The sequence below is a fragment of the Synchiropus splendidus genome, chromosome 5 (assembly GCF_027744825.2).
Source record: "Synchiropus splendidus isolate RoL2022-P1 chromosome 5, RoL_Sspl_1.0, whole genome shotgun sequence".
Taxonomy (NCBI): domain Eukaryota; kingdom Metazoa; phylum Chordata; class Actinopteri; order Syngnathiformes; family Callionymidae; genus Synchiropus; species Synchiropus splendidus.
This window is the reverse complement of record NC_071338.1, coordinates 7,307,740-7,596,097: the sequence shown is the minus strand read 5'-3', so window position 1 is coordinate 7,596,097 and position 288,358 is coordinate 7,307,740. Positions and strand designations below refer to the sequence as shown.

At 41.8% G+C, this 288,358-nt stretch overlaps 9 protein-coding genes and 1 long non-coding RNA gene across 15 annotated transcripts in view; 8 read left to right on the top strand and 2 right to left on the bottom strand.

The window, feature by feature from the left end:
• Nucleotides 1-38,912: 38,912 nt before the first annotated feature.
• irx6a (iroquois homeobox 6a) lies at nucleotides 38,913-46,170 on the top strand. Of its 2 annotated transcripts, none has more exons than XM_053865798.1 (7): nucleotides 38,913-39,241; nucleotides 40,214-40,433; nucleotides 41,737-41,846; nucleotides 42,050-42,345; nucleotides 43,323-43,961; nucleotides 44,046-44,157; nucleotides 45,774-46,170. In XM_053865798.1, exons 1-6 carry the CDS (start codon nucleotides 39,228-39,230, stop codon nucleotides 44,150-44,152), a joined length of 1,386 nt encoding a protein of 461 aa, XP_053721773.1. In that variant the 5' UTR covers nucleotides 38,913-39,227; the 3' UTR covers nucleotides 44,153-44,157; nucleotides 45,774-46,170. The 2 variants fall into 2 exon arrangements, with proteins under 2 accessions (XP_053721773.1, XP_053721772.1); XM_053865797.1 differs by having other exon boundaries at nucleotides 40,164-40,433.
• A 61,255-nt stretch (nucleotides 46,171-107,425) lies between these two features.
• mmp2 (matrix metallopeptidase 2) lies at nucleotides 107,426-120,095 on the top strand. Its single transcript, XM_053866293.1, has 13 exons — nucleotides 107,426-107,677; nucleotides 107,761-107,987; nucleotides 108,685-108,833; nucleotides 109,486-109,614; nucleotides 110,654-110,827; nucleotides 112,067-112,240; nucleotides 114,300-114,473; nucleotides 114,539-114,694; nucleotides 114,764-114,890; nucleotides 116,165-116,301; nucleotides 116,799-116,958; nucleotides 118,259-118,368; nucleotides 119,130-120,095. The coding sequence occupies exons 1-13, from the start codon at nucleotides 107,522-107,524 to the stop codon at nucleotides 119,231-119,233; spliced, it is 1,977 nt and encodes a 658-aa protein (XP_053722268.1). The 5' UTR covers nucleotides 107,426-107,521; the 3' UTR covers nucleotides 119,234-120,095.
• Nucleotides 120,096-121,502: 1,407 nt separating this feature from the next.
• On the top strand, nucleotides 121,503-133,048 carry lpcat2 (lysophosphatidylcholine acyltransferase 2). Its single transcript, XM_053866647.1, has 14 exons — nucleotides 121,503-121,787; nucleotides 122,039-122,178; nucleotides 127,113-127,330; nucleotides 127,619-127,731; nucleotides 127,875-127,935; nucleotides 128,855-128,913; nucleotides 129,062-129,096; nucleotides 129,206-129,260; nucleotides 129,447-129,529; nucleotides 129,611-129,736; nucleotides 129,850-130,003; nucleotides 130,380-130,478; nucleotides 130,591-130,732; nucleotides 132,026-133,048. The coding sequence occupies exons 1-14, from the start codon at nucleotides 121,677-121,679 to the stop codon at nucleotides 132,202-132,204; spliced, it is 1,575 nt and encodes a 524-aa protein (XP_053722622.1). The 5' UTR covers nucleotides 121,503-121,676; the 3' UTR covers nucleotides 132,205-133,048.
• A 16,328-nt stretch (nucleotides 133,049-149,376) lies between these two features.
• On the top strand, nucleotides 149,377-176,600 carry slc6a2 (solute carrier family 6 member 2). Its single transcript, XM_053865074.1, has 15 exons — nucleotides 149,377-149,484; nucleotides 149,800-150,213; nucleotides 153,501-153,632; nucleotides 157,416-157,653; nucleotides 163,598-163,736; nucleotides 163,807-163,941; nucleotides 166,178-166,281; nucleotides 167,361-167,485; nucleotides 167,550-167,662; nucleotides 168,908-169,036; nucleotides 170,083-170,182; nucleotides 170,686-170,786; nucleotides 171,749-171,916; nucleotides 174,116-174,187; nucleotides 174,378-176,600. The coding sequence occupies exons 2-15, from the start codon at nucleotides 149,922-149,924 to the stop codon at nucleotides 174,399-174,401; spliced, it is 1,872 nt and encodes a 623-aa protein (XP_053721049.1). The 5' UTR covers nucleotides 149,377-149,484; nucleotides 149,800-149,921; the 3' UTR covers nucleotides 174,402-176,600.
• A 19,296-nt stretch (nucleotides 176,601-195,896) lies between these two features.
• On the top strand, nucleotides 195,897-225,681 carry myo15b (myosin XVB). The gene is made up of 66 exons (XM_053865043.1): nucleotides 195,897-197,893; nucleotides 198,013-198,189; nucleotides 199,136-199,200; nucleotides 200,919-200,982; nucleotides 201,240-201,349; nucleotides 201,429-201,512; nucleotides 201,715-201,808; nucleotides 201,876-201,979; nucleotides 202,066-202,129; nucleotides 203,206-203,319; nucleotides 203,385-203,546; nucleotides 203,611-203,724; nucleotides 203,797-203,855; nucleotides 203,949-204,072; nucleotides 204,138-204,233; nucleotides 204,303-204,434; nucleotides 204,508-204,633; nucleotides 204,689-204,766; nucleotides 205,511-205,659; nucleotides 206,271-206,316; nucleotides 206,375-206,499; nucleotides 206,848-206,962; nucleotides 207,051-207,226; nucleotides 207,567-207,660; nucleotides 210,181-210,246; nucleotides 210,315-210,372; nucleotides 210,446-210,573; nucleotides 211,597-211,692; nucleotides 211,771-212,006; nucleotides 212,878-213,047; nucleotides 213,123-213,195; nucleotides 213,269-213,445; nucleotides 213,517-213,617; nucleotides 213,926-213,993; nucleotides 214,192-214,273; nucleotides 214,759-214,791; nucleotides 214,864-214,929; nucleotides 215,013-215,086; nucleotides 215,156-215,386; nucleotides 215,489-215,564; nucleotides 216,034-216,135; nucleotides 216,215-216,374; nucleotides 216,439-216,526; nucleotides 217,571-217,874; nucleotides 217,933-218,039; nucleotides 218,175-218,234; nucleotides 218,903-218,978; nucleotides 219,057-219,175; nucleotides 219,247-219,362; nucleotides 219,441-219,582; nucleotides 219,669-219,780; nucleotides 219,864-220,131; nucleotides 220,207-220,270; nucleotides 220,401-220,473; nucleotides 220,545-220,621; nucleotides 220,697-220,773; nucleotides 221,699-221,829; nucleotides 221,911-222,005; nucleotides 222,083-222,160; nucleotides 222,226-222,322; nucleotides 222,817-222,965; nucleotides 223,366-223,481; nucleotides 223,821-223,948; nucleotides 224,023-224,156; nucleotides 224,978-225,118; nucleotides 225,466-225,681. The coding sequence occupies exons 1-66, from the start codon at nucleotides 195,956-195,958 to the stop codon at nucleotides 225,505-225,507; spliced, it is 9,201 nt and encodes a 3,066-aa protein (XP_053721018.1). The 5' UTR covers nucleotides 195,897-195,955; the 3' UTR covers nucleotides 225,508-225,681.
• A 1,854-nt stretch (nucleotides 225,682-227,535) lies between these two features.
• tmem94 (transmembrane protein 94) lies at nucleotides 227,536-248,002 on the top strand. 2 transcript variants are annotated; one of them, XM_053865044.1, is made up of 32 exons: nucleotides 227,536-227,681; nucleotides 229,874-230,258; nucleotides 232,026-232,145; nucleotides 232,230-232,357; nucleotides 232,979-233,115; nucleotides 233,227-233,432; nucleotides 234,012-234,163; nucleotides 235,264-235,366; nucleotides 235,480-235,566; nucleotides 237,022-237,138; nucleotides 237,527-237,583; nucleotides 238,746-238,850; nucleotides 239,481-239,654; nucleotides 240,508-240,729; nucleotides 240,804-241,116; nucleotides 241,214-241,387; nucleotides 241,467-241,569; nucleotides 241,643-241,851; nucleotides 241,919-242,100; nucleotides 242,181-242,313; nucleotides 242,390-242,505; nucleotides 243,633-243,732; nucleotides 243,973-244,081; nucleotides 244,160-244,352; nucleotides 244,605-244,682; nucleotides 244,758-244,843; nucleotides 244,917-244,998; nucleotides 245,119-245,282; nucleotides 245,342-245,436; nucleotides 245,506-245,599; nucleotides 245,689-245,859; nucleotides 245,933-248,002. In XM_053865044.1, exons 2-32 carry the CDS (start codon nucleotides 230,235-230,237, stop codon nucleotides 246,003-246,005), a joined length of 4,107 nt encoding a protein of 1,368 aa, XP_053721019.1. In that variant the 5' UTR covers nucleotides 227,536-227,681; nucleotides 229,874-230,234; the 3' UTR covers nucleotides 246,006-248,002. The 2 variants fall into 2 exon arrangements, with proteins under 2 accessions (XP_053721019.1, XP_053721020.1); XM_053865045.1 differs by lacking the exon at nucleotides 237,527-237,583.
• Nucleotides 248,003-248,430: 428 nt separating this feature from the next.
• Nucleotides 248,431-256,305, top strand: tdrkh (tudor and KH domain containing). Of its 3 annotated transcripts, none has more exons than XR_008414556.1 (14): nucleotides 248,431-248,575; nucleotides 250,926-251,086; nucleotides 251,165-251,256; nucleotides 251,698-251,887; nucleotides 252,442-252,578; nucleotides 252,952-253,306; nucleotides 253,383-253,546; nucleotides 253,629-253,804; nucleotides 254,343-254,407; nucleotides 254,490-254,641; nucleotides 254,719-254,825; nucleotides 254,901-254,955; nucleotides 255,645-255,718; nucleotides 255,804-256,305. XR_008414556.1 is itself a non-coding variant. In XM_053865477.1 (14 exons), the coding sequence occupies exons 2-13, from the start codon at nucleotides 250,957-250,959 to the stop codon at nucleotides 255,698-255,700; spliced, it is 1,683 nt and encodes a 560-aa protein (XP_053721452.1). In that variant the 5' UTR covers nucleotides 248,432-248,575; nucleotides 250,926-250,956; the 3' UTR covers nucleotides 255,701-255,718; nucleotides 255,804-256,305. The 3 variants fall into 3 exon arrangements, 2 of the variants coding, with proteins under 2 accessions (XP_053721452.1, XP_053721453.1); XM_053865477.1 differs by having other exon boundaries at nucleotides 248,432-248,575; nucleotides 254,715-254,825; XM_053865478.1 differs by lacking the exon at nucleotides 248,431-248,575 and adding an exon at nucleotides 248,598-248,868 and having other exon boundaries at nucleotides 254,715-254,825.
• A 565-nt stretch (nucleotides 256,306-256,870) lies between these two features.
• On the top strand, nucleotides 256,871-271,611 carry mbtd1 (mbt domain containing 1). 2 transcript variants are annotated; one of them, XM_053864958.1, is made up of 16 exons: nucleotides 256,871-257,042; nucleotides 257,933-258,137; nucleotides 258,562-258,695; nucleotides 258,766-258,880; nucleotides 259,056-259,138; nucleotides 259,205-259,322; nucleotides 260,183-260,317; nucleotides 260,404-260,492; nucleotides 260,582-260,816; nucleotides 261,347-261,402; nucleotides 261,834-261,938; nucleotides 263,389-263,536; nucleotides 263,629-263,711; nucleotides 264,095-264,329; nucleotides 265,345-265,416; nucleotides 266,622-267,125. In XM_053864958.1, exons 1-16 carry the CDS (start codon nucleotides 257,022-257,024, stop codon nucleotides 266,795-266,797), a joined length of 2,010 nt encoding a protein of 669 aa, XP_053720933.1. In that variant the 5' UTR covers nucleotides 256,871-257,021; the 3' UTR covers nucleotides 266,798-267,125. The 2 variants fall into 2 exon arrangements, with proteins under 2 accessions (XP_053720933.1, XP_053720934.1); XM_053864959.1 differs by lacking the exon at nucleotides 266,622-267,125 and adding an exon at nucleotides 267,147-271,611 and having other exon boundaries at nucleotides 256,874-257,042.
• A 599-nt stretch (nucleotides 271,612-272,210) lies between these two features.
• Nucleotides 272,211-276,995, bottom strand: LOC128758715 (nucleoside diphosphate kinase A-like). The gene is made up of 5 exons (XM_053864960.1): nucleotides 276,878-276,995; nucleotides 275,400-275,532; nucleotides 272,779-272,880; nucleotides 272,588-272,700; nucleotides 272,211-272,512 (listed from the first exon to the last, which is right to left on the bottom strand). The coding sequence occupies exons 2-5, from the start codon at nucleotides 275,526-275,528 to the stop codon at nucleotides 272,398-272,400; spliced, it is 459 nt and encodes a 152-aa protein (XP_053720935.1). The 5' UTR covers nucleotides 275,529-275,532; nucleotides 276,878-276,995; the 3' UTR covers nucleotides 272,211-272,397.
• Nucleotides 276,996-287,752: 10,757 nt separating this feature from the next.
• Nucleotides 287,753-288,358, bottom strand: part of LOC128759390 (uncharacterized) — a 2,247-nt gene continuing 1,641 nt past the window's right edge. Inside the window, exon 4 of the long non-coding RNA XR_008414575.1 lies at nucleotides 287,753-288,306. This is a non-coding gene — a long non-coding RNA (uncharacterized LOC128759390). The remainder of the gene's footprint in view (nucleotides 288,307-288,358) is intronic.

Genomic DNA, 288,358 nt, shown 5'->3' with positions numbered 1-288,358 from the left:
CAATGTGTCTTCAATTTATATCCATCAACTGTCAGAGTGGCCTGCTGCTGCAACAACAAAGATCTGCAGTTTTTTTCTTTTTCCTTGCAAGCTGTCACTCTACGATGCTTTCAATTCTGACCTGCCTCAAATAATCTCAAGGAAAACAAAAACACTCTGTTGCTCATTCACGACCACAACAGTTCCAGAACAGGTGGAAATGATGGCAGTTTTCCCTTGTTAGTGCTTGAAAGGTAGTTAAGTGCCAGAAACTGTTACTCTCCTGATCACCTTTTACTCACGCCTTCGCACATCAATCGTGTGATGCAAGCACCAAGCAAACCATTAAAACTGCTGCATGACATAGAACTGATGACTACTATTCCCACCCCAGAAACAAACAAATATCAAATACATAATCCTCCAGTAAGCACTCATTACAATCGGTTTAATACGTACTGTTTATTGACAGTGGAAGGTTGACTTGTCTCCAGATATTAAACAGGTTATGCGGATGTGACTTGAAAAGTAAGACCAGCCTTCAATAACTTACTGACACTCAGCTCTGAAGGACCTCCATCAAAAAAAAAAAAAAAAAAATGACTCAATGAGCAACACGTCCCCACTGCCTTGGCGTCATACATCGGCGCTGGGAGAATGGACTTTTGGGTCCGATGCTGACGCTGAAGGCAGCCATCAGTGTTGTTGTGTGTCATGTTGACACATTAGGTTTTCAATTGAAACACATGTTCTGGCTTCCTGACACTATGGGCAACGCACCACCTAAAAGAAAGGTGGCTGTTGGGCTTAGGTTCGCCATGTGATGGCACTCTTGTCTTTCTTCTTGTCAATTGGTATTTAAAGCCCCTCAAATGGCCGTCAGTTTCACCACTGGAAAAGGAGGAGACATCCAATGCAAGTCAGTGAAGAGAGCTTCTGGGCGTCTCCTATGGGCGCCCTCTACACGGTCTCCTGCATGGGTAGCAAAACGTTATGTATGCTATTGAAATGCCTATGCGTCAACATGCAACGCAGGAGGTGGCCTTTGGTATCAGTATAGGATACAAAAGTCCACTTTCTTGACAACAATATATGACGGCATGGGAGTGAGGATGGGCTGTTGAGTCATTTTGATTGGTTCTACAGCTGTACAGACTAAAGAAGCAACAAAAAGCTTGAATCAGATCCTTTTATGTTCAGTTTAAGAATACCATTTTTCCACAAACTCAGCTACCATTCACTGAGCATGCTGCTATGCTAGTGATCATACAGAAGGAAAAAAGGTAGTTGAGGGAAAGCATTGCTGGCTCCTTGTGTTAGATATGTCAGATATGTTAGATATGTCATATTGAATATTGTCAAATTTGTGGTTCAAAGTAACTGAAAGTTGCTGTTGGGAAGCATCAATGGATTACTGCCCATGAGCTGCTCTTCCATCATCGTCTTTCCTGCTTCTGTTGTACTAGTCATGTACCTGTATTAGTCATAGAGTGGCAGAGGGAATGACTCAGGGCTCTTATCTCAAAGGATGATGGTGATGGAAAGTTCATGACCGTTCTAACACTTTGTATCAAATTGTACAGTGCACTGTTAGGCTTTCATGTCACCAAGTCTGGTTAAAAAAACAAAAAGAAAGAAAGAAAGAAAGAAAGAAACCACCAACGCCAATGTCACTGTGTTCCCTCATGATTAAAGTTTTGTTTCCAGATAGTTTTCAACTAGCTTCAACTAGCAACTTAACCATCACCATGATAGCATCAGGTCAGAACAGTTGTCCCAAGTTGAGACGGGCAAGCAAGAAAAATTGAGCCAGGTTCATGAACGCTAACAGAACTACTGATAACCCCAAGCGCTCTCTGTGACGCTACTGCCTACTGCTGGCTGAACAAAGCGCATTGTGAAATATATTGATATGAATCAATAAAGATAACAATTTTTTATGTAGGAGCCCCGACCATGTTCAATCTGGTCCCCATCTAACACTTAAAGAGGTCATTCTAGAAAGTCTTACTCTCAGTTGCCATTAGAAACAAAGCATACTGCAGTCAAAACATTCACGCTTAATGTGTTAACCAACACTTCCGAAAACTTTCAGCTGTCTGGCGCAGACTGTTGTCTGTTGGAGAGCGGCTCTCGTTTGGACTCTGTCTGGATTTGCTTGGACTCTAGCTGCTCTTTAAAGAGGCAGGCTGGCTAAAAGCAAACAGACACTCCTGTCCGCCAACACAAACTTCCCTCTTAAGCTGAAAATTTGACAGCTCCACTCCAAAGAGAGCTGCACCGACCGAGAGAATAAGCACCAACTCCAAGTTCGAGGCTTAAATGATGCAAGAGGGTGGGCAGCTACTCAGGAGGATGAATCAGAATTTCTCAGTGCATGGGTATACACTCTAAATATGAATTATTAAGGGGCTATCATACCCCCATAGTATGAAAATAAATCCAGGGGAGGATGGAATGAGAAGGGTCTAAAGTTGTGGACCTGAATACTGATGCGGAAAGAAATCCCAGAGGAGATAAAAGGCCACAGGTACTAAAAGGCCACCAAGAAGCCTTCTACAAGCGTCCATGTGCTGCGTTTAACAGTGTCTTCAGACATTAAAGATGGAGACAACTTTGGGAAATGCATTCAGCCACTTGGTCAGTTTTAAATATTCATAAAAGGGAAAGTTATTGTAGCGTATGAATAATCCTTATTGGAAGAGAAATGTATGACGACTGAATCTTTTTTTTATTTATTTATTGGCATGTTTCCACTGATCTGCTGTGTTCCAACTTACTTCTCTGTGTGCACCATACTGTTACAAGTTTTTATATACATGGTTATAACATATCGTCTTTTAGCAACTTTGACTCATATGTAGCAGTGATTTAGGCAACTGCGATTTAGGAACCACCTCCAACTGCATATAGACAGAATTGGGTTACTTTTCTAGTTGGTATTTGTAACTTTTCTAAAAAATGTGAGTGAGTTAGTGAATGAGTAATCCGAGAATAAACTAACTATTTACCAGGGAAAGTAACTAAGTTTAAGTTTTGTAATTATTATATTATATTATATTATTATAATTATTATTTTTCCTATTTTAATTTCGATTAATTTTCAATGAAATACCTGCCATTAGATTAGATTAGATTAGATTCTCTCTATTGCTCCAACAATTGAGAAATTTAGTTTGCTACAGTGCCATACAGATATTAAAGACACACATTAAAAAATAAAGACACCACAATCAACACCAGAATATTAACATCAGAACAAGTCTGCCTCCGGAGATGATGTCAAGCACCACCAGAACAAGACTGAACACTCTCGAGCCGATGCCGGACCAGCGCCACTATTTTGTCAGGCACCCTGTTGTCGTCGTCTGTTGTTTTTGTAAAGAAGGAAAAGATACATTCACCTGCCTCTGTGTCATTCTCACTTAGCAAAGGCCAGTGTTAGTCATAACTCACCCGCCATCATCATTAACAGCATCAACTGTGTTTTAGGCCACCCGCCTAAGGGTATAGCTGTAGGACACAATAGCGAACAAGAACAGCCTGAAGAGGTGCCTCACTGTATTCATACATGATTTCCTCGTGCAGTTCCACACCTCTTCTCAAGGAACTCTCTCATAAACTATCTCTAGATCCACAAAGATACTCAAATGACCTGCAAATGACCTTCTCTAACAACATCCTTCGTGAACACGATGGCTCAGTGGTTCTCTTCTCCGCATGAAACCATATGCTCTAAGCTAACTCATGAATACTGCACAGTTATTGGAATCCCCTATCTACTTAAGAATCCTCCACTTTCAGGCTGCATTGAATAGAAAGTTCTCTGCGCACTCTCCGAACACGTATCCACCTCAACTGGTGTGTTGTCTGGGCCTACTTCCTGTCCATCAAAACTCCATTCTCAGGCTTGTGGGTTAATATATTAATCCTGAGAAGTGGACTTTTGCATCGTATGGTGACGCGGAGTCAGCCTTCCACTTTGCATATTGACGCATAGGTGTTTCAAAGGAGTTACAACATTTCTCATTCTCCAGTGTTCCTTTCACAGAGGTGGTGAACGCTCATCTGGTTTCTTGTACCTGGAGCACCACTGAATATGTTCATCACTTCTCCTCCGACTTGTCTCCTTTATTTGGTTCAGTTGTCTTCAACCATCAGTAGCCCAATTTCCTTTTTGGCTGAAAACACCAAACTCACTCATTCGCCCACCTGACCTCTCACACCTATTTTGTGTTCAGTAAAAGAGCTGAAATGCTTGAGGAACGCTTGAAGATAAAGCCTTCAGTGCCGGAATATTAAAAAACACAGAAGACGGGTCATTGCATTAGTTTGGAGACATGATTCATTTTCCTTTATCAGTCATCTTAACTGTTTGGTGCACATTATTTGTTGTTGTGACAAATAAAAATGTATGGAAAATCCCGTCCTTTGACTAAGTGCGTTTGTTCAGTGCTTTGTGAAAGTACAACTTTAGCAGGCACTATGACACCTGCCCTTTGTGTCTTTTGTATGGTATTGATGTTTTGATACCATTGTGATACAATCCATGTAAACTGGAATGAAGTAGATACTTTGGCACGAAGGCAGACATGGCCGTTTTCTTTGTTACTCTTACAACAATTACTACTGGTCATAGTACTTTCTCTTATTATTTAAAACCCCGTTGGAGGTATACAAAACGTAACCAGAGCCAAAGGATCATCGCCGATACTGACCCACAAAAACAACCTGCAAGAATCCTTCCTCCATTAGCAGAGACTCTGTTTATCATCACTTCTTTGGGGATTTGGTGGCATATGCTGAAGCCCCTCGCAGCTTGGGGACTGGGCACTTATCGTGCAGACAGAAGCTAAGCCCTGGTTTGGGGGCCACCCAGAGGCTTTATCCTGAGGCAATGTTACCAGGTCCTATGGGCATCCCAAATGACTGGGTCAGGCCTTTTTCATCCAGTGTCCCAAAATCCACCTAAAAGCATTCCTGCGTTTCTGTGTGCAGTACTGTAGAAAGTGACACACACTTTATTTTAATTATTTATTTTTTTATCCAAACACGTTTTTCTTTTCAAGAATCGAACATTTCTATTGAAGATACTAGGAGAAGATTCCAAAAACACATTTTAAATGACATCTTAAAGTAAAAATGTCTTCATGTGTTATGAAAGTTGTGGGGAAATGAGAGATGAACAGAATACTGTTTAATAGGATGTGAGCACTTATTGAATTATTAAAGCAGTAAATAATTCCCTGTTGTTGACTTAGTCCTTCTTCTTTTGCTCTAACAAAGTTGAAACAGCCAAGAGAAGCACCTTAATAAGTGTGTTTGTGTTGTTGCTTTGACAGGTTTGGGCGAAGCCGTCTTCATTAGAACCCAGTTAGAGACTCATTTCAGCCCAGCGACTGACAGAGGAGCTGTGATGAGGCTCCATTAAACTCCTGCAGCCATCTCCCAGGACCATCTATAACCTGAAGGATCCTCATTTCTCTGTTTCCCCTTCTGTCTCCAGCTCTCACTTGTACTGTCTGACCCAGCTAACCCCAAGAGTCCCCTTAACACAAAGTGGTCCAGAGGCCAGTCAATCACAGGCAATGATGTTAAACTCCTCTCCAATGAAAAGCCTTCAGCAGTCAGACAAGAATAGTTCTGGATTAGGATGTGGTCTGGATGTAGCTGATCTCAATTCAGATGCTCAACATACATCTTAAAACCAGTCAGTGCTTGAATAATACACATTACTGCTGACTAATTTGTACAACTGAAATTAAGTCTGTTTTTCATCCAAAAATGTTCCCAATTTGAAAGGAAATCGGTGAAAAAATAATGTTAAATGACAGTGGTGTTGTTCCGTGGTAAGTCATAAATAAGTGTGTAAATACAGATTTTCCTTTACTGCGACCATTGCTCCAGTTTATGTCCGCTCTTCTCAGTGCATTCAACAGTTCATATGTTTTCTAAACAAGTATTTGGGTTAGCTGTCAAGACTGTACCAGCACTTTTGACACACAAGCCCGGACAGTAGCTACAACAGAACCACAACAATTGTATTATCTTTCCACTACTAGCGTATAATTAGTTTCCCATGTTTCGGCGAAGAATAAAAAGAAGCACATGACTTCAAACCTTAACCCTGTCCTAGTTTTGTGAGATAAATTCATTTCAGGCCGAGATAAGAGGAGAGCTACAGGGACTTTCTAATGTGTCTCAATATCAGCGAGTATGTGGGGAGTTCAGAGAAGCCTGGGGCTTATGTGTTCAAATCACAGCTTTCCCAAGCTCTGTGTGCTTTGTAACAGTGAAGATGTTAGAGGAATGGCAATTAGGTTTGACAGTGCATGTCTGTAGATCCCCCACTATTAAGGTGGTTTCACAGACATACAATCTGAAGACCAATCACTTATATAGTAATCTCCACTTGCAAGGTTTTAATAATTGTGTATCATAACGGCGAAAGTACTTTCAACCTCGGAAGGATGAGGATAAACTAATGTGTCTGCCAAAATGAACTATCGAAAAAGTTGACTCCTAAATCTCATGTTGTTCCTTCAGTTTCAAAATGTGAAGAAAAAAATAATAACCAAAAGAATGGCATGGTTGGTGACAAAAACAACAGGACCCATTACCCAGTACATAAAGCTAAAATAGAAGAAGAAGCAAACCTCAGTGGAGACAGAAGAGAGACTAGCAAGTCTGGAAGAGATGGCAAAAGCACAGAACACAACTTGGAACATGATGATTTCTTTATCAAAAACCTGAAAGATGAAGTGAGACACAATGAGGAGACTGTTATGCACTCATAATAAAAATGTAACCTGAGGATATTCCATATGCTGAGAAAGATAAAACCCAGATCATATTTGGCCATGAAAACACACAAAGATTATGTCAAGACAGATAAGATGATGCACATATCTCCTCACCACCAGGCCTCGGAGTATCAGCAATATGGTGACTTACAAAGAATGAGCACTAAAGAGCAGCCTAGACAACCACGAACGAACATCGTCTCCATCCTGCTGCAGTTATCAAATTGAGGACGTAATGTTGCGGGTCAAGACGTGGAGTGGGACCCAAGTGCAGTGGTGAAAGTCACAGGAGGCAGGAGCGAGTCCAAAATAATATTTTAATCATTAAACAACAAGAAAACCACAACAGACAGTGTCACCGAACCGGGAGAAACAAAGCAAAGTCTGAATGTCCGAATAGAGTCACCAAACTGGCAGAAGTCCATAAACATGAATAAGAGTCCAACGGAAAGCGACACAGAACTGGGACAATCAAACAAACTTAAATCTGTAAACAGAGAGACAAAAGCACAATGAACAGAGATAATCAATCACAAAAGAAACCAGGAAACACGCGGAAACAGGAGGAAACAAAACACTAACTCAGGCACCAGGGTTTCAGAGAATGTAGTCAAAAATGAACAAACTAGAGCACAGAGAGAGAACTAACAAAGAGAACTAATTTACCACAGGGAACTTTAAGAGTTGACAAGCAAGCCATGTTGCGAATATGAAACCTGATCTAGTTATTTCTTTTCACAAGGAGATGGCACACTCCTGTAAATTCAATATGAGCCACATTTAGTACATGGGCAGGTTGATATCAATAAAACTGACACCGGTAGCAAAGACAAAGGCAGTTGTGGTGCGGCCAACTGAGCGACATTTGGAAGCCTCTGGCGAGTTGCACTTTGAAATGTGTCTTGCAACAAATTTTGTGACTTTTTCTTGGTTCAAGTTTCCATTAAATCAAATATTATTTAATATTATTATTAAATATCTACAGTCACAAAGGCCTCATCGGCATCAGTCACATTCACTCAGATGTAACACTTCTTCTGCAGTCAGAGGCCTGTAAATACACCACAGGGTGGTGAATGTGTTGCACATACGCAGTCATTATGAAAAGACTTAGAGACTTAGACTTATCTCACAATATCTAGGGCCACTAATCGTGCCTTTCTTCACTGAGGAGTTGGCAACACTGGGCGGTTGAAGTCACGCAGTAGGGGAGGAACAGAGAGCAAGAGAGCAAATATGACTGACTCAGAGGAGTAATATTCACACTCTGATGTAGACGGTGCAGTGAGACAGAAAGTGACAGCAGCGGTTGGCTGGACTGCTTCTGTACATAGTGATTGAAGTAGATTCAGACTTAAAACATTAAATTCCATCTTCAGAACTGTGTTGATCATTGGAGATTGATTAGTCTACAAATGGTTGAAGTTTATGACGAGAAAATGGAGGACAATAATCAGATATAGACTTATAACAAGTAGAAAGTCCGACGACACACTGAAGCATGGCATCATACAGGAAACGTTCTTTTGACTTTGGATACTGTGTCACTGTATTTGCAGTGTGAATAAAAGTACAGAGCACACCATCTACACTTTTAGATGACAAGTAAATAATGAACACGCGAGAGTAATATTTATCATCACAGGCTCTCGGGCGTCTGCTGTCGATTGTGAATAGCTAAAAATCTGAGCCAACACCGAGAGGTCACGAGGGAAGAACAGCCAGCGCAAGACTGAGCTTGTTGGATGGAGAGAAAAAAAAGACCTGAAAAATAAATTGAGTAAAAACCAAAGAGCCGAGAAGAGAGAGGTAGAGTGGTATCGTGGGAACACAGAAAAGCTAGTGCCATGCTATTGAGTGCCTGCAAGAGCACAGTCTCTGATTCCTTCCATTTCTTCCTCTTCCCATTCAAACAGCACTTGAAAGCCCTTCTGAGGTAGCAAGCAGGTGGGGAGTGTACGCCGAGGTGGGTTGGGGCCTGCAGTGGGCAGGACTGGGTAAAGTAGCTCCCTCTTCATCTATCCAAAGCACAGAAGTGTTGGACTCTGAGGTCCAGAGGCCCAGCGGCTCAGAGCTCCAGCCAAGCGTCTCAAAGGAACCGTCAGTTGAGCAGAGGTGGAAATCGGAGGCTACTGCGGAAAGCTGCCAAAATATGTCTATTGATGCTTCAAAAGATTTTTTCATGAAGATATTTAGGACTTCTCCCACAAAGGCACTCCAAAACACATTGGTCTCTCCAGCAATTGTTGGGAAAGTCAGTGCCAAATTGATCAACACTGTTAATTAATGCTAAATGCCGCTCAGTGTTGTTAGAATGTGGCATTGACACAATCCAGATTTTTTTTCTTTTTCTTTACCTCACACTTTAATATAATTGATCAAAACAGCCGCCAGTCTTTGAAAGCTGGGTCGCAAGGGAGTTACTTCAAACAGTATCAGTTATAGAAATAGAGCCAATTCCTCTAACAGGGAGTGGAGTCTATTTCACATCAATACACTTCGGTGCAACTCAAGATTAAAGAAGAGAGGAGCCAAGCACAAACACAGGACTCCCCGAATTTATTGCTGATAATCCAGGAATACAACAAGTGAAGGAGCAACAGCCGACGCATCCACGGCAGGGCCAAAATTTACATTTTTATCTCTCACAAGTGGTAGACTACATTTACATTTTTTACTGGTGTGACACATTCAGTTTCTATACCATGGGTCAGTTAAGTGTGATATGGTCTGCATATATTTGTGTTGCCAATATCTAATTGTCGAACCAAGCAGTGGATAACAGCAAAGTTTTCCCTTAGAGTATTGGTTCCACTCTACATCTCAACTAGTTTGCATGGATGTGGCTACAAATTAATATTGATCGAAAATTGGCAAACTTGCCTTCAGGTGCAATTCAGGTTTTCGTCACAAAGGCGCAGTAACACATAAATCATACCTAGAGGAGCCGCACCGAGGCTTCACACTCCTATGTAAAGAAATCAGACTTCAACAATGTTGGCCCACTAGCATGGACAACTAAGTTAAATGACTGCATGTTTTATCTGTGATGGCAACCCTGCAAACATACAATGACACCAAAGATCTCCAACAGTCCAATCTGAAGTACAAGTTGCACAGTAAGTAATTCAAGAAAATTCAAGTCACTCATATATTAATCAGCCATTTTGGAGTGAAAATACAGTTATGGTTGCAACATATCCTCACTACGTAATATATATATACGTTGGGAACGTGTAATGAGTCCTACCCTAGCTGTTACCTAGGGAGAACATCCGCCCAAATAGTACAAAAAAAAGCAACATTCAGAGGTACAGTGGCACGTGATGCAATTGAAAACATGCATAAGCATTTCAACATGATGAAATAGAACGTGCCTTTCAAATACAAAAATGCACTGAGGAGGTGAAGTGAGATGACTGACAAAATGCTGACAACCCACTCCACCATTCCTGGAACCGCCATTGGAGGCAACACAATCCTTCACTTCAGAAGTGACAGCACTGACTCCTTGGCTCACTGCCTGGTCGGCTGTTGACCCAACAGAAGCAGTTCAATTGTCCCACCAATGTATCACATTCTCTTTATTTGATAGTTTCTTTGTTGTCCACGGTTTCAGGTATCAAACGGTATCGGTTCCGACCGTCGTCATGGTGACGCTTCCCTGCAAAGTTTGAGTTTAAGTCTGCATAAAGTGCTGAAATTTCTGCTATTTTAAAGCATTGGAAAGCGACAATAGAATCGCAGTTTGCAATGAATGTTCAACCAGACTATCTAGAGCCTTCTGTTTACATTACTAGACTAGTCATTGTGGCATAGCAGACTTCTAACTTTTATTTCATGATTTAATTTATTTATTTATCAATTCAGCAGAGACTGACTTTTTTATGTAAAAAAAATAAAATAAATAAATAAATATCTAATAATTGACTTTCATTGAAAAACATGCATTAAAATGTATTCTCGACTATTTATGTAACATTTAAAGAAAATGTTATTCTGTATTTGGCCAAGCATGTTAAATTGTATGCAGCTATGGCAACAATTTTTCTATTCCAGTGAAACGCCTTTACATCAACACACAGCAATGAAGGCTGCCTTTGGCGTCGGTACAGGACATAAAAGTCCACTTCTCTATCATCAATATATTACGCCACAGAGGTGAGGATGGATGATCGTCGGCTTCATCCAGTAGATACAGTACATCAGACTGGGCATCCATTGCACTGAAGTGAGCAAGGGTAAGTGCCTTTCCAAAGTCTCAGTTCCAGGCCCCACTTAAAATTGGGCAAATGCAGCGAAAAGAAAGACACAACAGCAACATTTGAGTCTCCAGTTCTTTTATACTTTTCTTGGCAAAGTCCAAAATATTACAGCCACCTGCCTTTTATGCCGGCACTCATGGCTGTTTCTCCTCACCCATTACAGCACATTGGAAACATGCGAAAAGGGGATGAAAGGAAGACACACTGTATGCAGTGGGTGCTTGCCCTCTGCCTTTTCAATGTTATATTCCATCGATAAAAACAGGTCAGCATGTGGCGCTAACAGGCTCAGCGCAGTTCATGCACAACTGAGACACACACAGGGAAACGTCACGTGCACTTAACTGAGCAGACACTCCGCTTGCCCAGCAGCGGTGTTACACAAATCTATTGACGGAGCCACGGCATGTCAGTGACACCCTCCGTCATTATGGACCCTTCTCCCTCAAAAGCTGCTGTAACAGCACAATCATTACAAATTGATTGCAAAATAGCTAACAATCATGATTAAATCATTAAATTCGTGTCTCCGCTTCGGAGAGTCGGGAGAAAATTAACTTCCCACCAACCTCATTTTTTTCGAAACAGGAAATAATGATTTTCTGCCAGTCTAATTACAAAGCCAACATCTGATCAAGCCACATCCAGAGGGGATTATCACATGCGCCAGTATTAGACCTCATTACCAGCCTGAGTGCAGAATTATTACATCTTGTAATTGGATGGCGAGATTTATATACAGATCGGGCCGGTTTCTGTAAGATTGTAATTACAGGCTTGGTTGGTTAGCTACTTATCACTCAGCGGTGGAGAGCGGGAAACAGCGGCGCGGAGGAGCATTTCATTAACCCCACAGCCCCAACAGTGGGGGAATCCCTCTACCTTCCCTTGTCTGCTTTTAAGGACAACAGAATGTTTCACACATCAAATCATTTATCACCACCTCTTTTGTCTCATCCCTGGATAGAGTCGTCTCCACATCCCTGCGCTCTCCAGCGATCAGAGGAAATCTGCCGGAACAAATCGCTCCTTTTACACTGATGACTGGGTCCACTTTTCTCATTAGATAAGTACACTGGAAAGGCCCCAAACCTTTCAGATCTGCTCTCTCAAAGCATAAGACGCCAAGGAGGGGTTTCCGTGTGATCATTGGAGGCATCCTTTATTTTTGGCAGGAAGTTGAGCGACTATAATCGAAGCTGCCAATAATAGCGCATCAACACCTATTGATTGTATGATCAAGTTTGGCCCCTGTTTCCTCAGCACTCAAAGATTTCCTTTTAGCTAGCGGCAAACTATTTGATGATTGATGAGGCTTGAGCTCTGGGCATGACGGTCGCACAGCAAGTAAGCCTCCTCCACCTGAACCGATCTTGAATCATTCTGCTCCATCACCCTCAGCATCATCAAGAAACTAGGTGGTTGGTCTCACTTTTATGTGTCCAAACCACTGCCTCCAAAGCTTTGTCTCCAGACTTTGCAACATGCACTTTGCCTCTGTATACTTGTGTACAGCTTGTACTTAAAGAGTCACCGACGCCGACAGAAACCAATGCATAATTAGAAAGAAGTACTGGGTTTTTCATTCCATGTATATGAAACAATTGCATTACAATTCCATTTGCATATGCTACCACAAAATACATTGTGATTCTGATGAGGTTCTTATAAAACGGCAAACACCGTTACCATCTTGTGATGTCACTGGAGGTACCAAACATTGGTGTGCTGTGCACTGAAGCGGTGGAAGTAGCTACAATATCAGCAAGTAGCGAGAGATTTGTCCGCAGGACTTTATTATGATTCGAACCATGTCGTTATGGAAGTGACAACTCGGACCTTTGTGAGAGACTGAAGTGTCTGAACAGATCAGACATGTACGGCCGCCATTGTCAACACAGAATGGCAATGTAAATGGGATGCATAACTCTCTTAAGAAGGGTCAGCAGTAGAAAACATACTGTACGTAATATGTTTTGGTAAACTGTGGGAGTTAGGGCGCATTTATGCTCAACGTTATAAACAGATCTGTCTGTGCTCCGCATTAATTTCATCCATATTCCTGTTCATTTCCACAAAGTTTACGGATACAGAAAACATGGAGCGGTACTTGCAGAAACCATGGGTGAAGTGTTGCTGTTACTCCTCATAAAGTGGCTCTAATGAGACACGAAGAACTGAGCCATTACACTGTTTTTTTTTCACCTTTACCTTTTTACTATCCATTTGTTTCTGCTTAAAAACCGTTGGCGCATGTAGTCGTCTTAAAACTTTCTGGGCAAATGTTTGCTCATCCCTCATTCTTTACACTCGCTTAACCAATTTCTTCTCAATTCAACTTTTTGGTTAAAATCTCCGGCTAGCATGCTTTATGGCACTGTCAGAACATCCAGCTGCCATGCAACGCTTCGGCATTTCTCCTCTGATACTGAGGTTGAAGAGCCTTTTTACCTGGTGCGCCATTAGAATCTACCTCCAGCGACATCAGTCTCTTTTCCAGTCCCTGCTCTGTAATTAAGTAATAAAAGTTATCATCAAAATGTTGTTTTTTTTCCTCCCGGAATGTGAAGTTCCCTACATTTATTTAATCTACTAAATTAAATACCAATTCCAACGTTTGAAATTTCATTGATTTCATGATTTTAATTCAAATAAGTTACAGGGACAGGAGAGTAGTGCCTTCAGTTTGTGCTAAATGTAATCATTAATTCAACTCCACTCTTCCAGTTTTTTGTTTTTTTTGTGAATTCCATGGTGGACGTACAGTGTTAATATGTCAAGTACATTCGTATCACTATCAAATTCCCTCAGTGGGGGTTACTTTGTATGTATCAAATACCGATCATTGGAAAGTGATTTGTTCTTCAGGAGCCTGAAACCAACAAATGTGTGGTGCTGCGTCTAGTGATTCAGCAAAAGCACCTAATCCACAACCTCCCAGGGTGAAACAAGATGGGTAAAAGGAACATCAGCACAACTTCACAGTTAACAGCCATGTAACTGACTCGGCTCCCTGCATATCACCAAAACCCCCATCCTCTGTTACAATCAATACAGGACTCCATTTTATGAGACAAGGAGTTAACTTGTTCAATTACGACGCAGACAGCTCTATTCTTTTGTAACAAGTAATCTGGGAAGTGAGATCAATACTGACAGGCTCATGGCATGCTAGCTAATTTCAAATTACCTCCAGCCAATAGCAGCTCTGCCCGTAATGGAGCTGTAGTTCCACTTCATTATGAGGAGGGAGGGTGGGATCAATGCAAGGCTCACACATTCAACCACACACACACACACACACACTGCTCCCGTACATACTGGCTTCTACAAACAGTCAGAGAGGGCAAAACCGCAACTTCAGAGGACCCCGGGGACTACACAACGGCGTGTGATGTGGGGCAGATGGGCCGGGGGCGACCGTGGGGTCCCGGGTCACAACCCTCGCACCATCCATGAAATAAATTACACTTCCAATCGTCAGCAAACAGACGTGCTCACACACAACCAACCGCACAATCATTTGCCTTTTTCAGGCTGTCATCGGGCTGCGGGAAAATATCCCATTTTAAATTCACTGTTCGCGCACAAACAAACACAATTAACACTTCACAACAAGGTCATAATCTAAACCAGAGGGGGGAGAAGAGGAGGATAACCTTCAGATTGCAGATGGAGTCTTTGACCTCTGCAGCTAATTACAAATTAAACTCCATATCTTCCTCCGTCGAAAAAAGGAGAATCTCAATTCTTTTTTTTTTTTCCCATTATTGTTATCACTTTGTAGGATTAACTGGGGACTAAGGGGATGATGCTGTCTAAGCCGATGTCAACTGTACAATTACTCCACTTATCCATCCTTCTCCAAGAAAAAGGACAGTGTAGATTAAGATCAGCGAGCAGGAGGAAAAAAAATGGCGGTGGAAATTGTCAAAGGTTTAACAAGAACTCACAAAGCGAGGCGATGCGAAATACGCCACCAGAGCTTTTCATGACATTGCATTGTGGATGCACGTACTGTATATTGTGCTCATCAATAACCTTTACTAGGTTAGACATTGAGCACAGCAACAGCGGTGTCTTCAGCTTCAGCGAGGGGCATACCCTGGACAGCAAGCTGAAGTTTTCACTCCATTAGTCGTGAGCCAGATTAAGAGAGTTTTAATCTAAATATTGCTCAGTATGCTTTCTCAAGCTGCCTTAATTCAGTTGCCTCTATTCCATCGGGAGCAGCACTGATCAGGGCTTGTGAGCCTGAGTGAGCGCTGCTATAGCACTGAGCATCACCTCTCAAAAGTGATGGGCTGGTGAGGCTTCATGAAACAATATCCTTTTTTCTGCACCCAATAGATGGCACTCTTGGTTTAAACATGAAGTCAGGTTTCTTTGAAACGGTTGTCTAAAACCAAATATTTAAGAGCAGAGAGTGTTGAAAAGAGAGAAAACAGTTTCAAGAGTATTAACTTACAACTGGTAATGGCTCGACACAACCATTCCAATATTGCGATCTCGAGGATCCATTGATTCTTCAAAATCTGCTAATAATGTTGATGGATGTGAACTGCTTAATAATCACACCTATGAACATTAGACCACTGACATGATGGGCAACAATGGCTTTCTTCAAATGTGACGCTTTTAACAGCATTGTTATATACAACTGTGGATGACCATTCCTGACTGGTGAAAAAAGAAGGAAAGAAAGAAAATTAAAATTAAAGCAAATCACAGAGAGAAAAAAATGCATCCAGCTTCTGACTGAGTGCTGGAAAAACAAACTTACTTTTCTACCCGAGACCGCAAGGATCAAGACTTTATTTATTTAAGATGGCGGGAATGGGCTTCTGTACTCTAAAAAATATATTTATATAAGTAAACAATCAAAACGAAAACACACTTATTTGGTCCACCATCGTAAAATCAAAACGAGATTGTGGCATGTGATGCAAGATCATTTTTTTTGCGGCTTATTGATCAGATCAGCCAGGTTTCTTATTCTTCTTGAAAAAAAAATGTAATCCTGGTCTGTAATACGATCAAGTGAACTGGATCAGACCATCCTCATTTACACTATAACCATCTCTGCAGTTTGTTGGAGTTGTGAAGTTGTTTTTCACGTTTTTTATAGCTCACAATCTACTCACGGCAATGGGCTGACAGCCCATTCCATTTTCAACAACAAACAACATTTGCTTAACAGTCCTCCTCAGTTCTACTGCATATTGGACCTGTGACTTTCCTGCTGTGAAGTACTAGTAGTAGTATGTATGTTTCCCCCAATAAATCGTGAATTCCTGCTGTGTACAGTTATTGATCAATTAAATGAGAATAAGAAGTGGTATAGTCACAATCAAACAGCATGGAACTACTGGACAGCAACAGTTAAGTCCGAATTGAAGAGCAGAATCCCAAACATAAAACAGCAGCAGGTCTATCAGATGACTGACCAGATTACACTTCCACATCATAAAAAGTTTAGCTGTTTTCTCGCTGCAGACACAGAGAGTTCTGAGTAATTAACATGAAGCCAGTTGGAACAAGTGATGCATGACAGACAATTGAAGGGAACAAATGAACTGCTGAGGGAGAGTGTCTGCATTTCTTTGATCAATAAATCCCAAAATGAGTTGAGTGAGAGCAAGAATGTTTGTGAGGACTACCTTCAATGATTTCCTCTTCAAACCCATAGTCATCATACCAAATTTAGAACATTAAAACAAAGTCCTTATATGTCCACTAATTGAAAGGTTTATGGAACACTTTTAAACGTGTATGATTTCACATGCAAAAATCTAAAGTAATAAAGCAAAGTCATCTGGCAGCACAGTGTCTTTTGCCATCAACGTCCCCATTGTTGAGCAGGAACAGGGCTTCACATGGCGAGGAGCAGTGTGTTGTTGAGCTCGGGTGAGGTCTGTTGATGGGACAGAGTCATTTAGGGTTGGGGGAACCATAAATCTGGGCCAGCGAGCGCACGAGTGAGCAGGGATTTATAAAGATGTTGTGCCCCACCAGCCCGGTTGTGATGAATTCACAAGCACACTGCCAAGGCAAACTACTTCATTATACCACGGCCCAGTCATCATTAATCTCACTGGGAGTCCAGAATCCTGGGGGATCGCCAGACCAGAGAATTTATTCAGGCCTAGAGGTACCCGTTTCATTAGCTATTCAATCTGTTCCGTCTCCACTTCTCTGCATCGCTCATCCCCATCACGGGTCACTCTGTGACTACCAGCAAGCACAATAACTCATGACAGACATGCGGAACAACATTGAAATCGACGATGGACAAGACCAACCTGAAGGTTGCAGGTCTGACCCAGCTGAGATATTTCTTACCAATCGCAAGCAATACATTATGAGCTAAATTCACTATACTTTGTCTCAATATGCTTTTCCATGCTTTAATCCTGCCACTCTCAGGTCCACACACCTGCCCATCACACTCTACCTCGGTCACTCACTTCCTGTCCGATTATCTAGTAACCTGCATGAGTTCTGAAACTTTTCAGTGAACCTTCTTCCCCATCTTCAGCCTCGCCCTTGTTTGGTCTAGTTCAGACTGATATCAGGTGTTGTTGACCCTTCTGGCTGTCCTGGAATCTGATTCAGTCTTCTCTTTGAAAATGTTTGTGTGTTGGACTGGTTTTCTTGTGTTGAGGCTATACTGTTAATTTATTGTCAAAACTGGCCAAGATGAGCAACTACATCACAGGGCAGATTTACTCAATTATTTTAGCAGTTTTTAGTTTTATTCCAATGTTAGTCTTGGATCTGAACTTTTAAGGCATCAAATCTGAAAATCCATCAACATCTAGAGGTAAAGTAAATTTCAGATTTTTTTCAAAGTTGAAAATGCCGATATATGACCTTTTGAAATAATAAAATTGTGCACTTCATGTTATACACGACAAAAATCAGACAAACAGCTGAGTGAGGGAGCAAGCGTCACAACAGAAATTTTGCGTTCACATATAGAAATGCAGTCATCATCTCGGCAGGATAGTACATGAGCTACAGTAGCTTAGTTTTTATTGAGAGGTTAGCTTACAATGCTAAAATATAATTCTATAATTGTTTACAATATGATTACTCAAGAAAAACAAAATACACTGTGGCCCCTTAGCACACATGATAATAGACATACATTACAAGATGTAAGTCAAATGCCATTCAAAATGCCCGACGCGAGGGTTATAGGTACGACTGTATAGGATACACAGTGTCAATCGGATGCGTTTTTAAGCAACTTTTTCTATTGAATACTATTACAGGGGTTGGACAAAATAATGGAAACACTTTAATGCTTTTTTCATCAGTTGGTAGTGTAAAACTGCCATGTCATCTGGTCTAAAATACAGGCATCTACAGGTTCATTATTTTCTGTGCTTTCCACTATGAATATAGACACATTGAATTCCCAGATTTCTGTGCTACTTTTGTGTTGTCCAACCTCAGATCAAACAGAGAAGGGAGGTGGAGCGATGGTCATAGAGAAAGAACTCCCAGAGGGAAAGACGAAACTGCGGGATACTCCTGGATCTGTAATGGTGTCATTACTGAGGGCAAATGCTACTGGCCCACCATGTTATGTGACGGGCCAACATGCAGTGATGACTTATTAATGCTGGTCCTCCTTATTCTGCTGCTCATTTCAAGAAAACAAATGTTCCATCTCATCTGTCCATTACCGATGCGATTGGACACTGAAATGTGTGAGACCAACACTGCATTGTTTATGAGTCAAATACACACCTGTCTGCCTTCATCGCGGTGAACATATGAGGCTATATCCACCTTACAATCGCCATCAAAATCACAAGCCCTAGTTGTGGCATCTTGCAGAGGAGACAAACGGTTGCAATATTACATCCTTAGCGGCATGTTTGGAAGCCAGGAAACACACTCGTGATCACACGCGATGTAGCGGGATACATTCTTCATTTCTCAGTACTCTTCTGCTTTGCTCCCTAAAGGATTTTAACTGTATATGTATATATATATATGGTGTGTGTGTGGAATAATTTCATCAACAAGGCTGTGTCCCGATGGGCCCTTTCCACTTTAAACACTTAACGGGCTAAATAAATAATGACGGCTCGCGCACTGCGTGTGTGTTAATGTTTACGGCTGTAGCCACTAGCCTCCAGGTCCCACAGCAGCAGGAGCCCTTAAAGGGAATAATTTGCTTCCGCAAAGGCCACCAAACTGTAGCCTTTCGCCAAAGCAGATTACGGCCCTTTAACTATCAGCCAGGCCTGAAATGTGACTCAAGGGCCGCCTGGCACGCGTCATGTCCTGAGTGGGGAGGAGAAAAACAATGGGAGGGAAACTCTTCACAACTACTTGGATACTAGGGAATGGGATGAACTGATGGAACCAAGAATTTCAATATTCAGTCTCATAAAAGATGTCTTTTTCCTACTCCATTTATTCTCACAGGCTTAAAGGAAGAACAGGTATTGACAGTTTCCGGTTCACCATTCACACTTACTGAGCAAAGAAGTGGTTCAGAGATGTAAAATGTTTTCAAAAGTCCAGAACTTCGGCGTCGATCCAATGAATCGAAACATTTCATTTCTTCTCTCCACTTTACAATTGCTGGACACTGCCAAATTTGAAACATGTTCAATAGTATTATAGTTGAATATAGTTCTCTGGAAATCAAGAAGACTCTCACTGTAAATATAAAAGAGTATTTTACGACCCTTTTGCACACATTTATCTGCACTGAAGATAAAACATTCTTCTGGGAGCAGTTTAAAGCTCAGAAGAGGTGTTGTTGCAGCGTGCCAACACTCACGTGTTGTGTGGGAATTAAAGCGGGAACAGAGATGGACACTACAATTGTGAGGAAAATGTAAAAACTAGTCGACTAAGAAATTACAGAATAAATAGAGTAATAATAATAGTAATAGAAGAATAAAAATGACAAATTGACGGTTTGGAAGTCTTCAGCCTTTACTACTTTACTTTAAGTTGACTATTCATTAAGGCAGTGTTTTTCAAGCCACGGCACCCTTGGTTCATTGAATAAATCCGGGGGCACCTCGGCCAAACTGCACTTGTCCTTTACAAAATCCCTATTCATTTGTGAAAAACTACTGACACCCGGTTTTTATTTTGACAGGCTATTAAGGGGTGGGCAATATGGCAAAAATATACCATGATTTATTTATTTACTTACTTTAAATAATTGTTTTGTTTATGTCACTTCTTTTTTTGCATGAATTTATTGTACTTTTGGGTTTCCAGACAAATCCTTAGCATTCTTTGCCTGAACTTGCTTCATAATAAGAACTATTCTTTCTCCCTTCACATTTTGGAGTGCATTGATTTTGTTGTGCATTTAGTTTTTCGCCAACGTTTAAAGCACAAAGCAATGACTCTCCATGAGTATCAATAAAGTTTTGAAGTAAGACGTCATGTTAGCCATTGGCTCAGGTAGCTCTTCGGTGCAGACAGTCTTTGGCATCGCAGGTCCGACAAGGATCCCTCGCTCCATGGTTCTGTGGTGAAAGTGAGTGGTCAAATTAGATGCGCATCAGGTTGGAAAACAGCTGGAAGTTGTGCATTTGACCGGCTTCTTCGCTGTCAGTGTGTGTGGAGAGGAACGCTGTTCGCCACAACAGCGTTGTTCTGACTGACGGACAGATCAGCGTATCAACACACTGTGATTCTACAGTATAGTGTAGAGAAAGAATGTCAGTGAATCCATGTGATCTCCTCACGTTGGTTGCTCATGAACACATTGTAATTGTCATGATTTAATGTCATCATTTCAGCCACAGCTATCTCCGGACAAATGAGACTTTCACGTCTCTCACGGCGCACTAGTGTGCCATGGACCCCCCGGTTGAAATACGCTGCATTAAGGTACTCTGAGATAAACAAAATAGTCATTAGCTGCTGTCCTACAAAAAATACAGTTGTTGTAACAATCAAACATTTTTCAATAAGAATCTTTTACATGCCTGCTGAAGCTCATCACGGTGGAAGACAAATATGTCAAGCCATATCTGTCAATTGATGCTACCATATCATTGGAGCAAACACATAACATTAAGTTCTGGTGGTGTATCACACTTTTTTATGTATCATCATAAGCACAGGTTGGCAACCACAGATGTGCTCTGATAAACGTGTTCACAATTCTCCTCCCTTCCCAGCTGTGCAGCTGCACTGAGGTCATACATCCCGATGGCACTGATGGGGCTCCATGCAGACCTCTGGCCTATGAAGGTGAAGTGTTTCCATTTTTTGTCTAGGCACACATATTGGTTTTAATCTGTGACATCCAGGTGTATCCACAATTCTACTCGAACTTCATCGAACTTCAAATGCACCTGAGGTGCGGTTCAACAACCTCTTAAGAATGTCACCTCGCCAGTCGATTGAAGCGACAGTGGGCTGGGAACATGTCCCTGACCAGCTTGTAATGCGAGCAGTTGAAGATAAACCTCTAGAATATAATAATGAGTGGCATGAGTACTACTATGGATGTCGTGTTTTGGAAGGCATTTTTCTGTCTGTAGGTCTTAAATAAGAAGTGTTGAAAGAGTGGCAATGGATAACACGATTAACTTGTGGTTGTGTTGTGGGCTGCCATGCAGACCACGTCGATTCCATGCAGCCACTGTTGCTGTTAAGCCACCCTGAAGCGCGAGCAAAATCAATTTCCGTGCTTGCTTTCTCTTGAATTGTCCAAACACATTCCAGAACACTACTGTCATATACTGCCCTTATGTCATTTGTATTTGATGATAAATCATATCAATATAGAGATAAACTAAATACAGGACAATAATATTGGGGGTCAAGTAGGAGTGGAATGATATGCGTAGCTCACAATTCAGTACTGTGGTGATCATTGGCCCACGATAATGATAATCTCACAATACAAAATATCAGCAATATATCAAATATCTGAGACTGAAACCCTGAAATACCCAGCAATATATTGCAATATCAATATTTTTCCCCAGCCCTAGCGTCAAGACAGACAAGACAAGACAAGTGGAAAGTGAAAAAAAAAAAATCTATTTTAAATGACATTATTCACTTGAAGTCAATTTGCTTGACAAAAATGCAATTCGTCACCAACACTGGAAAAACATGAGGAAAAAGTAAATATTTTGTTGACTGAAAAAAAGCTTGGTTACGGTATAAATTGTTCAACCATTGTTAAACAGACACTGCTCTGCATTAGCAGGAATCAGTCTACTGGTCAAGATAAATGAACACATTCGTTCAGTCGTAGTACTGTGGGTCCTGGTGTCTACAGAGGGGCAAGTCAAGGGATAACATTATTGTGGCAGTGAAAACCATCAAGTTGCAAAAGCAAAAGAAAAAAGAACCACAACATGTTTATTTTTACTGCTCATACCAGGTCATGACACAATAACATTATTAGGGATGCTTGAACCAAGATGTCAGATGTAGCTGATTATTTTAGTTTGGCTCATTGGGACCTTTTGTTGTCCTTTTTATGATGATGCAAAATAATGTGAGGAATCTGAAAAATAGGATTAATTATTTGGACAGAATTGGTGCTGGTAACGTGCTAATATAGACAGCTTTGCTGAAGCGCTACAGTAGCTAATTCATATTTGTTTGCGAAAAATACTGTCAGGGAGAGGAGCAAAGGTTGTATAGTGGCTGCAACGAAAACATGGAACTACAGAAAAACAATGTTTTCCCTGACACATTCTGCGGGAAATCAAAAGTGAGGTGAGGAGCGGAACATGTGTGCACTTGAACCTGGCTAAATGTCGCTCTTAAACGGGGAAAAACAAGCCATCAGAGCCAGTTCAGGTAAACAAAATAGGCCTCCAGCAGGAACAAGCAACATTGAAGTGTTGTGTTGTGGGGGCGGATGTCGAGTGGTGGGGACGTGTAGGGAGGGGGCATCTTTGAAGTGACTCAGAGTATTCCCCCGACACCTCTGAGTTATTTATTTGAATAATGTGCAGATTCACAGCCGAGTGAGCAGAGAAGTGTACGGTGAGTGGGAAGATGACAGGGTTTAATTTCTACTGAGGAGGAAACAGGGGGAATAAAGAGGCAATGGTGGCGGGGGGGGCAATGAGTGTCATAGAACGGGTGTCTAAATATCGGATTCCCTAAAAACATTTTGACGTTTTAAACTGCAGGCAGTTTGCAGGCAGTAAATAAAGAGCGAGGGATCAATAGCAGTCAGTGATGAGCGGATAAAGCAGCTAACTATGAAATACAGCCCAACAAAATGGTATAGATTTCCAATGGGGCCACGTGACACCGGCCTGCTTTGAAATGCAAATATTAACTGATGCACATTGTCCTTCCCAGGCCCGGCCACCTATCGATCGGCTAAAACAAATCCTATTGATCATTGAATATTTAATAGGGATAATGAAATCTCTCATGGTGGTACTTACAGCCCATTTCCAGTTATCATCGTCTTTCTCCCGAGACCTGCCTTTGACTCACTAATGCATCGCCGCCGCTCGATGAAGGAGCAAACGCTAATTGTAATAAAACTGGAGTTAACTTTATATTTGAAATATTTTTCAGTCAGGAGTGGACCGATGGCTTCCACTTCTTTTCACATTCTCATTTACGTAATATGCTAAAACTAAATGAGCAACCCGGACGCTCGGACTGCACTTGCCAGGAATCAATTTCCCTCAAGTGGTGGACTATTAAATTTAATGTATTATTCTCTGCGGCTTGCGACCCTCAATGACGCAGTCAGTATCTGGGGTTATTTAAAACTGAGATGTCAAATCCTATGTTACCGTTTTCACTCATTTCTGAATGAGCCTCACTTCCCCAGTGCACTCTTACACTTTATTGAGTTACATATATGATGTCCTAACAATATACACACATAGTGGGATGAACATTTTTTTGGATACAAACAACTTGGGTAAGGAAACAACTGTTTGTTATAAATATTCATTTAGACCCAGATCAGCTGATCACAGTCAGCTGACTGGTGAAGCTGTGTGTACTAGTGAGGTCGGAACAAAATGCTGTCATTTCTGGAACATTTGGTGACATTTGGTTGGAGCCTCAATTCGACTCGAACTTGAGGCAAATGACACAAGTGGATGACACCTTATGTACAGTTACAACTCAGATGATTTAAGTGTTCCAAGCATGTCCAACTGCAGCAGAACCAAAGCATAGCATACATGTTATACTGTAGGTTGGAACAGCTAAGTTGTCCAATGTCAAGCAGGACTATTTTATTTCATTTGATTTTCATACAGATTCTTATCATAGCTAAATGAAATTGCCCATGAATGAAAATAAATACATAAATATAACATTTACAAAACACCATTTTGAGTACCTGGGACATGAAATGTAAACATCAGACTACAGATATAATTAACAGGTATTATTATGTGCATTTTTTTAAATGTTGTGCTTTAGAGATTCTCATCAAAAATGGTTTAAATTACAGTTACAATTATTATAACGCCTGGTTGTCTTCAGAGATTGTGTTTTTGTACATTGTACATTTTGTACATTGGAAAATAATCTGGCCACATAAAATGAAGAAGTTATCTGAGCATTTCTCTCTCACAAAAAAGGCAGAAAGTAACTTCATAAGGGAAAAATCATGACCTTTTTGTTTCTCTTTTTAGGTTTTGTTTGTTCCAAGGACACAATAACTATAACACATAGTGACGTGGACATAGAGGCAGCCATATTTCTGTGACTGCAGATTATCAGGAAGTCATTTCCATAGTCCCCAGTGTCACCCATAATCGGAGCCAGCCTCATTAAAGTATCTTAACTTAAATTTCAGACAGCAACATAGGAGACTTAGAAAGTGGCAACAGCAACTTTCTGTATCTAAATTTTGGGGGATTATGCCTTTGTAATGGACAAAAGAGTTCAGCAAATACATGCAGTATACGAAGGGAAACAAAAGGATAGGTTATTATCATTTCTTATAATTGAAATAATTTCCTTTTTTTTCCTTCCCTTAAGGTCTCCCACCATTGTACAGTCTCTGCTCTGGACAAGACTTCCAAGGTTATCTGCTTGCTCTCGCAATGACACTTGACAAATGGCCGCAATTGTTAAGTGCCACTTTCACAAAATTCTCTACTTTTGTACTTCAGGAAATTGTTCTAATGCCTCCAATTAATCGGTGCCAAATGCATATTAACCTTCTCATCCATGAGGAAGTCTACCAGCAAACAACCATAATTCTTATTCTGGGTTATAGCTCCATACTCTCCGGAGCCACTTCTCGGCACGGAGAAGGAAAAATCTCTTTCATCGACTGACATAATTTATGGCATTAAGAGACTGGCAAACAGGGAAAGGTTGCTGTCGGGATAGTATTAAAGGGCAGCTCTTACTGCATGGACCGGTGTTAAACAAAGTACCAATCAATAGCCCTTTTATTAGTGACCGCAATCAATGTACCTGTGACTGAGTGAGCCAATTAACGCTATCGACCGACAGGGAAGAAGAAAGAAAGAGGAGGACGACGGTGACGGGGAAGGATGGCAAAGAAAATATGTCCATAGATGACACAGCAACTTAGTGTAGTGCAAAATCCAGAGCAGATACATGTGATAACAGATCGGTTCTTGGACAAATAGTATAGACAAATCGGTTTGGCATTGGCACAGTGTAAAAGTATCAAGCATCTGTGCCCAACAGGGAAAGTATAAAGTCAGACTTGGTTTATTAAATTCAGTCCCTTCAGGAGCTCCCAATCCATCAGCTCACGTTATGACAATGATAGGTATGTTTCAGAGTCACTATGTTGTAGGAAATGTTGCTTCTGTTTTCTCACCAATGCAGGGGCATGTTCAGCGGAAGTTGGAAAAAAGAGGGGTACATGGTTGAACCTTGAGGAACACCAGAGTAGAAGGTCAGAGGGATAAGTTATGTTTTCTCTCTTCCCTGCAGGAAGGGGGCATCAGTTGAGTGAGGAGAGCAGATTCCCACCGAGGCTAAGCCCCTGACAGAAAACAGGCCTCCTATCTCTCAGGAGGAAGCAAGTGTGTGTCTGCAAACATGTAGTGTAGACGGAAGGGAGGCTGCAGCCCATCTCCAGCTTATTCCTACACATCCGCTCCTGATTTAGAGGGGAGTTGCACTGGGAATGTGGCAGCAATCGCCTTCTCACCACTGCGTCGGAATAACATAGCGGTCAAAGGGCTGTTCACCTCTACCTTTGCTCCAGAGTGTTTAACGATAACCTGTGTTTGGGAATAAGCATGACCTGATTTCCACAGGTCTTGCCCAAAAACAACAGTAACCATTTATACAGAATTTCAAAGATAGTCATTGTTACCATGTTTTTGAAAACATGCTTACTTAAGGTATGTCCATTCACTGTGGAAAAAAAAAAATCACACCATTACGCTGTTGGACGTGTTGAAAATACATGCCTTAAAAAATATTTCCACACAAAGAAAATCATTAAATCACACGAAATATTAAGTGTGATTTTTGGATGAAATAAATAAGTCAAATCAGTCAAAGTAGTTGCCTACATGCTATAAAGTAAACAAAATTTCAGAATTTCAGTATTGATATTTACGGTTATTTCATTTAAATTCTTACATCTATGGAATCAAAATGCTAAGTTGTTCTGTGTGGATCTTTCTTTAAAAAGAAGAAATAAAAAAAAGAGAAAAGTCATTAACCAACTCATTCAAGACTCTACAGTACATCTCAAGAGTGAGGGCTTTCAGTACTGCATCTACCCATTAGAATTGTTTTGTGGTGTAAGAACAACATGTTCCCTGGAAACCACAGCAGAAGAAGCACACATGGAAGTACACAGCAAAGTCAGTATGCGAAAATCCAATCCATCCTCACCCCCATGGTGTCATATATTGACGGTGAGGAAAGTGGAAAGTGGACTTTTGCGACGGCTGCCTTTTACGTCAGCATAGGACGCAAAAGCCCGTCTTCAGGACCCGTTTCAGTGTATATCTATACAAAATGTCCCTTTTTAATGGTCCGGTCTTAAATAATGTGGCAGTTGACAAAGGCCCAAGTGTTATCACAACATTTTCTGCAGCTCATAAAATCTAAAGTATCAGGTCACACTTTCTCTGAAGCAGAGGGGCCCTGCTGACATCCGAGCCCCCCAGTATTTATGTTTGAGTGTTTCCGAAGAGAAGGAGGTCAGGAGGACATCTGCTTCATGTCAGCTGGCAGCGTAACACTCAGCTTAGAGGGTTATCAGGCTCTTTCCCGATCAGGTACAGTTGGAACTCGCAACAGCGCTTCCTGAAGGAAAGTGTTGTGCCGACAGCTCATCGAGGGGCTTCTGAGCGAGTGGGGAGTACGGACAGTTGAGAAGGAAGGAGAGGGACTATAGGAAATGACAATGTGTGTGAAGTGATAAGCCTCGGGCAAACACCCCCACACCTCAGGGGCTACATGACTTTAGCCTCAATGCTGTCCCCGATGACATGGTCCACTCATCCAAATGTGTTATCACCCCTCACATACCATTCAAGAAGCATGGCTATACAATGCTGAATGTGGCATGTGTTTTCAGCAACTTTACTTTAAAATAGAGCAGTATTTCATGAAATTATAAACTCACATTTTGAAACCGATTTTTCAGCAATATTTCATGACTGCACTACAGCCTCTCCTGCAGTCACAGCAGTAGCTGTGGTCTTCATTGTGAAAAGTACAATATTGATTGTGAATGAAGGAATATGTCCTGCGTGACTTTCCTATCACAAGTGAACACACCTCCTCTCAGTTGGCTGTGCCTGGAGCACCTCACCAGAGAGGCTTCCAGGAGAAATCCTGAAATGATGCCCAAGTCACCGCAACAAAAGTCGACAAGGTCAACCCTCCCCACATATGCCACCCACTTCATCTCTATCCTGCTAAGAAAAATTATTTTTCGCAGCTTGTTTCTGCCGTCTTGCTCTTTCTCTCATTTCTCGCATTTTCTTTTTCAGTGTAATCTCTCCTGTTATTCAGTTATTCAGCGTGGAAGTTTGAAATGACACTTTTTATGATTGTTTCAGGCCAACTGCTCTAAAACGTGTATAACAGTCGCATTGTCGCATTGATCACAGCTCCTTTAATGAATGTGAACAATGGCGATAAAATACATTATGTTCTGTGAACGCCGTTTGAGGACAGTCAAAGCGACGCCACACTTTGTTGTAGCTCAGTTATGCCTTACTATATTGTTATATTCAATCTTTAGCTAATGACACGTCTTTTCGCAATGTGAAAAAAAAATCCTTCCCATGTACTGTTGCTTTCTAGACAGGGGTTGTGAATTGTGTGTTGCATGATCGGAACACAGTGAAGGGAGTTTGTCCTCCTGACTGACAGTGAAGTCACTGTGAGTGAAACCCATGGAGCGATTTTAAATAGCAAATGACTTTGTTAGATGTCGCACCAAAGAAGCACCATCCTCTGGCTTACCTAACCCCAACCTCTGTTGTCCTTGTGCCTGACGTGCTGCCCACAGTGTTAATGTATCATCATGCAGGAAAGGCCACTTCCCAAAGTCAATATATTATGCCATGGGAATGAGAATGGGTTGCCTAAGAAGGGGGAGAGGGATGAGCTGATCAGGATCAGGTGCGTGTGTGTGTGTCGAAAAGGTCAGGTGGGGCTCACGTCTGTTTTTTTTTTTGTTTTATTTTTGTTTTTTGTCATTGGGAGATTGTGATGGGGCTGGACTGAAGGTGCTTTGTGGAGGTTGGCACTCTTTGAGTGCATTTCTTGATACAAAAGGAACAGTATTTTTTCTGTAGCAATGCTATCACTGGGACAAACTAGTAGGTCCTTCTGTATTCATTTTGGTCACTGTCCTCAATGGTCGGTGAGATCAAAACCATTGAGGACGGTGTGCTCTGGCCCGGACACAGTTGATGTGATACACATGGAAGAAATTGAATTTAACTACACAAGAAATGCACAAGGGTAGCAATTGCAACCTGGTTACTATTAATTCAGATTTTCCTTTGTTTAATAGTTATAGTTGTTAAATAGATTTTCCTTTGTTTTATAGTTATATTTAAAGCATGACTATATTTTTACACCTCTACTGGTTTCAGTCTCTGTCCAACTTCGTGCCCATGGATTACATCAAATAAAACATGACTTGTTTACTCTGAGGGGTTATTTGGTGTTCAACTAGCTATAAAGACCTTATGTTTATCTATGTTTTTCCTTAAGCCAATACAACCTAAGTCAATACAGCTATTGGTAAAATACTCTCAGTCGCTTTTCTCAATTATTCCACTTTTTCGCCCAAACTACACTGTACTAACTATTTTTAAAGAGGTTGGTCATATGATCACAAACATAGTGATGTGGTGGATTTTGAAGGACTCTGTCCCCATCTGCATGTAAATCATTTTACCCTCAAGCTGGAGAGCATGCTGGGTTCTCAACCACTCCTACTTCCTCAAAAATAAGCCTGACAATCCGCAAATCAAAAATTAGCCAGAACATGGCAAAGTTGAAATATTACACCAATTCTTTTTCCAGGAATCTGATGAAGGGCGGCCACAAAGCCGAGGTCTCAGCACAACTGACAACCATGCACTCCGCCTGTTTTCGTTAAACCTCGAAATAGCTAATCAAAGGTATACGGTTTCATCTTTCCTGCAGGACTTTGAAGCTTTTGATGTCAACCCACATGTCGCATGCTAAGACAAGGCTCGCTTTAATTGCTGGCTCTTTCGTTAAGTTCAATGGGGAGACATTTTCTAGTAACTTAAAGAGGTCCAGACAATGGTAGTGAAAGGGATACAGTATACTTTCAGTGAGGTATGAAGGATGGAAGACAATCTTGTGTTGTCATACGTACCTCATACAAGCATGACTCAGATTTTGATCAAAAGTCTTCTCCCATCTTCATGCATGAACGCAGTATAAAGAAGGTATTTGTTTTATGTGTTGTACTCAATTTACATAACTGCATGCTACACAAACCTACCACAAAATAAAAGAAAAATGTTATCATACTGGATGACAGAGAGGCAAAGGTATGGCACTCTATCGGGAGTCAGTTTATAGTGTCAAACTAAATAACAAGGTCATTTATTTTGCTATCTTTTAACAACAATGAACAATCTAGAAAGAGCTGAATTAATATGTATCAATTTCTCACAACAGATTAATATTTTATGTCAATCAACAAAACAATTTCAGGGTATGGAGGGAAGATGCACGTGTTGTGACAGAGAGTAGAGAAATAGATTCTGATATTCATTTGTTGTTACTAGTATGTATTTATTAATGGAACAGTTGATAGAAATTGATACATTTACATTTTCCCCTGGAGCCAACGTTTAGCAGCTGCCATACATCGCCGTACTCAATCGACGCCCCAATGACAAATACATATTCAAACACATTGGTGTTTGAGCAACAAGGTCATCTCAACTGTGGGGGTAAGTCTTCCCCTTGACCCTTTCTAAAACACCAAGTCGAGAGGAAAATGGCCCAGGACTTGCCTAAGCAACCCAAGTGATGTCATTGCTCTGTATATTCCAAAGTTGATTTTATTGATTGAAATGTTTGATAGTACTGTAGCAACTGAACAATGGAACTGCGGACAAGACCAACTGTATCATTTGGATTGTCACCGTGCAGGCGGGTAGAAACTAAAGACAAATGGAATGAACTCCTTCATCTGGACATAGTTAGCAGTCGACCACGGTGAGACCTCCACTGCCTCAGCAGCAAATGAAGAACAGAGGGCTGAAACGATTGAAGTGTCATCGGTCAAACTGCTGTTTCCATCCCATGGAAGACTTTGCTTGAGACTGGACTTGATGTATCTGTACAGTTTACACAAAAATCTGCCTGTTTCTACTTAGCGCTGGTCCAGTGCACTTACCTGGACATGAATTCAATCATGTCGATTTTCTTGTAGCAGTCATGAAAATCAAAACTAACAAAAGACGGCCACCACCTTTTGGCTATTTTCTTCTTTAATTACAGGACTTAGCAAATAATACATTCAGGATCAGTTGCTCATGTGTAACATATGTTCCATTTACCTCACATTGCTTGGTTTTCACCATCCTTTGGAGTCATCTTGACCTTTGTGAGGAGAAATCAAAGTTGATGTTTGAGGGACTGAACTTCCAACTGAACTTAGAGCATGTGCTAAGTGTTGAATTGATGTTATTGAAACTGATGCTTCTATGTGAGCAGAAAGATGTGAGCAGAAACAGCTCGGCATTTGCCGTCACCACACGCACAAACACCCGATGTAAAGTTCACAGTCAGTTCAGAACCGACTGCCAACAACCATAAAGAAAAATCCCAAACAATCTTATTTTCACTTTTAAAGAAGAGCAAATCTAACTGTCAACTCAGTAAGGATTATTTCACCATGGTTGGCTCCCCCAACTTCCTCGACGTAATCCACCCTGAAAAACTCTTGGTGAAGCCTTTCAAAACAATTTATGCAAACAAACATCAAGCACAGCTATTTGTATTGGCACCACTTCTCAGTAAACCCCACTGAACCAGGACCAGATGGAGCCGGGCCTTTTTCTGTCTCCAAGTGGTGCAACACTCAGGCAGAAACGCACGGCGCTGCCTCCTGAAAAGGAGTATGTTTCAATATTTAGATCACTTCTCAAGTTTTCTGGGTGAACGTATATACTTGAGGCTTATTTCCACATAGAAAAATACCCTGGCCATTCTTCCCTCCCACTGCTTTTCTAGCTTCTTTTCTGAACGGTACTGTTCTGTTCTGAACACACTTTGGTTGATTCTCTCTTTTTTACCCATGACTTCATAGTTTGATATGAGCACATTCCAAACGTTTTCTTTCTTTCTGAACTGAAAACAAAATTTCTATCATCATTACAAACAAGCCAGAGCTTTTTAACTTTCCTAAAACTGACTCATGAGCCCAAGACATCTGTGGGGGCTTTCACACTTTGGACACTAAGTAAGCACAATTTGCTGACGAAATTAGATAATTGACAACATAAAAAAATGCCATAACGACAGACCATGCAGGTAAACTCATATAGGCACATATGGCTGTTGTGACACAGGTCTGTACAGCTCCTGGATACCTGCAAATTGTCGAGGCCAAAGGTGCATGGAGTAACCTATTTCACTTCCGTGTTAATGTCTGACAGCATTTTGAGGTGCCCCATTTATGAATTGTATAAAGAAAGTTGCAAGATCACAAAGATGTGTTCTTTTCCTATAATATATATTTATTTTCACCACTTTTTGCAGCAGCAGAAACATGAAATTTACCCGACGCTGCTTATGTTTGTTTGTTTATTTTTAGCTGCCAATCCCTTGCCTGTAGGCAAAATGTAGTTTGAAGTCGGGATCCATCGTAGCAAAGACCGCACACATGGACGGCACTAGCAGGGAGGCAGCGAACACGCAACCAAAAGACTGCAGGTGAGTGTAAACACATATTTGATCTTATTCATGTTGAAATGTGAGTATTAGCAGACGGGGAGATGCAGATCTATGTGTACACGGCACTCACCTACCTGAACACACACCGACATAGAGCCTAAGGCCCCAAGATAAAAGAGAGCATGGGTCCTCACATCATATGATCAACTCACAAACCACTCGATCTCCAGACACCACAGGGAGAAAATAGACACAAATTCCTCCCACTTGTTCCCATCACTCTTATGCAAGTCTACACTCACACGGTAGCATGAACTCATCTGGCGCTCCATAAGCAGTTACTTCCCCCAGTCACTGCCAGCTTGCTGACACTAGTGACAAGCTACAAATCCCTGACACCACCACAGATGATAGCTTCACAGTCAAGCCTTGCGAGGACTCTGCCAGCCAGCGCACACAAACAACGCACATGCCTTTCTCTCACCGGCTGTGTCGCACCCTCTCCCAAGAGCCCATGGGGCCTCCGGGATCTCAGACAGAAACTGCTTCTGGGGTTTGTTTGAGTTAAACATCAGACGAGGAGCAATGAAAATGACAGGGGTACAAATGAAATGCCAATTACACCAGTCCATACATGAACATAATCATGTCTAAACTGTGGAAAACCAAACCAAAATGGATACAGATGTAATTGCATTCCCTGGAAAAGCACATTGTCGCTGTAACTGGGGATACCAATCAAAGCATACCGCAGCAAAGGCACGACTTCCCCAGCAAGCAAACTTGTTCTGCCATCACAAACAATTACCATTCCCTTTTTTCACTGTCTCTCATCAGACTGATTTGTACAGACACTAGCTGTGATGTCACTTGCTCCCCGTTCTGCCGTTTCTTTGTTAGATGAGGCTTTTAATGACTGCCTCTTTCACACACTCTTCAGCCACTGCTTATCTGTTGCTGGGTCGTTTCAACAGGATTTCCAGAGCAGCCATTGACCTGGACGTCCTGAGATGTTTCCAAGCCAAAGTGAAGATGTAATCTCTTCATCTGGCTCTGTCTCCATTTGTTTCAGCTCTCATTCATGGTTACTGGAGTACAACCTCTGCAGTGGGTTTGAGTTCACCATGACTTTGGCACAAAGCAACAGGGCATGGTGGAGCAAACTCAAGCACACGTCTGACTAATTTTTTTTTTTCCGACCTGCTCTGGACGATGGACATAAAGTTGGCTTGACATCAGAGAAGATGATCACATTGACTGAGTACAGCATGTGTTGCTTTCTGTTTTGTATCAACTCAAAATGATTTTAAGGCAATGATTATTATCAATAATCTTTCCATTGCATCCTGGTGTGTTCAAAAGCCGCATCACAGACCTAACTGAGGTGGACACATCGTCCCAAGCAAGCATTGCACCATTCACTCAGATAAACAGGTGGACTGGGCTTGAACTATAATACTCTTTCAGAGGACAGGATGAGAGTCTGGTGAGGTATGACCTGGAGGCAGAAGGAAGGAAGGTCAGCAGAAGCATGTGAAAATGGAAGAGACAGAGGAGCAGTGAAGATGCAGGGAGTAGAGGAAGTGAACACAGATGAGGCTCAGTCATACAGGGTGATGGATCAGGGGAGCAGGAGAGTGTAGGCATAATGGGACAGGTGGAGAAGACTGTCAGGGGAAAGTGACAGCGAGTGAAAAGAAAACTTTACAGGAGTGTGGTATGTGCTTTACAGACTTAGGCCCTGTCCACGTGGACGCTAGGCTATTCATTCGCATCAATCCAGCATCTTAAATCATTGTATCCCATATGTTTGGAAACCGTGTCCCTGAGTGAATGCATTTAAAAACAGTACATCCACAACTTTTTGAAAACGATGACCTCACTGCCTCAGATCCCTCCCCGAAAGTTGACCTTTCACAACAATACAAGTAGACGACAAAGTTGTGCTCGTTCTGCAAACAAATGTTTGAACGCAAATACAGTATTCCAACAGAATCTTACACCAAGTGACCCCTGCTTTTGACCTCATCAAAAAACACATATTGGCCCTGGTCAATCTGTAATGTCCTTGTTGATTTGTAGTTCAATGTTGACTCGTAATAATAGCTGGACCTCGCTGAACTGTTCCATGTTAGTTATGCTGCCATGTTAATGCTTATGCACCAGCTTCATGAGTGCGTGCAAGTCTTCTTTGTTTGTCATTGAACATTACATTGCCCCCTGCAGGCATGGCATGGGGACAGTCATTTTCAGTGGATTTGTGCTGACGTTTCAACTGTCCTCCTTTTGGGCTGGACAAGAAAATACATGCCTGTACTGTATCTGTGTGGATGTTGCTTCGGGAAGTGGAGTTGGAGGTGTCACTGTTGAAAATGCTCAAGCTTTCATTGGAAGTGGATTGGAAGTGACAATATAAGAAACGACTATATCAGTGGGACAACTGGTTTTGAGAAGTTTGGAGAAAAAGTCAGGGAGGTCAGATGGAGTGGAAAGACAGTATGTTTGAAACGTGCTTGTCCCTGTGGTAGCCAGCCATTGAGATTGAAGGAGGACCACTTTGATGAGGGGGGATGTGCTGGCAGGGCTAGTTTGGAGGGGGACAGAATCGGGCGAGTAACCGGAGTGAAAGTTGATTCTCCGCCACAGATGGACTCATTCCTGTACCTTGCAGTCCTGCTCCCACAATGAGCACCGTGGGAGCTGAGAATTAATGACTCCAGTGTGCTGTAATTATTACACAGCCCTGAAGATGTTTGTTTCGGTCTCAATCGACAGAGTCCAATATCGCTCGTCTCAATATTTATTACTTTTCTTTCCATTTTAGGAAATTTAACACTAATATGACTCCTGGCGTAATAAATCCAGATCACAAGTGCCTTGGATTTATTGGCATATACCAATTTGGCTTTAATGAGATCACACACCTCCAGGTAGGAGCCACTTCATCCCTTCTGCTGGGCTCTGAGTTCCCCTTGTCTGTCTGCCCTTATTACCATTTCATACACTCCCCCTCTCCCACACTCCTCCCGGAGCATTTGATGAAAAACCAAAAAGGCTTTGTGTGGCTCATTAAGTCAGCATAAGAAATGTATTAAGTCAGCGAATGAGGCTGGGAGGGAGTGTTGACTTAACCTTTCCAATAGTATTTCCTTTTTTTCCTCCAGAGTGCTTAAAATAGAAGAAGAGTGCATCTCTCTCTCTCTCTCCAAAACTATTATTGGTTTAAGCCAGATGTAAAGTGAGCATGAGCAGGTTGATTTTACAACACTAGGGAACGGGCAGGAACCCCCGAATACTTTCGTTCAGTCTGTGACTGTCATTCAGATATCAATACATGACACAATTTGTGTCAGGAAACAGAACTTGGAAGTTTAAGTGATGAATCTGAAATGCTTGCGTATCAATGATTGGAGCAATACAGAGCTGCAGTCGATTTGTATGTCACTTTTCTTATGTACTCTCAATATGTACAAGAAGTGGAAGTGCCAAGCCTGTGGATCATCTCTTGTTATTTCTTCTTTCCACCAGTGATTTCCTCGGCAAGATAGTTTGAGGTTTCCTCAGCCACCTTAATCTGGTTGCCATCCTCTTCTGCTTTTCCTGCTCCCCCATCACCGACACTCTTCATTCAACACTGTCCTTTCCACACGTCCAAACTGTCTGAATCTGGCATAACCTCTGTCTTGGTCCCAAAAGCTCTCCCCGTGTGCTGTCCCTCTGATATACAAATTCCTGATCTTGTCTAACCGCCCCCCGGTGAACCCCTGAGCATATTCATCTCTCCCAATTCCAGCTACCATGCATCCTTACCACCATACATCATAGCAGGACTCATTAGTGTCCTATAAAGCTTTTCTTTCATGCTCGCTGTTGTCACAGATCCTTCTTCAACTCCATGTCCAATGTCGCTTGACCAAATACAAACTTCAGACCATCATCAGAGAAAAAGAGCCAAGATGCCTCTGTCAAAAGTCCAAGTTTTAGTCCTTCGATCATGGTTGATCGCTTGGAAGTTGGATGTCTATACAAAATTCTGACAAATTGTATCCTTCTGGCCATGGTTCACTGTTGTTGTGTTTGAAAGTGCCATAGATTAGTCCGGTAGATTTCCTGAAATTGTATTCATCGCTTTTTGACTGCAAGCAAAGTACAGTTATATTTTCCACATAGGAGGGTCCAAACTTTAATTTCAGAACAGAACATAACTTTAAAATCTCAGAACTTTGTCAAAACAATGTAGAGTCTCACTGGATACAACAGTAAGATTTTTTTGGTTGGTTCCTGCAAGATCTCCACTTACTGCTACGGCTGCATTATTCATGAGACTGTCCTCTTGGGCCATCATGTTTGCCCTTGTGGAAGTGCAGAGACCACTGGCATGCAGTCACTTTTAAGATGTTGCAACCTTCCCATCTGCATATTCCAACAAACAGTGTAACTGTTTACACTGTCTTATTTTCCCCCTGTAATTGTAAAGAATTGTTGCACTCCAATCGATGTGGCAAGCTTTACCGATTATTTTTCAAATTTTTCCTATGGTGTGTTGCTTGCCCTCATGCAATTTTACAATCGTTTTATTTTGAAGTGTCTCTGACTTGTAGCCTGTAGTGTCAGTGGATTGAATTATTTGAATAAGTTCAAAATATTGATTACATTTAGGGTTTTTTTTTGTAATATTTACAAATTCTGTTTTGGAATTTTCACATTATATTCTACATATATTTTACATCTCTTGATGCCATTTGACTCACAACTCTTCATGAAATAGATTATGACATTAAATAGCATTTTGATTAATGTTAAACTTGGTATAATAAAACTCTGAAATTATGTTTTTGCTTGTTGTTTTTTTAATGCTGTTGAGCAAACTTTCCCCATAAACATGTCTTGCTGATTAGATCACTTTTTTTAAATACGCAATGGTTTATGTTATGCTATGCTATGCTATGCTATGCTATGCTATGTTTATTTTTCCTCATAGCATTCCATTTTCAGTAATGAGTCTTCAATATTATCCTACTTCAAGTACTCCATTTGAATTTTAGTTGGACATAATCAGTGGTTGTGACAGTTTTGTTGCAAGTTAAACATGTAATTGCTTAAAAATGCATAGTAAATAATGAATACTGTCCTCCTCAAGATTAGCAAAATAAGCCATGATTTCATGGACGACTGTTGAATATTGCATTAAATCTTGTCTGCAAAGAAGTAGTCTGGGTCATCTGAGAGGTGCTATACCCATCAAGCACTGACACACTTCTCTGGCAAATATTAATAGGTACTGACCACTGCAGAGCAGGATAACAAGGGGTTTTTAAGGGATACATGGACAGAGGTCATGGATAAATACTTATCTGCTTCATTTTCTTTTGCTTATTGCTTGTCTGTATGTCATATTTGCTTCCCAATAGTTGACTGATTTTTTTTCATGTAAATAAAATATTTTAATCGCAAAAAGGGCCACTGCCCAGAACTTGACTTTATCTGTGTAACAGCGCTTGAGATCTCTATCTCCAGCGGGCAGCTCTTTAGCGCCGCCCTGAGAGGATGACTGCCATTGCAGAATGCATCTTGAGGGAGGAGAAACCATACAATTCCGCACCATCCTTCCCAACTCTGCGAAAATAAAGACATTGTTTTCCAATTATAGTTATTTCACGCCTGTCATTATAATGTTATTATATGACCTGACGCTGCGTCACGTGACAAGGAGTGGCCAGCACTTGTTTTGTGTCTGCTGAGTGATGCTTCAGATGCCTCTTGAATAAACATCCAAAATCATTCTTCGTTTCATTCCCCATCTTTCAAGTGAGTGTCGTTCAATTAAAATGCAATTCTCGTCTCCCCCCACAGTCCACGGATATTTAATTAGACTGCAAAGCTTCCACGGCTCTTCGGATTTCACCTCTAAGGCATATTTTCACTCTGGTACTCGTTGGTTAAACAAGGGCATGTATCCATTTGTTAATTGATACAATTACGCACGACGCGTAATGGTCACGTAGGTCTCCAGGCGCGCATCAATCACTGCTCTATTGGCCTGCCAAAAAAAAGAAGAAAGCGCCGAGCTTCCCCACTGGGATTGCCTCTGTTAAAACAGGGGAGGATGCACCATCATTATCATCATCAATAACACTCGAGAGGACCTCTGCATTATCATAAGAAAAACGGGGAAAGGAACCAAAAAAGAAATGAGAATTTTATATATATATATACATTCATGCTTAAGTTGTTTTAAATGATTCTTTTTGCATGAAAAAGTGACAAAATATAAGCAGCAATAAAGATTTATTTTGCAGGAGAAAAGTGAAGAAACGAGTACAAAAGCAGGACTGGAGGCAGTACAGTTGCACCTTAAGAAGCGTTTGGACGTGATTGGCAAAGAAATGATGCTATCCTTGGTACCGTGTCGTTCCGGGATTACAGTGACGTCACGCTGATACCCTTGCATGGATGAATGCTAAAGAACTATACAGCCACAAATAATAGCACAAGCAGAGTCCATATCTTGCAAGACTTATCCTTTAAGCCTCCTTCAGCCAACACAACATTTTTTTTTTCATTTATTTGGCACTTAATGACGCTTAATTTCTTTCTTCTCCAGGGGGATTATAAAACAATCCGCAGTTCATGCCAGCCTAAAAAGTCTCCCTCCTATGACAGAAGTCATCTATTATTGAGCGAAAGGCCGTGTGTGGAAATGTGTGGAAGACTGTGGATTTGAAGGTGGAATCGGTGGCAATCGATCAAGACTGAGGAATATTGCTGATGGTAACAAAAGAAGCAGCTATGTCTTTCTCGCAGTTTGGATATCCTTACAATGCAACATCACAGGTAAGACACCGATTTTTTTTATACATTTCCGAACTTTCACCACAAACATTTTGTAACATCTTTATTTAATAACACCGGGCGACTCCAGGATGGCACACACAGACGCTGTCTGCGATATTTGCTTTTGTTTATTCAAGCAGATATCGATACAGTCGTCTCCAATAACGCTGAATTATGAATGAACTCACGTGTTTGTTTGTTTTTCTCTTGATGACAATACACAGGAATGGCATATACTCCACGATGCGTAATTACGCAAACTTGGCAAAACTTTTGAGAAACAATTTCACCATTTAAATATGCATTATCAACAGAATGACAGAGGGCGAAAAACGCAGTCACATGTCTGAATGTGATCTCATGAAACTTTTAATAAAAGCATATAAATGAAAGTTTAGTAAAGCACTTGAAGTAACGTGTTAATGTAAATATGAAGTGTCTCCATAGATCTCGTTTTGGGCAGAATATAATGTATTCATTCGAATATTTAAGACTGGATTTGTGCTTTTAACTGAATCTTAAAATAAAATAAAAAAAACATCTAGAAGGTATGTCAGAAAAATAACACCAGATAATATTGTAAAAGCATTTTAAAGTCATGCGGGGTAAAGTTGAGGAAGTTATATGAAGTTTCATCTGTTTAGATGAATTTAAAATTTGGGGGTTAAAATCTTAAACAACAGTACATTTGAAATAAATTTGAAAATAAGTCACTTTTACGCACGAAATCCACCCAGGTCAATCACACACATTTTTCTTCTGAAAAGTCTCATGTATTCGTGTATGTCAAATTAAAATTAATACGAGTGCACAAGAGTCCCTGACGTAACTTACCACATTGTTGTGACACAAATAAAAAAGAAGCATGCTCAGATGGACATTTTTTAAGAGTTCTTTTCTATCCACGGTTCTCTTCATGCAGTTTTTCGTGTCGGCAAACCCCAGTACGACTTGCTGCGATTCGATTTCCAGGTCTGACGGAACCACCGGGTCCACCACCGCAGCCGCCGCCGCCGCTGCCTCCTTCTGCTGCCCGCCCTACGAGAACCGGCTCCTGGCGAGCAGCCGGACGGAGCTGAACGCCGCTTTGGGGATGTACACGTCCCCGTACGCTGCAGCGGCCGCCGCCAGCCAAAACTACGCCAACTACTTCCCGTACAGCACCGACCCGTCAGCCATCTACTCCAGTCTGGTGGGTTCACTTCTCCTCCAGAGTCTGGCGCACGGGGAGGGGGGCTGCAACTGATCGATCAACCGGCTTATGGTCGTCAATTTGGCTTTTAGAGAAAAATGTTGGGTCCTAGAATACACGTTTGCACGTGAAAATGGATGTGTAAAGAAAGGTAGAACTTGTTCCTTAAATTCGTGATCTAAACAGTCAGTGTTTAGTGTAAATCATTGTGAATAATGTAAAAAAAATGTAATATGTTGATAAGTCTTAAGCAACACGGCTGTAAATCATAACTTCATTATCTTATGAACTGACCAGGGTCAATGTAAAAGACAGAATATTTCGCAAAATTAAAACGAGAGAATTTCATCTACTACATAAAAAGGAAAAGACAAGCTACCAACTAAAAAGTTGTTTTCAAACTCTATATAACATCCGGTAAAATAATTAATGCTAACACAAGCATATTTGAACAGAAAAAGCACAAACTTGCAACTCTATAATAAGTAAAATAATAGTGACTGAAATTAACTTTCTGAAATAGGAACAGTAAAATAGGATCGCATGGGTCAGATACAAAGGCAAAGAGAATGAGCAGAAATATGTTCATAGTAGTGGTAACATTGGCAGGCTATTTCTGACAGATCCAATCCGTTCACATAAAACAAAGGCAGGAAAAATATATAATACTTTTTTAATGGAGTATTTGAGTTAGAACAAGTCATCTGGTCTACATTTTTTTTAGTCCAAAAGAAACAGTAAAAGATGAATCACAATTTCCTTTATTTACTTTTCCCTTCTACCATTTGATTTGCACTGTTATGCTACATGAAACGTGTTTACTAGGAAATGGAAAATCCTTTCCAAAACAGGGAATCTGTCAACAAAATGTTTGAAGAATGCTCTGCGGATACTGAACATATGTTTTCATATAGAGAAGTTTGCAAGAAGTTTCGGTGTCTGTGTTCACGTGCATGTGTGTGTTTGTTGCTTGCCATTATTTAAATACTTTTGTTAAATTAATAGTTAAAAAAGGAAAAGTCATAAGGAAAAGAAAAACTTGTTTGTACTCTGTTGAATTTCACTCAGTTAAAACAATATACATGAAGAGAACAAGGCATAAAACGATTTATATTCCAAAACAAAATCTGGAACATCCTGCCGTTGACTTCAGTTTCAAGGATTCGACTCAACAGTTACTTAGATCAGAAACTTGTTTTCAAAATGAATCCAGTTTGTTATGATTACATTTAAACACACGTGTCCTCAGAACAAAAAAAGCTCTCAATATTTTGAAGTATTCTAAAGGAAAATTCTGTTGCAGAATCCACAATACGACATCAAGGACAGCACGGGCACTTTGCACTCTGGCATCACTCAGACGACTGCCTACTACCCTTATGATCCCTCGCTGGGCCAGTATCAATACGACAGGTAAGATCCGTGCCCGCTCTTTGTCCACTTGCACTAAAGGCAGTCTTGCTGAATAAGTGTCGGTTGCATCAAGTTCCATCAGTGGAAGCCGCTGTATTGAATTGCATTCTGACCAAAGGTCCAGCTGAAGATGTTTAGATTTCAAACCTCCTGTGTCTGAGCTCTCATATCCTTCACCCCCTGCTCTGACCGTCTTCACACAGATATGGGACGGTGGACTTCAATGGGACTGCAAGGAGAAAGAATGCAACTCGAGAAACCACCAGCACCCTGAAGACCTGGCTGTACGAGCACAGGAAGAACCCCTACCCCACCAAGGGCGAGAAGATCATGCTGGCGATCATCACCAAAATGACGCTGACCCAAGTGTCCACGTGGTTCGCCAACGCTCGGAGGAGGCTAAAGAAGGAGAACAAGATGACCTGGTCGCCCAAGAACAAAGCCGGCGACGACAGGAAAGACGAAGTCAACAAAAGTGATCAAGACTGTGTCACCAAAGGTAACGGCAGCTCTGAAACACCTGAAATGAAATTAGACTCAAAAGGATTTGTTTTACAAGGTCAATATAAAACTGCAAAAAACACAACGATCGTGTGGTATAATTCAAACTACGGTATCCAAGTGTGACAAATTACACTAGTGTTTTTCTTATTGACTTTTCTAACCCCTTCACGCTCACAAACAGTCATGACCTTGCAAAAAAAAAATCAAGCCATGATGTCTTTCTATTACTTCCTAGTATCTCATTCAGCATCTGGTGTGTGGCTCAGAGTGAAGGTTAACTAGGACTAGTCTCGTGAAATACCATTACACCTATGCCGAGGTGGCTTGCCCACATGACTCAGGAACACTTTTGGAGTACAGTGGCTAAAGTGAAAATCTCCTTGCATCAGCCATAATGCTTTCTGTATTGGTCAGTAGCAACCTCCAGTATCATAGGAAATCTGTCCCAAATTCAGTCCCAAATTCCATCTAGTTTTGCATCAGTCACTATTGCTGATCTTCTGTTCAGAACTGAATCATCCTTAAGCACACCTTATGGAAGGTTAGCCTCCATACCACTTGTCCACATCCAGTACTGATACTGCAGCCTTGAGGATCGCCGATACTGATCCAAAGGAAGTGAATGCTGACACCTGGAGACCACTGAAGCTGTGCTCTTTGGATTTATTCAAACATAACGCTTTTATACAGCATTTTAAAAAGTGGCAACATGGTAAAAAGTAATTAAAACCAAAATACTAGGTGATACACCCTGTTGAACACACCATGGTAAAACATACAAACAAACAAACAAACAAAAAACATTACAGCATTTTGCAAATTGTGGATATTTGGGCCTAGGAATTGGATTGACAAAACTCAGATACCCGATCCAATGATTTCATCTGATAACGAACTGACTCATGTAAGCACAACTGTGAACACAACTCAAACACAGTACCACTAGATTGTTTTTTTTCTTTTCCCTTCTAGACTCAAGCGATTGCAAAGATGAGAAAGACCTGCACCTGAGCGACCTGGAGGACATGGATGAGGATGAATGTGATAAACTGGAAAGTGACTGTGAAAAAGTAGCACCAGAGGAGCAGGACATTCAGAGAGCCATGGCCGCATCTCAGAAAAGAGACTGCAACTCTGAGCTGCATCTGAACTTGACCAACAGCTTCCACTCCTTCCCCTGCGCCATCAAAGGTGTCACCGCTCTGCCACCGATTCCGTCAGACTTTCTGGATCCTATAGCATCCAAGTCCCCGCTGTCCTCGGGACCTTTGTCCCTGTCTCACTTCGAGGGATCGGATAAGCCGAGGATTTGGTCGCTGGCTCGAACGGCAGCGTCGAGCGTCATTCTGAGTCCTCAGCATGGCTCTGAGGTGAGGAACACGACCGGGGAGTGTCAGCTTCAGAGGCTTGCTGGTACTCCAGCTGGACAGTGTGGTGGCAGCCGAAGCCTTCATGAATCCAGTACTGTCGACAACACCCCAAACCTGTTTACCGAAAGCTTGCCATTGCACTCTAAAGTCTACGGCACTAGCTACACCCACAAGAACCTGCAACTGCACTGTCCTCCCTACGTCGGACTTCCAGATACCTGCCAGTATTCCAGCACAGATGGTATGTCAGTAGTTTCACTGACAATAAAATGGGCTGTACTGTTTAAAAATGAATTACTAAATATACACCGATTTGTATTGCTAGGATTCTCTGGAGGCAAAGCAGAGACTCAATCATCAGAGATGAGTGATGCTTGTGGGACTCTACAGGATGACAAGGTCACTGCATTTAGACCTGTGATGAAGAGGTGAAGCAGGTGAGTGCTCAGTAGGAAGACACAACCATGTCTTTATCTGTTATTACCTCCACCCAGGACATTGTGTTTTCAAAGGCGTTGGTTTGTCAGACTACAAAATAACTGAAAAGAAAAGATTAAGGATAATTTTTTTTTCAAGAAAGAACAAATCATTTAATTTTGGAGGTTTGCGCTCTCTGTGTGTGTGCTGCCATGAGCTAGGTGCTCCTCCCAGTGGTTGATGGACCGATGTGACGATTGTTGCATGTATCCTGCTGTCTGTGATCTTTATGTGGTGTCTGTGATCTTTATGTTCGTCTGTGATTGTATGTCGTGTCCAGGTCTGTGAGAACAGATATTTCATCCATGCTATATGTCTCGTACTGTAGCATATTTGACAATAAAGTTTGACAATAAAGTTACCTTATAGTCAGTGTCTAGTAGTGATGGGCTGGTGAGGCTTCATGAAACACTGTCCTTTTTTGCACCCACTAGATTCACTCTTGGTTTAAACATGATATCAGATTTAATGGAAATGGTTGTTCAAATCCAAAGATTTTAGAGCATAGAGTGCCATCTAGTGGCCTCTGTTTCATGAAGCCTCATCAGCCCATCACTAGTGTCTACCTTTGGTTGTTTATAAGGTTCCACAAATGCTAGTTAGAATGTACTTACCATGCACACACTTAGTACAAGACGATAAAAACATGTAGAATTTATTGCAGTGATGTAGTAGATATACTCCACGTGGCTCATGTGAATTTGGCAACGTGACCAATATATTGAAGCGTGCGTATTATACTGGAGAATATAGAATGAAAAAATATCTCTTCATCCTGAAATGTGCTTGCTGGATAATGGCATCGTTCGTGACAAATCTGGGATTGTTTCAGTCTCACGCACATGCAAGCTAAACACACGAGACATAACCCGGGCGGTCAGTTCATTTATGTGGCTTGTGGCAGCTCTTTTGAAGAGCCCACACAATTTGATCACCGACACTGAGTGTTAATACTGGGACCCATAAGATCACTGAGCAAGCTTTGATGTTGCACAGGCTCTTGATCAACAAACAAAGATTATTATTGTCTACAAACAACATAGAAATGTTCAAGATACAGCAAAGCACTGAATCAAGGAGAAAGGTCACCATCTTTTGTGTTATGAATTAATGGTGAAGGAGGACAATTTCTTGCCGTCATACGAAACGCAAGTGTCCAAGAGGTCCGAGAGGAAAACTGTCCAAGAGGAAAACATTTGTCATTTAGTCTGCAAAGTAGAATGTTTGAAATTGAGTTTGTCATTTCTGGGTGTCAGAGCATGTTTTCATCCACATGACATGACCACAAGAATCGGACACTTTGAACCGTGTTTAAATGCTGGCAAGTCATCGCAGCAATATTAAAATTCCATCCAATTCAGAAGACATTCTGACTCCGATTGACAAAGCATATTAATTTTAACTTCGGAGGAAAGGTTTGCACCCAAATATGCATGAATGGCTGGTGTTCTGTTTCATTTTATTAGGAATAACGTATGAGAGTGTGACCAATGTTGTAGCAGAGCCATAGTGACGCCATTTTTCAATGAAATCTTTTCTGATAAATTCTTGTACTTTTGTGATTTTCCTCCTTCAGACAACTGGACACCGCCACAAACAACAACTGGACATTTCTTATGCACTTGTGGACGCAGGAGGAGCTGCTGCGGTCGAACTTAATCTGTGAAAGTGGCATTTTGCACAATGGTGTTTTTTAAATTGTTGTTAAAGACTTTATGCAAAAACTATAAATGCAAAGAGAGCCAAAATCTGTGTCTGGCAATCGTGTAGTGTAGCTGCCCTGTTTATTTATCAGTGTTTTATTTTAAGATGTCGTCCGATCAAGTGTTTGTCTTAATTTTCGTCGCTGTGGATTTGTGTGATTTTGCCTGATGTTGCGTAATCGTGTTGATATTTATGTGAACGGTAAAAGGACTGGCTCCCAGTGTGTGTATTTTCTGTTAAAACTTGTGTTAATTTATTGACTTTAAATGTTTGCCGAACATGTGTTTTTTATTATCTATAAATACAGCTTTTCCAAGAATTGTCGGTGGTGGTTATTTATGGAGGCAATTAAAACACTTGCAGACATGAATTTGATCAAAGCGTCACAACTCACAGGACGACACGAGCGGAATCCACAAGTCGCGGAAGAAAGCGAGGACGTTGTCAAGAATGTTGTTGGTGTCTAATAAGTAGTGGCATCAAACACTTTGTTGGACCGCTTGTTAGGAAGTAGAGCGACACAAGTGGGTGCTGCCCACGTCCCCATGTTGAGATTCATGGCTGTACAGAAGCAATGTGTTAGTTAAAGGGTCATTTGTAGCATCAAACCCAATGGAGAAGTCCACTGTTTGATTTTACAGCTCACAGTCTGACTTCATAAAAAACTTTTTACAGTCTTGTATCCAACGCTTTTCAGCAACTTTTTATATATATGAGGTGACAAACAGAAACTCATCTCCACTCAAAGAAATCCCTTCTTCTGCCGCATATCCTGGGTCAGGTCTTGGAGGTAAGGAAGCCCAAACTTCCCGGTCCGCACAAACCTCCTCCAGCTCTTCCTGCGGGACCCCGAGGCGTTCCCAGGCCAGACCGGAGACATAATCTCTCCAGCGAGTCCTGGGTCTTCCCCAGGGTCTCCTCCCGGTAGGACACGCCCGGAACACCTCCCCAGGGAGGCGTCCAGGGGGCATCTGGATCAGATGCCAGAGCCACCTCAACTGGTTCCTCTCGATGTGGAGGAGCAGCGGCTCCACCCCGAGCTCCCCCCGGATGACCGAACTCCTCACCCTATCTCTAAGGGGGAAGGGAGGAACTCATCTCAGCCGCTTGTATCCGCGATCTCATCCTTTCGGTCATTACCCAAAGCTCGTGACCATAGGTGAGGGTGGGAACGTAGATCGATCGGTAAATCGAGAGCTTCGTCTTGTGACTCAGCTCCCTCTTCACCACGACGGTCCGATACAGCGACCGCATCACTGCTGCCGCTGCACCAACCCGTCTATCAATCTCACGCTCCCCGTTTCCCTCGAGAACAAGACCCCGAGATACTTGAACTCCACCACTTGGGGCAAGAACTCTCCACCAACCTGGAGAGAGCAAACCACCTTATTCCGGTCGAGAACCATGGCCTCAGACTTGATCCTCATCCCGGCCGCTTAACGACTGACTTAATATTTTAGCTTTAAATCACTATTACAAAGGAAGGATTTTGAGGATGTATATTACATTAATTGTTTGAAGCATGTCGATTGCAGATACAGCTGTTGTTGTCATCCACATTCCATTTTTTCATGTAGCAGCGGTCATTCAACCTATCGACATTCATGCGGAACGTCAGGATATGACGGATTAAGATTGTATTTAAAGTACTTCTAAGCTCATTTCAGAGTTTTCTCTGGCTGTCCAATCTCACATCCAGAGGTGGTGCAGATGTGACTTATCCAACTAAATCTGCATCAAGAGGATAAAAAGGGTGAAAAATAATAACTTTCTAAATTCACTTGAACTTTTTTATGGTAATCCATAATAGAATAAATAATCTTCCAGAATAAAGCTGAGGTATATAGATTATGTGGTTAGTATTAGTCCTGATGTCCAACTTAGCAGCCCAAGCGAACTATTTTACTATCAAACTAGTGTAGATGTGGCAACTGTTACACGCACGTTTAAATACTTAAAATAAAAAGCTTAAAAAGCTTGTGTAGGCACTGAATGCTTTACCTTCATGACTACATCATAAGAAATAAATACAAATAAAAATAAATAAACACCAGTGAAAACTATGCCCAATGCACTGAAAACCAGGTAAAATTGTTACTATTTAATGTCACAAAAATGAAGAAGAAAAAACACGTTTAAACATAGTGAGATTCTTGAATCAAAACTTGTTCTTCCTGTGGTGTAACAAACCCCAACATCAAGGGTGGAACAAGGAAGTACTACTCACTTGGCAATGCCTTTGGGATATTTAAGATCTAATTCGTCGCTGGAGAAGATCTTCAAACCAATGATTCATTTATGAAAGGTAGGATTCCATATGAGCCGTAGCAGGAGAGACAGGTCATCTCTTCGTCAGTTAGTGAAAGCTAGACGCCTTTTCCTCAGTGAAATCTTTACATTGAGATGTAGAATCAGTGTATGAAATATTTACATCTGCATTTAATTCTAGTGAACACTGCCCAAGGGAAGCTGCCCTGTGGAATTGAAGGTAATGAGGCATGAGCAGCGGGATTGCCACCCACGTGATTTACCTGGAGGACGGAATAGATTAGAACGCGTCTGCTGTGGCGAACACGTACATTAATACGCATTGGTTTAAATAAATCAACACCGATGATTCAAATTCTACAAATGCCTTAATAACCCTGATGGCGACACAAGCTGACAAACCAGATTTAATTGAGTTGACTTTTAAAAATTAGATTATAGTCGTAAGGTAATGAACGTTTGTTTCTGGTATGACTGCAGATACAGTTTTCAAGACAGCAGCAGCAAAAGCCGATGATAAATGGAACTGTCCTTGGTCCTCAAAAACATACACCCGCCACAGTGGACAGTGATGGACACTGATGTTGGACAATCACATAAAGATTAGTAATGAGTAAGAGTAAGAAGGAGTGTGAGGCGAAGACGGTGAGGTGGACATACATGCCATAGACAGAAGTAATGAAGGTCAATAAATTGCAGGGAGTAGAAGGAAGGAAAACAGTTCAAGTATTTGGGGTAAGTCACTCAGAGTCATGGACAAATAAAGAATGTGAGGAAGTGAGTGCAAGCAGGCTGCAGCAGTGCCACTGGGTTGATCTGTGATACAAGTGTATGGGAGGCGGTGAATGAACAGGACAGCAGCAGTCACTGCCTTCATGTGTGGTTTCAAAATTCATCTGCAAGATTAATATTCAGCCAAAGATCCTGTGACACAGCAGTGTTTTCTTTTTTCTTTCTTCTTGACACAATATTTCTGTAAAATGTTTTATAATTGTCAAAGACAATATGGTATCAAGGCAATACAAACGTGTCAATGCAGTCAAATATGGAGACTTTCAAAGTGTCTCTTGGATCCAAAAATATGGCATTTAAAACTGCTCACATTCTAAAAATGTATGATCATGACATGTTGTCATTTGTGAGGTTTACCGTATCAGAAACTGAGTAGTCAGTAAATGTGGACTGAAACATTCACGATTGTCAGATAATAATGCTGGATGATGTATTTTGTTGTGACATTGTTACTATTTATTGAATTATGAACAAGACAATGCATCATCTTGGAAGGGAGGGGGGGTTTGTTTGTCTGACATGTCTAATCTGAGGTCAGACACTGAAATCTGTTGTAAACTTGACTGTTTGAGAATAATAAGTTCCTTATCTTGCCTATATATGGACATCTGAATCTGCCTAATACACTTCCCCTCTGCAAATTACATTTTTCATGAGGGAGGGGCGAGCAGAATGAGGGTGCCTATGAGAGCATGTTTGCATAATCCAAAACAGATTTGAGATAATCTGTGAATGAGGCACAAATAAGCGCAAGAAAAACAAGGCTGGGTAAACATGAATGCTTAAATTGGTTTGACGGACTTAATCTGGGAGCATCTTTGTCAAATCTGAGGGTGCCTCACTTCTCAGGATGTTTTTATTGACCCATGAGTGTGGAGGTCTGGCGTGACCCCCCTGTCTGACTTCTGCCACGGATCATTGATCTTTTCTTGGTTTTCATTGCTGCTCCTGCCTCCTCTGCTCTTTCTAAGCTGCTCTGTTAAATCAAGGGTGAAATGTTTGACACTTACATTCACGAAAGGAAGAGATGGTCATTTTCAGAATGTTTTTAAGAGGTCATCTTTTCATGCTTGAACCAGCAGTCACATATCTAGACTTTGTGAGAGTTTCAATAAACAAAGGGGAAAGTTTGGGGGATTATTTATTTGAATAAATGTGGGCCCATAGTGTTTAATAACTTCTCAATATTTTGTTCCAAAAGTGAGGAAGTTTATTTTGCTTTTTTAGATATACTTATACTTGGATTGTCATTTCCACAATATCATCACTGAAGTCATAAATAAAAAACACAAAGAAAATCTCGACAATATTCTGCAAATGTGAAACAGATTCCTTGTAAATCCTTGTACAGTTACTCAAATCCTGTTCTGTCAACATGGGGTAAGGAGTACCCTGTTTGTCTGCCTGTCTGTTATTTCACCTGGTCCATGAAAAGACCGAATGAACACACTGATGAATATGAAGTGTACTATCGCTTCCAAAAATTCAAAGAAGGGGCGGGAAGGGTAACATTTAATAGGAATGAAATTCTAACGTATCAACGTGCAACTCAGAATACTGACTAAAGGCCCATTTATGCTTCATTTACGTATTTTGCGTATGTTGCCATCACTGATCACCATACATTCTTGTATCCACTGGTAATGATGTTCACTTATATATCCACCAGAGGGAGAATCCCAGAAAAAATCCCAAACTACAATTGCTAAAATCACAAACTCCAAAATGAACATGGCGACTGTGGAAGAAGTATTGACAAATGTACCTCTTGCATAAAGACACGGACGGAATGATCCGTCCGTATCCGGATCTGTACGTAACGTTGTGCAGAAATGGGCCTTTACACATCACCGCGGAATGCAGAAGTCCATCTGACGTCCACCAGTCACTGTTTTTGTTGCTTCACAAGGCACAGGGACAACAAAGAGCACTCCACCATCAGTTAACCAGCATGCATCCCCAGGTAATCCTTTTTAGACTTCTTGGATCCAGAACACCATCCAAATTTATTACACCCATTCCTCGTCCCATAGTCAACAATTCCTAAACATTCCATTGGTATTCTTTCATAACAGACAAGTTAGAAAAGAAAATCATAGTCACGGAGGAGCTCAGATAAGAAAAAAAAAAAAAAACATAGACGCTTTTTACTCATGAAACAAACCAAAAGTGAGACTGGCAGTGGAACTCTGCCAAGAAATCTTGGACAAAAGTCTTAATATCATGATCTTTCAGTTGTTTTCTCCAGACATTATTCTTGATCCAAGTGAATCAGATCAAAACAGATAGATGAGAGTTCCATGTGGTTTGTTTTTGCTTTGGCAGAAATCTCTGGAAGAGTCTTAATAGTTCATGTTTCTTCTTAGCATGGGGCTTTCTGACTGCCTTTTTGAACCAGGACTCGAAGGTGATGATGAAGTGGAGTATTTAGCTGTCATCAAATTTTAGATCTGCAATTGTTAGTTTCATTCCAAATGAGTGAAAAATACCTAAGCACATGTTCAATATTAGTCACTGTTTTCAGTAAGACAGTATACATTTTTTCTCCTTGAGTGAAAGTTTCTGAAATGCCAAAAATAGATGTCGATTCTGGGTTCAAGGGCAAGCAAATGGATTGAATGTTTGACAGCACGGAGGCCTAAATGAAGCAAGATTTTTTTTTTTGAGAAAGAGTGTTCAACATTTCTCCTACAATAACACTTTTGCGTGTCTTTGTGTCAAGCAGACAGTTGATTCAATGATGAAAATTAAAGTGTGATCTCTGGCAACTGAAGCTTTTGTCAAGCTTGTTTTTCACATTTGTTATTTCTGTTGTTTTTTTTCCCCCCACCAAACAGGGTCACTGAGGTTGAGAGTGGTCGGACAATGTTTGTTACTCTGGTGTATTGTGTGATATAATGCTGGGGGTCCATGAGGGGTTAACTTCTGACAATGCGCTGTCAGGAACATCCATCACATGTTCACTCTAGATGGAGGCCCTCACTTAATGAGCATGTGCCTGCGTTGTAAAAGAATCTCAATTATTCCGACACGACAGCAATAGCCCTCTTCGTATAATAACAACAACAACATCACAAACAATAATTTGCCCTCTGCTCTGACAAAAGAGCCATCATGGAGGTGCCATTTGATGTGTCCCACGCTGGGCAGCTCGGGCTCATAAAACAAAGTCTTTGTACCAATGGCTCAGGGTTCAGATGAAGGGGACAATATACACACTTCATTACATTTCGTCAAAAGACGCAATGAAATGTGTGTGGGACATTGTGTCTGTGCATGTCTCCCACCATGGAATTTCTGATCGCCGATGTTGCTACAAGGTCTCCGCTAATGAGTTTTGTCAAAGATAATTATGGACTTGGTGGAACGGCCAGGGATGGGATGAAAAGATGGCTTTGTGCAGTTGGGGTAGATGTTGCATCGCAACCCCTACTTCTTTCTATACCCCGTGTTTGACCTGCTCTTCATGTCTGAAAAATAAATTCAGGCCTCTGTTAGCTCATCAGCGCTCTTCTCTGGGTAGACCGATCTACACCAACACCTTTGTCTCTTTCTGTTTGATCCCAATGGGGCTTGGCATAAATAGTGTGCCGCCATTTCCCAGGGCCTGGGTTCTTTAGTGGAACCAGTCCTTTCTTGTCTTCATCTGGCATATTCCATCTAGTCCGCTGTCACATATAATGGTGTGATTTAACAACAGACTCAACAGATATACAAGTAACATCCGACTTACCAGACCAGACTTACGACCACAGCCAGCAGATGCCATCAGATGCTTATTTTTTTGTTTTATTCAGTGTCTGGCACTGCAGCACGAAGCAGCCCGGCAAGTTACGGCAGCACAGTCTCCCAGCATCTCACTCTCACAGAGTGATCTACCACTACAGTAGGACCTATAACCCTCGCATCGGCTATTTTGAATGCCATTCGACTTGCGTCCAATCCGACTTACGACCTGTTGGTCTTAACCGATCCCGGTCGTAAGTCGAATGTTAGTTGTATGTGTTTAGGCTGCAACCGACAACTATGACTAGTCACGCCTAGGGATGCAACCCAATAGCCGACCTAGCGGCATATGATGTGTGCGTGTAAGGGTTGACGAACACGTGACCCGTCCGATTCTAGTGTCATCAGTATTGTGTTAAGTGCTGTTTTGACACCTAACATTTCAATTGCTCAAAATACTGTTTGAACAATTTGCTGTCCTCATCCCAGGTCCCAGGCCTTAGCAGTTGGCAACAGATAGATTAGTCCAATATATTCGACTCAGTCTAACCCTAATGTGCACATCAAAAGTGAAAGCCAGTGATTCTTTGCATCCTTGGACCCTAACTGAAGGCCTGTTACTTTTCCTTCCATTGACTTACACCACTGTTCCTTTTGTTATTAACTGCTACAAATACGATGGCCCATCAACAACCTTTGGCAATCTGTGCTATTGTATTGTACAGCCTTTATTCTTTCCACAATGGGGAAATTATGGCAGCATGCAAACATTACATTAAAGACAAACATTTACAAAGGCATATACAAAGTAAGATCACAAGCGACATTGAAACAAAGAAAAACACTGGAGGAAAAAAAGCATCAAAAGAAAAAAAAATGAAATATACTTAAAACTAAACAAAATTATAATAAATAATATGACCACCACCAAACCAAGAAAAAAAAAAAAAAAACATAACACTGAGCTCAGTCAGGGTCCACCACCAGACAGCAGTGGGCAGAAGGGAACAACAGACTCAGTCCCCCATGCAGCGACGGTGGACAAGTCCATCTCTGGAGGTGCTGCCTAGCGCCACCACAGCGAGAGAGACGCATACAACGTGACTTGCATCATGGTCCCTTCGAGCCCAGACCAGCACCACCAGCTCGGCCACCTCCCCCCCGCTGCTGTTGTTGCTAACACCGCCAGGGAGCGACCCCACAATGACAGTCCACATAGTGGTCCCCTCCTCACTCAGTGCCCAGCTCTGGCACGATTCCTCCGTCTTTTACTCCCAGCCCTGATCTGGTTGAACACCAGCTAGCCAAGTCACCAGCATGGCGTTAGCATGTAATGCTAACTGTGATCCACAGCATGGACAATGGCACAATGGCAACAAGCAGAGTGTCTGGACACTAGTGTATCACTGTCCAGTTTGTGTCGAGCAAATCCACACAAAAATCAGACAAAAACACAAACACTGACAAAACAAAAAAAACAGAGTAATCTCAGAAAGAGCTGCCAAAGGTCATTCAATCAGATTCAGTCTGTTCATGACAGTCAATTATTTGGAATTATGAAATGTGAATCACATATGGAATATATATATGATTTTTCAATAACAGGAACAATTTGGATTACACTAAAGTCAGTTTCTGGACTGAAGACTCCTACATGCCTTGTAGAGACACAAAAAAACAAAAATAAATAAGTAATCAGAATGAAAATTCAAAGAAACAAGCTTTCATGTTACCAATCCAGGAACTAAAGACAAACAGATTCCTTCCTGTATTTTCACGTCTCCCTTTGTTTATTTACAGGGATACAAGATTCTGTTGACCTTAGAGTGGCATCTCGAACATAACTAATCTTTTACGTCAATGTAATGCCTTTCCATAATCCCAGAATCTGATTTTTAATCCATATTTCTCCTTCTGTTTTTCTTCCTCCTTGACGTTCGTCATCTTTAGCTCTTGGCACTGACAGTTGTTTTTCTATGGGATTTTATGTGCAATGGCCTGGGGTTCTGAAAATGACTGTTTTCTGAGACGGATAGACCCGCAACATCTCAAATGACCGATGTGAGTTATCGACAATAACAGACTAAACAGTGTTTGTAACGGATGGGCTAATAAATCCTTCAATAATTCATTATAACAGGAGCCGTTTCCAGCTGCAGTCTACTAAGTTGCATTATGTAGATGTCTACAACTGTGTCCTTGTTGTTTTCCTTCAAAAAAATGTTCTTCCATCCTTTCATCATGTTACATTTAAGATGTCATCAACTGGTTCATTCATTCTAAAACAAGGTTGCCAAAAGAGCAACAACTTACACATTTTTCTTTTCCCTTTGACTTTATTCGCAGCAAAAAAAGAAAAATGACTTGATGATTTTGTCCAAGCGTACTACAGTATGAGCAAGTCATCATCAGCAAGCAAAGCTCGACGCCATTTCCACCATGCGTATGATTCTTATGGCCAAACATCAGTCAGTGGGAGAGTTTTTATTTAGCTTGACAGTTCCATAAGCAGTTCATTAGGACAGCAGACACCAGCAATGTTCAGCAACAGAATTCTGCAAAGCAGCAGCAGCGCTATCAATTGCCTTCAATTTAAGTCACCAATTTCCAGCTCATGCCAACGCCTCCGCCGTTTTGACAGCTGTCGTCCGGCAGCTTGACTTTCTGGGAGACACCACACCTGACTATGTCTTTCTCCTACTTCTCAGATACAGAGTACAAGGAGTCACAGTGGCAGAAACACCGATAATGAACACAGCCTCCTCCACCTGAGTACTTCCACTACATTACTTTCATTGGCATCATGCGGGCAGGAAGCAAACTCGCAGCAGGGCAGTGTAACAGTATGGTGTCAACAGCACTTGTCTCCGCCGGGCCTTGCTCGAGGAGGCTGCTGCTCTGTGTGAAGCTCCTGTGTAGGATTATACACTCCTGTGCAAGTCAAATGTTTTCGAGCTCTAATGGAGTCTCCACACCTGCTGGATGTCTAGATCAGCGCTGCGATGGATATTCATAGCACCTGCATATCAAGCTGACATGGCATAGACTGTAGGGTGCTTGCCAGAAGCTGAAAGTATCATCATCTCATATAGGCAAGTTTAATCTTGTTATTTAGAGTCACAGCAAAGGTTATCTCAAGGCCTTTTTGGGATAATGGACGAGTTTTGCCGACGTACAGATTCAATAGCTATCACTGTTTTTTGCTTGAAGAAGTCCATAGCTTTTATATCTTGAGCACAAATCTACACCGACATTATGAGGGTCTGGTGCGAAAGGCACCCATCGCATTGTTGTTGTTGGGTCGTTTATTTGGATTTGCACACATGAAAATATGCCACCTTATAAAATACAAAATGCAAATCACTGAAATGTTTATCTTTAATTTGTATATCAGTTTATTAAGATTTGGAATAGTGGTCAGCGCTCATCCCTCACACCTTAGTCTAGTAGTGCACTTTAGAGTGAGCTGATTCAAAATAACAAACTGAAAAACAAGGTAACTGAGTATTTTTAATGCTGTTAGGTAGACTTGATGTGAGACTAACCTTTTTATCCCCAAAAATTGAAAAAAATATGGGCTACACAAGGGTCACTTTTCTATTCAGGCAAAAGGGGCATGTGCTTGTGCACCACTAGGGCACATTTGGGTAAATGTTTTTCGGCAGAAATCATGTTGTTGCCTGGTACTTAGTACAATGACCATCCACAATAAATAGCTGGAAGAGTATGCACAAGGTGAACTGCAATCTTTTTGATGATCACTTTTATTTACTGACCATTTGACGACAGGAACACATGAAGCGGTGCAGTTTTGGCAACTATACGCACTATATATACCACACATACGTGTGTTAACCACACAGCAATAATGTCATAGCCAGTAAGAGACAGTGGCAAAGACTTTGTGGAAGGCTGGCTGAACCAAAGTAGAAAAAAAAATCCTCATAAGCCGATTAAAGACACCGAACATGAATTTGATCAAAATATTTTGTTTTGTTTTTAGTAAAAAAAAAAAAAGTGATTTGTAAATATGTGAAAAGTAAGTGTCTTACTGAGAAGGTAAAGCAGGTGTACTTCATGAAAACTTGGTGGTAAATGGTCCAGGAACTTATAAATATAAAAGAACTGCCACAGATCTTGAAATCCAGCCATAGTGGAACAGTGTCAAAAAGTAAAGTGTGTCACTTAGTTTAAGGCATGTTCACTCTGCATGTGCATTAATCTGAAGAAAGAGGTGGTTCTTCACAGGTGTAGTGCAAAGTCTCCAGGTTTCTGCATCAGTAATGAAGACTTCAGTCCAGACTTGGAGTTTGGTAGTTATACAAGGACGTTCACAGTAGCCTTTAAAAGAAAAAGTAAAACCAATACATTTGCAACACATGCATTTGTGATAAATTGTCACTAAAGTAGACAGGAAAAGGAGAAACACAAGTACGGGCGGGGGAGCGGCAGTGGGATGTGACACAGACCACACATTATCAAAGTTCACCCTTAAACACAGTGCGCTCGTAAAACTAAAGCTGCCATTATTCACGGGTGGGATTTCACTCCCCCTCGCTGTTCGGGTACACAGGCAAACAACTCAAAGCCCTGGAGCTGTGTCAAATGATGGAGCGTCATAATTACGTCCTTTTTATTGCCCGTCTTATTCCAGCTATGACTGATGCGGCTCCCAGCCTTAAGTGTTTCCATTCCCGCTTTCATGTGGCAAGCGGGCAGAGAAGCCACAACTCGCCCGCCTATTGGAGAGGTGGGCGTGCAAAAAATTTGAACCTGACATGGACTCATTCTAAAGTATGATAGAAAATATGGATACTGATGTAGGTGAAGATGGATTTTTACAGAGCTTCAATATGACACGGTGGGCTTTAACCAAGTCACTGGTGGTCAGTTTATCTGTCATAGTAAACTGACCACTGGTTCAATTATACAGGTATTTCTTTTCAGTATGACATTGTTCTGACATTTAATTTTTTTTTTTTTTTTGTTATTTCCACTTTTGAGGACATTGATTTGAAAGACAATGAAAGACAAAACAATGCACTCCCCTGCACTCAGTATACCAATAATTCTCAGCCATTTAATTCATAATGTTTAATGTCACTGTACAGTCAGTCAATTTTACCTTTGTCAACATCTTCTCCTCTCTTGAGCCATTGGATCCAACACTGGCGAGGAACACCATCGACAACTCATATGTCCATTGAATCAGAGACAGACATCCAACCACACCATCAGGAAATGAAGAGAGCCATGCATGCTTTGGACTGTGAGAAGAAATTGGAGTTACTAACGTTTGCAGCAACAGAAACCATTCAACTCTAAATCATAGGCACTTGTTAGGTTGGAATGCTCAGTAACACATGCAGATCGGTCGGGAATCGAGCGGTATTTCTTTGCTAAAATTCATCAAATCTGTCCCAAAAACATCAGAAATATTCAAAAAGTCAGATTTAGAGTGAGTGACTGACCTTTTTAGAGGAGCGCAACCAGAAATGTTTAAGTCAGACATTTTTTTTTTTTTCCTGTAAGAAAACGTCACAGCATCACAGACAAATGACTTTCACCAGTTTTGTAGACACACTTGTCCTCTCGCATATGATGTGCTCAGAAAGCCAGTGAGACATTCACAATTTGTGTGAACCTCACAAAAGTACAGCCAAACCCACAATCACATTGACTCCCAACTGGTTTTCAGAAAAAAAGTGGAATGTTACTTATTTTCAACTTGTCGCCCGTTGCAAACCATTTAATGTAGAAACATATAAAAAAAATTTTGCTGTACGTTATACAGTTGTCGAGATATTTGCAATTGAGGTTCAACTGAAGAGTTTGTGACTCAACTCAAGGATAGCTCATGCAAGGAGAGAGTGTAAGGTTGTTGTAGATATAGCAGCTGGGCTTGACTCTGGGCTAGTAGGTAGTGATGAGCTGGTGGGGCTTCATGAAACAGTGTCCTTTTTTCTGCTCCCACTAGAAGGCGCTCTTGGTTTAAGCATGATGTGAGGTTTCATTGAAATGGTTGTTCAAATCCAAACATTTTAGAGCACATAGTGCGATCAAGTAGGCTCTGAAAATAAGGACACTGTTTCATGAAGCCTCATTAGCCCATCACAAGATACAGTTCAAGGCTCAGGTAAATTCATGCATTAGCCGCAGCGCCAATAAACACATACATATGCGTGACATAGCATTCACAGCTGCAGTTTCTCCAGAAACTGGACTGCCTTGTTTCAGTTGTCATCTTTAGTTTTTGGAGGACAAACATACATTTCTGTAAGTGCGACAAGCATTAATGACTTCACACTTTAGTTGACTCCAAGTCACAAGTAACAGAAGCAGAGAAGCAGCAACATTCCAGCAGGAGCAGATCATTGACCTCCATCTACTGGTCAGAGCCCCAACTGCACTGCAATAACCAGAGCTCCTCTGTGAATTGGATTAGATGAAAGGGGCGCTTAGGCAAGGAAATATTCAGTTACAATAAAATCTATAGCACTATTAATATTTATACAATTATGTTCTTCTGGACATTAGTCTCATGTGTCCTCTATGCCACAAGATAATTCAAAGCAATTTATGGTCTTCTCAGCACAGAAGGGCAGAAACACATGTTGTGCTTGCACAATGTCTAAACGAAAGAAAAGCCCAGTATATTTTGCAGTGAATCCATGGTGAGTGACGCATGGCAGAGAAGACAAAGCACTATGGATGGCGCACTATTAATAGAAATTACCTCATTTCAAGTCTTTGGATTTGAGTCTTCATCCTTGCATAATCCTTCACCGTGTTTCACACTGTCATGTTTAAAAATAAAGATTTATGAGGCCAATATGTTCTTTTCCATGGGTTAAGGGAAAGACTGAGCAAAAACAGAGTTTTCTTGCTCAAATAAGGAAATGGAGGGAGGGAGTGATCATATAAAAAAAAATGAAAGCCATAAATCATTTCCCGTCATGATTATACCGTTAAGTGGAGCACTGGTTTTGTCATTTGGGTCATTCTAATAGTTTGAGGGTTGAAGCCGTGGCCATTAGGAAAGAGCTCAGCGAAAATGTGCTGCTTTTTGTCGACTTCGCGTTGGTGGTCTTGCCGTTCTGCTGAAGGTTTTATGCGAACTTTAACTGGACACAATTGTGAAACTGTGCTATATATTGTTTAATAAGGTGATAATGACATAACATGTGACCAGGTTTAACGTTTATGTGTAAAGACATATTGCAGAATACCACTTTTTTTCTCAGCTTACTTTTGGCCTTCTTTGATATTTTACAACAGCAAGGCCATATGCCACATAGCGTGACAGGTTTTGCAATATCCTTGACACATTTTTGCATTTGTTATTTAATCTGCATTTGATATAGGGACTTAAACGTCAGTCATTTTTGACAGGTTTCTGCAAGTGCACATGCATTTTTATATTACTAATACACTTTATTATATCACTTTATTCCATTGTTATTTCAATATATATATATATATATATTTTTTTTTTATTGGTCTTCTTTTCATTTGTCTTCTATAATATTCATTCATTTGTCGGCTTTTCCAACACTCTCGGCAGTGTTTGGGGCCAAAGTATGTAGTTGCCTCACGTTCCATCTACAAAACCATCATCCAAACAGATCCATGGATGTGTACCCCAAAATGCTATGTCAATATGGAAGGGAAAACATGTTTTCTCTTGTGAAAATCTTTGTCAATTACAGCCCTGAGAATGAAGTCACTGCCCTGTTAAACACTAATTTAATCTCTCAACACTGCATCTTTCTTCACCCATTATGCTTCATATTCAATTTCATGTCCCGTTTTCATCATCGCCGCATACCTTTTGGGAGCAACAAGACAAGCTGCTGAAGTATTCCACACGTGTTGGTTGCCTGCAGAGTACATATTAAACATGCTACTAAATATAAACTTGGCTCAGTGGACCCCGATGCTGCCACCACCTCAGCTAGGCCTCACAGAGACCACAACACAAACACATTTGCACAGCAGCTTCCAGTGTACTGCTCCCCCTTCCAAACATTTACGGATGGAAGAACTTTTAGAAAAAGAGCGATGGAATTAGAGGCTTTGACTGGCAGGTTGTTTTTACTGTTTCTGGAATAACATATTGATTTGAAAGCTTGCTTCTCTTATCAATAGAATCCCTGTAAGTGTTTTAAATACTAGAACATTCACTCTTTTGTGTGTTGCAAACATTTTTACTGACTGATTACTGTCATGCATATTCACGTGTGAGTCATTCAATTCTTATCTTTATTAATGACTGCACCCATCCTCAGTTATTTGGAGTCGTTTTCATTCAAATCCAGATAATGTTTACCTTGCTCCAACACGTGCCTGTGTTCCACAGGATGTTGGTCTGTCACCCATGGAACTGCAGTGACCTCTAGAGACAGACCATGCACATACAGTCAACCTCAGGTGTACTCACTGTCAGGAAGCCACTCATTTGAACACAGACTTCACCAGAACTGTCGTGAGAGATAATGGATGAAGTGAGGAGGTTGATGAAAGGAACAAATGCCACAGATCAGAGGAAGGTGAGCTTTCTGATATTAGGACTTTCATTCAATAACACAGCGGGGTTCAGCTGTTTATGACCTGCTGAGGGCATCTGAAGTTCTTGTAAGATGGGACATGGATTTAGTTTTAGTACTCCAGCCACATCTCGAGTCCTGAAAATCTAAAATAAAAAGAAAATATAAATGTAAGGTGTTGACGCTTTTGTTTATTCATATTAGCAAACAAACTGAACAGCAGCTAGATTTTTGGTAAGGTAAAAAATATCGGGAATGATTTACAAATTCAGCCATATATTCAAAATTGTGTAAATAAATGTGGACTTATGTAGTAAGCAAAGAAGCATTCAATTTCAGTTTATTATATTCTTATTATATATATTTTTCAAAATAGCCACCCATAGATTACTACTTTGCTCACACTTGGCATTCTAACAATGAGCTTCATGATGTAGTCACCTGATAAGGTTTTCCAACAGGTGACTACATCATGAAGCTTATTAAGAAACAAAGTAAAAGGTGGCTACTTTGACAGATCTAAAATATGAAACTTACAGGTAGTTTGAGTTATTCAACATTTTTTTCTTTGCTGCATAATTCCCCACACCCTACTATATGTTCCCCACACCCTACTATATGTTGAGCAATGACACATGGAAATATCTCAACATTAGCTTACTACTACAATATCAAAGTAATAATACATAAATCAATAAAAGGGCATCCTAATAAAACAGTTAAATCACTGAATGAGAGTTTGAGTGCTGGTCACAGAAGAAACTCATAAGCAAAAACACTTTTTTAAATTGTGGAAATCATTTTGCTGATATGATTGTATTCTTTTATATTTTTGTGAAGACGTGAAATTCATGTATTTTCTTCACTTATTTTTTTCATCTTCCCAGTCCCAAATGTGTCCACCAATAATAATTTCCCATCTCCCTGTGCCACTATTCTTTGTGTGTATTTCTTTCATTTGTAAGTGACTGGTCAGGTTTGTCTATACGAGAAGTCCACTCATTCATCACGTCCATGAAGCTAACTATTGTCTTCCTCTTCTGCCTTTTCTTGATCTCTCCATCTCCAACATACTTCATCCACCACTCTGCTGAACGTTGTTTGCAAAACATTTCTCATTTTCTTTTATTTTAAGTCAATGGGCGATTCAATTTTATGTGTTAATGTGGCGAGTACTGTAGATCTTAAATGAGGTATGGATAAGGGATTCACAATGAATGCTTTTATTCTCTGGCTTGTGCAGTTCTATTTAGATTTAAATGCCAGTCAACCATGAGAGAATCTTTCTTTCACCATCAAAAAGGCAGTTTTCCAGCTAAAACCACATCTTCAAACACCCAGGAATGATTTTTCGATTGAGCCAGTCTACCTTTAGAACTCATGTAGAAGTGATCCAGAGTGAAACTTCCCAAAATGTTGAAGGGGATCAATATCAGAGAGCTGGGTTTTATCAGAGGGATATCTGCGATACCTCTCCCAGGTGGAAGAGATACACTAAGTAGAGAAGATTTTACTCTGAAACTGATTTTACATAAAAACAGGAAGCAAGTTCAGGTCATCGGAAAGTCCAGTGACGTCATCAATAGGTTACAGGAGTTTATTATCATGGGATATTGATGATTATTAAATGCAACAGAAGATATGTATGAATAAAAGGCGGAAAAAAAACATGCACCAACCGTTTGTTAAAGGTTTTCGCTATTAAAGAAATGTATACTTAATTAGATACATAATAAATCATAAAGAAGTAAAAGCATTCTTTCAGTTACACTGAACAAAGTAATAACATTCAAATGAACTGAATAGCAAACTGCTCCAAGCTGGAGGAACCTTATTATCAAAGAAATCCCACGTGTCTTGTGTGTATTTACAATGGGGTGCGATCTTCCCATCAGTTATGTACAGTTGAGGGGTCGATGCACAGATGCCCTGAGTGATGCCATACGGCTGATGGCTCATTAGAGCTCAGATGGAAGACATGAATCAAAGGAGGAGAGGAAACAATCAATCTGCCTAATGGGAATCCCCAGTGAAGAGTGCGGACCAGCCGTCCTGCTGCAGCTGGAGCCGTCTTCGCATGTGACCTCTTGGCTTCAAACGTGCCCACAGCCGTCTTCCTACCGCAGAGGAGCACACACAAGAAGGCTCCTGCTGAGAGAGTGGGCGCCACATCCTGGTCATATGGTAACACGCGCGGGGGACAGATTTAAATACAGCTTTTGTAAAGGAATAAATCACTATCTATGAGAGGGTTCCTTTGCACAACCATCTGTCAAACTGAAATCACACGTTCACTTTGTGCAAAAATAGAATCGCAAATATCTATGGTGCAGATATTTGTAACAGCAGTTCCGACTGTCAAAATAGATTTTGGAAATCTGTTCTGACAGTCAGTTCTGATTTTATTTCCAAACATTTTGGAAATAAAAATAAATAATGAACTCAGTTTAACAAAACACTTAAAGTGGACATAACCAAAAACAATTTTCTTTTTTTTTTTGGTTATTTTATATGGTGACTAAACACATAAAAACACATTCTTAAATGCCATTTCACTACTCGGTGTCTCAAAGGAAATTGAAGTTTCTACTTTAATTTATACAGTGTTAACGCCAAACTCTGACCTTCTTGTCCTTGACATCAACAGCTTTTAAATGCACACCCAACTCAATAGCTATGCTCCTTATGACCATCTCACCTCCAACACGTTTGCAGCAAGCAAATAAGAAGTTATGTGCCAAACAAGAGAATGGCAAAACCAGTGACTGCAAGATTGATATTGGAAATAGGTGTCACGTCATTAATGGTCGGGAATGGAGAGAAAGGATCCGGTGGCTAGCCTGAACCGGAAGTCTCATCCAGTATTGTGTCTTAATTTAACATTCTTGAGGGATGATAAGTGAACAGTCCTGATCCCAAATCTGACTGGTGAAGCTGTGGCCTGTTCTGTAAGACTTTAGAGCACAAAACCACCCTGTAAAATCACAGGGTCATTCCAATGACCAATACGGTCACATTTTTTCAGTTCTGATCTTATGTAATGGCTTGTGTTGCATTTGAATTTCACACTCCAGACGTGTTCGTGTCAGGACATTTTGCTCCTGGCAGTTGAGAGGGCGCGCTACGTTGCAGCCTACAGCCACCAGTGTGTGCGTGAATGTGTAACTTTTTAAAGCACAAACACCACTAATCTCTCAGTTGTGTGTCAACTCAGCTACAGGTTCTGTACCCTCCGTATTGACCACGATGATTGATAGCATGCTCAATGTTGTGTGCTCACTTCTCAGACGATCTGCTTGTGTTGTTATCATTGTGATGGCATGCAGAGTGAGCGGCCCTTCCTTCGGTCCCCGTACATCAGCCTGTGGTCAGCTATCACAAGCTTTGATCTGGCCTGTTCTCTGCTCTCCCACCTACTTATCTATTCAGAAGCGGGGGAGGAGGGCAGATGCTTTGCTTCTTGAAGCTTTAAGAATTGAGTTATGTTAAACAGCGCTTGATTTAGACCAGGGGTTCACCTTTGACCTGGGCTTAGAGGATAATGTCTCTGGCAAGGAGAGCGAAGTCCTGTAACCGTCCATGAATCAGGACTCCGCCGACATTATTTCAAAATTGCTTAGTTGCTCAGAACTCCCTTTAGTGCTGAACGGACTTTCATAAAATTGATTTTCTGAGTACACCCTTTTAGCAGCTATAAGCTTGAAATATGAACCCTTCATTGCTGAAAGCATTTCATTTTTTTTTTCTTTTTTGGCCCAGTGACTAATGATGGAGGGAAGAAATGTGTTTGAAATTCTCCTCTGCAGCCTTTAGCATAATTAAACACTGCTAATTATAGAGCTTTGGCTGACTTTAAATAAACAGGCTCAGCTCCCGCTTTTTTTTTTTTTTTTCCACACAGAAATGAATGCTAATTAAAGCCACGATGTGCGCTCTCACAACAACAGTCGGATTCCACATGTGAAAGATCAGACAGGGAGACGATAACAACACGGTCTGTAGGAGACACGCGGCACAGGTGCCTCGTGTGCAGCCAGGATCAAAAAGCTCACACTGCTGGAGAATAACAGATGACTGAATGCGCTGGCGTACATGTGTATGTGTTGGTGCCGACATGAATATGCATTCATTCATTACGAGGATTGCCCCGTGGTAACAAAACCCCTCGGTGTTGGGCTGACAAACATTCCTGCCGTGTCGATACTTGATTCCGCCTGTCAATTTATCAGCCTCTGACAGCAAGCCACTAGAAGCCATTATATCAGACAAATGAAAATTATATATGAAGATTAACATCAAGTCATTTGTTTGTGCTGCTAGGAAGTAAACAAGAGTCCGGACTGAGCGCGGCGCCGCCAGTAATTCACACATCAAGAGCGTTTAAATTATTAAAAAGATTGGAAATCATAATTGGCCATATATTTCCCCTCATTCAAACGTCTCGCCGGAGGTACTTGACATTCACCGGAGGATTGTAATGTAAATGAAAGGAGCGTTTTCCCTTCATATCTGAACAGCGGATGGAGTGATTGACTACTGAGTATGGAGCAATCTACAGGTGGGGGTCAATTATCATTTGAATAATCGAGCATCAGCGGCTGGCGCTGCTCGGCTGTGAAGTGTGACACATTCTTATCTCTATGCATTTCAATGAAGTGAGACCGGTACATAAAAGGTTATCACCTAGGAAACATATTTGCCTAGGCGCAAGTTAAACACCGGAGTGAGATCAGCATAGATATTCAATTTAACCAGTCAACCCTGACCTATAAATATTTCAACAAAACCCAATGAGGACCCCTCCCTCCCCGCTTAACCCGCTTCTTTGATCCAATTCCATTTCAGCAGCGGGAGATAGGAGGCTAGAAGAAGGACGTGCGGGTGAGGAGGGAGGAAAGGAGGGGGAAAAAAGTCAAACATATTGTAGCTTATCTATGAAATGAATTGTTTAATGCTCCTGCCATCCTCTCACTTGAGAGACTGAAAGAGATGGCGACAGATTTACGGCGCGGGGGCACGGGTGGCTGCAAAGTTGAGGAGACGTAGACTAATCTATAGTTGTGAGCTGACAAATATGGCCTGACATGATGCTCTGTAGCGGGTGGACTCACGAGATGGGCATTAATCATAACGTGAGCTCTACGGAGAGCACGGGCACAGTGGGGACACCTCAAAGTGAACTGGAGGTTATACTGGCGGAGGGGATTAATCAATACAGCCCCATAAGAACAGGCCAGCACTTAAAGCCGGCTGGTACCAAGGCACAACACGAACCACAAGGGTGAGGAGACATGCAGCCTTTGAGCGCAGAACAACTGTCCGCAATGGATCCAAGGTGGGCATTTTCAAAATGACATCAAGACGGTTCTACTGACAGACATGAGCTGCGAGAAGGTGATCTGAATACTCTATTTTTATTTATTTTTTTGCCCCTGCTCGCTGGCACTGTTTAAAACGAATTTATTTTTATAGTAAGTGCCACACACAGCACTGTGTAGGTTATGTTTTGCACTGACCACTTTCCAAATGATATTCTCAACGTGCGAAATGGGGATCAGTGGTGGGACAAATTGACCGATTGAAAAGGACGGTTGATTTTATCATAGAAATAAAGCAGTTACGCAACAAGAAAAAAAAAATGTCTCTGTAGTATTATATTTTTATATTAATCTAAATATAAAAAAATATTTAGATTCAATTATACATTATATTATCAGGAATCAACCCCAATCGTCTTGCAAATAACTCGAAATAAATATAAAAATCAGGTTGTTCTACTCCAAGTTGTTTTATATTTATTTTTATTTTAATATCTATCTATTTTTAAATATCTATTTGAATATATGAATGTTTCATGTGTAATAAAACGTCAAATGTTAATTTGAAGTTTCATTGAATAATGAAAATGTACCCACATCATCATCAGGTGGTAGCTTGGCCAATGATTCTGTTTGGAAGGTTGAAGATGGAACGCTATGTTATTGCCTTATTTCCATCAGAAGGCTGTGCCAAACTCAAGACGCTCAGCTGGCGAAGGTTGTGACAAGGCGTGCCCACCTCCAAATACTATCAGTGTTTCGTCAGTGACCAGTGCCATGGTGCCCCTCCCTCTTATGTGCGTGTCAAAGTCTGCCACCCACAGAGACCTCGATCAGCAAACTCCCTCTGGCCTGACAGCAGATCTGTCAGCCCCCACCTCATCTTCTCATTTCATACAGTCAGCGAGGGGCTGCTTTAGCAGGAAGCAGACAGTGTAGCAGGAGGTGAAAACTCCAGCTATTTGTCAACGTGGCGCCCGTGTCAAAATGTCAGGCCTGGGGACATTCCCCGTGCAGCTGGGCTGTTAGCTGAGGAGACAGGCCGTATGGTCGGAGCAGGAGCACGCTGTCACCCACCAGTCAAACCGTCGGCAATCCACTTTCTCCCTCTCTCTTTATCTATCTATCACAACAGCCCTGCGTGCTCCTATCTATCTTGCGCTTTTTCTTCCTGTCTCCCTCAATCTTTTAACTCATCCACTCCCACGTTTACCCCAACCCTTCGCGTGTTCCCTCTGCGGTTCATAATTCATCAGCATATCAATCTATTTTTCACTTTTCCTCTGCCAAAGTGAAAATGGAAATGATTTTCTCATTTTCCATCAAGGCTAAATTATTGAACTCTACATCGGTGCTATTGTATTTCCGTCAACTGAAAAAAAAAAAAAAAAAGAAAAAATAGCAGAGCAGGGAGCAAATCCGCCACTGTCCTTTTACCATTCAGAGCTTTTAAAATACAAAAACAACTGAGGTTCTTATTTTAGTGTTGCAGTCCATCTGTTCATCTTGTTTTGTTATATTGGATGAACACAACATTATGTTAAAAATCAACATTTGTAATTAATCAACATTTTGGCTTTATCATAAATGATGTATGTACGTATGTATGTATGTATGTATGTATGTATGTATGTATGTATGTATGTATGTATGTATGCATTATTATTATTATTATTTTTATTATTACTACAATAATACAAATACTACAATATTAATTTAAAATTCATTATCATCAATAATAATAACAATAATAATATAATATTATTACTAGTAGTAGCATTAGTATTAGAATAATTATAATATATGAACATTATTATTTCCACATTTCTTGCATTTATAAAATGGATTTTTGTGATTCTAAACCGATTTTTGCTGGATAACTACAACTAAATCTCAACAGTTTGAGACTAAACTTGCGTTCTGTGACACCATAAAATTGGATTACAGTGTATACTGACAACAATTTTCATCTTTTCATCAGCTATTCAACGCAGATAAGTACACATGTTCCTACGGATTCCGACAGCAAGCCAGCCTCTCCTACTCATTGGTGCCACATTCTGACGAAATGTGTTTTTCCAAGCCCAAAGCTAAGAGTGAAAAGACAAATGAGATGTATGGTTACGCTGGTGTTCGCAGGAGCTTGATTGGTTCTCAAAACGTGTATTCTCGCTGACCTCTTTAGCAGTAAACATTGTATTGGCTTGAACTGTCCACTGGTAATGTCATTGTCCGGCGAAAACAAACCCAATCCCATGCAGAAAGATTAAGAGCGGAAATAACAATAACAGAAAATCAAATAAAGTAGCATATGAGACATGAAAAAACAACATTAAATGTATTCATAGGCGACACGTTCTTTTCTTAAGCTTCTTTGACTTGGCATTTATGAGCAGAGGGATTTACCAAGCAAAATGCAAACAGGGTATTTATGGGTCAGAGACAGCCCTACTGGCTTTATGGAAGATTATGGCCCCATTTCTTCCCCAAAGAAGAACATAAATTCAGTTTGATGGCACTTTGATAACATTTTAATCTTAATCTTATTAGGTCATATGGACTCTGATTCGCCAAGCATCCTTTTGCTGCGTCTTCATCCCTACATGTATAAATTGTTCTATGTTATTTCAACACCCCTCCAAGAGTCCATCTGTTACCTTTGCTCCCCCTGAAAAACGTAGGCTGGTGGAATTCCCTGGCCTAATTAATGAGCAGACTCTCACAGACGGCCGAAGGCTCGCGTGTCTGTCTCCGTGTACCACAATTCCTCAGGAGGCCTTTTATTGAAAAGGGAAATAAATTAGAATAACTGACCAGAATGCGGCAAACAGCAGGAAATGTCATACACATTTGGAGCTCGATCTATGGCATTTTGGGCAAATGCTTGTTGAAGGAATGTGATGCTTGTGAAGGTGAAACAAGAGCAAAAACATGGCTAAAATCTAGCCACTGAGCTCCTGGGTATGTTTTCATGCTACCTAAGGCTCCATTTGTGCTGAGAAATGGAGAGCCAACTGTGCTGTTGTTGCCTGTAAGGACCTCACTGAGCCACCAAACGGCTACACAAACATCAACACCAACAACAGGATATTGTGACGTCAATATACGAATAGACACAGTGCTTGAATGTGTGTCCCTGTTCTATTTGGAGGTGTCGGACACCCTGGAAAGATCCCAGCAATGGACTCACAGGAGACTGACAAGAAGCCATTTGCCACTGTACCACTGTATTAGTTTGGAGTATAGGAGGAAACCTACTGTACATAAGCAAGCAGAGAAACTGCACACCTCAACTGGGTTCACTTTGAGATGAACTTGAACTGGAGACCTTATCGCTAACCTCTGCAAACTGTTATATTGACGTTGGTGAAGTCGACTTATGCATCAAAGACGTTCCAAGTGTGGGGTAAGGATTGTGCGCAGGGAGGGGATGTGTGGTGCGGGGGAACGTTTTGTAGCACTCTTCACTGTATGACACTGGATGTCAGTTGCTGTGTATGACCTCTTGTGTGGACACGAAAGTCCACTTTTCTATCGTCAATATATTGCATCACAGGTGTGAGGATGACTTGAATCTGTGGCAAATGCATTTTCAATAACAAAACACTTTTCTCATCACATTGCTGGAATATTTTTAGTTCGTTCATTTTGTCACTCACGTATCCAGACAAGCCAAGCCAGGATTCAGGCGTACCACACCCAATCCACATGTCAGTTCAGGAGAAAGAAACAAGGCGTTTGTATGCGTAGTGACTAAACCCCTGAGGATACAGGGGTTTGTATGATCTCTGTGTCTCATTTTGAGACGCTAGCCCTACAACAGTCGGGGTTGCCAGGTTTAGGTGACCCGACTATACTGTATAAGCCTTGGGAGATGATTTGATCATGATGGCAGATATCAATGTTTTTGAAAGGATTAATTCATTTTCTTTCTTGCATTTTTCAAGAACTTCTACAAGAAGGTGGCAGAAATCAAAAAAAGAAAATGTCGATCCAGACAGTATTTCTTCTTAAGAGCCAATCCTGTCTTGGATAGTCAACAGGACAAGTGTGGAATTGCAAGAGAAAGGCAGCCAAAAAGATCTTTTATCGTCAATCTCTGGCTCGGACAAGAAATGATGTGATTGAAATGATTTGCCTTTTTCTTGTCTCAGTTTGAGTTGTGACTTTATGAGTCATGTGGGACATCAATCATGCAGTGAGCTAATGACACATCCAGCCCATGAATCTTTCAGCTACTCTCTGCGACCTCGGCAAGACATGTTGGGGCTGTTCCTGCTCAGCAGCTGCCGGAGCAAAGCCGCGCTGGAACCAGGGTCGATCTGCCAGCACCAGGACTTTGATCTCAGCTTGTGGAGCTGATAGCTATGAGGCTGGGCCTGGATCTGGCCAGGCTGGAGTCTGGATGCCACACTGCAGGGTTCTGGTGGTTCAATGGCACGACTCCCACAGGCCCAGACCCTGACAAACCCCTACGTCCATGACCGACAGAAGAAAGAAACTTGTGCCTCAAGGAATCTTACATTATATACAATCATGCTCAGTTCTTCACTAATAATTTAGATATAAAATGTTAAAAAAAGAAGTTAACTAGGAAAACCTAAGGCATTTTAGTTTTAACAACGCTGATGGTTACTCTTGCTTTGTCATAGGCGTAAATTTGTGTCCCCTGTTTCTGTGTGCTCTGGTACATGATGTCTCCTGGCTCACTTCCATCACAGCTGGGATTGGCATTCGACAAACCCTTGGACAGCAGCTCGGACTGTACTTGAGCTCACTAATTTACACTGACATGTAAGTGTACACAGAAAATTATTGCTCTTTTTGCGTCCCCTGGAACACATGCAAAGTAATACTCAGAGGCTGATCGACAAATCCAGCAGACCACTAGAAACCAAAACAAAATGCTGATCACTGAACAGTAAGTAACAATATTTATATGGAAACTCTGCCCCACCCATATTACGATACATTGTTGGTTGAAAGATAATGGATTAAATTAAAACCAATAATAGAAAAGTGAGTGTTTCAGAGGTCAAGATACGATCCCGGCGCTCTTTTACACTAAAAACATGACCACTAGAGTGTAACAACCCTGTTAAAGGAAAATGCGGGGATACTGCACTAAAAGAACAAGAAGCAAAGTTCCCTGCCATTATCACTATTGAGCGTTTTAAGTCATAATTTAGACAAATTGACTGATTGATCCCAACAAAATACACTTCTGTAAGGACTGTTCAGCTTGGGCTGTCAAAGACGACCGCATTTTAGCAACCCTCTGTGTGTCCTGGTCTTAAAGTCGTTCCTGGAGAGATGGAATCCGGGAACAGTCGGCTCAATTCACACTTCCCGGGCAGCTCCACTGACATACTTTGCCCGTTAATGGGGCCACCTGCAGGTCGATGCAGGGTCCCATCCGGACAGTGTCAGAGGGGAATGCAGACGCTGACGTGGGCGACTGGTGGTGCTGGGCATCTGTGACTGGCACCGACATAAGAGCCCTTTCATTTCCCGATGTTCTGCTGAGAGCCACAGGCACACACGCAGAGCCGGGCACTGGTACAAGCTGGGGCACCAACACATGTCAGGAAATACTTTCTCTATGATCTGAGTGTGCCGGGCCCGGGCTCATGCTCCCCTGACATTTGGACAGCACAGAGGAAGCAGCAAAGAATGCAAAATAGAAAAGGATCAAATAAAAATTCAGGAGGGAGAAAGTGTACAAACATTAGGGATATTAAAACTAATTTTGCTGTTCATTGTGATTCATGGTGAGTACTAATCATGCATGTAATGAAGTATGTGTTTATTGTGATACACTGTGACAATAATAAAACTGACCATAATGAAAAACAGTAGCTGACATTCCAGTAAAAAGATATTTAAAGAGACCTACAAGACTTCAATGTCAACATCCAGACGCAGGACGTGGAGATTTGGCCTTGTGCGATAAAGTCACCATGAAGTAGTTGCTCTTTATAATGTATTCAAGGACAGCTGAACGCTGCTTACTGCCTGTGATTGACTTTTAAAATATAGTGTCTGTGACAGTGTGAATAAAAATATAACCATGCTACAGAAACCACAGACTTCCCAAATCCACTCTTCAGCATTCTTCACATCGCAGGCTGCCAGCAACTTCAGAAGTATTCAAGTTTTGAACATCCTGTAGTGTGTGTGTGTGTGTATGTTTAAGCATATCTATCCTAACAAGGTCCGATTTGGGGGGAAAAGCCCCCTTGCGGGGCCCGAGCCCGCAATGCTAAGCCTCAATTTGAGGGTGAAGACTTAAAATAACTGGGTCATTATAATCGGGCTTAAGTTTGGTTCAGAGTCCTGGTAAAGGTTAGCCATTTGTTTTGGATGCTGGAGTGAGAGACTGGGGAAAGCATTATGGCAATGAGAGGTCCTCACAAAAATAGCAAAATAAACCTGTCTGTGTGGGTGCGGGATTGGTTTATCTATTCTTGTTAGGACCAATTTGTGGGAAAACACCTCCTTGTGAAGACATTTGGCTTAGTTAGGACTGTTTGCTGGTTTGTACATTTCAGGGTCATGTACCCAGAAACGTCAACCAGAAAACATCACTGCTGAAAAGAAACTTAGCGATATATCCAGGACTATCTTGAAGAAGCTTCGGAAAGTGATCAAATAAAGACTTCTTTGTCAAAGGTTTTCTGTATGTGGCATTCTTTGGCAAATGCTGACCATGTATAACAAGTCCTCTCAGCGCTCTTGTCTAGTCTTGTACAATGTTAGATCTGTAAATCAGAGGGAGGCTCGTTCCTCAACTTCTCTCCCTGCCAAGAAAAATGAAGACTTAACAGCGTAACTTGCTTTTAACAACCTTTTGCCTCCTGTCGGGGACACACACGTTGTATTTCAAGACAACGAAAGATATTTTTTTTCCCTTTGGACAGACACCAACTTGTCTGCTGGCACAATAATTTTATTTTAATTTGTGTAGTAAAATCAATAGCTGTTAAAACCCCAGGATTGATGGGGGGTAGTTGTTGGACAGGAGTGCTAAAAAGGGCATTAAATGAAGGCAGGCAGGGAGTGGTAGCAAGCTGAAGCCTCATTTTCTTAAACACTATCTTCAGCAGTTAACAAGGGGAGTTACAGCAAAAACACGCGCCCGGCACACCGTGCCCTGCCTCAAGGCTGCTGAGCAAATTTATGGGTGTATTTTACTCATTACACCGGAGAGGAATCAGTCCTTTTAAGCAAACCTGTCATTTCCTTGGCCTTTGAAACGCAAAGGTCTATTCAGATGAAGCCGCCCACATTGTTGGTGTTTTCAAAGGAAAACAGCGAAAGGTGCTTGGAGCGGTTTCTAATAGTTACTGGCGTTTTGTTTGTAATTGAAATTACTGGTTGTACAGTGTATTTGACAGAATGATGATCATCAATAATAATAAATAAGTAATCAGCAGGCAAGTATGTGTGTGGCTCCAACAATCCCCTGAATGAAGCGCTTTGGGTGCCGTCCCGCCCTGTGTAATGTAACAAATGTGAAAGCAGCGATTGCAACTTGTGGATATGCTTAGATATATAAACACTTGTCTCCCCAATGCTGTACACAATGTACAGCATTTTGTTTTTCATGTGGTATAATGTCACATAATATATTACGTGTGATTCCTGTTCTCCTTCCTTCTGCCTGCTCCCGCTAGTAACACATGCCAGTCACAAAGATTTTGCCATGGTACAGTGAAATGTTGTATGGTGCTGAAATGAAAGCATCTACTTCCTCCTTTAAGGCTTCTGCAGCCTTACTTCAACTTCTTTAGTTTCTGTTGACATTGGTATCGTTGTGGGGGCAAAAATCACTGAAACCTTGAAAATGAAAGTCTATTGTAGTGAACAAGCCCATGTTATGACTTGCTACATCAAAGATGTCAGTCGGGCCAAAAGCTTGAAAAACAATTTGGATTGCTTTATTCAAATATAGACTAAAAGTTAAAATAAAATAAAAAAAAATCAGCTGTGTTCAGTGTGTGTACTTTTAAACTTGAATTTGCCTTGAGGTAGAACATGAAGGAAAAGTGAGTGTTCAGTGTTTCATAAAATATCTGCTTCATTCATTTGTCCAAAATAATAACATAACCATGTGGCTTTATGCACACATGCCTTTTAGCAAGGCATGTCAGGAGTGATTGGCTCCAGAGGCCAGATGGGACTGGTTTGCCAAACAATACAACTTCTTTTATTTAGCAGGGGTGCCTATTACATCGATCATGTTCTATATGTTGATCGCTGAGGCAGAGACAGTAGATCGCAGGAGGGTGCAGCATGCGTACTAGACTGCACATGTTCATTTTCCATGTTCATGGCAGGTAGATCATTGTGAACTGGTCATTTATGAGCAGCTTACAAGCAGAAAAAGTCTGTGCACCCCTGCCTTAAAGCATTTCTGTGTCATCATTTCATTTGATTTTTAAACCTGTCGCTCCACAAATAGTATTTGTGGCGGATGAAACCACACACGACACTCTTACCATAGTGCTTGCAATGTTGTAGATGAAACCTGGTTCAGGGGGAAAAGCCCGAGTACGAATCTTTGTCAAGAGTCACAATGGCATCCTGTGATTCCCTGCAATAAATCTGTGGTAATCGCGAGCTCAAATGGCTCTAAGTCTTGTCGACAGTCTATTAAACCCACACACTGCTCTACACAGTTCACCGAACACTCCGGAAACCTAACCTGTAGCTTAAAAACAAAGTGCCAAATCACAGGCCCAGTTAAGAAGGAGAACGATTTAGAAAATTCAAGGGGATCAGATGCTGGCTTTATTAGGAGTTGAAACCTCTGCGCGGCCGGCAATGAAAGCTCAGTCTGTATTGGGGTCCAACTGAGCAGGTCAGGCGAGACACACGGTTGAGAGGGAGAGCACTCAGGCCTGGAGGGGCCTTTACACTGTTAACCAAGACCTCAACCATTAGCCTAGCTCCTCACTGATGTCTTTCTCAGCAGGTACAGTGAGCAGGGGCTCCGTCAGGTAACCCAACGCCGATGGGATCACTGGACTGTAGAGGGTGGCCATTTTCTCTGATGACAATGTTGCCCAGGCTTTTAAGTGAATGAAATAAATGAAACGCTGTGAGTGGCGAAGGTAGGTGCCGACAATGCGGGTCAAAGATTATCTTCCGTCTTGCAGGGTGTGTGGAACAAATCCAATTTAAACATCAGGGACAGAAAGTAAAGCAGGCCAAAGAGGATATCATTCATAATTACAAGGCTTAGCCAAAGCAAGCGCTCCCCTACAGAGAACAGCAACAATGGCCGTAATTACATTTTTTCCTCCAACCCCACCTCAAAGTAAAAACACGGATGACAAATTTGGCAATGGCATTCCCGCTCATGGCTACCATCGGTGCCAATTTTACTTATTCGCCTGTTGCCAAGACAAATCATATTAACATGTAACGAAAGAAAACCTTTTGGCTCCTCACCAGCCCGCCACGCCAATAAACTTCATTGAGGAGAAAATGCTTTAAGGGAAGCTCAGTAGTAATTATAAATAGGATCCTTTAAGAGATCCCCCCACCCCATCATGGGTGGGCTGACAGCTCAGGGGCCACTGGTGTGTAGACAACTGATCACTAGCATGAATGGAAAGCAAAGCCAGAGGAGGCGGTTCAAATAACTGCTTTGTTAGTGAATGAATGTAGGTAGCAACAAGGTTTTTTACAAAGGGCCATTTGTCAACATGTTTTTGAAATGAAATAGGTCCACGGTGGTGGCAGCCAAAGAAGTGCCCGTCAGGGAAAGCAGTCTTCTATGACATAACACAAATAGACCAGTGTATTGTCTGGTTAACAGACTGAAGTGCCCAACAATTGCAGTTGACCCCTGGGTCACGGTAGAGACGACCGAAACAGTGATGACAGCAGAACAGCAGGCTGATATTTTCCCACCAAACAGATATCACTGCCACTAATTCTCAGACGTCAGATGGAACTGCAGATGATATTTTGACTTTCCTGATATACGTGATATGTAGAGCATATTAACACATAGAGCAGCATGCTTGACTTTGTTTTGCCACCCAGTAACAGATTGTCAGACACACAATAGTCTGCAAGGTGAAGAGATGCAGACATCCTCTCAATCCTCTGACGTAACAATACTGACGTTATGGAAGTAGACTTATGCCTCAAGCTTCAGGCAGCCTTCAGCATCCCATGCCAAGCACGTGGGCATCAGGACATGCGTTGAGGGACGGCACTCCTTTTGTTCTACACTTACAGAATTTTTGCTTTACATTTGTCTTCCACATTAGAGACACTCTTCAAATAGATTTGTGATTGACCTCTGCCAGACTGTTGCCGTCTCGTGGAATTGAAATGGTGGAAGTTGACCATTGAATGTCTGACCATTCTTTTGCAGTGGTGAACCTCGCCCAGAGCCTATTATTTTGTCGATACCCTTCCTGTTCGATTGCTTGTTCTCTTCAGAAATACAGCCAGACTTCTCACATTGAATTCAACTCGGATGCAGTCTACAGTAACTATTCAAGTAGTTCTGAGTTTTTTGTTGGCCGTTCTTGGTCATAATGTTTTAGTTTCCTTCAACTTACATTCTGTTGTAGTTGTATTTTACCCAAGTTGTCGAACGCTATCTGTTCAAACTCATCGCCCCAAAAGAAGTCTGACTAGTTGTGGGAAAAGTGTTCCATTGTCTGCTTATCATCGCAAGACTTCATGAAATCATGTGAGCAACTAAGTGCTGAAACCAACCGACAACCTTTGAGGCCCTCAGAGACTCACTAGACACTTGGTCATGAATGAAAGCGTTGTTTGGGTGATGCTGTCTGTTTGCCACTCCATCACTGCGCGGCCCCTCCAGAGGACACGCCAATTCAATCAGCCATACCTGTCCTGGGCGATCCCCAGCCTGTGGACCCTCGGTGACTGGCAGTGGATATGCAGCTGAAGGAAGGCCTTATGTCAGCAGGGCCATTAATCTTTCTTTCCTTCTCTTTTTGACACATGAGCCAGACCCTCCGGGACCGGCTGCTTTATAACATCCTCCTCTCTGGACCTGATAAGATCTGATCAGAGCCACATGGAGAGCCCAACACACAGGAGTGGCACTTCCAAACTTATATAGGAACACACAAATACCACATAAAATGCTATCCACACTGACACACGATCTCTCAGCTCACTAACACGAAACCATCTGAGACTGACAGCAACAGCAAGCTGATACTTTTTCCTCATCTTTCGCTAGCATACATCAACCTGACAATTTCCCTCACAGCAGTCAGATGCCAAAGAGGGGAGTTGAGGGGGTTTTAGGAAAGAATCCTGACACTTACCAAGTGCAAACGAGGGCTTTTAAAGATGCTCTTGAGGAAGGGGGATGTGTCTAAACACACATTTGTTTGAACACACGCAGGTGCTCTCGTACCCAGATGTTATTCCTGTGTTGCTGACAGTAAAATGATGTTCCCCTCCAAATCCCTCATACTTTCTTGTGAACCGGTTGGATGTGGAAGATGTGGTGACAGTGAGTTCAGATGACGCGCGGTGATATGACAGCTTACAGCTGTGATACCTGTTTAGACAAACCCAATGAAAACAAGATTTGTCAGCGATGAAGATTTTCGTAGAAGCTGCTTCAGTAACAAGATGCACTTTTCATTCATTTACAAGTTCGGAGACCCATTTCGCTGCCTCCTTGTGCCTGTAAAGCCGCAATGTTTACAACAGCCCCTCGGGGCCGTTTCACTTTCTGCCGCAAAAAAAAATAGCAGTCATCTCCCAAATCTTCTTGAGAGGAGCAAAAGTCTCAATGATGAGGATCAGAGCAGAAAGGGACAAGACAAGCTTGGGGGATTAGTGGCCCTAAACTGCGGCACAGCACACTCCACTGTCTGGAACTGTGCACTGAGCTGTCTTGACAGGAGGGGGCCGCTTGGCACTTGAGGAGGTTAGATGGGGCCATGGAGCGTTGCTCAGCGGGGATTAGGAGGCGCGTGGCCCCTTTTGCTTTTAATCAAAACCTCCCAATCAGGTCAGATTACAATGGGATAGGCAGCCTCGACACATTGTGTGGATAACACTCCTCTGGCTCTTTCGGAGATACCAAGAAAATACTTGTTGCATAGTTCACATTATGTAGGTTAGCTAGTGATTACTGTACACATTTTTATTATAGCGGATACATTGCTTTTGTTTGGGGACTGACTTGGCTTAAATCCTGCTTAAATCCTGACTGCTCTTTTGTATTCCACTTTTCATACGATGTTCTTTTGTTGCATTGGTGCTATTATTGTCTAAAATAATGGGCTGCACAGTGCAGTGTGGATAGCAGGGATCATTAAGTTCAAAAGATCAGAAATATGAAATATGAATGTCACAGATGTAGTCATCACCGTCACACACTCCTGGTATTGTTTTTACCCGATACACTAGATCCAATAAAAATAAGGTTGGTGAACGGTTGCAGTGTCATTTGTCAGCATGCTGGGATCACCAAATGTTTGACTATCACTTGCATCTTGCGACTGAACAAAGCAGCGATGGAAGCCGGGAAAAGTGCGTATAAATGAGTGTTCAATGCGTATAAATGAGTGTTTCTTATATTCCAACCAACGCTTACAGACACTTCCGAATCATCTTTGTTGCCAAACATTTTCATACAAGGAATTTCACAGCGTTTTCAGTCCAGGGCAGTGCTAAAATGGTGAACTGCAACAGTCACATAGCGACTTTAAAGACCACCACACAACATAGACATGGAGCTAAAGTGTTTATAATCATTGGCTGAGAGAAATGTATATGAGTTTTAAGACTTTTGAGACAGGAATTTAAGGTGAGAGACAAAAGACAATGGTGTTTGGGGCGCGGAATGGTCCAGATGCAGAGTCTCTGAGACATGGTGGACACAACTGAAGTGAACATAAAATCAGCAAGTCTCATTTCTCATAATAGATCTAGGACAGTGTTTATGGGTTTAGGTCTAGACTTGCACTTATTGGCTTTTCGGTGTACAGTCTGTGTTGACATGTGTTGACATCAGTAAGCGAGAGAGAACATTATCCAGTCAAGTGGATAATGATTCTAATTCAAATGAATAATCAATGCAAAAGTAAAATCTGAATTATGATATTCAGAATGAGGATTTGACGTTTACAGACAAAGCTTAATTTTTCTGTCAATACAAATGCATGAAACAAAAAGCAAACATAACATATATAGAGATATGTTTCACCGATATCAGGAATGCTTTTGAGGCAAGCATGAAAAATGAGTTCAAAATATTAAGAAGAAACTGATGAATGAGATGTAGAGGCTGAAAAAAGGAAAAAACAGGCATTTTGGAGATAATGTATGGAATATATTATAAATACATTTTCAGCCGAAAAGAAAGCCCAATATTCTTCTTCACGCGATTATCTCTCCAGTATGTTTTGAAGAACCTTCAACCCTGACTTCATGAAACACCTTGTTAGATGCAACAGCCATTTGACTTATGTTAGTTTTCATTGGGCTTCACTTGACACAAAGTTAGTCCACTGTTGCAGCACTGGTTTGCAATCATGATTGGTGGAGAGCAGAAGGCATGTCTGCCGCTTGTTTGATCCACACCTCTTGAGATCAACATCCGTCAGATCTCAGGCCAGGTGCGCCTGATTGTTTTATGTGTTTGAGAAAGTTATCAGAGATCGGCAGCTTTACCAGCGAGCGTTAACCACCCAACAATGTCACAACCCTTTATCAGAGAGCCAAACCTCCGATTTCTCTGTTAGAACAAGATCTTGTCCGTTGAACTTCAAAGAGGGCAGGGAGATGCACATGGCTGCTAATTTTTCAGACCAGGCATTTGTGGTGGAGAGCTCGGATTTGAGGCTCCCCTCTCACTTCAAAGCTGGACGCCTTAAAAGGTCTGGCTGTGTTTTGACGTGGATCTGCAGAGGTGAATGAGAATCAAGCACCCACTGCAGACCCTTCAGAAGTCAGGCTCACTCTGTTTAACCCCCCCGTTTCTCACTGGATCTCCCGGTGCACGCACTCGCTCCTCGCCGCCTTGACAAAGAGAAGAAGAAAAACAAGAAAATTCAATAATGCCTTTGAGAGGAAGGATTACCTGAGGAGACGCCTGCATTGCTACGCCGCGAGTGAAATCTCATGTGCCCTCCTCTCCTTCTGCTCTCAGCACTTCCCTCCCTCTTTTCGCTTCGCTCTCCCTTCCACTTGGCGTAGGACAGCCCTCTAAAAAGCACATCAAAACTCTCCTTTGATGCCGTGGCAGGCAATTAACCCCACGAGTCCAAAAATTACGGGATGTGACACGTTTGGGATGGGTGGGTCGGCAAGTGTGACAGGCGGGCGTGAGGATCGGAGCGGGTGCATTGTTTATTTGTTTGTTTTAAATGTGGGCTACTTCTTTAACGGAGCGGTGCAGTGGCAGATTTGAGACAACCCATTTCTGTCAGTTTGAAAAGTAAAGTAGGGTAAATCTCCAGAGGAAGGGCGAGCTGCACCGGAGGAAGTGTTTGCACTCCATTATTTGTACTCCTGCTCACTTCTGATGAACAATGCTGCAATACACATGGAACAAAGGAGGCCGGCTCCTTGAGAATTTTAATTAAGCTGTGAGAGCAGCCAAATAATGATGAAGCCTTTTCACATTTCAGCAGCGGTTTTGTGTCACAGAGTCTCAACCAGATGCTTTGGCGGTGCTGCAGAGTTTTCCTCATACTGACAGTAGAAAATATCAAGTTTTAATACGATGAATGTGACAGAAAAGTGGAGTGTTATCACCGTCCGTGGCACTGTACTCAAAGCATTTGGCGTCATATAGTGGTGGGACACCATTAACTTATGCTGTGCCTCATGCAACAAAACAGTAAAAAAGTTATTCATTCACTTTCTTGTAATGATGGGCTGATGTGGATCCATGAAACGGTATCTTTTCAGAAGCCTACAGTGGACTCTGAAAAGGAAGACACTGTTTCATGAAGCCTCATCTACTCGGGGAAGGAGGCACTCATCACATGTAGTCGAATAAGGATTCACAACTCACAGTCACTGCTACAGATGATTTCGAGTCATCAATGAACCTCTGCATGGTTGTGCACTGTTGGAGGAAACCAGAGTGAAATACTAACTCCAAGCTAAGGGAATTAAACCTACAACCTTCTTGCAATGAGGCAGCAGTACCACCCACTACTCCACCATGCAACCCTGTCCTACAGTCCTACAATGCATTTCTCCTGGATGAATCCTAAATGTTCACTCCACATTGCTTTTTAAGATCTGTTTCAAATGATTTTGGTGCATCTGTGAACACATAGCACAAGTGCCCAGTGACACCTTCTGACCAACTCTGATGAAAATGAATAAATAAATGGTAATGACAGTAACCCAGTGTTTTGTGTTAAATAAATGAAACATTTTTTTTTGCATATTCCATCTACAACAACCCCCTGGATCTAGTCTAGGCTACCATCATGTGTTTTTGAGATTGGATAGAAATAGTTACCGATTTCTAGTACAGACTAGAATCCACTAAAGTGAAGAGGTTGAGGAGACGAGGATTGCAGTGTAACAGTCCTGCCTTTGACATAAAACAAAACAATAGGATCACTTTTACGTTATGAATCACAACAATAGCAACAGGAATGATTGCATTATATAGGAAATATTGCATTATCTATGTATTAATGCATATATTAGTCCCGTGGCACAGCAGTAGGAGCACATTGCTGTTCAATGCATTTTACTGTGAACTAATTCAGACTAAATTTCAGGTGCTTTATTTAATAACCAGACAGTATATTGGTGATGAGGACGAGTGGGAGTGGCCACATTTGTGGGACGATTCTCCCAAGAACTCAAATAAACCTCCCATCAGATATGAAAATACATTTGGGTGGATGAGAGTAACTTTTTTGCTAAAGAATTAAAAGGGCAGCGAGGGTCTAGGGGTGTACCTGTGCACGTCCCTGAAAACACCAATGTGCTCCTCATCAAAGTTGGCGTCATCCAAAAGTCTCTTCCAAGAGAGCACCGACTACCTTGGATGAATTTCCAACTTTCACAGAGATGAAACAACACAACACTAATCAAAGAGGAGCAACAACCCAAACGCTTCACTGCTGAGATCAGGCAAGATAATTGTCCTCACTGGCAGCAGTGTCTTGTTCTCCTCCAGCAGATCCAGACAAAGCCTTCTCCTTCCTCTCATCCTCACGTTGCTTCACAGCTTCCACGTCGCCCTCCCTTGGCACATGCTAAGATTACAGTGATTATAGGAAGCACAATGTTGTGTGACAGCCACCTCCACGTGCGGGACAGAAAATCATGTTTCATTGATTCAGCCCGAATGACGCTTCATTTCAAGCAGAGACAAGCATTTGATACCCTTGATAGCCTAACAGATGTCTTTAGAATCCGGTATTTGCGCTATGAATAAGTCAGATGAGAAATCCTGAACTGTAAGGAGCCAAGAGTTCAAAAGATCATCAGGAATATGGTGAACTGTGAGGCACCAGTGGGGTTGTCATGTGACAGCGCTGGATCGTATTTAACTGAAACAAAAGAAAGGACTGTGATGGATATTTCAATAGCATGTAATCACCCGGGATCTTGCTAAAACATATGCATAAGAGCTTAGGTTTTTTAATTTTAATGAGTTACCATTACTTCTCATCTATTCCTCTCTGCAGTAACAAAATGCATCTGTGTTTCGCAAATGTCTCACGCTCTTTGTTCAAGCTCTGGGAGTCTTGCACAAGATCGCCTCAGGCCAAAACTCCGGATCCCGTTTGTGTGCGTTTCTCTGCGCAGACTAAATATGAGGACAAGAGCTTCACAGCTGTCTGTCGTGCACGGTGCCGGCCTCCCCAGGTACTCCACTCGCAGAGCTCAAACGCAGGCAGAGTGTTTCGCTCCTTCAAACAGGGAGGGGGGAGATAAATCATTCAGGTGGGGCTTTTGTTCCAATATGCCACGGAGCTGCGATCACAATCCCCCTTTTTCCACTTTCTTTGTTTCCCGGAGTAAAGCGTCTGGATGTGACAGTAAATCTGACTTCCTCTGCAGGTTGTTTATGCAGCTCAATCACTTTAATTCTTCAAATAGGAAATGACAACACTGACATGCTCCCTTTTAGGAAAGCGGAGCTGTGAGATCTTCTTGTGCAAAGACCGGCCACCTGCTACGTTGAAGCAGCTCACCTCACTCTGTGGGAAGAGACGCACCTCACTCTAGTCAGCTTTGAACAACTGTATTATTTTATTTCCAGGTTCTTGGATAATCTGATCTTTGCACACCACGGCAATACATTCATAAATCAAATCCAAATATCAAATTCATGTTCACATTGTTAATTAATGCAGCCCATTTGAAAACCAGTCGTCGTGAAATTGTGCCACTGTCAGCACAGATTTCAGTTCAAAACTATTGTTCTCTGGAACGGAAAGTTCTCTATTCCCTTTGTTCTCACATCTGCAACGAATTGTGTCAGCAAAAGGGCGACGGGGCTCACAGGTCAGACGCTTAGATGCTAGATTTGGATGGAGATCTAGGGTCTTGGTGGCCAAGTGAAAACCGGGATCTCATTCTGTGTTCCTTCCTCCAGCTGAATGACGCTCCTGCCTCCTCCTACGTGGTTTCTTTATAAGGCCTCACACTGAGGACTTGTCAGAGTCAGACTGAATGAGTTGCAGGTACAGGGTCTCAAGTTATTTCCAGGAGTTCCTTGAAAGCAGAATTATGAAGGCAGCTTGGGAGTACTGATACAGCTTTTTTAGAATTGAGAAAATTACCATTGTGGTGTTTTAACCCACCAAAGTCACAAGATAGATAGCATTGTTGAATTTTAACAGGCTCAGCTGCAAATGTAAAGACTGTTGTAGTTACTACTTTATGGAAGCAGATGTTCCATCAGTCTCAGCCATATTACTTGGAGTTGCATGGTTCTTGTTCACAGTCAGTGATGATGCTCAGCCGTAATTGTTGTTGCTTCAGAAATGAGCAAGAACGTCACCAGAAACTCAGATAAACATCTGCGGACGACAATATGGCCGCCACCGGGTCACGTCATAATATGACAATTAGATGAGTGAATTTACTTCCGCCTCAAACTGAGTCATTTTTCTCATTTACAGTTTTTCATCATCTCTAACAGAAGATACTCAATCACAGTAGAATAATTCCTTGAAAAAACAGAGGTACCCAAAACTTACTGAGCTCAGAAAAATAACATAAGCTGGGCATTTAAGTTTAAATTTAAATAAGTGTGAGCAAGGACTATGCACAAGGTAGGTTACAGCAGGGAGGTTGTGGGAGCCCCTGAGTGAAAGTGTCAAAAAACTGAGAATTAGAAGCTCTGAGAGAGAAGAGTGGCATCGAGAGTGGAAGAGTACAGTCATGAAGTCAGCCAATAAATGGTAGGCTGAGGTAGAAAATGGCGATTTAGCTGTGGCAACCCCTAAACAGATTAGATCGGATTATTTCACCCAAGAATAACCTCTGAAAATTCACTCAAAACAACAGCACAATTACTCATGATCAACAGCAAATATGCAACTAATATCCTTGTTAATAGTTAATATGTGTTCACCAATCTAAAGCATCACCAATTTTACATTTATTAACTGATATAAATGTTGACTATGGCTGCTTCTATTTCATTTATACTTGAACACAGTGGTGGGACATTATTCCTGTCACTGTCAAGTAAGCCAAAAGAGAAAACAAACATCTACTGTGAGTGATTTTTCTGTGAGTAAAAACTGGCAGACCGACAGTGATCATTATTTCGAACTCTGAGTTCCGACGTAATTAATTAAATCACGCTTATTCTGCATTACCAAGTCGACTGGAGCGTGAATTCAACTTTTTGTTATCTCCACTGAAGACAGTCTGTATTTATTCATGCTCACTCGGTAGCTGATGTGAGCTCATCTTTGTCAGGCGAAGCTAGAGCTCGGGTCGGCGCCAGCACCGCCATCCAGCCCTAGTTAAGTCATTTAAAGGGATACAATGCAAACAGGGAAAACAATAAAGGACGATCTGAGTTATTAAATTGGATATTGCGCTAATGCATAATCTAACTTCATCTCAATGGATATGATGGAAGTTCTTTGTTTAGCCAGAGAGTGCCTCGGCAGAGTAATAATTGAAAAACCAATTCAAATTGATATGAGAAGTGTGCTAAAGTGGGTGGATGGAAGAACAGGGTGATATGCATTAATCTTAATCATATTTTTTTTTCTCCCTATTTCTAGAGTCACAATTGTCTGCTGTAAAATAAGACCAAAGCGAGTTTGCTAATAATGTGTGAAGCCCAATCTCTCACCGTGTCAGTCAAAGACTTTGTAATGGGGTCTATTTCGGTCCGGACCCGGTAACCCTTTAGCAACTCGTCTCTAGATTTGCACGTTTAATGGGCGCAGTGGCTGCCGAGGACTTCGGCGGGCTGGAATAAAACACAGCATTGTGCTAAAATGTATTTCATCTATTCTCTAGTGCAGCTCATTTAATTTTCAGCATGTCTGATTTATAATTACATCCTAGTAGAAGCAGGTACAACTCTTCACACTGGTCTTACATTCTTGCTACACTGCCCCTTGACACCACTGTGTAAAGAGAGACAGGGGTTTTTTGATTTACATTCAACTAGGACGGTGAATTAGATGAGAAAATGACTTTGCCTGTTTAAATACTGGATCATGCTTATATATGCTTTTACTTTTATATATACGACGTTCATGTTCTTGACAGATGACCAGTTCATCATAAGCCATATTCAAACTCAGCGCCCAGGCCCAGAAGGGCCAAGGTTCGTCCCCTCCTCCTGCGCTTTAGGTGATTTCTATTTAGTTATAGTTGAGCAGCTCCGTGCTTGTTCCTGTAACTGAATGCAATTTTGAACCAGCTGGCGTGTTCAGACATGGAAAAGAACTGGTTGAGAATTCGGAAAGTTAGTTCGCAGCTGGAGCCAGCAAAAGTTGGTTCGAGCTCGCAGTCTGTCACCTCATCGAGAGGGCGTTTTGTTTACAAAATGAGATGGAAGTCGAGGGAGAACTGGACATTATATGATATTAAATGAATCCTTTGTTCGCTGAGGCGTGAGAACTATCTATATGAACTCAGACAACATTCACATTTGCAAAATCAGCCATTTCACACACACTTCGAAACAGATGTGTTCGGCATAATCGTCATCTATGTCTCCTCATCATCAAAAGACATTGCATGCTTGACAGGTGCATGAAAATAAATAGTCCCAGTGAAGCAACACATTTTTTCGGAATATGGACTTCCCACTTGCAGTTAAGAGCGCAGGCTGGTTTGGTAGAAAGCACCAAGGTTCCCAAACAGCACCGACTCAAGAACCAGAATCCTGCCAATGTGAAAGATGGAAGTCTGATTCGCCTGTGCTCGCGAAACGGACTTTGACCGGGGACGCCTATCATGAATCAAAGAGGCATTAAAATGACCTGTGTTTTGCCCTGTAGGAGGAAACTGGAGTGTCTGTCTGTGTTTTACTGGAGAAAAGGCTACCGTATGAAACCATTTTCTACTTGATTCCTCATTTCTCAGATGAACAGCCCAGTAATATTCCCACTGAAGGGAGGGAATGGAGCTATCATGAATTAAATATGTGCTTTGATGTGTGAGTATAGGCAACTGTACCATTTTCTCCACGGTGCATATCCACATAAGCTAGCTGGGACCCATGGTGATGGACAATAAACCAGCGAGGTGACTGGGGAAGGGTACTTGAAGAGAGACAGTTTCCCCCTTCCTCACACTCCCTGGGGGTTATATACTAGAAGCTTTGGCCACTTGCCAGCCCCCACTGTACTTCTCCACTTCACCCCGCTGAGAGAACATCCATCTCCCTCCTCAACCTGACACTCCACTTATTCCCACATTCATTTGTCATGTCCCCAATCAGCTGGATGAATAGAAGCGCTGTGATCATGATGGATGATGTCTGTAATTAAGACAAAAAAGAAGGATCAACATTGAAGTTTTTTTATGAAACACTTCACTCTCTCCTGTCGACGCCAAGCGATGCCAAGCACAGTCGCGTCACCCCGCCAGAGGTCACTGGACTGTGGACACAGCAGTGGGACAGGAAGTGCAAGTGTGTTTGTTTTGTTCCATTTGTCTTCCGCCTTTAAAACAAAGAATGCATGGCAGTGAGTATTCCATCTGAAGGAACTCCCCTCAGAGATTAGTTATTCAAAGGCATGCAAATGACATGGCCGTGCGCTGCTATACAAGGGGGTTGTGTTCATTTTGGATCAGCTTAATTGCTTCAATTCTAAAATAACTTCGCTGTTGTTTACCAGCACAATAGTGATAAAGGCAGTGAGTAGAAGTATAGCATCACATTAGCAGCATTGTTGTTGTCTTGTTTTTTTTTTCCTCTGCGTGGTATTGTCTGCATTATTTCACAGGGATATGTGGCGTCTATGAATTCATAAGATTCTCATTTGAATATGAGTGTGTGAGGAAACAGTCTTTAAAGAAGACGGACTCAATCGAAACAAAAGTAGCAAGTAACTCGCGTTGGTTTAGTTCCCTGCTATATTTCAGTTATGTTGACAAAAAGGATATCTGTCAGTCTGTCTCTGTTGGTTTGTCTCTCTATGCAGACTTCTCAGGCAGGTTGAAACAGTTTGGGTGTTTTACTGTCGTGTGTCATGTGTCAAGTGTCAAGTGTTTGACTTAACTTCTATTTTGAGTTTTTGTTGATGTTTCCATTGTATGGAGTGACATGAAAGGTGAAAGCACATGCAAAGTTGGTGCTCGATCGTAACTGAAACTTCAGCTAACTAAGGCTGAGTGAAAGGAACACAGTGCACACTGTTATAGAGTCTTGCAGGACAAAAGCGTGTCAGAAGTCTTTGAGGTCGAATGAGGACAGTGATGAGGCTGAAGGTGATCTCCATGCTGCACAGTTAAATAGTGAGGGTGTGACCGTCGGCCTTGATGGTGTAACCCCCTAAAGAAGAAGTCTGTAGTCTGCGTTATGTCACATTTTCAGTGTGCTGTGGATTTCACACAGAAATATATGGTGTTGGCTTTGCTGCTTGAATTAACCTACAAACCTCAGATTCCTTTAAACAAAGCTTGACAATAATACTGTGTATAGATCTTGTGAGTCTAACAACTCCAATGGACACATTGGAATGAAACGCCTCAGTAAAATGCAGAACTGCAGGATTTAATAACAAGGAAGGCGTGTATCAGCGCGGGTCAGCCATGCGTGACATAACAGAGCTCCTCTTAAACATGCAATCCCAGGAGAACCGGCTGCTTTTACAACTCATTGAAAAGAATCAATTATTGTCGATGCAACAGGACCAGTCAGGCATGAAACACGGGTCATATCTGTGCGTTTCACCTCATACGCAGGAATTTGGATGATCTACGCAGCTGCTGGGTTAGTCGTCTTCACTGTTATGCTAAACTGATGGCACATGCATTCTTGAGTATTTTCAATGCACTACTGGAGGAGGGTCTAAAATGTGTCTTTTGAGGTCATCAGATTAAAACGGAATTGCAGGCATGTTTGACAAAGAAGTCAGTAATTATTTCACCAATATTATTAAGGCTATTCAATGATTCAGAATAAAACGTTGAGTTGTAAATAATTCAAATTCTCAAAAAAAAAAAAAATATATATATATATATATATACATTTATTTTTAGAGAATTATTTGAATACATACAAGGACATGCACAAAGAAAAAAATGATTTAAATAATATTAAATAAAAATGTGAATAATAATAAAACAAAATTGACAATAAAATAATATCGAACAATGACCTTTTTCAAATCCCATTATTAGTAAAACTGAATTTTGTGTTCTTAAAAACAGAACTCACTATGATACAGTTCACCAAAGCTCAGGTTGGACAGAAGCAGTTCAACACCAAAGATTACTTTTTGTTGGAGCCTGACACTAAGCCTTTCAAAATCACCCCAATATTGCTTAAATATCCCTATTACGTTCAGCACATAACCTGCTTTTCTTCCAATCATCCCAGAGGACATCCATCAGCTGCGTATCAGCGGAAGCAAGTATAAGCCCATGTTACAAACATAATAAGAAAAAAAAACATCATCTCATTTCCAAGGCCTAAATCTCCTTTTCCGTGTTCGTCCTGAGAGGACAAGCCGTGTTATTTATTTTGTAACAAGGCCGCGACAAGGATCAGAGCTCCACTTTGGGCACCATCTAAGGACCGAACCACTGTTTTTGCATCATATCCTGGTGTATACAAGCTGTAAACCCACGTTGGTATGGCCTCAGGCCTTTGTTAACACTTGTATATGGGCTCTTCACTTGATCAGACACACAAATATTGATCGCTACATATTCCCGACAATGTCCTCTTTGCCAAAACCTTGGGAGGAAAAAAAGAAGTCTGGTCCTGCATGTCCGGTTCTGTCTGTTTTCTGAAATGACACTCTTTATCTCTCTCCTCTAGCTCCTCCGTTCTGGCTGTTTGAGGGGCATTGCTCGATCATTCATTATTAGCTCACGACTGTCAGACCAAACAATGAATAGACTGCTCAAAATTGATGACTGTATAAAAGTGCGTATGAGCAAAAAGGCTTTCATTTACTGCCCTTCGCTCCATGTAGGACGTGACAGTGGTGATGGATATGACACTGTACACCAGATTTATCATGGAAATGGAATAATTATGTACTTAATGCATGACTGGTGGTCTGTATTCATACTGATAGCTAACAGGACAGGAGGCCTGATAAACAGACGGCTTTAGGACAATGAAATACCAGAGGTGAAGAGCAAAGATCTTATTTAGAGAAAGGTGACATACGTGCAACATTTGTTTTACCCAGCAAATGTTGCTTGATATTGCAGAAAACACGGATGTTGTCTGTTAATTTTAGAAACACGTGGTCACATGGGATGGACAATCCTGTAAATGATGCATCAGTTCAGTCCATATTTATGATCTCATGCCTTTAGCAGCATGGATTATCTAATGTACGTGTCAAACTCCATGCTGGGGTGTTGAATTGTGCCCAGCAAGTCACTTTACATGGTCTGTGGTTGCTTACACTGCCTTTGTTTGCCCACATAACCTCATTTAAACTGCACACTGACAACAACCCACATCTCCCACAATGCACATTCATTGCCTGCTACACCTCAAGGCAGAGTATCAGTGCAAATATGAGCAAACATCCAGATGAAACTTAAAGTTAGTTGCCATGTTGATGAGCCAATATGCATCAGAGGTCTCTGTAAGATGCTTCCCTGGCAATCCACTGGGCGCTTGGCTTTAGAGATAGGAATGGCTTGGGTAGCGCTCCAAATACCTTCCTTGAAAAAGGAGACAAGGAAAACAATGAGGGACGTGAAGAGGACAGGTGTGACTAAGGAGGATGAGATCTATGGGCTTTCGAGGGAAAGCCAAAAGAAGGAAAAGAAGCAAACCAAAAGCATGAAGGACAACCTTGCTTTTACATGTGTCAGGAATGAAATCTAAGAGATGACTTTCAATAAATAAACTGCACCCATCTTTGGGATCATGCGAGGTCTCTTTGGCTATTTCTTCACACAAGCCTTTGTCAGCACGCAAGTCAGCATCTGGAGCCCCAGTCCTATTTTAGAAGGTCAAGTAACAATGGCACATATGCCAAGTGACTAAATCTGACAGTCACCTCCTCAGGGGATAGTGGCTTGCAGCAAGGTGACCTCAGAAGCGCTAATGGTGACTAATACCCTGGTGGAGAAACGCTATACAGGCCGTAACACACCTTACCACTTACACAGAGATGCCAGCGATCAATACCTTGCATTTACAAATCCGCACACCTCTATCTGCTCTAGTAATGTAGGACTAATGCAGATTTCTATCCCGTCCACGGAGAAGACAGGACATAAACGCCCCATGTGTAGATGTTCACTCTTTCAAAACGGCGACTTTCCATTACAGCTCAGTTTTGCTCAAAGAAAAATGGATTTACATGCAACACTGGCTTTATAATTGAATGTGCATCAGAATGATCTGAATGTTTACAGTGGAGGCCTTCCTTTTCGCTTTACACTCAAGACAGGCTTGCTGTTCTGTGCCACGGAGGGTGGGGGCGAGGGTGGAATCTGTCAATGGTGCCGCGAGTGTTTTGTGTAACACCAGACGAATAATCCTTCCTTCTCAGAGGCGTGAATGTATTTTGCAGGTATCCGTCATCTGAGCGTCAATCCTTTCACAGGCCACCACACCTCAGTCTGCTCGCTGCCTGATTGCATAAATATTCCCGAGGTGACACGGTGGACTGAATCCAATTCCACAGACGTCTGAGGAAAGTACATGTCATGTGCGGAGTGAGAATATTTGTATATTATTGAATAAACACGGGGAGTATGTTAAGTCTGGAGTCCGTGGGGGACACTCTTAGAAGCTACCTTTAAAAAACATTTCTGTGTTGGTTTACATTTATTCCTAACTATTAGCGATTATTTCGTACGAAGTTGCCATGACACATACAGTATGGGAGGCAGAACACCGTTGTGATTGTTCATTTCAGATTCCTGGTGTTCATCCAATGACAAATGTCAAACAGCATCGATTTCTTTGAATTCTACACTTCAAATTGCCAATACAACTTAAAGCTAATGTGAATGGTAGCATCTTTTCCTGTGCACTGCAACTTTTAGACCCCAAATATGGGTTCACATTGTGAAGAGGTGTATTGTATCTCATGTCCTCAGGCAAAGTAAAAAAGAAAATACACAGTGAATTATTTTGATGTATGAGCTGTTGGACGGATGTATACAAGACAATCTGCTAATATGGCGCGGTGTCTTCAATCTGACATTCCAGGGTGAGTTTCTATATTATCTACATAAGTTTTGGTATTAAACAAATCAAATAACAGCAGAGAGTGAATTAGACACGATATATAATGTTCACACTCTTATGGAGATCATGCGGTGGGACAGAAAGCTGTTGGCAGCGCTGTTGTGCAGTTTGACAGCGCATCAGTTCGCCGTGACTGCGCCACATGATGCACATTCTCAAGCCAATTCATGGTCAACTGCGACAAAGTTAGCATGAATGTAAAAAGAAAGCCTGGAAATAGCAATAGCATCAGTAGAAGTCTTGGGAGAAAATACAACGCAAACAGCCACCTATAGCCACCACCTTCTGACATTTTAATATACACATTAGATGAGTGAATTCACTTCCATCCCAAACTTTGAGTATCACTGAAGTACTCAGCCTTGCACAGTCTTCCGTTTTCAAGCTACAGGCGTCTGAAATAGTGATATCACAGTTGCATATGCCATTGAAAAACCCATGTTGGGTTAGGATGCATGTTGATGTTGATGAACATGGCTTTGATTCTTGGGAGCTGTTGTGACGGCCTTCTCACTTTAGCTAAAATCCCAAACAACTGCACTCCATAAAAGTAAATCAGAGGGATAATAGGTGCTGATGTGTTGTTCTGTTCTGCCCTCAGCAAATTTGGTTTCTCTGAATAATCACAATAAGTGGTACAAGAATGGCGGTTCGAAAAATGGCTTGTTTATTGCATGCTCAGATCATAGTCAGTAGAGCAGGTAGGTCACACTTTGGACACTGACGTGACCATTGCAGAGCACAGAAACCCCCCTCGGGCAATTTGGTCATCAATTACTGTCTATGTATTTGAAATATACAATGAAACTGAGGTACCCAGAATGCAAGCCCAAGTCAAATTTTTAGTCAGGTTCTGTCAACATCTATTTCCATCATGATATGTGTCAAATGATCAGCAACACATTTACACAATATATATTGTGTGTATTTGTTAATAATTCTGCTGAGAGACAACAAAGTGGGTTGGAACAGGTTTAACTCATTTTGCTCAAAAGGTATTACAGTGACATTACAGTACAGCACTGCTAAATACAATGGCGTTTTAAGAATTACTGTATTGTCATTTTAATTTATTCAATAAAATGTACTTGCACCAAAGAGTCAATGGGATTTAAAAAAAAAAAAAAAGTCAGTAATGGTGAAAAACCTTGGTTCAACTCCGCGGCGCTGTTCTCACGCGGAATTGACCGTAAAATACATTCTAATTTGCTGGAAGATGTGTCCTCTGGGGAGACGGTCATCAGCACACATTATAGCTCACATTAGCGAAATACACACCTTAAAAAGAGCTACTTTAAAGTAATAGCGGTCATTAGCATTTCATTAAAAAAATAATGAATTCCCCCTGGATTAGCATAATAACGTTGCTATTCCGCAACCCAGGATAAGGCCACAAATCCATTCTGGCACTAAGCTATGTACAACAAATGTTTCAATGATGAATTCCAGGTACTCGGTGATGAAACATGGTCTTTTCTGTTGCCGCGGTTTAAGGAATGTGCGTTGGTGGCGCCTTTGATCAACTGATGTAGACAATTCCAGTCTGCGGCACGCGGCTTTACCTGCCGCTAAGTCAGGTATCACAGCCAGGGACCAGGTACCTTAAAGAGGCTTTAACCCTGCTCTGCATCAGGCTGACATGATTCATGTGGGCCGGCTGAGGATTTGAGTCCCCGCTGTGGCGCAGCGTCGTTCATGTCAGGCTGTTTATGGGAATATGGTGATGGGTTTTTGCGTGCTCGCGGGTGTTCCCTAAAGCAGCCGTACGACCTCAGGCTGGGCTTGATCCCTGACGAGTCGAAATCTACCTCTCGATGAATCTCTTGTAGCGCACTTAATACCCGCAAGAACATGGTGCACAAGGCTCCTCATCTTGGTAACAGAAAGGAATTTGGGAACGGATTATTATTATGAACAGTAATATTCCCCCTGCAGCATCTGCATGCGCCCAGGATTACAGGGATCCGGGGTGATTACCGGCAGGGGTAGAGGGGTTACAAGTCCAAAAAAAACTTTTTCTATCTTCACCCCAGGCATGAGGAGACGCAGCCAAGACGCATTGTTGCATGTAACGCCAGAATACAATCGCTGAACACTTTAGGCTGATCAAAAAGTTCCATCGAAGGAAGGGCTGGATAATATTCATTTTCTCTTTCTATTGCCCTACAACCAGTTTCACAGATGCTGCCAGGCAAGTTTCTGTCGGGCCGTATCTGTCCGGCATTCACAAGGCCACTCCTTATTTCCTCTCCATTTACAACTTTCATAAATGTGTTGTTTTTTTATGTTTTTGATACAGGGACAAATCCCCCCAAAATAAAAAAAAAGGCTCTGGCTCTTTGTTGTTTTTATTTATTGATTGAGATTCACATTTTTTTACTGATGTCATCATCAAACTACACATTTTTGTGAGTTGTCGTCTATTTTTTTCTGTTTCTCGAACTCCAAAAGGAAGCACACCAGTAGAATCTCCCATCATTTAGCATCAGGGATCCCTCAAGGGTTCCGTGTCCGGCCCACTGTCGATATTAGTTTTCAGTGAGGCAAAGAGACCCAGCAGACTTAAGTCTAAGCCTCATTATACCTCTTGCCACCGGGCCGACGCCAGGCCACGCGTGCAAAGCGAGTCAAGGAAATCCCCCGAGGACTTGTCTTATGACAGAAGACTCAGCAATTTCCTCAGCACCTTTAGCGTGAGGATAACACACAGTCCACTATGGCCATGTGCAACCAATAATGTGTCCTAATGAATGCCAGGCTGAGCTGCCAGAGGGGGCAGGCCAGGGTTTAAACAGGCCTCTCATGTCTGAAATTATCCAGAGGAAAATGGTTTGACACGCTGTTCTGCTGCTCGGAGGTGGCGTGAAAGAAAAGAAACAACACTGTTTCCATTTAAAGGTAAGTCGGAATCACAGAGCTCCAGAGATCGTACACGTTTGTGAGAGATAAGCAGCAGGATATTTCCCGTCTTCAGACACGAGTGTTGACTTTGTAGATTCCACCCAGTCTCGGGGATTGAGAAGAGGAAGGAAGGCAAGGGGCGATGCTGAGCACCACCATGCAGAGTCGGAGTTTGTCAGCAGCTCATAAGCCACAAGTTCAAAGAGCAATCTGACAGAAAAGCTGTCTTGGCACTGGTTTCCTCCCATGTGTTTGCCAGCACACCGCTTCCGTCGGACCGAACCCAGTAGTCATCAATTAGAAAACTGAAGGGTGCCGTCCACGCACACAAACATATGCAGGCTTTGGACATAAGTGAGGCAGACAGCAGCGCAGAGAAGTCTGCAGGCCAACAATCATTCGGGACCAATAAACGGCATGTGCGCAGCTTTTCATTTTTGCAGTTTGAGCGAGACTGTTTGTAATAAACAAGACGTATCTTTATCCCTCCTGAAGACACTGAAATGTTTTTGTTTCACAGCAGGAACTTGAGTTTCAACATGAAAGATGATTCCTTATCAGTACAAAATGAAGAACTTAATCTTTTCTTCTTTTTTTTTTCAAAACATTGTGACCGCCAAGTTTTATATTGCAGCAAACCATACTTTGCCAGCCAAACAGCACTGATCTTTATGGACTCCTTTCTCTTGCATTTATTTGTCTAATATACACATAATTGGATTTAGTATCCCTGTGATGCCAAGTCAGGAGATGAATGCCCTTTCATCCACTCATTCAATTTTAGTTTGTTTATTGTTTGATTCCGGGTGAACTCAGAGATCCAATGGTTCTGATGTGCTGCATTCTCAGGGAGGAAGTTCAACCACCCACATGGTCCATGATAGTTGATACTGACAGATATCACTTGCCTTCAACCGAGGACTTTTGCTGCTTCTCCAAAACAGACAGTTGCTCATGTCAACACTGTGACCTCCCAGGTAGTGATGACCTCAGGGGAAAGTTCTCTGAATATATTGCATATAATTTCAAAGGAAGGCAACGCACAGAAACACTGCTCCACTTCAATCTTCCACATACAGAGGATAAAAACCGGCACAAAATCCACCATCTACGTTTGCTGTTGCTATGAACTTACAGGTAAAACTGACCGCGATCAGTCATTCTGACAGGACCAGCATTGACTTCTATAAAAAGGACAAGTGCAAAGTGAAAGGGACCAAACACTGTATTAGCGTGTGAGATAACAAATCTAGATCAAATATCAAGATCAAGATGAATGTTAGCGGACGACTGCAGGTAGCAATGGTGATTGGAGTAACACTATTTTCACCAGTATATAATCATAGTGCTTGTCTAAATATTTCAAAGTGTTTCACCAGAGTTTTCTTGAGACTTATATTTAGGAACGAAAAGTCCAGACTTATAGAAAATGAAAAGATTTAGTCAGGCGTTTTAGTCATTTGTTTGCAGTTTCTAGCACCATCAAGTGGACAGATGATGAACAGCAACTCGACGACACCAGAGCTCTTTCCTTGTCTCTGTATCGTTGACCCAGCTGCCTGTATGGACAAGACAAATCAATGCATGTGTTGAGTTACCTCAGTGAAGGTTTCCTCTGTGTTCCTCCATTATGAGCTGTTGGACGAGATACCTGGTCAGTTGTATTTAATGGAACACCTATGCAGGGCGGAGAGATGTGCTTTTCATTTTGCACTTTAGACGTATCACCCCACTGGATTATATATATTTTTTGTAACCATGAGCCACAAAAGTTTGGAATCATCTTCCCACTCTGAATAATTTTTACAATATGTTCCAGTGTATCAGGCTCAGCTGGCTTGATCACTGACAGGATTAGCATTTGGGACACATCACAGAAAACCATCTGTTATAGTCCCAAATCGCTTTAAATCCCCAGATCTGCGATTGACAAGTTAAATATCCACAATGAGATGTACAGATTAAAATACCTGAGTGACACAGAAAAGCTGCTGGTGATACTTTGACATCTGAGAATTCAAACGCACAAAGGTTGTGTGGTTATTAGAAATAGCTTGAGAGTTGGGAATGGAGAAGAAAGGGTTATATTCAAAAAAACAGCTTTAAAAAAATCAATACAGCTATGCATTTGCATTGGCTTTGATGGTGTAGAGAAAGAACAGGAGATCTTCCTGTGCATGCTGATCATTACCACGCGCTTGCAGTCTTCTGGAGCATTCACTTGTCCTGTGTAACGCCTTGGGAGAGACAAGTGTTGTACATTAGAGAATTTAGCAGGGCACGTGTATAACCGCCGCAGTAACTCGCTGAGTGCTGTCAAAGTAAATTATCGGCTTGCTTTCAGTCACTCGTGACCTCAGACCTAATAGGTGGGGAAAAGGGTAAACACAGGATCGAATGCATCAATTTCCTGGAAAAAAATAATAATCATAGGTTTACCACTGAGGCCTGATGACATTTAGGTCAACAGTGACCATGTTGGAGGGCGACCTCTTTCCTTGCTTTAGCCTCCTCCTACTCATCTTGTCAAAGGTCACTCTGCTTAAATGATTTAGCATAGCTGATCCACGGATGCACAGCAATTCAGAGGGAGGTGATATTGGCAAACATGAGGCTGAGATCTGCAGCCAATTTGTTCCTCATATCACAAACACATCCAACATTCTTTTCACATCAACTTTCACTCACACAGCCGAGGCCTGTTTTTACGTCCCATTTTATGTCAAATGATCTGCGGAAACCTTTAAAAAAGATGTGCAGAAACAATTGTAGCTGCAAGTTTGGGGCAAAAGGTAAATCCCTTCTCTGTTGGTTGCATTGCTCCTTATTGAAGGAAGTCAAATAAAATAAGCCACCCTAACCCAACAAAGAGACCATCTTCAGATATGTTGGAATGAGTACATGAATGCATGCACAAGGTAGCAAAAGGTAGAGGGCCACACATGTCATTGTCAGATCACTGAAACAGCAATAACAGCCTTCATGTTCTTGTTATTACATGATTGCCATTGCCCAATATAAGCATCAAGGTTCTGCTGTGAGCCAGTCTTGAACAGAGGTTTCATTTTCAACCACTTTCAACCTCACCCGGCTTGAACGTGCAGCTCAACTGACCCCATGGATATCAGAGTGTGTGGTCACAATCATTCCACAGAACTACAATGCTTCACAAGAGTATTTGCAATCTAGGACAGTATTTGTTGTTCATCCCTACAGATGAATTGTTGGTGCTTTCATGTTCTGTTTTTTTTTTTTTTTTTTACCTGTATTCAGTACCAACACGCAGCGCTAGTTTATTTATTACCTGCCAAATGGGTCTGACTCTTCTTCATAGTCAAGCAGGTAGACAGAGGCCATCTCTAATTTAAAAACTCAGTCAAATCTAATAGCAAAGTATTCATGAATATATGTGTTCAATGGTGGAGTATGAATGGTGCTCCTATAAATTATCTTTTGCAAGGTCTTTAAGTGAAATTATACCACTATGAAATTGTTATTTTTCCATCATTATTAAAGATGAAGAAAACCTCAAAAAACCAAGTATTAGCACGACCTAATTCTAAATTCATAAATGAAAGGCGATGGATTATAGCTCTTGCTGGGGGGGAACACCTGCCCTCTATCCGAACAGGATCAGTGGATTAATCTCAGTAAGACGTAACACACACAGATGGTCAGACTGGGAGAGAAAAATTAGAAAAATATGACTTATGAATACATTTGTCCTGCGTAATATTCAACACGATTCATCTATCAGGGAGGTAATGGCTTGATGCATGGCTGTACTTAGCGTAGAGACAAAGTTAATTTCTTTAGAGTCGGAATATCCCTGCCAACACACCCATTGTAAAAAAAATGAATCTTGTGGGAATATTACTTAAATTAAATTCAAGTCATCCATCTGGTTTGCATGTTGATGCCGGTGAGACTATAGCATGCACATTAATTCATAAGACATTTCAACAATGCTATCAGTTAGCCAATGAAAGAATGTTTGAAACGTTACGGAATGAACAAAGATGTGGTTTAGTGGTTGTTCGTTCTTCCACAATCGGAATGCATATTTACATCTTGTCCTGTAATCCATTTCTTTATTGTAATTGGTTGAATGTCCACTGGTTGAATTGATATTTCCTGAACGGACCTGTCGTTCACAGAGAAAGAAAGCGAGTGAGCAGAACAATTGCCACATGCTAAGCGGCACTAATTGTTGCACTGCTAGCACTGGATAAATAGTTTGTTAAACAGCATTTAATAATATGAGATCCCTATTGAGCACAAAAGACGTCTGTTTGCACTTTTGAAGACGTGCAAAAGCCCTTCCCATTGAAAAAGGTTTTGTTTCCCTGGATCTTCTTCTGATTGGTCAGGAGAAAACCTTCAGCCTGCCTCTACTGAAGGTGCTGAACACCTGCCACATGAAGCAGGAGCCTGCACTGCTAGTCTCCATACAAGTTCACACTTGGCAGTTAAAATCTCTCGCAGCCACAGCCCCACTCCTTCGTCAAACCAAAGGAGCTGACGTGCTTCATCCTGTCCTGGCCCCATGGTTGTTTAGAGGTTAAATTTTGCAGAGCTCCTCCTGAACGCTGACTTCCCCAAAGCGTCTTCAGACTCAAAACAGACATAAAAGGCCGCAGGATTTATGCTCTATGCACATTCCTACGGAGCTTACGGATACGGGTCAAACAGAGCAGTACCACAGAACAAACGGTGGGAGCAGTACTGCTGTTACTACCCAATATATGAAAACAATGGCTGACGCTGGTCATCAATTTCGTTCTCCTTCCCCTCAGTCTAAATCATATTTCACAGCCGACCACGCTGCCTCAGTTTTCACTTTTGTGCAAGAAGTACATTAGGCCTTTAGCTCCAAAGTTCTTGTCCATGACAGTCACTGCCATGAGATCCTCAGTCTTTTCGACTTTCACACAGTCTCTTCTGCACCATGCATCACTGCACATTTCACTCTCACTCTTGCTGCTACTCTTCTGTCTCAGGTGAGTTAGTCTTCTCCACCCAGTTCTCCTTGTCTTCACTCTCTTCTTTATCTCTGCAAATCTCAAACTATCATTCTGTACTGTTGATGAAGAGAAGATCAAATATTCCTGACAAAAAAAAATGAGCCAATATCAGCCAAAATGTATTTAGTTTACTTATAATAGTCACGTTTAGTTACTCATGGTTACCTGTATTTTTTAGTTTGTAAAGACATACAAGTCATACAAGGGCAAATGATATACTAATGCCCCTGATTTTTTTATGTAGGTATTTTTAATCTTGTTTCTCAATGTGGAATTTTGCAAACAAACCCTTGCATGAGCCACACTCTGTTGTTCAGTGTGACGGAGTGAGAAAGGTGATACAGTCATTAAGAGCAGCACGCTCACTCCCCAGTGGACACTGGGCCTCCGTTTCCTGACCGAGGTCTTTTTCAATATCCTGCTAACACGGATGCTGTTCTATCGGGTAGATAAAACACTGAGGGGGCCAGTGTCCTGTGACCACGAGGTTCAGATCAGAGGGAGCGGCTTTCCAGGTCACAACAGTAGCTCTTACATGAACACGCGACTACTGCCACATCACACGACATCCATGTTTTCATGCAATAGGCCAGACAGGAGGTGTTCACGGAAACAAGCGGCTACTGTTACCAGGAGTCTGTCAGGAGTAATGAGTGTGCAGGAAACACGACTCCAGCTATCGGGAGACATTTCCTCAACATCACATCCAAGCTTTGAGGGGCAAAAGGTCTCTTCTGGCCAACATCAGAGTTGGTTAGTTGATGAGCAATGAACAATTACACGTCCATATGTTATCCAGTCGATGCGGAAAGACTCTTGGCTAAATCACAGTATTAGTGGCTTCTGACCTAAAGTGAAACGCTGCTCAGACATGCTGACACTTCTGCGGCAGATGACTTCACAAACACAACAGCTAATCTCTGCACGGCTCTCAGAACTGTCAGGTCCAGACGCCGGTGCCTCTTCTCCGCTTTCACACACTTGCATCATGCCGCCTTGCTTTCCGCCAGGTCGACGCGTTCAAGGCTATCCACTCACCGTGACGACTAAATCAAAATCACAGCTGAAAAATTCATCTCTGTGTCAACGTGTGCCCAACACATTCCAACCAGAGCACTGGAAAATTCCAGCTTGAATATTTCAACGATACTAAAAGCAAATCTAGGTAGCGATCTATATTTCATACGTGAGGCCTCGTACCTCAGCAGTATCTTTGAGAGTCATTTGTCTTTGATGTGCGAAACACATCAATATTTGAATTTGTTAAAAGACGACACAAGCATGCTGCTAATGTCTCCGTCAGGAGACGCTGGAGTTGCAAACCAGCTCTTAAGTGAAATACACATTAAAACGCACTGTTCTTGTTGTGAAGTGTACAGAAGTCATGAGGCATGTACGATGGAAAATCAGAGCTGCAATCTTTAATTGCTAACAGCACTTTAGTTTGCCCAAGTCAGCCGCGGCTTCATCCGCTCGGGACACCCCTGACACGCCGAGACCGACATTCAAAGAGCTCATCCAGCCATGATTCTTCCCTTTAGTAAACGCCACTATTGGAGTAATGGTGCAGGAGGCAGGGCACGCCCTGGACAGATTTAAAGGTCATCCCGCATAGAGTCAGATCAGTACCTCTACGTCACACGTCATTCTTGGGGGGAACAAACTGGAGTTCTCTGCGTGGCTACAGCACAAACCACTACACAAATACTACCTTGCAACTTGCAAATTGCAAGACATTGATAAGACATGTTCTTATAATTCTATTTTTCCTTTTTCTTTTTTTTCTTTTTTTTTCTTTTTTGAAGATCATCCCAGACCCCAAATGTCTCGGACTGTTCAGTGAAGTGCTGACTGCGGTGTCAGGAAATGCGTACCAGATTCAAATGAAAGACCAATGTGTCAACTTGGAGCGCAAAAGGGTGACCTTTGTGTTACCCAACCACAACTGTCAATGTGTGTTGACTTCGGAGTGAGAACGCCAGGTCATTCCTGTTCCTTTGTCAATCTGAAGATGTGGACTTTTTTGTTCTCTTTTGACATATGATATTCCATGTAAGTCATTTGCACGCCTTTTTTAATTATTATTTTCACTTTTATGCATTTCTTTATTTGGTTACTTTGCCATAGAGGTTGTGTTCGGAAAAAAATAACTATTTATGCCAGACCAATAGCATAGAGAGCCTAAAGTCTTTGCCCCTCCTGGTCTCTCCATGGGACCAAAGATCGGAAAAATGAATGGAAGTGTATGGGGAGATTTTTGGTCCACTTTGCCCCATGATCACACACAAGCTGTACCTCAGTGTAAATGATAAACAATGATGTGAGTTTTGACTATGTTTGTCATGAAATTGATGATTTATTGGATTGTGAAAATACATAAAAACATTGCATGTATGACGCCACAGCAGAATCCAACTGCTCCAGTGCTAACGCAGAACCTAAAGGTACTAAACTATCAAAGCTAGAAGCTAGCAGACATTAGCTGACCGTGACCCTGTAGAGCTTCTTCCGCATGCTGGCTCTCGAGCAGAAAGCATAGTAGTTTGCTACTCCATGTCACTCAAAACTTAAAATATCTTTTGATGCTGGTCAAAAAGCAGTGCTTTCACTGCATTAGAATGTATCTTTCAAATTGACAGACATATTTACATAGGGCCCGGACACATCCAATCCGGATCTGAGTCACTTTCCCCTCACGTTCCAGTTATCCGTCTGGTGGCTCCATCCCAGATCTGGTGCAGAGGCTAATAGCGTGTCTGATTCCTATATGGATCTGAAGACATGTCGCTGGATTCTATACAACATTTTCTCTGGAGGAGAAATAAATCATATGATCGTTCGATCTAGTGATTTACAGACGGAGAGTGGCTTGATCATAACTGTTGTTTTCATGAAAAGCTTTTATATCTGCCTTTTAGTTTGTTCCTGTGTGTGCAGCAGAACCAGCCGACTTTCTGACAAACACAAAACAGAAACAAGCTCGGCAACATCAGAACATTTTGTTCCGAAGGAGAGTATAAACTGTGAAGTTGTGCAGCGGGTCAGTGCCTCCCCTCCGCCGCACGTCTCCATCTGCTGTCACCAGGTTTCTGCTTCAGATCGGCGCCGCGGTGCTGGAGCCAGGCCGGGCCAGCCCCGTGTCCTATAAACACACACAAATCATTTACATGCTGTACTCATCAAAGGCAACTTTCCTCATCTCCGTGGAGACCGGCGGCTGATCTGAGCGTCCAATATTGCATCTTGGAGCGTTGCGACTAACCTTTGCAACTGCCAAGAATGTGATTAATTTTTTAAATACAGCTGTTGACCTATTATTGAGATGGAGAGGAGCCACCAGAGACACTCGTCTCCTCTCCGCTGTATAATGGAATGCATTATTGCATCAGTGTTTACATGGCACGCTAAAAGAGAAAACAGAACAGAGGCAGAATGTGTTAAATAAAGCAATTGGGCTGATGTCGCTGCGGGCCAGAAATTGTCAATCAAAACGCACCATTCTTTGATTCATTGCCGTTTTCTCTGGCAGTTTGCATTTGAGAGACGAGTGGTGACACAGTGCGGAACAATCATTACCCCGCAGAGTTAAAGTCCTCCAGTGTCTTAGTGCCTTCATAAATAAAATATGTCCGAGATAATGGATTTGTGTTCAATAATTCATCATCGGATGTTTCAGAACCAGTGATATAATATGTGTCACAGTGTTCTGTAACACAGTGCTTAGCCAAATTAAGTTATCATGAAACAGATTTATTGACAGCTCCGTCGCTGCATTCATTTACTCAGCAAGCATTTCTTAATTAGTCCTGCAAACACATAAACAAACGACGCCCATCCACTGTTTCCACAGCGCTCGTGTCATTATTAACAACGCCCACGCTCAAAGTGAACAGCACTCAGTTACTCAGCAGGGAAAGTTGAGGGAGTGACATTTGTCATTCATGATCCAGCTTTCATCAGCGGTCCGGTTTGAAGGCCCATCACAGGGGGTTCTTCAGAAGAGCCAGAGGACCGGGGCGACCAGGACTAGGGTGACATCCGGAGCGGCGGTCTGTTCAGCTGGACTGCGGTCAATCAGAGGGAGTGAAATCCAGAGCCAGCTGGAGAGTCATGACACAACTTCATATCCAGCGCGTCCCAATCCCAGTCACACCGAGCGTCCAGAAGGCTGGCGTGGCAGCGGAGCCGCTCCTCCTCATAATTCATGACCTGAGATGTTTGACCAGAGAGAACATACTGCAGACTTGCACCGAGCGACATATGTCGACTCAAAGTCGCTCGAGACACTGATCAACACACACCGGGGATTCTCAAACCGAATATTTTGCCACCCGTTCACATTTCTTCTTTCCGTTCTGAATGATTTACTATCAGTCAGACTTACTTAAAACTGCTCTTGGAGAAGTAGCAAAACAATAAATTAATATTCTTACTTTAAGGTAACAATATTGATGAAGGATTGAAGGACTGAAGGATTTTTGTTCTCACTGTCCAGGCAATGCTCGCCTGACCCAGCACCTGCATTGATACTTTTGCTAAAGCATCTATGGTTGTGATTTCGACTGACAAAGATCAAAGATCAAAAGATCAAAGTGATCGCAGAACATGCTTGCGCACAGTGCCAGGACAAAACTTGGGCAGCACAAGAAGTACACGATTCACGAATGAATGCTGAAACTGTCCTCTTCGGTCCCTGATGGTTTGAGTCTTACCCACAGCAGTGATCGTCGTGGTCACCTGACCTCTGGGGCCAAACTCAGTACAGGGCAGAACAGAATTGAGCCACTAAATGTGACTTTTAATTTTTTGGAAGTAGGGAACAGCATCACACTTTAATAGCATTACAGTGTATTACAGTGCTATAAGGTATACTTGAAAGAAATCAAATACAATGCCACGTAAATGCAAATAGGAACATCCAAAAACAAGAAGAGCACAACATATCAAACGGTATCCATATGCTCTTGGGACTTTGTGCTTGTATTTTTAAACATTGTGTTTTTTTTTCTCGTTTTCGCATGTATATATATATATATATATATTTTTTTTTTTTTTTTTTTTTTTTTTTTTTGGCACTTTGTCTACTGGGTTTTCTTGGTTTTGGCCAACACCAGTACTGCCCGTCTACATGAAGACATATGGGGCATATTCAGGCAAGCTTTTTTTTTTTTTTTTTTTTTTTTTTTTTTTTATTGGAACATACAATGTGCATCTGCAAGACATTGTTTTAAGTAATTCTGTGTGGACGCAGATGTCTTGAAATGTCTTCATGTTTGTGGGGCACCTTACTGACATAGGTGAGGAAAGCGGTCGAAATAGAAAATGTACTTTTGTGTTATTTTTGATAAATCATCTCATAGACTTGTGCAAGACATTGCCACCATTTTGCTTAATCACCACATTTCCTGTAGCTTTTTTATAAATATTGTATTATCCATTATATTATGATTTATTTTATTTCCTCTGAAATGGATGTAAAAACATCCAATTTGCATGAAAATCAATTTCATTGTGTCAACTGCTGGAATTTGTCCACATTCATATGCACGAAAGCGTTCAGTCACAGTGGCCCTGGATCCACTCTTCACATCTCTCTCTGTGATCTATCTGCAGCGGCAGGCGCATGTACATTTAATAGGCAGCCCTTCTGTTGCCAGGCTCTGCAAGAGTCCAGCCTGCCGGAGTGTAAGTTAGAGGACATGGCAGCATGTAGCAGTGCATGAAATAAAGGCCCCGCTCTGAAGTGACAGGCCCTGGATATTGTTGGCAAATGGATGTTTAAATTCACTCCACCTCCACCACCACTAACAGCAAGACCGGCTATGAAAAATTAACTGTTCTCTCGCTAAAGGATGGAGGAAATTGCTCTGCTAGGGAGACGGGACAGCGATCCGTCTGTCAGATCTGAGCAGACGAGACGTCCACACTGGTGTTATGTTCCCAGTAATCCAGTCTGAAGGCGGAAACAAAGAGTTGACAAAGAAAAGTGGGTTTAAAATCCTCGGTTCTTGTTGGGAAGCAGGCCCTGCAAAAACTGGGGTGCGAGGCGACTAGTGACCAGCAGAGGGCACCATTGGTTCATCGACGCTGCCAAATTTCCTTAAACCATCCACGCCTCCAAAATGTGGGATTAATTGTAAGTGTAGCGTTGAATTCGGTGTACAGTGGACACACCTTTAATTGTCATTGAACTTGACTCATAAGCCAAATTATTATGACCATCAGGACTCCAAAGCGTCCAAAATCTGTGCTTGCAGTTAACTTCCTTAATAAACAAATATTTTTGTTTTGTTTTAATTCCAATATAGTGTGTGTTTTTCAGAAATAAATTCATGTGAACCCAAAAAAGTCCCAACTTTTTAAAAAAATATTTGCCATTATATTAATGAACCTACTTGAAATATAAGTATACATCCATCCGACTGTTGTAACTGGCTGCATCATTTTAATTTATTTATATTATTAATTATTTAATTGACTTTTAAAAAGTTGATTGGAAGGGCATTCTATATTTTTAGTGTTTTAAAAACACAGGGCAAAATAATTCACTATAAAATTACAAAAAAACAAATTAAGTTACTGTAAAATGTTAAAGTAATGTTTAGACTCATTTTACATGATTTACAAATATGATACTATGTGAAATCAACGTGTTTTTTAAGGACCTAAAATGATGATAAATGAATAAAATGATGAATGTTTTGCATTATCAAAAACTACCATAAGATGGCGCCATTGAACAACATTATTTGAATTAAACCTATTCATAAAGATTTTTTTTCGTGTGAAATAGCCTGATTAATTGGATGATGATGATAAATAATGAAGGAAAAGACCATCTAAATGCATTTCTCGTTTATCTAGTGCGCTTTCATTATCGCACCAATGAGGAAAAAACGTTATCGTTTTGCTTTCTTTATTTGAGAAAAATCGCTGCTTTAAGTAAAATAACGGGTGTGAGAGATGAGTTATTGCGCTCTGGAGTTTTGGCGGCTGCGCAAAAGCAAAACTGGAGAAAAGTGCGCATGTAAGCAGAAGTGGGTGAGGAGGTGCATGGTCCCGTTAAAAAGGAAAAAAAAGTCTCCAAACGAGCAGAGACCTGGCAGCCCGGAGGACTGAGCGAAGAAGAGGCGCATCTCAGTTGCTTTTCAAGCGCAATCATGGGCTGCTCGACGAGATTTAGCGCTCGTCGTTTGGTTCTGAAAGTGTTTTTGTTGCAGTTTCTTGCCTTGCAGGCGACATATGCAGCTCCATCGCCGATTATCAAGTTTCCAGGAGACGACTCTCCCCCAAGAACGGACAAAGAAGTTGCGCTGGTGAGTCTTCTGTGCCCTGTCTTCCACGCAGGTTTCTCACACAACTACGAGCGACTCAAAATTCTGTTTTGCCTCCTCTGCAGCGCTATTTGAATAAGTTTTATGGGTGTCCGCAAGACAGATGTAACCTGGTGGTGCTGAAAGACACTTTGAAGAAGATGCAAAAGTTCTTCTCCCTGCAAGAAACTGGTGAAATCGATGCCGCCACTGTGGAGACCATGAAGAAGGCTCGCTGTGGTGTTCCAGATGTGGCCAATTACAACTTCTTCCACAGGAAACCCAAATGGCAGAACAAAGACATCACCTACAGGTCAGAACATGAGGCTTATACAAACTATCTCTGACTGTAAGAGGGGAGACACAATAACCCAACGATTATGAATTTCATTATATGCATAGCCATGTTGCAATGATGGCTGACTGCAGCTAAACAATAACAGCCCAGCGACAAACCATTTCACTTTACACAGTAAGAAAAAAGCTGAATACGTTTTGGTGCGTTCCTCTTGCATTCCAATGCGTTTCGCAGTTTGAACGTCCCCAGAGTTCAACCTCAGACAAGAGTCCAGAACTGACTTTTCAAAAGGTCCCTCATCCTGAAAAAGTGCAAAGGTTGAAAATCTCTTTCCAAAAGTACAGTCTGGACATGTGATATATACACATTCCTCTGAGTCAACCTGGGTTGTAATTACCTGGTAGGCTCCAGGGGATGTCATAAGTATTTATTACATAACTGAACGACCACAAATAAAGGTGAACCTATTGTGTCTTCTGGCATCAAGGCCGCCCCACCCCCATTCACAGCGGCCTGCGCACAGCAGCATTCCTACTCAGTGTGTGTCAGGCCTTTTGTTTTTCGTTCCATCAACAGTTTACAACAAAGTGGTTTTGCTTTTAATTGTGTCAGCAGTTTTGTCTGCCACAACCATTCCGTCTGTTTTACTAGTGCCGCTGCAGAGTGCAATAACAACTGGATTCAAGTGTCAAATGTTGTTTTTCCCATGCAGAATACTCGGATACACCCCAGATCTGGACGAGGAGGTGATCAATGATGCTTTCTACAGAGCCTTTAAGGTCTGGAGTGATGTCACGCCGCTCACATTCACACGCCTCATGGACGGAGAGGCCGACATCATGATCAACTTTGGCCGCAATGGTAGGATGTGTGACTAGATAAAACAGACAGGCCGAAAGGCAGTTCTTTACACTGTCAAACTGTTGCTCATTCTGTACACTCATTGGAATGATGCTGTCTTGGCTTGGTGTGTGGCATGCGGTCCTTCAAAATGAACGCCTCGGGTGTGGGCTTCAATCAGTGCAAAAGACGACAAATATCAGTGACGGTGTGCTACTTTTGAATGAAGTATGAAGTGGGTGCTTTGCTCATGGGTACTAGTGAGGAATGTTGGACCACGACAAATTGAGGTACCACTGAAAAGATGACCTGAAAGACGACCATTGGTGTTCATGGATGTGGTAAACAGGACATGAAGAGGATAGTCGTGAGAAAGGATACCTGTGATGGGAAACAAAAAGAGTTGGAGGTGGTGGGTCGAATCCCATTGAGGTGACCAATGTGGGACCTGACATGTGGCCCCCAGCATTGTGTGTCGAGTTCCTCTTCTTAGTGTCACCAATCCACTCGATATTAGAAACACTGGAATACAGACCATGCTGTGTTCCTCGTGCAGTGATGGTAAAAGTCGCATGAAACGTGAGCTGAAAATTATGCAGTTAGAACATTTTTTTAAAACTATTTCATTTTGTGAATTGTCACTTTTTTAAAAATGTATTTACTTCACCCACAGAACACGGAGATGGATATCCATTCGATGGCAAAGACGGCCTCTTGGCTCACGCCTTTGCTCCTGGACCTGGAATTGGAGGAGACTCTCACTTTGATGACGACGAGCAGTGGACTCTGGGAGACGGTCAAGGTAGGACAAAAATGAAATATATGTATTGTATTACCCATTTATTTTCCTTCTCAACCAAAGCACCATAAAGAACAACTTCAATTAAATGTACTTTTTCTTCAGCAAAATTAGAATCACATTATAATATTCTTGCTGTTCTCCTACTCGTGCTAATGTCCAGTAGTAACACGAAACAAACCCCCGAATGCATAGCTTTTATAGGTAGGTTTAATAGAGCACCTGGAATGGGGGTCCTGACTGGTCTGCATCTCCAGATACCAGTTTAAAATAATGACCATGTTCTGCTTTTGCAGGGAGTGTATTTATTGATGATATTGTCATATGTTTTGTGCGTGGCAGAAGGTAGTGAAAACACTATTCAAGCATTTCTCGTCCAGAGCAGTTTTGTCAAACTGATCCACCAAAGGGCACCAATGGCTGTGGGTTTGTGTTCCAACCCTGCAGACACATATAGGTTAACCAGTCAGGTGTCAGTTGAGACAGTCAGCCTCAGACTGGCAACTGATTTGTGAGAATGTGTCCTCTTGACTGTTTGGAAAAAAAAGTCTGCGCCTACTGCGGCCCTTTTTGGGCGGGTTTGAGAACCCTGGTCCAGAGTAAAGGACAGGGAGTGTGATGGTGTAAACAAATGAAAGTACATTTTTGAACCACAATAATGTTATACTACCAATGGTGTACCATGTCTATTGTCCTAACAACTCCAGTAGTTTGCACTGAGTCATTGCATTTGACAGCCATTATGTTTCTTCCATCATAACTGTCTGTTAGGGGTTAAAGTAAATGTAGTTCAGCATGCTCTCAAACACAGCTTTGTTTTGAGGCAGTCGCTCACAAGAGTATGTTGTTTGATTTTGGGGTGGGAGGAACAGTCTATCACAACCTTGAATGTCCCGCAGTCAGTGAGTCAGCCTCCCTGTGGAGCTGAGTGGGCTTGAGAACATTACATGTCATACAGTTGGAGTTTTGATGGTATGGTATAAATGTGATGTCGCACATGAGTCCGCTGACTTGCAAACCAAATATCATTGCCTCTGTGCAGTGGTGAAGGTGAAGTTTGGCAACGCTGATGGAGAGTTCTGCAAGTTCCCCTTCTCCTTCATGGGCACCGAATACAAGAGCTGCACGTCTCAAGGCCGAGACGATGGCTTCCTGTGGTGCTCAACAACCTATAACTTCGATGAAGACGGCAAATATGGCTTCTGCCCTCACGAGTGTGAGTTTTGATATCTCTGGAAGACTTGCATGTTTCTTCTCATCTAAGTCTCTGACTTTTAGCACTGCACTTAGTTCCTGTAAACCTTTCCATGTGGAAGTCAACCGCCTGTTCCTTTAAACGCTTGCATCTGGACAAGTTATGCCTGATATCAAATTATTTATATCTGGGCTCAGGGAAAGTAGGTTGGAGCCGAAGCCAGGAAAGTGGTTTGGAGTGAAAATTGGAATGATTCTTTTCCAACTCACTGTCCTACTTTGTCAATCTGGGCTCTGTCGAACATTTTGTTTATCATTTTTGTGTTGCTAGCCATTGTAAAGACACAACAAGATTACACATGTCTGAGCTTGTTAGAGGAGATGTCAACATGAATCTGAGCAGTTTCTGCTGAGGGAAAAAGTTGTGGCGTAGTGGTTGTTTAGAGGCCTGGCTCGTGCCAGCTGGGTTACTGTAGCATGGGGGGTAGTCCGATACTTACCTGCCATGCCGGTGGATCCATCTGAATTCACTGTGTAATCTTTGGGGTTTTTTTCTCAACATAGTCATTTAGAGGTATTCTGTGTGTTCCATTGGTAACTTTCCGCCACAAGTTCAGTTGTTTTGGTTATCTGAGGTCATTTAATTAAAACACTGACCAAAACAAACAATGGAGGACATAGTGGTGATCTCTGTTCATGTCAGGGTTCATGTCAGACTCTGTCAAAACACAGCTAAGGATGCCATACATTTCTACTTACTGTAGCCAATGATGGGAGGAGATGAGCTTTTGCCATCTTGGAACTAAGGAGGAAGTCAGCTATTTTTGGGGCGCAGCTTGAACCTTGGTGGAAAAGCCTGGGAGCCACATCCAATAGACTAGAGCCATGCCAACGGGTGCTCGGGGGGGCGGGAAAGTGGCAATGGCAAGCTGCTTCTAGTCTGCACAAGCTCTGATTGTTGTTCCAACAGCTTTCCAGGAATATTGAAGCTGGGGTAAGAATGTACTGTTTTTTTTCACTGATATCTTTTTCTTATTTGGGTCACAAACCTCTGGGGTTTTTGACTTGTAAGCTCTCGAATTAGTGGTGTTTAAAAGCAGAATGCTGTGGCACAGTGATGATCTAACTCACCCAGTGTTAAAATAGGTTTCTTGTTTGTTCAGTTTGTTTCAGTAAAGTCATCTCCCCTTATAACAAAGACTTTTTGAGGCACTGTGAGTAACTTACCTTCTTCAACTGGAGTGTGTTGTTGCCTTTTCAGTGCTGTTCACGTTGGGTGGTAACAGCGATGGCGCTGCGTGCAAGTTCCCCTTCACCTTCCAGGGTGAAAAGTACGATTCCTGCACCACGCAGGGAAGAGACGACGGCTACCGCTGGTGTGCCACGACTGAGGACTACGACCGGGACACGAAATACGGCTTCTGCCCTGAGACTGGTCAGTGATGTAATCCACATTCATGCTGTAGATGTTTGTTTTGACTCCCAGCATATAAGACTGTTGGTGGGTCTCCTCAGGAATGCTGCACTTTGGGCTTTGGCTCTTACTTCTGGTCGACTGAGTGGTGATGAAGGTATTTTAATGTGCAGTGGCAGGGCTTATTTTCCATTCTGTCAGTGGGGCTGCCTGAGATTGTGTAAGCGTCCAGGAGAAAGAGAGATGACCACAGTGGTTTTCATCTGGTTTTAATTGTTGTATAGCTTGATGTGATCACTTGTGCTGAATGAGTCTTGTAGCGAAGAAAAACTGCAGCCCTGTTGGCTTGAAAAGAGTCAGTCTTTGGAGAATGGTTGAAGTAGGGCAATGATTTTTGGCTTTTGGCCTGACACATTACATATTAATGTGCTGTTTGCGGTGCCAGGACTTTCATCGCTACAGCTGTGCTCACATCACATTACAAAAGGACTATAACTGGAAACAAATCAATTGTTTCTTCAGTCAAATTCGATTTGATTTAAAATATTCAGTTTCTCTCTTCCTTGCTTTTTTGGAAGGGTTGCAAAGTAGAAGAGTGCAGCCCTCCACCAAGCACTTTTTCATTTTCACTGAATAGTATTATGTTTATTTTATCTATGTACAGTTATTAGATACCAAATGCACATTTGAAAAAAGTCATAAATATTATTAAGGGTCAAATTCTAGTGTGCTCAACCGGCAACAGTTGAGAGCCGCGTTGTGCGCCGGCCTTTTCTGGGAAGAATATAATGTGGACTGTTCTTGGAGCACAGATGAAGAGTAACTTGTGAGTAGTGGGGAGACAGATAAAAGGCAGTAGATAAGAACCTTAGGAGAAGACTAGATCCTTCATGTCACAGAGAGAGCTGAGACATTAGTGGCGGAAACAACCAGAACTTATCCTTTGAAACTGAGTCAGCAAAAACATTGGTAGTGGCTACTTCTACTACAGTGCGTGGATGAGTTTGATGATACAGAAGGTTTCAGTTTAGTCATTCGTGGAGATGGGCCAATGAGGCTTCATGAAACAGTGTCCTTATTTTCATTTGATGGCATTATCTGCTCTAAAATGTTTGGATTTGAACAACCATTCCATTGAAACCTGACTTCATGTTTAAACCAAGAGTGCCATCTCGTGGGTGCAGAAATAAAGGATACTGTTTCATGAAGCCTCACCAGTTCATGTGCTGAGACCCGGCGTGATGGCTCTCCTTACCTTTACCAAAGATATTCAAATGTCAATGGCACCCACCACAAGTTCTTCAAGTCATCCAGGACAAAACCGTGTCTGCTTCGGGTGTGTTTCAGGTTTCTGTGTATTACAGGTTTGCACTGATGGTACTTGCTATTGATCAGGTTTGCTGTCACCATACCATCTGCTACAAGGCTCCTCAACGTGTAGTCCTACATAGGGAAGAATCATTTTGCCTGTGATGACCCAAGACTGTCACGTCTGTCTAATCGTCAGCGTTGAGTCTGTCGTGCTTCAAAGTAAGACGTAACTGTAATGAGAATATATTACAGCACGTTATTAACAACACTGTTAATTACATCAGTAGTACATTACAGTTACTGTACTGTATAACAAACCATCAATTACTCGCACTTCTACCAGAGAAACTCAAATGAAATGCACTTTTCAGTGTGCATCTGCAATGATTTGACATATGATATGAACAAAAACAAAAAAAAGACAAACCAAGAGGCTCTATCAGGATGACATCATCAGTCATCATTTGAGAGGTGGAACTCTGCACACTGCTGTGAATTTGTGGAGAGAAAGAACTTGACTTTGAAGTGTTCACTTGGCTGTCCAGCGTTGCAAACAAAGAGCATAAAATGTCCATATCTTCTCTTTCAAAATGGAGACAGGCAGACCCAAGAATTGTGTATCTTATTGTCAATTGCAATTGGTGTGTTTATGGTTACATTCTGGATGTATCTAAAGGTGGTGTAACAAATTACTTTAAGCAGTGAGATGCTTGGTAAAGGAAGGCATTATTTCTGCGTTCAATGTGTTTGATGTACTTGTTCGGTCTAGCCATGTCTACGGTTGGTGGGAATGCAGAGGGAAGTCCGTGTGTCTTCCCCTTCACTTTCCTGGGAAACACCTACGAGTCCTGCACCTCTTCCGGGCGCAGCGATGGCAAGATGTGGTGCGCTACAACCAAGAGTTACGACGACGACCGCAAGTGGGGTTTCTGCCCAGATCAAGGTGGGACCCAAGGAGCGCGAGAAGTGAGATTCTACTCTGAAGGTGTTTTGTATTCTCCTGTCCAGGTTACAGCTTATTCCTGGTAGCAGCCCATGAGTTTGGTCATGCTCTTGGCTTGGAGCACTCTCAAGATCCCGGAGCGTTGATGGCCCCCATTTACACCTACACCAAAGACTTCAGGCTTTCTAACGATGACATCAGAGGCATTCAGGAGCTCTATGGTGAGGAGAGAGTGGGAGACATGTCTTGATCTCTGTGAAATAATTAACCATGTGTGGTTATTTTCACAGGATCACAGTCAGGCAAACCTTTGCCTCCAACTCAGGGTCCAGTCACGCCCATGGACATCTGCAAAGAACCAGTTATCTTTGATGCTGTGGCTCAAATCCGAGGAGAGCTTTTCTTCTTCAAGGACAGGTAATCTTTTGTCAAGTGAGCTTTATGTTGAGAAACATTTTAAGTGGCTGCTTTTGTGTGAAGTAGATTAAAGGAACGGACATTTTCTCACTGGGGTCTGAAGTGGCCGTGCCTCCAGGCATGAATAACAAAACACACCCCTGAAAACATTCACATCTGACTCAGCATTTTGAAGGCATATGGGACAAATTGCTATCTGGTGTGATGACTAAAAGGTGGAGGGATTGCTGAGCTCAGCATAAACTGTGTCTGTCTGCCCACGGGATTAAGAAGACGATAATTAAATTCCATGTGTCATGAACTTGTTTTTCCCCGGCTTATGATCCAACAAAACTAGTGAAGTGATTTTGTTCCCCGCCCTGGTCAGTAAGCTGTTTTAATCTAGTGGATGTTAGGATTGGTAGATGAGTTAGGCAACTTCGTACCGCAAAAGACAAGAGTATATGCTGCTTAAACTGGCCTCTGAATCGCCAACAGCTGTTCAACAGCTGGAGAAGTAAACAACAGTGTTCATAAAATGGCTAAAGTACTGCTATGAGATGGCTTCCTTCAAGACTGTCTTGTAACTGACCTTAAATGCACTTTTCATTTGTTTATAATGCTCGTGTTTCATTTGACAATATGAACAGATAGCATCATGAACTGTCGGATATTTCATGTTTTCAACTGTTTTTTATGTGTACTGAAGGACATAAACTATCTATCTATCTATCTATCTATCTATCTATCTATCTATCTATCTATCTATCTATCTATCTATCTATCTATCTATCTATCTATCTATCTATCTATCTATCTATCTATCTAGCTATCTATCTATCTATCTATCTATCTGTCTGTCTGTCTATCTATGTATCTATCTATCTGTCTGTCTGTCTTTCTGTCTGTCTGTCTATCTATCTATCTGTCAGTCTGTCTGTCTGTCTGTCTGTCTGTCTGTGTAGCTTAGACTGCTGTAAGTTGACTTGCGTTGTACTTGGGTAGACCTAATTCATTGAAAGTAAAATAGGTCAGTGGAAAAGGTTTTGGGAATCTGCTGCTGTTGTTGTGCAGCTGTGTATTAGAAATCCAGGCGAGATGGGTCTTGTTCCACTGGCGTCTGCAGCCGAAATCCTAACGAAAACCAGATGCTCATGAATCAGGCTTTTGTGACTCAGTGGGGGCAGTTGAGTACTGGTACTAAACCCACCCACCCCCCCCTTAATTCACATACTTTACCTCCTCATTAGCCCCCCGCCTCTCCTTTTTCACGACTCTCATTCTGCTTCTGCCAGGTTCCTGTTCAGGTCAGTCGATTTCAGAAACAAGCCGAGCGGACCGATGCTCGTCGCCACCTACTGGCCTGACCTGCCTAACAAGATTGATGCGGCCTATGAAAACCCAGTGGAGGAGAAAACTGTCTTCTTTGCAGGTATTTTAAAACAGAGAAATGCAGAGATCATCTTTCATGAGGAGGTAGAGCCATCCTCTTTAATGATCAGCTAGGTTTAGATGACAGTGGGATGTTGGTATCTTCATACGGGCTTCATCAGCAGCCATCTCTCTTTCAATACCTTCCTATTTGCAGCAAAACAAGAAATCCAGTTTAGCAGCATCAGGCTTGGTAAAAGATGTTACACAATGTTTGTTTTGTGTATGTGCAGCGTTCCTGAGCCCACAGTGAGTGTGTTCGCAGTGCATGCTTTAAAAGCCGCAGCACAGGAAACCACTGTGAAGTGGAAATGACTTATTCCTTATTCCCATTATTCCCTTCCCGTGCCGAGGACGCATGGGCTGGACTGCTCGGTGATACATCATCGGACAATTTTCTTTCGCAAATAGTGTTGTACTTATATATTGGTCAGCTTTCCAAAACATGTCATGCTGCCAAAGAGGAGTTTGTGAAGTCTTTTTCGGCATTTCTGCTAGGCAATGAAGTGTGGGTCTACAAGGCAGACGAGTTGGAGAGCGGTTACCCGAAAAGACTCCACCACCTGGGACTACCCACTGATCTGCAGAAGATTGACGCTGCCTTCAACTTCAGAAAGAACAGGAAGACTTACCTCTTTGCTGGAGACCAGTTCTGGAGGTAACGTTACTCCTCCCTCATCACCTTTGTTTTCCATCGACTTAAAGGTGGGGTCACATGGTTTGAGTCGGCTACAATGTAGATTAAAAAGTTTAATTCCCTCTTCTCAAACCCTTGCTGGAAGCCACACAAGCAATCTGGCAGTGAGACTGAGGGCATGGTCACACTTGGGCCAGCATGGCGTGGTTTTAGCTAAAAGCCAGGATTCTACAGTTAGTGTGACTGCAAGTGTGCTACTGGTGAGCATGGCACACTTCCTTGGAATGGCACGGTTGGATGAGGTGTAACGTGCGGACATGATCAATAGCGTGAATAGTCAGTCGCTGAGGCAGTCGAGTATTCAACATAGTTTTTTCAGCCAAAAGTAAACTTGAAAGAGCGTGCTTTCATGTTTATTTTACAAGACTATAAACTAAACTACACTGCTGCCAGTCTTTATCTGTCCACACTATTCTCACGAGCTGAGCAAGGTGACAGAGATTATTGGCAGAGCCAGAAAGCCAGAAGTCTAAATGATTTATTAATAGTCTGGTAAACTTGATTCACTTAGGTAGCATGAGCGTCTTTCCAACTCGCTGCACACAGCTACACAACTGCCAGAGCACGTCAGTGAAGCAGCTGGAATCCAACATTATTAATGGAAACAAACCTGTCTATCAATAATATAAGATGTTTATTAGGCAAAAAAGCAAGAACACGTAAATCATCAAGCTCCTGAACAGCTCTATGACTCCTGTTCGCCGTGATCAAACTACGAATTTATGCCCAACGTAGTCGATGAATCTTGCCATTGGTGAGGGCCGACTGTTAAGCTACATGTGTTGAAAGATGAAGAACTGCCCGTGATGCTACTAAGAGTTGTTTACACAGGTCACTCAACAATGGTTGAGGTCGTGGGTCAGGCTCTATGAGTGACAGTCCGGGATTCTGCGGGACTGCAGGGGCTGTGTGGGAGGGCGGGTGCGACCGTGGTTCTGACAGGATGGCACAGCACAGATGAAATGGTCCTAGTGTGACCACACATCGAGAGGGAGAGGTGATTGGGCACTGTTTTCCCGTCCGTTCCTCTGCTGACTTATTCTAAATTTGATAGTATTATTAATAGCAGTTTATTATTTCATTTTCATTTCAGTTTCATTATCATTTAATACATTTCTTGCAATCAGGGAACTTTATTATTGTAAAGAAATATTCCTGTAAAAAAAACTTAATGTCATGTGATCCTTAAATTTCTTGATGTATCATTTATTTGATTTATTGATCTGTGATGAGATGTAGTAATGAATATATGGGTCGACAGGTTCGATGAAACCACCAAGACATTGGATCAAGGTTTTCCCAAACTTATCGCCGACTCCTGGAATGGGATCCCAGATAATATTGATTCTGCCTTCAGCCTTAATGACATCGGTAAGTTTGCTTATTATTGACACGACCTTGCTGAGCTTCAGCCAGTATTATTGACTTATTGTGTCATGAATGAATGTGTCGTGGAATGAGTCCATGTCTGCAATACAGAAACTAAAAGAATCCAATTGATTTAGTGCTAGAGATAAACCGAGTCCGACCAGTTTCATGTGGATTATAATCCGTTTATATCAGACTTTGTGTGGGGTGACCTTTACTGAGATGAGATATAATGGAGCACTTGAAATTACAGTGGAAACATAATGTCCAGCAGAGTGGTCATCCTCAATCTCGCAAGAGGGTGAAATGTCAGTTGAGTGAGAGAGTGAGTGGCATATCTTCAACAGGAAATAGCTGTCCGTAAAGACGACAGTCATGTGAAATATTTAGGAATAGATACATTGGAATCCATAATGTGTGTTTTTGCTTGCCACAACTTCAGACTTAAGACAGTTCATTAAACTTAAAAACCGAGGTATCTGTGAGAGGATTGCTGTGCTACACATTGACCGTTTGTAGATGAAGAAAGTTTCATTCTGGTCAAGTCCTGCTCAAACTATCAGCGTCAGCATCATTTCGGTTTGAGGGCTGCAGATTTTCTGTCACTGGCAACAAACCAGGGATTTTTCCATGACTGCTCTCCAAACATACACCAACATCCTCACTCACAGCACATCAACATATTTATATAAAGCAAGTCTGTGCGCTCGCACAGTCACGTCTGTGTGTGTGTGTCCTCATTAGTATTTTTTCTGTTCCTCCAGATTACAGCTACTTCTTTAAAGGCAGCCACACTTTCAAACTGGAAGACAGCAGCTTGAAGATTGTCAAGTTGGGAGAAATCACAAAGGACTGGCTGGGCTGTTGAGCGAAACACTGATCCCTCCTCAAGTGGACGTTGCCTTTGTATACCTATATGTCAGCAAATATATAGGTATATGTGCATATAAATACATGTAATACAAATAAATGTAGGTTTGTTTGTGTATCTCGGTGCCTTTTCATGCGCCATGAAATCTCCTCACCTGGAGTAGAAAGTCCTGGACAATCTACTCACGTTTCACATCTGCAACTGGATAATTCCTGTCTTACTTTGTGAGTCTGTTGTGTAACTTGTTCCCTGATCTTCTCTCAACTGTAGCTTTTTTCTTTTTCTTTACAATTTGACATCAGGTATGTCCGCGCCGCATCAGTTGCAGTGAGACTTGTCGATTATTGATCCAGCTGAAGCCAATAGCTGTTACATAATGCATCCACTTTTTTTTTATTATTTCAGTATGTAGTTCTGATGATTGTGCAATACATTTGAAAAAATGAATTGTGTTTGACCGAAAATGGTGCTTCCTGTAGAGACCTTTGTCCTGCATTCAGTATGTGTTTTTATAATGTCTGGATATTGGGATTACTTCTTTTTTACTGCATTTAGAAGTGAAAAGTAGCATTTTATGGCACAACATATTTTACTTTTTCTTGGTTAGCACTTTGCGATTAGAAATGGAGACTAAAATGTCGCTCCAGTGACTCGAGTGGTACTGAATGAATAACGGCACAGGCTGCCTATAGTCGAAAAAAGTTTACTGCATGATGGAATCGTGACTCAAGTACCACAGTAGTGTTGAATAATAATCATTTTTTATGAAATTATGAAAAATAGAAATTGATTTGTGATGTTTTGTAATGCACTTTGTTACTGTCATCAATAAAGGTGATCAATATAACGTGGATCAAAATGGGATGGCTCGAGTGTGATTCAAGCTACATGTCCCGGAATACACTGCAGCTGTTGAAAAGTTCGCGGTCAACATTCTTGATCAAAACTGGTCAGTTTCATAAATTTTAACCCTGTTTAGCCCGGGTTTCACTCGTGTGGGATAAAGAAGACTTTAATTCAAGTTTTGTCTGTGGTCTTGATGTTAATATTCCTGTAAAAAAAACTTAATGTCTCAGGGAAGCAGAGAGAAATTGTTTTAGCTACTTTACTTACTATATTAGACAACACCTGTTGACTCGTGCTTATAGCAAATTTCTTTGTCGAGAGTTTTATTTGTTCTCTTGTGGCAGTAAGTAAGGCTGTGTTTGCTGTCATGCAAGAGTGACATTCAATTGGAAGATTTTGATGTTTAGCCTGCTAAGATAGTGATTCTACACATTGTTTTTGTTGAGCAAGAATCTCTCCTAGTGCTGCTTAAGCAAATTTGATTGGAATTATTATTGGATGTGGCCATACAGAAAAGGCTCGGAGTAAGTAGGTCACATCGGGACAACTGAGATGCTCTATGTTTGGTGTTTATACAGCCTCCCACCTGTTTGTATCCAGCCATGCTGCGTTTCTCCTGCTGTCTAAAACATGCATTTTGGGTTGTTTATAACTTTGAATGTGAGTGTCAGTGGTTGTGTGAAAGGTGGGGTAGGTTCAGGTCATCATTCTTGGTACATTGATGCAAGTTAGGAGTGTCAAGATAGTAGTAAGTATGAAGTAAGTATGAAATCAGCCTCTTCCAAGTCTCGGATACATCTTGTGTTTGGCGTCAAAATACCTAAATTGTACTCCTTCACCAGCTAACTCAGTTTTTCTCTGTTTAAAGTGGAAAGGAACAGTCACTGTCTCATCCACAAATAACATGAAGCGCAAATATTTATTATATATGATACATGTGACAATACAAATGCTTAGGCTGAATCTTTAACCTCATTAAGAAAATGAGTTTTAGAACATAGACATCCAGACGTTTCGTGATATTTGAGATTTTTTTTCAAGCAGCCGTTGAGCGTCAATAAACCTCAGACCGCTCTTCAGACTGCTGGTTAAAGGAAAAGCAGCACCACCTAGTGTCTGTTTTGAGAAATGACAAAACTGTATTGTCGAGCAGCTAACGGTGTAAATGATCATTTGGGAATAATTTCTGACCTTTAAAATACAGAAGTTTGTTTATTGTTTTTCTTCACTCCCGTTTTCAAATCACCCAACATCACCTGTTCGTTGTAACGATTAGTGTTGGACACAAATTTTGGTTCTGTAATAGCTTAATAAAATAAATCGAGGTTTTGCATTTTGAGCCGTAAAGTTCCAGGAAGACATGAGCCGTAAACTCGGTCGGAGCGGGGGGTTGAACCAGCGACCACGCTGGAGGAGGAGCTTCCAGAGACCGAGTCTGGCTCAGCTGTCGCTCGCCTGCTCCGCTCGCCTGCTCACACCGTGGTTCTCCACTGAAATTTCGGTGAGAATGGGCGACCGAGGGCAGCTTTGACTGCCTGATATGATCACATGAAGAGGTGTGGTCAGCATCTTCGGTCAGCGACTCTCAACAGCGATGCCTCCACAGCGAGTGTCCGCCCTGCCGAGGCAGCAATCCCTGCTGCTGCCCGCCGTCATCAACCCCTTCGTCCAGGACACCAAACTCAGCAAAGCTGACATCGCGAAAGTGAGTGTATCAATGCATGTGCTCAGGAATACACGCACACACCGAGGTGGATCCGTGTTGTGTACGTGTGTGAGAGAGATTACGGTCATGCGTGTGCAGCAGCCGGGGCCTGTAATCTGCAGCCTCCACAAGCCTCAGAATGTGCTGCCCTCACAATGAGAACCGTTGTGTGCGGATTCCAAAGAGACGCCCACTGACCATTGTTCTTCACCTCTACATGCATGCGCGTGTGGGTTTGTTGTCTTTTGCAGTGCGTCCTCCTGGGCATATTCCTGGTGCCGATCCGGGCCGTCCTGCTGTCGCTCGTCCTCACGGTGACATGGCCAGTTGCTGTCATTATAACGTTCAAGCATCCTCTGAAGGGAGCCGAGCCAATGACAGGATGGAGGAGGTAAATGGGATATGAACGGAGTGTTTCTTTTTGTTACCTGTATTGGAGAATGGTTCGCTTATTTAGGAGGCGGAACACCTGGCTGTCAAGCAGGAGAGGGTGAATGGCATCTGTTTACATGCTCATGGTGCCATTCAAGGAAATAAATGTTGATTCAAACACAATGTCAATGACAGGCCTCTGGAACAATGCATAAATATGCAGTGTGAAGTGAACAAATATCATCTACAAACAACATTCTATTGAATAACAATGCTAAATATATGAAAATCTAGTTCTAAGTGAGTCAAATTCAGCGCAGTGTTGCTCAGAGTTCCAACCAGAGACAAGCCTTTGTGATGTCACTGGAGGTAGATCCTGTCTGTGCACCATTAGAATGCAGGTAAAAAAGAGAAAAAGCTCTTCAATGTCATAGGAGAAATGCCGATCTGTTGCATGGCAGCTGGATGCTCTGATCGTGCCAGTGAGCATGTTGGCTGGTTCTTCTAACCAAGAGATAAAGAGTGTAATCAGAACTAGGTGAAGGAAGTTGAGGGGCGTGTGGCAATATTTTGCTCTGAAACTTTACCTCAGGCTGCCTGCAAATGCCCACGGTTCTCCAACATCATCAAATGGCTAGCAATGATTCCAACCGATCAAAACAGTGGTGAGAAGCTATCAAAACATCAGTAAGGGTTTGTCAGTAGTCGCGGGTAAAAGACCGACTGTTACACCCAAAGACATCGTGTTCTGTATTGCTGACCCTCCCCAAGAGAGTTTTGCATTCCATTTACATTAGCATTCAGGGATACCGTCTGTCTCTCATCTCTTCAGACACCTCATCCTCCCACAATAGTCTGAATCATCGCTTCCACAATGACGTGTTTATAAACAAAAATACGTCTGTCGATTACATTAACCTGCGCTTCTTCCTCAAAAGACATTGAAAAACCCCTCATTGTTCGCTGATGTTGCCACTACTTCCGCCGCTGCAGTGCACGGCGCACCTCGCCCCATTCACTATGTATTCTATGGTAGTACATAGAAACTGAATTCTATTTGTTTGTTTTTTTTTTGTAGACACGAATGAAAACTCAGTACTTCCTCCTTCTAATTGCATATTGGTCGATGTTGGTGTCGTGACACTTTAATAAGTAAAGAAATACAGACTTAGGTTACATGACTGCCCAGAAATCCAAATTATTACTTCAGTACTGTGAAGATTCGACTAAAAAAGAATGTCAACATCTGAGTGTGACTATGAGAATGATTTGAATTTCTCTTGTTCGGACTATGCTACCTGGATAATCCAGTTTTTAAGATCGATTATGTGCCAGGACGACGATCTAATGGGTGTGTTTTCCAACCAGCGTGCTGTGACTCACTAGTCTGCGGCAAGAGATTGTGGAAACATTTTTACTGTAAACAAGTGATCTCCTCCAAAAAGTCGCCATTCATAGTTAAGTGTCTGTAGTTAAACATTTTCACAAATTAAAAAGGATTTTCGCCCATTTTGACAGTGCAGTCTGGATGTCATCATTCTCTCAAAACAATCCAGAGTAAGTGGCATTTCACAAAGGACACATCAAAGGACACAAACACATTTTGAGCAATTAAAATTACATGTTTGTATTTATATTCATTTATTTTCTACTGTGTTTTAAACACTACAATGAGCTATGTTTGCGTGTTCGTCACCCTGTACATGACGTATGCCTGCTTGTCGACAAATGGTTAGGTAGTTGGTGAGTAGTCAACTACCAAAATAATCATTAGTTGCAGCCCTAAAAATAAGTGTACTGGTATCAACCATGTTGTTAGTGGCACTGATTCTGATCTACAGATAAATACATTTAGGCCTCAACCACCTTCACTTTGGTCCACTTTTGATTGTTAGTCCTCACTCACGTCTCGCTAAGTTTCTACTCATTGCAACCACACTACTTCTTTAAAGAAAACCAGTTAATGACAAAGATGATTTTCTTTTTGCAGTGAAGTGCTTTTTTGAAGTGCAAAGAAACATACCAAAAGGTAAACAACAAGGCTCTGATAAAGAGCACTCTTGCAATGTAAAAGGTCACATTCACTAAACATGGAACTAACAACGAAATGAACAGCAAATGTTCATATGAACAGGATTTAAGTCCCCCCAAAACACGCCAGGGTCAATCGGCCAACTATTAAACAACGAGATAAACTTTGATCCTCTGTGAGTGTCAATGAAACTCACAGCTCAGACAAGAGAACTCCATCATTGAGCTGAGAAGGTGTGTGCTGAAGTTACAGGTGCATCTGGCTTACAAACAGCTGGAAGTCCATAGGAACCTTTGACCAATGAGTTGCTTATCTTAAATGCCAATTTGTTTCTTGTTGTTTTTTGTTTCCTGGTCAATTAGATACTAATGGTGGTACATTGTCAATATAGAGGAAATAAGAGTTTTTGGATCACTTTGTCAAGTGTTGGCATGGCATAAAGTCACAAATCTAATACAGGTAGATCAGGCCTTTATTTATATATATATATATATATATATATATTGTGAGTATTCCACTGTAGGTTTGGTCAATGCTGGAATGTCTTGATAAAACCAGTATTTTCTTGCGAGGAATGAAGGAGCATGTGGATCTACTCTATGTACTTTGACTGATAGTTCTATCCATCAATCCAACGCTCACACTGGTTAGAGCAGTTGAAGCACTGTAACAAGAATGATTTATACACAAAAAGCCATAAAGTTGACCATAAAGCTGATAGTTCAAGTTAACCTTTGAGCAGGTGAGTCTATCTGTGCTCTCTTTTTTAAAGTTTACAAAGGTTCAAAACCTATCTTGTTTGTTATTGCTTTTTGTACAAGGGTGTGCAGACCTTATAGTAAAGGGACCCATGATTAGGAAGACGGGTATATGAGTGAGGTACTGCAGTTTGAAGCAATGTTGTCAAAGTCCATGGTAACACAAGCTGATTGTTAAAATTGATCAAGTTCAAGAAAACAAAAAATATACAAATGTTTTGATTTCAATGTCTAGATATATATAGCATAAGTATAACATGAATCCCATCCCATAACTGTTAACTTTTGGGGTGTCAATGTTGTAGATTGTTTGTGGGCACTTGCTTTGTTGCATGTGCACTTGCCCTGACGAACGTTCTAGCTGTGTCTCATCGCCATGTGTTTGGCAGCATCTGTGAGCAGATGTGACGTCCAAGCTGTTTCTCTCTCAGTCACAACTTTGAAAGTGACATGCCTGGTGCATGTCCCTTAACTTTAAAAGTGCAGTTGATTTTTACTGTCACATTGATGTTAGACTATCCTGTAACTTGTACAACTGACCTTCCTGTAATGTTTCTTTCATTCTTAAAAAACATGTTGGCATTACAGTTTGAAATTGTTTGCTCCTGTTTATTCACAAAGTGCTTGCAGAGCAGCGTATTCTCCAGCTAATGGTTCCTGACATGACTCAAAGAATGTGCAGCTGCTTGCTCTTCTGTCCAATGATGCATCTCTCCAGATAGTATCTCCTGAAACGTGATCAACTCAGTTCTCAGAAGGGTACTAAGCATTTATTTGCAACCTTTTGGAATACTGAATTATATCTGTTCTTACGAAACCAGAAGTACAATTCACAAGATAACAGAAACCAAGTCTAAGTTTGTAGTGGCCAAATTATGATTTCTGCTCAAAAATATATTCCTTAAAAGCTATTGGACGTATATGTCTTAAAACAAAGATAATTGTAGGGTAATGAATAACGTTTTTTACACCACAGAAAACAGTGATGACAAAAAACATCCTTCCTCTTTCCTGCACTCTTAAATCGTGATTGGCCACTGTCTCATTTTCAGCCATATTTGGTCTGAGCATTTTCACACTTCTGTTTCCACTGTGAAAGAGAAGAAGGAAGTTTAAGCCCCTGTGAACTCAGGGGTCAAAAAAGGAACACATTTGTGCAACCTCACAGCTACCGTTCGCAGTGATCCGCTTTTGTTTAAAAGAAATTCCTCTTTTTGTTTATTAGCGAGAAGCTTTGACTGAGACCTCATTTGTTGTTTTCATGGACCAAATGAACAGACATCCTTCAGTGTGCTTTGCAAGGCCACTTTCCACTGCCACGGGTGCCAACATGGATGTTTAGAAATATTTTCACACTTGTATCTGACAGGCTTTGTTTGGCTTCAAGACCATGTCTCGAGCAGGAATAAAATAAAAAGAAAACAACACCTCACCTCTTCTTTCCCACTGAGGCTTTGTCATTGAGTCACAGACCAGATCATCTAGAATGGTGGGTTTCGAGAGGTGGAATGTTGCCTACACTGAAGCTCATTAATGTGAAATTCCTCCGCACACATCAAAAGCAGACCCTAGTTTTTTTTCCTTAGTTGTCAATTGGATTGAAATACTTCCAGTACTTCACTGAATATAGTAATTTGAAAAGGAGTTCTTTCCTGAATGTCACCCGATCCTTGTATGACTTTGAGCGCATGGATGTGCCCAGGCAAACTCAGATCTTATCTAGCATTCTGAATACCAGGTTGCAGATGCAGGCGTGTGTAGTTGTGGGGGCGTCCAGTTCTTTTCCAAAGAGCCTCTCTATCAATCTTTCATGTGCTCCATTTTGGGTCAGTTGATGCTCATATTCTAGTCCTTGGATTATTTTTTATTGTTATATTGCACATATTCTGTCTTTTCTGCATCATGTTGAATCAAATATCTATAAGGCCTATTGGTGCCCCTTTTAAACTACCTCTCCATCACCCAGTACGTCTTGAGTACATAAGAGTAGCTTCTTTTCCTTGCTCATCAATACTGAGAACCTGGCTTTTACTTCCTGGTAGTATGTATGGAACCGTGTCTTGCCATCCCACTAGATGGCAAGATAACCTACTGAGCTATGAAAATGTGGTGAATGTTTCATGAAGCCTTTTCATTGCTGACTGAAAGCCTTCTGTCCCTCAGGTTCCTGTGTCAGAATGTGATGGCCTTTTTGGGGAGAGCTTACTACTTCTGCATGGGCTTCAGGGTGGTGGTCAAAGGTCGACAGGTCACCAGCCATGAAGCGCCCATCCTGGCCGTCGCCCCTCATTCCACTTTCTTTGACGGCATCGTGTGCATCATCGCGGGACTTCCCTCCACCGTGTCACGTGTGGAGAACTTGGCTACACCCATTTTTGGCAGTAAGATTCGTCCTCTCGCTTTACTAAACGGGAAGAGGGAGGAGGGTTTGACAAGCCTTGTTTATCTAACCGCACTGTTTCCCCCCCCTCGCGGTGGAACCTTAATGTTCTGGTCAATTAGTCTTGATGGTTAACTGCAAATACTTGGAGTAATCCAGCCGTCAAATGTCTGGATGGAACACAGGAGCGTAACAATATCACCAGTCAAGCGTCCCTGCTTTATGCCACAACAAGTCTTATTAGTCATGTCCTGCTTCCTCTATTTAGTGTGCGCGCTTGTGCCTGCAGGGTTCGTCCGTTGTCTACAACCAGTGCTGGTTTCTAGAAAAGATCCAGACTCCAGGAAGAACACAATACAGGAGATTGACAGCAGAGCCAAGTCCGGAGGGCTGTGGCCACAGGTCTGTTCTCACAGGCCACAGAGTGACTCGCAAGAAAGCTGGTGCCTAATAACAAGAGGCTTCAGCTGAATATATGGTCATGTCTCAGATGTGATACAAAACATTCAAATTCCCCATGCACTAACTTGAAATATGTTGTGCAGGTTCTTATCTTTCCAGAGGGAACTTGCACCAATCGCTCCTGTCTCATCACCTTCAAGCAGGGTAAGCTATTTGTGTAAGTGTGTTCAGAGATGAGTATGAGACAAAGTCAAGGAGCTGGATATGTGTTGGATGTGCGGAGAGGAGTGACAGTGTTGGAGCAGTAATGTCGGAAGAGAAGAAGTGGCAGCCTGCCTATGGGGATCATGGAGAGAATTGGTGCGACAGGGGTGGTGGATGAAGATAGGGTTCGGTGGAGGAGGCTGACAAACTGTGGCCGTACCTGAAGCAAAGAACGCAGTGGCATAGCAGCAGTAGTAAGTGCAGTGCCAGACATTGAATAAAAAAAATAAAATAAGCATCTGCTGGCTGTGGTTGTAAGTACGGGTGGGCGTAAGTCGAGCAGGTCGTAAGTCGGATGTTACTTGTATACCATTTCCGAACACCAGCGGGTATCATCAAGGCCTTTATTGGCTTAGTTTGCTGCTTGTTTAACCTAGTATGGTATCATATTTAAAAATGAGCCCCTGGTCATTGCACTCCAGAAAGATGACCTCTGCCCCCACAACATAGTGTACCATATGCACTTGGAATTTGGATGCCACATGCATGAAGTTCCTTAGATATTAACTCTTAAATCAGTATTTTGGATTTGCTTGCTCAAAATCCAAAGTATGTGTTTTAGCTTGTGACCTGTCTACCTTAACTCAAACTCAAAATGCTGATGTTGACTGTGAGCCAGCTCAACTGACTTTCTTGCATGGCTCCTACTGGGTTGTACAAGCAAATTTCGTAACACGTCTGCCACCTGCTGTCCCTCATAGCTCATTTGACTTACTGATGTCAATGTTGTTGCAACTGATGAAAAAATGCATCAAATCATGTAGATTATGTAGAAATGAGCTCCTCTTTGAAAGTCTGTGCCCTCAGTGCTTTTCTAGCGTCAGAATGCATTTGTGCTTTCCTCCATTCTCTTCTCCAGGAGCATTTATTCCTGGCGTCCCAGTGCAGCCGATCCTTCTAAGGTACCCCAACAGACTAGTAAGTAACTGAGTCATCATGTTGGCTGTTGCAAAAACGCATGTGTAATCTCATCTGTTCTGCCTAACTGTGTCTGTGAGTCACCCTCTATATATGATTCTTACATCATTTGTTGATGAATTAAAATGTTGTTTTCCCATCTCTGCAGGATACAGTGACCTGGACATGGCAAGGCTTCAGCTCGTAAGTAGCATCGCTTTGGCTTTGCTCACAGATCTCCTGCATGTTTGAAGGTGTTGGCTGCGCAACCTACTGACTTTAAAGTGAAACACGTTGTCTTATCCTCATGCAGGAGAACCCTGCTGCTTCTCACACTGTCCCAGCTTTACACCACAGTAGAGATTGAGGTATAAAACTGAACAGCACTAATGCTGTACTCTCATGCTGTGACTCGTCTGACATCATCTTAATGTCTCATGTTGTGGTACAGTCCTGAAACTCTGTGATACTTTTCTCCTTGTTCCCTGAAGCAAGTTCACATTCTGCTCGACTTGACTGACCCTATTTTTTTTTTTTTTTTTTTTTTTTTACAGTTTCTTCCACCACACATCCCCACTGAGGAGGAGAAGAAGAGTCCAGCTTTGCTCGCCAGTCGAGTGAGAGAGATCATGGCTGCGTGAGTCAAAACATTGGTCACAGCGATGTCCTAGTCTGGTGGTGTTTCATCCACTTTTTTGAACACTGTTAATAATTGCAGGGCTCTGGGCGTCCCGGTGACCGACCACACATATGAGGACTGTCGCCTGATGATCTCTGCTGGAGAACTGACCCTGCCGATGGAGGCGGGGCTGGTGGAGTTCACCAAAATTAGCCGCAAACTCAAGTGAGCGCTCCGTTGTTGAGCTAGTTTCTCTCCAGCAGCTCACCGCTGTTTACAGTAACGCATCAGTTATTTATAACTCTTGTTGTTAATAACATTGTTCTGCATCTGCTCAGTCTGAAGTGGGACAATTTGAAGAAAGAGCTGGAGGGCTTTGCAACCATGGCCACTTCTTGCAAAGGCGGACGTATCACCATTTCAGAATTTGCCAAATTCCTGAAGCTACCGGTCAACCCAGCCTTGGAGGAACTGTTTACTCTGTTCGACAGGGTGAGGGATGTTTTTGTCAATCACTCAACTTCACCAGTGAAGCTTTGCCTTTTGGCTCAGCTCTCTTCACCATGACAAACAATAGTGTCATCATGTCTGAAGACTGCACTGCACTGGCTGCACCTCAATTGTGAATAAGACGCCAAGGAGCTCAACTGCAACCTCACTCTTTTCCCTGTGAGAACCCTGGGGTCAGACTGATGTCTCCAGACTGAAGATCCACCATACCTGTGTGCGTTCCAAATGAAGCTGCATGTTGCTGAAGATACCTACATTTAGTTCAACGTGCATTTGCTTCACCAGAAAGCCTATTTTAACATGTCACCGTTGGTTAATAATGAGTCGTCACGATGACCCTCATTGTTATGATTCCTAGAACGGAGACGGCACCATCGATTTCAGAGAATATGTGATTGGCGTGACTATTTTGTGTCGACCAGCAAACACGGAGGAAGTTCTGCGGATGGCTTTCAAGGTAGGACCGGTGTATTTGATGGTGAACAAATGTATCTTTAAATCATCAAGTCGACCAGTGACTGCTTGATGGATGGAGATGATGGGTGATGCTTTGTCTCTTCTCCATGCAGCTGTTTGACACAGATGAAGACCAGAAAATCACCCGGGAGGAGTTCACAGCACTACTGCGTTCTGCACTCGGTGTGTCTGATCTCAACATGGCCAAGCTTTTCAAAGAGATTGATGCCGACTGCTCTGGATACATCACCTTCAGTAAGTACTGTGTTTACATGTGTGTTGTGTGCCGGTCATACACTGAAGCTAAATATGACATGTGACCACAAATGTCGAGCAAAAGTTTAAGCATTTTAAGTAGAGAGGGTGTTCCACGGCTGCTGATTTTAAGATTTGGCGAAAACAAATTGATGCTGAAAATAGCCCTGAAAAAGAAACGAAGGAACAAAAGTTATTGAGAAATTTTGTCTTTTGTGTTACAGTGAAAAAGATTTAATTTGATAAACTATATGCTGAAAAAAATGACAACATGAACATGAAAATTAATGGGATTACATTTTTGGAGAAAAATGAATTCATTTTGATAAATTGTCTATAAAGTGGTCAGGCCAGCAATGTTGTATGGTTTGGAAAAAGTGGCAGGAAAAGACAGGAGGCAGAGCTGGAGGTAGCAGAGATGAAGATGCTGAGCTTCTCTCTGGGAGTGAGCAGGATGGATAGGATCAGGAAGCAGTAGATCAGAGGGACAGCACATGTCAGGTGTTTAGGAGACAAAGTCAGAGAGGCTAGATGGAGATGGTTTGGACATGTACAGAGGAGAGAGAGCCAGTACATTGGTAGGAAGATGTTGAGGTTGGAACTGCCAGGCAGAAGGTGGAGAGGAAGGCCAAAGAGGAGATTTATGAAGGTGGTGAAGGAGGACATGAGGTTTGTAGGTTTGAGAGAAGAGGAAGCAGAGGACAGGGTGAGATGGAGAAGGATGATCTGCTGTGTCGACCCCTGAAGGTAGAAGCCCTGAAGGCAGAAGGAAAAGAGGAAGAAGAAGGGTCTATAAAGTGAACACTTCAGGAGTAGCAATGTGGAGCCCTGACCTTGTTTTTTATGCTGGTTAAATAAAACCACTCGGTTATGTTTCATCACTGCGGAGAAAACATTTCACTTACCTTGATTCTGATTTACCACAGTAGTATTCATTTTGTCGCCCATTTTATTTTTCAATTTAGTCTTAGTCTTGTGCCAAAGTTTATTCTTAGTCTTTATTTTATTCTTTGGTCTTTCTTTAGCCATTCGCACACCATTTTGTTAGTCACATTGTAGTCCACTAAAAGTTGCAGCAATTTAGAGTAGTGTTAGTCTAACAAATGATAATAAATCCATTTATTTTAGTCTCTTTTAGTCAAAACATTTTAGTCATTCTTTTCTTTCCAGAAATACCATTTTTTATTTTTTTCCAGTTGACTTATGTTCCACAGCAAAAATGTAATTGTTGGATTGTCATCATTGTTTTATTCCCTGAAAACGCTAGTTGTATCTTGTGTTTGTGATGCATAGGTGAGTTTGAAGCCTTTGCTACCTCCCACCCCGAGTACGCAAAGCTCTTTACCACATACTTGGAGCTCCAGAGATACCAAGCAGTCCAGGAGGCGAGGCCCGGCGACTTGGAGTTGTCCGGCCAGCTTGGTTCCGAAGGCAGCCCGGACGACAGCGTGTCCGACAAGAAGGACGACTGAGTATCCAGGGACGGAAGACGATGTAATATATTCTCTCTCCCGGCAGCATCATTTCCCAATACTCCCACAGCAGAGCCAAGTCATGTGCTTGCCTTTTTTAAAGAGTGCTTCTATTTTAAATTCTAGTGCCTTATAGAGATTTTAAAACCAACTCTCCCACCACTGCACACCACTCCTCCCTGGTTTAAAGAAGGCAGTTGAAGCCATTCATTCGTGTTTTAATGCGCTGATGCACTTCCTTGTGTCTTTCCTCGAACCACAACTGTTACACTGGTTTCAACGGTTCAGTAGTTCTGTGTGCTGATTTCACCTTTAAACATCCTTGCTGTGTTGGCGACCTGGTGTGTCTTTGTGAGTCTTCTTTTTTGCCAAACCGACACCTTTTCCAAGTCTCTGTGCTGCTGTGTTGCAATAATTAGTCTACACTGAGTTTTGTTGAAGCCACAGATGTTGTGTCTTGAAAACTACGCCCAGCGTCTGTACACTTTTTTTCCCCCCTCCAGCACTCAGGGACGCAGATCTTGTACGACGACTGTGTAATTAGCGAGAGCTTTGCTTTGCATGTGTTTCCATTTGCATTTCTACCGAAGATGTTGCTGGCTGCTGACGCAGCAAAGCGTGTGTGCAGCTGTAAGTTGACTAATGCAAAAGAAGCAGGCTCCCAAAATAGAGCAATTTGTGAGAGCAAAAAGGCGGCAGTGGTTTCTCACAATTCCAGGGGGGGACCTTCCCACGAGCAGTGCTGGTGTTTATTTGGCGTGATTATAATCGTGGTTCTTTTGTTGTTGTTTTTTGTTAACACTGCAAAAGTTTGCTTTTTCAAATTAAACAAAAGAAGAATTTTGCCAGCCTCTTGTTTTCTTATTAATCACTATGATAACTTGGGGGTGGGGGGGAACATAAGATTCTAGCGTTCTTCTCTCTGTCCACCAGAGGGAGGCATTTTATCATTCGGTCTTCATGCGGCGGATGGATTAAAATAAAGCTTAACCACAGTAACTTCATTTTAAATAATCTCGGAGTTGCAGTTTATTTTTATTTGCTTTATTTTTTTATGTTAGTGGTATTTTTGGGGGTGGTCAACATATGAATTGGATTTTTTTCAAGGCTTAACATCAATCATCACAGATTTTCTTTCTCATTATTCAGTCCAGGAAACTGTGAATGTAACACTTGCTGTTGAGTCCATCTCACACATTTGCTGTGCTGGCGCATTTGTTGTACAAGGCAAGTTGTTGCAACTGTCCACCACAGGAGCCAGTAGCAATGATTCAAAGGAAAACCTCGGACCTTCTGCTGCCTACAACCGTGGTGATCCATTAAGACAGCGCTTATGATTTGGGTGAATTTGGATGAATGACTCAGCAAATCCCCATCTCTGAAGAATAACTGCTCTAATAAACCATCTCTTCACACATAACCTCTGTACTGCATTTCACATTCGTGATCCTGTTTTAACATGGTGGTACTTACTTAAACTACTTAGAAGGAGACCTATACCTATTTCAATGTACTGTTATTCAAGCACTGAACACGTGTTTATTTGATCTCAGGCTTTTGAACCTTACAGACAAGTAGACAACTACATTGGCTTTCTCAAACTTAAGGCTTGGTCTGTCTTGTAGCGGCCTAATGTCTCTGAGAACTACACAAAGCAGAGATTGAACCCCGTGGAAGGATTCACCTCCACACCGAACCATCGAGCCCTGTGACCCACAGCAGGATTGTTGAACAAGCACAACAAGTGTTGACGCCGCACACCTCCAGAAGATCGTGCTGACAGCAAGGGCCTTCATTTAGCTCACATTGTAAGGCTTCCATTTTCAGGGACAAGTCTGTGGAATGGGCTGAATGTAGCCCGGATGCTCGTGTCAGTGGCAACATCTCCTCTGTAAAATATTGCCATAAAAAAATCACACATTATGCTGTGATGAGATTTTTATGTGGGCACCTTTGCCACTAGGAACGGGCAGAATTAGTCCGAGAGGGTGGTCATGTGTGTTTTTGATAATGCTTACGGACTAACAGGATTGCAGCTGAGAACACCAGGAAGAATCACAGGAAAAAAAATCTTTATTATGAAAATAAAAAAAAAGAATAAATGTAATATTAGTTTTAGTTCTGTTTTATGTTTGTCCTCTTATGTCGAGCTCCATCTCTTTGTTGCAATCGTGATCAGAATATGGAGTTTCCATCCATCAAAATTATGGTCTGCTTCTTGTCTTAATGATAATAATGACAGAGACATGTACTGTTTTGTGCATTTTTGCGTACTTTATGGCACTGCCACATACATCATACATCCATACTTCCATGGATGAAAGGAGGGATTTGTCTTTTTTAGGAGGCCAGCCTACTTTCATTCACTTTCATGTTCACCGACAGGTGCTTATTTGTGGCCCCTAAAGTGACATGTGATTGTTAGCTTGTGTTCTACCAAGTCGGTCTGACCAGACAAGACTCTGAGATGTCAGACTGAGGGCCAGGCAGTGGGCATGTCAATTTAAAGCCTGTAATACTGGAACAACTGCTGGATCAGTTCAGGATGTCTAGTTCATCATGGACTTTCTTCCAGAGTTTGCCACAGTAAGTTGACCTTCCCTGGTCCGTTTGTCCAATGCTGTCTCTCCAAACCCCTCTGATATTCATTTGAATCATCCAAATCATGGCCTCAGTGTAAACCACACATCATGGAAGCTTTCACAACTCTCCCATGAAGCATCACTCTCACACTTGCTGCTACGTTTCATTCTTGCTAGTGCTCCATTCAATACTGATGCACCAGTATCTAGATCGGTGCATGTCAATATGGCGGTCCATGAAGATCAAAGTGTTGGCGTTCGATAAAATAAATGTGAATGACTAACCCAAAAATCGATACTGACTGTGAGGGATTTGATGAAACATGGGAAAGCAGATGTGTGTTTGTGCTTCAAAGAGTGGTTCGAAGATGGAGTCATGCTGACGGAGGGAAACGTATGTATTTTGACGCCAAACACTATTGCACCACAAGACTTGAAAGTCTGTCATCACAGGCTGCTTTTAATTCGATTTCCCGTCAAAGAGGAGCCACGTATTGACTGTTCAATAAATACAAACTGAACAGTGAAAACAATGGCCACTGCACTCCACATGCCGATTCAGCCACTCAACTTCTCACCATTCAAGCATTCTTCATTCAATGCCTATTCTTTAGTCGCACTGGTTTTCATCATCCCCTGTGTGTTGACTGGTCAAAATATCACACCCCTGATGCTTGAAAAGTCCAGGACCAATTCCACCTCTCCACTTGGGCTAAGTATAGGGCCAAGGTGTGGTACCTTTTCCTATACGCCGACACCACAGGGGAGGCATTTGTGCGCATAGACCCCCCAGACCACCATGCTGTGCCACCTCTGGCAGGTTCAAGTTCAATTTCTAAATATTTTATGTTGGATTGTATAAGTAAACTAATGCTGTCACGATTTAATGACACGCAGTATAAAAAAATCATAATTAATACATAAATTAAATTATCATATTTGTTATTAGTATTAAATGGACGTAAGAAAATTACTCTAAGAAGAGAGACACAATCCGTGACAGAGGGGGCAGAAGAATCTCACAGGCTGGGAGCAGTGACACACCTGCTAGCGCTAGCTTAGCCATTCCAAATGGAGACCAGGATCGTCGTCGATGACCTTGGGGCTGAGCGGCAGAATCAAGCAACTCTGCTACGTGAAACGAACGTTGGGTCTGTAGTGTGAAAGCCCAACGAGATAGTTCATTGTCAGGCCTATGCATCCTGTCCTTTGATCGACCTTAAATTGAAGACATTGTATTATTGTGTCAAGTTGTACGTTAGTGTCAGAAGTCGGATTACAGAAGCTACACTTTGCTGTTGTTGCAACTCTGTGATGGCAGTAACCACCACCCTTCTGGCCATCATTTAGTAAAGATGTGAACTGTCAGCTCCCACTCATGTGAATGCCTGGAAAGAATGTTGGTGAGCCGGCAACTTCACATGCCTGATATTAAAGCTGGCACACACATGAGGATTTTCAAAATCTTCAGTGAAAATGTAATAATAATATAAAAGCAAATCTGCACAGGAGAAGCAGTCAGTCAAACACATGGTCTTACTCGAGCTGCTTCTCACATGAGCACTGCAGAGCCTCACTTCTCCTTGCCTCTTTATTCAATTCAGACAGTTAACTGATTACACAACCAGGTCATACAGTCAGTGACTTCATCCGTGCAGGTGACAGCGCCGAATCCTGGGCGTCAACGCCCTTCAAGGACGTTCTACTCCTCTTTTCATGAAACGTTTCTTGTTTTTCTGCGGCTGCTGACGCTCTACCAGTTCTGAATTGAGCACGAGGTTAATGCATTTTGATAACTTCACAATAAGGAACAATAAAACTCTTAACATTATTATGGTTATTTCTCATACCATCTTTCTAAGAAGTCACACATGATCATTAGGTCTGCGGTACAAAGTGGGAGGGCCAACGCTTGTGAGATCACAATTGATAAAGTGGAAAACACAACACTGACTGAAAAAGCATCAGAAGAACAGAAAAATCCTGAAAGAAAATCACTATTCACTAAACACTGAAGGCTTGTAGAACGTCACCTGGACACTTGAAACGGACCGGGCGAGGGCGGCTCAAGATTGGACTCAGTTGTCATGATTAAAAATTAGCCTTTTTATTGTTATCAATTCAATAAAAGTGAAAACGCACTTCCTTTGCTTCCTTTTTTCTTGTTTTGGCTACATTCCGTTCCTTGTCACAGTTCCAGTCGGGAGTTGTCAGTTCACTTCAGACAAACTCTTCAATCTGTTCTAATCTTTAAAAACGTGCCTAGACTCATTTCAATTTGATCTTAATTGATGAGATGCCATGGATTCTATTAAATCTCACTGTCGTTCCTACCACGGTGCGGTTTCCCCAGCGATGCCGTGTCCCTCCATCCTCTCCACGTATGGCTGCAGTAGATTGCCATATCCATTTCAGCCCAGCCTGCAGGCGTGATCCTGTCGCACTAGATTGTGGGAGATACGCGCCACTAATCGGATCTGCTCTCCTGGGGCCCTGAGTGAGTGAGCAGCCTGTTTCTCCTTTTTAGATGCAAAACTGGATGCAGGCCTCAAACGGATGGCGCTCTCACGGCACCGGGCTGGAGGGAAAGGTCAGCACCTACAGACCTCATTGCTAATTGAATCTGACAATACGGTGCCCTTCCAACCAGGTAGTCTGGCTTTGTCAGCCACAGTGGACACAATTGTGTACATGCATATGCAGGAAGATCATTTATCAAGATTCTCCTTTAAAAATGAGACAAGCTACATGGCTTCAAAGCGGATGAACATCGGCAGGGGTTCATAACAAGTACTTTTTTTGGACTTCTACTTTTGTATTCTTCTTGTTTGCGGTAACTTCCTCCCTCTGCTGGATAGGAAGCCTCCTGTTCCAGAGCTTTTATGTGTTCATGCAAATCTTTGACTTGTGTCCCGTAAGTTCCCAACTGTGTGATTTGGATGCAGACCCTCCACAGTACGAGAAAAGCCTCCTGGTTCCAGTACTGTGCTGCAGTTCAACTTCTAACTTGGCCTCTCATTTCCTGCTCTTCTGCGTTACATCCCGACCTTTCAGTAGTAGTTAACTGTGAGCTAGTTCTGACAGCTGAAAAGAGTTTTGTTTCTCTGTTTCTTTCCTCCCTTCAGTTGGACCACCTTGCTAGTTTGCTCGTGTTCTGTATTTTCTGTGTTCTGACCGACATATTTGTTGTTGTTGTTGTTGTTTTTTTGTGTTTTTTTTTAATTCACCACAGGTGTGCGCTGACAGCTGAGTGATTGTTTTGGTCCTGTATATTCATAAACAGTTCTATTGGTGTTTCTCACCCACGTCTGGTGACGCCCTCGGTGCTGCTTTTCAATCAGATGAATACACAACAGATACACAAATATTTATTGTAATGGTAAAATAATATACACTATTCTGGAGTCAGAGATTACACACACTTGCATCCTACTCTGTATTGATCCTAACAACACTAACTCTATGGACATTGATCCAATCACAGCCTAGTCTTTGTATGATACAAGGAACATTCCCTGTCATTTGTCTTTACTCCATTATGTCTTGAAGTCTAATCTGAAATGGGGATCATATTCAAAATTTCCTTTTTCATGGTCAGCTTTTGTTCACAATACATCAATTTCAATAGCGACTTTGAATGTGTAACGATTTTGACAAATAATGTTTGCCCCATCCTCAGAGAAATTAGAACAACTCTTATCCAGAAGGTCTCTTTACCATCATTAATGGTAATAAAGAAAGTCATAAAACAACAAAACGTGTCTCACAATATTACTTTATTAATGATACATTAAAAACTGCAGTTATTTGACCAACATAAATAAAAATTGATTTAGAATTTGATAACTCCTTGTTATTTATATACTTTGTAGTAAATTTGCTCATTGGCAAAGAGGAATTATAATCAAAATGTTATGATCACTCATAGGTCACTCATGATACAATACAGTAAATGCAGTGGTACAAAAAACTTGCAATCACAGGTGGAAAACGTTCTGACTCCTCTAGACACAATGGTGTAAAAACAATCCCTGCCTTAGAAAATCTATAGGCTGTGCATTTATTTTTGGCGCTGAAGAATTAGTCATGTCCTTTTCTGTTGTATCTGGACATGTATATTTGGTTTAAGGCCCACAAAACACCCACACGCACACACACACTTCACACCACCACCTTGCCCAGCCTCCTCTCGCTCCTCTGGGTGTTTCCCCCGAACCTCATTGTTACGTTTCCTTATCGCAACAGATGACACCTTGTTGATTTTCTCCCTCCATTATTCTCTCAGGGAAGTGATTGTTCTTTATTTCCTGTGCGATGGTTTGTGTAGAGGCTGGGGGTCATGTGGAGGGCAAGGTTTCTGGAACTCCATAAAACACTAGTGCCCCTTATCTTCAGGACGGGTTTGTTTTTCAGCTGCTTGTTTTTGATTCGTCCACAAATCCTCGTCCACTTGGCTCCTTTTTCAGATGAGGGCGAAAAACTTTTCCTGCATAATAACTGATGACAGGTCATAGCAGGGCTGTGGAAAAAACATTTGTCTTTCTCTTGCGTGTTCGTGTGACAAGCCAAATATGGTGCTGAAGTGTTTATAGACTCTCAACTTTGTCAGAGCACGACCTGCTGAACAGATGAAAACATGTTACATTACTTTTGAATCTGGGAAAATAACACTAATATATTGTTTGTCTTGTGTTACTGGTTTGGCCTCTGCCATATTTAGACAAGGCTGAAGTGAATATAAGATAAGATTTAAGATTTTGCAACAGATTGTTTAAAACTTTCAGAGTCAAAGATAGATAACTTTTCAGACAGTACGTCAAACACATGTAAAGGAACGCTGAACTTGTTTCGACACAGTGACATGCATGGTTGAAAGCTGAAACTGTGAGCCATCAATTACACTTCTGGTTGTAGCATAGATGCATGAAGGCCTTTTGCGCTGTTGTTTACCTTTTGGTTTATCCGCTTAAAAAAATAATAAAATGGACAGGAGCGACAGCAAACCCCACAGTTAGATAAGTACAGTGGTATCATAGTGTGCATGGCTACATTCAAGAATTAATGTTTACAACACATTTTTTGAGTGTGTGTTGAAACTGTTTGTAATTGCGTGACTACTGAGACGGCTTCTCTAAGATTCTACACTGAGCACCTCCTGGATGACTAAGCATCATTGTTGCCTCGTGTGTCTCAATGTACATGTCAGCTGTTTCTATTATGTATTGTGTGAACCACTTCACTTCAGTTTTCTAACTGAATTTTTCAAGATACATGTTGATTCAAATATATTTATTATGATGTGCCTTATCTGTGTAGTTCTCGAGCTGTAAAAATACAATGTCATTGATGATGCGATGAGTTGTGCAATCGGAATGAGCTTTTTACACAGCCTTTATGACAAGAGTGGAGAGAAATCTCTCTGACACCTAGTTTAAAACTTGTCAATTATTCTTTTTTTTCTGCCCCTCCAAGGACAAATGTGCCTCCCCCTGCTGTCACACCCCCGTGGCTCCTAATTACCCACCATTCAAGCTTAACTTGTGTTTACCGCCAAGACTGTCCTTCACTCACCAGCCTCTTTAGACATTCAATGCACGCGACCCTGAGTAGCAAAACGAGGGGTTTACAAAGGAACACCTGAGGAGGAAAACTTATATAATCCAGGGTATATACTCTTTGTTTAAAATGTGTGTTTCAAACAGGGAAAAAGATATATTGTAAGTGAATATATTGTAAAAGAAGACCAATGCATTAAATGATAAATGTATCTTACCTAGTATTTTGGGTCAAAAAAAAAAACATTCAGATGAGAATTAAGTTAAAAAAAAATTAAAAAGTTGCAAAAGATGAGATGAGACAAACAATAGTGTCCTTCACCTGTTGATCATGAATTGAAATGGAAGAACAGCTATTACACGGTGATGAAGTGCATTTGTCCTCCAATATTCAAATGAGCATGAAAGGATGAAATATCCAGGATGTATTAGCTTCACAAACACTCGGCTCAGCTTGCGCTTCAGCTAATCACGTGATGATAACAGCCTGTGACAACTTCAGTTGAGTCTGCTATGTGTAATACAACGTCATTATATGACTGACTCACTGTCATCACTGTATGGCCTGAAGAAGCAAGAACATTTCTGGAAGATGGTATCAGGGGAACAACGATCAGTACCAGCAGAATCTGGTTTCTGGAATAACATCACCACTGCCTAAGTCTTAACATTACTGAGGTGCTTAAATGGGGTTGGACACGTGAAAAGCCTGCTTGCACTCTAGAGGCGAGGGTTAATGAGGAGCATGACAAATCCAACCCCACTCACAGCTCACGCACCATGACCTGATGCTGGTGCTATAATGGTATTTTCAGCCTGTATGGTGACTAGTTGCCTTTCATCTTTTGTCGCCAGCTGTCATCTCAGATTTAACTAAGGCATACAAGGTAGCTGCGGAGTAAATAAGATCACGACACCATGAAGCCACAAGTGTGAAAACACCACAGTGAGGATGAAGCCACTGGGAAGCTAAAAGGATGCTGCGGCTCTGTGGACAATGAAGCCACGAGAACAATGAGGCCTCTAGAATGATGACTTGGTCAGACAATGAAGCCAAGAGCTTGCTGAGGCCACTTGGGCACGGAAGTCACAGGGATGATAACGGCAATAGGAGGATAAAGCAACTGTGTAGATAAGGCCACATGAACAACACAATACAACTTGTCTTGTGTTGTTGCTTGGACGACGTGATAACAATTGAGGATGGAGCTTGATGCAGTCACCATAAAATCACTTTGGTCATAGGAAATAGTGGGCACCAACACAATAGCATCATAGATTCATCACTAGTCCAATGAAGCCACCACGACAAAGGAGCTACCAGCACCAGAAGTTCCTGAGACCACGAAACCAGCAGGAACTCAACAATGACATTACTGTAAGTGAGTGTCAAACAAAACACAGAGTGGGAACCACAAAGCCGGGTACTGGTCATCTGCACTAAATAAAGTACTGTCTCTCCACTCAGAGCCACATTTTCCATTGGCCGGAGAAGAGTCACTTGCAGACTGGATGGTCTCGTACCCACATGCCTGAAGTTTTGTTGGATCTCTGTCCTTGGTGGAGCTCAGTAATGTCATTCATCTGTAATTGCCAAACGTCACTTTTTAACGCCATCCCTGAGATCCTGGTGATGTTGGAGGCGTGTCAGCCATGACAGCGCTTCAACACCCCAGCTTTCAGCGTTTCCGGACGGATCTCATCAATCCCCGCTGCGTTGCCACTCCACTGATCTCCCCGGGGTTATTGTTGTTGACAGGCCGTCATCTGCAGCCGCTGCCTTGGTTGCGGCGGGTGGGTTGGATGGATTTGGGGGTTCTTCAAAGTGGGCCTTCAACGCTTGATGACATTTGATTTCAAATTCCTCACAGACCGTGCTGTGTGGAATGCAAATGCCAGTCAAACTAAAATGAGCTGCTCGATGTTTACTGTCACTGATGTGCAGGTGATGACTCAACAACCGTCGCTCAGAGGTCAAATGCTTTTATGAATATTCAGCGAGAAAAGCCTTAGGACTGCATCCTATGGCCGCCGGACATGATTCATTTATGTGGTCTGTTTTCATAAACTGATACTTTTATGATGACAAACACAGTGATATTAGAGTGATATTTGATCAACAAGTAAATAATTATTTAAAGTCACATTGCTGCTTCTGCATACATGCATCTTACAGTACATACTGTAATGCAGAAATTCCAAAACTAACTTTTTGAAAATTTGTCTGGAGGACTCAAACGAAAAAAATGGACATTAGGAAATGGCTACCAGGAAGGGATCGCCCACGTACGCAACGAATGACCCAGCGCCTCCTCCAGCAGCACAGAAGCACCAGTGAGGTTGATGACCTCGATACCGTGCAGTCTAGTCACGCAACTCCAACACACAAAAACATGCCCCCATAGTATGCTAGTTCTGGAGCCGCCGCTGCTTCTCCTGGATTGTTCTCTTTGCCTGGTGTGTCATGGCTGAACCTGGAAACCACTGCTGCCGCTGTTGCTTCCACCTGGCCTTCTCTTGCCCTGTCCTGCTCCAACCTGACCTTCCACTGACACCAAAATAATCTCCAGCACCTCTTGGCCCTGGATTCTAACCATCCTTGCCTCCCCTGCCTTCTGCCCACAGAAAGTGTTGCTCTGCTCGCTAAAGTATGTAAACTCTTGATAAACTATGGTTGTCTCTATTTACAGTATCTTGCACAGTCAATCATGAAACCAGGTCAGCCTCACTGCCTCCTGGGACTGTGTGGTACAGTGAATGGTGGCCCTCAAGTTTCTAAAGTTTGCTCAACGCAAATGGAGTCCAGTGTCTGTTGACATGCAGAGTTTTATCCATGAATTGAGAAGGGTTGATGCAACAGCAGCTCATCAATGAGGACAAGCTTCCCGGCAAAGTGAAACCTTCGCACAATGGATGCAGCGGACAAGGACACACACGTAAATGAAGACAGTTTCATCACTTTGCTTATGTGAAAACTGTAGAGGCACAAAAGTGCCAAGCATTTAAATTCAACAATGTAAGAACAATGTAATTATGAACTATAGAGTGCTTCAAAATAATATTCTGCATTTGGGAAATGCTGATATCTTAAATACACATTCATTTTCTGCAGTGAGTTGAGTTTGAGTTTGTCAATTAGACGCTGTCGTTGCGCCACGAGTCCTGCATCTCTAAGCCATTTTTTTTATCTCGTACCATCTTTCTCCTGAAGCTGTATTGACACTTCCTGTATATCGCAGTCAAGACTGAGTTTTTGTCATCTCACTTCAATGCATCACTACAGTACAACAAAGTGAATTCCTGGTTGTGGCATTAAACATTCCTCCAATACATCACAGTGAAGTCTCCAAAAACTAATGTTCCAAAAGAGACGAAAACAAATGGGGTGGGTTTGAGCTGTGACCCTTGCTAGAATCTGAGGTCAGATCCAGAGTGTCACACAGCGACTGCTGAGAGGACACATCTTGTTTCATTAGCTTCACATCCGAAGGTCAACAAAGGAGCGGGAACCTTGTATCAGAAAGTCCAAAGATAGAGACGAAGAAACCATGCAGAGATGGACAGAAATTCCCCTGATGGCAGCAGCTTAACTCTGATGAGCATGTATGACCCGTCTTTATGTCGGTCTTTGTTTTGTGCCAAAACGGAAGTCATAAATCTACAGTGTTGACTAAGGATCCTAAGTAGACAGAAGAAATATGTATTATTATAGCCTTTCTCTCGCTCGAGGAATGAAGTTGAATCAACTGTTCGACTCTTTAATTTCTTTTGTCAGGGAGCAAAGAACCTGGATGTGAGTATCGGACCCGTTACAATGTCATGAATAGTTGAATGGCTTTACATATCACCAGTTTTTCCGACATAATTATGATGCTTATTGTCATTGTGTCGACAGCACAGCCTCACTCCTTCTGCACTCCTCCATATTACACAGATTTTCAAGTCTCCACCTTTGCTTCCTACACATTTCTGAAACAGTTCATCAAAGGATTTTGTTGGTTTATGCAGCCCTTAATAGCCTTTGTCTCTGGTACTTATCTTCTTTGCTTTTAACATAAAAGTCCTCTCCAACCTTCCTTCAATTCTCAGGTATTAATGTACTTATTGTTACCAGGAAATCTTAAATATTAATTATGCAGCTGCCTGATGACAGTGTTGGTATTTTCAAGCATGAATTTAACACTCTTCTTTTTAACCACCATCTTTACATAAACTTGCCTTATGGTGCTTTTATAACTTAGAACACCTGAATATGTCTGAAATTGTTCTTTTAGTCTGTTTAACATGTTTTAGAATTTATTTCTCTTGTCTGCCATTTTCATTGTCTCTGGCATTCCCCCGTGTGTTTTATCTGCGCACTCTGGTCATATGGGCCCAGATGTGACTGCACATATGGGTGATCCTCTTGAATATGCGTAGTATACCTCACTACTTGTATAGGTGTGGGTGTTATGAATGTGTGGCTAGTTCTGTCTTCAAACGTGTTGTCTTAAACATGTTTGCTGTGATTGTGTAAAACATGTTGACTCTCATTTCTGTGCTAAATAAATCAATTTTCATTCATTTATGCATCCTCCATCCCAATGGGTTGGTTCATGTAGGAAACAAACCAAGTTGTTCTGTCCTGTGTCCTTCCAGCTGGTCCGGGTGAGCACACCTCATCTGCTTCCTAACGCACCTGGTTCCTCTTGAATCTGCCCTTCAGCTGTGACCGGAGGTGGGAACCTCACGGCAGCTGTATTATCGCAAAAGATTCCAGGCTTCCATCATCCAATTCCTCTCCTCTTTTAATGTTGTTGTTCAGGTGGTCTGGAGGTCTCTGGTTGAGAGGGCCGAGCTCTGCTGAGCACCTCAGCTGTGCTCAACAATATTCTCAAATTCACCTGACAATATATAAAACCACATGTAACTCAAGTCAGCAGCTGCACTAACACATCTTTCATCGTCGAGAGCAGCTGTTCTGTTTTACCATCACTGCAGTTATTCAATCCCCAAAGACGAAAACGCCCAAAAGCAGCCCCTATTAGGATTTTATAAAAGAAGCAGTGAAGAGCAAAGAGGACATTCATTGACTTTAATGGGATGAGCTGATCAACCATATCTAATAGAAATCATTGCCGCTGGCAAAAGCTGATGGACAATTGAATTACACGCGGAACACAATGCTTTTACTGCTTCTTAGAAAAACTGTAATTCAATATGTGCAGTACAGAGAAGAGACAGATAAAGTCCAAATCAAGGCATTATAAAAAGTTAAGTTGCGTGTAAAAATCAAGTATTAGCATGGAACTGATCAGGGTGGTCTTTTGTCATGTGTGGGCTTCGCTACAACAGTAAATCAAAAGGTCAGAAAGTTTGTTTTTGTATCCCACACTGATGAAATGCAGGTACATCGCTGATATCTTGCTGTTTATCCTGGAATGTTTCGCTGATTTAACTGAAGTCAGCACAGTAAAAGACAGAAGATGGAGAGTCCACTTTGTAATAGGACACGTGGGGATTTTTATTGTGGGTAGTCTGGTGTGTCATGCCTGAGATATTCAATATTATAACAAATTATTGGCTGCTGCATTCTCAGAAAAGATGTGATGGACGGCAATAAAGTTAGACATCAGAGAAGAAAAGAATCCACTATAAAATCAATTTCTGCCCACAGTCTACCTGAAAACATTTATACTGCATTTTTATTTATACATAACTTTAAAAACATTCTGCATGAAAATAATTGATTGTTTAAGGAATTTAAAATGCAAAATTGAAAATATGAATGTCAGTTATAGTTTTTTTCTTCTTCTATTATTATTATTGTTATTGTTATTTTTTATTCTTTTATGCACCAACCCTCAGCACAGGAATCTAACACTCTTAATTCTTTTAAAGTCACCTGTATGTGTTTCAGTTGTATCCGATAATGTCAAAGATCCTCTCCCTGAGTGAGGGATCCCCACATGTTTCAAGGCTAGACTGAAGATTTCTATCTGACCACCAATGTGAAGAAAAGAAAATAATCGATGTCAGATCGATGACATCTACTCCAAGTCTTTGTTGGATGTGGTTGAAAACAACTCCACACAACAGCATTAAGCAAATGTTGAATCCATCCCCGAGTGCTGAAGTATGGCATCGATGGCGTCGAACAAATTTTGATGAAAACTAGATACGGATTGACCCCACGGTAACAGTCTGAGTAAGGCAAAGTGAGTTTATTTCTTATTTTTTTATTCCCTGCTCCGCTGTCTGATTGGCAATTTTGGTCAGCCCCAAATGAAATAGGCAATTCAGGCAAGAGATTTCTGAGATGAACGCCACTGAAAACATTCCACCGTGTTGACCCAGCTTTTGTGTTGCATGTTGACAGACTAGGCTTTCAACTGAAACACATGACTTGTCTCTGCAGTACTGTATAGCATGATGGTGTGGTCAGCACGCCACAAAAAGAGAAGACAGATGTTGGGGTGATGGTAAAGCAATGCCCTGGACCACCTTTTGCTGGAGCACCTCAGATTGTTACGTGTTTCAAAAGTCCATTTGAAAATAGTTGCTAGTTGAAGGAGTGAGAATGTGTTGTGTGAAAACATGCTATCGGCAAAAAGCACTTCTCAATCTCAGTGAGCTTTAGTGAGTGAAGGTGTTCACAAAACTGTTAAAATGTCACCAGTGGCACCAGCACAGGCCTTGGGCATCTTTTGTTCAGCATGTCAAACAGGATTATTGGCAGATGATTTGGTGCCATGGGTTCACAATGCCTTAATCAAACAGGAAGCTGGAGGGACCATCCTGGCCAGTCACGGTACCAACCTCTTAGTGGTGCCAGAACTGCCAGAGCTTTTCTTGCTTGACACAATTTGATCTGGGCTCCCACCCAGTTTAATTCCATGCTGCTGGTGCCATTACGCTTGGCCCATCCTGACTGAGGGACATCACTATGAATGACAGCAATTGCGATATGCTCACAGATGGCAAGTGGCTAAAGTTATGGCTTGGATGTGGTGCCTACAGATCACTTTGATGGAGACAGTATTATGGAGGGATCGGTTGGCGCCACAGTGAAGAATGAACAACGTTTTTCTAAACAACATTGTTCTCCTCAACTTCACTTCTAACCTCGCAGTTGCAGTTTGCGCAGCTCCACGCAGGTGTCAAACATCAGCCATTGGTCAAGTGGACTTTTGCGTGCAATACTGACTCAGGTGTCAGACATCTGCATTGTATGTAGATGTATTAGGCATTCCATTTATTCATGTTTCTCTTCCTGCAGCATTTCCTGACGCCATAGGCAGTGCATCACGTAAAATGACCCTGCCTGTGTCACAACCGCAACCACTCTGTTTGATCGCAACACAATGGTGCGGGAGATGAAACTTTTGTTTCCAGTGAGGTGTCTATGCTTCGACATGCAAGGTGGGAGGCTGTCTTTTGCATCAACTTTGAATGTGAGAGTCCATGTGTCAATTGCAGATATAACATGTATAGTATAGTAACACGTGAGGAGTGTCAACAGCGTCCAGATCAGTGCTGCCACAGTAATCCGACTACTGACTACGGATTGCTACCTGAAAAAGTACTTACAGTAGCATCACTTGAATTTAAAAGTAGCTAGAGTACAAGTTACTTTTCAAGTTACATTTGGCAGTCATTGCCCGAACATAACATTTCTGTGGCAATTTCAAGGTCGTGTTTTTGAAGCTAGGTTACCTAAGAACGAACCTGGAACATTTGGGGCTCACCGTTTTGATATATAGCTAAGTTTAAAATATGTTGACCTGCCTATGCTTGCATCATTCTTTTCAGCACAATCTCAGCTGTGTGACTGTCGAGTCAATCTTTTATTGTGACAAACTGTATCATCACATTGGACCTAAAATCATACACAATAAATGCAACAAATATGAGAATGAAAAAAAATGTCCTCGTCCTGTGAAAGTCACAAATATGAAATTGCAAAATGGAATGCAAGTGCATTTTTTTGCAGTCTGTGTCCGCTTGAAAACACAGGTGTACAAAGCCTTAGTGCGTCATGTCTTCTGCTGGCCACTTGGAGGCAGTAGCTGTGCTTGAGTAATTGCTGCAGTGTCAGCGTCTCTGCTCCTGTAGCACTTCCAGACAATTTATTTTATACCATCGAGAGAAAACAGAACTCAATAGCAGTACCATTTCTTCCTGCACCACACAGTCTGTGCAGTTACCAGTGTTGTTTAACTCCAGTCAAGATGATTTAACAAAGTGATATATAGTTTTGAGTTTGCACTTTCGATAGAATTTGGGAGGATACCTATTTTTGCTTTCATTAATGGTTCTTTTTGCACATCCGTTGACCCTGTTTAGTTAATACTGCCAACTGTAGCAAATACAAATTCAGAGTAGAGTAAATGTGCAACGCTGTCTTCATGCCACTGCTGACTACGTTCATGTCAGCTTGACTGAAAGACGTGAATGACTCCTTCTGCGCATGTCCAAAAACCCAGTCGAAGAAAGCAAATAGAAATGTTCTGCTCCAGAAAGTAACAACTAAAGTAACGCACAGTGACTTAGCTCACTTATGGGCATGGATGACAGGGCTCGGCACACTTCATGGCTGCTCAAGACGCTGAACTCAAGGTTCACCCATGGAATTGGAGTCTGCTTGTGAGATTACCTCAGCCAACGCCTCTCAAACCACCCACAGATTGACAACTGTAGCAAACTACAAGAGTTGAATGCAGTGCTTCAGGACATTACACAGAGACTCCCCTCTTCAATGAGGAGCTGGTGCACAGCTGGTGCTGCTGCTAATAGTGGTCACACACTGATTTGTTTGGTCTGGAACACTATTCTCTCAGCTGGTGGGAAGGCCAGGTGGAGGTACATGTCCAGGTGTGGTCATTCAAGCCAATATTGAAGTGTCCGCCCTGGTCCTTTCTCCTAGTTGAGACTTCTGAGGGGAAAAATTCATAGAGAGAGAGAGAGAGGGAGAGGGAGAGGGAGAGAGAGAGGGGGGGTGTGTGTGTGTGTGTGAGAGAGAGAGAGAGAGAGAGAGAGAGATGACACTGTGACTGGTGAAGAGGCAAGTCTTATAGTTTTTCTCCAGGATGGGCAGTCTCGCTTCAGACGCATCAGGACCAGAGCAGCTTCGGTCCATGGAGAGGTGTCACTAGACCTACCGAGTACGCAGAGCAGTTGTCCTTTAATAGCATTCTATCGATTTTTGAGTAATTGTATTTCATCAGTCAGCCTTGAAGGAAGTTTTGTTTTTGCTTGTAGTTACTGAGCGCGCAGTACGCGCGATTACGCGCCGTTATGACGACTGCGGCTGTGTATTGCTCGCGTATTTAAATAAAAGCATCATTATGTATGAGTGAGTGTTGATCTGATTTAGACGAACGATGTTTCTATAGCGCCATAACTTGAGTCGCGTTACTGCATCAAACTTTACGCACCAACTGCTCCTCAACTTTTTGTCTCGTTCACTCTCTCCGCAGTCCATGAGCGCGGAGGTGTCGGTGGTAGATTCGGTGGAGAACTCTCGCTCTGTCAGCGAGATTGCCGCCACAATCTAAACGCACTGATCCTGAGCTCCTGGTGACGAAGAACCGAGGAGAAGATGAACATCCAAGTCATGCCAGAGCACAAGCTTTCGTCGGTGGCGCCGCTCAAACAGTGTAATGTGGAGAAGAAGGAGGTGGAACTGATGCTGGTGAAGGACCAGAACGGAGTCCAGTACACCAGCTCCACGGTGGTCGCGCACTCCAGCAACGGCCCGGTGGGAACTGAGTTGGAGAACGATCGGGAGACATGGGGCAAGAAAATAGACTTCCTACTGTCTGTCATTGGCTTCGCTGTCGATCTGGCCAATGTTTGGAGATTTCCTTACTTGTGCTACAAAAACGGAGGCGGTGAGTGAATCTTTCGTTACATGTACTTCGAAACAGATGGTGGGACTACTCTATAAAGTTTGACACCCGAGAAAAAAGCATTTACATCAAGTCTGTGATGTTTGAATGTGAATGAACATAAGAGCGATAGAAGCAAATGAAACTGTGTACTACAACTATTTTAAGAATAAGTTGAATTTAAGTTGGTCCAGTCATGAGGAAAAATGAATGTCACAAAGAAAACAAATCTAGAAAGAGCACATTGAAGGGTCACAGGCAATGTCAATAAAATTATGTCATTCATTTAATTTCAGTAACATATGAATTTACAAAAGGTTTTCCAGGTCAACTTAAAGCCTTGCTGAGCGATATTTGCCAGGGCCGCTGATCGTGCATCACTGCGTGCCACTTCTGACTTGTGACAGGTCATTTATCATTCACTTCTTCCTGGTCCTCCAGGGTCACTATGCAGTGGAGACACTCCAAGATAGAAGCCAGGTGCCCCCTAAAGAGGTCGCCAGTGTCTGACAAGTCGAGGCATTTTGAAATAAAATTTATGTCCAGAAAAATCTAAGTCTATAAGACACAATCTAACCAAACAAATATGTCACTGACTGGATCGTCACTAATGGATCAGATCGTGAAATAGTACAGAAACTATCTAAGTAGTTAACAGTTGAAAAATTCTCAATACACTGGACACACGAGCAAAAAATATGAAATGGAGAAGTAGTGGACAACTGGTGCTGACAAGTGAAAGCCTAGGTTTGGGGTTAGTCCTCATACCTGAAGTCTAACTGGACATTCTGAAATGTTACAGTGGTATAGCATGCGTCTCTCTGTGTACCTTGGGATGGACCTGTCGCGTCCACGCCTGTCGGCTGATGAAAAGGAAGATTGGCTCTTCCCCGACATGCTGGGACTTAGTGCTGGAGGACATATCTGGACATGTATGAAATGAATGACTGCAAATGTAATGAAAAGAGCTTTCTAAGAAATGAAGCATAGTAAAATCACAGCTTCTGAGAAATAGATTACAACGGCGACATTTTAAAAACAACAGTCATTAATGGAAGGTTTTGTGTAACGTGAGCATACATTTGTGCTGAAATAGCAGTAAATGTGATAGCAATATCATTTACTGCATTAAATATAATGATCACATTCCTGGTAGACTATTAAAATGTGAAAGTATTCAAACTCCAATATAATAAATATTAACATCTTTATAGCTACTTTTAATAGTGATTTAGAGTCCATAATGAAAAGTCCTGAAATGTTCTCAATTTCATGCTCTTGCTTAAAAATCCCATAATTATGAGGAAAAAATAAATAAATAATACCAACAAAGTAATGCAGGGCTTTTCTTGACTATAATTATTTCTGTAATATCTACTTGATATATTGTGATTTATTGTCATCAACTGACTCACAGGACTCACCCAGGACTCTTTGTCTTATATCTAAATTTAATCTCAAATTATGTTGCTTAAGAAACTACGACTACAACTCCAACTACAGCGTGTTTAATGATTGAACGACAGTCATATTTGTCAACTGCAGCGGGGCAGGGAGAACTAACTTTAGCATAGACCCAAATTCATGTCGTTATTTTCGTCTTTCAGGTGGAAAAACACTTACGCACTACGACTTCTCTGTTGCTGCTTTTTTAGTTTCTTTGATCCCCTGAATGGACTTTCCTCTTACATAACAGGAAATGCTTTACAGAGTCATTCAAACTGCAACAGATTCTGTGTAAACTATTTACTTATCGCCTACGGCATCATGTAATATGAGCTTGAGTTCTGGTCTCTGTGCTGCTCAAAGTACTTACAACTCTCTGAGGGCCTTTGGTTATCGGGTGTTAATTTAGTATATGACAGTAAGACGGCGCATATTAAACATGAATTATTTAATGTAGTAATTCTGGAGTGGAGTTGTTAAACTTTATGGGCTCCGCTTAAGACTGCTTGAGTGATTCTGTGAAGATCATAATTTTGACCCAGGAGAGTGAAGTGTGGAGTTCAGAATTTATTATTATTATTATTATTATTATTATTATTATTATTATTATTATTATTATTATTATTATTATTATTATTATGTTTCTTTTCATTTGTGGAATGGACAGGACTGATAAAAATGAAGATGATATTGACAGTTCAACAGTATTCAAAGATTCAAGAATTGGCTGGTGATTTTTCATGCAAACTCAGTTGCAGTATCATTGTACTCAGTTGTTTGATGTGTTGAATTATGTGATATTGTCTATCTAACTAAAGGCCATCTAATCTAATCTTCTAAGGCATTAGCCAACATATACAGTATGTGTATCCAGTATGTGTGATTGTAGACACTCTTAGGGTGTTATTGTCTGCGTCCTTGTTTGTCTTTGTGAACAACCTTCTGAAAGGTGTTATATAATATATAAACGAATATTATTATTATTATTATTGGCAGGGATCAAGAGAAGTAAAGGAGGCATTTGCCGTGACACTTGTGTAACCTGCTGCAATGTATCGTCAAGAAACAGTAGCTCTGACTCACAGACAAGAAGCAGAGTACAGAGTGTGTCAGAGTTGAAGATTCTCAGGATTACACTGTGTGTGACAAAGACATTTTACAGTTGGGATGTCCCAATACCACTTTTTTGCTGACATTTGAGTAATTCTGTTCATAGTTATTGTTGCCACACGTTCCATAAACAAAAATGACGCATTTTTTAAAAAACATTTTAAGTATGTATGCATGTGCTGATATATTATATCTAAGATATGGTGCCAAGATCCTGGTTCTGCCTACTGGTTTACATACTGTATGCAGTGGTGGAGGATGCTGACTAGCTGGAACAATCCCTGACGGTAAATACCAAAAGACAAAGAAGAAGAATTGAAGGTTTTATATGAACTATAGGGTCATATTTCATTTTCAAATGCCTTCTCACCACTCAAACGTTTGACCTGTCGGACACAGTTTGTCCAGTCCACCTTGCACAGTGTTTATTAAATGGCATATCACGCTCCCATGACATCACAGTGATTTATGTAGTGCTCCTTCACGTGGAGCCCACCACAGACCTGTCATTTAGAGTGCAATAGCCCTCAGCTTTTCATCAGAGCAGATAATGTGTTGTGCTGGTGGGAAATGTCAGCAGCAACTGAATTAGGAGGCTATTTCTTTGTGAGAATGGATGGGGTTTCAAAACCAGCTGGGAGACTTCCTGTCAGTCAGTTTGGACAGCGGCACTTCACATAGGTAACGCGATTGATTTAAGCTTGAGCGCTTTATAATAATTCTGCTCATTCCAGGTGCCTTCCTGATCCCCTACATTCTTTTCCTGTTCATCGCGGGGATGCCATTGTTCTACATGGAACTCGCCCTGGGCCAGTACAACAGGGAAGGGGCAGCGACAGTGTGGAAAATATGCCCCGTCTTTAAAGGTGATGTCCAGAAACGCGCGCTTGTCCCCCGGTGCCGTCTTCACCCTGCCTCTCTTTCTCTCTGTCTCTTCATTGGCATTTTGTGATTCTGTTTTTGTCTTTTCGTGCCATGATAAGTTCACAACCGTCACTTGTCTGTTGACTGTTTCGATTCTCTTAAATGTAACATATGAAATTTCCGGCAAAAAAATGCTAAATATCCGTCAGCGCATCGATTAGATGAATGAGGACAACTGCTGAAAATCAATCATCCATGTTATGTACTGATGCAGAAGATGAACTTCCTCATATGGAAAAAAATCCTCAGATACCAATTTAAATGGCATTGATTTTTGCACTATTTCTTGCCCTGCGTCTTAGATGCAGTCCAATAAGAAAACCAGTTGGTTGGTCAATACCGTGTCAGTGAATGAAAAATCCTTTGGAATATAGTGCAGTAATCGCATTTATTTATTCTCACTGATGTTCATGAACTAGCAATATTTCAGGAAATTGGAGCCAATGGAGCAAAATGAAACGGGAGAGCGCACTTTCCTGGGTGCCAATTGAGTCGCACATTTCACAGGATTGACAATCCTGCCTTGACTGAACCTTCTGGACATGAATCTTTGCAGTGACTGGTCTTGGATGGACTGCATATACCTGTACCAGCAGCTAGTGGACCAGTTGGCATGCTCACTCCATGTCCAAACAATGTTAGCCAGCTATGTCATAACTTTTTGCATTGGTTGCACAGTTATGTCTAACTTTTATTTATTTATTTATTCACCACAAACATCTCTTCTGTGGATCAAAAGCTACACTAACCTGTTGACATCTTTGCATAGCTGTCACATGCTCAAAACAAATACCACGCAGCTTGTGAGACAGCAACTAGATTGATATACTGTACATTCTGGACTACAGAGCGCGCCGGAAATTTAAGAAGGAAAATAGATCTTGTTCATGCATAAGCCACATATAATCCGTGGGTGCAGTGGTGCTGTCTGCACCGTAGAAAATCAGTGGTGCTTAAAAATGCTTGAGCCTTTATCATTCTGCACCTTTTCTTAGCTTTTGCAGCCCACTGTTTGTTCTAAGAGCTCTTGTAACAGTGAGATCAATAAAGTGTTATCTTAGCTTATCTTATGAGGATCACTTCTAAACTACTCTTGAAACAAACTTGGCATGTTCTGAACTTGAATCATGAACTCCTCACACCTTTTGTTTAGATTAAACTGCTCAATATTTTTGGTACTCGCTTACACCATGTAGTGACACAGCAGCTGACCTGCACAGAATACTCATACAAACACAAGATATCATCTGACATCTACACTACTATTCCCAGAAAGCTGATTCCTTTAAATTCCCAAGGGCACTGAGAATTGTGTAATATTGCGACCCTCACATCAGGCTGACGTCAAGATTGGATGGCTCTGGTTACAACTGCTTTTGAGCTCCATCAGCTGTGAAGCCTGTGAAGTCCATGTGGTGCTAGGATGGCGGATCAACTCAAGATCAGGTGTCATTCTATCTGTGTGACAAAGCTGAGCCCAACTGTGAAAAATGAAGAACAAATGAAATAAGGAATCTGTAATAATACCACGCAGGGATTGCAGAGATCACTTGGATATAACCATGTGATTTCACTACACTTGAAATGAATCATGATGAAAATATGTTGCATTTCAGTCAAGCTTTCTGCATGTACGAATAATAATGTCTTTTTGCCTTGCATGGACTTGACTCTTAGCTTCGCCTTGAGTCAATCCAGATTGTAAAAAATTCATCAACATGGTCCTTAGATCAACAAAGGATGGAAAAATACATCAATGTATAATGCAGTATTTTGACTTTTGAAGTTTGGAATGAAGATCCAAACCTTGGTTCAGACACCTGATGGAAACGCAGCATGTATGATTCTGTCAAACATAGGGGAAGATTGGCCAAAGATAACACGAACAAAATGCTAACCTGACGGTGAGGTCGAGGTCCAGCTGAAAGTTGAAAGGACGGTTTCATCTCATGCCAAGTCTTCTTCCAGACCAAATAGCCAAACTCGTTGTAACACGTGAGTGTTTCAAATGTGAATGTCCCTTGTTTGAAGTACGGAAAAATATCTGCAAATTCAGTTCAAAAGCCTGGTAAGTCCCGCTGGTACAAAATGGACCCTATTCTTGAGAGCAGTTGCCAGTTCTTTCAGTGAAATTTGCTACAGTTTCTTTGTGCGACTTCAGTTATCGAGCAGGAAGAAACACATCTTTAAACTGCATACATGTCTGCTAGTATTGTCTGAAACTCAGAAGAATAGATAGAATAGAAAAGAATACACCACTCAAAACTCAAACTGACCCTGAACACAGTAGATAATGTTGGTGCAGTTTCGGAACTAAACAAACAACAACACGGAGCAAAAGTCAGTGATCGGCGTTAACTCCAGCAATGCTTCAGTGCATGATAAACAGAGGCCTCAATCTAAACAGCAGGATCATTACCCACTTTATCAACAACCTTTTCGTCATTGGCCAGGTGGGTCGTTTGAGGTCGCCTGGCATGTAGGCTGATAATATGATTATGACAAGTATCAACCGAAGCATTTGGCAGATCGATTACTGCAGTTTTAGGAAATGCTTAGCCATTTTTGGAAAGAAACCTTGTCATGTTGGCAGTTTTCTTTATAATGGCATCAGGATATGGGCTTATGTTGTTTTCTCAATGTGTTTTTTTTCTCGCTAAACTCTTCCATATTAAACCAAGAATCAATAATTGTCTTACGTAATATATTTGTTTACTGGGACTTGTGGATGCTGTTCAAAATGTGGAAAACATTAAGTCAGGGGATCTTAAACTTTTTTATCTCGCCGCCCAAACTTTCCGAAACAGATAGGCCAGACCCATTCAAATATTAGAACTGAATTGGTGATGCCACTCTCGATTTTCATCTTCATCATAACCAGAGGTGCTGTGAGAGTCAAGTAATGGCACCTCGTGAATGGTGGAGTGGGTTGCAGTTTTCCAGTCTCTTACATTGCGATGCCACTTGAATGACGCACTACTGCCGCCAAAATAGAATAGCAGGATGGGGTGTGGTAAAACTGAGCGCTTCGCAGACCACATGATGAAAAACAGATTTACAGATTTTTTTTTTTGTGACTGCCTAGTGCAGTGTTTTTCAACCTTTTTTTAAGCCATGACACACTTAGTTCATTGAAAAAATCCTGATGCACACCACCAAAGGAATCTCCGTCAAAGAGCAATTGTGCTTCGTCGAAAGTCCTGTAGAAAATCTCTTAATTTGTCAAAAATTGTCACCACTGACACTATTTTGGCATGCTATTTGCAGAAACTAAAGAAAATGTATTTGTTCAAAAATATCTCCAGAAAGGGGTGGGCAGTATGGTAAAAATATTATCTGGATTTATTTATTTATTTATTTTAAATAACTGTTTTGATTCGAACACAATCTCTTTTGCGTCATTTTTTTTTTCTAGTTTGGGGAATTACTGTACCAGACAATTGTTTAACATGCTTTGCCTATACAACAATTGTTCTTTATCTCTTTGCATTTTGGAGCACATTTATTTGGTTGTGCATTTGCCAACTTTTCACTCAAACTTGGCTCTGTTAGCTCTGCGGTGCAGTGGCTTCATGGGTCTGACAAGGAACAATCTATGATTCTGTCGTGAAGGTTTATGGTATATTTATTATTTATTGTTCTTTGAATATTCATGCCTTAAAATTGTTTCCATCCAGAAAGTGTGTCTCCTAATATGAATATTTCCTATTCCTTTTGTGCCCCAGGTGTGGGATACACAGTCATCGTCATAGCCTTCTACGTGGGCTTCTACTACAACGTCATCATTGCATGGTCCCTGTACTACCTGTTCTCCTCCATGACCGCAGAACTGCCATGGCTCAACTGTGGTAACTACTGGAACAGCGAGAACTGTACGGACCCCGGGGCCATTAACGGATCTGTCCTTGGCAACGGAACCTCCTATGCCAAGTACAAGATCACACCGGCAGCAGAGTATTATGAGTAAGTGACCTGCGCTATTTTTGTTTTGTTTGCGTAGTCTTCCTTTATCTATCTATGTATCTATCTAGCTATCTATCTGATAGGAAGAAATGATGTATTGCCTTTTATCATTAACATAGACCAACGAATGTCCCTGAACAAATCGCTTTTTTATATTATGCATTCATGAATGGCTGTAGAGAAGAAAAATTAGAAGAAGAGACGGAATGTCCCCTCAGAGGCATTTCAGTACCTCTGAAGCATCACGTGCAGGCCTGAGCTTTCACACCAACAGCCGTCAAGCTGTCAAACTGGTCAAACAGCGAATGTCGTAGTTCAATTTTGTACAACTTGAAGTGAATTTTGCAGATGAGATCAATGAATATTTAATGAATACCACATTTCTGCGAGTAATGATGGGTGTAACCTGATGGTCTTTTGGAGATACTTGGCATTATCAATGACCGATTCATACAGGATGAAAAAGGTCAATGAAAAGTGGGTGGGACCAATCCACTCATTCACTCATGTGCAAATATGGTGCCTTCATGTGCATGGGACACACACACACACAGTTATTACAGGATCCAAGCACAGCTCCAAGTACAGTTTGATGGTTCACTACCATAACATTTGTGAAGGCATTAAATCCACACGCGCTCTCTGCTGGCCTATTCACACGGGATTAGTATCACTCAGGGTGATTTTCCCATAATATTTAAATTCTTCTAAATCCTGATAATCTTTACTGACCTTGTGCTGTAAAGATTACTGATGACACATTGGGCCTGGTCTAGGACCTCTGCATATTTCCACTGGTAAACCTTCAAAAACAAGGGAAACCCATGTAAGCACTGGCTGCACTCACTCTGCGGATCTTAACAGTCCATACAGTACAATTGCCTTTACATCACTGCCCTAAAAAAAAAAATCATTCTGTACTACACAAACACTTAATTCTAAATAATCCAAATCTTTGCAGGGTAAACTGTGTACACAAAGAGTTCAAATGGAATCTTTGAAGTGCACGGTTGAAAAAAAGGTCTGTCTGTTTATACTTCAAAGACAGCTGGACCTTTCCTGGCTTCTGTGAAGACTAACTGTGCCGCTCGAGAGGAAGCCTGTGAAACGACTTGGACAATAAAAGGACCGCATGCTAAGCGTGACGCACAACAATAATACAGTCAGCAGTCATCCTCGATAATCCTCAGGAAAGTTCAACAGCCTGTTAAAGTGCACTTTGCTCAAACTGTATCCCTGGAAATCTTTACAGTTGTAAGTGCTACAAAAGCTGACATGAGTAAACACTGCGAGGGAGCGTGAGCAGGCCAGTGTTTACATGGAAGGTCGATTCCTCAACAGGCCTTGGGGAAAATATCACACACAGGCGTTGCTGGGTGGTAAGATCAGCATGTGGCTAATCTTCTTCATTAAAAATCTTGCTGAAGAATGTGCTGGACAAACACATCCCCTGATAAAAGAGCACACACAAATCCTTGTTCTTTGATAGAACAATGCAGTGGTAGTATTGTCCAGCAGTGTGGACAACACGCTAAAGTTCATCTTTCAGAGAAGTCAGAAACAGCAATGCAGTGATTGAAAATGATAAAACTAGGATTTCATCAAAAATTTCAAATATTAATTTGTCCACTACCTTTGCCTCTTTATTCTCTGGTTCTGTACCAGCGGTTATGAAAAAGAGATTCTGGCGCCCACTGAACTCTCTGTTGGTCTGTCACATGGCAACCTAGAAACACAAAACATTAGTTCTCTTCAGAGAGGTTTGTAACTGAATCTGAGGAGGACAAGATGAGGATCAGCTCCTCTAAGAGTAAGACTGTGTTTTCTGAACAGCAGAGGCTGTAATGTCCCCTTCATGCTGAAGATAAGATACATCCCAAGGTGAAATGAAAGTGCTGCGATAGGGCAGAGCTAAGCTCAAGTTTTCAGATAATCCATTTCCTACTCTGACCTGTGATCACAGGTTTATTTTCAAATTGTTGAAATTTTATTTTTGGATTTAGATTTTTGACAACACTTCCTCATGTCATTTAGTAGATGGTTCATCTCATTATTCTCCTGCTATTTTTTTTATGCCCAGATTAAGTTGATGGCAGTGCCTGGTGTTTTGGGAAGGAGTAAGCTTCAACTCCTCAAAGCAAACCTCACAGCTCCACAGGCAGCCACCCTCGTCTCAGCCTTCTTTTAAAAACAGATCTCAACAAACAGTTAATGCTGCTCATCACAAGCTTTCTTAAGTGTTGTTTGTTTTTCACTACCCTGAAAGTCAACATTTGCTTACAAGGTAGACTGCAGTTTGTCAAAACACTTAAGATGAAAGTAACCAGTCAGATCAATATTCATCCCCTACCCAGACAAATAGCGATTCTTTCCTCGTAGCTCTCGTATTTGTTGTTAATAGGAAGTACCCCGACTCAGTGGTGTCAATGAAGCATTTCACTTGATCAAGCATTTAATGGTATTGGAGGGTTTCCGCCAAAGTTTTTTGAAACTGTGGTGGAGCACATATCGAATTTCTGAGCCTATCAGACTTTGACCTGAGACCGAGTCTGGACTGTGAACAGGGTCAAGGCCCCCTATGAGACAAACAAGGCCACATCATTTATACACATTTCTAACATAATTGGTGACATTATGTCATACAGGGAACAAATAGGTTGTTTTTTTTTTTTCATTTTGCTTTGGAACACTAAGGTCATGTTACATTTTGGCTAACTTGCACTGAAGGAGATTTGATTTTCGGCAGAGATTACCAAGACCAGTGAATAACAACCAGTTAGAACAAATAGTTTACTCGTCATTTGCCAAAGTAAAATAATGGTGAAGCATGTTTCAAGTTAACAAACCTATACCATAACCAATGACTGAGCAGAAAGATCGTGATGACATCAGACCATAAATAAAAGGAGCGTACCTTTTACCTTTTACAGCAATTTTGGAGGCATAACTGTCTATGATGACTCCATGGGTTTAGAGTAACTGGACTGAAGGGATTTGGAGAGAAGATATAGCGTGTTTACTGGCGTTATCCTTATCAGATCAGCAAAGAGGCCTTGGGGCATTGCAACACCACAGAAAGACATCCAGGTCTGAGCTCAGATTCTTAATTTTCTCTTCCCAAATGAACCGATGTCCTCCAGTGGCTATCTGTCTCTCCAGAGACTGTAAGGCTTTGAATTTATTATCAGCCAAAGATAAGCTCAAGGGGACATTTACAGATGCCTGCTCCTTTTTGGAATGCCAGTTTGAAATGCACTTGATGTTGTGTAACCAACCTGAGTATCTGATTCATGCTCAGTTCCTCTATTTAATATCACATGCAACACAAATTGAATCTTAGTTCAGCACCAGGTTTGGGGGAAAAACAAGCCTGTTAGTTGTTTATTTTGCCACAAGACTGTGGTTATTTGTTGGACTTTGTAGCTGAATTTTGTCTGCTGGCACGTTACGAGTCTCCTGAGACAGATGGGTCTTTTTGTACCAGCCATCTTAACTACGCTGTTTACCCTGTCTGCCTCACTGATATGCCAATCCTTTGAACCGTGTGAACGGAGAACATCTTGGCGACCTCTGACACAGATTATTTAGTCGCCAAGTGCTTGATCTTTTTTTCATTGTATAATTGAAGGGAATTTGTTCAATGCATGTGTATAAGTGTGTTCTTCCAGATGTCTGACCCCTTACCCTCCTCTCATTTCAAACCAGTAAATCCTACTCTAGGATTTCTTTAATGCTTCGAAAAAAATCTGTATCTATGACAGAACATCTCTATAAAAACAAGACGTACACTCAAGTACCACTGGCTTGAATGACCTTCCTGTGTCTTTGTCATGTGTCTTTGAAGTTTAAAGTTCTGTCTGGTGTCATCAAGATATACAGCACAACTCAATCTATCTTAATTTTACTTATATTGCCTATTGTTACTCACTAAGAAGTATGTGAAGCCTCAGTAGGTGTAGGCAACTCATTTGTTCATAATAGACTGCTGGAATGCTTACCCTATCATATATATATATATATATATATATATATATATATATATATATATATATATATATATGATGGGTGAAAGAGAGTTCACTTTCATTGCTATATATATATATATATATATATATATATATATATATATATATATATATATATATATATATATATATATATATATATATATATATATAATACCTATATAGAATTTAGCATCAAGTAACAAGGCAAAATCAAATATAGAATACGTGCTCACCACTGACTCTTTTTGAAAGATTAGTAATCAATCCAGTCACATGTACGTGTGCGGAGGACAGTTCAGAAGTTTGAACAAGCATCACGAGGTTGTAGAAAGGGTAGGATGTGAGGGGGTTGTACTGGGGTTTATTCTCACAACCATCTGTAGAAGGAGAATAGGAAATAGGTGCTACAGAACACGCACCATGACAGTTTGGGGTTATAGAACATTGGAAAATTGTAGCTTGATCTGACAATTCTTGGTTTCTACTGACACAAATAGGAGTTGTTTAATTGAAGTATTGGAGTAAGTGTTTTCCATTTAAGTGGAGGGGGTTGTGGCTCGCTCGGGTGGAGATCCAAAAGGTCTTTCCATATACTTCATGTGTTACATGGCATAGAATGGTATGAATGTTATGTTCCACCATTCACCGTTATCCCAGATCGCACAGAGACTTTATAAAATACAACCCAGACAAAAATCTTGGGAGAACGTTAAACTTACACAAATGATTTGTCAACCTTAAACATGAGTTAAAAACAAGAGATTTGGAATGAACAGGAGGATTTAAAGGTCTGTGAAACAGCTTCCCTCAGCAAATCTTTAGCCTGACAGGTCCTTCTTTCAAGGCTTCCACCTTGTGTGCTACAAATGCAGATCTTGAGTATGTCTTTTAACAGGCACTTGAAAACTATGAATTGCCTTCTCTTTCTAGTCAGCTGAACTGCTGGGTTTCTGGTCATGGCTGATAACCCCGAGGATAAATAATTCAATATCTGACCTTTGCCTTTCTATGACAATTGAAATGAAGAACACTTGAACTTTGATCCTGTACAGTAAGAACACACTCAGTGCCTCATTTCCTTGACTCTTCTCAGCTGCGAACAATATTTGGAGAGAGGAAGGAAGAGACTAATCTATCGCTGCATCTGTAATTGTGTCACAGTGAATCACTTACACCTTCATCTGACTTGGGTCTGACTGTGTGTTTACAAAATGCAGACGTCACTGTTGACAGTTGAAAATCAGCAGGACAACAGATGAAATGAGACTTGTATAAGGACAGTCTACACAAACTCATTCCTGTGGCTCAGCTCCAAACCAAAGGGGCGCTGTCCTGGGTCAGTCAATCAATGGGGCAAACTTGTGTACTGTAAACGTGGTTGAATTGCTCTAAATAGTACATTCCAAACAAGCAAAATGACATTCTTACACGGTCTCCTCTTACTCAAATGTCAGTTCAGTTTTTTCCATTGAAATGGAAATTGGATTGGATTCATTTGCTGTATGGCAAAATAAATACTGTTCAAATGAATAACGCAATGTTCAGTTCAGTTTAGTTTATGCCACTGCCTCTCCTCCTTCCAGCTACTACCATGTGCTTTGCTTCTGCTATATTCCTCTTATATTCAATGAACTTCATCCTCCCTCTCATTTAGTTGGGACCATGGTTGGAAAATGTTGTGCACAGATTCGAACACAATGAAAGATAACAGCAGTCATATCAGCGGTGATGTCATTGCCCAGAGGTCTCTTTGAGGTCCATACAATGAACTGCATGCACGATCGGAAAAAAACTAAGCTGGTATCAAATACTTCTTTTTGTCATTTCGGACTGTACATTGTAAACTTATGATAAAGTAAGTCTCAAACAGATCTCAAATGAAGCCACAAAACGATTGTTCAACTTTGTGTTGAGGTTTAACATCTGTGTGTGTTTAGACGAGGTGTACTGCACCTCCACGAGAGTAAAGGTATCCACGACTTGGGTCTCCCTCGCTGGGAGCTGACATTGTGTCTGGTAGCTGTGGTCTTCATCCTCTACTTCAGCCTGTGGAAAGGAGTCAAATCCTCTGGAAAGGTACGATCTACAATCTTGACTTTCTTGATGTTGCTCTGTGATGACTGTTACAAAAGTGTCTGTGCTTCAGGTTGTTTACATCACAGCGACGATGCCGTACGTTGTCCTTTTTGTGCTGCTGATCAGAGGAATCACTCTCCCGGGGTCCATGGATGGCATCAGAGCCTACCTTCACATCGACTTGAACAGGCTCAACAATCTAGAGGTCAGACTCAAAACAAACAGACAAACAGAACCCAAGATGAGAATTTATGGAGCATAAAGTGCAACACAAAGGCAATTCAGGTTCGCTGTGTATCAATGGCACGATGTCGGGCCTTCAGTTTGTGAAGATGATGCATTCTCACACCGAGCTCTGAACCATGCTGCACCATACACCAAACACCACCATCCGTGACACACCAATTGTCAGGCTGCTGTCCGTGATCAGTGAAACATTGTTTCCAAACCTTGATACCAGCTTGGTGTCTCCTTCGCACATCCCTACAGAAAACAGGCCTGTCTTTAGGCACCTGTCCACACAGAGCGATCAGCAATGCATGTGTGAATGAAGATGAGTGAGTGAGTCGTGGCAGAAACTTGGTCTCCTCTTATTCACTATACTTGTACACATGTGAAACAAAGTTCGAGCTGAAAAAAAAAAAATGTGCTGCTTCAACCTGCCACTCAGAGAGGTGCATTTGCTGGAGACAAATGATAAATGAATGAATATAAAAAACAGTAATGGAGTAAGTAGTTTCTAATTACACTACAGTTTCATCTTTTTGGGTGTGAGTGAGATAATGCATGAGGAGACAATACTTTGCTTTGATAGTTAGAGGTACAACGCTGGATGTCAGATGCAGCTTTTAGGGAAATATGTGAATCCATATAGTCAAGTCGTAAGTTCAAGATCTACCTTTACACAAATCATTTTTACCCAAGCAATACCTGTCTACATATATAACTCTACCGTATCACATTGTGGATTTGTGGTTGGTTGCACATGAGAATAGACACAATAGCCGACCATGGTCCATGTGGAAGAATGACTTGTATTCACTGACCTGGAATCCTTCGTCAGAGCTGCTTAATGGACCCATTAATTGCAAAACCGCCAAAGATCAATTCAGCAACAAATGAAAATATTGAAATCAATTGCAATGTTTCCACCGAGTGGTCCGGCTAGGTTTGTCTCGGGTAGCCATGAAACCATCTCTTTTCTGTGCTCCAACCCAGTGATTTATATTTTCGTCTGTGACACATTGCCATTCGCTGCTTCCTTCAGTTTTTCAATGACATTGTCTGCAGAAGAGATATTAATGTTACTAGCTAATAATTACAATGAAGACCAGCGCTGGACAAATGTCTGGTTCTGGTGAAGCAACTCTTCATTATCCTGTCTGAGTTCCTGAACATTACACATTAGACGAGGTGCTGCTGTTTTCAGTAATGCTGGCTCAGATCAGTGGCCGCTGTCGCAACTCGACTCAGAATTCACTCTACCTGTACGTGCTACACATATCACTTCCCTTATCAGTAGTGATGCCCTCATGAGGCGTCATGAAACAGTGTCCTTATTTTCAGAACCCACAAGATGGCACTTTCTGTTCTAAAATGTCTGGATTTGAACAACCATTTCAATGGCCTTTCACATCATGTTTAAACCTAGACCACTATCGAATGAGTGCAGAAACAAAGGACACTGTTTCATGAAGCGAGGGGTACCAAGATATGCACTGGGCAAATGAATTCATATGTCATGAATTGTTTTCATTGGAATATATTTCTATATATATATATATATATATATATATATATATATATATATATATATATATTAATATATATATAAATATAAATATATATATATATATATATATATATATATATATATATATATATATATTAATATATATATAAATATAAATATAAATATATATATATATATATATATATATATATATATATATATATATATATATATACATATATATATATATATATATATAAATATTAATATATATATATAAATATATATATATATATATATATATATATATATATATATATATATATATATATATATATATATATATATATAAATGAGGTTAAGAAGACAATTGGTCAAAAAAGTAATGTTTAGGTGAGATTAGATCTCCTTGTTCACATCCTGTTTCAAAATATTGCATTAAATCGAAATGATAGGCAAAGTGTTCAACAAAGAGGGTAAAAGGCCCCTGTAGTTCCTCTGTGCAGGTTAATGACTTGACCATCCCAACAATGCCTCCTGTTGTGATATTTGCATATTGTTCAATGTCATTTTTCCACCTGCCGAGTTAAGTGACGGCTTTCTATTGGATCGTTTGTCACATGAAAGTGTAGCAGAGAGTAAATCAATACAGTGAAGAGAAGCACCCTGTACGTTATGCTCACAATGTGTCATGTTCTCTTTGTCCTAGGTGTGGATCGACGCAGCCACCCAAATATTTTACTCATTAGGAGCAGGTTTTGGAGTCCTCATCGCCTTTGCCAGCTACAACAAATTTGACAATAACTGCTACAGGTACACTTGCTAAAAGTCTTTGATGTTCCTGCTACTCCTTGGTGCCACCAGGTGGTCCCAATCCCAGGGCATTTGTTTCACCTCAAGGTGCCTGGACAGAAACAGAAGCGGTAGCAGGGAAAAAGTCCTGCCTGCAAATATGGTCAAAGACATTTTTCAAATTCTGTCAGCAGGTGCCATTAAAAGAATTATCAAAGGATGAATCATGCTCTAACTGTTCTGTCGTAGGTTTAAAACATTTTGCGCCTCCCTTTGCTTGTCCCCTCTCATTTCCTCCGCGATCGTCACACCGCAATGGGGCCTCCTTAGGTGACGATTTCTACTGCCAACTGGCTTTGATTGTTTTCCCTGAGGCCAGTAGCAAATGTCAACAGCTGTTTGAAACAGCATGGTGGTGTATAGAGTCCAGGTGGCATCGCAGTGGAATTGAGGGCGCTAGGGTTGAGCTTTAAAGTGCATTTTCCTTGCATCGGTTCATGTAAATCTATCACACTTTTATTGGCTGTCAGCTGCTCTCCATTTGTCTGATTAGCGTCCTCTAATCTCTCACCAAGGTTCTTTTAAGTCACCTAAAATCTAGAGATAACAAAGCTGCTGGTTGTTGGCTGCTGTGTAACTGCCTCAACTTCAAAGTTAAACACCGGCACGTCATTCCTCTTGACTCTGGCAGCTGGCCAACATGTAACTTCCTTATCTTTGGAATGTCAGCAAGAAATGTAATAAAATGATCGCTGTCGAGGACTTCTGATAAATCTACTAGGCAGGTCTGACTGAACCGAGAGGAGAGTAAACAAAACAGAAAATGATTTATAGGTTTACAGTTCAGAGGTTGGCGGCCAGGATTATAAAGGAAAGCAAATATGATGTAACATGAACCCAAACAAGAGAACATGTTGAAATTCTTTGCGGAGAAGAAAACGACAAATAGCAGATGCTGAGTGACGTCTCAATAAATGAGCTCATCCGGGCAACAGGAGAAGTCCGATAGATTCCCACACGACAGTTATTAAAATCTGATTCACTGCTCAGTGGATGACCAGATGATGTGTAAACCAGAAATGTGCTTCCTCCTATCCAAGGGATGCTCTGCTGACCAGCACCATCAACTGCGTCACTAGTTTCGTCTCAGGGTTCGCCATCTTCTCCGTGCTGGGATACATGGCTTACAAACACAAAGTCAAGATAGAAGACGTCGCAACCGAAGGTGAACTCGTACTTCCTGTCAAGACACTTGAACGTCTCCTGAACTGAACTGTTTTCCAACGCAGGGGCTGGGTTGGTGTTCATCATCTACCCCGAGGCAATATCCACTCTCCCTGGGTCAACATTTTGGGCAATAGTGTTCTTCATCATGTTGCTGACTCTCGGCATTGACAGCTCGGTGAGTCCACACCTTCTCTTGGCACCAATGCCAGGGTTCAACCCCATTTCACAGTCATAAATGATTTATTTTGAAGCAGATACTCATCCCTACTGTAGGTCTGGCTGGTCTAGAAGCCATCTGGAACTTGGTACATGATGCCCATGATGTCACGTTGATCAAAGACACATCAAAGAAGCTGAGGTCTCAACTGGTCTTGACAAAAAAATCCCTAGTCCAGCGCATTTGAGCCCGAGACCATATGTTGTAAAGTCTGAGACAAGACCTTTAAAGTGTGGCCTCGGGGATATGCTTCACTGTGTTGCATCTCCTGCATCCGTCTCTGTTGTGATCTGTCAGCTGAATGCTTCAACTTGACATGCAAGACCAAACTACTGTAACATTTCAGGTGTGGTGGGGGTTTCATGTGATTGTCAGACACGTGTATGGTAACACACAAACACACCAAAGTCCTTCCAATGTGGCGTTTCTTGGTGTGGAGAAATACTCATCTGTATATCATGGTTTGGGTGTGTGGTGAAGAGAGAGTGCTGGAGAAGGTGCTTCCAGGAGGACGGAGAAGCACTGCTGGATGAGCTAACTGAGGATAGAGGTGGGTCGGAAGGATGATCAAGATAGGTTAAGATGACGGTGGCTGGCTTGCTGCTACAAAATCTATCATAGACGCCAGCGTTAGTTAAAAATGAGCTTTCCCATTAATGCAAATTATGCCGCAATATAACAATGCATAAAGTAATTAGTGCCTGCTGCCAGCCATTTCAGGCTAATGTACGATGCGTCCAGCAATTAGCAGGAGCAGCGTGATAGATGACAACAGCGTTTCAGCTTTGCTTTGGCATCTTAAAAGTCCCCCTGACAAGACAGGCTTTCATTCCGTCACTCTCGGGCAACAAGAAGACGGAATAATGAAATCATGTCAGCAAAGCATTAAGAATTTTAATTGTTTGTCAGTTGGTAATATTCGGCAATGGAGGAAGTGTGTATGGAATTATTGTGTGTGGATGTATTGGTGCGATGTGTTTTGTAGCCTGAGCATGAAAATAACCACCGTGAAGTCAACTTTTGCTGTTTGACAATTGGCTGTGGTGCTTTGTGTCATGTGTGTTGCAGGTCATTCAAATACATTTAAGACCCCTGTTACTTCAATGCGGCAGTAATATATGGAACTAATTTCTATAAATATTGCCATATGAGATGCTGCAAACTACAGAAGAACTGTGTTAATGCAGCTATAATCATTTTCAGATGGGGGGAATGGAGGCCGTCATCACTGGTCTGGCAGACGACTTCATCATCCTTAAGAGAAACAGGAAGCTCTTCACCTTTGCCACGGCGGGTGTAACCTTCCTGTTCGCACTTCTCTGCGTCACAAATGTGAGTGTTTTTAACCTCTTAACATTTTTTAAAGTGCCAACAAATTCCTTTTTTTAAACTAATCTCTAACAACAACAACAATACATGTATATACAATACATCAAATACAATGTATGTTTGTCTTCTGGGGGTTACGATGGGTCACTCTGGGGTCTTTTCAGCCTGAGGTCACTTTGCGTTTTCTACAAAGATTTCAGCAAACTTGAAATGAAAAAAGTATTCATGCAATCAAATTATATTGTTATGTTACTTTTATTCCTATTGCTGTAAGTGTATTCTTCCCTACTGCAATAACAATGTGTATCATGCTAATAAGTAAAAATAAATCCAATCCATTATAATTTTAAATACTTCCTATGAAGTTGCGCATTAGATCTGTTGTGAAGTAACAGATCAAATGCCCAAGTGAGAAAATATTTTGTAATATCTGGTAAACAATTTGAATATATTTACAGTAGTAGCTCTTGTTGGCACTCTTGGCAGCAAAAAACATTTAATTCTGACTTTCTGAAAATGGATGAGACATATAAAAAAAGAATACATACACAGCCCTTTGATGTCATACGGCTTTGGTCTAGGGGAATTTGTGGCTCATAAAATCTTCCTCCTGATGTGAAAAAACAGGTGACACCCTGAAAGACACAAGCAGTTATAGAGCATACATTCAAACCATCAGTTCAAACAGCAAATGCCAATAAACATGTTGCTGTCGCACAAACGTCCCAGAGGTTCACGATGAAAGAGTCTTTAGTATCCAGCAAGTATCTATCTGTATTAGATTAGCAACCGGGAAACCACCCTGAAGGTTTTCATTCATTTACATTCAGGAAAATGATGGCGTGTAGAGGGCATCGTCGTGTCTGCGTGTTTTTCTACTGAATTAAATGATTGAGGAAGTCAATGAGAACTTCATGCAACACAAGACCCAGATTGTCCTCTTCTAGTCAAAGACTCATTATGCGGTTAATGTGCTGACATAAAACTTCTGAACTAATCTGGTGTTGACTCACACAGCGTTTTAAATAAAAACTTTGTCGTCTTTCCAGGGCGGTATCTACGTGTTAACCCTGCTGGATAAGTACGCAGCCGGCACTTCTATTCTGTTTGGCGTGTTGATCGAGGCCATCGGAGTGTCATGGTTTTACGGTAGGGAAGGTTGCATCATCATAAAAATAAAAAAAAATATTGTGTTATAATGGCTTGTTGGCATTCATCTGATGGAATCCTTCACTAACAGAGCAAAGCTGGCTGAAACAAATCAAAATTTTTGCTTATCTAAATGAGACAATCAGTGTCGACCAGTGGCTTTCAGAAATGGGAAGTTAGCTTGTAGTGGATCCGGAATAAGAGAGATTAGTCCTGATGGTGAGAAAGACAAGCCAAAGAGGGTAATTTACTGCTTCAATATTGTTTAATAATCAATTCATTGTGACTGTGAGTGAATATTTATGTTGACAATCTCATGAATGAAGTGAGGATTAACCTTGTTGGAATCTGTGACAGTGTGATAATGAAGAATTCCGCCTCCACTCCTAACTTAGGTACAGTAGTGTGTCGTAGTAGGGAGGTGTTTCTAGTTGAGAGGCGGATTTTGGAAATCACTCCCTCGTGTTTCCACTCCTCTCACCTTAAGTCACCTCTTCTTCCAGGTGTGGACCGCTTCAGCGAAGATATTGAGCGAATGATGGGATTCAAGCCTGGTCTTTACTGGAGGATCTGCTGGAAATATGTCAGCCCCGTGTTCCTCCTGGTGAGTGCAGCAAAGCAGATGTTCAATTCATTCAACAGATGAGAATATTTCCACTTGTTTTGCTGAGCATATTCACTGGGGGAAATGATCTTTTACTGTCTCCTTGTCAGTGCGTCAACCAATACATTTGAATACATTTGAATCCAAGCATACTTTGAAGCCTGCATGTTACACATTTATTATTATTGGACCCATATGCTTTCTTTATTTCCCTGAATGATTTTGTGTATTTGAGACCATAATGCAAATGCTTGAGATTCAGAGAACACTGGATTCAGGAGCTTCAGTGGCTTAAAGGGTGGACTCCTGCCGTGCTTTTTATTTCTACTGAGACATGAACACTCTTTTACATCTACAAGTATTCATGCAATCAAATTATATTGTCATGTTACGTTTATTCCTATTGCTGAAAGTGTATTCTTCCCAGCTGCAATAACAATGTGTATCATGCTAATAAGTAAAAATAAATCCAATCCACTATAATTTTAAATACTTAGTGTGCACATTCATTCTAATCGCCAAATTAAAATATATATATTTTTCTGTCTTAGAAAATAAAATCATCCTATGAAGTAGGGCATTAGATCTGTTATGAAATCTTGAGACCATAATGCAAAACAATAGAGTTCAGAGAACACTGGATTCAGGAGCTTCAGTGGCTTAAAGGATGGTCTCCTGCCGTGCTTTTTATTTCTACTGAGACATAAACGCTCTTTTGCATCTACAGTGAATTTAAGGTGACCCACACAACTCAATTTTTCATCACCAACAACTGCTGACTCGAGCACCTGAAGAACACCATAGAAGCAACCACGGAAGTTTGATTCACCAAAGGGACATGCTCTTAAATCTCTCCCTTCCCATGTTACTTGTTTGCATTGAACATGCCTTGTAGATTAAAGACCTGCTGCCCGTATTCAGTCTTATGACTCAATCAGCTCCAAATGTTCTGGTCTTTCCAGTTTGTGGTGATTGCAAGCACACTGACATCATCCAGCCTGAAATACGATGAGTATGTCTTCCCAAGTTGGGCCAACGTGATCGGCTGGGGTTTGGCCATGTCCTCCATGCTGTGCGTTCCCTTCTACGCTTTGTATAAGTTCCTGAGCGTGCCAGGGACGTTCAGAGAGGTGAGTGCTTTTCAATGTTTGAGTTTAAGGAAGGACGGCAGCTCTCAAACTGCCCTAATGTAAATCAAATTACCAAGTCTGACTCTGGTTGTCTGCTGAACACAGGCCAGTTCCTGTAAGAACTGCGTCACTGCTCTATAGACTGTAATTCCAACCTTCGTCTTTTAGAATTGGAAGCAGAAGTCAGCTCCCTCCGAGGCCGAACTTCATAAGAAATCTTAAATGAAGAAGAAAACTGGCCTCCATCACAGAAAAAGTTGGGCATGAGTGGTCGTACAATCACTCCCTGTGCTCTACTGTGAAGGTCAAGCGCTTAACTTGATCATACTCTCACGCTTATCTCTGGCTTTGGTTGAAATTACAGGATTTCAGTTTCAGGCAGCAAGAATTGATTTCCTGAGGCGATTGATGTGTATCTCCTCTGAAATATGACAGGATAATGATGCAGAGTCATCTACACACACATAGGATGGTGAGCCTAAGTCTTGTCCAGCAGGAAGGAAGCAACTCAGTACACCCTGGACCAGGTGGAGAGATTCAGATGAGATTACTCCTCAGGACAATTGGTTGTCAAGAGTAGATGTAGATGCTGGGACATTACTGTGGAGTTGGCGCAACAGATTAGTTGGAATTGCCGGCCACAGCTCAGCAAAGAAACACCTGACAATGGCTTGGAAAGAACATGTGATCTCCCCACCATACAATACATTGTGATTCTGACAAAGTTCATATCATCTCATAAGGGGGTCAAACACAGCTGCCGCACACCGGTGTGCAAAGAGGCAGTAGAAGTAACAGCGATATCAGCGGATAATGAGGGATTTGTTGACGATTTTTGAGAAAGAGGAGCAGGTTCATGCCAACGAAGGACTTGTTCTTATTCAAACCACGTGGCTGTGGAAGCGACAACACAGACTATTGGCAGAGGATGAGGTGTCTGAACGTGCTGAAATGACTGAGATGTACATGAGCTCATGTATCAACCTGCTAAGAGACATTAATGGATCAAAGGAGACGTAGGAAAATGAGATGATACTAGGCCTGCACGATTCGGGGGAAAATATGAATCACGATTTTTTAAGAATTGATATCACTATTCTCTGCCACAATTTTTTTTCCTCATGATATATGAAGTTTATTGCACACATAAATCATGACAAAACAAAGCAGCACCGAACATATACAGACACCAGGGTTAATCGAAATCGCTATTTTTTAAACAATTTATCGTGCAGGCCTATATGATACTACTCTTGCCAAGATGGGCCTAAGAAGCGATCTGTAAAATCTTAGTTTTATCTTCTGTGGACAGGGAGCCAGTGCAGTCTAGCTAACACTGTAGTGATGAGCCGCCATCTGTAAGAACCAGTTAGATGACTCGGTGCTGAGATGTGGGACTGATGATAGAGTGACTGTATTCCAGGTGCCAGAATATGACAATTAATGAGTAAGTCTGCATGTGAAAGTTGGCTGCAAGTTGATAGTTGACCAACTATCTTAATGATTAGTCGAGTGGTGGGCGCATGACAAACATATGGACATGTGTGATTCTACAGTAGCACGGACCAAAAATATGGGTACAGCATATTGATTGTTATAAACACTTCAACGGTGTTTGGCTGATGTTGCATTTCACTTGCGTCTTTTATCAGTCAGTTGTGAAATGTTTCCATACATTGTCAGTGCAGCAAAAGTCCTAACTGGTGCACATTGACATTTAAAAGAGCCCAAAGGATTCCACGGTCGAAGGTGTCTGTAAAGCACATTTTCTATGATTAAAGTAAGGAAACTCTACTCACAGAACTTAAGTTTGTTTCACGTAACATCAGGGAATATATATACACAATAACTGACTTATTCGTATGTGTATTGGTAGCTCATTAGCTACAACATTAGAATTGCAAAATAAGCAAGTAGTTTGTTTGGCATGGCCTAAGATATGTGACTTTTTTGTGGTGAAACATACTTACATACAAACATCTTCATCTGCAGCATTATTTAATATTCTTGCAGTGAAGTAAAATAGCATCCTCATTAAGTTACAGAACCGTCACAATGGCAATATCATCATGCTGATTTGTTATTGTTATTTATTTACTTATTTACTTTTCTCCTGTTTGCATCATTATTGAGATCATCAGTCTCAAGAGACGCTTGTGCGGAAAGTGTTTCACGTGGTCTGTTGTTGTTCTTTTGCAGAGAATAGCTTATTGCATCACTCCAGAGCACGACCATCATTTGGTAGCCGAGGGAAATGTACGGCAGTTCAAAGTAAGGACAGTTTGTGGTTTGTTCACAACATATTAAAGTGTGCATTATAGCAACACATTTTTATTTAAGCTGTGTTACACTGTAATAGGAGGTCATGTTTTAGAGTGACCGAAGGTGATTGGAGATATGGGTGCTGCGATTCCATCAGCCTCATAAATGTGTCAACAAAACTTCTCGTCTCGTTTCACAGCTCAGACATTGGCTGGTGGTCTGAAGCTGTGCTGGCTCTGTGGTCAGATCCCCGAGGAGGAGCACAGACTCCAACTCCTCTCAGTATTTTCAACTGCCCCAGCCCTCTTCTGTCAACCGTGTAAAGATAACTATGACCGCTCAACAACCTTCCTGGAACCGTGTGGTGTCGACTCACGTCGGGGGAAGCTCCACCTCTGTCCTGGTTTTACATGCTAATGTGATCTCAATCTGTCTGTGAGGATATTTCCTGAGGGGACTGTTATTTCATAGAAGGGACCCACATTGATTTGTGTTCTTCCCCTGATGGGGCCTGGCTACTTCTGAGTGTTTTACCTTGTTCTTGGTGTGTTATTATTTATTACTGCATTATCGATGAATGACGTATCTGTTACTATTACTCTGCTGGCAGATGCGCTTTTCTGTGTCAGTGCCTTACCAAGCCAGACGCCCGTCACCCCACGGACCAGGAAGCAAGAATATACTGCGTTGACTCAGGAACCCGCAGTTAAGCTGTTTCTGTTTAAACTAGTAGAATCCATTTGTTTCTCCGTAGAACATCCGTTCGTTTTCTTTTCAGTTTTTGATTTGAATCACTGTTGGACTGTTTGTGTGTGTGTGTGTCTGTGTGTGGTGTGTTTGTGTACTTGAACACACTCATCAAACCATATGAAATTTAATACCTCTTTCCATCAAAAATCAATGTAAAGGCAATGCTAATTCCTATAAGTGCACATATATCTCGACAAGTAAACTATGTAAACTAAGGAGATTAAATGTAGCTTCCTTTTTTTGTTTTCAGTAGAGACAACATATTTTAAACATTCATATAAAAAAGCTTATCCATATTTATGCTTCACAGTGAGTTTCAATTGTTTTAATGGCTCTGTTGCTGTGTACTGAAAATAAGAATGAAGGTCACCTGTGGTATGGTCTGACTCTTGGGCTGCTACTTTAGCTAAGACTTTCACTAAGGCTATATTTTGGTGTCATTCAGACGTTGCGATATTTCACCTTCAACACCAAAAGTCAGCCACAAACACTTGAGTATGTTTCACTACAATATATAGATAAATACCTCAAAGCCTAGTTCCTTTTTTTCTCAGCAGTACATATTCAAACAGAACGTTTCTAGATGCTGCGCTTAAAGGGTGTTTTCTGGCAAATGAAGTTGTTGCTGATCGTCTCACCTTACAACTCACCTCCTCCCCTGCTTCTGACTTGGCATTATGCAACTTCCTGGGCTGCTGATTCTACTTTAGACGTCAGTAGAGTGTGTGGAAAAAAAAAATATGCTGAGAAGCATTATGGATGCGGACTGTTTCTTGGACATAAGGCCTGTTGTATGTTCAGACCTGAAACACAAATTACAGCAAGGCCTTGTCACAGACATATGTCATGATTAATGCCAGACATCAGGGTCTGATATCAATTAAATTTAGTTAAACAAATGACATTTATCTTACAATTAGTTTTTTTTCTTCATTCTGTTATAACCCTGTCTCACTCTTCACTGCTTCTTGGCGTCATACATGCTTGTATTTTTTTTTTTTTTTTTTTTGCCCGAGGAGGCAGTGACTGGCTCGTGCGTGGATCTATTTGAAGCCTTTTTGCCAAAAACAATAACCACAGTGCACATGGAGGAGTTTCAAAGGGCTCTTTCATTGTATTGTGTGATAAACTCAGCTGTTTTAAATAAGATGCTGCCTTTTTTGTTCATCATTTAAGGAGGTACTTCAGTTATCTTCTGTTTGTTTATTCAAATTATAATAAATTATAGACCACCCATATTCAAAAGGAATAAAGCCACAAGTAAAAATATAAAAAAATATTTCTATATGTGGGGGATATATATATATATATATATATATATATATATATATATATATATATATATATATATATATATATATATGGTCCTTTGTTATATCTAATATGATCTAATATTGTATTTATCAGATTGTTTATAAACAAAACGTGAATGTAAAGTATTTTAAATGTACCCGTATGCTGTAATATCATGGTGTTTGCTGTGTAAATGAAAATATTCTCGAAAAATATTCTTCAGTGCGAGCTGGTGACGCCTCCTCACACATGAATGTGAACAAATACAACCCATCTTTACTGGACTGTGTACAGAAACACAATGTTCTGATGTTGAATGTGAGTGGAAAATATCTATGAAGAAATCCAAAGTAGTCACACGATGATAATAAAGACCCTCTTCTACACACATACTGGACTGAGTCGTCATTGGAGTCTGCATGAGTCGACAAAAGGTGTTTGAGTGGAACCCTGTCACGTAAGGGGGAGCCAGTCATTGTGGTATCTTTGGGGAACTGAGGGAGTGTATCTCACAGGGGTCCTGTCAACATCTGGGTACCCCTCAAGAAGAGCTGGAGGGGGAACTCTGCAGACAAAAGCTGCTTTACAGAGACTGGTGTCCCTGCAACTAGTGTAAATTCCACAATTACTGAGCTGTTGAATCTACTCCAGTTCTCTTGTGACTACTGAAGACATCATACATACCATTTCAATATTACAGAACATCTCGAACTGCACATTGCAGTGTGTTACTGCTTGGTGGATACATCACTGTTTTTTTGCAAAAGACAATATCGATGTCTTCAGCATCATGAATAAATGCAAAGTTATGTGCTTGGAAGGTCAAATCTGTATATACAAGTAACATCCGACTTACAACCGTGATCGGTTCCGACCAAGGGGTCGTAAGTCAGATTAGACGTAAGTCCAATGCCATTCAAAATAGCCGACGCGAGGCTTATTGGTACTACTGCCGTGACAGATCGCTGTGTGAGAGTGAGATGCTTGGATACTGTGCTGCCATAAATGTTGTACACGCTGCCGGGCTGCTGCGTGCTGCGGTGCCAGACATTGAATTAAAAAAAAAAAAAAAGCATCTGCTGGTCGTGGTCGTAAAGTAGCAATGCAAAGTAGCATTACTTTATTCGTTTTTAAGTAGTATTGTAGTCAAGACCACAACAACCGAGACCAAGACATTATCAATACTGGGGGTATCGAGACCAAGACAAGACAGTTGATGTAAGAGAGTCTCAAACTGATCCACAAATGAGACGTGATGGGTCCAGGCACACATTGATTCAACGTTCAGGTCTCAGCTAAAACAAGCAGACACCTTATTTGGGTTAGTTACAACAAAAGCCCGCACCCACTGTGGCACTCAATTTAAGGCCCAAGATAAATAAAGCCAGAGCCCTTTTTCCAGTTGGGCTTACCAACTGTGTTGGTTTTCTCAGTCGGTCTCGACCAGCCATGAACAGAAATCCGAAGTCTTCCCAGTCCGAGACTGAGACATGGCCGAGTAAAAATGCATTTGAGACACTAAAAAAGTGATCTACAGATTGGTCTTGAGACCAAGACCAACATTTTCTAACTGTAATATATATTTTTGAAGTTTAAAACACAGAACTAATGGGCTAAAGAAACTGCATCTGAAATGAGTACAGCAGAGGGTCACCTCATATGGAGAACTTTGGAAACAACTTTCGGAAGGAGAGACGAGATTGAGATACCAGGGTGCAGGAGGAGAGGAAGTGTTGAGGTTCATAGAGGCTGTAAATGGGGACATGAGAGAGATCAGTAGGATGATCAAGATTGGTTAAAGTGGAGGATACTGACTTACTGTGGCAACCCTGCTTGCATCAGCAAACCCTACTACAGAGTTTTTTGGAGGCTGAGGCTGCCAGACAGCGGGATCATCACTGTTTTGAAGCTGTTTCTAGATACATACGAGCAAACATAGTAATTCAGCATCAACATCAGTCAAGTTAGACTTTTCTTTCTTTAAATCACACTAAAAGTTAAAAGAAAAAGACTTTAATGTTTCGACAGTATCCTCTTTTGTCCATTCTGCTCTCATCTCTGTGACCAGAGAAATGGATTTGAGGCTGCACAGTTTCAACAGTGCTGTGTTTATTTTGCTCTGGATGAAGCCACAGTTACTTCTAGTGGAGCTATTGTATTTTGTTGTAACCCGGAATTCCCCAATTTAGTTCATGGCTAAAAACAAGCTCTCGTACAAGCAATGTTATTATGAGAGGGTCGTGAAGCACCGTTACTATTTTTTTTTTTACTATTTTTTAAGAAATATTTTGATCTCACAAGTCATTCATTGAAGTAGTCCTATTCAAGATGCTATTTCAAATTGTACAGCAGGGTGTTGTACTGTGGTCAAAAAAGGGATTTAAAAAGAATGTACAAACTCATCAAACTCAAGTCTCTAGGAATAAGGGTATTTATTAGCAGGCCTTTGAAAGAAGGAGTGTCTGGCAGCATGGAGAAAAGGCAGAAGATCCCCATGCCTGAGTTGAGACTGCTAACAGGCCCAGATGATTAGATTTAGAATGCAAAACATGCCTCTGACAAAGGAGGGATAGGAGTGGGAAACCCCATCCAAGGCAGTTGCAATGAAAAAAGAAAGTTTTTGGAAAATGACTTTCCCAACTCACAAGCATATACAATATGGCCATGTCCATGACTGGGTTCATGGACAGTGTGGCCAGGGAGCCATATGTGGCTCATATGTGGCTGTATTTTTCATGGCCCTCATGAGGTCAGACTCAAAGTATTAAACGGAAAGTATCGTCATTTTGCTCTGTATTTTATTTGTCCAGTTTCTCTTTCAGCCATTATTAGTTCAACAGTAAATGGGTCATGGGTCAATAATAATGGGTCATAAGATGTCTTTTAAGACAAATGCCTTTTCTTCTTTTCATTTGCCATATTTGTGTGTGTTTCTTAAAGCCTCAAAATACATGGAAAAGAAATTGAATAGACCATAGTTTGATTTCAAGTTGTATACAAATAAAATTAAATAATTGATATATATTTCATTGCACTTCCTTACTTACCATATCCTTACTTACATTTAATGTTTTTAGATCCAATTTGTCCTTGTTACTTAAATATATTGTTTGGGGTATTTTTTCCATCTTGTTTCATGGTGATCTTTCCTTTGGAGTGATGGCCCCTCACAGCAGTCACGGTTTCTAATGTGGCCCTTTTATTAATTTTTTTAATTTTACGCCTCTGTTTCATTAGATTTCAAAGGACTGTCGGTTGGCGTTGACCTTGGCAAGACTTTCATACAGCGGAGCCGCTGACAACATTTCAAACGCTAGTACGGGTGAGTCATAGTTTCTACTGCAGAAGCCCTCAAATCAACCAGTTGCATTTGGCAATTCAACTGTCTTTCCTCTCTGCTTTGTTTACGCCTCAGAAAGGTCAGATTGCAAAACCTTAGCAAACGTGTTTACCCAATAAAAGTCTCGTCGAACCATCGTAGCCTGTTTCTAAATTGGCAGATCGCTTTGACAGTAATGAGATTTTGGCAAAGGAGAGCCATTTTCAAGCAGGAATTGGACTATTGCCATAATCCAATAATCATGTAATCCATGTGACAGTGAAATCTCTCTTGAGTTTGACTTTCATTGAGAGGATTCTGACACAAGAGGAGCAGTGAAGATGCTGTATTACACAGCTTATGACAAGCAGCGCATTAGTGCTCAGGTTCTGAGTTGACTGTGACATGAACTTGTTCAGGAACACGTTGAAAAAAAATGACTCTCCCACAACCCACTGTGTCTGCTTGCAGGCTGCAATATCTGCATGAGCTAATGGTCAGGGGGATACATGGGAAATATTTTGGATGACTAAAATGCTCTGTTTTTACTGGTGTGTATCTGCAAAATAGCTGTATTATTGTATTAGTAAATGAAATAAATTTGATGTTGCTGTGGTGCCAAAATACGCAGCTGCTCTGCTGTCCCCAGTTTCAGGTTTGCTAGTGGTGCGCCAACCCTGTAACCAATGCCAAAAGAACCATTCAAAAAATGTCAAGTCCGAACAGACCACTGCTGACAAACTGACGACCCAAGTGTAATGTGATGCTGGACCATCTGTACATGTGATTCTTTGACATATTAATAGTGTGATCATTAACAACTTTTGTTCTATAGCCTTCAGATTCCTTCTTCTCTGCGTGCCCCTTTGACTGGTGCCCTCCTTTTTCCTTCTTTCTTAAATCCCTTAGAGAAAAGTTACTCTCTAATTGATTCCACCCAAATGTATTTTGTTTTCTTACGCAGCATTTACTGAAATTCTTGTCAGAATTGTTCCCCAACCCGCACAAGTCCCAGCTGTGGGCCCTCCTCCTCCTGCTTCTCCCCTCCAGTGCAGAGCAGCCAAGCGACATCTCGCTCCTCTGACCTACAGCTTCAAACCGACAGAAGCAGATTGGTGTTTGTACAGTCGAACAACATTATTTGGTGCTAAAATAACCTCATTAGCGCTTCAGAAAACAACGTTGCTCCTGGTGACGCTAAAGACCATTCACGTGCAGGGAAATGAGATGAAAATACCTTTCATGGCTTAAAGCTACTTGCCGGGCAGACAACAGGAACAGGAACCTCTCTACTGTGTCACACCACTTTCGGGCTGTTTTTTCGGGCTGTCTGAATTTTGTCACGTGAAAGTTTATTTCAGCGATTTGATTATCACTAACTCACCTTATTAACATAAGGAGCACTTTAACATAAATAAAACGCCCGTGACAAAACCAATCTGTTTGGGCTGCGTGATGAACAGCAGCAGTGTTCATGCCGTCGCCTACTTCTTCACTTACAAGTGGCTGCCAATGCTTCACGACTCTTGCTAGCAGTGACTGAGCAGTCGACAAATGTTTTTTGACATCCCCAGTCTTGGGCAATTTAGCCATCTCATTTGATTAGGAAAAATGAGTGCAAACTGCATTTTTTTTTTAAACAGACCAGTGTTCTGAAGGGCTAGAATCAAATCAGTCGCAGTGTTTCCTCACCACTGGAGAAACTCCTGTCCCTGCAAATGGTCATCCACAGCTTGTCTGCATCTAGGCCTCATCCATACTGTCAGTTATGGTGTCAAGTCAACGTGACCCTTTCCTCTTCAAATGTGATTTGACCTCATCTGTTGTCGTCCATAGCAGCAACTGCTTCAGTCAAAAGTGATGTCTGTTTCCTCTCTCCTAAGTGGAAGGTGACGTAGATCTAATAGAAGTTAAAGTCAGATCTCCTCAAAAGATTGAGCAGCAGGAGGTTTATGCTTTTCTGCTTTCCATCCAGATTAACTTTAAAAGGAACCATGAGGAGTTTCAGGAATATTCGGCTCATATCCAAACCAAAATATAACCCCCATTGTAAAACAGTTTGATGGCCCTAAATACGGTGAGTTATCTAAGGCAGGGGTTCTTAACCTTCTTGATCTGGGTCCATCTTTCCTACAAGTCATAGAACTGACTCATTATTCTTGATTTAATTTGTGATGAATAACTATATTTAATATATTTACACGTAAACAAACAAAAAACGTATGAAATGACATGAAACCATGTGATCATCGCAAAGATATTTGTCATCGAAAAGTCCAACCAGGAGCAGAAGTCATATTCATCAAATTTTCCATCCATCCATCCATCGTCGTCCGCTTATCCGTTGCCGGGTCGCGGGGGTAGCAGCTTCAGGAGGTCACGCCAAACGCCCTTCTCCCGAGCAACATCCACCAGCTCCGACTGGGGGATCCCGAGACGCTCCCAGGCCAGCGTAGAGATATAATCTCTCCACTTGGTCCTGGGTCGACCCCTCGGTCTCCTCCCAGCTGGACGTGTCTGGAACACCTCCAAAGGGAGGCGTCCAGAGGGCATCCTGATGAGATGACCGAACCACCTCAACTGACTCCTCTCAATGTGGAGAAGCAGCGGCTCTACTCCGAGCCTCTCCCGAGTGACAGAACATCTCACCCTATCTCTAAGGGAGACGCCTGCCACCCTTTGGAGAAAACCCATTTCAGCCGCTTGTATCCGGGACCTTGCTCTCTCGGTCATGACCCAAAGCTCATGACCGTAGGTGAGGGTCGGGACGAAGATTGATCGGTATATAGAGAGCTTTGCCTTCTGGCTCAGCTCTCTTTTATGGACAACAGTGCGGCAAAGGGATTGCAATACCGCCCCTGCTGCTCCAATTCGCCGACCAATCTCCAATTCCCTAATCCCCTCACATGAGAACAACACCCCGAGATACTTAAACTTCTCCACTTGAGGCAAGATCTCAGTCCCTACCCGGAGAGAGCAATCCATCCGTTTCCGATTGAGAACCATGGTCTCGGACTTAGAGGTGCTGATCCTCATGCCAGCCGCTTCACACTCAGACGCAAACCGATCCAGCCTGAGCATTAGGTCACGCGATGATGAAGCCATCAGAACCAAATCATCTGCAAAGAGTAGAAACTGGATCTTCAGGCCATCAAACCGCAAACCCTCCTCACCAGAGCTGCGCCTCGAAATCCTGTCCATGTAGACCGGATTGGGGACAAAGCATAACCCTGGCGAAGACCAACCCTCACTGGGAATACATCGGACTTGCATCCAAGTACACGAACACAACTCCCACCCCGGGAATACAGAGACTGAACAGCCCTCAGTAGAGAACCACTCACCCCATACTCCCGAAGCACCTCCCACAACCGATCCCTGGGCACCCGTACATACGCCTTCTCCAAGTCTACAAAGCACATGTACAGTAAAGAATCGCAAGAGTAAAGAGTTGGTCCGTAGTTCTACGGCCAGGACGGAACCCGCATTGTTCCTCTTGAATCCGAGGTTCGACTATCGATCGGACCCTCCTTTCCAGCACCTTAGAGTAGACCTTACCAGGGAGGCTGAGGAGTGTGATGCCTCTGTAATTTGCACACACTCTCTGGTCCCCCTTTTTAAATAGAGGGACCACCACCCCCGTCTGCCACTCGTCCGGTACCGACCCAGATCTCCACGCAATGTTGAAGAGGCGTGTCAACCACGACAGCCCATCAACACCCAGAGCTTTCAGCATTTCAGGACGAATCTCGTCAAGTCCCGCAGCCTTGCCACCGTGCAGTTTTTTGACTACCGCCCCTGCTGCTCCAGCCGCTCATGGTCGATGTCCCCAACCTCCACAGGGATGCGTAAAAAAGCTTCCCGGAGGTGTGAGTTAAATGCTCCTCTGACGGCTTCGTCCTCCAGACGTTCCCAGTTCACCCACACTATCCGTTTGGGTTTACCTGGTCGGTCTAAAGGCTTCCCCCGCCATCGGCGCCAGCTCACCACCAGATGGTGATCAGTTGACAGTTCTGCTCCTCTCCTAACCCGAGTCTCCAGAACATGTGGCCACAGGTCAGATGAAATGATCACAAAATCGATCATTGACCTACGACCTTGGGAGCTCTGGTACCAAGTACACCTGATGTTCGAACATAGTGTTTGTGATGGACAAACCATGTCTAGTACAGAAGTCCAACAACAAACAACCATTCGGGTTAAGATCAGGCAGACCGTTCCTCCCAATCACGCCTCTCCAAGTTTCTCCGTCATTGCCCACGTGAGCATTGAAGTCTCCCAGGAGGACAAAGGAGTCACCGGGTGGGGTCTCACATAGGACCCCATCCAGGACCCCCAAGAAGGCCGGATACTCCGAACTGCTATTCGGTGCATACGCACAAACAGCAGTCAGAGTTTTCCCTCCCCGAAGCCTAAGCCTCAGGGAGGCGACCCTCTGGTCCACCGGAGAGAACTCCAACAAACAGGCGCTCAACCGGGGGCTTGTGAGTATCCCCACTCCCGCCTGGCGCCTCACACCATGAGCAACACCCGAGAAGGACAGAGTCCAGCCCCTATCAAGGAGCTGGGTTCCAGAGCCCAAGCTGTGCGTGGAGGTGAGCCCCACCAGATCTAACTGGTAACGCTCCATCTCCCGCACTAACTCAGGTTCCTTACCCCACAGAGAGGTGACATTCCACGTCCCCAGAGCTAACCGATGCTTCTCTCCTTCCACTGCCACCCAAATGACAGCGCACCCGACTCCTGGATTGCCCTCCACAGGTGGTGAGCCCATGGGGCAACGATGGGATGGATGAAGCACGGTCCACGCTGCTCTTTCGGGCTGTGCCCGGCCGGGTTACGTGGGTCGCCCGGCCACCAGGCGCTCGCTGACGGGGCCAACACCCAGGCTTGGCTCCAGGTGTGGGCCCCGGTGTCCCTCCGGGCCGGGTACTCCTCATCCGTTTTCCCTCCTCCATAAAGTCGTATGGACCGTACTTAGTCTGACCTCTCATCAGGGACCTGTTTGTCAAGGATGATCCTACCAGGAGCACAAGGCTCCCGACAACATAGCTCCCTGAATCATTGAGGTACTCAACCCCCCCCCACCACGATAAGGTGACGGTCCATGGAGGAGCATCAAATTTTCTAAAGAAAAAAAGGAAAAAAATAGTCTTGATGCAAACTGTTGAGAAAATAAAGAGATATATATAATAAAACCATGTCTAAATATGCTAAAATAAAAACAACATATTTTATTTTATCAGTGACACAGTACTGCCACCATATGTGACTCATGTATTAAAACTGAGTGTCTCACAGCCCTCACAGCCCAAAGGTGCAAAACAAATAAAAACGTATAGTGGCCCTCTAGGAGGCACTCGCGGACCAACCATGAGTCCCGGCCCTATGGTTAAGAATCACTGATCTAAAGAGTTAGCAAGATGAAGCATCACCTTAACCCACACTGAAGTGAGCACAAAGTGCATCCTATCAGGGGTTATTAAAAAAATAAATAAATGTTGTAGAGGATGCCGCCCAAGGGAAAAATAACGCCACAGACGGACTTGATGGAACTTTTTTACTGTGGATAATGATAGTGTAGACCAAGTCGGAACAATCCCGTCCTCAAAGGTCCAACTGGTCAAAGCACACACAGTTTAACCAATGAAGTTTCAGCTGAAACAAGCAACACCAGACTGACAAGCAACTGAACACAGTGCAGCAGTACAGTATTGCCCACCCCTGATCTAGACAGATGAAGAAGTGTGGGTGAGGAACATGGACTTGCCTTTCTGAGAGACCCCACTCGGTGGATTAAGGCTGTCATTCAAGACAGCAGCGAACATTTGATTTTCCAAAGTCCTGGATCTCAACTTTTATGTCCATGATAATCTGTTAATCATCTTCACTGAAGCTGGAGTACAAAGTGAATACATGATTTTTCCGTCTACTAAAACAAAAATCAGCACCTTTTGAAAAAAATCAATGCGTGAACTTTATGTTGTGCATGACAAGAAATCTGAAGTGAGTAACAGAGGGAACATCTCTCAGTAACTTGTGATATTACAAATCTATTTGGCATGTGACATTTCATTGCTTAAGAAAGAAAAGTGCACATTAGGGGCCCTTATAAATGACCTCCATCATGAATCATGTACAACACCACAACAACAAACCTTCACTGGCCCAGCTGACACTCACTTACACAACCACAATGGCATTGTCTTATGGCTACTTCCAAAAGATCCATCGTCAGAACAGGAAATCCTGAGTGATTTTTATTTCTGAGCTGGAACGTGGCGCAGATGCACGCTCTGCTTCAAAGTGAGGTGAATGATATAGACTACAGTATCTCCACCTGCTTTTATTTACCGTCACATGTGACCACTCGTGTCTGCTTACTTATTAGGTTCAGGTCGTATTTTTCCATTTGCAAATGTTTTCACACTACAGTAACAAGCAGCTGTTCTGCCTCATTTATTCCGGCAAGTCTGTGCCCAGTTCAGTCGTGCATGAAGCTGGATTGGTGTGTACATAAAAAAAAAAAAAAAAAAAAAAACAACCCAGGCGTGAGGTAAGTACAGTGGGCTTGTTGCGGGCGACAAAGTAGACCGATGAGGCGTGATGTGCACGTGAGGTGGATATATTTTAGACAACTTCAGTGAGAATTCCAACACCAGGCCTTTGGCTATGTTTTTCTCAGCCGTGATGGCCATGACTCAGTATCTTAAAAAGAATGCTGCATGGTCCTCAACTCACCAGAGACTATATGCTAGTTCCATTCACTTTACGTATCTGGGTAGTACTAAATAGTCAGCCATAATATTATGACCACTCACTGTACCTGTTATTATGTAGAACCTCTGCTGTCCAGCCAAGTAGTTGCAGACACTGGGCCTGCATTGGTCGGGAAACGGTGAGTCTGCAACAGTGTGTTGGGTGACCGAGGCTCAGTAATGCACGATGGCACGAATGACTTGGCAAGCTTGACATCTCAAGCTTGCCAGTATATTACAATATATTAAATATTTCTCCACAAATTCCTCGTCACATTTGGCCTCCTTTTATTGCCTGCATTGTTTATGATGAAATGCAAATTGATATTGTTGAATGGCGATTCATATATGATTTGTCATTATTTTTGCAAGATGCAATTAAAGATCAACCCCCCAGTGGCCTCTTTGACAGCTGAAAATGTGTGTGTGTGAAAGTGCAAACTTGTTACGTTTCTAGGGACCAATTCTTGGAACCACGCCTTCCTGTGGTGGTGATTTGTAGGAACCTCTTGCCTGTCCCCATAAGGTTAAACCTCAATTTGAGGATTATAATCTCAAAATAACTGGATCATTACAATTGAGTTTAAGTTTGGTTCAGAGTCCTGGTTAAGGTGAGGCATTTGTTTTGGATGGTCAAAATTAGGGTGAGCAGCGGGGGAGAGCATTATGTTGATGAGCGGACCCCACAAAGACAGACATGTGCGTGTCTGTGTGTTTAACGTAAATCTTTCATCCCGCTCTGCATCTGATCACAGCTACCAAGCTCTCCCTCACAGTACATGTGGGTTTGAAACCATGGATAGATTCCAATTGCAACAAAACGCCTGACACGCTTTCATGCGATGAGCAGCCTTCCGTGAGTTATTGAACCGCATTCATACAGGAGAGGTAGTGCATGCTGTATTCCTGAATGCGCTCATTTTGGTTCCTGGTTTGCCTGTAGCACTTTAGAACGTGTCATGTGACCAGTCATTTAGTAGCACAGTGTTGTGGCTTTCATTCATTTTGTCCTGCTTGCGACTTCAGTGGGGTTTCTGGAATTTCCCAGCCACAAAGGGGGAAGGGAGTTAAGGGTACACCCAAGAGTTTGCTGGGTCATTACACCTTAAGATCGTCAACCACTCGAACTGAGACACGTTTACAGGCACCAATATGAATGATAAATCATATGCATACTTGTGAGAGTGTAAAGATTTTTTGGAATGAATTTTATTCCCATTGTTGTTGCTCAATTAAACACGCACAATTTATGTTTCATTGACTCTCCACTTACACTGTGGCGAAGCCGTAACCAGAGCTCTGCTGCGCTGCATTCATGGTCCACCCATCCAAATCCTGTGTGCTGGAGACAGAGTGGAGGGGTTCCCAGAGGCCACATCAAGCTAATGATGGAGCCGAAGGTAATTGGATTGACTTAAGTCCCCTCAGGCTCAGTATTTGAAAATCCTAATCAATGTCACTGGTAGGAAGACAAGGGGCGCTTAGCTTTCACAACCAATTAGATTTATCCTCGCTGGAAAGTACCATTCACCTAAAATGCACCGTTTCTCCCTCACTTCCCACAGCAAAAAGTTTTAGCCTCAAAGACTGTGGGGAAAAAAACAAGTGCAATATGTATGAATTTTGGAGAAAAAAGAAAAATGCATTAGTTTCATCAAGCTATTCTTTGACTGAGACGACATGGGCTGGATAAGCACCACTTGGGTTCCGGAACGGAACATGAAAATGTTGATAAGTCTCTGAAAACACCTTAGGCAGGTGTCTTTCATACTGAATATACTAGAAAGAGTCTTTTTCCTATTGTGACAGGTGAAATGGTTTGAGAACTCTGCCCGGTAGAGCAAGAAACAAACAAAAAACAGGCTGAGGTTTTTCTGTCTCGGTGCAATCTCAAATGTATGGCTGTGGAAGATAAAAGTTAACCAGAAAAAATGAACACCAACTTTCAGTTAATAACGCAACCTTTCTAATGGGTATTAGAACATTCGAGCTCAAGCAGCTGCCTCTTGTTATCGAACAGAAATCATACATAGATAAATGGCTCCCATTTCTTTCAAACATTTCTGTCAGACCAGACTAAAAAAGCTGTGGGGGAAATGGATGTATAGAAATCTATGTTATCATGAAGAGTGCGATGAGAATTATTCCAAAACAAGACACGTCATTCTGTCGTTGGGGTGAGAGATTTGTTGCCCTCTAGTGGTCTAAACGAATACTTATAATAGTTGTTCATATAATAATTGTTCCAACATGCTTATCCCCAGGAAACGGATTAATGAAACAAAAAATAGGGAAATGTCATATGTCAAACCATATACACTTTCAAAACATCAATTAATTTACCCAATATTTTTACTAGCTGATGGGGTTTGATGAAACTATTTTCAGATCTCAGTAGGTGGCACTCAGGGTTTAAAAATGACTTGAGGTTTGACTGAAATCTTTATTAAAATCCAAAGGTTTCCGAGCAGACGGTGCCATCTAGTGGGCTTGGAAAATGAGGACACTGTTTCATGCAGACTCAAAAGGCGATCACATGTAGTACCTAGTGTGGTTAAATCATCTTGTCGGATTGGGTCCGACAAAAATCATGGCAGTTATTATCAATCGTTTTCATGTTTAGGATGAGGCTGAATATTGAGGTGTGTGTTCACTGTTTGCAGATCGCGTATATTAATTTGAATTTTAGCAGGTTGTGGACTAAACTAGCATCGGTCAGAGTCCGAAGGCGACTTCTGATGTTGTGGAGCATGAACCTGCAGGATCGGGTTTTTGCTGTCATTTTGTCTGGGTGAGCTGGGCATTAAGACAGTGCCCAGGTTCGTGCAGCCTAGATGGACTACCACAATGCTTTTGAGGGTGATGCCACAGCCTCGAAAAGGACAGCCTCTCCCTGGTAGGAACAGCACCTCAGTTTAGTCCAGGCCTGTCCAGTTTCAGTAGGTCCACCGAGAAATGTCAGTGAGAAGGGGTGATGATTGTTCTGAAACAGATCATTTGGCCCTAATGTCATCAGTGTTGAGAGAGCAGAGATGCAGAGATGCCGATGCTGAAAGGTGAGGGTCGTCCACTGTATCGAACAATACCACACATGTGGCTCTTTCTACTCCAGTGCCTACAGTAAGGTCAGCGCCTGCCTTCATGGATAGACTCTCCAAAGTGGTTCCTGTGTAACCACGAAGACGAGGAAGAAGGAAAACCGGAGGATGCCTTTCTCTCGATTTCTGACATGAAATACAGGAGATGTGGCAATTACTGTATGTGTTTATAAATATAAATTTACGTCCTCTAACGCAAGGTCTTTCGTAAGCTCAATTATTGAAATGGCGCCATCTAGTGAACTGCAGCCAGACTTACATATAGACCTGGAAAAGGACGAGCGTAAAATGCGAATGCTGTACAAATGCATTTTATATTTTTTTTACATGGGAATAATAATGTTGTTGGCTCTATTTGATGATACTCTCAATTTGGCCTCCTCTTTCCCCCACGACTTGCTTGTCGTTCCGGCAGGCTGAGCGAGCAAGAACGGAGCGGGTCACGCCTTGACCTTCTGCTGACCACCGAACCTTACTAATACAGCAGGGTTAGTGTAGCTGGGCACCAAGCCATGGTCACAAATGGATGATGGTAATTCATCTTGACTCGTGTTAAAAGGTTGAAGTGCGTTTGTGAACAGTGGAAGTGGAGGGACATTTATTTCAGGACATTTATGCAATAAATCACAGCGGTGGTAGTGTCATGGTAGAGTCCATTCATTTATTTGAGGCAGTGTAACCTCTTGTTTTATTTTCCATGTACAGAGTTAAGAAGTGTCTGTAGCATGCAGTTTCTGATTTCTCACAACATGGTTGGCTTGTAATGGTTTTGTTTAAAAATATATCGACTGGTCTAAAAAAAAAATTACCTAAATTCTAAAAAATCTTTAAAATGTTGATAGATATGACTTGTTATTTTGCATCACACCCTCTTATCAGTTGTGGTAGGATATTGCACCCATTGTGAACACATTGCTGTCATTAAAAAAAACTTGTTGTTGTTCTGATTTGCCCTTTATTTGTGTCTTTAAACAAGTCTGGTTTTTATACCTGTGTAGAAATTTCTGCTATTTTCATCCTAAAGGCCGACTTGATTTGTAACCGCCAGACAGTTAATTCTGGCTGTGGAGACATCAGACCGCCGTCTTTGGCTTATCTGACTCCAATTGTCACACTCCTCTGTCTCTCAGACGTTTATGTCTCAGGGCACCAGTGATTTTATTTTCCTAATCCAATCATTGGTAGCCTTAATTTCCAGACAACACTGATTTATGTCCCTGGCTGCATGGCTGCATCTTGATGCCAGTCCTTGGTGGAGAAGAAGGGAAGTCAAATGTCAGACACTGTGGAATCTTTTTTTTTTTTTTAAACAGCTATTGGAGGTCACATATGAAACTAAAAGTCCTCAAGTGAAGAAGTGACCAAATCTTCCAGTTTCTGTGACAGATGAGGGCATTTGGTGGGAAAGCTAATGGAGCCACCACTATCCTGAGAACTATGGAGCTCAGTTGAAAGGTTTATCAATGCATCCACTGCTGTGTTGTGCTCAGTAGTTTTCTACTCTTCCAAATGCTAGGACCCAATTGAAGCAGAAGATTTGATTATGTAACATTATATATAATATTACAGACAACTCCTTTTCAGATTAAAAAAAAAAAGAAAATAATAATAAGTAGTGCATTTTTAATGGATTTCATTATGCTAAATGTACAGTACAGTGATGTGAAAGCATGTTTTTTTAAATCAATGGTTATGTAATGTACAGTTCTTCTATAGATGCATGGCTTCCCAGCATGCATTGTGTCTTTGCTTCTTATTTTTTGTCAGTATGAACGTACCACTCCCTGTCACGTCGTGGTTGGCTGTTAGAAACATCTCCTGAGGTGGTCGGCAATTCTGATGGCACCTGTGGCGAATTGCAAACTAAGTATAAGCAGCCAGCCTGTTACCTTGTATGATGCAGTAACCAAACTTTTTGTTCATCTCAATCTATGAGGATTTTACTTTTTTTTTTTTTCATTTTCCGATTGACTTTATATCTTCTACTTTCATAACATGGTTAAATAATTAAATTTAAAAAATCAGTTTTCATTTTCATTTTTTTTTCATAGCATATATTGACCAATATTTTCAACTTGTGCCGTATTTGTTTTTGACTTCATTCCACAGTTTTGAATATGCATCTCAATGATGACTGTTTTTTTTATTCATTCATTCATTCCTTTAATCTTTTTAATTTTGTGCACATGCCATTTTTATTTCTTATGAATTGTATTTCAGTGTAATCCCCCAGTTTTCTTTTGGGGCGATATGTTGCATCGTTCTTATTTGTTCACTGTTTTTTCCCTTTTATTAATTTTTTCATTCTTTTTTGTGGTTCATCATTTTATTTTGACTCTTGTTTCGATAATTCCATCAAGATCAGCTGTCATCTTCAATGCCAGTTGAAATCTGACCTTCAACAATGTGACCTTCAGTAGCTCATCTGCTGGACTTGGCCACAGAAGGTCAGCTGTGGCATGCGATGTTCCTGATGACTGTTGGCCAGCCTCACCGCTTCTCATTCCTGAGATCAATTCTGATCAGTACTTACCTCTGCTTTCCACACTTATGTTGTGCCTTAGTGAACCTACAGGCAAGCTTTCTGCTCATGGACAATTAAAGGAGAGGCTGAAGCTAACTGCTGGTCCAGATATTCCTCCTCCTATGCGTGCCAAGTTCAAGTTCAACTGTTTCCAAAGGCATGTGTGGCTTGAGATAAAACATGACTTTTAGCAATTACAATGCTTTACTAGTTGAGATTCTAAAATTATTTCCTATGTGTGGCCGTCTCCTGTGAAGTGGATAAAGAGGAGTATCAGTTATCGTGCACGTTCAGCCAAGACTTTTGATCATCCATTATAGAATGAGCTGCTTTGTTCACTAATCGCCTGAGGATGCTGTGCAACCTGAGAGCGTAGAACAGAAGCAGCAGCAGCAGGGATGATGACCCCGATCAACACTGTTTTTAGCAACCTGGAATCCAGTAAGCTTGACAACGTGTTGATAAAATCAATGCATCGGAGGAGAGCATTGGTTAGCATTCGCTGATGGGAGACAGAATCATAGTGAGAACCTCAAGTGACAACAGGGCCACTGTAGGTGTTGCTGGTGATGATTTCACCAGAATAGCGGTTTCTTTGTCACCCTGCTCACTTTGGTCATCTGGTCTTCATCGAATGTGACAAATGAATGGACCAATCTTTCAAGCAAAAAATTTATTTGTTTCAAATTTGTGCAGACAGGGGTGGGATAACATGGCAAAATATACCATCATTTATTTATTTACTTACTTTAAATAACTTGCATTCTTTAAATGCATGATTTTATTGTAGTTTTGAGTTTCCAGACAAATCCGTCTTGCATTCTTTGCCTGAACTTGCTTCATAAAAACAACTATTCTTTCTCTCTTCACATTTTGGAGCACATTTGTTTTGTTGTGCATTTAGTTTTTCACCAACTTTTAAACCACAAAGCAATGACAGTCCACGAGTATAAATAAAGTTTTGAAGTGAGACGTCACCTTAGACGTTAGCTCTGAGTTGTACAAAGTCTTCAGCGTTGTGGGTCACACAAGGATCACTCCCTCCATCGTTCTGTCGTGAAAGTGTGTGGTCAAGTTAGAGGCGCATGTGACTGGCTTCTTTGCTGTGAGTTTGTGGGACGAGCAGCGCCACGCACCACAGCAGCGCTGCTTTGACTGATGGACAAATCAGCACAGTGTATAGAAAGAATGTCTCAGATCTCAGGATCCTCACACACACCCATGAGTAGATACAGCCTAAAACAAGAACTAAACATTTCCATTCAAAACTCAAGCTGTCTGGTTCTATTCATGGCCTTGAACAGTCAGCAGGGGCATTGAAGGTCCATTAGAAGGTTTGGATTTAGTTCATCATGATTACTGTAGTGGCGACGCCAGGTCCAGGTTTTGTTCGGAATATTTAGAAGTACAGAAGATAAGATACGATTTCAAAGATTGACAGCCTGTTTATTTGGCTACTGCTGGAGCAGCTGGATCTAGCCACTCAGACATAGTGTACAGTACAGTGTATCGTTCCTCTGAGGCTTATTGCAGTCAATCCAAGTGTCTGCACTGGTTGTGAGGATTAGGGTGAAGCAGGTGGAATCAGAGTTGGAGAGAGGGTCTTCTGTTTATCTATTGCTCCATCACAGCTGCAAATCAATATTCACGTCAGACAGTCGATTCTTTTCACCCTTATCTTGTTGGGTAACCAATCAGCACTTGTGTGAGCAGGATTCACCTGTGTGAGCAGGATTCAGGCAGATTAGTGGGACCACAAAACCCAAGACCAAGACAAGAAAAAGTAAGGGGGACAAGGCCAGTACCAAGATCAAACCAAATTCAGGATATGATATAAATAAAACGTATGTGTCTGTGTTCTGCATTCAGTTTGCTCTTTGTCTTGCCCCTCAAAGTCTTGGTCTTGCACTTGGTCTCCGTCTCAACTTGGGCTTGGGTTGCATGGTCTCAACTGCAACACTATCAGTTAGCAATATGATTGAATGAAGGCTGTAGTTAAATCAATGAGTCAGTTTCTTTTGATTTTCATCAGTTGTTGGCATGAAGATTTGTGATCAACATCCAGGAGGGATTGTTGCTGAAGTTAAAATCTCATGTGATCTGGGTCCATACTGGAGTCCTCCACATTATACCAGCACTGATGGAATCCCATCCCCACACCACCGCTCCATCCCTTCATCATCACCCATTGTCGACCCCTTGCTGCAGCAGCTCACCTTTCCTCCCAACAATTCACCAGCTGCTCTACTGAGCGACCTGCCAAAGAGCGCTGAATTATTCAACAATCACTTTGTGTGTGTGCGTCAGCGCTCACTAAACGCACCATTATTAATGGGGCGGGGGGCTGTACATATACCACATGAAACTCATGTGTGTGTTGTGTTAGTGGGTGGGATGTCAGCTCTGTAACTGCCCCTCACTTCTGCTTCTCAGCGTGAGTGTATCTTTGTATCAGTGACACCAGCACTTGAGGATAAACTGGAGCACTTTGCAGCCCCCCCAGCCATGCATGGGTTTCACCCGAGACACCCGGTAAGCTATATTACCCTCACTCAAACACACCCCCTTCAAACCCTCCCCGGCACATGGGCCACACAACAACAACATTCACTAAGCTGTAAATATTACATTTCACCAGTTCACATTCAACTACTGAACGAAGGGACAATTGTGATCCTGACATATGATTGAGAGCAATATTTTTGGCTAATCTTTGAGGATTCTTTATGTTTAGCCAATCATATTTTCTTGAAAATTCAAACTTGTTCATGGAGATAGCACTATCATTGATTGATGTTTCTTTTAAGGAAAACATTTTGTATGTTTTCAAACTACTGTGTGTTTTGGTGTCCCGAGTCTGTTCTTTATTGTCAGTCTACCAAGCGCTTTCAGTTGCTTTTTTACTTTAGTATCCTGAAAGAAAGGACATTAAAATGTATTTTTTGTGACCCATACCTGTGACGTCATTAGATGGACCACATCAGGTGTGAGGCTTGAGTATCATGTATTTACAGGCAAACGCCACAGCTGCATAGTATTTATGGACTGGAAACATAGACTTCAGAACCATGTCAATTAAATGTAATTATTTTTATTTTTATTTTTATTTTTATTTTTATTTTTATTTTTATTTTTATTTTTATTTTTATTTTTATTTTACCATCATTTGCTACAACATCCAAGCTGAAAGTGTCTCTTGAATTAGGCTCAGTTAATACTACATACAAACATGAGAGGCACTAATACAGGTTCATTGAGGAATACAATTGAAGATGGAAATGAAAAGGTAGTTGGATTTATTTGAGAATGAAACAAACTAAATACATTTTAAATTGAAATTTTGCTTTGTATGCTAACGTTGTCATTTATTTATTCATTTGGTTTTTTTTTTTGTTTTTTTCTGTTCAATTCAAGATGGTCCTTACGCCATCCCAGTGGTATGTTTAGTGTAAAGTTTGAGTACAAATTATCCAAAATTGTTTTACGTATGTGTGATTTTCTTTGCTGATATCAGTGAGATATTTTTTATCTACTTAAACAAAGAGCAGTTCTGCTCACTGGGCTGGAGATAATTGTTTGTAGAATGTGTCGCTTGTAGCTCTTGCACAGACAATCTACTCACGGTTCACTGTTAGTTGCTCACATGATATACTGATATTGAGATACGGAGTTGTTCAAATTTAGTTTGATGAATTGAATAAACTGCTTTTAATCAAGTTGCCTAAATTTGCATTTCAAATCGTATCACGCATTCCTGAGACAGTAATGAAAAAGTGATATTTTTTGGCAGGTCATTTCAACACTTAAAAATTGACCGCCATGCCGCCGGTCCAGTCTTCAAAGCAGAAGGCACAAGAGGCCAAAATCGTCAGCAGAAGTGGATCAAAAACATCTCAACGCACTTTAAAAGTCTCTAATGAAAAAGAGAGAAGTAGAGAGAAGGTGGTCACCTCAGAGCCTGAAAGTAAAGCCGAACGAAAGAGTGCCAGAAGGCAACTCAGAGGAGATAAAGAGCAGAAGGAGCCAGCCATTAGAATGGCTAAAAAAGGCACGCCGCCTGGAAAGGAGAGTAAAATTACCACAGGCAGAAATGGACTTTCTAAAGACACTTCAATGCAACAAAGGGCTGTCATTAACAAGACCCACAGCAAGAGTAGAAAGACGACAAGCGACAAGGCGAGTGACACTGAGGAGGAATCTGAGAGTGATGAAGGAAGCTCTGCAGAGGAAACAGAAGAGGCTACTGAGAAAGAGGAGCAGAACAGTGACGAGGAGGCGGCTGAGAAGCAGAGGAGTCCGGACGAGGCGGAAGCATCAGACGCTGACAGAGGCACTGAACAAACAGCCAGTGAAGATTGCGACAAGGCCAGTTCAGAGAAGATCAAGTCAGAGAGTGACTCAGAGGTAAATGCGAGTGGAAAAGAAGAACATGACGAAAAGGATGGGGAGGATACATCCCAAGTTGCCAACGACAAAGCTGGAAGCGGAAAAGAAAGTGAAGACGAGCCTTTGAAAAAGCCAAGCACTACCGGAGCCCGCAGACGTCATAGACAAGCGCCCCGCTCCAAGAAGCCCATACAGGAGGCGAGAAACAAGATGTTCAAAAAGACCAAGGCAGATAAGAAGGCTGAGAAGGAAGAAAAAAAGAGAGCTAAACAAGAGAAGCAGAGGCAAGAGAAGGAAGCAAAGCAAAAAGCAAAGGAGGAAAAAAAGAACAAAAAGAAACAAGAGAAAGTTGCACCAGAGATAATAGAGAGTGAAACGGCAACTAATCCTTTGGAGGATACAGAGAAAGAGTTGTCAGCTCAGTCAGATCCAGAAGAGGAAGAAGAGGAGCTCACGTTGACCAAAGCCATGAAAGGCCAAAGCAGGATAATGCTTCTGAAAGCAAAAGGCAAAGATCTCAAGAACTTCTTGGAACCTGAACGAGACAAACCAGGACAACAGAAAGGGAAGTCAAACAAAACAGCAAGCTCTGATGAGGATACGGTTCTGAATGAAAGCCTGGAGGGGAGGTCTAACAAGTCCGAAGAGCAGTTGATAGGTCGAAAGAAAGAGGTGACAACTTTTCGCAAGGTGTCAGGTTGGATTCAGAAAAAGATGCCACGTGGATTTAATTTCAGAAAGAAAATATCTGCGTGGACAAAAGCCATTGGGGCCTCACGATGGCTTTCGCTGAGGGCCCTTAAACAGAGACAAGGCGCCCGGAAGTCCAAGGGAACTGCACTCAAACATCGGATGAGGGTGGCCAGTAAAACTAGCCTGGTGGGCAGGAAAACAAAGTGCTCTGAAGACAGAAGGAAAACTGATCAGGAGCCAGAGATGACGGTTGAAGTGAAAGATGTGGAGGCCAAGTTTGCTGTGGTGCTTCCAAGGATGAACAAATTAAGCAAGATGAACACGACCCTGAAGCCACAGGTGACACCAGAACCTTCAGAAACGACTGCATCATCTCTCTCTGCAGAGCCTAAGCCTCCCCAGCCTGGAGCCAGACTTGTCCTTCCAGTTAAGCCTGACCTCAACCTTCTCAAGTCTATAAAGAATCCCAGACAAGGACTGTTGCTGTCTGGTGTTTCTGGAACCAGGAGCCCCTCCGAAGCAAGTGCAGGAGCAGCTGCCATTGAGCAGACATCCAATACTGAAGATGCAAGTAACGGGGAAAATCCCAATGGGGTCAGTGTACTACAGGCTGCGAGAGGAAAGCTTGGAACTACCCAGATCGATCTGAACAAAATGTCTCTCTCAGTGGGGACCATAGGAGTCAGAAAGGCTCAGGTTAAGAAGGCTGATCCAGAAAGAGCAGCTGCAGCTGAGACGTCCAGTTCTGTAGCTCAGGTCATCACAAGGGACACAGAGGGATTGGCCTCAGGCGCTCGGTCTCTGTTTGAAGAAGAGGCGGACAGAGAGGTGGCCCAGCTGATGGGAGAATGTCTGCACTGGGCAGGGAACCCACGAATGAGCGGTGACCCTCAGGTACGAGTCTGCAGACATGTTGTTTTCTGCTGTGTCTAGCTTGATTTCCACGTTCGGTCTTGCAACATTCTTCTATCAAATCGTGTTTTCAAACTGGACTTGCTGTGTGTGTGGTTCAGGACTGGATTCGAGCCGAGAACCTGCTACCACACCAGACTGTCGAGAAGTTGACCAAGTGGACGGTGTATGATGATAGTGGGCAAGTCAGGTCTGTTCCTGCCCACAACGGCAGGGGACCGTGGGAATCAGAAGACCCCGGGCAGGACATGCTGGAAAGTCGACTGATGAGCACACAGGTATGATCACAGAGTATTATTGAAAATCAGTAATGGATCAAGCGGGCTCTTGAATGTCATTTGTTTTAACTGTGATATTTATCCTCAATATTTTAGGAAATACTTACTTTATCATTTAAAACTCAATAGCTTTTCTTTTATTGCAACCCCTATATTGTCACAAACGTTGTGCATTATACATACATACATACATCTTCAGTAATCCAACACTTAGTCCTGTTCAGGGTGGCGGGGAGTGCTGGAGCCTATCCCAGTGGTTATGTTTTAAAATTATGGATCATTAATTGAGGACTAAGAAATTCAGAAATACTTAACCAAAATGCTTGTGCCCAGAAAACATTTTGAGATACAATTATAATGTTATCAATTGAGCATTTACATTTAACAATTTAACAGAAATATGAAAACACTTTCAGATGCAAATATGTTTCACTCATTTCGGTTAATGGTATTTGGAGAAAAGTGTTTTTGGTCAATGAGAAGCATAGCTGCACAAAAGTTAAAATCCATACATCACCCACAGTGGTGCCACCACAGACTTCTCTTTACCTAAGTGCTGACAGACACAAGCTCCACCTGCTGACAGGTATTGTCCATACTATAACAGTGGTGACAATGTGGTGTGGGTAAAAGTGAATCTGTGGATGTGTACCATCCGAGTTGGAGAGGCAGCATATCAGTTGACCTCAGACCTTCAGACTGTGTGACGGCCACTCAAAAGGACATAATGGATTGCCACTGGTTTATTTATTCGGCAGTCCAGAAGCACAAAAGAGAGAGAAGGCAATGCACCACTGCTTGCTGATATGAGATTGTTGAATGTCAGTCGTCCAGATCCAGAGGGTGACGGAGAGCACACAATCAGAAAGTCCAGAAAATGTCTTTATATGCAGTGAGAATGATCGCGGATGTGATGAAAGATGTTGCCCTATATTGTGCCTGACAGGTCGTGATGCGTGGCACCAAAAGTGCCGTCGAAGTGGACGAGGTGGAAGATCTTTCACAGCTCGAGTGAGTGCCTATACGATGGGCGAGAAGTGCAAAACACAAATACAATTAACAGGAAACACTATAAAATTCACAGAAAACAAAGCAACATTGTCACAACATGCAGCCTAATTAACTGAAAACAGCACACAAATCATGGAAAAAACAGAAAACACAGCGTTGCCTTCGGGCATAGGCATGAGGCTGCAGCAGAAGCTTGCCGACTCTGGCGGACTCATGTTGGACAAAAACAATGCCGTGTAAACTACCTGTAAGGTGCATTCTAACTGGTTTGTGAAAAAAGAGAAGCAAGCAGCTTCTGTAGGGCCATCCAAATAGCTAAATACAGAAATAAAATAAATCACTTCACTTCTTCTGCCTCTTATCCGGGGTCGCGGAGGCAGCATTCGGAGCAAGGAAGCCCGAACTTCCCGATCCGCAAAAACCTCCTCCAGCTGTTCCCGGGGGATCCCGAGGAGTTCCCAGGCCAGACCGGAGACATAATCTCTCCAGCGAGTCCTGGGTCTTCCCCGGAGTCTTCTCCCAGTAGAACATGCCCGGAACACCTCCCCAGGGAGGCGTCCAGGGGGCATCCGGATCCGATGCCCGAGCCACCTCAGCTGCTTCCTCTCGATGTGGGGAGCAGCGGCTCCACCCCGAGCTCCTCCCAGATGACCGAACTCCTCACCCTACCTCTAAGGGTGCACCCAGCCACCCTGCGGAGGAAACTCATCTCAGCCGCTTGTATCCGCGATCTCATCCTTTCGGTCATTACCCAAAGCTCGTGACCATAGGTGAGGGTGAGAACGTAGATCGATCGGTAAATCGAGAGCTTCGTCTTGTGACTCAGCTCCCTCTTCACCACGACGGTCCGATACAGCGACCGCATCACTGCTGCCGCTGCACCAACCCGTCTATCAATCTCACGCTCCCTTTTTCCCTCACTCGAGAACAAGACCCCGTCCCTCCTGTGGACCCACCACCCGCAGAGGGAGTCATAGGGGTCGGGTGCAAAGAGGACTAGGTGGCAGTCAGGGACGACCTGGTTTGTGTGTAAAATAAATCATTTAAAATCATTTATTTTTCTTTTAATAGTGGTGGGAGCCACGATGCTACTGAAACTTTTGTGTTTCAAACTCAGAAATTCAGAGTTTTGAAAGCAGAATTTCCTAGTTTCAAACTCTTGAGTTTGAACCGTACGATGTTCTTCTTCACCTGCCGCCCAGGACATGCTGGTGTGGACTGGATTGCCACTTGATTGACTCTAAAAAAAAAAAAAAAAACTCAGCTGAACTGAAAAAAAGAGCGTTCTCCTTCTATTTGTGTTGCCCCATTTCTCTGAAAAATACATCAAAAATGTTGCTCATTGGTTGCTATTTTAAGTTATTGTCTTATTTTATTACATTCTCGCACGGGCTTTAATTAATTAGTTATTAATTATATACCTATTGCATTCTTTATTTTGGTTGTATATTTACTTCAATATGTCGAATTGAAAAAAGAAAAAACATCAACAATCGGACATTTTGACTTTCTTCAATCTCAGTAGAATTTCAGAGTTTCAAACAACACAACAGATTTTTGTGTTTTCTCTTAATTGCATTGTGGTTTGTGTTCATTTTTTATTGGTTTGTGTTAATTTTGCATTGTTTTCTGTTAGTGTTGTTTTGTATTTATGTTTATTTAGTAGCGTTTCCTGTTAACTGTGTTGTATTTTGCACTTGTCGGCCACCTGTCCTCAGGGAAGTGTGTGAGAGCTCAGTGCTGCTGAATCTAAAGAAGAGGTTTCATCGTGACTGCATTTATGTGAGTTTCAAATTCAACTGTTTGACATTTAAATGGCTGTCATAACCAGAAATACAGGGGTTGGACAAAATAATGGAAACACCTTACACCTAATTTTGTCCAACCCCTGTATATTATATTATTATAAGTCGATATTTTATTTTTAATTGAATACAGACATCGATTTAGAACGCTTGTTTGTGCAGTCCCATCTTAACTATGTAGAAATGTGGGTAATTGATTTCTGTAGCCATGCATTCCACTGTCCTGTTCCACAGACTTACATAGGAAACATGCTGCTGTCCGTGAACCCCTTCAAGCCCTTGAACATTTACACTGAGGAACTGAGAATGAAGTACTTGGGAAAGGAGCAGCGCAGGAACCCACCGTAAGCAAGCTCTTGCACCAGCTTTTTCATTCTTCACAACAGAAGCATCATCAATAATATTTGTTGTCCTCTCTCTCAGTCACGTGTATGCTGTCGCTGATTCAGCCTTTGGCCTGTCCCAGGCCTCCAACCAGGAACAGTGCATCATCGTCAGGTCCAATGAGTGTGTGTTTAGTGGGGTTCCCTATGCTGGTCATTATCTTAAGGAGTTTTGTCAATGCTTGGGTTAAATTTAGGGGTGTCTGAGCTGGACAAAAATGGCAAGATTGGGTCTTAAATTCTGGAAGGGATTTGAACTATTTGTGCCCACATTCAGGGCCTGATAACCTCTCAGTCTGTTTCACTATTCCACTATTCCTGTGCAGTGGCCAGAGCGGCTCTGGGAAGACGGAAGTTACAAAGCTGATAGTCCACTACCTCAGCTCTATGCATCAAGGAAGAAAGGACAATATCCGTCAGGTACAGACGCTTCACTCATCACATGTGCAAAGATTTAAGGAATGTGATCGGACCTTTTTCTCCACAGCCCATGGAGGTGTTTCCCATTCTGGAGAGCTTTGGAAATGCCAAAACCATCCTTAATAACAACTCCAGCCGTTTTGGAAAATACCTCCACATCCACATCCTCCAGTTCGTGCAAAAAAAAAAAAAATTCTAGACCCATTTTGATTTCATTACTCCTATTAAAATTGTTATTGCCTCACTTTGGTCAACAGTGGGGTTGTTGTAGGGACCTCAATGTCCAGATATCTCCTTGAGAAGTCCAGGGTTGTCTTTCAGGTGAGTGTGGTGTGATCATGTGGTTTTATTTCTACATTGTGTAGAGCAGTGGCAGCCGGTGAAAAAAAATTGCATAGTAGTTGCCAAGCTTGAGGCACTACAGAAAGTGCCCCTCAGGCAACAGATTCTTGGGTGTAGGTTGCATGAATTTCTGGACACATTTGACAAACATTTCAGAGATTGAATGAAGGCACTTGCAGTGCAATGCGAGGAAGGTATTTTCTCCAAATTAAAGTTAAAAGTCGGTGGCATGTTATCGGTGACATGTTGGAGTGCACTCTGAGCACTCTCTTTCTTTAAACAGTAGTGGTGAATGACGATGATGAATCAAAGATGAAAAATAACATTTTCATGTAAAGATAAATAAATGCGCCACATGATTTTATGCAGTACTATGAGGTGTGGGACAGTGCCCCAGCGCCCCCTATTGACCAGCCGACACTGATGTAGAGAACATTATTAGAGTCTGTATTGGGTTTTTTTTTTAAAATCTTTATTATACAACTATCATTTCTATTCTCCTTCACCAGCTAAGCTTAGCAAAATATTATAAGAAATCAAATATTTTTGGGGTTATTTTGGACTTTACTTTGCTGGTGTTCAAGTACCTAATTAATAATGACACAGTATGAAGTTTCAACTGACAATCAACATGACTACTTGAAATCCAAACTGTGTCCATTTATAGTTTAACTGAGTTTTGACAATCACATGCGACCGTGACAACACTGTCCAGACTGTGTCGATAACAAATCTTAAATCTGCAGTATTTAGACAGCCGTACATTATGTACATCTTATCTTGACTAAAATAGATGTAGAAAAACGAACACAACAAATTAAAAAAGTAAGTTCCCTATTAAACAGCATTTAAACATTGTTTTAACCATTGTTTGTGTTTTCTCAATGTTGTTTTTATTTGAATATTATTGGGGGATTTAATGTTTGCTTTAAGCAAGTCCAACGATTCCATTGACTGAGTCACAGTCTTGACTATCTCATTCGGTTTGCATTTCATTATGTAGTTCAGCGAAAATAACCTTTTGTATTTTTAAAGGCAGTTATTTCCTGCTGCAGGCAAATGAAGAGAGAAACTACCATGTCTTCTATGAGCTTCTGGCAGGCATGAATAACTGGGACAAGCAGGAACTCTACCTGCAGGGCCCTGAGACATACTACTACCTGAACCAGGTTCATAACTTGAAAACACAACAGAATGTTGCTAGATGCTGTCATGTTTCCAAATATCCCCACAGGGTGGTGCTTGTGAATTAAAGGGGAAGCAGGACAAACAGGACTTTCACCTTCTAGTCCAGTGCTTTGAGATCATCGGTCTCCACGCTGACCAGATATCCACAATCTGGTCTGTTCTGTCTTCAATTTTACAGCTTGGGAATATCTGCTTCAGCTCCTATGAAGTAAGTTTGTCCTGAAGTGTGTGACACCTGACCACTCATTGCAAACATCATTGTTTCATTTCAGAGCGAGTCCTTCGAAGTTGCTCGGATCTTCAGCGAGGCTGAGGCCAGAAGGGTGGGCTCCTTGCTTCAGATTTCGTCCGAGGCTTTGCAGACCGTCATCACACACAGAGTCACAGTCAGAAAAATTGCAGTTTAAGGGAAGTATGAATGCCACTTTTTCCGCAATAATGACTTTTAATGCACACAGGAGACGACCTATGACAGAATCTACTGCCCCCTATCTGTGGAGAGTGCCATTGAATCACGGTAAATCTTCGTTTCGTGTTTCGATACGCAGCATAACTCATTGTAGTGTAGATCTAAACACTATGAACTAATGGGCCCCTGCATGCCCCTCAGAGATGCCATCGCCAAAGCTCTGTACTCAGTCCTCTTTGACTGGCTGCTGGAGCAGATCAATGAGTGGCTCAGTCCCAATGAGATGGACAGCTCAGTGGGGATAGTGGACATCTATGGGTTTGAGGTGGGTTAGCAGAAAATACATTCTTTCTGAGTTTGTCTGTGATAGAAATGGCTTTTCTGCTTCAGGACCTCGCGGTGAACAGTTTCGAGCAGCTGTGTATAAACTTTGCCAATGAAGCACTGCAGCACTTTGTCCACAAGGCCGTCATTTCCCAGGAGCAGGTGACAATCTCAGATTGACAAGAAAGTTTTGCTGGTGAAATATTACAGTTTGCATGTCTAATCCTGAAGGCAGAATACAGTACAGAGCAGATCCAGTGGTACCCAATGCCAGTCAAGGACTTTCACTCGTGCCTGGAGCTCATTTCTGCCAGGCCTCATGGAATACTCCGTATTCTGGATGACCAAACCTGGCTCCCTCAAGTACACACACAAATGCATAGAAAAGGAGCCACCCGGCTACACGAGCTTACATTGTTGACACTCTGTGCACCAGGCCACTGACCATACCTTCCTCCAGAAGTGCCACTATCACCATGGCAACAGCCCTTACTATGCCAAGCCCAAGAACCCAGTGCCAGTCTTCACCATCTACCACTATGCAGGAGCTGTCACCTACCAGGTGCTGTCCAACACACACGGGTGGGCTGGAGCTTTCAATGATTTCTCCTCTCCAGGTGCATAACTTTCTTAACAAGAACCATGATCAGTTCAGGACCGAAGTGGTGGAGCTGTTCGCTCGCAGTCGGCTAAAGGTGAGAGACATGAAATCCACTGCAGTAATAACCTTAACTTTCACTAGATGGAGCTGACTATATTACAACAGCGCTTCCCAGACTGGTTATGTTGCTGGTTTCGTCGTTTTTGCTAAACAATGAAAACATGAAACAAGCTAACAATAAATGAATGCCACAGCGTAGACCTCCACGAAGATGCTAATTTCCAAACTGACTGTCCAATGCATAGTTTATATTTTGTTATTATATTAAATATTGCGAGTGCAATGAGCTCAGACGGACAGCAGATGGCAGTAACGTTACGAGGTTCGTGTAACACGCTGGAAACGTGAAGAAGAGGCCTATAAACTTTCTAAAGCCACCATAACTCGGTCAGTCTCCACTTGTGTGTTGTCATGGTGAGGGGTGCAGCTTCAGGTATTTATTAATTTATGGCCACATAGGGAGAGAAAGTGCTTTTTGGTTTCTTTCTTTCAACATCTCCATTGAGGGATTTCGTCCTCCACCTTAGCACATCAAGATAGTGTTCATATTTTCGCAGTGACAACAGCAGAGCCTCAGTACACACAGTTAAAGTGATGCTACACTGCTCGGGGTGCAGGAAATGTAAATTTAATTCTGATATAAATATACAATATATAGGCAATATATACAATATAGATTTTGTGTTATGTTTTCTAGTCAGCCTTTGTTGCAATGTGCCTAATAATTCTCGAGCAATTCATATGTCAATATATATGTCAATTGTTTCATTCTGATCAGATGGTGTCAGAGTTGTTCCGGAAAGTCCAGGATCGATACATTCAGCAGAGAGAGTTGGGATGGAGAGGGAAGGGTCTCCGGCAGCAGCCGTCCACCGCTGCATCCCATTTCCTCCAGTCACTGACGGAGCTCACCACCCGCCTGGAGAGGTAAAAAAAAAAAAAAAGTGCATATGTTTATTCTTTTAATATTGCAAGTTACAATGTGTTTTAAATACTGACTAACCTAGTCTTCATCACCACAACATATGCGTGAATGAAAGATAAATACTGTACTTGGAAGTAAGAACGCAGCATCTAAACTCACTGTGGTCACTGGTGATTTTGTTGAGCCAAAGTTAAATGATGACTAGTCATTGTGTTTATATGATGTGAAAAATTCAGAGCTGTAAGATATGGAGGAAACTATTAATATACATTGTTTTTCTCTACATAAATGAGTATGTAGTAGTGATGAGCTGATGAGTCTTTATCAAACTATGTTTTTATTTTCAGAACCCACTTGATGTCACTGCTAAAATCTTTGAATGAACATGTCAATGAAATCTCACATAATTTTCAAACCTAGAGCGGCATCTAGTAGGCTGAGAAAATCAAAACACTGTTTCATGAAGCCTTGTTAGGCCAAGATGTCTACGCCTTTTTTATGCTTAATTGTAGCCAATTTCGGAAAGAAAGTGGAAAGCTGGAGGAATACTTCAGTCGATTATTCTTCCTATGCTGGTGGTTTGTCCTGCTATTGGATTCATGTTTTCTTTCAGATGCAGAACCACATTTATTCGCTGTCTGAAGCCAAACTACATCAAGGTAACAACGCTGTCGTTGTATTTTCCTCCAATATTGTTGATTTTTGATTACCCGTCAGCTTCCAGGGATGTTTGACCTGGACTACGTCTCAGCCCAGCTGAAGCATGCTGGGATGTTGGAGACCATCCACATCAGAAAAGAGGGGTTCCCCATCAGAATACAGTACTCTTTCTTCATTGAGCGGTAAACGTGCTGTTGTTTCTGAAGTCTTTCTGTTTGATCACTTTTTATGTAAAAACCTGAATTTATTTTCCTACTTTTCTGTATTAGGTTCATTGTATGTGTTTAGTATGGGAACATGAATTAACTTTTTTCTTGAGGGGTTGAGCTTTTTAAGTATTTGTGTCTGTTTCATAATGTATAAGGTAACATTAAGCCTAATGTAGTGGTGTGTTTCAGACAAAATATTTTTTTGTCGCAATGTTCTTTTTTACACTTACATAAAGTATAGAGTGAGGGAGTACATGAATCCCCCTCAGATAGAGAAGACAGACTATCCATTTGTGTCTCTGTTTTTTTTGTTTTGTGTAGTTATGGGGTGTTGCTGACTCAGAGAGGGACTGAAGTGACAGATAAAGATCATGCTGTAGCTCTACTGGCCATGGTAGGTGCAGAAGAAGGACAATACCAGCTGGGACTTACCAAGGTAAAAAACCGAATGCTTCAGATCTTTGTTAAAATAAATGGGTGACAATAGAAATATTGGACCTGTAAAGCTGAGCCCTGCGTTTTAGGTATTTCTTAAGGAGGTCCTATACCAGCAGCTGGAGGAGAAGTGGAATAGCACCCAGACGTGGGCTGCTATCACCATTCAGAGAAACATCAGGGGCTTTCTATGCAGGAGGAACTTCAAATTCTTCAAGCAGAAAGCAATCATCATCCAGAGTCACATCCGAGGGCACCAGGCGAGGTGGGTCATGTCCAAGCTCCCAGAAATGTCCTGCACAAAACTTTTTATGTGGTATGGCTGACCTTGATTATTATGAGTGCAATCCCTCCCCATTAATGTGTGGGAATCCTCAGTGGTCAAAGAAGATTTTCACTTCCATTCAAGTTCCTACAAAGACCACATTTCCTCATTGTACAGTGTATATAAAACTCTGAGCTGTATATATGTTTACATGATGAGTAATTACAATCATTTTAAGATTTTGGATTGTTGAAAAGTACAATTTGAATCACAAAAATTGACGGTGAATTACTTAAAGGTAAGTCCATATTTTAATGATACTGTCCTCTGTCTTGTTAAGGAAGCATTACAAGCGACTGAAGCAGTCATTCAACCAGTTCTGGGCAGTGATGATGATAACCAGGAGCACCATTAAGAGGCGCCACTGGAGGACGGTATGGTTGAATGCATTCGGCTCAGTTTATTGCACCTTATATTTTGTCCAACATGAGCATATCACCACCATGTCAGATGTGAATATATCTGCTGTCACCATCTCATCTGGTATTGTTCTGAGTGATGAGTGCGTCGTTATAATTTATATTTAATGCGTTATACCATGAACAAATTTGAAAATATCAAATATCAGGTTTGTTTACTCTGTGCATGTTCCTGTTGGTTGGTGTACAGTTAGTTTATGATTGAGATTTTTTAATTTTGATAAGCCAGATCAGGGCAATTAATCTGGGCTCCCAAGGGACATTGAACTGTTTTATTGGCTGTGGACAGTGTTAAATGCTTCTCCTGGTTTAACAAAAATATCATATTTATATTTGTCTATTCGCTGAACAAATACATAGATTTTGGAAACATGTCTAAAGCTACGACTCGTGAGTGTAGATCTTACATAAAGTTTTGTTTCTACTCTGTGAAGTTCTGAAAATGTTTGAGAAAAAAAAAAAACGTCTTCCTTGATTCCAACAACACAATAAAATCACACCCTTGCTCACATCTGATAGCGGTTATCTTACTCATCACCTTGCTCCCCGCACACATACACTCCAGCACGCACACCTCCACACGGACATACTTGTATCTCTATCCTTATGAGGACCTTTCACTGACATAATGCTTTCTGCAGCCTCTCACCCTAAACCTAGACATTCAAAACAAATGGATAACTATAACCAGGACTCTGAACCAAACTTAAACCCGATTACAATGACCCAGTTATTTTGATGTTTTCACCCTCAAAACTCCGGCCAAAATGTCATATGTGACATACATTGACATAACCCTTTCCCTAGCCTCTCCACCTAAACCTAACCATCTAAATCAAATGGCAAAACTTAAGCTTTAACCTTAACCAATTATAATATTTATATATCTATTTTTTTTTGTTTTAACCCTCAAACTGAGGATTGACAATTGTCCACATTTGCATAAATGTTCTCACTCCGTTGATTAAAAACTCATACAGGTTCTCACAAAGATACAAGTACAAGTACACACACACACACCCCCGCACACACCCTCCCGTCCTGCTTACACCTGAGCCACTCTGGTCCTGGACTTCAACCCTTGCTGGTGTAATTTGAGGCAACATCTCTTCTTCCTCTGTCAAGACTCCACTGCCCCTTGGCTCTACCAGGTACTCCTCTTTTATTCTCTGTTCGCTCATGTTCGCTACTCTCTGTTGATATAACATACAATACAGAAATACAGAACATATGAGGATCAGTACATTTCCTCTGTCTATTTTTTTGCTAAGATTGGTGGCTCGTATGTTCTGGCTTTATGACGGCTGAACTCTGATCGATGGATGCATATGTCAGCTGCTTGTACTGAGATCAAATGATGAGCTCTAAAAATGTTATTTGCAACCTTCAATTTTAAAGGTATTTGTTTACATCTCATTAAGCTATTTATTTTTAATTCATTTTCATTTTGAAGGAACTTCAAATGTGATATGTACAGAGGATGTATAGATTTTATAAATATTATCATGTCATTTTTTTTCTTTTTCTTTTTTTTGTTTTTAATGAAGTGGGCTTTTATGCATCTGACATTTGTATGCAGCCATTACAAATATAGAACTGTCAAAAATACTTAATACTATTTTCGGTTGTGTTGAAGCAATAACAACTTTGATCTTTTAATTGATGAAACTGTTTTTCCCTCCACATGGCAACTTCTATAGCAAGGTTAGCTTTTGGATATTGTTTCTGGCTGTCATTTGTAAGCAAATGTTTCCACATTGCATGCTAGTTAAAAACAAGCATGTCTACCATCTACCCATTGTTATTACTATGACTAATTATACTTATTAAATTATCATCAAAGAACTTCATTCTTATAATTACATAAAACCTTTGGTGGAGTCGTGTAACTCTACACAACCCCACTGAGCCCAAGAAGCAAATAAGAAAGTTGTGTAATTAGGTTTTTATGACTTACCTGATGTACCTTTGCGATAGAACGGTGGATGAAAGCTCAACTATTGGCCGTCTCTGTTTTAGAGGTTTTAAATATTAAATATGGGAAGGAATCATACCGATTTGTAATCCGTCAGTTTACTCTGCATTCTGTTGTAAATAAAAAGGAAATACCTTGTAGTTTTGCTCATCTTAGAAATGATTAACAGTACATGAAACTGAACAAAAGAAACTGACACAAATGAGTGAGAGGGAGTGTTTTTTAAACCCGTGGGTTTGTTCGTTATTGTGTTGGGCTCTTTATGAGTGTTGGGTAAACACTGAAGGAGTCATAATACAGATTCATGGTGGGATGGTTCCTAATCATGCTGCCAGCACGAGGTTACTCCTTTGGACTTTTGGAACTAGATGAGGAGGAGTCCATTCCTGCTGCGGTATATGTAGTGATGTGTTTCTAAATATAGCACAGGAGCAGTCACCTGGTGGTGTATTGATACCATGGAAACGAAGCTAATGGAGCAGGTGTGTCTGTCTTTTTAGGAATTTCAGGAGCGAAGCAAAGTAAAATCTGCGACGAGAAGTCACACGTCCGTCGCTCCAGCCATGGTCGGTGTCACACTGAATGTTGACTCGGCTCTTAAATTTCTGATCATTTTGGTTTCTCTTCCTGTCAGGATGTGGGAACGCTGGAGATTCCGGCTGAGCTCTCAGCCAGGATCCGGAGTGCGTCAGGTGAGATCTAACGTTGTGTTGTTCATACTTGATTATTGTGATCATCTGGATGATATAATTACGCCTCTTCCAGCGTTTGGGCAGACCGCAGCCATGGTCACCGAGGTTATGCCTCCGCAGGTGAAGTCCGAACGCAAAACGACGCTGCCTGTGGACATCAACAGATTTCCGTTCTCTCGCTTTGTCAAGGCAATGTTAAAGGTGAGACCATGAAGTCAAGTTGTGTTTGAGTTTGTACTTGGATACAAACCTGAAAACTTTCACATTTAGTTGTAATGTTTGTTGTGGAAGTGGCAGTCTGGACGAGAACTCTATAATCTGGATATAGGAGCACATTTATGAACACATCTTGGGGCTCCATGGTGATCAGTTTATCTCAGCTGGATTGTGAAGATTTTTAGCAGACAGAGTTGTTTTCAATGTCAGAGTCTCAGTATGTTAAGTTTTACATTTTACCATTAACATTTTTTTTCTTGGCAAGAGAGAGTTTACTAAATGGCAGCTTTAGATGGTTGATGCAAAATTGACCACTTGAATGAAATGAAATTCTATGTTATTTCAAAATCTTAACTTATTTTTCAGTGAAACTTGGACAATTTTTTTTTTACTGTTTGGGTTGTACTCAGATACAAATCTGATCTCATGTTGATTTTGTAAAATATTATTTAATTAATGTCAACAATATTGAGAAACTTCCAGGGAGGAAAAAAATTAATTGAGAAGATGTTTGCAGTTTGTGCTTCATGTACATAGTCTTTTTTGTTTTCTCTGTGGGGAAACATGAAAACGTTAAGACTTACTGCAGGTACTAATATTTCCTTCTGTGAAATGAAAGAAAGAGTGACACCTCAATCTGTTAACTTATAATTCCTGTTGAAGCGCTGATTACAGACTGCTTTTTTTTGGCCTGACACATAAACTGTCTGTTTTCTCTTACATTTCAGACTGGGCTTAAATATGATTGTTGATACATTTAGATTTTCTTGTTCTTATTCTGGGGTGGAGTCCCACAACCATTGTGAGTCTATTGCATGCCTTTGGTGTTTGTTGTTGCTCAACACATGAATTGCTCGGGCACTCTTGGACTTGGACTTTGTCATGTCTTTACGGATGGAAACTTTTCCAGACGACGTCATCAGTCTTAATCTTAATAGATTGCCTGTGCCAACATTTTGGTTTGGAAGTACTTAAAGTTCGGGAGTCTTTAATTGGTTGGTTCCCCAGGACACATGGAGCCAACCTCAGGGATACCCTCTCCAGAGACCCCTCACACATCTGGAGTCTGAAGACGCCAAAACTGCTCTGCAACTGTACAAACTGGTGCAGTAATAGTGAATTTATTTTCAAGTTCAAACTCTGAAGAATCATATGGATAATGCCTGTGACTTTCCACTTCAGATTTTGCGGTTTACAGGCGAGTCAGACCTCAGCAATGCACAACAGCAGGTCCTGGGTAACTACATCATTGAGAAAGGTCAAAGCCATCCTGCTCTCAGAGATGAGATCCTGGTCCAGTTGGCCTATTACACCTGGGGGCTCAGAAATACAGAGGAATGTTTGAGAGGATGGCTGCTTCTCTCCTCCTGTCTCAGTGCCTTCACTCCATCACCCCCACTGGAGAAGCATCTGCTCAAGTAGGTCGCCGGGTTACATCTTGTTTTTAAGAAACAAGGTATAGTTAGTCTGAAGGTAGAAGAGAGCCCAGCATAAGAAGTCCTCCCAGTCGCTACGACTAGAGACATTTTCTCAGAATTACAGCAATCTTCACTCACAGACCTCTGATCTCACAGGCTAGCATGTTTATTGATGTTAAATTATGCAAAAATGAGAGCATATAAATCTTATTGAGACGGTTGGAAATGGACTTCAAAATTTTGTTTACACTTTATATTAAGTTCTCATTTATAATGCATGATTAATATGTTAATAAGGCATCATAATGCATTAATACAGATTCATAGAAGATGCCATGTTATATAGATTTTGCTAGGGAGTCTTTATGACTAGATTAAGTTAAGTCCATAACTTCATTATCATAGTTACTATACATTATTATGAACATTTATAACATGTTTTATAAAGCCTTATAAATGCATTATGATGTCTTTTAAATGCACTAATAATGTATGACTGATGAGACCTTCAAGTAAAGTGTTTCCAAACTCTTTACCAGTACCTGCACTCTGGTGGACTCACAATGGAATTAGCAGATGGAATGGTTTTGATACTCAAATTCTCAATGATTTGCAGACAGTGGTAAATGTCACATATTCAAGATAAGACAAGATAATTGAGTGGAAACGTTGTGTTACGAGCATTAACATTACAAGTCGATTTTAAGAGAGGGAGTGTGGAGTGGAATCCATCCTCCTCCGGCATCCGGAATTCATTTTGGGCTAATCATCAACTTCAGCTTTCACATGGCCTGAAGTCTGTCCAAGCATTTTTGTTGAGTCAATGCTTCTCTGAGCATGCACACCCTAATCTGCGCTTTGTTCTGTCCAGATATGTATCAGATCAGAGCCCGATGGAGTACCGTTCGCTGTGCCAACACAAACTGCTCACCGCCCTCCAGCTGCCAGCCCCGGCATGCCGTGTCTACCCCCCAACAGAGCTGGAGTGGACCGCCAACCAGAGGCGAGGTGCCATGCTGCTGGACGTCCACACCTACAATGGTATTCAATAATATCCACCCAAGATCATTTCTCCATGGATTTGAATCAAACATCTTCCTGAACTGTATTTTTAAGACGAACAGTTCACTGCTGAGGTGGAGTCATGGACCACAGGGGAGGAATTGGCCTCGTGGCTCCTCCATTACAGGTACTGATATATTCTCAGGAAACATTACGTTCTTTCAAGCGGAGTCCTCACCAGCTACTTTTGCATCCCTTAGGGGTGTATCAGAAGCCGTGCAGGGATGGTCCGTGTCTCTCCTGACTGATGATGGTTGGTTGGATCTGCTTGGCTCCGATTTTGTGATGGACCTGCTGGCTGGAGCAGAGGAGCTGCCACTACCTGGGACTCCATCCTCTGCCAACTCAGACTACCTTTTCAGCAACCAAAGTGACAGGTACAGTAGCACATATTATTAAACTAACAAATTGTACTGAATGGAGCTTTACAATGAAGCTTTTTTCCTAGGATGCCTATGAGGGATGACGACGATTACATGCCACCTGCACCATCCATGCAAGCTCCAAGATTGGATGGACACCCCTGGGGTGGAGATTATCCACAGGAAGGTGGGTCTTATGCCTTTATTTGGTGAAGATCAAAACATGCCACACATAGTTTCGGTTTCATAATTTCACATAGTTTCAGACTTGGATGAAATCATGATAGCTTGGATGAAACAGGAGCTCCTCTCCTCGGAAACATCCTTATGTCCGAACTGGACATGTGGACCCTGACCTGAATTTATTGTTAAAAGTATGATGTTATACCATCAGTTACATTGATAATCATTACCTGTTTGTCTCATGTCATCCAGCATTCAGAATTCTTGCTGACACTTCTGGCTTTATTTATTTATTTATTTTCACCTTTGCAGGGCGGGGCCGACAGATGGAGGCATATGTTGACGAACTGTTTGACTCTGTACACGAACCAGGAACACCGGTCTGTATCCTAACTTGATTGCAAATGACATTTTGACATGTCAGATCAGTGATTGGTTAGTTTGAATGGCACTGTCGCTTTTCTTTTTACTTAAAAGCGAAGCGTTCTGGATTGTGTGTCTCCGTCCGGATCCTGTTACGTAATCTGTAAAACATGAGGCTTGCGTTTCGTGTTGTGAGTTCTTGTGTGTTTGTGTAGGACATGGACAGAGTGGCCATGCTCACCCGCAGGATGAGAGGTGCAGGAGGAATACCCATGCAGCCTGCCATGTACACAACTGGTAAGCGAGGTCATGACACAACAAATGAACTCTATATATAGTTTTTACTTAGAGTATTATGCATGCACATTAGGGATTCTCTTAGGGATTCAAAGGTGTCTCTTTCATTTGTCTATTAGTCAATACATTTTTTTTCTAAATCATTGAAACAACTCAGTATTTATAGTATTGTTTAAAGATCTTGTTCAATAGATCTTTTGGTGATCATTACAGGGCAAAATATTGTCAGTCTCATTAAGATGCTCATTAAGATGCTAATAATCAATTCATAATGAGTAATTACGGGGTAATATTATGAATAAGTAGGTAATATATGTTCCCAAATATAAACTGCATATTTATAACAACCTAGCATATATATATATATATATATATATATACACACATATATAAATAGTGACTTGTCATACAAATAAATGAAATTAAGTGTATCTTGTATACAGTATACTGTAAGTGTTGCATTTAAAGTTTTGTTATCTCTGCAGGTATGCCTGTAACAATGGCAAGCTATCCAGTTGGTGAGTGTTTTTCATGTATGTTCTGAAACTTGAAAATCTCGGTCACTTTCTCACATGGTGGTGTGTCACCAGGAATGGCAGTCCCCCCTCAAATGCCCAACTATGGTGTCAGCCCTATGGTGCCTACAGCCATGCCAGGTGTGCCTTCTGTGTAGTTTTCCTCTATGCTGTCTTCAATTTTGTTTCTTGAGGTAAAACGTTTTTGTGACCGTCCCGCTCAGCCATGATGGTCCCTGCACCCCCAGCGACGGATCCCATACAGCAAGCTGTCATCAACCAGCAAGCACTTCTCTTGGTGAGACTGCCTACCAATGCTGCGTTCCATCTCTGTAGCATTTACCTATAAACTCCATCGTTCCTGCAGGCCCAACAGATGACTCAGCAAGCGATGACCCTGAGTCAGCAGCAGGTAAAGGAGCATCAGAAAAAGGAACAGCTTCAAAGAAGGACTTCAGGGCCCAAAACCAGAGAGCGCTCTCTGTCTCCTCCCCCTCGGTCACCAAGATCAACCCAGCTACAGGTTCCTACACCTGATCGTGTCCACCGTCAAAGGTCACCTGATCGCACCCCAAGTTTCAGATTAGCAGAGCCACTGGTATGCTGCTATAAATACTCATTTTCATGTCCATAACTGAAGTCAGTCCGATGATTTACAAATGTATATAAATGGTGATTTTTTTTATTTTCAAACTGACAGTCAGACAGTGAGGAGGAGCTGCACCCTGATGATCCACAGACATTTGACGAAAAGAGAGAATACTTTCAAAAAATTGGTGAGTATTTCCTTGTGCTTTACCACGCCACTTTAGCTTAACTGTTTTGGAAGTGGTTGTAATGCCATTGCTACTTATAGAAGAACCCACCTCACTGGTGTTTCTAATTTGGTGTTCTAGTGGTCTGGGTGCAATGTTAAAATTACTGAAGTTATAAGAACAGATCAAAGGGAAATGTTGGTGACAGATGGAAAAAAAAAAACAAAAACAAAAAGCCACCAGAGTGGTATCATCACTTCTTGAGTTTTTTTCTAGTATTGATAGCTGTCAAAATAAAATATCTTGTGGCAATCATGATGTCCACAAAATTGATATTCTGCGCTTAAATCTGGCAGTTATATTACTGGAAAAACTAGACACTGTGTGTCAACAAAAAAAATCTCTATCACTGTGTTGAAATGTTTCTAATGATTCTAATGATTGAGAATCAACAGGGTCAATATTTACCCCTTTCATCTATATGTGAAAGGCAGGAGATCTCGACGCAGATCTAAACCTCGTTCATCAGCCTCTCCAGCCAGACGATGGTCACCCCCATCTCCTCCTCCACCTACTGCTCCCAAACCGGCAGGTAAACCAAAACTTTGATATAAAAATATGTTGTGTTGATGCCGAAATCTATAACTAAAGATACGGTCCTCTCTTTACAGTGAAGAGGCCACCTACACCTCCAAAAACACCCAATAAACCAAGGCCCACTGTCTCTCCTCTTCCCAAGGAACGTCCAGAGCCAACCAGGAATATTCATCTCATTATCAAGGAGTTTAACAGTCGACCTCCGCCAGAGCCGAGAAACTTTGAACCCATCCGGTATTCATAACAGAATCAGGCGTTACTTGGATGAAACATTTATCTGAATGTTTTCTTTTCACAGACATGGGAGAGGTCATTTTATTAAGAAGAATGACCCAAAAAAAGAAGCTCTGGAAAAGCTCAGAAACGTCTCAGGAGTGCCAGAGCAGGTCTGTGGAGGATTTGCTTCACCGTTGCAGTGTTTGACCCAAAACTGTAGTAGCAGCTGGTGAATAAGATCCTGGGGGGGCTGTGGTGGTTTCTTCATGTTTTTGAGTCTCAAATCTATGTTCTTAATGTGGAGCCATAATATATCCTGCTACAAATTCACATCAAATTTAACCTGTTGAAATTCATGCATTCCTTACTATTCAACAGGCTATTTTCTATTACTACTGCTACTTACTAACACAAGTAAATAAAACAGTGAACATGATATATTTTCATTTTAAACTACTGTCTTGCCTTGAAATTGAAGCCAAATTTGGGTTCATTTATTGTACATGTCGCTGTTCTGTTCACATCACTATTTTTCTGCTTCATGAACTTTAAAGTAATCATGATTGTTTCAAAATAACAATTAGCAATTATTGGAATCAGAAGAGGAATAGTTAAATCTCCTCCTCTGTCACAGACCTTCAGGAATAAGAGAAATTGGGCACAGGCAACAGATTATAGGATTCTGATCGGATGAATTTCCTGCTTGTCATGGGATGAACTGCAGTGTGGGGGTTGCACTTTGTCCTGTGGCCCACTGGACGGAGGCCCACAGGAAGGAATTAATAAGCAGCTATCTGTTTGCTTCTTATGCAGCAATAAACCAAATTTGAAAAAATGCTCCTTCTAAAACAAATTAAATGCCTGTAGGTTCAGATACTGTTGAAAAAAAGGGACATACCCTACCGTCCTCTGTTGACCAGCTGCCACTGCCTTGTTGTTATATTTTTGTTTTTAGATTGTTTTGCTGGATGATGTGAAAAGGTAAAATGTATATTTTTGTGATAGTAGTCGTAGTATCATTTGTGGAAAAATGTTGTTCTTATGACTAGAAATATCGCAAATAGAGGTTGTCTCTTGAAATTAGTAGTAAAATGACTGAGTGATATGGTAGTAGTTTACTTTGAAATGTAAAACTCTCTTGTGGGTGGAAGTAAACGGTAAAAACTGTTTATTTTCACCTCAGTTCAAATGTCTTTCTCACAATTCCTTTGCAGAACAAACATAAGCCCCCTTCACCGTCTGCCAGTCCCCAGTCTGCTCCTTTCAGCCCTAATGGCAGAGTCATCTCCAACAGCATGAGGCTGAGGCAGCAGTCTTTGGAAAATCTGTTTGAATCACGCGCCAAGAAAGCATCTGTTCCGCCTCCCCAAATCCCGCCACCACCACCGCCACCTCCCCCGCCACCACCACAGCAAGCGCCCGAACTCCTCGACATCCCCTTGCCTCCCACCACACCTGCACCGACCCTGAGTGGGTGGAGAGATACAGGAGCCGAACCTGTTTCACCGCGAACATTAGGTAAGAAAATCTTTTCCATTCTTTCTCTTGTTCGAATTCTATGTTTTCATTTTTGCAGATGTGATGCCAGAGGAAGAGACGGTCACCTCCAAGCTCTTCAACTTCTCTGCTGGGGTCCACTTCTCCTTCTCCAAAATGCCTGGGAAAGTGATCATGCGCAAAGAGGTGAGAAACGAATAAAAAGGGACCTCACAGGAACCACAAGTAGTATAAAGACTGAATGCGACATTTTAATTTTATTTAATAATACATTGCACAATCCTATGTGTTCAAGCTTCTGATTTTGAATGTAATCTTTAGGTGTTCTATCCAAAAGACATGTTCAACCAGCCCTACATCCTCAATCTGTTGTGTGAGCAGGTGAGTGTCAAGTGACATACTGTAACTAACACAAACTAACAAACGCTTTCTGTCAAATAATACAGTTGCATTCAAGGATTACTACATTTGCATATTAACAGATTATAGGTTGGTCTTGTTGCTCTGGTTTCATAGTTAGTGAGGTTAAGATAATTAATGATTTGTTTATTTTAGACAACCCTGTTAATCATTTGTGTCTTTGTGACCCAAGTCATGAAGTTGCTATATATAGAAAGTAATTTATAACACAGTATATTCTATGATGACATGCTGTTTTCATGTAGATACCGTGTTTCCAGGGTTAGAAGGATGATAATCTGTCAGGGACTGTGCCAGGCAGAACCTGAGTTCAGGTGGGGAACGGGTAGCCGCCAGAAAAGAACGAACATTTACGCGCTATGACAGGAGAGCTGAGAATGTCACTGAACCAGGAGAGAAATGCAAACTGAACCAAAAGATTATATTGAAACAAAGGGAAAATACAACACAACACAATCAAACACATAAAACACAGCTGTCCGTACCCACTTGTGGAAAATAAAAAGTTAGAATTAGAACCGAAACTATTGCAGAGGTCCAGAGACCACTGCAAAATGATGCCACCTGTGTGACTGCTGTTGCTGCCTGTGTGAATTAGTCTTTGTTTTTATCCTCTGTCGCCTCTTTAGATCATGAAGGACACATACTCTGAGAGCTGCATGAGAATTAGCAAAGAGGAAAAGCGGAAGATGAAAGACCTCCTTGGTAAAATTGTTTGCATTCACTTTCTGGTGTCCGCTTTTTCTGCTGAATCTGGATGATCTCACTCACTATCCTCCACAGCCAACTTTAATGTGGGGACAAGCATCAGCAATATCCAGGACGACAACATGAAGAAGAGAATAGTCATGGCTGCCCGAGACAACTGGGAAAATTACTTCTCTCGTCTGTTTCCAGTGAAAGTAAGTCTGACACAAGCACGGATGGAAGGAAGGAAGACGAATTTTTCCAATGGTATATAAACAAATTACAGGCAGAGAGCATTGATGCCGAGGTGCTTGGTGTGTCCCACCGCGGCATCCGTCTCCTGAAGGTGGTCAAACCCTCTGGCATCACACCCAAACACCTACGTGTCCTCCGAAGCCACGGGTAACTAATATTCCATATATTCCATATTATACATATTCCCAGCGACCTTCAAATACTTACATTTGGTCTCAAACGTAGTTTTGCAGAATTGCTGTCAGTTGACCTGCTCGGTCCACAGACAGTGGTTCTGGAGCTAAAGAATGAAAAACTGGAGGTGCAATCTTCACGTGCTCCTCAAATCAAAGCCCTGGTGGATTACTTCCTCCAAGAGCTCACGAAGGTATTGTCTGATCTTTGCTGAATTATAAACTATTATTGTCCTCTGCCTAGATTTCAACAGTTTTCACTTACCTGTGTGTCCTCTAGGACTCTGGTCACGTGATTGCTTTGAGGAGTTTCATCTCTGATGATAAAAGTCTGCTCAGCTTCAGCAAAGGTGACATTATCAAACTGCTCCCAATGACAGGCCTCCAGACTGGTGAGTGCCACTTACAGTATTGTCCTCATTTTGAAAAAAAAAAGAAATAATAATAAATAAATAAATAAATTTAAATCCGTCAGGGTGGCTGTTTGGCACCCTTGGAGGACGCTCAGGTCTTTTCCCGGAGGACCACACAAAACCCTCTGCAGCTCCAGACTACCATTACATGAACCTTGATCGCAGAGAGGAACGGAGGAGAAGCATGAGAATGGCTCGACCAGCCACACTGCCACAAGCTGGCGCTGAATACGAGCCGTTCCAGAGATATGCATCCAGCCCCTCCCCAGGCTCTGACTCTGAATTCAGCAACATGCCACCCATGGAGAGATTTGCTATGAAACACTTCAGGTGTGAATGGCTAAATGAATGATGTGCTTAAAATATGATCTCGGTTGGTGATTGTGTTCTGTATTGCTACCACAGAGTGGGGAACGCAGGGCTGCCGACCGATGGCAAAGAAATTTCCACTGCGGTTCAGTTCACCCCGGTCAGACATCTCAATATGTTTGACTTTCTACATTAATCATACAAAACTCACGTTTATTAAATAGACATAGATCAGATATCTAAGACTCCGATTTAAACCTTCACAATTTCACTGTCTCCTTAACACTCAGGTGGCGATCCAGCAGTCCCTCATTTCCTACAAAGATACTGAAATGAGTGATTTATCAGTCAAGTGCTTTGCCAGTAAGTCAGTCAACACCACACACAAGTGAACACAGCAGAGCTCTTGTTTTATTGACCACTCTGTTGTCCAGCCATCATGCAGTTTATGGGTGACATGCCCATGAAGAAGAAGAACACTCAAGCCTCCTGTCTCAGAAAGATTCTCCTGGTGAGTGGTGTTTGCTAGCTCAGCTGATAATGTCTGAAGAGTGTATGATTAAGAACATGTTTGTGTTTTGTTTAGCTTGGCAAGGAGAAGGAGGTGCTGCGGGATGAGATCTACTGCCAGGTAGTCAAGCAAACCACCAACAACCCAAACAAGTGAGTGCTGAATCAATGTGATGCCACTGGGATTTGTCACTGCTTGGAAGTTCAATAACCCTTCTCTTTTTGATGCTAACAAGCAGGTAGCTGAATGTTTTTAGTGAAATATAAAATGTCTTTATTCAGGGAAAACGTAACAAAAAGAGTAACGGCTGGTGAATTCTAGGGGATATAGAGAATCTCTCAGCTGCAAGGACATAAGATCTTCACCAACATGCTGTATATTTCATTTGTTCCGAGACCCTTATATGGAGTAATGTTACTCACACCTGAGTCTATATTATTGTTGTTCATAGTATTTATCATCAATATCGGTTTACCAAACATGCTAAAGTATTATTTGTTTCTGTTATCCAATAATATTAATGTAAAAGGAAACATGACTATTTAAATATGTATATCTCTTTAGTTAATTTGTATTTTCATTTTTATGATGGCTGAAAGAGGAAATATAAATCATCTTTACTGTTTACAGTTTTGAAATCACTGCTCTCCACGATTTTGTGTTGAACTGTGCTCCTCAGCACGCGTCCAGTGGAACTTTTCTGAACTATGGCTATGTCAGACATCAAGCTAATCTTGCAACACCTGTAATATAAATTTATTCCAAGGAGGACACAAGCAATGTTATGAGATTTATCTATAGACATGACCAATGAATATGCGCCATTTATTTTATTTTATTTTATTTTACAGGAATAATAGTGGATGAGTTTTATATGCACCACACAAACATGCATTTAACCCTGAGTTAAAAGAGCATTATGTGTGAAAGCAGTTGCTGAAGATGTCAGCTGCCTTTTTTAGTTTAAATTGACTGTTTTTCATCTCAAGGACATGTTGTTTCCCTCAAATTATTGTCCACGGCTGAAGTTTTTATCAAGGGCACCATCACGGCACTAACATTCAACATCTCTTTCAGGACCGGTTGCACTCAGGGCTGGCGCCTGCTTGGTCAGGTTACAGGCTTTTTCGCCCTGTCTGTACGCCTTCTACCTTTCTTCACAAGCCACCTGAGGAACATCTCTCAAGATTATGACCACCCATACCAAGGTAGAAGTCATGATGAGCGCTCACTCTGTCTATAGGCTCTTAATAAAGAAGTGGCTTTTACTCAACACACTAAATCCACAGTTCTGGCGGGTGTCTGTCTGGAAAACCTCCAGCGAACTCTTGAGGTCGGTGGTCGACGAAACATACCCTCCCCAGTGGAGACTGAAGCCATCCTGGTGCGTTTGCCCTTCAACTCATTTTGCACTTCTTTGGGATCCTCATTAAACTGACCAAGAATTGCCTGTATGTGCAGACCGGCAAGACATCACGGAGGATTCCATTCCAGCTCCCAGGCGGGATGGACTACCCTGTAAAGATTCATAGCTTTAGTGTAAGTTGGATATCCAAGTTAGTGACTCACTCATATTTTAAAATCCATGTTTTCTGTTTCTTCAGCTCACTGTGGATGTCATCCAAGAGTTCTGCAATGACATGGGCGTCTCACATCCAGAAGAAGTCAAAGAATTTGCTGTCGTTGTCCAGCAAAATCAAGGTATGTCTGCTAGAGTTTTATTCTGAGAAAATACGCTGGTGATTAAAAATAAGTAAAAACTTTTACAGAACTCACACTTTCAATTTCAGTAGCTTTTTTTTCTTTTACTATGTTTGCTCATTCACTTAAAAATAAACCCAAGTTTAATTCGGGTTTATTGTGGAGCTTGACGTTTCCGTTGAGTGTTGTTGGGGTCTTTGTTCAGAAAGGAGAACATTACAGAAAACATTTAAAGAAAATGCAGCAATATGAACATTTTTTAAAGATGGACATGTATGAAATTATAATATCTTTTTGGAAGAACATACATAAGTACATTTGCAAATTGGGTTGTACTGTTTTAATACAGTCTGTGCAGTCCATTTTACTGTATTGCCTTGAGTTTGAACAAGAATGTACATTTTTGATAAGGCAACATCCACACACAACTAGGGATGGCATGAGAAAATTCTTGACCATCTTCCTTACTTCTGGGCTCACCTTTGTCTGGTCAGGTGAAGTCGTCCGTCCTCTCCATGCTGATGAATACCCCATGGACTTTGTGCTGGATGACAACTCCATCATCCTGTCGCTGAAAAGACTCACATGGATGACTCCACTGACTTACCACACCAATCTCTATGTGGACTTCCACTTCCATCAGGTAACTTCTCCCATTCTCTTCCAAAAGTCTTCCTATCAAAGTAACAGTGGTGCAGCCAAAACAATCTAGCTCTCACTTTGAAATGTTGTAGTCACAAATATAATTGGTTTACTGACCTTTGTGATATCAAGTTCAACTGTTGCCGTGAGATCATGGGATTTGTGGTGGAGGTGCTTTTTACTCGGAACCTGAACCCAAACGTGAGCATCAGGAGGACTCACAGCTTATCACTTTGATCCCTCTGAGCACAACTTTCACAACTCTTCTGAATTATTTCATAAGATTGCCATTATTTGTCCCATGTTGCCTGAATGAGTGAATATAATATTAATAATAATAATAATAATCCTCATCTTCTTCTTCATCAACATCATCAGCTCCTCTTCCCTTGTTTCCCTAGCTTCTCCAAGACTACCTGGCAGGGAAGAATCTGCCACCGTCTTTTTCAGTCCAGCAGATGGCAGTGTTGGCTGCTCTGCAGCTCCTGTCGAAAGGAATCGAGACGCCCCCTCCTAAGTGAGTTCGCGAATTTAACCACAGTCCATTCGGCGCCCTTTCAGACCATCTAGGAAAGAATCAGCCTATAGACTCAAAATGTCTAACGTGTTTTTAATTTCATATTGCTAGCTCGAGTGAGTGAAGACAAGCTGCTCTCAACAGTAGTATTAATGCACCTGAAATATTCAAGAATTGAATATTGTTGTTGTTTCCGGGGAAATGGCCAATAATTACAATAAAACTTTATATACATGTAGTTTTTTTAGACCACAAGACTTTTATTTATTTATTTATTTTACCCATGGGAAGTCAATTTCAGGTACTTTTAAGGTGTAACCTCTGTGCTCATTTGTGCAGGTCCAATGAGATAAAGGAGTGTCTGCCTGCACAGGAGAGGGTCAGTGCTAGAGTGGGTCAGGTCCACAAACTGCTTGGGGGTTCTATGAAGTCCCTCAGTCCTCAAGATGCCAAAATACAATTCATTGGTATGTTCTGTTTCTCTTGAACTCTAATAACCTGTGCTCTGCTCTAGACTAGGAATATTCTGCCTATCTTCCAGAGACAATCAGACAACTGCCGCTGTTTGGTTCCAACTCCTTCTTGGCTCAGAGGGTCCATGGCGTCGTCTGTCCGTCTCCCTGCTTAGTCACTGTCAGTCCAGAAGGGGTTCTGTTTCTGCAACCTGAAACACAGGTACTGACAGACCCCATGTACAGTGGTACCTCGGTTTTCGAACATCCCGGACTTCAACAAATCGGAGTTTGAACAAAAATTTCGAGATTTTTTTGCTTTGGATTTTTGAAGAACGCCCCCACAAAAGGCCGGAAAAAACATAACGTGCATGGACCGATCAGCTGACCCACAACGCGCTTTGTTATTGTGTATAATACAGCCTCTGTATACAGACGTGTCCCGTTAGCTACATTTACTGACTGTTTTTTCTACATATTGAGGTGTAAAACCTTCCCTGACTCCGCACTGGACCGTGGTAGAGTGTCACAGGGGAGGTGCTCGCTCTCCAAGGCTGGAGCGCGCACTCCAGGGTTTGATGTCCTGTAGTCGGCTCGAGCTCGGACAGAGCGTTACTTGGTTTATTACTTTGTCACAGCCAAACTGCACAGAAGCGCACATTCAGAGCTGGACACGCACCCGGCACCTCTTCACTTCTGGAGAGACGTCACTCACTCAGCAACCCGTCCCACATGCAGCGGCCACACACATAGAGGAACAGCGCACCTGCAGCAGACACTCTACATTCACTCATACAAAAGCCTATTTTAAGGCTTGGAACGCATTATTCCTTTTTCCATTAATTGTAATGGGAAAAATCGATTCAGATTTCGAACAAATCACTTCTCGAACGGGAGTCTGGAACGCACTGTGGTTGAGAACAAAGGTACCACTGTATTAGAAAGGGAAAAAATAAATCTGTCATTTGCTGGGTTGTTTGCTGGGTGGTTGATTCTTGAGTTGGTAATTTACTATGACTTTGTTCAACATGTCTCCCTCTGTAGGCAAGAGTCTTCCTGATTCCTCTGGTTGAAATTCTGTCCATGCAAACCCACCGCCCTAAAAACCGCAGCAAAGTGCCATCATTGGGAATCACCTACTGCAGAGCGGGCGTGAACAAAACTGTCACCGTTCATCTCAAGCAGGTGCAACATAACACTTGTGTTTTTATTTATACACATTTCTATCCTAAATTCATGTTGCCTACGTGTTTGTGAGGGGGGCACACACCTTCCGCTGACATGATGATGTGATACGCAAATGCATAGATAGACGACTTATAGAAAAATAATGTGGAAATAATGAAGAAATTGCACCTTGTCTTTAGGCAGTAAATGAAGACACCCTTCACTCTATGTTCTGGTTCTTGTTCTGACGCGTTTTCAGGTCTCAGGTCCTGAGCCCGTTAATCATTTCCAACAGCAGCGGAAGAGCCTCTGGTGTTGATTTACATTTCTGGATTTGAACTACTTTTCCCATGTTTCTTTTGCAGGCCAAGGAGATGTGCCATACCCTGGTTTGCATCATGAGTTGATTTGTCTCCGGTTCCAGCAAGGCTCCTAAGCAGATGCATGTTGATAAAGGAATGTTGAAGTGATCACTGACTCCTGTATTTGCATATGAATCACTGCTCACTGGTGTCTGTCCTGGCTGCATGATTTTCAATCAATATTTAAGAAAGCAACATGGTTTATTTGGAAAATCAATCATCTGGGTTTTTTTTTTTTTACTTAATCATTAACAGTGAAATTATGCTTTCATTAAATGATATATTGAAATAATGTAAGACGCTTTATATTAATAAATTATTCATGAAATGTCTTCTTCGATTATTTTTTTATTTTTATTTTTTTGTAATATCAGAGTGAAACACATCAATTATGGGGATAAATTTGGGGTGTATCAACAGTTATTTCATAGGGCCCAATTCATGAGCCTGGCAAAGCAGATCTTTTGACAGATTAAACAAAGACAGGAAGCAAGTTAATAAATATAAAAAATGTTCTTCAGAGGAGCAGAAGTCATAGAGGCTGCAGTCATGAAGCCTGAGCGTACATATAATCAAGGCAACTTCCTTGCATTGACCATAATGTTTGATTCAACTTGACTATCAAGATCTGAAATTGCCTATCATGCTTACCTCTGCAAAGGACATTGTGTTTTCAACAACGTTGGCTTCTCCATCTGTGCACAAAATAAATTAAAAAAGTTATGGATGTATTTGGATGAAATTTTCAGTAACGTTCGGCGAGAGCATCTTTTTCGGCACATATGCAAGATTGGCATTTGGATCCAGGCTGTATTAAAATTGTGTTCCACATGTTTTAAATGAATGATTTCAAATATTCTTTAGACTGGAAGCATCACGGAGGAACTGAAATGTAGATTTGTCTGATCCAACCACATAAATGAATGCTCTCTAATGTTCTCGAATTTTCTGTTTTGACCCTGCAAAATAATATTGTAGAAGAATGGTGATAAATATGAAACCAATTTGCTGGTAGATATTTCTTCTCTCAAGCAGAACTCTTCAGAGGAAGAAAAGGAAAACTTAGTGACTTAATAACTGAAGGCGACGCACAAGAGGTTTGCGTTCAACAGTTTTAGTTAAAAATTGGTCTATGTTGGCTGGTCTTTGAAAAGCTGGCTGTTGTTAAAGATTTAACAAAATCATTTTCTTACAACTATGTTTCACTGAACGCTGCTGCTGTTTGACTCCAAGAATAGACGACTTAATCAGAATTTATGAAAGTATTATTTTTTATTAATATTTTGGGTTTTTTTTTTACTGATAACACCATGAAAATTAAACTGTTTTCAAAAAAGTCTAACATCAAAGTTGTGCTTGTGGAACCTACATGATTATTTTTCTTCTCTATAGACGTGTGCCAAACAATTCCATATCCAGCAGTGAGTTTCATAGCATGATTTGCCCGTATTATGAAATTGATGTTTTTAACACACCTCTCTACTTCATGTTGGTTTATTGAGTCAAACACTATTATTAGTATTTAAGTGAGATATTGTTAGCAACGTGTTTAAAAAATCGACTCATGTTCTAAATGCATTTATATATTATTCACTTAGAAATTATGTTTGAATCAAAATTTTAGCAAACACCAATGTAGTATGAGATTGTTCCAGTGCGCACTTATTAAGGTGCCTCACAGGGTGTGTCTGTATTTGTACAAGGCCAGTTCTATTTTAGATATTAAATAGGGGCACTTACATGCCACCAATGACTCAGTGTTGAATGGACTTTAGATCGCTAAGAGAAAAAAAAAACAACATTTTCGCGTCATGCGTAGATGACAGAGTTGTATGTCAAAAATTTAAAAAAAAAAGCAGGTATCTATAATTCTATATAAATGGCATAATACATAATTCGCCAGTTTTACCTCATGCTCCATTAAGCGGAACAAATCTCAATGGGCTAAAAACCAAAGGATTTCGCCCGTGTCCTTAACTCCCAGAAAATCAAACCACAAGTGACCTATGTAAAATCCGACCCCGCCTTCTTTGATTCCAGCCAACCAGAGCCGACATTTCTTTTACTCGGTCCAATCGCCACACACTATCAGTCCTACCAGGCAGAACACCGCTCAACATGGCTGCTGCTCAACAGTAGAGGCACAGAGCTTCTAGTCCACTTACGAGGATAAACACCATTTTCAACGGGAACTGTCCACAACGCGAGCGTCGGCGAATGTAAGCATGCAGTGGCTAATCGAAACATTCTTTTTGTTGTTCTTCTGGCGCCACTGTGCCAGTGTAGTTCTGCTACTGTTAGCATTTGACTGTAGAAAAGGGCAGGATAGCTAGTGACAGGATAGGTGTCATCGACTTAACTTGGAATTGCAGCCAACGTTTCTCCTTATCGTCGTATTTTGGGTATATAACCTCTTTGTATGTCATGATAGTGATCACCTCTGAATGGTTTCCTAAGGTTATGGTATGAATAGTGTTGTTGGCTCTTCCCTGTTGTAACACAATGTTGACAGCCTCACCGATTAATTACCTTTAACGCCGGTGAAGTTGTTCTTAAAAACAGTACTGTCAAACATTTACACTAACCTCAACTTTAGATTCTTGTGCACGGTCCTTGGGAGGTTTGGCTCGCGATGTTATTGCAGTGTAAAGTGTCGTGTCAAAGTGTCCACGTCTGCGTAATATCTTGGTTTATCATGATCACTAGTTCTGTGGCACTTACTTGTCATATCCCTGCTGTTATTTTGTCTGTCACTGAAATGTGTTTGTTACTTGGTATGCACGTGCTGGATGTGCTTGCATTCTGGTGACTGTGACTTCAGCTAATATTCGTATTTAAAAGGCTCTCATGAGGAATGTAAGCACATTGTCAGATGACGGAAGTCACTCAACCAAGTTTGACTACATCCAGGTGTCAGGTGCTGTTATGTTTATACAGGTAATAGGGAACAATATCGGCAATATATATTTTTTTATGAATATCAATATAACTTATCTCATGTTTCCATTTACTGTCACTTGATTGTTTTTTCCATGGTTTATATGAGTCAGTGATTCCCTGACCTCTTTTGCACTAATGCAGATCAGCTACCTTTTTTAACATGATTCCAATTGGAATTATGAAATGAAATGAAAGACTCCTAGTTCTCTAAATTATACTCACTCATGTTGCTTGGGTCAATTGCCGTTTTTTTCTGACATGATCATATTTTTGGGAGTAATGCCTTGATTTATTTGAAAAATATATTCTTGTTTTTTTCCCTTCCTGTGCTACCGTTAGTGTGATTGATAGTTATTCAAAGCTATTGTAGAATGTCTGACCGTACAGGGAATGGCAACCCTATTTCTGAAGTGGATGTGAAAGATAGCTTGGCAAATAGTTGGTCTTTGATCAGTTCTGAACTGTGAAAACTTGCCTCTAAAGCTCCCTGTCCGACTCTCGTCTCCTCTGTTTGGCTAAGCGTTGTCACCTTGCTGCCAATGGAGAGTGCTGACTCTGGGGTTCAGTGGGTTTTGTGCCATATGAAGCTGCTTATGTGGTCAGATCTGGTGTCCATGGAACCAAAAGGGTTAAGGGTTTTTGCTTTTCAGAAAGAAAAAAAAAACTGTTATGCCAATGACTAGATCCATTCGCTCAGACCCCCATACCAAATTCGCATGACATTTGAACTTATTACCCAACGCCATATTTAATGAATAACTGTTCCACGAATAGAAAGTGACATTTTTAAATTGTTTTGGATTAAACAATGAATTAAACTACTGAAATATACGGAATGGATTAGCTCAAGATAGAAGTCTGTACTTCCTCTTTACAACAGACAGTCCACTGCAATTTTTATTCACATGTGTATGAAGGTACAGCACAGAGAGCTGTCGGCTTTCACTGAAAGCCTTTCAGTGACATTTGACTCAGTGGATTCACATTTATGAGCTGTTCCCATCTTATACCGTTCATCAGCATCAAATCCTGTGAAAACAGAAAAAAACAATGTCGCTGCTAATCTTGGTTTGGACACTGCCACCTGACCAACATTGGGACTTACTTTATTACATGTCAGCTAACATCTAACTTGTGGCACTGAATTAAAATAAATTTTTAGGCACTAGATTTACTATTAAGACATGGAATTTTTAGCCGGTAGTAGAGAGAAAAAAGGTTTAATCCAAACTACTATTTCTTATAATATGGATGGACAAAGTCTGAGTCTTTTAAGATGGTTAATGTCTTTTGACAGTGCTTTTTGTCCCAATTACAAGCATTAGTGGCTCAAATCTGTCAGGTATTAAGATGTGGCAATTAACAAGTCTTAAATACATTTGATCCACTTTTGAAAATCGCTGTAAAGGCCACTAGAGGTGTCACACTTCCGAGCGTCAAGTCATTGATGTAATATGTTGTTTATCCACAGAAGTCTGCAGGATGAAGAGGATCCTGATGTGGCACCAGTGCAGCTTATAAACCTGCATACTAAAAAGTGAGAATAATCCAGAGGCTTCAGCTTTTCTGCTGCAGCTATTTGCTGTCACACTGGCAGAGGAGGTGGAGCAGGAGGTGTTGCCAGGTGGGGGACCGAGGCTGCACCCTCCTGCTTTTTCCATCGTCCTCCGACTCCACCGCGTTGGCCCTCAGCTGGTCGACCGTCAACCCCGGACTCTCGCAGGCGATAGGACCTTGTTTGGCTTGGGTAGACCTGTGTTGATCGGGCTCTGCCAAGTGGCATTGGCTGGTTGAGGAGCAGGAGCAGAGCATGCAGAGTGGTTGTGGTTACCATGGAGCCGAAGGATAAGAAGCAGGTGAGTTTCAAGTGTTGTCTACAGAACACTACCACCCTGGGGGGGCTCTTGTTTGTTAAGCTCGGCTGTTACACTTAGTGGATCTCATCCAGTCATATGGGGATTGTTTATTAATCCTTATAATTCTTGAGTACTGCTCTCATAAAGTAAAGCGATGAGAAATGTTTCATATTCTTTAAATTGAAGATAAGTTGAAATTTAACAGTGCAATTTTTGCTAAATGGACCAGTTTGAGCTTCACATCGAAGGCTTGGTTTTTGTAATGTGCAGGAAACTACTCTGTATGATCTTGTTATATTTTATTTTAGTGTGTATTTTCCTATCATATCTTGTCCTGAGCTCTTTATGAGCACTGCTGTATAAATTATTTTCCGATCTGTAACCATGAGTTAAATAGTATGGCTTTAGATGGTGACGACAGCAACCGTCATCATATGACTTCAAAGACGTGTGATCGCTCAGGTTGTTTTTATTAGATCTTTCAATCTTTATTTAAAACCCTAGAGCAGTGAATCAGCATCAGTGGATCATTTTCTTACATAAACTCCCCCACACACACTATTCCAAATGGGACATTCTTCTGTGTTAAAATCGGCATCCAGGATTTTTTTTATTCTTACGCGCTAAGAAATTGACGAGGATCTGCCTGGTTGTGTTCCGTGTACATCCTCTGCTGTATGTAAGTGTTGTGTTGTGTTACGTAATCATTTACCGGCACACAGTGCTGCCCTCTGTCTCAAGGAGCTCTCTAATCTCTTGAGGTCTTAGAGGCAGAGTTCAACTTTCGCTGCTTTATTGGGAGTTGTCTACATCACTTGGAGGCTCTCACAAGCATGCCTTTGAGAGCCTGCCACATGTTGTATCTCCTTTCTTTCCTAAAGGGGAATGTATCCAAGGCAAATGGCTATAATCCCATCTAAGCTGCTTGTGTATCATTTTTGAGCAATATGAAATTTTACATGCCAGTAGGTGAAAACCGAACGTGATGGAGAAATGCAGTGGCGATTTGAAACACAATAATTGATATGTCGTACTGTTTATTATTGCTGTTGTGTTTTGTGGGGTTTCCCGTGAGCATGTTGCCCACTACCCCTGAGCAACATTCTCCAAACGTCTGTCTGGAGGATTTTTGGTTAAAGCTTTGATCCTCAGGGGAAACGAGTAGATATTTATGGCTGTACTGTGTGGGATGGAGAGCATAACTATTGGCCATGTGTGCGCAAGCTTTTACAGACACACATTTTACAGTGAAGGGGAGTGTGGGAAAAGGTTGTTTTCCCATTAGAGATCTCTGTTTCCTGCCCTCAGTTGGTGTGACGTACAATATAGCGTTATGTAACTCGAAAAGATGATGGGTGACTCATTTTAGTTCATTGTTTCAACTGGATTGTGGTCATTAGACCGTGCCTGGATCAGATTTACTACTACTGCAGCATGGTGCTGCATTAAAAATGCAACAATCAAGTTGAAGGGCAGGGCTGAGCTCATCTTTGTTTTATATTAATGTTTTTATCTTCACTAAAATGACTGCAATGAAAAATGAGCGACTACCCTGATCGCTTGGTATATAATGTTAAACACAAAATTGGACTCTTCTGTTATTTGCTGGATATTATTACATTTCTTCAGTTAAATGTGTATGGCCTGGATACATTCTGTAAATGAACATATTTGTTTGTTGCTATTATAAGCACAAGGCGTTAAAGTTTGGTGCTGTGAGTGTTTTGGTTAGACTGACCGTGTATGATTGCATCACTGGTGTTGCAGGAGGAAGATGCTGGACCCCTGGGCCTGTCGACAGGCCAGGCCCTCAGTAAGCTCCGGAACCAGCTTAGCACTCTCCTGGAGCAGCACCAGAGGACTGCAGGGCGCCGGGTCTCTATACAGGTATCCGTCAGTAAAGACCACAAGGCATCCCCCTCCAACACATTGACGGGTTTCATTTTTGTATATTGTCTCATATGTTTTCAGGAACAGTGGGTCAGCAGCTTCCTCTATCATGGCAACCGTCACTCCTGTCTGCACTGGCCTGGTGCAGCCTTCACTTTGCTGGTGGTACTGGGGCTCTTCTGTTGCCATGGCAGCCAGCCAGATGGAAGGTAACTGTCCTGTGCTGTTTTGATAAGAATTCCTTTGTTTGTTTGTTTTTAATACTTTTATTTTGGGCCCAATTGTGCTACAGAATGTTATGAGCGAGAATTGTGTAGCTTTACTTTTTGGAACATTTGTTCTTGCAAGTCAAGCAGAAAACCCACGTTTTCTCTTTTGTTTGTCTTAAAGCATATCCAGTCTAATCTAATCTAATCGACTCTATTACATGAAGGCAATATTGCAGTCACGAGTGCCATTTGGCCAGAATCATTCTACATGATGAGTGGACCTGTTTATTTGCACGAGGATTTTCATCATGCTGAATGAACGTTAACTTACCTCCAGCACCTCCCTGAAGTTGCAACCTGTCTGTGGTTCAGGCCGCAAGTTAGACTGAGAAAGTCAATGAGAAGACACAAGAGGACTACTGGGATTCTCGGTTTGAAACAAGACTATTATAAAACAGCATCTGAAATGAATGAATGTGAATGTAAACAACTGAATAAAATTTTTTATTTTTGTGCATTTAAATAAAACTCTAAATTCAATGGTTCGATTCAGCTTTTAAAAGTCAAGTGTCGCCTCGACTTGATAAATACACAGTCTTGAGATATTCTCTTCTCCTGCAGCTCTGGCATTGAGCTGGTGAATGCTATAGCCCTACTTCTACTCTTTCTGCTCAACCTGTTGCTTGTCGGACGCCAGGAGAAACTCCAGAGGAGTGAGATGGTCAGGCGGCTCAAACGTATCATCACTCAGCTCAGTGGTGAGTCTTATTCGCGTCTGTTTTTAATTTATATTCAGCAGTATTGTTTGACTTGAATTGCTTGTTTGGCAAACGTCGGTCATCAAGTTTTCATTCCTCACAACCCCACAGATTATTTAGCTGGATCAGTGGGTGAATCACGTTGGCCACCGTCACTTTACCCTGACCTCTACACCCCTTCGTCCCCCTCATGGTCACTTCACTGGACTTACCGTGACTCACAGCTGGTAAATCTCCCAGTTAGTCTGCTGGTGGAAGGTGATATCATCGCTCTCAGACCTGGACAGGAGGCGTTTGCGTCGCTGAGAGGGATCAAGGTTCGTCACATCACATTTGCGATTTCTTACAATAGTATGTCAACGGTTTATGTATTGAAGTGTCAGCTTTTATTGATAGATGACTGCTGCCCATTTATGCAGCTGCCACCTCTCATTTTTCACTAGCAGATTGAATTAATGATTTTGTTATTCATGATTTATCATAATTTTGTAATTAAGTTTAGGTTGTTTTAATTGTACAATGAACAAAAGTCGTTGACTTAGTGGGTTTCTTTTTGAGACCAACTCTACATCTATTAATTTTCCTCCAAGAGCTGTTGTTTCCAGAGCAGCCATCTTTGCTCATTAGGAAGGAGGCGCTATAGGAGGTGAGAGTTAGACAGGGCATCCATACTTATATACTGAGTGCAAGGACAGGGACATTCGCAGTATCACTTGCCCTCCATTAGTAGAAATGTATTAGGTTGTATGGCATGGAATGTTTGCAGTAGAGTGCACTGATAAACCAAGTTTGCACTGTGTGAATATTCAAAGTATCCACAGCAGTCACCAAAAGTGATGCATATCCCCTTGTGTAACTAATGCGGTGTCCTAAAATGATTATGTTTCCATTTTTAGGATGATGAACACATTGTTTTGGAGCCTGGAGATTTATTTCCACCTTTCTCCCCCACTCCCTCCCCTCGAGCAAATGAGAAAAGAGGACCTGAGAGTCCCCAGCAACATCGTTTGTTCAGAGTTGTCCGTACCCCGATCCTGGACATGGTGAGGTAAGTACCTTGTGCGGCATGTGAATTTGATAGATTTACTCAGTCTTCGTGTCATAAAGCAGTTTCAGCAAGGTTGCAGTTTCTTCTCACTCTATCATGAAGCTATGCCTCCAGAACTGCACACTACTCTGACAAGCCAGATTTCTGCATTGTGTACAGGCCTATCTTACCTTTTCTTATCAATTCACAGTGAGACTGGGTGGGAGGGCAGAGGCAGGACAAGTGGCGTTTGACTTTGGTGGAGATAGCGCCATCTATTGATATTGAACTTGTTTGAAATATTTGGGTGGGGTTTCAGCATTGTTGCTTGTTCCACCGGTTGTTAAGTTGTTTTCTGTTTGTGATAAAGCCTTGAATGAATTGGTTGCAATATAGGATTTGAACTTGATCTTAGGAAATCTAGGAGGAATGTGTTCATGACTCTGTGGACTATAGTCGTCTGTGAGCAGTATTACACTTACCAGGCTTGTCTGTAGTCATGGGCAGCTTTGATAAATACTTCATGTTTCTAATTTGAGCTGATCTTTAAACAGATTTGTTTGATCTTATTGGTGGTACTTAACTAGCTGATGTGCGATAAAATATACCGTAGATAGCAATCTTGCTATACAGGCAGGTCATGTCAAATCTTATTTTTCATATGACAGGGGAGTCTGTGACGATAGCATGTCCATATACCTTGCCTGATGTTGGTCCACATTTAAATAGCATTAAAAATCTGTCTTGATTATCCTTTAAAGATTTGAGAAGGGATGCTCCGATCAGGGTTTTTGCTGTCGATCACTGGTACTGATCACATGTATTGACAATGAATTTGTAATCAAAATGATGAGACCTTGTATATGATGTGAAAACATGAACCATTAAATCATTTTAATTCAGACAGGTTTTAACATACCTCTTCAGATCATGCTGAAATCGGCCGATCACCATCGGTGTCTGATCGTTCGCAGCATCCCTAAATAGAAAGATTTGGAGACACAGTTACCAGACTCAGGTGGTTTGAACATGTAGAGAGGGGAGTGTTTGAGTCATTTTAATATTTGGTCTTGAGTATCTTCCCTCTAATTGAAGATGTGTTTGTCATCCTTCCTCTACAGGAATAGTTTGGAGATGGCTCATTCTCGACCAATCACGGTGCTTGACAATGAGCGGTTCACTGTGCAGTCGGTGATCACCAAGCTTGTTTGTCCTGTGGTTCTGGTAAGTAAAAATTTTTTGTTTGATTTTAAGTATTTGTGTAGTTTATAATCGGTATTCATGATTGTGAAGAGGATTCATGAAGTTTTATCCCAGCATGATTTTCATTGTTTCAGGTGGTGTTTTTCCTGGTTAACACTATCCGGTATTTCTGTGATGCCCCAAGCCTCACACCTCCCTGCTACAATTTCTTCCAGATTCAGGTAAATTCTTCTAAGCTTCTCATCAAAACTTTTTAAGGATGAAATAGACATGAAATATTAGTATAGTAGAGTATGAGGACATTAGGCTTTATTGTCAATTCTGCCAATAGTCAATCAGCAGTGACAAGAAGTCCTAATGGAGCTGTCATGGGTTCAGTGACTTTTCCTACTCGAAAAAGGCATGCTAGCAGGCTGCATTTGTTTCGGACCCTGACTACATCTGACAACGTTATCTGAATTCTAATCAATGTACAGTGATACCTCGGTTCTCGACCACAATCCGTTCCACACGGCCGTTCGAGAAGCGATTTGTTCAAAGTCGGAATCGATTTTTTATCGAAGAAATAATGCGTTGCAAGCCTTAAAATAGGCTTTTGTAGGAGTGAATGTAGAGTGTCTGCTGCAGGTGCGCTGCATGTGGGAGGGGTTGCCGAGTGAGTGACGTCTCTCGAGAAGTGAAGAGGTGCCCGATGCGTGTCCAGCTCTTAATGTGCGGTTCTGCGCAGTTTGGCTGTGACAAAGTCATAAACCAAGTAACGCTCTGTCCGAGACTCTCCTCATCCCTGTCCGAGCTCCAACCGACAACAGGACATCAAACCCTGGAGTGCGCGCTCCAGCCTCGGAGGTGTCGAGAGCAAGCACCTCCCCTGTGACACTCTACCACGGTCCAGTGCGGAGGCAGGGAAGGTTTTACACCTCAATATGAAGAAAAAACAGTCAGTAAATGTAGCTAACGGGACACGTCTGCATACAGAGGCAGCATTATACACAATAACAAAGCGCGTCGTGCGTCAGCTGAGCGGTCCCCGCGCATTATGTTTCTTCCATCTTTTTTCAGGGGCATTCAAGTTCTGGATTTTCGTTCGAAATCCGAAGAAAAAAATCTCAATTTTTGTTCGAATTCCAGGACATTCGAAAACCGAGGTAGCACGGTATATAATTAAATAAATAAATAGCCTGAATCATCTACACTTGATCTATTCCATGAATATGAATACTTTGTTGTTCTAGCTACTACTACTACTACTACTACTACTAATATAAATAATAATAAGGGGACTCAATCTGCCAGCACCTTCCCTAGTAACAGAATTAAATGACCATTCCCATATTTTCATCAGTTTTCATCTACTATGCAAAATACTTCTTTAAATAAATAATAATAAAGTGTTAAGTAACATCAAATTGTTTTAAATCCTCACTTCAAATCATTAGATTTGACAGCATCAAGTTTCTACTCAATGTGATGTTTTTGATGGCAGTGCTCTATGAGAGAAACATTTTTTTTTTTATGCATTCCTTGACGTTGTATTTGTCTAACTGATTCCAAACGTTGAACTGGCAGCACTTCATTTTTCTCATTTGTTTCCATTTGATATAAGTGTGTACATATGTTTCTTTTGAAATGCTTGGTATATATTGAGTATCTAACTTTGTCATTCTTAATGTCTGCAGCTGATGGGTGTCCTACCCATATTACCCTTGCTCTTCCCTGTCATGTGGGTCCTTGTGAATGCCTTTGGAGAAGCTAGGGTCCTCGCTGAGTTCAGCCGCGCATCACCAGCTGGCTTGGTAATGTCCCGCACATCCTGAAATCTTGTGGTTCAACCCCTTGTCGTGTCTAGGAATCTACTAACATTTCCATGTTTTCAACTGTCTAACTAAGCATATTAGAATGGATTGCGTTGATCTGGGATTGAGGAGCTGCCATCAGATTTATAATAACCTTTTACGCATGATTCTTGGACCGTTTTGATTGGAAAACAACTACAAGCAAATAAACAGAAAGCATTTCAGTAGTCTTGATGCAATGCTGTGAATTAGTGATCCAGTCTTGTGAAACTTCCATGGCTTCAGTAAGTCTCACCGCAGTGTAAAGACACATGTCTGTGGAGATGTGGAGAGCAAGTGTAACCATCGCGTCCCTCTGGGTTTTAACTAGCCTCTTCTTCTGTCCCAGCTTGCTAAGTTTTCTGAGGACACTCTAAGCAGCTACACCGAAGTGGTATCCACGCAGGTATAATGTCTTGACATCTTGTTCCCTTTACCCTTTTCCTTCCTCTCCACTCGCTTGAATCCCAATGTCGCTTGAACCTTAGCGGCTGTGTTCGCAACACTGATTTTTAGCTTGCTTAGCTCGATCAAATCACACATGGTAAATGGCTGCCTTATGTCTGATCACCATTCACGTTTGTAGCCTCCTGGAACATTTTGACAAATGACTGTGGAAGCCATGACTCTTTTGATCAGCCACTTTATTGTATCAACATGCCTGTGTGTTGCTCATTTTGCTTCACTTTGGTTTATTTTGCAATGTGGTTCCTCATGTGGGATGAGTGGTCAGCATGCCCGTGCTTTGGGGTTTCATTTTGCTCATAATTTTGAGCGAATGGTTTCCTCAATTTGATCTTTCTCGTGTTTCATGCTGACGTCTCATCAAATCCATTCATTAAGTCACTTTTTTATTATTGCACATAAAAAAGTTAGATACTTAGCCGGGGGTGTAACGGTACAAATAACTCACACAGTACTCTACAGTTCAGGTTCATGTACTGTTACTTCCCTTATACATACCCATTTCCCACTTTTTAGTTGGACAAAGAGATGTTTAAAATGGTCTCATCTTCTACTTGTATATCTGCACTGCATGACTTAAAATCAGTCTTACTATGTCTTGCGATCACTTTTCCTCTCCGTCTGTCCTCTGCGCTGAAACAATGTCAGTTTGACATTGACAAATGGAAAGGAGTTTGATTTAATCATTGTGGGGCTCTCACTGAACCAAGTGTTTTCGCTTAGATTTTATAAATGTGCATGAATGTTGCCCTTAGTAATGGCCTGAAGAATCAGTGTCCATATTTTCATAGCCCACTAGATGGCACTCTTTGCTCGAAAGGCTTTGGCTTAGAACATTTCATTGAGACTTTATCATTTTATAATGAGAGTGCGATGTAGTGGACTGTGCAAGGGATAAGGATGCTGTTTCATGACGCCTCATCAGCTAGCCCATGATGCTCTGCAGCTCACAACTGTCTATACTTTCTGTCGTCTTCTTTCCTTCTATTCAACTTTCAGTCACTGCAATGATTTCGCGAGAGCTGCTAATCATCACTTTCACATGTTTTTACAGCATCATTTTGAACTTTCATATATCTGATGAATAACTTGTGTGTGTGCAGGAGATGCTGCGCTGTGTGTGGAGACACTTTGTCTGTGTGTTGAAGGGAGAATCTCAGACCCTCTGCTACACATCCAGCCTTCTACACACTCTTGGCTCAGTAACTGTGAGTTCCTCCTGTGAACTGCCGTAGACATGTACAGTGAAGCTTTGTTTTCATGGCAAATGCTGGTGTAGCAAGGCAAATTAGGTAATTGGTAAGGTAAGATCATTGAAAAGGTGTGATCCTTAAGCTCCCACGCTGATCATTTAACTTTAGGCTGTGCCCCAGACCTTACTCCAATTACGTGACTCAGTACAAAATCACCAACTACTCTTCAGTCACAGCATCAGCTAATCTTTCCAACCATCACTCAGTCTACCGTTACATGATAAACTAAGCACTTAACTCAAGCTATAAAATTATACATAGCTATACATATATGTACAAATATGTACGATTGAGATCTATGTATATGTCTGCCTGTCTGTCTGTCTTGCTAATAGGATAGAGTAACAACCCAACCTCATTATTATTTTTTTTTTATTTGGGATAGGATTTTTTTTTTCTTTAACAAACAACAACAGCTGCCACAGTTTTCATTTTTAATGTTACAAGTTTAGACTGGGTCTCTGCACATGCCAATATGGAATATTTAAGATCCTGGTACTGCCTACTAGTTTATGCATACATGTTATATATGCTGTTGGGACCTCCCTAGATTTAACTGTATAGTTGACCTGTGTCTCTTTGCAGGTGCTGTGTTGTGTGGACAAGCAGGGTATTTTGTCGTGGCCGAACCCAAGTCCAGAGACAGTGCTGTTCTTTAGTGGAAGAGTGGAACCACCACACAACAGCCAGGATGATCTACAAGACGACCTATCTGTGGACTCCTACTCAAGATTGGAGATGGATGACGACAGAGAAGGGGTTTGTGCTGTTTTAAGAAGTCACTGATGTTGATTTCAACCAATACATAATTTGAAAGAAGAAATACTGTTTTCAATTTGTGTATTAAAAAATCACTTGAATTTATTTTCCATATTCGACCAAAAATACAATGATTCTGACAAGGTTCTCTTCAGTAAGTGAAACGCTGCCACCATCTTGTGAAGTCACTGAAGGTACCAATTGTTAACAAACACGTCAATGAGGAAGTCGTGAGCAATATCAGTGAATCATGAGCGATTTTTAATGAAGACGAACAGCTTCATATTAAACCAGTGCTTAAGTTGGCTCCATCGCAGTGAATGGTCATATGAAAGTAAAGATCAAGATGAAATGGGTTTTATACTCTATTAAGATGGTCAACAATACATAGAATAGAATGTGTGGGTGAACAGAGCGACCTACTCTTTTCCAGGTGAGTTTTGACACTGCTATTTGTCTTCATGCCTTTGATTGAGTACCGGCAACACAGATGGTTGCCAGACTTGCAACTTCACCTATTATTACTTATGATGCTCTTCATCTTTTTTTTTGCAGTGGAATGTTTCTTTTTGTAGTTATAAAAAATCTGGTGCAAATTGAATAGTATGCACTGGCAATCAGGCAATTGAGCAAGACAGTGTCTTTCAGCTTGATTCATTCACTTACTGGATCTTTTAAATATTGGTGAAAGACAAACTGATGTAATAGTGGGGCTGTGGACATGTTGTGTCACTACAACTAAAAGGAAAGGGAAAAGACAATGCTTGCTGTGCTAAGTGAAGAATATGTTTTGGGTGACATTGATCATGATGATGTGTAAAGCTTCCTTTTAAGACTCTCCCTGGTTCAACAGTCACAGGAAGGAGAAGCACTGCTCTGTCTGCCAGTGGAGTCTTCTGCACATCAGGGAGATGGTCCGGAGCCCAGTGAGACATCTTATGATACTGCCCGTTCGACTGATACGGTACGACTTCGACGCCCCTGCCAACCTACCAATGCTCGTACCAAACACCACTCTGGATCCAATGTTAGCTTCAGCCACGACACAGAGGGAGGCGAGGACGATCAGACCCAGGTGAGCGTCAGCACCACTAACCTGCTGTTTTTGTATTTTTTCATACTGATTGAGAATTCTTGTTCTTTTCTCAGGATTTTGCCGTAGGCTGCCCAGATGCAGAAGCCGATGACTTTGTATGTGACTACCACCTTGAGATGCTGAGTCTCTCACAGGACCAGCAGAATCCAGCCAGCATCCAGTTCGATGATCTTTCCTGGCAGTGCCACCTCCCCTCGCTCAAACCGTTGGGCCTCAATATTATGTTGAATCTTTGTAATGCCAGCGTCACTCACCAGCTCTGTCGTTTTTCGGACCACCTGTCAAACCTGGCGCTGCAGGAGACCCACGGCACAGTGCTGCCAGTCTATGTCCCGTGGGGGCTCTGTGAACTCTCAAGACTCATAGGTAAGATAGTACTAACCTAAAGACAACTTCCCTTGTTTGTGTTGTGCATACTCTTGATTCAGACTTAATGTATTCATTATTCTTGTTTGTGTGTCAGGATTCACGCCTGGAGCCCGAGAGCTCTTCAAACAGGAGAGTCACTTGGTTCTTTACCAGCTGCCAACAGGAGAGAAGACCAAGGAGCTAAGTTCCCGCCGCCTCCACTACTTTGCCAGATGTCAACCTCCAATCTCTCATCTTATTTCCTTGTTCGTCCGGGACTCCTCCTCCAGTGAGTACACATGAGTGCTGTGGAACAAAATCTCTTGGCCTCAACTGTAACCACTGTTTTCCTCCTGTCCTTGATGTAGACAATGTCCAGATGCTGTCACATGGCTCAGCCGACCTTATTCTGGAAGCTTGTACTGATTTCTGGGATGGAACTGATATTTACCCTCTCTCAGGCTCCGACAGGTGAGCTGTCCTTGAAATGGTGAACCTTTTGTTGGCGTCTGTCTATCTCTCATGTTATGTACTCTTGTTACAGGAAGAAGGTTTTGGACTTCTACCAGCGTGCCTGCCTTTCAGGCTACTGCTCTGCTTTTGCATACAAACCTATGCAGGTGTCTCTGTCCAGCCAGTTGAATGGGAAGTGTGTAGAGCTAGCCCCTGGCCCATGCCTCTTCTCTGGGCTGGACCTACCCTCCACCACACCCATTAAACATCACTCGTGCAGGAACAGCTGGAGCTCAGATGGTACAGATGAGGCAGGTAGTCAGAGGCTCATGCCCAAATAATCTTATTGGTCTTGTTGTTTGTGCAGAGGGTATCGGAGAGGGTGTGGACAGAGAGGACTGTGTGCAGGCTCTTAGCGGTCAAATCTTCATGGGCATGGTGTCGTCACAGTTCCAGGCCAGGTTGGACACTGTCAGACTCATTGATGCCCTGGTCACTGCTTGTATCCGCTTTGTTTACTTTTCAATGGAAGATGAACTCCGCAGCAAGGTAATGAGATACACTTTAGGTATCACACTCAATTTGGACTTGTGTTGTGTGATTATCAATGTGCACTGTGAATCATGCAGGTCTTTGCAGAGAAGATGGGTTTAGAGACAGGCTGGAACTGTCACATCTCTCTGACCCCGAATGGAGATAGTCCCTGTGATGGCGCACCAGCTAGTCCGAGTCAGATTTCCTTTCACGATGACCTACACCATGGTACCTCTTGCACTTTGTACAGACTCCTAGTTATTGTTATTATTTTTCTTACTTCTGCCTGCATGATGTCTTACAGATTCTCGAGATGAGGCAGAGGGACCACTGCTGCCGGAGGAGGAAGCCCACTCTGACCATGCCAGTTTTCAGCCCACAGACAGTGATGTACCCAGCTTCCTGGAGGACTTCAACAGAGTAAACTAGACTCCATGTCATTTCAATTTTCGTGTGTCTGTTGGAAGGATTCTTGATTATAGAATATTCTTATTTTCACCGCATGGAAAATAGAGTGAGAGAGCACGCACACCAAATATGGGCTGCCTAAAATAGGATTTAGTATTTTTTTCTTATTGTGCACTGATGCTGGAGTGGATTGAAATCAGTTGATAAAAGTAGATATGCATCATCCAGTGGATTTTCAAAATGTAGCACTATTTCCAAACTTTGAATCACTTTGAAGCACAATCTGTCAAATGAAAGATGATCTCACTTGACACCAGTGGTTGGCGATTTTTTTCAAAAAAATTTTTAAATACGAATTGATGAATCGTTCTGGCAGATGATGGACACGCAAATTCAAAAATGCACAATGAGCTACACCCCCTGTACATAAGTTTATTTATTTACGTCACGACCACTCTACTCTCGCTGTCATCACACATGCAGCTGCACCTCACACACACATTAAATGAATATGGCATACTCAAGAGACATTCAACATGTTTCTTTGACAACAATCTCTTTCAACTACTTCAACTACTTCAATTCAGCTACAAATAAATGTTTACATGATGAAGTACTGATATGCTACATATGCAATTTCCTTTGTGGAATTCTGTGTACTTCCAAAGTATGGGAAGTTTGTTTTGCTAGCAGACCATGATTTATATAGGGTCAGCAGTTGGGTTGGGCTCAACGTTACGCTGACATAATAGAGACTACTTTATTAATCCCTTTTGGAGGGTTCCTGTGGGAAATGGCGGAACAATACCCAACATTCCATTCCATAAATATCTGAAGAACTGTACACTTTCAAGACATTACACATGGTATGCAGGCGTGTATTGAAAATGCCTTCGACACACTGAACCGAATACTGTTGAAACTTAGTTGTCATTCTTCATTGACAGGATGACTCGACCGGACAGGACTTTAAATATTAGATTCAAGACAAGATTAGTTGAGAACCTAATTCGATTTTTTGCGATAGGATTATAAGAAAGATGTCTAGCCCCATTCATTGCACTACGAATTTTAAAATGTCTCCCCTGGATTGCTTGTATCTTTCCCTCATACTCTGTTTATTTCCTCGTCTTTCTCAGGCCAAACTTCCGCGGGGAATTCACCAAGTTCGACCTCATTTGAAGAACATCGATAACGTGCCTCTATTGGTGCCTCTTTTTACCGACTGCACCCCTGACAGTGAGTACGCTGTTGAAAATACAAACTCTAGGAACATGAATTTCACATGCAAAGTGTTCCCCATTCTATTAATACCATTATAATGTCTCTTTATGAATGATTTAGTATGACCTTCCCTAATGTGCTGGTTGACAGCACAACCTTTTATCGCAGTGAGATCATATATCGGAAATGTTCGCTACAGCAACGGCACATTAGTGTTTCTCTGCTGCAATTGTATTTACCACTTTTGTTCTGCAGCAATGTGTGAAATGATGAAGATAATGCAGGAGAATCGGGAGGTCACCTGCTGCCTAGGAAGTTCTGCTAACTTTCGTAACAGTCGCCTCTTTCTTCAGAGTGATCTCAGGTAAGTTCTATGTCTGCTGTTCCAATGAGAGCAGAAATGTTGTTATTAAATGCTGTTTTTTTTTGTCTGTCTCCACAGTATCGCCCTGGACCCACTGTACCCATCCCAGTGTTCATGGGAGACTTTTGGTTACGCCACAGGTGGTGGAGGATTTAATGGAGAGGTTGAAGGGTTAACACCGTTGAGGCTCTCTGGGCAGCTTAACAGCCTTGGCAGCTCTGTCACCTTCCACCAAGGGGAGAGTGTCAGCATGGTCAAGCTCATTGAGCAGGTCAGTGAGTCATGCCCTGACTTTTTTCTGTGAATTTCTCTCTGTGATTTTGTGAATTTCTCCATGTGAGAGCAATAAAGATCTATCTATCCATCTATATCTCTGTTGACAATGTTGTCCAGGCAAGCGGTCCTGCCACTGTTGGTATGCAGCATCCAGCTCTCCATGTTCCACCACATCGTCTCGCAGTGCTCACCTCTTCAGAAATACAGATGCTATGTTCAAGAACAAACTTTTGTCAATCTCTTCCAGGCACGACACACCGTCTACGGAATCCGCAAGTGCTTCCTCTTCCTGCTTCAGTGCCAGCTCAGTCTGGTCATCATCCAGGTGAGGCAACTTACCTCAGTACAACAATAACAGTGCTGTCATTACATTTCTATAAGCAAAAACCTGATGTTGCAGTTCCTGGCTTGCCTGGCTCAGTTGCCGCCTCCGATGAACACCACTGACATACTCTGGCTGTCCTGCTTTAGCTGCCCGCTGCTTAGGTGTGTACATACAAACACTCCTATTTAAACCGTGTCATGCTCTGTCTTCACATCATGGTCTTTATACTTGCAGTGTCTCACTGCTAGGAAAGCCACCTGACAGTTCAGTCATGACTGTTGCCACAGGGAAGAACCTCGATGCCATTCCTCGCAAGGTACCTTTTTTACTCCCGTGGTCTGGTTTGATCTCTTGAAGGCATCGTCTTTGCCATTGCATTGCATTTTTCTGCAAGTGCCTGCATTCTGTTAAGTATCGTCTCGCTCTCTTTGTCCAGACGCAGCACTATTTCCTGGGCTGCTTCCTCCTGAAGTTTGGCCTCACAATGTGTGCCTACTTGTTGGCCTTTGGCTTCACACTGCAGGGGATTTGTCTCAAAAGTGGCAAGCTCACGGTGGCTGACAACAGCACTGGCACCTGCCTTCATATCCTCACTGCCAGGTGAGATGTCTGGGACCAAAAATGTGAAAACACGCTTATCAGGTTCATCTCCATCACAGCTCCTCAGACAACGCACCCCAGTGGTTCAGTGAGCTTTCCAACAGCCTGCTGCTGACACAGAAGGTCATGGCTGCCTTCCTAGTTTTACACACAGGTAGAGCCTCCTGGACACAGGATTACATCTGGGCTGTTTTCATGAATAACTCCCCCCTGTTGTTGTTAGTGGTGATCTCCTTCAGCTACGTCCATCGCTCTCAGCCCCTGTGGAGGAAGAGCCCATTCAGCAACACCTGGTGGTGTCTTACTGTTCCTGTCATGTAAGTGTCAGTGGATTACTACTTATTTACTACTGCCGTCTGATTTTGCATGTAGATAAATGGTATCTTCTCTACCCTGTCACATACAGCCTGGTTGGTCAGCTTGTTCAGGCTACGATAGATTACCATCTCTGGCGCAACCAGATGGGTGTCTTCACATTTAACCTGGAGGACATCCCCCTGCTGTCCTGGCTGCTGGTGTCCGTCTCCACACTACTGGTGATGTTTGTCAACGAGGTGGTGAAGCTTCATGAGATTCGGTATGAACGACTTTATGTGAACACTTGTCATTAATTCCCAAGTCTGAGCTCAACTTTGAATTGTGTCTTGCAGGGTGAGGGTTCGATACCAGAAGAGACAGAAGCTCCAATTTGAAACCAAGCTGGGAATGAACTCCCCTTTCTAAAGCCTTCTCTCTGAGGATGTCTACTGGGTCGCAATACTGGGAATCACTCACCCCTCTGTGGAAACAGAGACGGGACTGGCGCCAACACTGTCTGTGGATTCTGCAAGCAGCAGCATGATGGCGCTGTTGATGCTCCAGAGACTTTAAACTGATAAAGATCAGCTTTCAGAAGAGCAGGGAAAAAGACAATTCCAAAGAAATTTATTTTTAACTAAAGAAAAAAGCCAAAAAGAGATGGGCAATTATTTATCTTTTGGTTTTAGTTTGTTTTCTAAAGGCATGATGATTGTTTGTGTTCTCACACCCGTGCTCGTGTCCTTCATCCCAAAGAGACTTGTGCATGGTCACCGCCATCTCCTGGAAAGTCCAGTTTCATCAACAGTCCAAGAAACAAACAAACAAAAAAACATTTTACTGTATTTTATTGGTCATTTAAATTTAGCGTCAAATGTTGTGTAACAAACTAATGTGAGCTGAAGGTCGCACATTTTCGTGCGTTTGTGTTCAAATGTTTCTTTTCAACCTTTTTTGAGCTGAGCTTATGTGAGACGTTTTGTAAGGGATAATTCTGGTATTTTTAAGCTGGCCTGACTTGTTATTCAATGTGCATTTATTTTTATTTTAGTTTGCACATGAACATGCCCAGCATCTTTTTTAAACTTCTCTACCCCCCACTCACATCCTCCTCTGATACTGATTGAATTGAGGATTTAAAAAATGGTTAGCTATCATGTATTCCACTAGTTAAAAAAATACAAGTGAGAGATGCATTCTTATCTGTAACAGGATTCAGCTGCTTTTTATCAGGCAGTAAATTGATTTCTGTGTGACTCATACTCAGGCCACTATTAGACATGGACTGCATATCACATTTGGCTTGGAGATTACATCAATAACTGCTATTTTGTCATTTAAAATTGACCGCTAATCTGAATCTTAGATTTAGATTTCGGATCTTCAACAAATCCCAGAATTGTCTCTTAAGAAACAGTTCTACAGATGTGTCTGCTGCAGTCTTTCTGCTTCCAGGCATGTTCCTAATGGTGCTTCATATCATTCTGCTGCCTTACTCAGCTCAGGTTGTTGTTTACAAGCATCAGAAATGTAAAACCCTCAAATGTATCCCCTCCAGAGTTCTCATACTGATATATGTATGGAAGTAAATCTGTAGCGCATGTCAGGGGGTTGTAAAAGATCCCCCAGAATTATAACTTTATCGTCCAAACACTTTAGAATGTTGTACCTCATGTAATGCATGGAAGTGACAGAAAACTCTGTATTCACAGTCTTCATCTGTTGATGTTGAGACATGAGACCTGACTGTCCGAGGAAGTGATGCTCCGCTGTCAGTAAATATGGAAGCACATTTGCATTGTCCTGAAAAATACTGACCTCTCCTTGGTTCGATTGAATCCATTTTATCAACCAGCCAGTCAGTGCATTACTGGTGATAAAACTGTCTCGAACATTGTTCTAAATCAGATTGCATCAAATGTAAAAGGCTTGCATGAACTACTTTGGAGCAGGTCATGCCCATTTAATTGTAAATTATCAACTGCTGTAATAAAAAGTGAAAATCATGCTCGGATGTCAGTGATTTGGTTTGAAACCCACTTGTCATCAGGCTGAACGTGTCTCTGTGTCTCCGCTATGAGGTCAACAGGGGGCGTTGTCCCATATCGTTGATCAGAAGCTTTAATTGCATTAATTACATGCAGTTTCACTTATTTCTCATCACAGTTCAGCAGTAGCAGATCCATAACCTAGTTATTAAAATCAGACACATTGACAAATTGTAGCTGAAAGTGTAAGTTAATGTATCGCCTTGAAAACTGTAGTTATATGGCTAAACAATCGTTGCAAATATCCGTTATTTTCCATGTTTCTTTACCAGTTAGGTGTTCGTCATGGCTGTAGACAAGTCAGTGTTCGGTCCTGTGCATTGTTGGGGTTACATCTCCGGTTTGGGCTCTGCAGGTCAGGCATGCGTCTGTGTGCACTCAACGATAACCTTGACACAGAAACTCTTGGTCAGCACTCATTTGTTGACGGTGATTTTTATTTTTACGCTACATTTTTGGAGTGTTGTACTGTATTAATAAATGAAATGTACAATTTTGTGCAATTGTACTTTTTTTATTGCTGAAAGCAAAGATAAGAACATTTTAATTCAAACTTAAATAAACATCAGTGTTATTTATTTATTTATTATTTTCATCCCATCGCTGATCGCTTTTACTCCAGTTTTCTTGCGCATTTGGCGCGAATCCATTTTATTTAAACGGTTACGAAGGGTTGACGTTTTGCTCAGAGAATGAAGTTCACTTTAACTACACTTCCTGTATCTTTCAAAATAGAGTTGTATCACAAGGTTTCTGATAATTCTGTTTGGTAATTTATCTTCACATATATTGAGTATTCGATGTCATCATAATACAAATAGTAACTACAGTCTCCTTAAAGGGGAAATCTGTCAATTAGGAGATGGTTTTAATTCATAGCTAAAGCCGTTTCCGGTTCACTTGACGAAAACTCTCGTGTCCAGGGTCGAGTGGAAAGAGCGAGAGACTGTGAGTGTCAGTTTTATTTACCTTCATTTAAATGAATTGGAATTCTTATTTGAATGCGGTAGCGAGTTAATAATACTATGGTGTAGCACTATAACAAGGACACGCGGTCGGTTCTTTCTGAAAGAATTGCGTCCTCTGCATGTGTATACAAGCAACTAGCTAACGTTAGCTTGACTAGCTGAGAGGAGGAGGTGCGTCTGCGGTCGTTTGGATGATTTGGGTAGAATAGAAGAAAATATTCAGTGATAGCCTGACAGCCGCGTGTGTATTTTCCGACATCACATCTGCCTAAGGTAAGAGACCGACCAGACGTTCCCTGGTAGTGGATGCCGATTTGGAGTTGTGACTGAGACGTGACGCAAAATCGTAAAAAAATATTGACCGGGATTAAAACAAATATCCAATACAATTAAGAGTTCATTATTGTGTCCACAGTAACTCTAAAATCATACTCTATTACTTCGTAATTATACATTTACGGTCACGATATTGTTTTCTCATCTGACCTCCTGACAACCACCTTCATCTCAGATGTAAACAATACAGGTGGCCAGTCTTGTGTTGTGTCCCACATCACCACAGCATCATCATCTGTTACAGTTGTTACAGACACATTAGCGACTGGATCGAGAGCGGGCCAGATACACTTCACATCACACACAAACAAAGTCCATTTGAAGAGTTCCTTTACAGGAAACATTACATGACTCGTGACCCTTGCTGGAAAGATAGACACTATTGCTAAATGTCCCAGCAAACCAAGCATCCAACATGACAGGAACTTGGCAATCTTGCTTGTCTTAAAGAATGTTTGGAAGAGATTATTGTTGTGGAACTTTGGCACACTCAACAGTAACAGATGTGAAGTGAGATACCGTTTGAACCATGGTGAGACTAGCTGGCCTGCACATACTCTTCACTATAATTTGACCAATTATTCGCCAACACTTGTTGTCACCATTTCTTCAAGATGGACGTTGGCGTGTCCAGATCCCAATCGTTTGTCTCCTGCAAACTTAGAGGCCTCCTTTCCCAGTGAGCCAGCACCTGCATATTCCTGCACTCCATTCCCCGGCCCACGGCCCTTGTGACTTCTGGCTGAACTCCAATCTGTTTCTTGCCTGCGTGTGAATTATCATGTCCCATTAAGCTGCTCAGAAGCATTTGGGATGCAATCATGAGTGGAGTAACTGCTTGTTGACTTACTGCATCGTGACGATTGTGTTTCCAGAGCACTTGCTCTTTATTCTGCTGCTAATGGATCTTATGTTGCATTGAGCCCACTTCTTTGATGCTATGACATTTCTTGTTTATGTGTGTGGGTGATAGCTTGGCCACCTTTCCCTCACTAAACAGGAAGTGGCAAACCTCAGAGACTTGTTGGTCCTGCATTAAGTTTTCATTGCTTACTTGCTCATCCCTTTCCCTGCCAATTTAGCAGTACGTACCGAGTACGTACTCCAAGTATTCCGAGATAACGCCAAAATTTGACAACTCTTAATCAGCCAATTTTACAAAAAGATCCATTTTATGTTGACAAGGAAGTGCTCTTCAGTTTGTCTTTTCCAATACTACTTACCTACTACTACAGTCTCCACTTGGTTGGGCAGTTTTTTAAAGCCTGTTTAAGGGGGCCCTATCCTGCACTCACTATTCTCTGATTTGTGTATGATTCAAATGTTGAACCTCTAATTCTATTTCATTCATGAATGGTAGGGTCTCACCACCACCAACTCTGCAACCACTCTCTTTCTCTTAAGAGAGTCGGGCGTATTTGAATTGATTTTTATAGTTCAATCTATTTGTAATAGAAGCACCTCGTGACTGAGACTCTGATTTCGTCCTTGCTGTAATAGCTTAATAGTTGCGTGTCTGTTCAGAAGCTTCTCAGAAATATTGACAGATTCCAACATTAAGAATTGCTGTTAAAATGGCAACCCCGTTTTTTCACTTTCTGGTTGTACTCAAGGAAAGAAGACCACCATCTCTGTGGGGACTGGGCAGAGACTTGTTCAGATTAGAAAGCTATTTGTAATTAAAAAAAAAAAAACTAAATGTGCATATATGAACACGTGAATATATGTCTACTCTATAAAAAATATACAATCACTGTTTTTTGTTAAAGTGAACTCCTCCAGCTGTGCGTCAGTTGTGCTTTTGCTGGAGTTGACTCTTGACCAGTCATGGTCCGGGTTTGACATCCCACACTTGGGGATGGAAAGATAAAATAGCTAATGTTATTGGTCAATATCAAATTTTAAAGCTCATAGAATTAGCAGGATATGGCCTCTTTGAGTTGCTTTCAGTGTGAAAAATCATAGTGATGGATTATCTTTCATGTTGTGCTTAGGTGGAGTATCCCACTGGCTGCAGGTCGGGCCATGGAGGTGCTGAAGGAAGGTCAGAACACCAGCCTTGGCTCTTTCAAGGCAGTGGCTGTGGCAGCTGGTATCTCTGTAGGGGCGGCTGTGGGCTACATCGTCTATCGCCACGTCAGCAGTTCACACAACAGTGCGTTTCTGCCCTCAACAACTTATTGTGTTTGTTTAAGACCTAAATTGTTTTGTATCTTTTAAATTTTTTTGACAGATAAGGAACCAGATCAAGTGAAGAACAAGTTGACACTTTCACTTGAAGCGTACAGGAACATTTGTAAGCGCCAGGAAACATTTCTGGCCATGGTAATGATTCGTGCACTATATATATCACACATCAGCAGTTCACACAACAGCGCGTTTCTGCCCTCAACAAGTTATTGTGTTTGTTTAAGACCTAAATTGTGTGTGAGTGCGTGCATGCGCGCGCTGGACTTCTCATATTCAGCTGGTCGTCAGAGAAGCGTTGGTCAAGTGGTATTTGTAACAAGAATACTGTCGGGTGAGAGTCAGTTACTGGCTCACTTTACTCACTCCTGCTGCTCTTACCCTGTAACCCCTTCTTCTCAGCTCCCTTTGCTCAAGGAGCCCAAAGTGAATGACAAAGTCATAACAATTTAAAACTAACATTTGAAGATCTACCTTGTTCAATTTAAGTAAATGAATAAGTCGTCCGTCCAGTGTGAAGAAAAGTTGCTGTTGGCATGTGTTTTCTGTCTTCAACTAAGTCATGTGTCTTACTTTAAGGTGACCCAAAAGTCTGGCGCTCAGGTCAGAGTGGAGTCAGATCCCAGTCAGGCGGCTGTGCACGTCCTGTTGCAGGGCTCTGACGAGCAGGTCCTGTTAGCGCGCTGCGTCCTGGAGAACCTGGTCAGTGACTGTGAGCCCGTGGTTGAGACGTTGGAGGTTCCTCAGACCGCCTTTGGACGTATCATAGGTACTACTATCAAATAGGAGAAAAAAATGACTGCTGCACCGAAGACTTTCCTGGCCCAAAAGTTTGTTTTTGGGCCAAGAGACTTTTACCACCAAAACAACATGTCTGAAAAGAGATGTTGAGATGATGAAAGCAAAAACTGCAGCCATTGTGATCATCTGGATACAGAACAGATCTGCAGACCTGTTGGCTAAGAAGGCAGACGAATAGAGATTTGTGAGATGTGCAAAACTGCAAAACAAAGCGTGTCTCTACATTGCAACTATTACATGCAGCCACCTCGCAACGTGATCTCTCTTCTTGCCCGCTTCGAGCCACTAACTACAGAGAGCAGCTCCTCTGTGTCTTCAGCTGATGCTAGTCCTTTTAAATACAGTGGAATATGGTGTGAAAACGATGACAAATACGCTCTTGTCTGTCAACACACATCACTGAAATCTAGTCGAGTCTTCTGCACGTGTTTGCGACTGAACTCCATCTGAAAAAGTAGCTTGTTTAGCTCTGGAGATGGCCAACTGTGCATGAATGTTAAATGGTGTGTTGGTGTGTCGCAGGTCGTGGTGGAGAAAGTGTTAAATTAATCACCAGGTCAACAGGGGCCAGCGTTTCCTTTACCCGAGATGTGCAGGGCCCTGGAGCTACTGGTAAAGTCGTCATCACTGGGACCAAACAAGCTGTGAAGCTGGCCAAAGTGAGTAAATGAATGAATAGCATGGATTGAATCAATGTAGAACGACTCAAATAAATGAAGATTGTAGATTTACCATCAGCAGTAATCCTACAAGTGCAACTGCTGATAGACATCACAATGTTGTCTCTGTCGGTCAAGTACACAAGAACAACGTATCACAAAGATTGCCATAGGAAATATATGAGAACTGTAGGCATATCAGACAACGAGGGTGAAGTCATTTTTTCTGTGCTATGTGCTCCTTCTGCTTAGTGGAACCCGTTTGAGGGCTTGGCACATATTCATAGAGCTTAGTAAGTCCTTAGTAACAATGATGTTTGACACTTCCTAGTGCTATAATAATTGTGACTCTTCTTTTTCATCCTGTGTTCAGGAGTCCATACTGGAAAAGGTTCATGAGGACATGCTGGTGAGAACAAAGATAGTCCAGTCGTCTGCACAGCGACAGAGACGTGGGCAGGTGACACCAACGCCCATAGCAGACATCACGCAGTCAGTAGCCCCTCTGTGCCTGAACAACAACAACTGCACCAGACCGCAGACGGGAAAGAATGGGTCAGCACTGCTGACTGGAACCTCAGAATTGCTTCTGAATCATGTGGATAAGACTGATCAGGAGAACACTGGCATGAACTGTGAAGAGCCGCTGAAGGTGGAAGACAATTTGGAGGAGAACGAGATAAAGAGCGTCTCGACCGAGATGCTTTCTGACATTTCCAAGTTTGAAAGTTGGTGCATAGATACAAAGGATGTGTAGGACTGGTGCTTAACAACAGCGACTAATCTCTTGTTCTGGTCGTCCAGTTCCCAGCCCAGACCTGAGCTTTCAGCCCGACGAACATCTGGAAGTCTACGTGTCTGCCTCAGAGAACCCTAACCACTTCTGGATTCAGATCCTCGGAGTCCGCAGCCTTCAGCTGGACAAACTGACCAAAGAGATGAGTCACTTTTATAGCAGCGGCCCCAATGTGAGGACTTGGGAAAAGTGCTCATTTTATTCCAGAGTATCAACATGGCATTTAGTTAAGTGCTGTGTTTGCTTCCCTGTAGGAGCAGCGGGTGGAAACGATCGTAGTGGGGGATATTGTGGCTGCTCCTTACCGCGACTTTGGCTCATGGAACCGGGCCAGGGTCCTGGGGACTCTTGAGTCTGGGCTAGTGGACCTCTACTACGTAGACTATGGGGATAATGCTGAGCTGCCCAGAGAGAGCCTCTGTCGGATGAGGTAAGGAAAACCTCCCGCAAGAGAGCATGAGAAAATAAACGCTAACAGCATCAAGGAAACATAGTTTATGAGGGTAAAAGAATTGTAATATGAGATTCAACGGTGGTATTTACTTTTTCTTTGCATATACTTCATACCATAATTTCGGGACTATGCGAGGCTACTTTTCTCTCACAGTCTGTACCCTTCAGCTTATATGTTCTATAGTCTAGAATTTATTGTAATCTTCCAAATGGTCATTGTTCCTTGATCTCCTGCTAGCATTAGGAAGATGATGACGTTCCTCTTGAGCCCAAATTTGTATTTGTAATTCACTACAAAGGGAAAAAATGAGTTGACTTTTGACATGAAGCATAACGGAAAAGGCTGTTCATAATTTTGAGTGCTGCTGGAGTCAAGCTTGATATTAAAGCCTAAATGCTGTCGTAATAAGCCTGCAGGCTTTTGAACCGCCCAGTTTCTTTCTAGCTGTAGACAAGCAGCAGCAGAGACGTGGCTGATGCTATTAACAGCTTCTGCATCTGCATGAACATTTCAGGAGTGACTTCCTCAGCTTGCCATTCCAAGCTATTGAGTGCAGTTTAGCGGGGGTGCGACCGAAAGGTAACCAGCATCTCACTAAGCGGTTCAGGGTCAGAGATAGTTGCTGGTACTTGGTGGTTTGACAGACTTCTCTGCTCTGCAGGAGAGGTGTGGACCGAGGACGCACTGGACGACTTTGAAGCTCTGACACACTGTGCTAATTGGAGACCTCTGCAGGCCAAACTGTGCAGCTACTCTCACTCGGACATCTCCTCCTGGCCCAGCGTCAAACTGTATGACAACAGTGATGGCACGGTCAGTTAAACCTCGCCAGTTGGTCACCTTCTTCATTTCTTCTTGATTTCTGAACACAATCATGCTGTTGAAGGTAGTTGATATTGGTGAGGAGCTCATCAGATTGGGCCATGCTGTCAGCTTCCAGGAAGTGGGGGATGGAAGACCTGAAGGGGACCATCCGGGGTGTCTGCAGAAGATGCTGGTGGGTGACTTAAGTAGCAATCCGACTCATTAGCACTAAGTAAATCAGTAATCTGTACTGATGTTAATCCCACAGGATGATGTGATCGGAGCCTCTTCAGAGCTCAGTATGTCCTGTATAAGCCTCTCCGGTGAGTGCAGTAGACCCCAAAATGTATTCACTTGGCATGTTGCTCAAACCCTTTGAACAAATGTTGAACTTTATTTTGATATTGTAAGTGTTATTGTTATCCAGAAAGTTCCTAAAAAGTGATGCAGAAGTTGATGAAAGATGCGGAAGCGGGTTTGTGCCTGAAGGAGCAAAACAAAAGCGTTGTTTATAATATAAGGTGCAGGAGTGTCTATATAGAAAACTTCGTTTCTGTTATTATAATTGTGGACCCTTTGTGTGATCGAGTTCTGAGTCCCCAACTTTTGGGCTGCTCATTTTAATGGTACCTTGTGGTAGCTAGTGAAAAGTCATGAGTCTTTGCGGTGCACTACAGTGAGGCCGACGTGCCATCACTCATAAATGTGTTCAATTTGTACACTGAAAAATACTCGGCTTTGACCAAGAAAAAAACGTCAGGTTGACAGAAGACCTTGATGCCAACAAGTGATACAGTTTCCAGTTGTACATTCTGCGCAACACATGTCAGATTGAACCACAGACATTACTCCTCTTAGTGTGGATTGTGCTGTGTTGCTTACTATTACTATACAGTGTACCAAAGCACTTTCCCGGTTGGTAAGATCCTCACTGACAAGGGCAATAAAGCTGATTCTGATTCTGAGAAGGAATTCAAACGTTCTTATTAAGGTTTTCCCCCAATACATGCAGAAGCTGCCTCCATATCTGGAAGTGTTGATGATGTCATTGAGGACGAACTGCTCTGAGACAAAGCACCTTGTAAGGTACTGTATGTAAGCCTTCATCTGTATTTATTGCCTGTGAGCTGACATGGTTAAAGACCTTTTTTCTTTGTATTCTGTGATCCAGTTTAAGACGTCCGCACCCTAAATGACTGGAGAGGAGGATTGGATCGGAAATCAGTCACCAAATTCTGAAAAAGCCTTACATTGTTGTCACACGAGCCACTATTTCAAACTTCAAAATGTGTGTTCTAACTGCAGTATGCGGCTAATCGCATTTGTTTGCCTTTTTGTGCGATGTTACATTGTACACCTTGTTACTTTGCTGAAAATGTGAAGGGTTTAAGTTCCAGACCAGAATGTAAGAGTCAGTGAAAAGCACTGTGATGCAAGTCACATTAACCAGAATACAGCTGGTTTGTGACCAAGTTTTTGTTTTTTTTCTCAGTTTGCATGCTAATAGTAAAGAATTCTATTTTGGATCATCTAGCAAATAATAATTATTCTAAAGATGTGAAGATATTGTGTCAAGAAGATATTCTGCCAAGGGCATATACAACCAGTTTGACTGAAAATATGTTAAGGATTGCACATGATACAATGTAATAAAATATTTATTTTACTTCAAATGTGTCTGCCTGTACCTGCTTTGAAATCACTTGCTCATGTAAAATAGAGCAGATTTCCTTTATTACGGTCCAACTGTGGGGAAATTCAATGGGTCTCAGCAACCACAGACTAAACAACTAAGATATGTATACTGTTGCAGCTGTTAAAGTCTTTTATGGACAATGCTTGAAACGTTTTACTTTTTTGCACTTGCTTTGTGGACGTCTTTGACGTTTGTTGTGTATCTTTAATGTCTTTGTTGTCATTGGCTCCTGTGACAGGAGAATTTCCCCACTGCTGCACCAATAAAGGACACCTAATCTTATCTTAAAAAATAGAAACTGACCAGCAAACGTGCGTTTTGAATTACTCAATGAAAATTGAGCAAGTCCCATATGAAGTAATCTCCTTATGCCCAGGTTACTGTTGACGCGGGCACGTCTGGCTGTTCCATTCATTTGTGGTGTCTTCCATTCATTAGCCATCCCTGCGTTTCCTCCGCAGTTGCACTGTTTTGTTTCTGCATCGGTCGATGACCTCCATTCCCGCTGACCAATCGCTTGAAAGTAGGTTACGCTCGCACATGCGCAGAAGCAGCAGAGTAATTTGTTGATATCCTGCTTTGGTAGTATTTATTTAGACCCAGATACTTCACAGAGCAATTTACCCTTAGCGTAGGGTCTTCTTTTTAAGCGAGTAACATAGTTTATTCAAAAGCTTTCTATATGAAGGGCTGATGGAAGACACACGGGATTTGGTGAGTTGTGTGAAAACCTTTGCAGAAGATTTGCTTCGGGTGGCGCTCCTCCTTTGTTGTTATCTGTTTACGCTATCGTTAGCCTCGGCTAAATTGAATCTAGCTCACCCTCAGTTCTTCGCTCACGTATATTTTAAAATATCCTCTTGCTAAATATACTCGTATGCGTGCTTGCTGTTTTTACTTAGTCCTGTATGTTGCTGCTAAGAAGGAAATATGTTTCCGCTAGCTCGCTGTGCTAGCGCTAGCTAGCATCGGATCTGTATTAGTATTAAGGCCGATCTACCTCCTGTCAACAGACGCTGCACAGTTTCTGATTTATAATTGTTTTTATTTTAGTATAAATAACCTATAGACGATGGTGGCGACACATATATGTCATCCGTGGTGCTGAAGAGGAAGTAGACAGGCAGTGACAAAAGTAAACAATTTGGTTGTGTTCCGGACGTTGGGTTGATTAAAAAAATCTAATGTGTTACTCCATCGATTCAGCCTTTCATTCTTTGTTAAAAGTTATTGATTATTTTCTACTAGAATGTCTGAAGGAATGCTATTGATTGTGATTATTTTTTGACACATTTTAATGAAAACACTGTCCTATTTGTGCGTACTTCATTTACGATTATGATTAAATATTTAAAAATCATTTTTTTTAAACTCATCACACTATATATATATATATATATATATATATATATATATATATATATATATATTCTTTTTTCCCCGGGATTAAGGAGTTAGTGATTAGTTGGATGTCTATTTACGGACAGCCGAGCTACTTTATATACTGCCAAAGTCGGTATATAAGGTTTTATTATGGCTTTTGTCATCTATGTTCTTCCTGGAATATTGCCGTCTCTGAGTGTTATTTGTTCCACTCTGTTCAGGGTGAACGCACCTCACGTTCAGAGCGTAAGCGGCGGGACTCATTCGGGATGTACGATGGCTATGACAGCTGCAGCGAGGAGTCCACCAGCAGCTCCAGCTCAGAAGAAAGTGAGGATGAGGTTGTGCCCTCCATCCCTGCCAGTCTCCCCATCATCAAGACCAATGGACAAGTCTACACTTATCCTGATGGCAAAGCAGGAATGGGTTAGCACAATGTTGTTTCTTTAAATTGTTCATTGTTTTATGTGCAACTATGCTTAGTTGTTTTTGTGTGTAGCAGATTACATCCAAACAAAAGTCCCGTTTTTCTCTCCTTCTTTCAAACACCCTTCCCATTGAATAGAAAATAATACCTTGTGTCCTTGTATCCTATATATTCTCATTAATTTGGAATAAAAACATGATTTTGGATTTGATAGAGCATCACTTTTTAAGTAAGACAGACTGACAGATGAACAACAAATTAATTTACTTGTATGGATTATTGATTTTTTGAATATTCCACCATGCAATACAAATATTTGTGTATTTAAATGCTTTCAAAATGGGGCCATCACATTTATTGTTCAAGCAACTCTCACTCGTGTACTAAACTAATACTTATTTATATTTCGTATCTACTTCGTAGCCACATGTGAGATGTGTGGGATGGTCGGAGTGCGGGATGCATTCTACTCCAAGACCAAGCGGTTCTGCAGTGTCTCCTGTTCAAGAAGTTATTCTTCAAATTCCAAAAAAGCGAGCATCCTGGCTCGGCTTCAGGTACATTCATGACTCGATTAGTGGCATCTTGCTCTATATCATCTGATGGAATTACTCTTTGGTGTTTTAGGGTAAACCCCCGACGAAAAAGGCGAAAGTCTTACAGAAGCAACCCTTTATAGCCAAATTTGCAGCTTATCCTCAGTACCATGCAACCCAGCAGAACCAGGCCAAATCAAAAGCCGGTATGTTGCAAAAACACAACTTAATTCTTGCCTTTGAATGAATGAATGAATGTTTATTTCAATCACCTCTAATACGTTGCAACATGAAACGTTACATGGTATTTGTATGACTATAATATCACTCTGTCTCAATGTTTCTTCTGATGTGATTTTTCATGGTATCATATTCCATCAGTGGTTCCTGCCGAAAGCTTTGACTGGGGTCAATATATTTGTAGCAATAACACATTGGGAGCTCCGGTCAGCTGTTTTAAGCATGTAAGTTGCATATTGTTGGATTAAAACTGTTCAATCCTGTAATAACTGGTTGACATTTTTTCTCAGGCTCCAATGGGGATGTGCTGGGATGGTATAGAGGTTGGGGTGCGGATAGAAGTTCTCAACTCTGACACCAACCAGCCCATGAAAGTCTACTGGATAGCAGAAATCATTAAGCTAGCAGGTAACCCTATTATGCAGATCTATATATTATGCGGATCTATTTTATTTCATGCCATTTTTATAAGACTACCTGTAAGTTGCAATATGTACCAGTAATGTACCAGAGTTTATGGCTCACTTAACACTTCAATACCTTTTTCACCAGTGGTCGATTTTGCTATCCGATACCAAAAAAACACATGCAAACTGAAGACATGCCTGAAGACATGCCAGATTTGTGTAATTTTTACATAGAGTCACACAAATTGGATATCAATCGAGCCATGTGATAAGGCCTGCAAGTGACCAAATAGGAGTACTCAAACTTGCATGGGGTCTGTACAAAACTGGTAATAATGCTTTACTACTTGTAAAGCTGCATCTATCATGTTCTCGTCTCTTGACATCTTTGCTGTCATACATGACTAGTGTGTGTGTGTGTGCTCTGTTCTGTGCTTATAATAATGCCATGTCTTGGAAAAATTGATCAGTCAACAGCAGGTGGTTATCTGCTCTACTACGGACTGTGTAATGTGTTTAAATGACACAGTATAAGATAAGATTAGCTCAGATGGCTGCAGTGGAGTGATTCAACGTGTCACAGCAGCTATTGACTACACAGACACATACCAAAGATGTCCACAAAGCATCAGTATTGAAAAAAGCCAAGTCACAAGCTACTAAGCAACTCGAGACAAAATAAATACATTTATTATGACGAAATAAATTTAAGTTCAAGTCAGTGGGTGACATTTGTGCTTAGCCTCGTACAGATCCATATGCTCACGCAACACTGCTATATTGTGCTTTTAGGTTGCTTTGCAAAACATGGCTTGAGGAAGCAATATAATTTGCCCTGATGACTGTTTTGTGGTTCTGCAGGGTTCAAGGCCCTCCTGAGGTATGAAGGCTTTGATGCAGACAGCAGTAAAGACTTCTGGTGCAACCTCTGCACTCCAGAGGTACACCCAGTGGGATGGTGCGCTTCTACCGGGAAACCTCTTGTACCTCCAAAAAGTGAGCCTATTTGTGTGCTAATTAGTTTCAGAGCGCTGACTCTCTAGCGGTGATGTTTACAAGTTCGGGTGTCATTTGTCCTCCAGGTATACAACATAAGTACTCTAACTGGAAAGCTGTTCTTGTGAAGCGCCTCACTGGAGCTAAAACACTGCCGCCTGACTTCAGTTCAAAGGTGAGACACACCTGCCTCTGCTTGTTGGTCCTATTAGGCCATGATTATGAAGTGAACAGAAATGATTTGCTGGGTCCTGTGATTTGTAGGTACATGAAAACACACAGTTCCCCTTCAAGAAGCTGATGCGGGTAGAGGTGGTGGACAAAAACTATCTGTGCCGGACACGGGTGGCTCTGGTGGAGCAGGTGATTGGTGGTCGCCTCAGACTTGTGTATGAGGAGAGCCAAGACGGGTCGGATTACTTCTGGTGTCACATGTACAGTCCCCTCATTCACAACATTGGATGGTCACGCAGCATTGGTCATCGATTCAAGCGGTCAGGTGAGTCAGCTAGTGGAGTGTTGGTTTAATTCCTCCAACTTGAACCCAGATATTTTGCTACTTGCACATGCCCTGTAAAATATAAACAATGTGTTTCCTCTAAAAGGACAACTCTCATCTGTCTGTATTTTTCTTATTCATTGTTGTCATAACTTCCTCATTACACATCAGAACTAAAAATCTATTGACCTGGAAGAGGAATGGTGGGATAGACGTATTGCAACACATTGTTGATGAAGTAGTTTGTTCAGTATACAATTGGACGTGGGTTATGACACTGGTTTTGACTATAGGAGATTTAAACAATATTACACACCCACAGAAAAATGTGGTCACTCCTCAGCACGAACGATGCAGAGCTTCCTAAACACGTATTATGGATGATGTTTTATTCTTGTGAATATGATTTTGGTACATAGACAGAAAAAATGAAATAATTTGTGACCACATAGCAATGTTATATCAAAGTTCTACTCAATCAAATCAAAGAAAAATTATTGATAATGCGGTATCCTCTTTTGGCCTTTCAGATGTGACCAGGAAATTGGACGGTCAAGTTGATGCTCCCCCACAGATTTTCCAGAAGGTATTTGCAATGAAAAAGTTTATCCCGACGCTAGATTGCTAATACAATGTTTCAGAAACTCTGAAGGTCCATGTTTCAGGCCATATCTGGCATATTTTTGAATTGACATTTTTCCAGGGTTTGTGTGCGTTAGTTTTTTATCTTCTTATTTCAATAACTTAAACTTTCATTGAGGACCAGTTAAGTGTTAAAGCCTGAAGTAGATTACCTATCACTAACCCTTGAGGGACGCCATTTGGAAAAAGTGTGGTTTGACTTGAACGCTTGAGACTTGGGTTTCCTTCTAATTTTACAATTTATAATTAAGTTCAAGTGAAGCAACTTCATTGAGACCATTTCAGAATATTTCTGTTTTATACTCATTACATTTTATTTGTAATGAGTATTTAGTTTGCCGTCAAACTTCAAACCTGTGAACCTTTTGTTTTCAGGTGAAAGATGTGGACCAGAATGCGGAGTGGTTTAAAGATGGCATGAAGTTGGAAGCTATCGATCCTCTTAACCTCTCAGCTATTTGTGTCGCCACTGTAAGAAAGGTAAGAATGTGCAAACAGCCTACTTTCCACTCCTAAAGGGCTTTCCATCTGATACGTTACATATATAATGTATCAGAAATAACTTTAAAGATGCTGCCCCCTTAGCAAGTCTGCCTCAAAACGTTTTCACTGAAGTAGTGTTGCTGTGAAAACTGGCTCCAAATTGAAGAAGCGAAGAGAGACTTTGGCTCAGTATATTAGTTGAAAATGTGCTTTAATGTAAGAAACTCTCCAGTAACAAATAACAGTCCCTTTAAACAAGCTCATGTTTCCCATGATTGTCACTTTGCTCCTGTAGTCAGGAGTGCGGAATATATGATGAAAAGACCGTAGTAATGCAATTATTTTATAATTGAACCAATCCTGTGACTGACATCTCTCTGTATTTCTCTCCTCACATTCAATTGTGCATTCAACAGATTTCCAGTAATGCATCCACCTTTCATAGTTTAGGTTCCAAGTGATTCACATTGTCAATGATAACATGTGCTCACTTTAATCTCTGTGTGAGAATCTCATTGTCATGTGTGCGAGAGAGTGTATGGATTTGTAGTTATGTGGATATAACGTTCACCAAGTGTGCCCTCTGCCTTGAGAATGATTTTTAACCATTTTGTTTAAGTCTCGATTGCTGTATCAGTGCATTGAATAATCAGTACCATTCTCAAATACTACAATAATCGAAACACACACTCAGTGTAAATGATCAAACCAAGATCACATTGGACCACCATGTAAAGTATTTTGTACACCTGCTCATACCAATCTAAATACTTCAAAGTCGACTTGAAAAATCCAGAAGAGATCGCTATTCTAACATTTATTCTTCTTTCTACTATTCCTGTTCAATTTCTGAAAGTTCAAGAATCGCTGCTTTATGTGTGTTCTAAAGTGGAGTTGAAATTAACGTCTTCTGAATGAGTGAATGAATGCTGCTGCCCTGACTGACACGGTACACTCACAGCTCATTTTATTAGATCCAGCCATGCCATCAAATTCTTCAATACAGGAAGTTACTTAGTCTCTTCCATCACGTTCAGCTGATGTAAACTAAAGTTATGATGTGTATTGTCCCTGAAAGCGATGGATTCTCGTTCAACACATAAGCACATGCGTGCAGAAGAAAGTGCCATCTTTCTGCAGTGACTCTGCGTTTATTTAATGAATATTTCAACACAAACTCATTTTGAATCATATTGAGACAGGAAGTTACATCTTCTTTGCGTGTTAAACGTTTGTTAGTGAAGATCATGTGTAAATGTGTATGGTCAAATAACTGAGGTGGCAGTTGGTTGTTTGAAATTGTGAGAAATACAGGGACCTGAGGGCATGTTTGCATACATGTAAATAAATAAAAACTACTCACTACCATGATTGTGACCTGTATTTCCTTGTGTCTACACCTGAATATTGAACTCCTCACTAACGTCGTCAATGTGTGTCTGTTCAGGTTTTGGCGGACGGGTACCTCATGATCGGGATTGACGGCTCAGAGGCAGTGGATGGGTCAGACTGGTTCTGCTACCACGGCACTTCCCCCTCAATCTTCCCTGTCGGCTTCTGTGAAATCAACAACATTGAACTCACACCCCCTAGAGGTGAGCCCTGGAGCTCGCTGCCCATTTCTGATGCTGCTGTTTGCTCGACCCTTGAAACACACATTTATTTCTTCTCACTCTGTTCGCTGCAGGGTACACAAAACTGCCATTTAAATGGTTTGACTACCTCAGAGAAACAGGTTCAACAGCTGCTCCAGTAAAGCTTTTCAACAAGGTAGGTGGGAGTTTTTTCAGACGCACACTTGTAGACAAAGACCCAGACTGTCAAGAGCGTCTGCAGAAGCACAAATATGAAGGCACCTGAAGACACAGTCGTACCATGATAAACACTCAACACTACCTGAAAGCAAAACAAAAAGTACTAGTTCTGATTCTCTTCTCCGATTCTGAATATGTGGTGGTCATAATTGTTAACCATTAGAATGGGAAACTGTTGTAGGATCCATATAAACCTTGCAACAAATGAATCCTTTCAGACCTCAACACAGAAATGTACATGGTGACAATGTCATACATAGATGTACACATACAAAAATGTAAACACTTGGGATAATCTCAAAACTGCCTTTTCTCTCCACATGTGACTTCACTATAAAGGAGGTTCCCAATCATGGTTTCCAGCTAGGGATGAAGCTGGAGGCAGTCGACCTTATGGAGCCGCAGTTGGTGTGTGTCGCCACTGTAACAAGGATAATTCACCGGCTACTGAGAATCCATTTTGACGGCTGGGATGACAAGTATGACCAGTGGGTGGACTGTGAGTCTCCAGACCTGTACCCTGTGGGTTGGTGTCAGCTAACAGGGTACCAGCTCCAACCGCCAGCATCACAGAGTAAGATATGCAGGACCTGTTGAGTCATGAGTAATGTGATTAACAGGAATTAACTTCACAATGTCCCCACAGGGATAGCAATCCAAACGTGTGTGTGTGTGTGTGTGGTTGTGAATTGTGATATCGGTGCAATCATTTAACCTTCACTTTTTAATGATACGCCTAACATCTGAGTATTCTGGGCTGATTCAAAGTATCTATCACCAGTGATTTTCATTGTTTTCAATTGTAGTTAATTTAAGGTGTGCCGTCTGTGCCACTGTTCTGTTCCTGCTGAGCAAACGTATGTGTCTTCATTACTGTGGTGAACACTGTTGTGTTGCATTGATGCACTTAGATAGTCTGCCGCTTAACTGTATTAGACACCAGCTAAAGAGGGAATGCTTACTGGTGAAAGGTCTGGCTGAGGGCAAGCCATTTGAATAGCCAAGTCAGCAGTATTTTGGGTACTCTTATTTTGAGAACTGAATTATTCGCAACACTAAATAGATATTGTGCTTTCGCTAGCCACTCAACATGAACTTCACATTCTGATAAAGATTTATTTCAATCATTTAACCAACACTGTCGATCACTTGGAAAGGATCATATGTCCCCTATAACTAATGCAATGTAACATTTTAGGAGGAAAAAAATAAAAGAACTTGACTTTATAATTCACCTTAACTGAAAGAATAGAAAGTAGGTTTCGGCTTGTTTTTCCAGTTCTGAAGGTCTAGAATTCTGTCTGCAGAAATGTAAATGCACAATGACGGCAGCTTGAGGCAACCCTGGGTTTGTGTATTCTACTCACTCTTGTGTGGGTTTCATTTGTGCACACAAGAGTCTTCCCACAGGGAGAAAACAGGTTAACTGGGAACAGGTAACTTGAAGCTGTTGGTAGGTGTGAGCGTGTGAAAATGGATTTGTACAGATATGGAGACAAGACATGCTAACAAGTGATTGTGTTCATTTCAATACTTGTTCTCCGTGGTTTATTTCTTTGAACCAATACAGTTTTCTTGTCTCCTCTCAGGCAACAGAGAAATGTCACAGTCTGTACCCAAACAGAAGAAAAAGGGCCAGCAGTATAAAGGTCAAAAGAAAAGTAAGATGTCCCTTCCTCATCTGTGATTTGCCTTTTCCACTTCTCTCTCTCTCTCTCTCTCTCTCTACCTCAACTCTCTCGCTGGCTTTGTCTCCGTCTCTCACCTACTCTCGTGTTGCTGGCGTCACTTGTGTTGTGCTGCTCTCTGATTGGTCGCTGAATCCTAGGAATTTGTTTCACTGTCACATTGCAGGCGATGATGAAAGGAGATTGTGGACTCATTCACCTGTTTGTGGGGTACAGCTTCCAAGACTGCATGAAGGAAGCCACTTGATTGATGGTGATTGGTCCTGTAACTTGCAAAGATAAACAATTGTGAAAAATGGGAGAGCTGATCATCTCGGGGTCAATGAATTAAGAGTTGATATGGAGCTGTGAAAGGTCCTGCATGCTGAAGCAAACGGTTCACCTGGTTGCAGTCAGTCTTTGGTTAGTGTCACTTCCGGAAAACATGACACCAAACTCATGTCGTTTACCAGGGAAGTCTGCTGTTGAAAGGGGAAGTGAAAGTATGTACTTTTTTGAAATCGACTCTTCTTTTGTTCTCAGAGTGACTGGGAGAGATGTGCATCCTTTTTCATTGTACAATTGAATCAGACATTGTTTGATTTTGTGAGGAATCAAAACTTTTAATTTAGAAACATCCTGGTTATTTATTTGTAGCTCTTTTGTCTCATGTGTAAAATAGAATTAACTGATCGTATTTTCACTTTAGAATAATTGGAATCCTGACTCAAGTAGTATTAAATGTTCAAATAAACAGGAACAACTGAAGATGACATTTTGAAAAGACACATTGTAATACAATGAAAGTTGCCAATGAGTGAGTGCAGACGTGCAGTAAGGACTAGGGAGAACTGCTGGACACAGACTTTCCCCATCACTCTGAGCACAACTGTTGCTGGATGAAGTGCAGTAGAATATTGTGGCTGTAGACTACCACTCCCCACCACCACCACCACCAGCACCTCCCCTTAGCCCTGTAGTCCACCATGGTGCTTCGTCTTGCGGCCTGGGTACAGCCTACCAGGGGTTTATTCAAATGGCCACATCACCGTCAGTGTGAGGTTGAAGTCACATTTCGTCCTAACCTTTGACCTTTCCTTCCTAATCTCGTCTAAACTTGGCAAACTCGTTCCAGCTGAATTGACCCCCTGTGTGTAATAAGCCCCTGGTAGCTCACCCGAGTCTGGCTTGGTGTTTAGAGAGGAAGATTCCAGTTGGTCGACGGCCCTTCAGTCAGGCAGGCAGGAGGAGGAGCTTCTCGGGGGATGAAGAGCAAAGCCCGCCCCCTTACCCTACCCAGGGGCCTGCTCGGCCCCAGCCCCGAATCCACCTTCACCAAACCCACAAATCAGGTAACGCCACACTGCCGATCTAAAGCCAAAGGAAAAGAGCAACGGCACGAGGCTGAAGCCGCCGCGTGTCGACCGCGTTTCACTAGACAGTCCTCCTCTGCCTGACCACGGGGTGGCGCTGTGGAGCTGGTTGCTGCATGTTACCCATGGAATCAACTTGTGTTTGCACATGTCCATGCTCACATGGCTCTCTCATGCTTAGCGAAGGTCCAAGAGTAAACTTCCTCTGCAAGATCATCGTTGTGTGTTCACTGCACAGGCGGCATGTTTCATGTGGTCTTCTGCTGGCTCACCCTGCATGTCCTGTCCACACGCGCGCACACAGTCAACACGTCTCACGCTTGCCTTCCTCCCGTCTCTTTCTGCCTGTAGACTCTCTCCTGCGAATGAAGGAGGAGGCGGCGGACGAGTTCACCTTCTCGCAAGGAACCTCGGACCAGGAGAGCAATGGCTCCGGCAGCTACTACATCAAACAGGAGCCGTGACAAAGCGCCCGAGCCGCACAGAGACCCCTACAAACTGTGAGAACCTTTTTTACTGAGCTGGGAAACTCTTATTTTGCTTTCAGGTCAGTCAGCCACTGAACACACGCTTTCAATGGCCTGAGCCATCTGGCAGAGAGAAGAACACACTTCTGTATATTTTGACTATTTTCTTCTGAACAATGTTGCCAGATGGACTTTGTTTATAGTACTTGAATTCTATTATTCTGACTTTTTTTTTTGCTCTTGATATTTGTTTTCGTCTTAACGTAATGATTTTGCATTTTCAGTGGCTTCTGTGTCGATAAAGGTGATTATATTCATATAGTATGTGAAGATTTATTCAGAGACAAGTATAGATTTGGTGATGGAGGTCACTGCTGCTCACTTCTGTCGTCCATTCCGATGCTTTCCACAGCTGCATCCGTTTCTGTTTCAGTACCACGGAATGACTTTTCCCCGACTCTTCATTCAATGTGCAAAATCCACTTTCAGTGAGGTGAAAGCATCAGCGGTGCACAAGTGCCTTAAACCTGCAATTCTGATGATCGACGTGCAATCTGTCACTTCTTCTAATAACTGCTCCAAAACACGGTCGCTTCATCTCCTCCAAATCTGCCTGGATTATAATATTGGTCCGAAAAGTGTTCAAGCCTTAAAAACTGGGCGTCACCCATTGACAGAACCCAAGTGGGGGGGTCACCATAACCCACTTCTGTGGTGCTGCTGTAGGGCCAAAGACAAAAAAAAGGGCATCAAAAAAAGATCCAGTGGTGTAACTAAAACTATCAGATAAAATTGCAATTACATCGGACTCTATGCACATTTATTTTAACATAAAGTATTGGAGAACTTTGGACTAAACATCTTCAACTTAATTTGAGGCGTCAGAAGTACTGACAAAGAACTCCAATATTTACACTTGTACTAGCAATGAATAAGAAAATAAGACAGTTGTTACTTTGAGGGTGGTATTGATGTAGGCAAAGTGCTGAATGTGACCCCAGCCCCGCCACACTCTGCCCTGTGCTGGTCTACAGCGCTGCCATGACACTGGTTGTGTTTGGAAAAACTTGCTGACCTTCCTCTCATCTGACTGCCCTGAATAACCAAGAGTACAATCATGTTCCTAGTCTGTGAGGTGGAGCAGAGGGGATGAAGCTGTGGAGCGTCGCAGCATACGCCCATATTTCTGCAGAACGTGGATGATGGAAGTGAGCAGCAGTGAGTTTAAATAAAACCTTACTGGTATGATTGACACTCCCGCACTCCCCCACACCCCCCGCCCCCACGGTGATCATGAGTGCGTCATTTGGTCACATCTCCCTCCTTACTTTATTTATATTCCAAAAAGCAAAGATGATTTTTAATTTTTTTTTGCGGCCAGAGTATGTTTTGGTGCTCTTTGTTTATGCTACTTCAACTTTGACTGTAAATGGTCATGTCATTTTTCATTCTTTCAAAAACAATTTATTCACAAATATACGTCAAAACAATCTCAACCTCTGATGAAAAAGGAAATCTATTACAATATTTATGGCTCGCGACACCAGCATTAGTACAGCAATCTATATTTATGTGACTTTCTAGATAGAATCTGTATCCAATGTCCGTGAATGATTCCATCAGAGTAACTATGTACCGTGTTTGTATTTTCAATTAAAACCTCTGTTTTAACAACAAAATCATGAAGTAATGATAAAGTGTAGATGTAGGTTTATGGTTGGAAACATTGTGGATCGATGACTATATGAGAAACCCTCCGCGCTCCTCACATCCAGCAGTTGTAGCCCACCCTTTTTTTTGTGTTTCCCGCCGTGAAGCATATTTGACCTCCACAGAGTTTCAGCGCCGCGATATGCAAAACAGTTTATCTTTAGCGTATGCAAGCTAGTTTTAGGATCATGTAGAGTCTATACTCAAACACACATGTATACAAATATATAAATATATGTTTATTCTCGCTGACTAATGATGGTATAGAGAATCCTGATTGGAAATGACTCGACGACTAATAGTTCTTGAAGCTAGATCTTCGCAGCTGTTTCACTACCTCCTGATGCTCGCCACTTTTAGCTCAAGTTTAAAACTAGCCTGGCATATGCAACGAAAGGAGACAACTCTGACTTGACGCCAAACGATAAAGACTTCTATCAAAGCCAGTGAGGCGGTTTATATGCAAGTCTGGAGCCAATGGTAACTACAGCGCCCTCAACTCACGTGATCACTACATTACGAACAAGCCGATTGTTTCCACGTTCGTCTATAGCTGTGAGTGCTTCTGCTGTTCTGTGTTGATCTGCTCATTTCTCCCTCTACCAGTAAGGTTCACATTTCTCAGGAAGTTTTGTGTTTTTGCTGGAGTGCAGTCACGTGACTGGAAGCAACAAAACGCTGGCTGGAATGAAAAGTCATCATGTCAATTGGCCACTTCCTGGAAAGCTGTTTTGAGTCCCTAGCGTCAAAGTGAAGGCCCGTTTCCACAGTCATTTCCAAGAAACGTAAAGTCTTTTCAAGGCGTCCCGACACGCACGTCATCACACCAGCTGTTTGGTTCAGATAGAGCGGCTTTGTTCGTGGCTTTAGTCTGTTCTGATACTATTTTCCATACAGCTCTCATTTTTCCTGTTGTCTTTGTCTCGTGTACATTTCTTCTTGGGGCCTTTTAAAATTCTTTGAACTGTAGGAATTACTGGAAAATAAGTGAGTACAATTTATATTTGTTTTGTTTTTACTGAAGCTCACATAAAAGGAAAACATTTATAAAATATGTTTTGTGTGTGGTAAAGGAATTATTGTATGTATTTTCCAACAGCAGGTCCAAAACCCATTCTCTGAAAACATAGCATAACAAAATGGAAAAAATCACAGCAATTTTGTTTTTTTCCCCCACCCTCCTCCACCATCTTGGTTGTTACTCTGGGGTGCCCCCTGTATTTTGGCCGCTTGGATGGTTGTTGTTTGTAGTTCTATAAGTCATTACAGCTCCTCTTAGCTTCACTGAGTGTCCAGCGACAAACTGGGCTCTTTTTTTCTGTTTGACTCCACTCTGCTGATGGGATCGACCTCGGTGGGCTTACGTGACCAAACAAGCAATAACAGCCTCGCAAACATCTGGATCAGCTGTTAAACCTTCTTGACCAAACCGTGTTAGTATCTTAGTACGGAAACAGACTGTTTGGTGGACTAACTGCTGCTACTCTGGAAATAATGTACAATCAACACAAACTTGGGTTTCTCGCCGCCCCGTGTAGATATCCGTCTGGTTTCAGTTCTCTGCCCGTTCATTTAAAAATTTGGGACGAGTAGTGAGCGCCACCCACTGGTAAGCGATGTGAAACTAGCTGCACTGATCAAGTAAAATGCATGTAAAACAGATGTTGTGCTGATGTTGTGCTGAGCTTGTATCATTTTTTTTTTTCCATGTCATGGTCGTCGGTCTTTATTTTGTTCCTCCTGCTGTTTGCAAGAATTTTATGGAAGCTCATTAATGCCATAAATGTGACAATAGAAATACTGACGTCCAAACTGCTGGTATCAAGTGCTTACACTCACTGTCGACGACTAACTTCCCCAGAAGACTGTCCCTGTTAAACGTCTGTAATGAGTGCAAGATGGCTTCATTCAGTGTTGCAGAAAACGAAAGTGAAAATGTGACATTTTTATTATCGTCATCACTTTCTTGTACAAGGTCATCATGGGACATGAATGGGCTTCCATAGCTGCAAAACTGCTCACTGCATCACAGTGGAGAACCTGAGAAACCGGGAGGAGTTTGGGCATTTTTATTTTCTTGGATACTAACACGGGTCTTTTGTATGTGATTTCGCCCCTTCTTGATCCTATTAAATCATTATATCGTGGTGCTATATATACATATATATATATACACATTATATATATATATATATTTGATAAAAATGACTTAATGTGTTGGGATTATTGTCTGAAAATAATTGTGTTGGGTTATGGTAAGAAAATTTATTTTGAATACAAATACAAAAAAAAAGATCTATGTTAATAGTAAAAAAATCTATTGATATTAACATCGACCCTCGCGGTACATTGTTAGATAATGTTTGTACATCTTTTTGATAGTGTATACTGGTTTGATTTCATATGGGATGTTTGTGCTGTGATCATGCTTTGATAGACTTTGTAAATAAAGCCAAATGTTTGGATCAGTATATCGGGTTGTGATGGCCGGCTTCTTTGTTTACAGGCGTTAAGAGAGAAAAAAACATGTTTTTTTGCATGGCTGTGAAAAGTTCTGGTGATTTTTTTGTAAGATTTGACTTTTACACTGAATAAAATTGCAAATGACTTGGAGCACGGTTGTGTAGTGGATTGCAAGAGTCTCTCGCCTTTGTACAAACATGTGGATCATGGGCGTCTCCTCTTTCACAGGGTATAATTACGAATGTTTTCAAGCCTGGGGAGTCTTTAGACATAGGTGTAATTTCCCCCAGAATATCTGATAGAAAAACCCTCTACCCTGTGAATTTGTGAGCACAAATGTGGTTAATGTGCTGCTAAGTGTAGGAGCAGCCTTCTGCCATGTTTGCTATCCTCAGACAAGTCTCAGTCCGACTCCACAGCAAACACAGTTACAAGTTTTGAAGTGTACTCAAGGCGTCCCCATATTTGGTCTCAGGCTGGAGCCCTATAAGTGTATATATTGTCAGTGACCACAGCGACATGACAGCCCAGAAAATCTAGTTTACTTGGTCTGGCTCAGACCGGACATTAAAAATGTAGCATAGTTTAACTGCGGCGCCAAAATTATGCAATAAAGACTCAAGTTGTACGACTGGTGTGAGCCTCACTGAGGGTTTGCTGTTATTTGGGTGGCCTGGGGTTCCTCTGGAAAAGAAACGTCACAGCATCTTTCCCTGGCATTTGCCTTGTCTACCTCCCAAGAGGTTACAACAGGGAACGAATGTCCACACGAATAAACAAGACAATGGGTTTTTATTGGAAACCAGACAAATCGGTCACACTGGAAATGGGAGGAGGACAGGAATGTTTCTATGCCTCAGGAATGAGTCCAATCCGGACCAGAAAGTCCAAGCAAGGGATGAGTTTAGGAACGTCAGCTACTTCCTCAGGTGTTGAGGTGACAGGCAGATTTGTGGTCATGCTCAGTAGAGCCAGCTGAAGGCACAGCTGGTGTAGGTCACCAGCTCATCCTCCTTGAACCACAGAGCGATTTCCTTGTTGGCGCTTTCCACCGAGTCGCTGCCGTGGATGATGTTCCTGTGGAACACAGGGAGTCAGTCAGGGGGTTACGACGGTTGTGATCACCACCGATCCAGAATCACTGAAACACACCTGCCAACATCGATGCAGAAGTCTCCACGGATGGTTCCGGGCTTGGACTCCTGAGGTTTGGTCTCACCCAGCATCACTCTGCCCGTCTTCACCACTTCTTGTCCTTCCCACACCTGTGAGACAAGTTCAGTACGTCAATAACTGGCTAACACAAGCATGCATACTTCTCCAGCAAGGGTCATGTGTCTCACCATGGCGATCACGGGGCCAGAGCTCATGTAGTTGACCAGCCCGGCGAAGAAGGGAAGTTCCTTCAGGTCGGCGTAGTGCTGCCTCAGGAGGTCCTCGGACGGCTGTGGACCAGAACAAGATCATCTCATCTTCTATTCTTGTGACCTTCAGCCACTGCAGTGTAAGCCATCCTAGAAAGTCCCAGTGTCGCTGCAGCTGAACATTGGCCCACATTAAAGGTTTTATCCGTCAGACTCAAGCGCCTCACATTTTGAGGTTGAGTCTAATGGCCCAGTTACACGGCCCTGTGTGACTGGATCAGCATGTTTTGAATCCAGCCTCCAAAGCAGCAAGGGAGGCACTTCGCACATGGGGATGCATTAGATGAATCACAACACCTGCAGTCGTGAGCCTCGATATCCTTAAGTCTTATTCCCTCAGCCATGCTCAGCCTCTGAACAGGCCTCGTCAAACTGGAGCAGGTCAGTGGCAGAAAGAGCTTTATATGTATATATTATATTTATTTTATATGAAGGACACTGTCTCTTCAGCAATAACAATGGATCCTGAGTCAGACAAGCAGAGCGCCTCCCAGCAGAACAACAGTAATGTTTACAAGTTTTCTACCAAACAGTCCACAGCAGTTCCTTTCCACTCGTGTGGCGCCTCTGGGTCGAAAAGGGGTTAAAATGAGACCAGCGTTCTCTGGTTCCAAATCCAGCATCAGTTACCTGACAGTAATGAGGCAGCATGGCACAGCTGAAAACTATGCCTTGTTCATGACGTTTACAGCAAGAAAAAGTTCAAACCAGCAAACATGACTGGATGTCACATGATGAGCAGGGGGAATGATATTGTTCATAGCTTGAATGTTCTCCACTCACTCACTCTGACTGGATGAGTGGAGTCCAGTCAGCACACACACATTGCCCCGTCTTAAAGGGGAATGCACATTGCCTGCGAGAACACATGGTCAAAAAAAAAAAAAAAAAAAAAAAAAAAACATTTCATTTCACGGAATTGGCTTGAAAGTGGGTCAATTTTAATGTTTTGGCCAAATATAAAAAAGCCATTCCTCCACCTACAGATGGACTGCTGGGGCCACGTTGAGCCACCTGGACAATAGGTGCTGGGAGGACGTGGATTTGACGAATAAGACGAATAAGAATGACACGAAAATGTCTGACATCAAATCAGAACCAATTATATTTACACGGTGGGAGGAGAGAACATTCATCATTCACAACATCAGAGAGGACACACATGTAGACAGCCACCTCCTGACACTCTGTCCTGTTTGAGTGAAGTCCATATTATTGAGAGAAACGAATGCAACTCTTGTCTGTGAAGCTTCAGGGAGACATGATGTCACACAGATGTGCAGCTATGCACACATATCCACTTCAAGTGTGTGTGTCATGAACAAAAATAACTTCCGTTTCTGAATCACAGCTACAGAAGATACTCCATTACAAACTTCATTTTAGTCAACTGTCTTTTACATCAACTATAATCTTATTTCTTCGATTAAAACCAGATGAGAAAAAAAAATAGCATGACAAAATTGGGACTAAATCCAAATTTGCATTTCAGTCAAAAGACTGACTAAAGCTAAACCAAACTTTGCTATCAAAATGAACACTGGTGGTGAAGCCACGGGGCAGATTCTAAAGACTGTCCTCACTGACCAGGGGTGTGAGAAAATAGTGTCACAATGCTTGCAGGGTTTCTGTGACATGTGCCCGATGGTGGTGCACCACCACGGCTCACATGAGAGCCACCATGCTTTCATGCATTGCTGCTTGCTTTGCTTTTTTTTGTTCCTGGGATTGGGTTTAACGTATATTTAATAAATAGAATAGGTTTATGTTTCATTCCACAACTATATAAGAGCCACGTGCCAAAAACCATGGAACCATCTACTACATTTTAAAATATACAATGTCATTTTATGGTTGTGTGAAGTATACACACCCTGATGCTGGTGGTTTTACTTTTGTTGTAGGGGCGATCAGATTAGACAAAACTGGAACTCAAGAATACATTTTCTAGGTTTGTGAGTCAAGTTGTTTTCTTTAACTGAACAGAAGACTCTGTGATACAACAAATGTTTCAGTGCCACATTTGCCATGTCTCCCACTGCCCTTCTGTACCCAGGAGTTATTTTGTTGTTGAAGTCCTAACAGGACTGAATTTATACAACTCACTTGCTTATATGGACATGTTGGAAGTTTTCTGCAGTATGTGAATCTTTTCCCTCAAATAATAGCTCTTGTTAACAAATGCTACAATAAAGAGCTGAATAGACGCAGTCACAGTACATGGCATCGTCTCTCCCGCAGCACAACGCACATCCCATCGACAGATTCCCACCACCACAGACTGGCACAAATCATTCAGGGGTGAGCGTCACATCTTTCCTCAGAAGGCGGCTCTCAGACTTAAAATGACATGAAGGTGTCGCAGACAGAACATCGATGAGGATCAGTCTAACATGCCTCACTAATCTCAGGTCTGTCAGGAATAACCGGCGGATAAGCAGCCGACTGACTTAACGGTCACACAGTCGCGTTTGCACGGGATTAAATCTAACCATTATGAAAGCCGCTATTTTCTGGCATCTGCCACCAACTCGACTTACTTGAAGCATTTTCATGGCCACCAGCTTGAAGCCCTTCTGCTCGAACCTCTTGATGATCTCACCGATGAGGCATCTCTGGACACCATCAGGCTTGATGGCAATGAAGGTGCGCTCCTGCAGCTTTTCCATGACTCTGAGAACGCAAAAGCAGAGAGGAAGTCACGAGGAGGAGCTTCACACCCAAGTTGTGGCATCTCACCGCACTACGTCACATTTGGCACCGGTCACTGTTGGGCTGGGTGCCGAAGGCCCCGAGCCCATTGCACAGAGACAACCAGCCTTTGCAGTCAGCAGAGTACTGATCTCATGACATAGCCAAGGTGACAGCTGGCTCCGCCCAGCCAATACTTAAAGCTCCACTAACGGGTGATAAGATACGGTCACCTTCACTACTACTGTGACCCCAAGCAAGTAAAGCAGGTCAATTCATTTCACACTTAAGAAAAAAACCCATATGAGCTGACCATTTGATCTTACACTTGTGCCCATCAGGACGCCACTGTCACACATGTGCACATAGATTTGCAACATCCCACAATTACAGCACTGCGTCTGAGCATGACAGCAAAACTTGCTGTTCAATTTCAGTTGAACAGCAAAACTTGCTGTTAAACAAAACCCATTCATAGTGTTTGTGTGGAATCACTGTGGCATCCTGGACCAGTATGCATGAACATGTAGTTCATGCATACTGGTCCAGGATGCCACAGTGATTCCACACAAACACTATGAATGGGTTCTATTGTGCTGTGAAAGAGTTTGGAGACGACTTCCGGCTGCGCACTTCCTGACTCGACTACTTGACACATGGGAATGCGGATAGTGCATCTTCGCATTTTAACTCCCGTAACCTGCCAAGCAAGATGCAGCACTTGACGGGTGCTTCATGGCGACGGATACTTCCCATTCAACAGAGCTCAGTGAGGCCGAAATAATCAGGCAAACACTCATCTACGGTAGAAAACGTTAACGTATCAATAGCTTGCAGTGGAGAAACACACATGAGAGCATGGCAGAGTCCCGACATCTTCTCGTTAGGTGGGTCCATTATTGCTGTCGTGTACAGGAAGCCATGGCTGCTACGCAAATTACGTAAGCGCCAACATGTGGGACCAGGAGCAAGTCAAGTGTCCCGACAATGACCGGCTGCTGCTGACGGCCACACGACATCCAGCCGTCAATTCGAGCATGAATGGGCACGAAGCAAACTAAAGACGCAGGAAGCGGTTAGCAGTGCAGCAGTGAGGGACCGGCACGGCCTCCGCGCCACATGGCCTTTTGTTCCCAGCACGGCAGTCAGTTCAGTTAGCTCCACATGCTAAACCTCAGCCAGAATCACGGCCGTGAAGAGCGCATTCTAAAACCAATGCATTTGAGATCATCTCACATTCGAGTCAGAACGCGCGTCACAGAAGACGACACGTCTACAGTGCGCGTCCAAGCGGGCTGTTTAAATGGCAAAAGACAAAGATGCTCACTTTATTTGAGAGGATGCTCCGCTGAGACAGCAACTCGCCCGACTGACGTAAGAGAAGACCGGCGGTGGGCTCGCGCTGGCTACTTATAGACGGAGGCGGTGTCAGGCATGCGCGAGACTGTCGCACATGCGCATTGGTTAACAGGAATTGACACAGTTTGACGACAAATACTTCTGTCAGAACTACACTAGTGAGCCACACTTTCATTCCATAACATACAGTACATACTTACATACCCACACACTTTGATTCCATGCATACCGTACATACATAGATAGATACATACATACATTTTCAGTCAAGTTATGGCATTTGGCATTTGTGGTTTGTTTGTGGTCTGCTAAACATCTCCATCATAAACTATTGGTGACTGTCAAGTGCAAAACTGGGCAGTTAGTCATGGGAACCAAATGTCTTCCTGCTTCCTGAAATGTGCCAGTGGATGAAAATGAGAGGTTGATGAATCATTGTGCATTTGCTTAAATTCTTGGCTTGAGTTACACGTAGATTATATACCCCATATGTACAACATTTTAATTAAAATTGAAGGAGCCACACAACCAGAACAGCAAAGTGTTCTCCAGTCCAATACTGCTACAGACGACAACAAATAATTTACTGTGCTGGCTAAGGCAGTGTATCGGCAGGTATCTTGATCCGATGCTCCTCCCGGTACAGGAGAGGCGATACAATACATTGAGATATACTCTATATGCTACACTGTAAGTGGAGCAATGTATTGCAATATTTGTTGACAAGAGCCATTATTTTAAGGGGGAGAAATGAAAAGATGAAAACAAGTTTATTGTTACAAACTTGCCAACAAAATCAATGGAGTGTATAGAAAGAAAAGTACTTAGAAGTCACTTGTCACTCCGAATGAAAACCTGTGCATCTTCAACTCTGATGCTTCTCACTCTACTTCCTGTTTGAGTCGGAGCTACAGTCTCCAAGCCACATATGATGGCTGGCCTCATTACTCAACTATATAGCTCCCGTCTACACTCTAAATGCTAATCCCTGTCCACTCAGTGACTGACACTGAATACTTGAAATCCTCTGTTTTCACTTCCTCTTCTCCCTCAACTTCACTGATACTTCTGTCTCTCGCTCATTCACAAACATGTGTCATCTGTCCTGCTCCTAGTGAGCTTCATTCCTCCTCTCCTGTTTACTTTCATGACAGATCGCTATGTTGTCCGCAAACATCAACGTCCATCAACACTCCTCCCTGAACTTGTCTTTCAGTTTGAACTAGTCTTGTGATTCCTGGGCCCATCTTTTCGTGGTCTTTGTCTAGTTTGGCACCCCAAGCTCACAATGATATGCAAGCATGTTTTTATCAAACATGAACAAAACATTGCATTTCGCAAAATTCAAATTCAGCTAAATTATCTCAGTGAAGACTATAGTGATGACATCACCTTTCACAAGACACCTTGAATGAAAACACCCACAAAGGTAAGCTCAGCATTACTTAGCCAGTTGCAATCTAGTGCCTTCCAAGTCTGAAAACGTGGATTTAAACTGAATAGCAGCATGAGCTCAATATTAAGAGTAGAAATAAGACAAATGCATAAATTTGCCAAATGAAAGGATAATTTCTGAAGTCTGTACGGCTCTACAATATTTAACGTTGAGACTTGATAGCAAGTTGGGATGCAATAATAAAAGCTGGAAGAAAGCACACTGTCTGTCATGGAGAGACAGATGGCGATTTTTCATACTCCAGCACTAGAGTCTCAGTTCGCATATCAAACTTCCTGCGAGGGCAGATCATGTTCATATCATCTGGTTTTGTTCCACTGAAACTCCATATTGGAAAAATGTTCATGGGACCTAGGGAGAATCATAGATTTCCATTTGAAATTTCTGTGTATTGGGAATATTCGTCAAGGATAAGTGTATCTTTTGAGGACATTGCTGGTGATGAGTAAGAAGATCTTGACCAAAAAATGACTATTCCCCAGACAGATGAGTGGTTTGACATCATCAACAATATTTTCAAATAACTTTCAATACGAGAAACTGGACTGATGCTTTGTCAGGCAGTTGGTCAGAATGGATAAACTATACATCCATAAACAGATTTTATTTGAAAATGGGCGGTGACCGAATTAACAGAAAATCTGATCTGCTTTGATCAGATCCCTAAAAACTACATAGAAAATGCTGCACATTTATTTGAAAGTGATGCTTTTGGTTCAGACACTCGGGAGAGCCCTACTTCTGGTGTTCTGATGGGCTGACATGGATCCCTGCACTCCCTCCATAACAATCTTAGATCTTAGTTGTTTTTTTGCGCGGTCTGACAAAGACATTTACAATGAACATAAGAACACAAATAAAGTGTAAGTTATTCAGTGGGAGATCTGATTTACATGTGGTGACGCAAATTCCTTTTTTTGATTTCTTTCCTCTGGTGTGGATGAGAAAGAATAACCGCCAAAGAAAAATGGAGTCATATTAAAGAACATATTGAAAAGCCTCCCACCAAACCTCCCAGGGCTGAGGATGATTTGCCTTCCGCTGACTCGCTGGCACATATATTCAGTAAATACACTACTGGCTTGTAGAGACACATTACACGGGTTTATTTCTTAAATCCCAAGCTCTTAATGGTTACAGCAACAGGGTCATAAAGCCACGTTGCAGGGAATAAATGGATATTATCTAAATGCATGTGGCCGATACTGGAAGGCATTAGCAGCAGTTTGTCATCTGAGAGCATCTTCTCTCACTGCACTTTGATGTAGATTAAAGTAGGCCCGGATGTGCTGGTGGTTTCAACATGACTGACAGGGTGATGTTCCTCCGTCCGACTGGAATCTGATTTGAAAGAAGGCCAAGGCAGCAGCACTGACCGAGGAGCTCGGCGGAATGGATGTGGCTCTCACTATCTATTCACCCAAAGCGACGTATTCAGACCGATTCAGTGATAAAAAAGTGAATTAAATAACAGCAATTATTTATCATTGCTATCCATCAGTCCATTCATCTCTCAGTCTGCTTCCAGTGAGTCTGTCAATAATTCCACAGTCAGTTCTTTTGATCCGTCTGTCCAACTGTCAGCCTAAACGTGCCCACGTAATAACGTGCGTGGTTCATCCACTTCTAGCTCTCCTGGCAGTTAGAAGTCACACATGTTCGACAGTTTACTGAGCCAGCTATTTTCCATTTTAACTTCCTCTCCTCTCTCACTGAAGGCCACGACCCTCCCCTTCTCCCCTTCTGCATGTACCACCGAGTGCGGCGGATGCTCTTAGAAAACAAATAGCGAGTAAATCCTTTTGGTCTAATCGCCTGCGTTTTACTCCCAGGCCTATTTTTACCAGAGCTTAAAGCCGGGATTAAACCACCCGTTTCTTGCTCGCCCTCACTCATCATATTGTGTTCAGCAGGAGAATGAGACCATTGGCAGAGAAACACGGCAGAAGCTTGTTACCAGCGCATGTGTGAGTTGTGCCGCCTGTCCTACTACGACGGCCTCCTGGGATGTGCAGACGTGCAACACTAAGGATGTGGTGTAATTGGCTTTACCGCCGTGTACAGTAATGCCCTTTATTCTCCGCTCGCAGAATTGTGAATGGATGTAGTTCCCCCATAATAGCTCATAATATTCATGATCAGTCTTGCTTTTGGAGTCACCGGTGAGGAGGCTACATGTTTGGCGAAAACACGCCGTCCCTGCCTCCTTGAAGTCCAGACTGATATGTGAGGTGGGATGCCGCAGCACGCACTCGAACACACACACACACACACCACCTGGATCCATCATCCACGGTGACGGAAATATAAGAGGGCCATATTTTAACTGGGTTTATTGTTATGAATCTTGTAGATCAGCACTGGGCCAGAGGGGGTTGTTACCAAGAGGAGAATCATTACAGTAATATAACCGCTATTGTTTTGGGATTGAGGGTGTGATGAGGTCGCTGCTACTGTGTATTAGCTCTGACAGCTGCGTCTGGTGAGGAAGGACAAATATCTCCATGAAACACTTTTATGAAGTCTTGATTTAATGCGAGGCTGAGGGCCTGCACTGCTTCGGTACTGTTTTCATCATCAGATTATAGACTTGCAGTGAAAGGATGAGTGTACTGTGCACATGTAACGTGCACACCCTGACTGGTCTTTACGACAAAGTTAAAATCACCAATTCATCATTCATTTGCCGCAAATAATATCTAAGTGGACTCAGCTAACCTTTCATCCCAAATCACCTATTGCTACGTAAATATTCATTTAAAGCAATGAGCTGATATTTTCATAGCCCACTAGATGCCACCCAGCACTCTCGCGGTGGGGTTCCGCTGTGATTCTTAAATTTCTTTCTTGTTTCTTAAAGCCTCTTGTATGAATAACTTACTAGCGTTAGTTGTGTTTTTATGCTGTTTTAACTGCTGTCATTATGACTGTTACTTAGTGTATTTTACTTACTATAAGGAATAATGCAGGTGGTTAAATGACACAATTGAATAATGATACATAAAATATACAACTGTACTTTTTCACTAAATTATTAGGTTAGATTTAATTGTGAATTACAAATGTGTAAACTGTCATTTACATGAAAAAAAAATGGCTGATGGATGGGAAGTTTTAAAAAAAGTTCTGTTGCAATTTAAATAGCAAAAAGTTGGCTGATCATTTAAAATGTGATTAGTTGCGTTTAAGTACTTATAAACCCCTCAAATTAATTTGATATTTTTTCTTTTTTTGTAGTTGAGTGCCACCCCTAATTGTGTGATGAATTGATGTAAATCTATATTTGTGAAGGTGTTGTTATATATGCGTATATCCGTACACGTGTCTGACCAAATTTCCAACAGCCTTCTGTTATAACAAAGTTTGTCGCTTGTCGTACGACGTATTGAACACAAAACTGGCAGCAATGGCTGAATGAAAACATGGACCAATGTTTACAGGTGAGATGTGAGCCGAATTTGCAAATAGACAGATGATGTTTGAAAGGACTCCAGCGTCAAAGTGACTTCTTGACAGGATCCTGTTTGTCTATTGAGCAGAGACATGCTGACGCTAAAGCTTTAAGCTGAAAGCGGTTGGTCTGATGACAAGACAACAATTTCCTGTTCAAAACCTGTGTCTGTTGAATGTCTGGACAAAACAACTTGCTTCTCTGGACACAGACAACCCTATCACAAGACACACATATACTGACTACAGCCCACATATAATTTTCACACCCCCTGCACAGAATGGACTGTAGGTCCAATCTGAACTCTGACTCTTAAATCTAATGTTTATCTTTAAATTCTAAATTTAAACAATAACCTGCAGAGCAGTCCCACTCTTTCTGTCTTTCAAAGATGGAGATGATTGGAGAGGATGAATTCATGGGCAACTTTCAGTACAAATCAGTTCATAAAATAGTTTGTTGCATAACTGTGTGTGATTAAGTGTGACATTATATAGAGCAGTCAATGAAATACGTCACTGCGTGTGATGGGTGGTTTCTGTACAAGTGTCGTCGACGAATAATATGTATGACTTTCTACAGGAATTTGACTATTCTATTGTCTCCAACAAGGCCCAGGGACATTTCCTAAGACTTCAGTGGAGGAACGTGACTTCAGCTTTGGATTTATAATGGGATTTTGAGGCCTTTGAATGACTAGTTCATGGAGGGTTCACGGGTAATCATGGGGTACATACTGTGTAGTCCAAAAAGCAGAGAGCACCACCGAGTGAGTTCTTAAATAAAGGAGCTCCTTCACATGGTTTGTGTCACACTTCATCCTACAGATACTGAATGCACGATTTACAAGGAGTTCTCGTGATCGAATTCCTTGATCCAATGATCAAGCCCAGAGATGTTTCAATCTCTTCCTAGAAAACCATGAAAAGTTTGTCTGCTTGTGATTGTACAGTTTATTGACATGCTTGGCCCCTCACGTCAAGATATTAAAGGCATTTGGTGATGTTGAATATAATTGATATTGAATTTGGCTTATACATTATGATTCAAATGTGAATGTGAATCAATAAAGGCACTTGACTTTGCTATATATGGAGTCTTTCCTTCTTATCTGCGCCTTATCTTTTGACGTAACAGCCTCGTCCACGCTCAGAAGAGCATTTGTAAATAATAATAATGGCTTTGGACGCAGAGCTGAGCTTTGTTCCACTATACGCCACAAGGTGTCAGTGCAACATCATGACTCCAGGATGTGTCTTAATGGGGGGGGAAGACAGAAGATCTCTGCGCTCCTCAGCTAATGAAGTGTTGCATGATCGACCCTGAAATGCATCTTCGTTTCAGTGTGGGTGGATCCGCAGACAGTCACAAAGTCGACAGCTTGACTTGCCAGGTCCCAAAAGTGCTGATGTGCATTCTGATAGCAGGCAACCAAAGATACAGATAAGCCATGTCGTGCCACGGTTTCATCCAACAGAGCAAACGCTTCAGGTGAACCGGGTCTGTGATTTTGCCCCAACAGCCACCGCTCTCCTCCGGGCAAGGCACTTTGGCAAGCACGTGTGTTTTAGGCGACTGCCTCGGCTTTGCCGGAGAGGTTGCATGACAAGCTACAGGATGTGACACTCTCATGCAGGCAGGTGTCACGGTGAGAGATGCGGGCCTGTCACTTGAGGCTGCTGAGGCTTCCCAGCGACATCTTTATAATGTTGTTGTCAAAGCCTCCCCTCTGACTACACCCACACGTCACCTCCCTCTCTGTGAACAGCTATTAATGACAGTAATGTCTGAGGTGTTCTCCAGTCAGTCTTTATCGTCATGTAGTCTGAAGAAAGGAACAGGAGACAAGTGAGCACATGTGTGCTTCTCTGCAAGACATTTCAACAGCCCAAATCTGAATCTACGCCGTACTTGTTAAATGCTTTCCTTCAGGTCTGACCCATCTTCTGTCTTTTTATATCTGTCATTTTTTCCACATGCACTGGCATCTGGGTAGCGCTGTTCGCACTGAACGAAAGCAAACAAAAAGAATCTGCTCTCATAATAAGGAAGGAATAAAAAGTGACATTCAATTTCAGAAAAAAAGAAAGAACGATTGTCATGGAATTTTTGACCTTTGGCTTAAACATTCAGAGCTTAGACTCGCAGCAGCTATTGATTTGTCCCATGAAATTGTAACCATTTATCCTACAGTTTCTCCACTTATTCCTGTCATTGTACTGTTTTCCCCTCTGTTTCTCTCCTTAGTTTGCTCAGCAGATATAGCCTCTAGGTGTCACTGTATCAATCCAATCCACCAGGGACTTCACTATCAAAACTGCTCATGGATCAACAGTTACATACATTTCCAATGAGACTGATCAGATTTCAGAGGACCATTTCTTTGATAGTACAAAGCTTCATGAGACAGTCTCCTCATTTTCATAGCCCACTAGATGGCACTCCCTACTCTCTATAAATCTTTGGACTTTAACCACCATTTCAATTAAACTTCATGCTATTTTCACCCAGGAGCGCCCCCTACTGAGGTCTGAAGATGAGGCCACGGTTTCATGAGGCGTCATCAACCCATCACTTGTAGCTTCCCAGTAAATGAAGCGTCTATTCTTGAGCAGCTGTGGGCCATGATTTGTTCCACACTCAGAGGCGTCCTGAATACATCACTGTGCTGTGTCTCTCTTATTAAACGAAGACTAATTTCTGTCTCTGATTATGCTTTTGTCTCCAAGAACTGATGCAGGATCACGTGGCAACACTGAACACTTCTGAGCAGTTCTCACACATGGTCTTGTTTTTACCAAGTTATGATTTATTTACAAAGTTTCCTGTGGTCTATCTCATGACAAACATGACATGTTTGATGAAGATATAACAGTTTCACTCACACACACACACACACACACACACACGCACACACGCACACACACACACACACACACATATTTGTATAACACACACACGTTTACATTTCTGTTCTTGTGGGAACAGGTTTGTCATTGCTATAATGCTTTCCCCAGCCTCTCACCCTAAACCTAAGACACATGACTAACCTCAACCAGGACTCTGAACCAAACCTAAACCCAGTTATAATTACCCAGTTTACATCCTCAGATTGAGGCCTCACCTCTGGGGTCCAGCCACAAAGTCATCGGGTCGTCACAAGGATAGTGTTTCATCAAGAATTGATTCCCACAAAGTACGATTCACAAGCCCACACAAACACGTTTGCGTCTCTATTGTTGTGGGGACCGCGCATTGTCAAAATTAGCCAAACTTCAACCTAATTATAATAACTAAATTATTTACTAATTCATTACTAAATGAATCTAGTAACACACACACACACACTAGACAGAGAGTGAAAAACAATTTTCTGTGGAAGGTTTGTGTGGAATAAATACAAACAATACAAATTGCTTTCATTTCTTTGGGCCAAATAACAAAAATGGAATTCTAAAACTCTTTGATCAAACATGTCTGAAGTTTCTATTCATCCCAGAATGTCACTAGGAGATTACTTTTATTCCCCAAGCATACTCTCTTTTATGTTTTAAATCAGCTCTTAAATCAAACAGAGACAAGGTGTGAATTTGTCTGTACTGGGTTTCATAATTCAGTGAAAACATCGCCAGATCCAGGCTCATAATATTGTCTCATTGTATAACATTGTTGGAAATACTAAGGAGATGATCAAGTCTTGACTCCACTGAACTCTTGGTACCAAATGTCCTGCCCATCACAAAGGTATTTAGGCCACAATGAAGGTTCTGAACCAGAACAACAATGTTAAACTAAGTGTAAAACAAAAAAAAAAGTAAATCAGCTCAATATAGCAAATAAAATAAATATATATAATTGAAATAACAATTTATTAACCAGTAAAAACTGTATGTGTAAGGGGTTCATATGGCCATCTAATCTCCCATCTGGCCCCAGTATGATGAAAATATAAATATATTTTTATATAACTAACTTGCTAATGTAGATGCATAAATAAGAGAATAAATAGTGCGTAATATATAAAAAGAACACGATGAATCAAACTATTTTAATAAAAATGTAATCATAAAATTGAAAAAATGGAAAGAAAATAAATAACAATTTCTACAAGCATGAACTAAAATTGGTTTCATGGTCAACAAATACAGAAAGATGATCATATAAATAAACGGCTGCTTGACTGTTTAAATATCACAGCATGAACATTTCTGCATGAGGGCCGGATGAAAGGCAGAGACAGTTGCCCTCGGCTCGCTGGCCACTGGGCCGCACTTTATCCGAGTCGGACTTCCTCCTTTCCTTGCATTTGTAATAGCAATTAATCTCTCTCAGGTTTTCGCGTGACATTTTTAATGGTGTGTCCTCACTTTCAATTGGTCGACTTGTACATGCACGTGTCCACAGTCCTCCTCAACTACCTGAGTGTGATCAAGGGAAATGGCCATCACAGTGGATGGTCATGATAAATGGTTCTTATATTTCCTCGACTTGCGATTTGCTTCAGGCTCATTAACTTCTTTACCTGCGATTATTTATTTTATTATTATACTTGTAACTAGCCAGTACACGGTTCAATTACACGAACACAAACTGTCCCCGAACATGGTTTTAGTTTCTTGCTGACAAACACACGAAGAGTAAAATGCGGTATACAACTGAATCTGAAGCTGCTCCTATAAACACATCTGATGCTGTTTGTGACGTTTTATTTCATATTATTTTACGACAGAGATAAGTTGCTTTACTCCCCTCCTTGTTCAAACCTTTTGACATCAAAAAGACATTTCATGTGTCTCTTAGTCGTGTATTTCTCCACCTGAGATTTATTCCGCTTTGCAGTTTGCTTCATTTTAATGGGTTTTCACAGCGAGCAGATAAGAAGCCAGTATTTCATGAGAGGCAGTTGAGATAAAATGTCTCCCAAATCCGAAAATTATGTAGCAGCAATGTTTTCTCTTTGTCTTATCTGGATAATAGCTTTGCTCTGTTGATCAGGTGAAGCCCAATTTGGAAGACTCCATTCCTTCCTCTGCTGGTGTCTGTCAGAGGATAACAGAGCAGGTGAGTTCCAAGAGTTGCATGTGGAGCTGGAATCATTGCTGGTTCTGAGGAGTAAAGTGAGGGCTGCCAACTGCGGCCTACTTCCAACACTCCTTAAGAATAGAGGGATGGGCTTTCGATCCACGTAAATCCAATTGTGATCTTTTTTTCCCCTATGACCCAGTAGTAGAAAAGCAGTCAGAGAACACAGACCTCTAAGCAGCTCATCTTCACCCAACCTAGTTATCCCACTTTTATTTTATCTATATACAGTGGTGCCTCGGTTCTCGTCCACAATCCGTTCCAGATGGCTGTTCGAGAAGCGATTTGTTTGAAATCTGAATCGATTTTTCCCATTACAATCAATGGAAAAAGAAATGCGTTGCAAGCCTTAAAATAGGCTTTTGTAGGAGCTGTGAGATGTAGAGTGTCTGCTGCAGGTGCGCTGTTCCTCTATGTGTGTGGCCGCTGCATGTGGGACGGGTTGCTGAGTGAGTGACGTCTCTCCAGAAGTAAAGAGGTGCCCGGTGCGTGTCCAGCTCTGAATGTACGGTTCTGTGCAGTTTGGCTGTGACAAAGTCATAAACCAAGTCACGCTCTGTCCCAGACTCGCCTCATCCCTGTCCCAGCTCCAGCCCACAACAGGACATCAAACCCTGGAGTGAGCGCTCCAGCCTCGGAGGTGTGGAGAGCGAGCACCTCCCCTGTGACACTCTACCACGGTCCAGTGCGGAGACAGGAAAGGTTTTACACCTCAATATGAAGAAAAAGCAGTCAGTAAATGTAGCGGGACACGTCTGCATACAGAGGCTGTGTTATACACAATAACAAAGCGTGTCGTGGGTCAGTTGATCGGTCTGCACACGTTATGTTTTTCTGGCTTTTTTTCGGGGGCGTTCCAGTTCTGGATTTTCGTTCAAAATCTGAAGCAAAAAAATCTCAAAATTTTTGTTCGAACTCCGATTTATTGGAATTTTGGGACATTCGAAAACCGAGGTACCACTGTATTGTTAATTAAAATGAACTGAAAGTGTCAGGAGCAGGTGGCAGGAGCATATCAGAACTCTCACAACCCAGTACTAAGGGAGGAAGCGGATGAGACAGTATTGGCAGACGGACAGATTGTTAGACAGACAAACAGACAGATTGCAAAAATGATCATGTGCACTTTTCTGATGAGCAACTTCTGGTTGTTCTACTACTACTTGATCCTGTAAATACTGAAAAGCTTTACACCTCACAGGACGTCTTTCATTTAGCAGGTGTTCTTGAGGCTGTTGACTGAACATAAACAGTGAAAATATTGATGACAATTGGAAGTAGAGTTGTCAGACAAAGCCTTTTTCATTGAATGATTTTAGATTAAGACTTGAAAGATAATGTCGTGACAGTGCCATCTGTTGACCTATGAATGTGAGGTAAAGCTTTGATGACACTTGCCTCACCCATCCTGGGAAAATGAACAAAGAGAAAGGCACTTATTAAAAAGAGTATTTATCCTG

Excerpts from the sequence above, each read along its gene's own strand:
- irx6a (XM_053865797.1), top strand. The coding sequence starts at position 39,176 with ATGGTAACAAAAGAAGCAGCTATGTCTTTCTCGCAGTTTGGATATCCT. Across the intron at positions 40,434-41,736 it reads CAGCCATCTACTCCAGTCTG|AATCCACAATACGACATCAA; the intron begins GTGGGTTCACTT and ends ATTCTGTTGCAG. Across the intron at positions 41,847-42,049 it reads GGCCAGTATCAATACGACAG|ATATGGGACGGTGGACTTCA; the intron begins GTAAGATCCGTG and ends GTCTTCACACAG.
- mmp2 (XM_053866293.1), top strand. The coding sequence starts at position 107,522 with ATGGGCTGCTCGACGAGATTTAGCGCTCGTCGTTTGGTTCTGAAAGTG. Across the intron at positions 107,678-107,760 it reads CGGACAAAGAAGTTGCGCTG|CGCTATTTGAATAAGTTTTA; the intron begins GTGAGTCTTCTG and ends CCTCCTCTGCAG. Across the intron at positions 116,959-118,258 it reads GCTGGAGACCAGTTCTGGAG|GTTCGATGAAACCACCAAGA; the intron begins GTAACGTTACTC and ends ATGGGTCGACAG.
- lpcat2 (XM_053866647.1), top strand. The coding sequence starts at position 121,677 with ATGCCTCCACAGCGAGTGTCCGCCCTGCCGAGGCAGCAATCCCTGCTG. Across the intron at positions 127,936-128,854 it reads TCTCATCACCTTCAAGCAGG|GAGCATTTATTCCTGGCGTC; the intron begins GTAAGCTATTTG and ends TCTCTTCTCCAG. Across the intron at positions 128,914-129,061 it reads TAAGGTACCCCAACAGACTA|GATACAGTGACCTGGACATG; the intron begins GTAAGTAACTGA and ends CCATCTCTGCAG.
- slc6a2 (XM_053865074.1), top strand. The coding sequence starts at position 149,922 with ATGAACATCCAAGTCATGCCAGAGCACAAGCTTTCGTCGGTGGCGCCG. Across the intron at positions 150,214-153,500 it reads GTGCTACAAAAACGGAGGCG|GTGCCTTCCTGATCCCCTAC; the intron begins GTGAGTGAATCT and ends TGCTCATTCCAG. Across the intron at positions 169,037-170,082 it reads CACTTCTCTGCGTCACAAAT|GGCGGTATCTACGTGTTAAC; the intron begins GTGAGTGTTTTT and ends TCGTCTTTCCAG.
- myo15b (XM_053865043.1), top strand. The coding sequence starts at position 195,956 with ATGGCTAAAAAAGGCACGCCGCCTGGAAAGGAGAGTAAAATTACCACA. Across the intron at positions 211,693-211,770 it reads CTCTGCAACTGTACAAACTG|ATTTTGCGGTTTACAGGCGA; the intron begins GTGCAGTAATAG and ends TTTCCACTTCAG. Across the intron at positions 218,040-218,174 it reads AAGTGATCATGCGCAAAGAG|GTGTTCTATCCAAAAGACAT; the intron begins GTGAGAAACGAA and ends TGTAATCTTTAG.
- tmem94 (XM_053865044.1), top strand. The coding sequence starts at position 230,235 with ATGGAGCCGAAGGATAAGAAGCAG. Across the intron at positions 234,164-235,263 it reads CCGATCCTGGACATGGTGAG|GAATAGTTTGGAGATGGCTC; the intron begins GTAAGTACCTTG and ends CTTCCTCTACAG. Across the intron at positions 245,860-245,932 it reads GTGAAGCTTCATGAGATTCG|GGTGAGGGTTCGATACCAGA; the intron begins GTATGAACGACT and ends TGTGTCTTGCAG.
- tdrkh (XM_053865477.1), top strand. The coding sequence starts at position 250,957 with ATGGAGGTGCTGAAGGAAGGTCAGAACACCAGCCTTGGCTCTTTCAAG. Across the intron at positions 252,579-252,951 it reads AAGCTGTGAAGCTGGCCAAA|GAGTCCATACTGGAAAAGGT; the intron begins GTGAGTAAATGA and ends TCCTGTGTTCAG. Across the intron at positions 253,307-253,382 it reads TGACATTTCCAAGTTTGAAA|TTCCCAGCCCAGACCTGAGC; the intron begins GTTGGTGCATAG and ends CTGGTCGTCCAG.
- mbtd1 (XM_053864958.1), top strand. The coding sequence starts at position 257,022 with ATGGAAGACACACGGGATTTG. Across the intron at positions 260,493-260,581 it reads CGCCTGACTTCAGTTCAAAG|GTACATGAAAACACACAGTT; the intron begins GTGAGACACACC and ends TGTGATTTGTAG. Across the intron at positions 261,939-263,388 it reads GTGTCGCCACTGTAAGAAAG|GTTTTGGCGGACGGGTACCT; the intron begins GTAAGAATGTGC and ends GTGTCTGTTCAG.
- LOC128758715 (XM_053864960.1), bottom strand. The coding sequence starts at position 275,528 with ATGGAAAAGCTGCAGGAGCGCACCTTCATTGCCATCAAGCCTGATGGT. Across the intron at positions 272,881-275,399 it reads TGGCCATGAAAATGCTTCAA|CCGTCCGAGGACCTCCTGAG; the intron begins GTAAGTCGAGTT and ends TCTGGTCCACAG. Across the intron at positions 272,701-272,778 it reads CTGGCCCCGTGATCGCCATG|GTGTGGGAAGGACAAGAAGT; the intron begins GTGAGACACATG and ends CTTGTCTCACAG.